At 39.5% G+C, this 288,358-nt stretch overlaps 7 protein-coding genes across 11 annotated transcripts in view; 3 read left to right on the plus strand and 4 right to left on the minus strand.

Moving 5' to 3' along the window:
* Positions 1 to 12,257, minus strand: part of LOC139157064 (amine sulfotransferase-like) — a 17,582-nt gene extending 5,325 nt beyond the window's left edge. Inside the window, exons 1-5 of one of the 2 annotated variants that reach the window (XM_070733417.1) lie at positions 12,197 to 12,257; positions 10,018 to 10,173; positions 7,441 to 7,649; positions 6,227 to 6,353; positions 2,837 to 2,931 (exon numbers count right to left, since the gene is read on the minus strand). In XM_070733417.1, the coding sequence (XP_070589518.1) occupies positions 2,837 to 2,931; positions 6,227 to 6,353; positions 7,441 to 7,649; positions 10,018 to 10,162 (576 nt within the window). In that variant the 5' untranslated portion in view covers positions 10,163 to 10,173; positions 12,197 to 12,257. Of the gene's footprint in view, positions 1 to 2,836; positions 2,932 to 6,226; positions 6,354 to 7,440; positions 7,650 to 10,017; positions 10,174 to 11,202; positions 11,321 to 12,196 lie in introns of those variants that run through there. The other variant, XM_070733416.1, reaches the window with a different exon arrangement.
* A 9,675-nt stretch (positions 12,258 to 21,932) lies between these two features.
* Positions 21,933 to 38,506, minus strand: LOC139157063 (amine sulfotransferase-like). 3 transcript variants are annotated; one of them, XM_070733412.1, is made up of 8 exons: positions 38,059 to 38,506; positions 36,018 to 36,173; positions 31,134 to 31,368; positions 29,639 to 29,847; positions 27,200 to 27,326; positions 25,315 to 25,409; positions 23,703 to 23,883; positions 21,933 to 22,245 (listed from the first exon to the last, which is right to left on the minus strand). In XM_070733412.1, the coding sequence occupies exons 3-8, from the start codon at positions 31,273 to 31,275 to the stop codon at positions 22,085 to 22,087; spliced, it is 915 nt and encodes a 304-aa protein (XP_070589513.1). In that variant the 5' UTR covers positions 31,276 to 31,368; positions 36,018 to 36,173; positions 38,059 to 38,506; the 3' UTR covers positions 21,933 to 22,084. The 3 variants fall into 3 exon arrangements, with proteins under 3 accessions (XP_070589513.1, XP_070589514.1, XP_070589516.1); XM_070733413.1 differs by having other exon boundaries at positions 36,018 to 36,083; positions 38,059 to 38,399; XM_070733415.1 differs by lacking the exon at positions 36,018 to 36,173 and having other exon boundaries at positions 38,059 to 38,399.
* Positions 38,507 to 42,621: 4,115 nt separating this feature from the next.
* Positions 42,622 to 45,058, plus strand: DHRS1 (dehydrogenase/reductase 1). The gene has a single exon (XM_070733418.1). The coding sequence runs from the start codon at positions 42,969 to 42,971 to the stop codon at positions 43,959 to 43,961; it is 993 nt and encodes a 330-aa protein (XP_070589519.1). The 5' UTR covers positions 42,622 to 42,968; the 3' UTR covers positions 43,962 to 45,058.
* A 9,503-nt stretch (positions 45,059 to 54,561) lies between these two features.
* On the minus strand, positions 54,562 to 72,771 carry ZUP1 (zinc finger containing ubiquitin peptidase 1). Its single transcript, XM_070733419.1, has 9 exons — positions 72,615 to 72,771; positions 70,308 to 70,418; positions 66,542 to 66,651; positions 63,657 to 63,825; positions 61,501 to 61,689; positions 59,475 to 59,643; positions 56,273 to 56,424; positions 54,980 to 55,197; positions 54,562 to 54,860 (listed from the first exon to the last, which is right to left on the minus strand). The coding sequence occupies exons 1-9, from the start codon at positions 72,688 to 72,690 to the stop codon at positions 54,813 to 54,815; spliced, it is 1,242 nt and encodes a 413-aa protein (XP_070589520.1). The 5' UTR covers positions 72,691 to 72,771; the 3' UTR covers positions 54,562 to 54,812.
* A 982-nt stretch (positions 72,772 to 73,753) lies between these two features.
* KPNA5 (karyopherin subunit alpha 5) lies at positions 73,754 to 104,972 on the plus strand. Of its 2 annotated transcripts, none has more exons than XM_070733420.1 (14): positions 73,754 to 73,910; positions 77,889 to 78,022; positions 79,494 to 79,595; positions 79,679 to 79,778; positions 81,794 to 81,888; positions 82,495 to 82,626; positions 85,811 to 85,899; positions 86,705 to 86,804; positions 88,496 to 88,659; positions 90,759 to 90,837; positions 92,655 to 92,780; positions 96,586 to 96,713; positions 101,264 to 101,442; positions 101,742 to 104,972. In XM_070733420.1, exons 1-14 carry the CDS (start codon positions 73,907 to 73,909, stop codon positions 101,927 to 101,929), a joined length of 1,620 nt encoding a protein of 539 aa, XP_070589521.1. In that variant the 5' UTR covers positions 73,754 to 73,906; the 3' UTR covers positions 101,930 to 104,972. The 2 variants fall into 2 exon arrangements, with proteins under 2 accessions (XP_070589521.1, XP_070589522.1); XM_070733421.1 differs by having other exon boundaries at positions 73,801 to 74,037.
* Positions 104,973 to 109,061: 4,089 nt separating this feature from the next.
* Positions 109,062 to 138,071, minus strand: GPRC6A (G protein-coupled receptor class C group 6 member A). Its single transcript, XM_070733422.1, has 6 exons — positions 137,681 to 138,071; positions 133,469 to 133,772; positions 127,219 to 128,049; positions 117,645 to 117,857; positions 113,911 to 114,034; positions 109,062 to 111,887 (listed from the first exon to the last, which is right to left on the minus strand). The coding sequence occupies exons 1-6, from the start codon at positions 137,872 to 137,874 to the stop codon at positions 110,755 to 110,757; spliced, it is 2,799 nt and encodes a 932-aa protein (XP_070589523.1). The 5' UTR covers positions 137,875 to 138,071; the 3' UTR covers positions 109,062 to 110,754.
* A 40,500-nt stretch (positions 138,072 to 178,571) lies between these two features.
* On the plus strand, positions 178,572 to 235,100 carry RFX6 (regulatory factor X6). Its single transcript, XM_070739577.1, has 19 exons — positions 178,572 to 178,767; positions 180,697 to 180,853; positions 182,975 to 183,098; positions 188,637 to 188,698; positions 202,012 to 202,089; positions 203,549 to 203,576; positions 207,982 to 208,089; positions 210,763 to 210,840; positions 210,934 to 211,047; positions 212,789 to 212,838; positions 214,081 to 214,240; positions 216,463 to 216,607; positions 220,201 to 220,295; positions 225,834 to 225,951; positions 227,828 to 227,950; positions 230,803 to 231,012; positions 231,152 to 231,667; positions 233,363 to 233,575; positions 234,925 to 235,100. The coding sequence occupies exons 1-19, from the start codon at positions 178,572 to 178,574 to the stop codon at positions 235,098 to 235,100; spliced, it is 2,751 nt and encodes a 916-aa protein (XP_070595678.1).
* The last annotated feature ends 53,258 nt before the right edge of the window (positions 235,101 to 288,358 follow it).

Here is a 288,358-nt window from a genome sequence, read left to right on the forward strand (position 1 = left end):
AATGAGAAAAAGCCTTCTATGCCTTTCAGAGTGCCAATGATTTGGAGAGAACCAACCGATCATGTCAGTTATTGTTATTTTTGCATTTTTGAAAGGTCTTCCTAAGAAAAAAAAAGTTGTTTGTGCAGTACCCAAACATTCCATCAACAATACACCCAGTACCTCATGGAGAAAGACTATCCATGGGACCGTTGGCCGACTTAAGGCTGGCGGCATTTGCAGTGGTGGTGCAAGCACTAAGGATGCCAATGATAGTGGGCAAGGGGGGGGGGGTCGGGGTCAATGTTCCCTCTAATTTTTTTTCGGTGTGAGCGGAAAAGTATAGTGTCTGAGTGACAGGTGACAGTCCCTTTGGGACTTGGCGGCATAGAAAAATAAATAAATAAATAAATAAATAAATAAATAAGAAAAAAATTCCCTTCTTTTTTTATTAAAAGAAATTAATAATAAAACAAAACCAAAATCTATTACTATTATTATCTTCTCTTTTTCCATCCCTGTCTCCTCCCCCCTTGTGTGTGTGTGTGTGTGTGTGTGTGTGAACTCTTGAACCATTTCCAATTAGAGGTGAGCTATTGGAAATGGTTCAAGAGTTCACACACACACACACACACACACAAACGGCGGGGGGTGGTGGTTCTCTGTTATTATTTGGGTGCTTTTTACCATATTCTTTAAATCAAGAGTCATTTCTCTCTCTTTCTCTCTCCCCCTCTTGCTCTCTCTCTCTCTCTCTCTGTTGCTTTCTTTCTCTCTCACTCTTTCTTTCTATCTCTCTTGCTTTCTTTCTCTTCTCTCTCTTGCTAGCTCTCTCTCCCCCCTTTCATCTCTCTCTCTCTCTTTCTTGTTTTCTTTCTCTCTCTCTATTGCTTTCTTTCTCTTCTCTCTCTTGCTATCTCTCTCTCCCCCCCTTTCTCTCTCTCTCTCTTAGCAGCGGCATTGGGCAGAAGCCCTGGGGCGGTGGCAGGGTGATCAGCTGTGAGGCGGAGCTCCGGAACGGAGGCACCGACGGCGAGGGGACTGCGAGAGCACTTTCTCCGAGCACTTCGGAAATGCCTGCCCTGCCTCTACTGCAGTCCCCTTGCTGGAAATCTGGGACGAAAGCACTCCCAGCGAAGGGGCTGCGAGAGGGGCGGGGCGGGCATTCCCGAAGCCCGCAGAGAAAGCCCTCTCTCACAGCCCCATGGCTGGCAGCGCTTTCGTCCCGCAGCCGCCACCGCCGCAAGAGAAGTCGCACCCCAAGGCAGGAGGTGGCGGAGGAGAGGGGGCAGATCGGGCAGGCGGAGGTCAGGGCTGAGAAGCCAGGGGCGCGTTTGGCTGGAGGCACCGTGGGGAGGCAGGGGTGGATGCGGCTCCCTTTCCTCCTACTGCTGCACCTCCCCGCCCCCGCCCCCCGTGGGCTGGCAGGGGGATGGAGAGCACGCGCCCATGGAAAAGGGCGCACGCGGGGTATTTTGGGGCACCTGCGCGCGCAGCTTATGAGGAACGGTTGTCAGGGTAGGTGCGCGCACACAGCGTGTCCCCCCCAGCATGCCCCACGCTCGTCGCATGGCATGACGTGCTTCTGAGAGGTTGGAGGCGTCCCCTGGGATAAAAGGGGTGGAGTGCCGCTCGCCTCCCCTTTCTGCCCTGTGCTGCCGGCCTGGCTTGGTCAGCAGGGGGCTTCGCCCTATAGTTGTTCATAAATGTTATGAATGGTAGGTCCACCCTCTTTTGTTTTACCTCTGCAGGTCTTGAGTTAAATTAATAAATGTGACCCATAAATCCCAGTTATGTGTCTATGTGCTTACTCCGCGCCCACCGCAATGCAAAAGCTCCTGAATCATTTGTAGTTGAATTCAGTGAGGAAGAACGTCAGGAAGCTTGTAATGATGAACCAACAGCCAGCGAGGGGCCACCATCACCAGCACCTACTGGTATGCCTCCTCGGTGCTCCCCGGGACCAGCGTGGGCACATGTGCCCCCCACCACAAGATTCTGCTTCTGTGCAATGTGCCTGAAGTGAAATCTCACATGATTTCAGTGATTTTCATTGATATTTTTGCTTCCATGCATGCCGAGAAGCAAGAAATTGGAGAAAATTGCCAAAATTGTGCGAAATTTCACTTTGGATGCCTGCACAGAAATGAAGCCTCACATGTGCACTTGCTTGCATGTATCAGAAGTGCAGAGATGCACACGCATCTCCATTTTTTCTAATGGGTCGCCGATCCCACCCATATCGGGTGCTGTCCGTCCAGTTGCAATTAAAGAAACATTTGAAAACTTGAAAGCACTCTTAAGATGCATTAACTATGGTCAACATCAATGGTCAACCTGTGGTGACCTGAAAGTGGTTGCTCTTACTTGGTCTTCAAGGTGGATATACTAAGTATATCACTTAATTTTAATAAAAATATACAGCTTTATATGTATATATTACATTTTGGCCCATTATTTGCCTATTACCTGTAGTGGGAAAATATAAAATGTCCATTGTATGAAAACTAGAGCCAACTAAGAAATTTCATTATTATATTTGAATTCAGCATGTGAAATTCATTAAGAAATGGCACATTTTATTTTTGCAACCAAAAAAAATTGAAAATTTGTAGAACAGTGATATTTGTTATATAATTGATCCTGATTAATATAACTAAATCATTTGAACCAATGTGCTTCTCTCATTTGTATTTAATCCACATTTATTCTGCACTTATTAAATCAGCGGGCCAGCATGTTAGTGGGGCTTCAGCAACGTTCACTATAAAATATGCACAGACATTCCGCCCACTTTAGAGGGGGGGGGGAGTGCCAAAAATTGTGGTAAGGGGAAGAAAGAAGTCTATAGTCTCACCTGGATCATTTCTTCATAGCACAGGAAGAGAATATTTAATTCATTCCGATGTGTATACCAGCCTTTCACATGATCGAAGACCAAACTGCCACAAACTGTTGGTTCAAGGAGAGAATGGAAATAAGAGTGATTGTGCTTAAGTTAATTCTTTTTATTAGAAAATCTTTGCATTATTTACATATAAGTGTGACCATAGAAACCAAAGTGAAAAACAAATAACATATATATGACTTACAGAGTGCTGGTCTTATACAAATATTTTTGACCAACATATTCATTCTAATACATAAATAATATTTCATTTCAGGTCTATTTAACCTAATTTTTTCAAGTTCTGACTCTTTCCTTGTGTTTCCAACCATTGATAAAATCTATTTTATGTGTCATGATATTCTGTCTCTGCTTTGTTTTTTAATTCTAACATTAGTCTATCTATGTATTTCTGTGCATGTTAATATCTTCCTTATTATCTCCTTTTCTGAAGGGGTATTTTCACTTTTCCATTGTTGTGTATACACCATTCTCGCTGCTGTTAGGATGTAAAATATTAAGTATATTGACCCTTTGCTATAGCCTTCTGTAATAATACCTAATATAAATAGTTCTGGCTTGAATTCTATACATTGTCCAACCATTTTTTCTAGCCACATCTGAATTTGTAACCAAAATCTCCTTGAATTTTTACAGTTTCACCACATGTGGTAGCATGTGCCTGGTAATAGTTTACATTTCACCATTAAGTTTGAAGCTTAAGTTAATTCTGATTCCTCGCATGAGCTATAAGGAAAATATTTCTCTTTTAAACATTATATACACAAAACCAATGTCAGTAATTCATAATGATTTTGAGGATCACTTCTTTCTAAACAGAATGCATTACAAAAGTAGAATAAGAGCGCTTTGGAAATGTCTTTGGGAATGGAAAAAAATTGCTAAGGTTACCAACGATCTTTTTTGCATTTTAAGGCTTACAGGAAGCAATCAACTGTTTGTACAGGGACTGTTTGAAATTATTTATTTATTTGTTTGTTTGTTTGTTTGTTTGATTGATTTTTATGCCGCCCTTCTCCTTAGACTCAGGGCGGCTTACAACATGTTAGCAATAGCACTTTTTTAACAGAGCTAGGCTATTGCCCCCACAATCCGGGTCCTCATTTTACCCACCTCGGAAGGATGGAAGGCTGAGTCAACCTTGAGCCGGTGATGAGATTTGAACCGCTGACCTTCAGATCTACAAGTCAGCTTCAGTGGCCTGCAGTACAGCACTCTACCTGCTGCGCCAACCCAGCGTAATTACAGAACTGAATTACTCCTGCCCAAATTTATGGCTGCTAACATGCGCCCATGATTTTGTGAACAAAATTTGGACTCTTGGCAATCCGCTTGCCCTTACAAGGGATGCTGTAGTAGCCTCCACTCCTATATTCTTGCCATACTGTCCCACTGGGTCCCTGTGGGCCTCTTTCCTACCTCCATCACTGATAAGTTATTTGCTATTTTGGTGTTGCAGATCTCCTTCTGAAAGCAACTACTCTACCATGTGGCCTTCCTTCATAGTGAAAACCATATGGCTGTGCCCGGAAGTGGGCATCATTTTGGAGCAGCCCCTAATTAATTGCAGCAACTCCCAAAATGGTCTCTGCTTCCAAGGCAGAGCTTCCAAATGGCCTCCAGGAGACCAAGGTGCTAAGTGGCCTGCTCTGGAGCTCCAAAGATCATGTTGGGAAGCAAGGACAGGTTGTTCTACCCATCTACACTGTCCCTCTACAGTGGAGGTTGTGTTTCTCCATTCCAGAAATGGTTGCAATTTTGGGAGAAGCTACCATGAATTGTGGGACCTATGGGATGCTGAGGTCTAGGAAGCAGAGAGTGGGACAAGCCATGAATGGACTGTAAAAGTGTTGCAAGCCCATGCCCAAGCCTGCACTAGGCTGCCCAAGAATTCCCCCACCCCAGAGACACCCCATGCTCTGCTTAATTGCCAGCCCAGTTGCTTAAATTCCGGGGAGAGCAGGGATGGGAATTGTTAAAGAAGGTGATCAGGTGTGTACCTCGCTTACTGGCCATCATGACTTGTGGTCATAATAGGCAGGTTCCATCACAGTCATAAGTTGAAGAGTACCTACATAGAAATGGTAGCATTTTCAGGTGATGATGGGCCTTTGCTAAGCCACCATATCTGAGCTGCAAAAATTCAGACAAGCACTAGGGAAAAACAGTATTTCCTTGTGCCTGATTTGGGGATATCTGAATGTTTACTCCTCACAAAGATGGAAAGTGACGTTTCTGCTGTTGTACCAAACTTGGCAAGTGCTCACGCTTGGCAGCTTTGTCCACATAGAAAATACCTCACTGTTTGTTGTGTAGCAAAAGTTCAAAATGGCTAGCATCAGACAGAATGGAATAGACTCCACTTTTCAGAAAGTTTTGCCAGATGTGAGAAGGAAACTCTTCTTTGCTTTCATGATAACAACTTAAGGAGAGGCTCACTTTGCCAGTCTGGGACTGGCTTGGCTGCTTTTGGATGCAACCACACCAGAAGGGATTGCCTGTTTTAGTTTTCAGATATAAGAAAAAAGCATGGTTATCTTCCTTCCTCACCAGTTGCTAATAAACATAATAAAAAAGACCCAGATGCAAAATTCAGAGCAAGGAAGGTTTGCTAAAATCCAGACTCATTTGTGTTCAGGAAAGACTGACTGAAATATATGGCAGTGAAGACAGTTACAATTAATGATAGCCCTGAGTTGAAGAATGACTCAGCTGGGATTGTTTTCACTCATCCAAGCCAACTGTTGTCTCTGGCCAGGTTCAATGGTGAGTTGCTACTGGTTTGGATCGGTTTGCGTGAGCCAGTGGCAGAAATTTGGCCCCATTCACTAAACTGGTAGCGATGGGCAGCTTGCCACGGCCTCCAAAACGACTGCTTGAAAGTGGCTGGCAACGAACCCTCTGTGCATATGTAAAGGCTTCTGTGCATATGCAGAGAGTCAGTACTCAGATGTAACAACACAATACAAGGACTTTCAAACCAATAGGGAAGGTTAAAATAAACCCACCCCTGGCCAGGTTCACACCATTACTGTTTAATGCATTATCTCTAGTGAAGTTAGATCCCTATTGCTATGCTGGCCGATCTGGATTTTATTTTAATAGAGAGAGGTGGTCGTTCATCAGTGTTTCATTTTCCCCACACACAACCAATGAGAAGCAACTGTGCAAAGTGAGATTTAGCCTGGAGTTTCATTCAAAAGTGAGGAAACTTTGGATTCATTAGGTCTCAAGTTATCTCCTATTGCTGAAATGCTTCAAACTGTTGTTGTTCCAAGGGGACACACTAGCAAACCAGTGATAATGTTATGATTAGTAAAGATTTTATTTCCATCTTACCATTTCCAGATAAAAATCTTTGTATGTATTCCTCAAAATGACTTGCTTTTTCTATTCCATGGAATACATTGGTATAATGAAAAAAGGACACTAATATGTCTTTGGGATTTCGGTACACGTAAATCACCTGTAAGAATATACATTATATGTAATCTGTAATAAATACATTCATTTTTAATAAAATGAAGATACCCTCTAAAGTATATTGAAAAATGTTCTCATAAAACTATGTAAATAGTTTCACAGTATATCCTTGCAACAAAATTCACATAGATAAAGGTTACAGTTGCATAATGTTTTTTCTCCTATAATCTATACTGTAATGCTCATTCCTGCTTTTCTCCTATATGAATATTAAACACATATATACAGAAATGTACACATATACTTATGCAATCATTTTATAAGTACATTAGTACCTCTATTTAAGAACACCTCTACTTAAGAACTTTACTAGATAAGAACTGAGTGTTCAAGATTTTTTTTGCCTCTTCTTCAGAACCATTTTCTACTTAAGAACCCAAGCCCGGAAAAATTTCCCAGGAAGGCGTGGCCAGTTTCCTGCCATTCCCCCTGGATTTCTCTCTCTGGCGCAGTGTATGGGAGGTGTTATGTCTCTGTAAACTGTTTCTGAACTGAACGCTGATTGGCTAAGACCCGGCAAGTCAAATAGACTTGCTGCCAAATTCAACGAACTGTCAAATTGTTTCCCACTTTCCCAAAGAGTATAAAAAGCCGCGGTTTCGAGCCACGGTCTCTGTTGGAGACTGAGAGTTGAGCTGAACACTTCTACTTTCACTGCTAATAAAAGAGCTGATTATTAGCCCATGGTCTCCAGTCTCCTGATTTAACAGGAGGCAGCCTCATGCCGGGTGTATGGGAGGCGCATGCGCCTCCTCCCCACCTCAGAGTCCCTCTTTTTTTTTTTAAGCCTTAAAGTTTGGGATTTTTTTGATTCACCTCACCTTCCTTCGGCAGCAACTGCCCTCCTCCTCTTTTTCCTCCTCCTGCTCCCACCCAAATTCCAAGCTTTTATTTCTTTCCTAAAGGGTTTGCACACATTATTTACTTTTACATTGATTCCTATGGGAAAAATTGTTTCTACTTAAGAACCTGGTCACAGAACGAATTAAGTTCTTAAGTAGAGGAACCACTATATATTGTTTTTCAGCCAGCTCATTTTTATAGTCAGAATAGATTGTAGATTGACTTACTTTTCCCTTTTTGGCCTTCAGTTGCTTGGGAACTAAGTAATGCGGCAGATGGGACATGAGGATGCGAGGTGCTGGCATCTGGGCAATATCCACATCATGCACGTTGTATTCTATGGATGCACACCGATGTGATATGGGAATATTTTCTGTTCCATTCCGATGGCCGTCATACAAAATCAAGCATACAATATTCTGGGTCCAGATAGTTCCTAAAAATGAAAATCCATTTGTTTTAACTTCAGGGAATTATCTGGGTTTCACATTACCTATATCATCAAAGTTGTATCACTAATAGAAGAAATTTGTCTGATTTTAAGTGAATAAAGCAATTAAGACTGGGGGGGGGGATAACTCATATAGTAACTGTGAGCAGAATAAGTTTAGTATAATTTTAAGCATATTCTATTCTGTCAGACTTATTTTCAAGTGGATTCTGGGATTCTCCTCATCACAGAAACAGAACATAGCTGTATCATATACATCACCTTGAGAGAAAACTTACTTAAAATCTAGAAATGTTCCATTTGACATTTAGATATGTTTTACATTTACTGCCTACGTCTCCATAGGCAGTAAATTCTAAACTCTGGGACCTTGTTGGAGTAGGAAGGCTTTAATAGTAAAGGGATGTTTCTTAAGTAAGTAAGTAAGTAAGTAAGTAAGTAAGTAAGTAAGTAAGTAAGTAAGTAAGTAAGGAAGGAAGGAAGGAAGGAAGGAAGGAAGGAAGGAAGGAAGGAAGTATATAAGTAAGTAAGTAAGGAAGGAAGGAAGGAAGGAAGGAAGTATATAAGTAAGTAAGTAAGTAAGTAAGTAAGTAAGTAAGTAAGTAAGGAAGGAAGGAAGGAAGGAAGGAAGGAAGGAAGGAAGGAAGGATTACTAAAGTGGTGTTACGTACTGTAGATACACATTTTCCTTCTTTCTAGCTCTAGAGCTCTTGAGAAAGAACAGAGCTTGGGAATTATTTTTTTCAATGCCACAGCATAGAAAATACTGGAGAATCTTAAAAAAACAAAGGATCAATAGAACCATGCAGTCAATAAGGCTGTTCTGTGAGCAAGGCTTTAATTAAAAAATGCCTGATTTCAGTGATACAAGTTTCAAAATAAAGGCATTTATTTGTGAGGAGGGGAATTGACAAAAGCCAAAGTCACATGTACGGAATTCCAAACTAAATCAACATAATCAGTGCAATGTATCTATTCACAAGTTAGAACTGTGGCATGAGAAAGAGCCATCTCCTGCTTTGATGGAATCCAGCATTTTCCACTATTTGTTCTTTCAAAAAACCCAATCTAGAGAAAATAGTTTTCAGAAAAACCATTCTTGAAATTCCTTCTGTCTAAAAAGCCATTGAATACAAGAGAACAAAGTAGCTATTAATGTCCTATTTTTTTCCTGGTTCACAGAGGTGAGTGAAAATATAGAGGAAGTGAAAGACTCACAATTAAAAACTTCTAAAAGCATTAGATTAATAAGTATAAACAGGTTGGAACAATTAAATATAGATGTAAGAAGATAGGAAAACAGGATTAAATAAGAAAATCCATTTGAAAATATCTTTACATAAGACCAAATATTTACTGTGGGAACCATGCACCATAGAATAACTTAATAGTGAAGACTAAGCTATCAAAGAGACAGCGGGAGGGTGGGGGCATGTATAATTGTTTGTGGTATGCGTTTGTTCCTTCTTTTTTTGGTTTTTCTCTTTCTTGTATGTTCTTAAATGTAGACTGAATAATGATTAATGTAACTATGTAATGATCAAGAGAATATCTTTTTAAAATGCCTAGATATAAAATAAGAATTATTTTCTTTAAAAAGAGAGAAATAGAAAATTTGGAGGAATTGATAGGGTGACTAGTAAAGAGCACCAAGCTATAGTATAGAAAAAGTTTACTCTCTCTCTTGGGTCAAAGCAGGGGAAGGAAGAGTTAAAATCATTTCTTTCTGGATAGGATTTCTCCCACTCTTGAATGGGGAGCCTTACTTGGCTGTAATACTTTCAAAACACCCTTTAAGCAAAACCATAATCGTCCAGAATTCCCAAGTTGTCAGTAAAGAATACCAACATGGAGGATTTTTTAGATTCTCTTAGCTCCACTAATACCAGATTGAAAGATAAAATTATGCAGTTTTGGAAGACCTATTAACCTTTGTTAAACGCAGAATGATTTCCCACCAGAAGGCAGAAGTTGGATCCTCCCGGTTCACACCAGTTTTATAGAACCGGTAGTAAAACACTGTGACATCACAGAGTCAATTCTGTTGGTGATGGTCCATGAATGCAGCCATCTTTTTTTATTTGGGGGGGTTGCTGATTTTTTTTCCTTCTGCGCATGCACAGAAGTTGAGTTTCCAGCACTACTGCACATACACCACCATCTTGTTTTTGGCTTTTTTTCTTTAAAAAATTGTAAATTTTCTCCACTGCGTCGGAAGAAATAAACCAACACGAGGTAAGAAGGGTTACCTACTTTCATAGCGAAGGGCAGAATGAAACTTCCAAAAGGTAAAATTTAGTTACAGTATGAAATTTAAATATCCATTGTTCATATCATATTATAGAATTCTTACCAGACTTTGGATAAGTGCCAATCCATATATCACTATCCCTGACTTCGAAATCTTCTAATGCATCAAGGATATCAAGTTTCATAATTTCTTTTGCTATATTATATCCTTTATAGTTGACCAATTCTGCATACTCTGCTTTTTCCATAATGATGAGGCCTTAATAAAAGAGAAATTAAAGGGGTTTCCCCCCCACCTTCCTTAATGCTAGCAACATAAACAGAGGGTCAAGATCTCTCACTTTATCATTATTGAAATAATTGTTCACATTTGGCAACCTCCTTCAGCAATGATCCCCAGGAGAAAACGATCTGGAAAAAAGTTTGATTTTGTTTTTCTACAACTGTTAAAACTGGAACTCAAAAAGTTACATTTAAGGTCTTCAATGTTATCAAGAGGGAAATAAGGAAGGACATGGAGAAAGTTTTTGAACTTAATTTGAGAAAAGCTAACAAAAATATATGTTGGTATGACCACTCTTTGATGGAAAGAAAAGAGGGATTTTAAAGTATTCCATAGAATTTAGTGGAGACTGATGTTAAAAGAGTGTTAGGAGATCATGCAATTTAGAAAACCCAATGTTTATTTTCTTATTGTTGTATCCATGGAATTTCTAAATCATCCACATCATGGTTGTCCCAAAGGTGCTGTTTAAAAGGCAAATGCTTCTCACCCAAGAAGCAAAATGTTTTCAAGGAAAAACAAAGAACCTTCTTATTGTAATGATAATATTTTATTTTAAAAATCCTATTTATGCTATGAGTTTCTAGAACATTTGGGATTTCATTTTCAGCCCTTCAGTTCTAGCTTCTCTTCATCGATTAAGTTATTAATTTTTTTAGTCTGTAAGGTAGGTTGAGGAGACTGTGGAGTGATTGCGGCAATACATGTATATGATCAGTTTCTATCCAAAGCTTCTTGTCCCGCCTTCAGGTTCTTTGGAGATATTTGATATTTGAATAGTTGATATTCTAATGATTTTGTTAGATGACCATATGAATGCCTCTTTAATCATGTTTTAATAGCACTAACATGAAACAATGTATGTGCTATATCTGTTAATAGCAAAGTGTCACAGAACTACTTTAAAATGAAGCTGAAAATTATTAAGTTAACATCTTAATCAAACTTTTTCTAATAAACTTCTATAATCTGTCTTAATGCTAGGAACAAATATTTTAGAATTACCTTTATGGTTCTTTCTTGCTGATTAATGAAGATCTCTTTCAGAAATGAAGCAATGCAGAAGGAAAATGGAACTCCTGAAATTTATAAGCAAGCTTTTATCTGTTGACTATGAAAGGATAAATCGGGACTGACTTTTTTCCTTTACAAGGGCTTGAACTCTAGAGTGTTGACACCAGAAAGCAAACCTACTGTGGTGCACTCATGCACGCCCCTTACTGACGTCTTAGGAATCTGGAGAGGTCAACCGTGGACAGTCTAAGGGTAAAATGTTGGGGGTTAGGGGATGATACTATGGAGTCCGGAAAGGAGTTCCACGCTTCAACAACTCTATTACTAAAGTCGTATTTTTTACAGTCAAGTTTGGAACGGTTAATATTGAGCTTGAATCTGTTATGTGCTCTTGTGTTGTTGTGGTTGAAGCTGAAGTAGTCATTGACAGGCAGGATGTTGTAGCATATAATCTTGTGGGCAATACTTATATCATGTTTAAGGAGTCTTAGTTCTAAGCTTTTTGGCCCGGAGTGTAAGTCTAGTTCCGTACGGTATTCTGTTACGGGAGGAGGAATGCAGGGCTCTTCTGGTGAAGGATCTCTGGACATTTTCGAGGGTGTTAATGTCTGAGATGTGGTATGGGTTCCAAACAGATGAGCTGTATTCTAGGATGGGTCTTTGCAAAAGTTTTGTATTCTCTGGTAAGTAGAGTGAGATTTCCAGAGCAGAAGCTACATAGGATTAGATTAACAACTCTTGAAGCCTTCTTGGCGATGTTGTTGCAGTGGGCTTTGGCACTTAAGTCTTTTGTAATTAGTACTCTGAGGTCCTTAACCAAATGGAAGTTATGAAACAATATATGTGCTATACCTGTTAATAGCAAAGTGTCACAGAACTACTTTAAAATGAAGCTGAAAATTATTAAGTTAACATCTTAATCAAACTTTGTCTAATAAACTTCTATAATCTGTCTTAATGCTAGGAACAAATATTTTAGAATTACCTTTATGGTTCCTTCTTGCTGATTACTGAATATCTCTTTCAGAAATGAAGCGATGCGAGTAGAAGGAAAATGGAACTCCTGAAATTTATAAGCAAGCTTTTATCTGTTGACTATGAAAGGATATATGAGGACTGACTTTTTTTTCCTTTACAAGGGCTTGAACTCTAGAGTGTTGACACCAGAAAGCAAACCTATATTGCACAGTCACTTCATAAACAACCATTTTGCAATTCAGAATTAACTTGATAAAGCCACATCTTGATCAAACACAACCTAGATCAACAGCATGCAGGAAATGAATAGTAGAAGACGTTGCATAAACCATAAAAGTTTCTTTTCCAATGGGTTTTTCTGGAGAAAACACCAAGGAATGTGACAGAGCTAGAAATGTCAGGTACAACTACGTCGCCTCCGAACTGATCTAACCATAGTTCACAAAATCATATACCAAAATGTACTTCCTGTTAATGACTATTTCACCTTCAACTGCAACAACACATGAGCACATAACAGACTCAAACTAAATTTAAACCGCTCCAAAACTAGACTGCAGGAAATACGACTTCAGCAGTAGAGTGATCAACACCTGGAATTCACTACCGGACTCTGTTGCTTCTTCCCCCCACCCCAAAATCTTCAATCTTAGATTGTCTACAGTTGACCTCTCCCCATTCCTAAGAGGTCTGTAAGGGGCGTGCATAAGCACACCCTTTACCTACAATCTCTGTCCTATCATCCTATTAGAAACATAGAAACATAGAAATCTGACGGCAGAAAAAGACCTCATGGTCCATCTAGTCTGCCCTTATACTATTTTCTGTATTTTATCTTAGGATGGATATATGTTTATCCCAGGCATGTTTAAATTCAGTTACTGTGGATTTATCTACCACGTCTGCTGGAAGTTTGTTCCAAGGATCTACTACTCTTTCAGTAAAATAATATTTTCTCATGTTGCTTTTGATCTTTCCCCCAACTAACTTCAGATTGTGTCCCCTTGTTCTTGTGTTCACTTTCCTATTAAAAACACTTCCCTCCTGGACCTTATTTAACCATTTAATATATTTAAATGTTTCGATCATGTCCCCCCTTTTCCTTCTGTCCTCCAGACTATACAGATTGAGTTCATTAAGTCTTTCCTGATACGTTTTATGCTTAAGACCTTCCACCATTCTTGTAGCCCGTCTTTGGACCCGTTCAATTTTGTCAATATCTTTTTGTAGGTGAGGTCTCCAGAACTGAACACAGTATTCCAAATGTGGTCTCACCAGCATTCTATATAGCGGGATCATAATCTCCCTCTTCCTGCTTGTTATACCTCTAGCTATGCAGCCAAGCATCCTACTTGCTTTCCCTACCACCTGACTGCACTGTTCACCCATTTTGAGACTGTCAGAAATCACTACCCCTAAATCCTTTTCTTTTGAAGTATTTGCTAACACAGAACTGCCAATACAATATTCAGATTGAGGATTCCTTTTCCCCAAGTGCATTATTTTACATTTGGAAACATTAAACTGCAGTTTCCATTGCTTTGACCATTTATCTAGTAAAGCTAAATCATTTACCATATTACAGACGCCTTGTCTTTTTTTAACCATGACTTTCTAAGTTATGTTTATATAAACTACTACCCTATACTTGATTGACAAATAAACAAATAAAAGTAAATAAATAAACAAATAAAAGTAAATAAATAAATAAATAAATAAAAGTAAATAAATAAATAAATAACAGTAAATAAATAAATAAAAGTAAGTAAGTAAGTAAGTAAGTAAGTAAGTAAGTAAGAAAGTAACTAAGTAAATAAATAAATAAATAAATAAAGAGTCATGTTTCACAGCCCAACATGTCCCACCTGCCAGAAATTAGTCTCTGTGAGACTCATCCTGCCACCGCCGCTGTCTTGCGGAGCAGGACTCTGCAAGGCTTGTTGTGCCATTGCATGGATGAATGGCAGGAGGACCCCAGCTGTGCTGGTCTGATGAAGCTCATAGCAATGTTGCAGTTCATGCATGCAATGGCACAACAAGCCTTGCAGAATCATGCTCCATGAGGCGGTGGTGGGGGTGAGCCAGCCGCTCGGCTGGCACCAAGAACAGGGGGAGGAAGCGGCAGTGATCGCACATCTAGTCCAGCCCTTGCCGCCTCCTGCACTTCCAAAATAATAAGCCCCTCCCCATATTTCAGGGTTCAAAACAAACTCCCTAAAACCCACCTCTGCCGTCAGGCATGGGGGAACTGAAACATCTCCCCCTTGCCCATGTTGTTTTGGTGTTGGATTGATTGTGTGCTTGTTTTTAATATTCTGGGGTTGTATTTATGAATTTTTTTAGCTTAAAATTGTAATTAGATTGGTGGGTAATGGATTTGTTACTATGTACTGTTTTGTCATTGTTGTGAGCCGCCCCGAGTCTGCAGAGAGGGGGGGCATATAAATCCAATAAATCTAATCTAATAAGGCCCTGTTTTATTTTCAGGAAACATGGTATTGTTTCGGGAAAGCTATCACACAACATACCTGACCTAGCCAAAAACACTAAGATTGAAATACACAAAATCATGGACCTCTTCAATCTCTTTCTTAGAACCTACTTTCAGTGATTTACAAATATATCAAAAAAGCAGAGAGGAACACCCATGGGATCACCACTCTCAGGGCTCATAGCAGAAATTGTAATGCCATGTCTAGTAACTATGGCACACCCATACATACAACCACAGAATAGATCAGGTACATAGATGGCTCCTTTTAACATAATAAAAAAGGAACAATTAGAGAAGACAAAGGACACAATCAACAATACCTTCCAAGAAATAAAATTCACAGACAGAAGACATGAAGAAAACCCCTTAATCTTACAATTCAGGAACAAATTCAACCAAAGTTTCAACTGGGAAACAATGAGCACCCTACACTGAGCTAAATCCAAAAAAATGTTATGGAATTCCTAGAAGCTGGCCATTCAGGCAAGTCAAGAAGCATGCAGAGATAAATCAAATTTCCACACCATGCAGAAGAGACAATCTAAAAACTAAGAAGGAAATTTAAAAATTTCCACACTAACACGGGAATTAACAACCAAACATCCAAGCATGAATTAATACCAGCAAAAAAATCAAGCAGAAAACAATCAAGGACCTACCAAGGACAAAACCACACCTCCACTACCACCAATAAGCAGTGCACATAAAGAAGAAGGAAGCCCGACCTTCAACTGATAGTGTTATCTAGTTGGGTAATGAAACGTCTACAAGCAAATAATCGAGCTCAGAGAGTACCAAGGACACCACAGTTCATAGAAACATAGAAACATAGAAGACTGACGGCAGAAAAAGAACTCATGATCCATCTAGTCTGCCCTTATACTATTTTCTGTATTTTATTTTAGGATGGATCTATGTTTATCCCAGGCATGTTTAAATTCAGTTACTGTGGATTTACCAACCATGTCTGTTGGAAGTTTGTTCCAAGGATCTACTACTCTTTCAGTAAAATAATATTTTCTCATGTTGCTTTTGATCTTTCCCCCAACTAACTTCAGATTGTGTCCCCTTGTTCTTGTATTCACTTTCCTATTAAAAACACTTCTCTCCTGGGCCTTATTTAACCCTTTAACATATTTAAATGTTTCGATCATGTCCCCCCTTTTCCTTCTGTCCTCCAGACTATATAGATTGAGTTCATTAAGTCTTTCCTGATGCATTTTATGCTTAAGACCTTCCACCATGATTAACTCATGATTCATCTAGTCTGCCCTTATACTATTTTCTGTATTTTATCTTAGGATGGATATATGTTTATCCCAACCCTGAGTTCAACCCTGAGCTACAGATAATACAAACTTCTTTTCTATTTGAAGTTTGGCTCTCTCTTAAAATGAGGATGTGTCTAAAAGAAGACCCCATGGCTAGGGGTGGATTCCCATTACCACCTCTACCGGTGCGCTACACGCATAGCTTCGCTTATTTGCGTGCGCATGCCCCAGCATGTGTTTGCTTCTGCGCATGCAGGATGCATCTCTGCGCATGTGGGATGTGCACAAGAGACAGATTTTGGTGTCCCCTCGCGAGATTTTGCTTCCTGCACATACACAGAAGCAAAAACACACTGGGATGCACATGCGTGGACGCAAGATAAGTGAAGCTGCGCGCGCAGAACAGCGATCACTATCGGTATGCCTTCCTTTACCATACCGATATCAACCCACTACTGCACATGGCACTACTTTGGACTTCTTCTAGTGGAAGCAAAATTCAGGCCTTAACAATGTAATGTAAAGTTTTAACATCTGTAATACTTCTTGGCCTTTTTAGGATTCCATTCTGTTTATACTATATGCATTAAAAAAACAACAACATTTTGCTTTAAACGGGCAAACAACTTCCAATTTCCAATTTTACCCCTGTAAGGGTGACAAAAATCAAATAATAATAATAATAATAATAATAATAATAATAATAATAATATAATGGTACTATAAATAAACATTTTTTTAAAATTATTATTATTATTATTATTATTATTATTATTACAAGATCACTATGCTGAATTTCGACTGGTGATAAAATACGAAATCCAGCATAGTGATCTCGTAATAATAATAATAATAATAAAAAAATAATAATAATAATAATAATAATAATAATAATAATAATATATGTTTTAACAAAGGGCATAACAGCATGTTAGCAATAGCACTTTTTTAAACAGAGCCAGCATATTCCCCACACAATCCAGGTCCTCATTTTACCCACCTTAGAAGTATGGATGGCTGAATCAACCTTGAGCTGGTGATGAGATTTGAATCGCTGATCTATAGATCTACAGTCAGCTTCAGTACTGCACTCTACCCACTGTGCCATCCCTGCTCTCTACTTATTTCTCTGGTCTTATTGAATCTCCGCAGCTGATTTCTAGTGGCTTGGTCTCTTCTTGGAGGGAGTAATACCAATATGCACCAACTACAAATGAGCGCCTTGGGGAATATGCTGTACATCTGGCAGACAAAGTCACTCATATCACTCTTTGCTGGCAGGCCCGGGGGAGGGCCATGAACTAACAATTGAAAGGCCACAACACTGGCCATTCTCCAATCATCAGGAATATATCCTGTTAAAAGGGACTCCAAGTAAGTTTCTTTCCACCTCTAACCAGATTCTAACAATGTTTCCAGCTCTTACTGGCTTACAAGCATTTTCATTATTACTCTCTCTCCAAATAAGTTTTTTTAAAAAACCCTAACCAGAGGAAACTGACCAGACTAAGGATGCTAGCTAGATGAATAATAATAATAATACTAATACTAATAATACTAATACTACTACTACTACTAATAATAATAATGGTAATAATAATAATTAATAATAATAATAATAATAATAATAATAATAATAATAATAATTTATTAGATTTGTATGACGCCCCTCTCCGAAGACTCGGGGCGGCTCACAACAATAATAAAAGCAATAAAACAGTGGAACAAATCTAATATTAAAAGAAAAAATATATAAAATCCCAACAATTAAAACTATACAACAAATACATGCCATATATAAAATATAAAAGCCTGGGGGAGGTGTCTTAGTTCCCCCATGCCTCCCCGAGTCGCTGGAGAGGGGCGGCATATAAATCTAATAAATTGAAATTGAATTGAATTGAATACCTGGTGATATAGGTGGGTCTTGAGTAATTTGCGAAAGACGAGGGTGGGGGCCGTTCTAATCTCCGGGGGGAGTTGATTCCAGAGGGCCGGGACCGCCACAGAGAAGGCTCTTCCCCTGGGGCCCGCCAAGCGACATTGTTTGGTCGCTGGGACCCGGAGGAGGCCAACTCTGTGGGACCTTATCGGCCGCTGGGATTTGTGCGGTAGAAGGCGGTTCCGGAATTATTCTGGTCCAATGCCATGTAGGGCTTTAAAGGTCATGACCAACACTTTGAATTGTGACCGGAAACTGATCGGCAGCCAGTGCAGGCCACAGAGTGTTGTAGAAATGTGGGCCAATCTGGGAAGCCCCACGATGGCTCTCGCGGCCGCGTTCTGCACGATCTGGAGTTTCCGAACACTTTTCAAAGGTAGCCCCATGTAGAGAGCGTTGCAGTAATCGAACCTCAAGGTGATAAGGACATGAGTGACTGTGAGCAATGGCTCCCTGTCCAAATAGGGCCGCAACTGGTGCACCAGGCGAACCTGAGCAAACGCCCTCCTCGGCACAGCCAAAAGATGATGGTGAATAGATTCTTTTCCCTATTTTCCTCCCCAAAAACTAAAGTGTGTCTTATACTCCGAAAAATACAGTACATACATACATACATACATACATACATACATACTTTGAACTCCAGTTTTAAAGAGGAATCTGTGAAGGTGGTGGGGTTTATGCCTTCCAAGGTAATCTGAGTTTGAGCCTGCGGAATCTGAGCAAGTGGACAGGACGTTCTCTGCTGTTACTTCAGTCATTTGTTTGTTTAGATCCCTGTACCTCCTGGCCTATTAAAACTACACTGTGTACATTAAGAATGTACACTGAGAGAATGAACACTTGATGAGATTTCTTTGCCCGAAGGAGCCAAGAAATAAAGAAGAATCTCAGCCAGATTGGATTGTGAGCTCCCTCTGCTGACTATGTTTAAAAAATAAAAGCAATTTGTCTCATCTTAGTAATTTTCAAGTAGGTGTATTCACAGATGCTTGTTTCAAGATACAGTGGTACCTCGGTTTTCGAACGCTTCTCAGTTCGAACAAATCGGTATTCGACCAGGAAATTCAAGAAACTTTTGCCCTGGAATCTGAACAAATATTTGGAACTCGAACACTCTAGAGAGCTGAAGACAGAAGCCGGCAAGCTACACAGAGAGAGAGAGAGCCAGGGGCGAGCAATAGAACTGAAGATGGAAGCCGGCAAGCTGCAGAGAGAGAGAGAGAGAGAGAGACACGGGGACAGAAGCAGGCAAGCGAGAGGGAGAGACAACTGAGGAGGGGAATTTATTAAAAAATGTTTCAGTTCTCAACCAAATCGGTTCTCAACCACACTTCCAGAACGAATTGTGGTCGAGAACCGAGGTACCACTGTATATTACCTGCAGAAATAAAATTTATGTTTTAACTTGAATACAACCAAACATATTGGATAAGTATTAATGGCCATCAAAGCCCAACAAATAGCTCCTGGTCATTTACTTAAACTCTCTCCAGTTTTATTTGGTTGATTAGAATATATTACCCGAAGGTGGGTTCCTCCCAGTTTGGACCAGATTGCGCAAACCAGTCCTGACCCGCTGGTGATATCATGATGGCGTCATGGATTCGGTTCAGTCGGTGCCAGTCCGTTGGTGCTGCCATCTCTCTTTTTTGAATTTTTTTCTGAATGATTTACTGTTTGGAAGTTTTTTCCTCTGCTGCTGCTTGAAAAAGGGCCCTCCCACCTGCCCCTGGGTTTATACTTACCTTTATTCCTTTGCCCGACACACAGCTGATCAGCTCCTTAGCGGTGTTTGGGGCTGATTATAGCTACTGAGCATGTGCGGAAGCAGAATTGCACGAGAGGACGCTTGTGTGCGGGCTCACTTCACTCGTGTGTGTGTGGGCACGAAACATCACAATGCAAACTGGTGGTGAAGGTAAGTGGAACCCACCCCTGCATTACCCACAACTTTTATCTTGGAAAGAGATTGTTATCGGTTGATCCAAACCCTTTGTGCCTTCTGTTTGTAAGATGGTTTGGACCTGCCATTCCCTAGACAACTGGTAAACTTAATTTTTCACAAATTAGCTGAGCTCTATACTGTCCTCCTGCATATACTAAGACTGTGCAACAGGATCTTTACTGCCCCTTGATAATTAGCATCTACCATCCTCCTAACACTTATATGCCTTTAAGGGCTAAACAAGATCTGAGAGCAATTCACCCATAAATACCATGGGGAATTGAGATCCCTATGTTTAGAGATATTGTTGCCTGCCCTCCAGCTGGCACCACTTCCCCTTCTGACATTACAAGATCTGCCCTTGCATGTCAGATGTTGCTCAAAGGAGTAGCTTGCCATATACAGTGATACCTCATCTTACGAACTTAATTGGTTCGGGGACAAGGTTTGTAAGGTGAAAAGTTTGTAAGATGAAACAAGGTTTCCCATAGGAATCAATGGAAAAGCGATTAATGCATGCAAGCCCAAAACTCACCTCTTTTGCCAGCCGAAGCGCCCGTTTTTGCGCTGCTGGGATTTCCTTGAGGCTCCTCTCCATGGGAAACCCCACCTCTGGACTTCCGTGCTTTTGTGATGCTGCAGGGGAATCCCAGCAGTGTAAAAACGGGTGCTTTGCTGGCAACGGAAGTCCGGAGGTGGGGTTTCCCAGCAAGGGGAGCCTCAGCGAAATTGCAGCATCGCAAAAACACAGAATTCCTCAAAACCCCACTTCTGGACTTCCATGTTTTTGTGATGCTGCGATTTCGCTGAGGCTCCCCTCGCTGGGAAACCCCACCTCCGGACTTCCGTTGCCAGCGAAGTGCCCATTTTCGCACTGCTGGGATTCCCCTGCAGCATCGCAAAAACATGGAAGTCCGGAGGTGGTGTTTCCCATGGAGGGGAGCCTCAGGGGAATCCCAGCAGTGCAAAAATTGGCACTTCACTGGCAACAGAAGTCCAGAGGCGGGGTATCCCAGTGGCGGCAGCTTGGGTTTGTAAGGTGAAAATAGTTTGAAAGAAGAGGCAAAAAAAATCTTAAAGCCTGGGTTTGTATCTCGAAAAGTTTGTATGTTGGGTTTGTAAGACTAGGTATCACTGTAGTTGAATTTTCTACATGTTAAGGTGCTCTATTGGTGTAGGAACAACTAGCTCAATCACAATCTCAATCCACACTACAAAAAAGACATTGAAACTCTAGAGAAAGTACACAAGAGAGGAACCAGAATGATTAAGGGACTGGAAACCAAGACATATGAGGAAAGTTTGCAAGAACTGGGCATGGATAGCCTAGTGAAGAGGAGGTCCAGGGGGGACATGATAGCAGTCTTCAGGTAACGGGTGGAAGCTGACCAAGGAGAGATTCAATCTGGAAATAAGGAAGAACCTTCTGATGGTGAGAGCGATCAACTACTGGAACGGCTTGCCAGAAGAGGTTGTCAATGCCCCAGCACTTGACATTTTCAAAAAGAGATTGGACTGCCATCTGTCTGGGCTGGTGTAAGGTCTCCTGCAGGAACAGGGGGTTGGACTAGATGAACTGCAAGGTCCTTTCCAACTCTAATAATAAATAAAAATAAATCATATATTGCAAAGATGTTTGATTGGTACAAATGAAGTGGTTGTTCTGCTTGTTCAATCCATCACCCCTTCGGTGTGTTATGATCCAGGTGGTCAAGGCAAAGCAGGTCTTCTAGAGAATCTTTATTTAACAGATTAACAGCGTTGGAAGTGGCCTTTGCAAGTCATCTAGTCTACCTAGGATCAAACTCACAACCTCCTGACTGTGAGGTAAGAGCTTCACCTCTAGGCCCCAGCAGCTGCAACAGCAGCAACTATACTGTATAGTTCTACTTCTGACTCAAGGCAATGAAGAAAGACCATGAGGTGCATAAGAAAATCCATTCTGGCACTAGGTAAATTGTAATACATGCTACGTATGTGTAGGACCTAGCTGGACATCAAACGCTGCAACTCTCATCTGTTTTCCCTCATTTCTAGAATAAAAAAATACAAACGATAGGAAGAATTTCAAATAGAAGTACTATTAACTACATTCTGCAGCTTCTATTTTATTAATACGAGAGAATTTAAGGTTGTTTTGTTTGATCATCTCTTTAAAGTTGAGAATAAAACATTACAGGGTTTACATAAAGACCATACTTGGAAGATCATCTCTGATTCAGGCCAGTTGAAAGTTTACATCACACGTTATTTTCCTCCGCTGAGCTGGAAATAGGAGCAGAGTCCTCCTGAATATCCCAGCAGAACTTGAAAGGCAGCTTTTCCATCCTTTTCTTAAAGACATGGTCAAACTTTTCATTCTGGGCAACAGTCAAGGTGTTCTTCCAGTCCCCAATAGTGCCTGGGAAACAATGGTTAAAATATGTCAGCGTTTTGTACTGAATTAAACTAGAGGCTATATCATCCTTTAATCCTGCAGGCTTAAAGGAGGCAGCTCTGAAACTGCGGGAGGACAATGTCCAGGGTAGAGAGTGAAGGGTTTATGTTTCCCTCACTCTAAAGTGGTCAGTATGAGCTAGAACAATCCCATTCCCAGAGGATCATTAGACTGCAAGCAACAGACTGATCATTGAGACAGTCAGATTATATCCATGCCAAAAATCTGACAGAGTGACAAGAACCGCCTTCTGCTACACGAATCCCAGCGACCAGTTAGGTCCCACAGAGTGGGCCTTCTCCGGGTCCCATCAACTAAACAATATGGTTTGGTGGGGCCCAGGGGAAGAGCCTTCTCTGTGGCGGCCCCGGCCCTCTGGAACCAACTCCCCCCGGAGATTAGAATTGCCCCCACCCTCCTCGCCTTTTGTAAGCTCCTTAAAACCCACCTCTGCCATCAGGCATGGGGGAACTGAAATACTCTTTCCCCCTAGGCCTTTACAATTTATGCATGGTGTGTTTGTTTGTAGGTATGATTGGTTTAAAAATAAGGGATTTTTAGTTGTTGTAGTGTTGGATTTACATGCTGTTTTTATTATTGTTGTTAGCCGCCTTGAGTCTATGGAGTGGGGCGGCATACAAATTAAATAAATAAATAAATAAATAATAAAAAAACAAACAAACAAACAAACCCTACTTTAACATTGGCATAGGTAAAAAGACCTATGGTTGCCTCAGATGTAGGCTAATGATGAGACTAGCACAACACCATGCACAGTAGCAGATAGAGTGGTTGTTGGGACTAACAACAACAACAACAACAGAATTGGAAGGGACCTTGGAGGTCTTCTACTCCAACCCCTGCTTAGACAGGAAACCCTACACCACTTCAGGCAAATGATTCTCCAACATCTTTAAAACTTCCAGTGTTGGAGCATTCACAACTTCTGGAGGCAAGCTGTTCCACTGATTAATTAGTCTAACTGTCAGAAAATTTATCCTTAGTTCTAAGTTGCTTCTCTCCTTGTTTAGTTTCCACCCATTGGTTCTTGTTCTACCCTCAGAATAGGTTGACTCCCTCTTCACTGGACGGAAAATATTGGAATACTGCTATCATGTCTCCCCGGTCCTTTTTTTCATTAAACTAGACATACCCAGTTCCTGCAACCGTTCTTCATATATTTTAGCCTCCAGTTCCCTAATCATTTCTGTTGCTCTTCTCTGCACTTTATCTAGAGTCTCAACAACCTTTTTGCATTGTGGCGACCAAAGCTGAATGCAGTTTATATTTGTTTGTTTGTTTGTTTGTTTGTTTGTTTGTTTGTTTGTTTGACTTAAGGAGTGATATAATGCAGGCAGTAATCCTGGTTTAAGATGAAGCCTGGTATCAGAAAACCAGCGTATGAATTACTATTTATTTACCTTTGCGAAGAAAACCTCCTTTTCTGCAATCTACAATGTCAGGAGGCATGAATGTGTAGTTTGCTCTAGAATCCACTTTCATGTTATCAAATGTAGCTCTATCCACCACATCATCCACCTCCTTTCCACTTAGTTTTCTTCCTAGGAAGTTGGATATTTTCAGTACAGAACTTCTCAGATCCTGCAATTCGATACAGCTTTATATTAGGTCATCCAAGATAATGGAGAAAAGATGGAAACATAGTTAATATATCACTGCTGTCCCTCACTCCCATAGCCTTTAATTCCTTCTTTTCTTGCTGAAAATAATTACCCTTTTTGTGTTTATTGTTTTTAATGAAGACTCTACGTGCACCTAGGAAGCAATATCAATGGATTAAACACTGAAGTGTTTCCTTAGGACTGTTGCTAAAGCTTTCTAAGAGGCAAATCGTTGACAAATAATCTTGAATCTCAATATATTTACTGTACGTGCACAATTTTTTTAAGATTCAGGGTCTTACATTCTTAACAATCTTGGCAGCATCAGAGGTTGACCAATTCTATAGCTAGGCTAAATAAATACTTTGACCTCTCTCGAAAATGTAGTTGAGTTGACTCAATCTTTATTGAGCCAAAACAGTAGACTATTATCAGACATTTTGGCTAGCATTTTGCTGAATTATACGTACAGATTCTCAGATGGGATTCCCTTACTAGCCAGTAATTCTATCAAGAGTTGAGATGCACTTCCCCCCCCCCCAACATTAATTTCCAACAGATACATGCTGGCTGTTTGAATTCTAGCATACCTAGACAGGTGCACATTGTTCATTAATCTGATGTCAAGGTGACAACAGACCAGTTTCCTGGACCTGCCTCCTTATTTGGAAAAAATTGACATCTATTTTTTTTCCAGAAATTTCACCAGTCCTTCAGGGGTTTACAGAGATAACTAAGAGTGGTTCTGTAATTACCTATTTCCTCCTTTCCTGAATACATTATTTTACACATTCCTCCCCTTCTAAAGCTTCCTGTGCTTCAAGGTTGTTCATATTGCATTACACATTTACGAAAATAGACTAACAATCCTGGGCCTAGAAAGCCTAGAACTACGGCGCCTAAAACACGATTTGAGTATTGCCCACAAGATCATATGCTGCAACGTCCTACCGGTCAATGACTACTTCAGCTTCAACCGCAACAACACAAGAGCACGCAACAGATTCAAACTTAATACGAACCGCTCCAAACTTGACTGTAAAAAATATGATTTCAACAATTGAGTTATCGAAGTGTGGAACTCATTGCCAGACTCAATCGTGTCAACCCCTAACCCCCAACATTTCTCCCTTAGACTCTCCACGATTGACCTCTCCAGGTTCCTAAGAGGCCAGTAAGGGGCTTACATAAGTGCACTGGTGTGCCTTTCGTCCCCTGTCCAATTTTCTTTCCTTTCTTTCACTTATCATATATATTTTCTTTCTTTCATATATCCTCTCCTCTAAGTTAACTTTACCCTTATATATATTACTACATGTCTATTTTTCTTCCTATGTATTTGTGTATTGGACAAACGAATAAATAAATAAATGAATGAATGAATGAATGAATGAATAAATAAACATCTTACCTTTTTCATTTCTTCATAAGAAAGGAAGAGAATATTGAAATCACCCTTATGAGTGTACCAGCCTTCTACATGGTCTAGCCACAAACTACTGGGTACTGATAAGAAAGAAACAAATTTGGCATAAATAAATCACTTGCTTTAATTGTTTAGCTGGCCACTGCAAGGTTCCAACTAACAATCCGTCTCAGGGATACATTCTGAATGCTAGAATTCTTTCCATTTATCCTTATGACCTGATGGGCCTATAGATTAAAAAGCTCAACTGAAGGGCCATTTTAATAACATTGAATGCAGGGAGGAGAGAGAAGGAATTGAAGCGGTAACTAATATGGTTGCATACCTCCACTTGCTAAGAGGAGAGTTTTGTCAAGATGCTGCTACACTGTTTTATTTCTTTTGCTTTTCCCTATTTTGATCTTTGGGGCAATCTGAGTTAATTTTTTTATACATTTGCATATATCAGACTTAATCCAGCTAGCTCTTTTCTGTTTCCAACCCTTAAATACTCCCTATGGGATTTCATGTTAGAGAGTGTTCAGTTCTTCAACTATCTTATATTTTGTACCTTAAGTAGGTTGTTCATATTGCAGTACAGATGTATAGGTCTTACCTTTCTCATTTCTTCATAAGAAAGGAAGAGAATATTGAAATCACTCTTATGAGTGTACCAGCCGTCTGCATGATCTACCCACAAACTACTAGACACTGATAGGAGAGAATTGAAACTCTCTACTTTCCAAATGAATATATTAACTTTTGTTAATTTTAAATTCTGTCCATCCATGCCCAACACAATCACACCCTGATTTTAAACCACCAAACAGCTCATCCATCTGTTTTTCTCATCCTTATTAAATGGATCCTTTGATTTTCTTCTCATTCTCCCTTAATAAGATGCTTTCTCTTGCCTCTCCCACCTCCTTTTACATCATGAGTTGTCCTAGGAACCCTTCATTCATCTCTAGTTATTCATCCCATTATAAATCGTTTCCATAAGAGTTTACACAAATTATCGCATGAATATAGAGTTCATTGGGGTGTATGGGGTGCTCAGGAATAGGTAGCACCTCTGGTGTAGGGGCATGTTTTGTCATGTCTGGCAGCTCATTTTAGATTACCTTTTATGGCCTTTGGTCCCCACCTGTCACTCAGTTCTCACCTGTGGCTCCTAGTAGCTGTAGCATGTGCAGTGCCTGGGAAACAGCTTCAACAGGCTGGCCATACCAGGCTGAGAGTAGCCAATGGGTCATTGACCTTCGGCAAGATAGGGACTTGTCTATCCTGAGCATGGGAAGACAGATTCCGGCTGACTGAGTGGACAAAACCTACTAGACTAGGTCAAGGGTGATGAAGTTGGTCTCTGAAAGCGATGTGGTAGGCTAAGAGCATGGCAAGACACAAAAGATTCCCTGGTCAACCACTAGAAGAAGGGAAACTGTGACTGCAAACCTCCATTGCCTTGTGGCTATATCCATCATTGGAAAAGGCTTCAGGAGTAAATCGAGACAAAATCCAGAATTGGAATCCTGGAAGCAGTTCATGACTGTGTACAGCCACATTCTGATAACTCCTGCGACATAGCTGGAACCAATCACATTAGCCTTTGCCATTCCATTGGATTATTTCAGAGACGTGGAAGGAGGGAATCTGCTGCTTCGGTAACAGTCTATCCTCCATACTAACCTACCCAGGCTTCATGATCTGGAGAGTCCAGAGCATACCATGGTCTTTTGAGACCGAAGGATGCCATTGTCCATAGAGAATCATTACACTTATCTTATATTAAGAGCTGTTTGTTCTTTGTAAGAAGTGGATTGAAATGTGTTCACAATCTCTTATTCAAGACAAAAATTTACAAAACATGTTATGATCAAGTTCTTCTTACCTCTGCCAGACAAAAACCACTCCAAGAATGTATCAAAATCTTTTGGTGTTTCCCTTACAGGTGTAATTTTGGTAAAATGATAGGTAGAAACCAAGACATCCTTTGGATTCCTGAACACATAAATTATCTATAGGAGAAAAATGATCACATCTAGTCAAAACATCATCTTCAGATCCTCCAAGTGGAGTGAATGCAGGGATGGCTTTCAGTTTAACACAACAGGAAGAAAGTCGGATGGATGAAAGTCTTCCTTGAAGCTTGGTAGATCTAAGGGGACCTTCAGGAGGTCAGAACTCAATTTCTTCTTTATTTCACAATATGTTGACTGTCTATGAATGAAATCTCTAACTATTTATCTTTCATAATTAAATAAATGGCAGAGAAGGGGGCAGATTTATTTATTTGATTCTATGCCACCCAATCCCAATGGGACTCAAATGGGAGAGGACACGTGCATGGACCTCCCAATATCCTCCCAATGTCCTGAAGGCTACAGAAACATTGTGGACACATTTTCCTCTTTCCCTCTTTCTCCTTTCCCTAACTTCAGCATTTGCTTTATGGCGAGATGGGCAAACAACAACAACAACCTCCAATGGATAAGAGCTTCCACTGAAGGTTTAACATGGCAAAGAAAACTTTTATACATGTTTGATTATAAGCATTGTTTTAGTGTTTGTAACTATGTATCTATGTATTGTTTTATTTTATGGTGGAGAAAAATAAAAAAATTATACCCCCGCAAAACAACAACTATTATTATTATTATTATTGTTGTTGTTGTTGTTGCTGTTGTTGTTGCTGTTGTTGTTGCTATTATTATTATTATTATTATTATTATTATTATTATTATTATTATTATAGCTTCCTACAATAACACCAGCAGAACTGTAAAAAACTGGAGTATCATATATTTTAAGAAGATACTTGGTTGATACCTAGGGCTCTGGTAGCAACCCATATCAATCATTAGCACCAATCAGTGGTATTTGTGACACTTTTTGCAATGTTCAGTTGACTGAGTTTTATGTTTAATGAATAAAAGAGATTAATTACAGCAGCAGCAACAACAATAATAATAGAGGAGAAGCAACTAGAGAAATTTGGGAAATATGAAGATCTGAAAATCGAGCTGCAACGACTCTGGTACAAGCCAGTGAAAGTGATCCCAGTGGTCCTTGGCACACTGGGCGCAGTGCCAAAGGATCTCAGCAGACATTTGAAAGCCATCGGAATTGGCAAAAGCTCCATCTGTCAATTGCAAAAGGCCGCTTTACTGGGATCGGCACACATAAATCGACGGTCCTAGGTGCTTGGGAAGCTCCTGACTGGTGATGAAATACAAAACCCAGCATAGTGCTCTCATTTGATGTGTTGTATTGTTGAATAATAATAATAATAATAATAATAATAATAATAATAATAATAATAATGGTAGTGGTAGTAGTAGTAGTAGTAGTAGCAGTAATAGTAGTAGTAGCAGTAATAGTAGTAGTAGTAGTAGTATAGTAATCTAACAGGCTCCATTCTATCATGGGGTCTCAAGGCTTATTGGCAAAACCATGTTTTCAGGATCTTCCAGATCCAGACTCACCTTAGCAGGACTGATTGAATTGGACAGGGGCCACACCAGAATAAGCTTTTCTCATAGGAGGCCTGCGCTAGAAAACTCTAGGTGATAAGACCCCCCCGCAACCCCCCATGTTTCATCTGCTGGACATGATGGGATGGGTTGATGTAACTGGGGAGCAGACGTCGTTCAAATAACCTGTTCTTCAAAGGTTCCAACCAGTGTCTTGAATTGGATCCAGAAGCAAGCTGGTAGCCAAACTGGTAACAATTCACAAAACAAGTGTAACATGTGCAATTTTTGGATCACACACAACTGCCCAGGCTGTTGCATTTTGTACCAGTTGAAGCTTCTGAATACCTTTAAGGGCATCCTCATGCAAAGATGTTGCGGTAATCTATCTGGCAGGTGACTACAATATGAGAGAGTAGAATGTTCGGATTTGAAAACAAAAGGTAACATTCCTCAACTTGGTACCCTCCAGAGCTAGCCATGCAGCATAAAAGTTACTATCCATTTGAAGGAGTCATTTTAGAAAAGGTAAGATTGAAGTGCTTCTCTGTATGGATCTTTGGTTTGGTTCTTAGCCTATTTCCGCCAGGCAGGACATTCTGGGTTCACTGTTTTGGTTTTTTCCTTGTACTTCAAACCTTGTTAGCACACACCAAACCCAATGAAACAATGCCTTTAAGGGCATTCTCATGCAAATATGTTATGGTACTCTCTCTGGGAGGTGACAATGAAGCAAAATAGTATCTGTGTCTTTGCCCTTACCTTGTCAATAAAACATTCAGATTTAGAGATAAAAGAAGACAGACAGCTCCCTAATCCATCCCAGAAGACATACAGTGTAGCAAAATAGATCCTACCTTTGCTCTTTTATTTTGTAATCCTTTGGGTACCAAATAGTAGGGCAAATGGGTAGTAAAGAGACGAGGTGATGGGCGATTGGGAAAATCTATGTTGGAAATATTAGCCTCCAGCCATGGGGCTCTCTCAATGAGGGTAGTATTGTCAGTTCCATCTCGATGACCTTCATGAAGTATCAAGCTCACAATATTTTGAGTCCATATCGTGCCTGGAAATAAACAACTAAATTATTATTATTATTATTATTTTTAACAATAATTTTTATTTACATATAAACAATTAAACAGATAAACATTAACAACTTACAGTACATTATGTACAATACAAACAAAAAATTAAAAGACGCGCATGTAGTATGTCTCCTCTCCCTTCCTGAGGCTGGATTAATTGACAGCCTCCTTATTTTAATTTTTAGCAGTATTGTAACCAATGGTTAATCAATAGCATATAATTTGTGATTTATAGCATGCATTCTTTAGTTCTTGTTTTACAATTTGAAATCATATATTCCATTAACTAAACAAAGAAAAGAGTTGTATTTAATTCTTTAGTAGTTTGTATTTATAACATTTGTTGTTACGCAGCACTACTAGTAGTTATTCTTTTATTCAACCATGTGTAAAAATCATTCCATATTTGATAGTATTTGGAGTTGTCTTGTTCTTTTAGCTCCATTGTGAGCTTGTCTGATTCAGCACAGTCCAACCTTTTTTTTATTAAGTTTCGTTTGTTCGGCATAACTTCATTTTTCCAGAATTGAGCTATGGTTATTCTTGTTGCTGTTATTAAATGTTGTATAAGATAATACTGTTCCTTTTTCATCTGTTTTTCAATAATACCAAGCAAAAATATTTCCGGTTTCATTTTTAATTCTATCTCAATTATTTCTTTTATCCATTTTTGGAGTTTTGACCAAATTCCTTTAATTTGTCTACAGGTCCACCACATGTGAAAATATGAGCCATTTTTCTCTCCATATTTCCAACAGTTGGGTTTAAGATTGGTGTACATTTTTTCTAGCCTTGCTGGTGGTATGTGCCACCTGTAAAACATTTTAACTGCGTTTTCTTTGTATGAAGTGGATTTTGTAATTTTATAATTGGTGTACCATATTTTTTCCCATTGATCTAGTTGAATTGTATGGCCAACAGCTAAATTAAATAATGCAGAGTCATTATAATTTAGACAATGCTGACATTATGCAAAGCATACTTTCCTATCAGAAAGGATAGTAAACATTTAGGAGAAACATAAAAACAGTTGCTTCTCCTAAAATATTTCATAGACGTTTGAGAGAAAGTTAGCTCTGCAAAGAAAAATAAAATAAAAATTGTCAAAATGCAGACTTAGCAGCTTTATTTTCAATATTTCCTACAACGTCCGAAAAAATGGCAAATGTTAAAATCTGGTTGCAGCATAGCCAAGTTGCAGCAATCAAAATATTATAACCAGATGCAAGATTAATTCTTCCTCCGAAGACACCTTTAAACTTACCAGATTTAGGATATGTGATTATAAATATATCTTCATCTTTGATTTCAAAACTTTCCAATGAATCTATAGTTTCAGGTGAACATATCCCTGGTACAAAATAACATCCTTTGTGTTTATACAGGAACTTATTTACTGGTTCCATGATTTGACTTGTTGATATAATAATAGATTAATTGACAATTGTTTTCACGTTTATGGTCAATCATGTATTAATTCTTTAAAAAAATAATACTTCCTGAAAACAAAGAAAAACAAAATATATTATTAGGTCAGTTTCTGTAGAAGAGGCAGAGTTTGGGGGCAAAGTAAAGAGGGGGTTCTTAGGTTCCCACAAGCAGTCTCTGAAGAAATATGGGCTTACCAAATATGAAATGCAAATGTTGTTGTTCATAGATGAACTACAATTTTAGATTAATCATATTTAGTTTCCATTCTATGTATAAATGGGCACTCTGTAAATATAATTTAAAAATTGAGTATTATTATTCTGTGTGGTCAAATTTTACCACTGCATTTAAAAATTGGGTTGAATGACTTTTCAATATTTAACATATGCTGCTAAATCCGTCTCAAAATAAGAATTTAATTAGCTAACATACTTTCTTTTTTAACTTTCTACCTCTGGATTTTGCCTGGACATTCTTCACAGCAGCTTAAGCTAAATGCCGCATGTCCTTGTTTTAGTAACAGGCCCACTTATAAAGTTCTTCAGCCACATCATGCCAGCTAGACTGACACTTATTACATAAGAAGCATTTGTGGTCAAGCCCCTTAGCTCTTTGCTAACAGATAGCAAAGCCAGTGCTGAATGACTGATTTCAACAAAGGCACAAATAGAGTAATTAACATGGAGTAGCCCCAACTGAAGCAAATTCATGGCTCACTTGCAAAATTTGATAAATTAATAAGCTCGGCCAGTGATGGCGGACCTATGGCAAGGGTGCCACAAGTAGCACACGGAGCCATATCTGAGGGTGCGCAAGGTGTTGCTCTATGTCAGCTCCAGTGCAATACTCAGCTGATTTTTGGGCTTTTTTCCGGCCATTTTTGCTCTTCCCAGGCTTCAGGAAAGCCTCCTGAACCCTGGGAAAGGTGAAAAACGGCCCAGTCTGCATGCATGGGTGAGGGTAGTATGGGAGTTGTGTGCATGCACAGGGGCAGTGCAGGGGCTATGTGCATGCACGGGGGGAGTGCATTGCATTATGGGTGTGGGCATGCACGTACATGCTATTGTGTGAGTACACACCCTTTTGGCTCCAAGCCAAAAAAGGTTCACTATCATTGGGCTAGACCCTCAGATCCTCAGTATATTAAGGTAATATTCTACACATTTTTCAAAGGAAGATTTAGTTTTTTACAGACATTTCTACATGCACAGAAAATGAAAGCTGTGGGGTTGGAAGGGTGTAGTATGTACAGTATTGTATAACTGAGTGGGGAAATATATTATACAAGGAATAATTCCACGGTGCAATGTAGCATCACAGACTTTGAACAACATGATTTTCATTTCTGTAGATACTGATGACAGCTTGGATACCACCAAGTTTTCTAATTGTTTTTTTGCAGGTAAGGTCAGTTCAGTTAATTGTCAAGCTTTAGAAATATTGAAAATCTTAAATTTATGCAAAGTTACTCCACTGCTCACTTATTCAAGTAGATGTTGAGAAATATTTGCATCTCACTGCAAATTTCATCAGTTCAGATTAGATGGTTGCCCAAATGTGCTGACCCTGAGACAATTCAGAAGGTAATGACACATTATTTCCATATTGTGGCTTCATGGGTATATTAGGGGACTGGGTCTTCACTGTGTTTTCAGTATTAGAGGCTTTATCAATAGTTCCTATAGTATCCAGGGGTTGTTTGATTTGACTCTTCTAAAATCATTTTACAGCAAAACCCCTTGGAAGAGCAAATGAGAATATCCCTGGATGAGTAGAGAGACTTGATACAATCTGGGAAATAACATTTAAAACCTTAAATTTTTTAAACAGCTAACATTTGAGCATATGACTTTCCAGAAAAATACCTTTTTTTGTTTCTATTCATTGTGACAAAATGGAACAAAGTTTGCTTGGAAACTGGTCAATGACACAAGAAGAGTTATGTAAGAATGTGGGAAACAGCCTTCTCTGTTGCAGCATCTGTTGCAACACTTAGGCAAGAAAAACCAAAAGTACACATATAGATTGGGTAAAACCAGGCTTAATTGCAGTAACTGTGAGAAGGAGTTTGGAGCTTTAGTGCAGTGTTTCCCAACCTTGGCCACTTGAAGATATCTGGACTTCAACTCCCAGAATTCCCCAGCCAGCATTTCTTGGCTGGGGAATTCTGGGAGTTGAAGTCCAAATATCTTCAAGTAGCCAAGGTTGGGAAACACTGCTATAGTGGATAACCAATTAAATATGAGCCAACAGGGTGCAGCAGCAGCAGCAGACAAAAAAACCCAATGCATTTCTAAATTGCATTAACAGAAGGATATAATCAAGATCACGTGATCTACTAATACCACTCTTTAAAGCTTTAGTAAGACCACACCTAGAATACTGCATCCAGTTTTGGTCACTACACTATAAAAGATGTTGAGACCAGTGTTCCCTCTAATTTTTTTGGGGGGTGGGCGGAAAAGTATAGTGTCTGAGCGGCAGTCCCTTCGGGACTGGGTGGCACAGAAATAATAAATAAACAAACAAACAAACAAACAAACAAACAAACAAATAAATAAATAAATACTGTGTCTATAACAGTGAGCTCATCATAGGGCAACTCTATCAATATCAAAATGCCACTGAAATAGTTGAGCTAGTTTCAAACTAGATTTTGATTTTCTTCCTCTCTTCCTTACTCCCATTCTTTTTCTTTCTCTTTTCCTTCCTCTCTTTTTTCTATCTGTTTCTCTCTCTTCCTCTCTCTCTCCTTCCCTCTCACTCTTTCCCTCTCGGCTTCTGGGCAGGTTTGGAAAACTCTGAGTTGATGGTGATTTTTAAGTGAGCGATTGCTCACTGCTCAGCTTAGAGGGAACTATGGTTGAGACTCTAGAAAAAGTGCAGAGAAGAGGAACCAAGAAGGTTAGGGGACTGGAGGCTAAAGCATACAATGAATAGTTACAGGAACTGGGAATGGCTAGTCTAGTGAAGAGAAGGACTGGGGGAGACATGATAGCAGTGTTCCAATATTTGAGGGGCTGTCACAGAGAGGAAGGGGCCAACCTATTTTCCAAAGCACCTGAAGGCCAGATAAGGAAAATGAGATGAAAATTGAACAAGGAAAAACAGAAATAAGGATAAATTTTCTGAAGTGAGAACAATCAATCCTTTCAATCCTGGGCCTAGAAAGTTTAGAACTAAGACGCCTTAAACAAGATCTAAGTAATGTGCACAAGATCATATGCTGCAACGTCCTGCCTGTCGGCGACTACTTCACCTTCAACCACAACAACATAAGAGCACACAACAGATTTAAACTTAATATTAACCGCTCCAAACTTGACTGTAAAAAATATGACTTCAGTAACCGAGTTGTCAAAGCGTGGAACTCATTACCGGACTCCATAGTGCCATCCCCAAACCCCCAACACTTTACCCTTAGATTATCTACGGTTGACCTATCCAGATTCCTAAGAGGTCAGTAAGGGGCGAGTACAAGTGCACTAGAGTGCCTTCCGTCCCCTGTCCTATTGCTCTCTTATATCTCCTATACCTTTCTTCTATTCCTATATCTCTTCTTCTATTCTTTCATTGATATGTTCTATTACTATACCTGTCCTATTGTCTCTCCTATATCTCCTATATCATATCTCCTATTATTCTATTCTATTCTTATATTACTCTCATAATATCCTTCTATTCTCTAATTGATATATTCTCTTCCTAAATTTTCAATTCTATTTGTTCTCTAATATATTTTACTCGAGTATAACCTCTATAGCCTTCATTGTGTATTATTGTGCATTGGACAAAATAAATAAAAATAAATAAATAAATAAACCAATGGAACAGCTTGCCTTCAGAAGTTATGGGAGCTACATCACTGGAAGCTTTCAAGAAGAGACTGGACTGCCATCTGTCAGAAATGGTGTAGGGTCTCCTGCTTGGGTTGTGGGGTTGGACTAGATGCCCTACAAGGTCCCTCCCAATTCTGTTAATCTGGTAATCTTGGCCTGGAACAATTTCCTACTCAGGCAGCCCATTGTCTAATTATAAATTATATCTTAACCAGATTGAAAGTTATGGTTTATAGCTGACTCAAAGGTGCTTCTTCAAAAGGCAACTGGACTTTATCTTGAATTTCACTTCTTATCCAAGAAGCTTTTTCAATGAAAAAGAAGGAATGTCTGGTTGCCTTTTGAAAAAGCACTTTTGATGGGGGAGGGGGGGTCTTGATTAAAAATTTGGTCTAATTGTATGCAGATGCCTGTAGGCAAGTAGCTAGGGCATAATTGACAATAATTAAAGCCTGCACATCCAGGAACAGCCACAACTGGCTCCAAAGTGAATCAGTAATAAAAACGCCAGGATGTAGATAGTTTTGGATCTCCAGTGAAAGTCAAACTAAAATGCAGGAATCTTTAGATCAGCTTCCAGCCTGCAAACTAGTGACCTCCAAGTGTTTTGCCCAAACAGCCTGGGAATTCTCAAGGCTGAAATCTTAGTACTCTGGAAATTGGGAAGGCTGCTCTAGAGAGCAGAGAGCATAATAGTAAAACAGAGAAGATGATAGTATGTCCTATTTACGGTAAATGTCATTGGAAACAACATGCGAGTCATTTCCAATTTTGTCCCCTATTATTCTATTAATGTTGAAGATGGCAGGCTGCTAATCATTTAACATGCACCCCAAAACAAGAGCTTTATGAACTTTTAGGAGCCAGCAAGCACTTACCTAATCTGACGAAACTAAAGCTTGGACGATCTATTGCTGGTCAGCTGGCGCTCTGTGATTAGGCAACTGAAAGGAATTGAGACCATAGAGTCCTGGATTGCTAGAGAGAACATGAAACCTCATCTTCCTGCTTCCTAATGGAGAATTGTGTGGCTGCTGTACTTTTTCTTGGGTTAAAGTGGCAGCTGGAAACTGAGTGGAGGGCAAGTCAGGCTGTTCGGTTTGCTCCACGTTGTAGTAGCAGATAAACAACTATGCTGAAATATGTCATCTCCTGCATATCCCCCACTCCTCCAGCCCAATTTTATGACACAGAACTGCACATTTTAAGTTGCCTGCAACTTTCTGTTGATTGGGAGATTTCAACTAAAAGTGGGACTTTTAAAAAATGTTGCGGGATGCAGGACAAATGGCTAAAAAGCGGGACTGTCCCAACAAAAGTCTGGTCACCTTATTTATGGATGCCTGTCACTTGGCATACCATATAAGACACACCTTTTTCCTCCCTAAAAGATGCTGATAATTTGGATGCCTCTTATACGTACTCTGAATGTAGCTTCCCCTCCCACAACCTTAACTAGCTGCTCATTTACATGCTGTTTTTTATTACTGTTGTTAGCCGCCCTGAGTCTGCGGAGAGGGGCGGCATACAAATCCAATAAATAAAGAAAGAAATAAATAAAGAAATAGATAGATAGATAGATAGATAGATAGATAGATAGATAAGATAAAATAAAATAAAATAAAATAAAATAAAATAAAATAAAATAAAATAAAATAAAATAAAATAAAATAAACCAATAGTAAATCGGTGGTGACATCACTGAGCCGGTGACATCTGTTGGTGCTGGTTTCTAGATGCCATCATCTTTTTGGGGAGGAAAAATATTTTTTTGAATTTTTTTATGGTTTTTGCTTCTGCACATGTGCAGAAGCCAGGTTTTCAGCACCGTGCATGTGCTGTCATCTTGTTTTGATTTTTTTTCTTGTTTTTCAGCACTGCACATATGTGCAAAGCACACCAAGTCTGTGCATGGCCTAACAGAGCAGGAAGAAGCAAACCAGCGGAGAGGTAAGTTAGAACCCACCCCTGTCACTTCTGCTCACAATAACCCACAGATCAGTATAAGAAAGTTGTAAAAATATGGCATAAATGGCCAATAATAAGTGTGTATACAGCAGTAGTGGATTTCTCTTACTTTGCTACCAGGTCAGGAATGGGAGCACGCAGGCGCATGCAGGTGCTTTGTGCATAACGCTTCTGTGCATGCACAGAATATTTTTGATCATGTCTGGGTGGGTGGGTGGAGCCTCCTGCCACCACCGCTACCAGTGGTGCGAACCAGTAGCAACCCACCATTGGTATACAGGTAGTCCTCCATAGACAACCACAATTAATCTTGGAATTATGTTCAAAAGTCATTGGGATTTTAAATTGAGTCACCACCTGATTTAACTCCACTACATCTGCCTTTCTCATGTGTGATGAAATAATAATTATTACATAAACATGAGGGTGGTTAAGTAGAGCACAAACCGCCCCCACAAAGCCAGAGGCCCATCACCCAGCTGGGTCCAAACAGGATAAGCAGGAACAAGCTTTGCAAAACCAAAACCAGCTCAACAGGAGAGAAATGCATAGCTGGATTAGAGCCTAAGCACCCCCTTATGATCCCGAAGAGCCTGCCCAACGTGCCTACATAGTTGGCTGTGAGAAGTCTTGAGGTTTTGAATCCTTGCTTGTGGGAGACTGCAGGCCTGCCCTAGCTCTTCCTAAGTTTTGGGGAACTCCCTGCATGAAAAGGTGGTAGCTGCCAGACAAGCTTTTCAAAACTTTCCCCTTGTTTTAACCTCACCCTCCTGCACAAATCCACTTTGCTTTTTCAGTGAAGCAATATTAAAAAATGCATGTTGATCTTTCTCTTTCAAACCCACCCACCCACTGGTGCTTTGGTGGACTGAAGTTAAATTGAATAATTTAATTGGCTAAATTTACCATGTGCACCTAGAAAGGGGGTGACAAAATCTATAAGTGACTTACCTTGATGAGTGACTGGCAGGCTGAAGAGTTGAAGAATCTTCCAGGGATTAACTTTAAATGGAAAGGGAGGGGTGTTTACAAGCAGTAAAGTTAATACTGCTTGTGTGACTCCTTTTATGACCCAGTTTTTGCCACAGCTGTTTTGGTACCTGTGCTTTGGCAGTTTCTCCGTTCAGCTCTCCAAACCAATGGCCGGAAGATTTTGCTTTGCTTGCTTCATTCTCTCCCCTTCCCTTCATAAAATTGTACTCCGCCCCTTCCAAGCACAACCAGGAACTGTTCCAACAAGCACTATGAGCTTCCTTATCAATCAATACAAAGCTGTGGTTCATGTTTGTGACAAGCATGTCCATGGTACATCTGGACTATCAGAATTCATATTCGGGTCTATTTAAAGTGATTCTGCATGCATGCTGAGTGTTAGGCTTGTCATTTAAAGGCAGCTGTGAAATCCAGCAGTTCAAACTTCTCTCTGTGTTTGAAAATAATACAGCAGCCTCAGATTCCAAAGGGTTAAATGATGATTCTGCAAATTACATTGTTAAAAACAACCAACATATGGTGCAACTCAAGGCCTCTGCTAAGAGAATGCAACAAAGTCTGCTGTTGGGATTTTAATAAAATGATTTATTCAGACTGTTATGGACAGTGATGGGCAGCAGTCGGAACGGCCACAACCACCGTTCCACTGGGGAAAACGGAGCACGTAGGCTCGCTCTGGTTGCTCCCAGGCGTGCACGCGCTGAGCACACACAACTGGAGTGATCCTGGTAAAAAATTACCAGTTTTTTTTATTCCATGCATCCGTGGAAGCAAAGAAAGTGGCAATTTTTGCTGCCGGAAGGACGTCCACGCGTAAGATTTCAGCTGCTGCACATACACAGCAGCCGGAATCTCACTGCAGCGCCTAGAGCAGCAGGTGCCTGCAGCGCAGGAGAGCACAGAGCAGGCCACATGGGCGGAGCTCAGGGCCACCCACCTGCATGCTCTCGGTGCCCCTGCAGGAAGTCACCGCTTGTAACCAGTCTCTACTCAGAATACTCGCCATTAACAACAACTCTCTGATGTCTATGCTTCAGCCAGCTGCAAATCCACTGAACTATCCAGGGATTAAGTCCAATCTTCACTAATGTATCTATCAGCTCTTTATGTGGAACCGTATCAAAGTCTTTGCTGAAGTCCAGATAGGCAATATCCACAGCACCACCTTGATCCAACACCTTTGTGACATAGTCAAAGAAATCAATGAGATTAGTCTGACATGAAAGAAGAAACCACATATAGTTGCTGACTAGAGAAATGTAATTATTATTATTCAGATTCAAATGTCTGTATTAACAGTTCTTTAACATTTAACTTTCTGAACATGAATGGAACATTGAACATAAGCTGTTTTTAACATGGCTTCTTCTGCCTACTTCTTGCTGCTAGAGATCTGGCAGCGCTTACTCTCATGTAGCTGAGCCACATTTGGCTTAAGGGAGGAAGCAGTTGAGTCCTTCAGTAGGGCTTGAAGATGCTCATCAGTAAGTCTGGACCTGTACTTGGTCTTATTGAAGTTCAAGGTAGAGAAGAGCTTTTCGCACAAGTATGTGCTCTCAAAAAGATACATTGTCCGCTTGAACATTCGGGAAAGCTCAGGGAAACTGGGAGGAAATTCTCTCAAATGGCGCACGTTCACAATAAGCCTGGCTGATGTTTCGCCTCCGAGAGCAATATACCTCATCGTGATTGGTAGGTTCATTCAGCTCTGCACGCAACACTGAAAAGTGCCAGGCCACACCCTCCCCAGCTCCAGTTTGACATCCCTGAATTATACAAGAATCCTGACTGGGTTTTTTTAAGATTCTTTCAGTGCCATTTTTTTTCCTTTTAAAATAGACTTATATTCTGATGAAAATCGATTTGAGGTTACTAATTAAGATTTCATAACATTCTAAATATGGTCAGGGATTCAAAGAACTAAACTGATTCTGGAATTACACTGAAGGTCCACTGGCACTATTCTCTGCGTTCTGATCATTCTGTGAAATATACAGTTGATATGATTGTCCTGCAAAACTTTTCCTGATGAAAGACAAGAGAATGTAAGCTTGCTCCTTTTATGCTGCTATACTTAGGCAGCCTCCCTTCTCTAATATTGTATTACAATTTTGGATGTTGTCTAGCAAAACTTTTCCAAATGGATCAGTAGCCACCTTTGTTGTCATTAAGCAAGTACAGTGATACCTCTACTTATGAACTTAATTCGTTTCGTGACCAGGTTCTTAAGTAGAAAAGTTTGTAAGAAGAAGCAGCAATTTTTTCCATAGGAATCAACGTAAAAGCAAATAATGTGTGCGATTGGGGAAACCACAGGGAAGGTGGAGGCCCTGTTTCCTCCCAGGAGATTCCTAGAGAGGCCCCATGAAGGCTTCTCCCCACTTTTTCGGCCCTGTTTCCTTCCAGGAGATTCGTAGAGAGACCCCATGGAGGTTTCTCCCTGCCTTTTCTGGCCCTGTTTCCTCCCAGGAGATTTCTAGAGAGGCCCCACAGAGGCTTCTCCCTGCCTTTTCCAGTTACAGTTTCGAAGGCTCGGGTTTGTAAGTGGAAAATGGTTCTTGAGAAGAGGCAAAAAAATCTTGAATACTGGTTTTTATCTAGAAAAGTTTGTAAGTAGAGGCATTTGTAGGTAGAGATACCACTGTTCTGTGGGTTGTTAAACCAGAGTCTCCTCTCCTCACAATTTCCTGCCAGCTTCCAAAAAACAAAATCAATGAGGAAGCTACCAGCAAGTCACAAGCCAAGGGCAGCTCTCAAGCAAGGGAAGAAGACTGCATGCAGCCAACAGCTATTACATGAAGGGTCAGGCCCAGTAGTGGCATCTAAAACCTTTTACAACTGGTTCACACACATGCTCGCGATACTTCTGTGCATGCACAGAACCATCCTGGGCAGGTGGGCAGAACCTCCTGCCACCAGCATTACCAGTTCTTAAATTTGGGCTAAACTGGGAGCAACTAACCGCTGGTCAGGCCAAGCAGGTCTGGTCAATAAGACAATGAAGATCAGCTGCGGACAGCAGAAGAAGTAGCTCTCCTGCCATGGCAGCAACCTTTCCTAAACCAGCTGTACTTGTGAAGGGCCAGGTGAGATACGTTGAGTCAACAGCAATAGAAAGAAGATGAAGTTTAACTGGAAGTGGCAGGGGTAATGAAGTGCCGAGGTACAAAAGGACAGAGATGGGATGATAAGATGGATGGAAAAGAATTGAAGTGCACTTTGTGATTATAAATGTTAATGATCACGTGTCCATAGTGGAGTTGCAATGGCTGTAATTTCAAGCACCAGGTATTAGTACCATCGATTTATCGCGGCGATCTGAACTTTTGCTGAATAAATGGTTGTTAAGCAAGGACTAACTTGCTTAATTAGAATTCTGCTTTCTTTGCTAAACATTTCAAAGTAAAATCTGACTATTGCTGACTACTGCTTGAATTGTAGGCTGTTCATTGAACTGCTTAATTAGTAAGACACAGAAAGGAGTGTCCATGGTGGAAATCTTTCACAGCACTATATGCTAGGGCCCTCTGGCTTGCTATTATTATGTACATGATGATGCATGCATAAATAAAAAATAGTGCTAGAACAAAATAGGAAGAGAGATTGAGCTAATAGTATGAAAATGTAAGAAGATAGGGATAAAACTATTCAGTGATATTTTAATTCAATTCCTCTAGGCACTGTCACCTCCTTTTTCTGTAATTACAAAGTCCTCCAATTTCTCTGTATGGAATTTTGCTTTTGTCAGATCAAATCTTAATCCATTGATTGTAATAGGAATTGACCAAACTGGTTTATATTCGGAGCCTGGTGGTGTGGACTGAGAAAGAATGACTAATCCAAAGTAAGCCAGTTAGTTGTCAGTCTAAATCTCCACAATTAAGTTACAAGTGGTGAGTTTTAGTCATACTTTATGTATGAAAGCCAGCTGGGTGACTTTTGCTCAGTCATTGCTCAGTCCAATCCACCTCCCGAGAAAATGGAAGGAGGAAAGAATATTAGTTATGCTTGCTGCCTTGAGATATTTACAATTTATAAAGGCAGGATATAAACAGATAAGTAAATAAACAGTTACTGTAAACTTCAGTCTTTTTAAATCAGCCAACTACTGCTCCCATTTATTGGTGCTTCCATTTCATGTGAAAAAATATTGGGAGTGGAAGTAGAGGAGGAAACCGGTTAAAATGTTATGTTGATAAAACACACATAAGACTTAAGGTGAGTTTACCAAGGCTGGAGATTTCAAATCCTTTTTTAGCCTTGGAAACAGGATTATTATATTGAGACTAGAATTAAGGGCGATTGAAACCTCTGAGGGTCTTTGAAGAAATGCAGGCAAAAGAAAAAGAGGAGAGGGAGAAAGGAAACAGAAGGAAAATAAAAATAGCCACATTTCTGAAACTTGTGCTATAGTATTTGTTGGGTTATTCCCGACAGCGAGCCTCGAAGGAGTGAGTTGCTTTATTATTTTATTTATTTATTAATTGGGTTTATATCAGGGGTGGACTACTGCCCGGGCGGGGGGGGGGGGAGGGACGCAGTGGGGTAGCGAAAATGGAGCTCCACGCTAGAGCGGCCAATTTGTGTGGTAGTAAAAATTTTGGTAGCCCTTCACTGGTTTATATGCAATTTATCTTCCCCGTTGCTACAAGCTCTTGCGTCAAACTGGTTGGACGCTTTCAAAACCGTCCCGGCGCTTGGGCTGTATGTAACAGGCCCCGCCTTTTCGACTCGCGGCGCATAGTACGGAGTTGAGCAAGCGCCACACAAAAAAACTCTTGTCGTCGCCGCGGCTGTCCTGTTTTTCACCAGCCGCTTAGCAAGTTACGCTGTTGTGTTCCGCCTCTGCTGCCGCCATTTCTGCCACCATGGCCTCAAAAACTGGGCCTCTGCTAGGCCACGTCTGCGTGGTGACAGGCGCCTCGCGGGGAATCGGGAAAGGCGTCGCGCTGCAGCTATCGGAAGCGGGCGCCACCGTCTACATCACGGCCCGGAGCAAGGAACCTCTGGAGCGAGCGGCGGCCGAGGTGCAAAGCCGGGGCAGCAAGTGCGTGCCGGTGGTGTGCGACTCGACTCGAGAGGAAGACGTGGCGGCGTTGTTCCAGCGCGTCCGACAGGAGCAAGGCGGCCGCCTGGATGTTTTGGTCAACAGCGCTTTCTCCGCGGTGGACACCCTTTCCAAAGAGATCGGCATGCCCTTCTGGGAAACCGAGCCGTCCATCTGGGACCAGATTAACAACGCTGGCCTGAGAGGAAACTATTTCTGCATGGTTCACGCCGCCCGGCTGATGGTGCCCGCCGGCCGCGGCCTCATTGTCATCATCTCCTCGCCCGGTGGGCTGCGGTACATGTTCAACGTCCCGTACGGGGTGGGCAAAGCCGGCTGCGACCGGCTGGCGGCTGACTCTGCCGTCGAGCTGCGCCCCTTCGGCGTGGCCTGCGTGTCCCTTTGGCCCGGGTTAGTTCGCACCGAACTGATTGTACAGCAAGCGGAGAATGTCGGGAAGCTATTCAAGGACCTGCCGGAACGACTGGCCAATAAGGCAGAAAGTCCCGAAGTGAGCGGGAAATGCGTGGTGGCTTTGGCCTCGGATCCCCGCGTCATGAGGCACAGCGGCAAGGTGGTCCTCAGCCCAGACCTTGCCCGTCTCTACCGCTTTAAAGACGTGGATGGGCGAGACGTCTATAATTATGTTTCGGTTCGGGAGATCTTTAACGAATTAATGCCCAAGCTGTCTTTCCTTTTCTGGTTCATTCCCTCCTTTATCACTTTTCCTAAGTGGGCTCTTGCTCTTTATTCCAGCAAGTTTGCTATCTACCCTCCCATTCAGCCAGCGGATTTTAAACCGAAAAAAGACTGATCCTTGCGGTGTATCCTTAAGGACCGTGTTTGGCAACATGGTTAAGCTTTTGTGGAGGAAAAAAAATCATAGTTTTGGGTGACTAGTAAATGGTTTCGGCTCTTAAAATCTGGAAGAGTGAGGTTTTTGCAGGAAGGGGGTTTACCCTTCTAAAAACTCTTTTGAAGAATTGCTTGGGGATTTCCCTTTGAAATGAAAGCTTCAGGCGACCATTTCTTGGTTTCTAAGATCTGCTTCATGGTTTTTGAGACAGCATTAGCTGCTAAGTTACTTAACTATCTAAAATGCAAGGTTTGGGGTTTACTAGAGAATCATTTACATACTTGAACGTGATCTGAGTTATTTGCAACCAAGAATTACTGTAACTAAAAAATATCAAGACACCTGGAAAAAGTGCTTTTTTGGTTTTTCTTTTATCTATGTTGAGCACATTTATATACTCTGCCAGAGCCTGTTTGTATCCCAGTCTTCTGTATTTTGTTTCCATAAAAACAATTGTTAATTTGAAATGCACATGATATTACAAAGTTTACTTAAAACAAAAACTTTGAAAGAAAAAGGTTCTTCCCCCTCCCTTTCATTCCATTTGTCAGATTCTTGGAGACTGGTGAAATCCCAAAGTAAAGATTGGGGGAGGAAATCCTTTTATCTGTATCTTTTTCAGGCCTTTAAAAGATTCCAGAATTCTATTCATTCCAAAGTCAGATATTGGCAGATTAGTCCTGATGACAGAAAAGACCTTGGGAACAGTGGCTATATTAAGCCATATAGGATACTCAAATCAGGAAATATTAGTAAATGTATTCAGAACCATAGCAGAACAAAGTTTACTAAAATTATGAAATGGATGAGGGGGCATAAAACAAAGTCCTGAATAAGGGTGTGTAAGTGACAGTTTGCTGTCTCTGCATAATTCCCAAAGAAGCAAGTTGTTCTTGTAATGAAGAATGAGCTTGTTCTTTTCATAAATAAACCATTGTTCCTAAAAAGTCTGGGGAAGCTGATGTGATCATTCTCATAAAGTGCTTGCTTGCTAAATTTTGTATTCTGTTGAGAACACCCTGTGGCTACAATTCAATAAAACTTAAAAAGCACCATTTAGCTGTTTGATTTTCTTGTTTTACATTGGAATTAAGGAGAAAGATTTTCTTGCAGCCTTTTAAATATTTTTTTTCAGTAGTTACAACTTCATTGCTTAGCATTTCTCCTTCAGTGGAATAGCTGAAGACCAGGAAAAACAAACGAAAGTTGATTTTTGAAATACAGTGATATTCCTAAGTGTAAGGAGCAACCACAGGGAGGAAGATTGGTATTATAAGATTGTATTAAAACAACCAGGAGGAAAGGCAATTACCCCACACAATCCATAATACTTTGATATCCATGATACCAAACGATTTCTCCAAATTGTTCCTGTCTCTACTTATTCTTGTTCCTGACCTATTTTTGAAAACTTTACAGTAATTAAAAAACATTAACAAGACTATTTGGGGATTCAATATAACCATGGTATTAGGAGCAGCAACTGTGGAAACTAGATTCTAAAATAATAATTGATAACAATCAGCCAATTTGCAAAAGGTTTACTTGGAACAGTTTATATAGAAACATAGAAACATAGAAGTCTGACGGCAGAAAAAGACCTCATGGTCCATCTAGTCTGCCCTTATACTATTTTCTGTATTTTATCTTAGGATGGATATATGTTTATCCCAGGCATGTTTAAATTCAGTTACTGTGGATTTATCTACCACGTCTGCTGGAAGTTTGTTCCAAGGATCTACTACTCTTTCAGTAAAATAATATTTTCTCATGTTGCTTTTGATCTTTCCCCCAACTAACTTCAGATTGTGTCCCCTTGTTCTTGTGTTCACTTTCCTATTAAAAACACTTCCCTCCTGAACCTTATTTAACCCTTTAATATATTTAAATGTTTCGATCATGTCCCCCCTTTTCCTTCTGTCCTCCAGACTATACAGATTGAGTTCATTAAGTCTTTCCTGATACGTTTTATGCTTAAGACCTTCCACCATTCTTGTAGCCCGTCTTTGGACCCGTTCAATTTTGTCAATATCTTTTTGTAGGTGAGGTCTCCAGAACTGAACACAGTATTCCAAATGTGGTCTCACCAGCATTCTATATAGCGGGATCATAATCTCCCTCTTCCTGCTTGTTATACCTCTAGCTATGCAGCCAAGCATCCTACTTGCTTTCCCTACCGCCTGACTGCACTGTTCACCCATTTTGAGACTGTCAGAAATCATTACCCCTAAATTCTTTTCTTTTGAAGTATTTGCTAACACAGAACTGTCAATACAATACTCAGATTGAGGATTCCTTTTCCCCAAGTGCATTATTTTACATTTGGAAACATTAAACTGCAGTTTCCATTGCTTTGACCATTTATCTAGTAAAGCTAAATCATTTACCATATTACAGACCCCTCCAGGAATATCAACCCTATTGCACACTTTAGAGTCATCGGCAAATAGGCAAACTTTCCCTACCAAACCTTCCCCTATGTCACTCACAAACATATTAAAAAGAATAGGACCCAGAACAGACCCTTGTGGCACACCGCTTGTAACCTGACTCTGCTCAGAATACTCGCCATTAACAATAACTCTCTGATGTCTATGCTTCAGCCAGCTGCAAATCCATTGAACTATCCAGGGATTAAGTCCAATCTTCACTAATTTATCTATCAGCTCTTTATGTGGAACCATATCAAAGGCTTTGCTGAAGTCCAGGTAGGCAATATCCACGGCACCACCTTCATCCAACACCTTTGTGACATAGTCAAAGAAATCAATGAGATTAGTCTGACATGATTTGCCTTCAGTAAAGCCATGCTGATTTGGGTCCAATAAGTTATTGTTTTTTAGGTGCTGATTTATCCTCTTTTTGAGTAGAGTCTCCATCATTTTAACTACAACTGATGTCAAGCTAACTGGCCTGTAGTTACCAGCTTCTTCTCTACTGCCCTTCTTGTGAATAGGCACAACACTGGCCATTCTCCAATCCTCAGGAACTTCTCCTGTTAACAAGGATTGGTTAAACAAATCAGTCAGGGGGGTAGTAATGACAGATCTGAGTTCTTTAAGAACTCTGGGGTGGATGCCATCTGGACCCATTGCCTTATTTATCTTTAATCGTTCAAGTTCTTCTAAGACATCGGCTTCTAAGATCACTGGAGCTGAATCCGTACAGCTGGAAGCAATGCTATATCCCTCTATAGTATTATTTTGTACGGTGTCTTTTGAGAAAACTGAACAGAAGTAGCTATTGAAATGGTCAGCGATCTCCTTATTCCCATTAATGCATGTATTATTCCCGGTACTAAGTTTCGTGATGCCGCAGTTTTTCTTCTTCTTATCACTAATATATCTGAAGAAGGTTTTATCCCCCTTCTTTACAGATTTGGCAATTTCTTCCTCTTTTGAGGCTTTAGCAGCATATATTATCTGTTTCGCCTCCTTCTGTCTCATTTTATACACCTCCCTATCAGCTATACTTCCAGACTCTTTATACCTCCTATAGGCAGCCTTTTTTTCATTGACTATAGCCCTTACATCATTGCTAAACCATAGCGGTTTCTTCTTCCTTTTACCTTTAGTTATTTGTCTTACATACAGTCCAGTGGCTTTTAAGATGGCCTTTTTTAATACAGTCCACTGGGTGCTCGCTCCTGCCATTTTATCCCTCCCCTTTAATTCATTTTCTAAATATTCCCCCATTGCATTAAAATTTGTTTTTCTGAAATCCAATACTTTGGTTGCATTATAGGATTGCTCACAATTAGTTTTTACATCAAACCACAAACATAGATGGTCACTGCATCCTAAATTTTCTCCCACCTTCACATCTGAAACCCAATTCCCATTCGTAAAAACTAAATCTAGAATATTCTCCCCTCTAGTTGGTGTCTTAACCATCTGTGCCAGAGCTGCTCCTGTAAAGGCCTCTACTATATTCTTACTTTTGCATGTAAGGGCACTGGGGATATTCCAGTCAACATCAGGCATGTTGAAATCACCCATAACCACAATATCTCCGTTTACTGCCATTTGGGTAATTTCATCCACCATCTTGTTGTCATATTCCTCGGATTGCCCTGGAGGCCTATAGATCACCCCAATTCTAATGACAGAACCTTCTTTATTTTGCATGCAAATCCAGAGAGTCTCTAGATCTTGACATGTATTGTGAATTAGTGTTGTTTTTAGACTTTCTTTAATATAAATGGCTACTCCACCTCCCCTTCTCTCTATTCTATCCTTCCTATACAGTGTATATCCTGGTATGGATATTTCCCATTCATTAGAATCCTTAAACCATGTCTCAGTTATGGCAACCAGGTCCAAATTATCTCTATATACTATGGCCATTAATTCACAGAGCTTGTTGCTCAAGCTTCGAGCATTCGTGCACATTACCCGAAGAACATTATTTTCATTATTAGTTTGCCCCTTATCATCAACAACTACATCTATTTCATTTGCAGCTCCCTTTTCATAAGCTTCCAAAAACTGCTTTATCCTCATTGGTCGGGGACAGAAATCACCCACATCAGTTACATCTCTGTCCCCTTTACCTAGTTTAAATGCCTGTCCAAAAAAGTTCTGAATTCCTCACCGAGCACCTGGGTACCTCTGTATGATGGATGCAAACCATCCCTCTTAAACAACTCCCTATTAGACCACCTACTGACATCATGACTTACTTAGCCAAAACCTTCAGCATTACACCACTGCCTTAACCACACATTAAACTCTCTGATACACATTGTTTTATCCTCTTGGCCACAAACCGGTAACACCTCTGAGAAAGTCACCGAGTCAGTTATTTTACCCAGCTCCACACTTAGACATTGAAAATCTCTTTTTACTACATTAACATTTCTCTGGGACAAATCATTTGTGCCAAGATGCACCACCACATCAACGTTATTACCTTTACTCACAGCCTCAACAATGTTTGTAATCCGCCTCCTGTCCCTGCTGGCAGTGGCCCCTGGGAGACACCTCAGCACCTTCACCACATCCTTGCTTTGTCCCAAATCAACACCTCTTACAGTCGAATCACCCACAAGAAAATGTGTCCTCTTTTTATTTCTAACTGCACTTGATGGTTTGGTGACATTTACGACAACTATATTATAATGTTACCTTTAATATTATTAAATATCTGCCTTATCTTAGATCCTTGGAAAGGGCTCAATAGCTAGATAAAACTGTCTAATCTAAAAATCTCTGACTGTGCAACAAACCGTCAATAATAAAGTTGCATGCAAAGCAAATAAGATCTGGCAAAGGCTAAGAAAAAACTGAAGAGATAGCCTAAGCTAATTATGATTGCACAAGACTAAGTCTTAAGCACAAATGCATAGGAAGCTAGAATTAAGAAAACAGCAACAGTAAGCAAAAATGTCACCTCTGCAAAGAAGAAACCGTGGGCTAAATTGTTAATTGCTGCAAGATCAGGCCAATTGACTACAAATAGCAACATGACAAAATAGCAGCAACAGTGCATTGGAAGATTTGCAATAACATTTGCCTGTAAACCAGGGGTGTCAAACTTAATTTTGAGGGCCAGATCCGCACTGTAGATCTCCTCCATGGGCCGGGGGGGGGGGGGGGGAGAGATGGGACTGATGCCTCCTTAGTACCCTGCTGGCCAAAATGGGGCATGTGAGGCCCCCCTGCCCCATTTTCAGCCTGGACGGCCTCCAGCATCCTGCCAGCCAAAGTGGACACTTTCTGTAGCACCCTGCTGGCCAAAACGGTATAGGGGGGTATGTGAGGCTCCCACCCCATTTTCAGCTAACGGCCCCCTGTACCCCATTTTGGCTGGCAGGGTGCTGCAGGAGGCACCCCAGGCCAAAAACGGGATGGGGGAGAGGCATCACGGACTGGTCCTTTGCTATTTCCTAGCTGGCCCCATGGGCCATATTTAAGTACCCCATGGGCTGGATTTGGCCCATGGGCCTTTAGTTTGATACCCCTACTGTAAACAAAATATAGCGGCACCATAAAATAAAGTAATAAAAAATGAAGAAGCTAAAGTGCTTTGGGGCTTTAGTATTTAAACAGAAAAGCTCCTGCCACATAACCCCAAAACTTAATAATTGTCAATAAGAAAGATAAAGTTTCGGTTGTGGATGTAGCAGTACCTGGAGACAGCAGACTATAAGAGATGCAAATAAAAATAGAACGGCTGTGGCAAAAGAAAACAAAGTTAATACCAAATGCCTTGTGTGCAATCTCAAACATCTGGAGCACCACTTGAACACTATGAACATTGACAAAATTACCATCAGTTAATTGCAAAAGGCAGCTTTATTGATAATAAAAGTTTGAGTTATTGATAAAAAATAAAAGGATATAAATAAATGCCAACTTTTTTTTCTAATCTTTTTTCTAACATTTCAATGTATTGGCTTTTCAGATTTTAGCAATAGCAAGGAAAAGGTCTTTCACATAGAATTTCCTATTCTGATGACATATCCCTTCATTTACTAGAAAACGTCTAGACCAGTGGTTCTCAACCTTTCTAATGCCGTGACCCCTTCATACACTTCCTCATGTTGTGGTGACCCCCAACCATAAGTCTAGCACCAATTCTCCCAACAGAGCTTTAAGCTGATTGGCAGGAAGGTCAGAGGGACACCCCCCACTGTAAACGCCTGATTGGTCGGATTGTAAAAATATGTTCCAAGGTGCCAGGATAAAAGCTTTAGTTCCTAACACCATGGGAAATTTGTCTTTTCCCATGGCCTTCTTAGACCCCTGTGAAATGGTTGTTTGACCCTCAAAGGGGTCTAGACCAATGGTTCCAAAATCACCCCCCCCCCTTGGTGCTACAAACTCATCCTCAATGCCCCCCACCCCTATAAATAGTATTGTTTGGAATAGCGGTTTACATGACCCACTAAGGAAGATAGTAACTATAAAATTCAAAACTACTTAATTGCACATTTATTCAAAAATCTTTTGTTAATTCAACAAAATTGTTCAACATGATCCAGTGATACCAGGTTTTCAAAGTCTGATAGTCATTTATCAAGAACCTTAGTAACTACTAACGTAATAAATTCAGTAAAATTTAGTAACTCCTTCACTCTTCAGTAAATTCTTAATGTGATGGATGGGCTTGATGAAGTGATACCAGTTTCCCAAGTCTTTCTTTTTTTCCCCTTTCATCTTTTTCTCTTTCCTTCCCACCCTTTTCTTTTTCTGTCTTCCTTCTTTCTCTTCCCTCCCTTCCCTTCCCTCTTTCTGTTTTCCATCCTTCTTTCTTCCCTCCTTTCCCTCCCTTCTTTTTCTTCTATCCATCCATCCACCCATCCTTTCTTTCTTGCTTTCTTCCCTCCATTTTCATTTTTCTGTCTTCCTACCATCTTTTTCTTTCATCTATTTTTGTCTTCCTTCCTTCCATGTATCTATCTTCCTTACAACCATCTTTCTTACTTTCATTCATTCACCCCTTCTCTTTTCTTTCATTCTTTCTTTCCTTTTTTAATTTTTTCTGTTTTCCTTCCTACCTTCCTTGTCTTTCTTTTGCAGTAGAAAGTAATCTCCCCCAAGGCAAATATCTTGTGACAGCAGCTACAAGATGCTCCTAAAATTCCAAATTACTCACCAACTTCCAAGATGGGGGATTCCTGACATAGAGTTTATGGCTTATAAAATGTTTCCATGTCAGAGCCCAGACTCCAAGACTGGCCCATGTTTCTCCCCAACCACCTCACTGTTTGAATCTGCTGCCAACTCCACAACAGATATTTTTACATACAGCCTTCTTTTTGACTCGTGTAGTATACGGGTCCTCAATGGAAGGCAGATTGGTAGCAACTGTTTTTTCCTGCAATTCTAATCATTGATTTCTGTGCCTAGAAATCAATGATTGTGCCCAGACACTTATAGAGGTGCAAATGACACTCAATAATTCTTCTGTAGAACTGTATCAGCAGCTCTTTGGGCAATTTGAGCTTTCTGAGTTGGCGCATAAAGAACATTCTTTGTTGTACTTTTTTGATGTGTTTTTGATGTTAGGTGTCCATTTTAAGTCTTGAAATATGCTAGAACCTAAAAATGTGAAGGAAGGACTCTACTGTTGATACTGTGTTGTCTATTATTGTAAGAGGTGGTAGTATAAGAGGGTTTCTCCTAAAACCTATCACCATTTCTAGTTTTGAGTATTTAGTTCAAGATTGTTCTGGTTAGGGTTCAAGATTGTTCTGGTTAGGGTTCAAGATTGTTCTGGTTAAACCAACCAGACAGGTTCTGAGGAAAACAAAACCACCTCACACTGAAGCAAGGCCACCTAATAATTGCATGATTTAATATTTTAATAGTCAAGTGTTGAGTATAATGTAAGTCAAGGAACTCCAATATAACACCTTTATCATTTACCCTCTTGTAGTCTATATAGTGCTCTTGCAGCTAGTTTTAAATTTTAAAAAAAGAGCAGCTCAAGTTGAAATTTTTGTTTAGTCCAAACATTTGCCCTGAGGTTATGTCCAGGAACATGAGTGTCTTTCAATATAATTTTTGTTTGTTAATGTAACATAATTTTCGTTCCTGAGCAAAAAAAATGCATTTTATTTTCCCCTTGACAACTAACAGCAGAACTCAGGCCACGGAAACAAAGCAAAGGGGAAAGGGGTAACTCCTCTTATGACACCACATGAGTATTAAGGATGCCATGGTAATTTGACAACTAAGATAATTATTGTAGGATTAGCTTTCACAGACTACAGACCATTTTGTCAGGTTCATGAAGTATAATCTTCAGGGTATGTATGCTTGTGTGAAATAGAGGCAACACATATGCATCAACGAAAGGATGCCAAGGCTTGTTTTAGAATTCAAGGCCCGCTGAGATCTGGCTCATGGGGCCATCCTCTAAACAGCGAAAGACCAGCCTGCAGTCCCTCTACCAGTGAAAATGGAGCTCAAGTTTTTGTTGGCAGAGTGCTCGGGCCACCGCAGGTGCCCTTGACATTAGTGACATCAAGCTGGCTACACCAACCCTGGCTATGCCCCTGCCCCCCAACCCCAGGTCAAATAAAACCCTGATGTGGTCCTCAATGAAATCGAGTTTGACATCCTTGTTTTAGAAGAAGGGAGCAATCATTAACTATAGGTAATATTGCATTTGAATTGAAATGTTTCAAGAAAATAGCTTCTCTATTACAGACCCATAAATCAAAATATTTTTTGTGTCTGCTTTACGCAATCATAATCAAATCAGTCTTCCTGTTCTGCTCCTGTCCTTCATCACCTGACTACAGGAAGCCCAATATATTTACATGCCCAAGAAATTTTCCATCCCTCTGCACACTTCTAGAATCCTAGCTTCCATCAATGCTGTCCATTGTACTACTCACATAAGGACTACAAGGCTTCACTGTAATGGGTATGCAGGAATGACATTGAAAATCAAGAAGAGGTGCAGATGGCGGCTAAACTGGTGGGTAAAAGATGTCTCAGCCCACAGGAGAGGACATGGGAAGTACAGTGGTACCTCTACTTAAGAACGCCTCTATTTAAGAACTTTTCTAGATAAGAACCGAGTGTTCAATATTTTTTTGCCTCTACTTAAGAACCATTTTCTACTTAAGAACCCGAGCCCGGAAAAATTTCTCAGGAAATTTGAGAGCGGAATGCCAGTTTCCTGCCATTCTCCCTTTAATCCCGGGCATCTCAGGCTTTTCTGGGCTGCTAGAGGAGCCTTTCGGTGGCACTTAAGGAGGCTTTGGCAGCCCAAAGATAACGCAGTGTTTTCCTTTCTCTGAGCACTTGGGAGAGGGAATAAACCACTTTGCTGTGGTGACTCCCTCACGCTGCGTCCAATACACCTGGCACGAAATTGCCTCCTGGAGTGTCTGGGCGTGGAAAGGCAAATAGGGGTGCTTTGCCCTGGCCAGATCAACTTGGCTTCAGCCAAACTGAGGAGTCACCACAGTGAAGGCGCCGGCTACAAAGCGAGCGAGCAAGAAGAGAGGGGAGCCCTTCAGCATGGGAAGGAAGAGGCAGCAGGTAGCAGCAGCCGCCGCCTTTTGGTCAAAGGAGCTAGAGGTTCCCCCCTCTCGCCCGCCTAGGTTTCTCTCTCTGGCGCAGTGTATGGGAGGCTGCCCCGTGCCGGGTGTATGGGAGGCGCGTTCTCCTCCTCGCCGCCTCAGAGTCCAGATCATTAACAGCAGTTCAATAGCAGAATCTCCTTTAAGAGCTTTTAATTTTAATTCGCGATTAAGACTCAGGTTTAAGATCCTGAATGGTTATTACATCCATGAAAAATAATCTTGAGGGGAACCCCCCCCCCCAATATATTTAATTAAATAAGATATACATGAACTGTGATCTGGAGAAACAGAACATTATAATCATGATAACCAGTGAAAAGTAGGATGTAATTTCTGTTGCTACTAGGTTAATTTTCAAATACATCTTCTTGTTAGCAATAGCAGTTTAAAGCACTTTTGTTTCTCCTGCTATTGAAAATTAAGATGTGAGACTGATTTTGAAACCTGACAGTTATGAATAGTCTTGATTTGGACTCATAGTAGTTACAAAAAAATATTTGCTTCCCCCTAGAATACTGAGAACAGAGATCAGTTTAATGTTCATGTAGACTGAAAACGCACATCCAATCCAAGTAAAAAAACCAAAAATGGCTGTAATGACATAGTAACATTGGAAATAATATTTGTAATTCAACATCATGCAAGAATTATACATAAGAATTAAGTATTTCAATATTTATTGCTATGTACATCACTCAACGACCTGTATAAACAGATCTCCTTTACAGTCTTCAATTTCCTTCACTTTTCAGATATTCTTATTTTCAAGGAATTTTCTGTGCTATGAAGAATTGAGAAGCCTGTCTACGTGCCTTGTAAATGGGAGACACAAAATAGGTAAGTTAGTGCAGTACAGTACAGCAATTAAAAGAAACATATTTATTCTAATTCAATAAAAATTAATCAAGTGATTGTGTTCTGCAATACTTACAACTTTTTCCTCTTCTGTCAGCACACCATCCACAGACACTATTTGATACTGCTTATGCTTTAAGCTTCCTGGAAGTCTTCGAAATAATTTTAGATTATTCCCATCAATGCCTTTTAAGAGTTTTTGCATTTCTTCTGAAGGGCAGCCAGGATCAAATATTACTAGACATAAACTTTTGTTTTTTCTTTCCTCAATTCCAACAACAGTACGACTATGACCTAGTTTCAATGCCAAAATTACATATTAATGCATAGTATACATGTAAACAAGAATTACAAACCTCTTAACACAAATGAGCCATAATGAACTGCTGCTTATCTAAGCATCTTGTTTTTGGAACAAAGCCACTTACATGATTATTCTCAGGAAATGATTCCCATCAAATTATGTTTAAAGCTGCTAATAACACCATATCATGCATGTAATAAATTACAATGTAATTACACAAGTGTTCAGAATATGTTCAGAACTGGAAGGCAGTTCAAGAGGTCTTCAGGCCTGTTATCAGGCATGGGGGAATTGACATGTTCCTTCTCCCTAGGCTTATAAAATTTATGTATGGTACGCTAGTGTGTATGATTGGTTTTAACTTGTGGGGTTTTTAAAATTAATTTAAATATTGGATTTGTTGTACATTGTGTTGCTGTTGCTGTGAGCCGCCCCGAGTCTGCGGAGAGGGGCGGCATACAAATCTGATTAAATTTAAACTTAAACTTAAACTTCATCAATCCCTCAAAAAAAGTAAACAGATTTTAAGTTGAAGAGTCTCTCAACTCTATGAACATATTCAAAGCTTTGTAAGAAATCATGAAGTGCACCAAGAAAAAGACTGTTTTACTATGTTAATGGTGACACAGCACAGCAAACACGATATGCACCTGAACAAATTATTCCAAGAGCAAAGTTTAATTTTTTTTAAAAAAAAGATGTTCTAGGATTGCACAATAATTTTCAGGCAAAGGCCAATTTTCTTAGCCTTTGAATGCTATTCTACAGGGTGAAGGTCAAAGAGAAGGAAGATAAAAAATACTTAAATTCCATTTTCTGCAGATATGATTAAATGCAAAATATTGTTCCTGACTTAGGCGATGCTGTTAGCTGAAATACTACAAGAATATTTGCGATGTTAACTTTTAAAACATTGAAATTTGAATACTCCAGATTCTTTGCTTCCAACATGAAGTATGATTCACATACTATGTAAAAGAATTGTCACGAAGAATAAATTACTAGAATGGAACTTTATTTTCAGAAATATTTTATAAAAATAATCTGGGACAGAGTTCTACTGACCTTGGTGCTGCAGATAAATTGGTGGCTTCGAAGTACTCATAACCTTTCCATTGCTATCTTTCCCTGAAGAATAATAGTTTAATATCCATTCAAACAAACGAGGGTGTGTACCGGAAGAGCCAGTAGGCTGATGAAAGTCAATGATTTGACACCTATAAATTAAATTAAGATGTAGCCAGATAATAAATGTCATCGCTTCAAAATTCTATGCACATAATTCTGCCTTTCGATTAAAAATCTACAAAGTCAACGATATTCAATGGTTAAGTTTAGTTGCTATGCAGGATACATAAAACCATACAAATGACAGTTTTAATTTTTATTTCTAAATGATAAGAGCTCTGTAAAGAGACTGTGGACAATTCATTTTTCTATTTGGAAAGAGTTCTGATTCATCCTGTCTCCCGCTTCTAGTAATTTGGTAGGGAACTATTTGAAGGGAGAAAAAACAGGATGGGAGACATGTTGGAAAGCAGCCAACTTGACAGGGATGAGGGATTAAGTGCAGAATTAGCCTAAGGTCACTGTTGTTCACCAGACCCATGCAGAAAACAAAGGCACAGAAGGAGGTATAATTAATACATATTTGTTCTGCCTTTTTCACTTTGTAAGAAACTCAAGGCAGTGAACATATTTAATAATCCTTCCTTCCTCCTATTTTCTCCCCAACACTAACCCTGTGACATAGGCTGGGCTGATAAAGAGCGAATTGCCTAAAGTCACCCCAGCCAGCTTTGATGTATAAGGTGGGACTAGAACTCAGTGTCTCTTAGATTCTGGAGCAGCACCTTAACTACTATACCAAACTGGCTCTCATATTTTTTTTAATTTTATTCTTGTTATTCAAGTCAAAAGAAGGCTGTGAAAATATTTACAGAAACCTCACATCCTGGAGACACAAACTGCTTCAACTCCTACACTCAAAACAACGCTATAGAGCACCACACACCAGGAACAACTAGACACAAAAACATTTTTTTCTAGAATGCCATCACTTTGCTAAATGAATAATTCCCTCAACACTGTCAAACTATTTCCTAAATTTGTACTACTATTAACCTTCTCATCATTCCCATCACCTATCTTCTACAAAATGACTATGACTGTAACTTTGATGCTTGTATCCTTACAATTTATATTGACTGGTTCTTAATATAATTTGATTGCTTATTGTATCCGGACTACCATTATGTGTTGTGCCTTATAATTCTTGACAAACCTATCTTTTCTTTTATATATGCTGAGAGCATGTGCATCAAGACAAATTATTTTTGGGTCCAATCTATTCTATTCTATTTTTATTATGTTTTTATTTGTTATCACTTAGGTAGAGATGAAATGAAAGATCCACACCAGTTCATAAGGAACAATTATTTTTAATCTTTGTTGTCTGTATTTTCCTGGAGGCAGATCAGAAAATTATTAAATTCAATTATCTGTCCCACCCATCGCCTGTGGACGGCAGAAGAGCGGGGGCAGGCAGGAGGCAGCTCTGCCGGATGTGGGCGATGGGTGGGACAGAGGGGCGGGGTTAAGCGCCGGACCTCCTGTCTTCCCCCCCCAGCCAAAACCCCAAATGTCTCCGCTGTAGCAGCTGCTGCAAGAGGCTTCCCCGCCCCTTGCTCGTGGCCGGCAGAAGAGCGCTCTTGCTAGGCGAATGCTCCTCTTTGTTGCGCTGCCGCCAGCATGGCCTGGCTGGCAGCGGAAGATGTAACGGAGCCCACGGGGCTGGACTCCATGGCGGAGACGGCCGGCCCCTCAATCGGGCCGGCAGGGAACAGAGCAGAGCCCACATGGCTGTGCTCCGTGACAGAGACCGCCGGCCAGCTGATCGGGCCGGTGAGGAGAGGGGCGGAGCCCACATGGCCGGGCTCCGCGGCGGCTGCCTGCTGGGCTGGTAAGAGGGGGAACGGAGCCCACATGGCTGGGCTCCGCAACGGAGACCGTCGGCCTGCCTAGCGGGCTGGGAGGGAGGCGGAATACGGGAGGAGGGAGGCAGCGTCCACGCTTTTCTTTCGGAGGAGCTAATTGGCCAAAGTCGTTCCGAGCCCAGCGGTGCTTTTACATTGATCCCTTTCTCTGGCCACTTACCTCCTCCGCCGAAAGAAAAGTGTGGAGGCTGGCTCCCTCCTTCTCCGGTATTCTACCTCCCTCCCAGCCTCCGGGCCGCATTCGCCTTCCTCCGCCACCACCAGCATCCAGCTCCTCCTCCTCTTCTCGCTTCTCTGCAAAATGACAGAGGGGCGGCGGCACGGAGGGTGGGGGCGGCGGGGGGTGTGTGGAAGAGGTCCATGGGAGAACTGGGGGGAGCCACGGCCACCGCCCTGTGGAAGGGACCTGGCTGGAAAGCTCCCGAAGGTGATCTTTGCGGAGGCCCCCAGGAGAGCAAGCAGAAGGCGTGGGCTGGGGTCGTTCCTCTGGGGGCAAAGGTGGTGGTCGCGGGGTGCCTTTGCTGCAGGCAGGTGTCTAGGCACCGCAGCTCCCCCCAGTTCTCCTGCGGACCTCTTCCGCACACACCCGCCGCCTCCAGCCTCCGTGCCGCCGCCTAGCTGTCATCTTGTAAAGCGAGAAGAGGAGGAGCTGGATGCCGCTGGCGGTGGAGGAAGGCGAATGTGGCTGGGAGGGAGGCGGAATACGGGAGGAGGAGGAAGAGGAGGAGGAGGGAGGGAGGAGAGAGATTTCTGCTTGAAGTTGAGGGTGGCGGCGCAGCGCGAATCCGGCAAGGACTTCTCCAAACTTTTCCCTCCCTTCCCTTCGAGTCATTGCAGCCGGACAGTAACTGTCTACCCAATCCACCCACGAGGCTCCCTCCGGGCAGCCTGCACTGTCTCTCTCCCCCCCCCCCCGTCTCCCCCCCTCTCCCCACCCCTGAACGATCTGAATGCCGGCAGTAATGAGGCAAAAGGGGTGAGTTTTCCATTTGCACGCATTATTGGCTTTTCCATTGATTCCTATGGGAAACATTATTTCATCTTACGAACTTTTCACCTTACGAACCTCGTCCCGGAACCAATTAAGTTCGTAAGATGAGGTATCACTGTATTGCTTTTTCAACTATTTTTTTTTAATTCTTCAATTATTAATGAACTGAAAATATACAGTTCATAATAAATAAAAATGACAGAAATTTTTCTTATCTTTAGTATTGGATACTATTCAAATAAATCTCAGAACTAAGATTTCCTTGATAGTCAACACTTACTTTAGCCTGAGAAAAGTTAAGAGTGAATAAATTTCACATGCGCCTATCCATGCTTTAGTTCCTTGTAATCTGCTGTTGAAATGAGAAGCTCCTTGGGGATCAAAACCTTCTTTCCATGCATCTTCAATTAGTGTTTGTATTTTTGGAATACAAGGAACCGATGAAATATCTAAACAAGAAAGTGGATAACATTTAAAACATTTCAAAAGGAAATTTTGAATTCACAATATTTTTGTTCTCCGAGATTGTGAAATGGGTCAGTCCTTAGTTTGGAAAATACAGGTAATACTTCACTTACAATCACAATTAAGCCCAAAATTTCTAGTTGCTAAGTGACAGTTGTTTAAGTGAATCTTGCCCCATGTTTACATTTCTTGCCACAGCTGTTAAGTGAATTATTGCAGTTATTACATTAGTAACATGGTTGTTAATTGAATTTCTCTTGTCAGAAGGTCCCCAAAATCTGGGACACTGTAGCCATTGGCCATGCATTTGACTTTTGATCACATAACCATGAAGATGTTAAAATGGTCACGTCCGTTTTTTCAGTGGCGTTGTAACTCCAAACAGTCACTAAACAAACTGTTGTAAGTTGATAGATATATCTGTCAATAGGCATAGTATCAAAGACAGGAAATTTCTATTGGATTGAGACTGGAAAAGATCTATAGGGACAAGGTCTTCCCCTTTCAAAAATGGTATGCGAAGTGCTATCTCTAAAAATATGTAGGTTGATGGCAGATTATTCTTGTTTGTTAATCCAGGAATGGGAAATTGAGAAAAGGGCTGCAAAAATGATGGTGTTTATCAGTTTTTTGTTTTCTGCTTTGTTTTTCTTTGGTTCAAAACGACCTCCGGGATGCACTTTTTAAAGAACTGAGGGAAATGACCACCTTACTTGCATTTAAAAAGTTCTTCAAATCCAATTTGTTCCACCAGGGTTTTATCATTAATATTTTGAATTAATGCCTAATTATTTCAATTCTTTATGTACTGCAGTAGTAGTTGCAAACTATTATTTAGATTTTTAAAATCCCTTTATTTTTTTAAAAACAATTTGAAGTGTAAACATATATAATACTACGTCCTCCTATTTTCCCTACAGCAATCCTGTGAGGTGGGTTGGGCTGAGAGAGAATGCGACTAGCTCAAGGTCATCCAGTCAGCTTTCATGCTTAAGGCAAGACTAGACTGCTGTCTTCTAGTTTCTGGCCATTTACATCAGTAAGGACAATAGTATAAAATATTGTAAAAGTTTAGTATTAAATAGCATCCTCGCACTGTTAAAGAAATGTGGAAAATCTAAAATTTGATGTCGTTCCAGAAGAGTTGCATGTCTGCAGGCTCTGGATGCAACTGAATCAAGGTGGGTTCCTCTGACCTTTCTACTGGTCCGCTGCATGCGCATCATGACGTCTCACACGCATGCATCCCCTAGCGCGATTTTGCTTCTGCGCATGTGCAGAAGGACCATTTTCCTTCTGTGCATGTGCAGAGAGTTGAAAAATCCTCCAAAATAAGAAAAAAAAAAGATGGCGGCTCACGGACCGGCAAAGACAGCACCGGAGCTGTCATGCCAAAATTGCGCAATTTGGTGGGCCACTATCAGAGCAGCGCACCGGACTGCACTGGCAGGAACCCACCTCGGGACTGAACAAAACAAGTTCCAACTTAAAAGATTCCCTTTCTTTTCAAGTATTGTCTCTTGCTATTACTCAATTACCTTCAACAGGTATCACAATAGTATGCTAAGATCATATCATAACTGGGAACATCTACATACTGACAGGTCGGAGATGGGAAGTGATTTCTTCCTGAAAAACCTTTATGAATATTGAGAAATTTTCCAAAATTAAATGTTCCCTATCTCAGAATCAAAACAATACTAAATCACAGTGGACCCTAGGCAAATTTAGTCTGACATAGATTTATTTATTTATTATTTACTTATTATATTTCTATGCCACCCTTCTCGAAGCGACGGTTGCTTTTAATTACAATGAAAACTATGTAATAAAGTACAAACCTTTCAAGCTGTCTTTATAGGAGTTATTTCTCAAAAGAGATGAAAACAGAATTTGAAAATTCCGATAACCACAACCCCAGCCTTTGTCTCCAAAAGAACAGTGAAAGTGATCCACTCCTGTAGAGAGCCATACGTGCTTTATATCTTTGCATTCATTCTGATAGTACTGGCACAATGCTTCAGTGATTCCTAGTTTGAAAAAAAGATGGAAATAGGGAAATATTGGATTAGCCTTATTTACAAATTATTCAATTATGCAAGTTTAAAAGATATGACCTGATAGTCAAGCCAGTGTTGACTTTTAGCACCTGCATAGATTCATTATCTGTTCTCAACCAGGCCTTTCAGGTTTTCTAAAGATGTATCCATCCATGTTGTAATCCAACTCCTACTGCAAACAATTCTAAAAATCTTTATATTGCTTACATAACACAAATCTTTTAGAATAATACTTCAGGTCCAGACTAGAGAGCTGCGGTAACGCAATGGTTAGAATGCAGTATTGCAGACTAATTCAACTCACTACCAGGAATTCAATTCTTACTGGCTCAAGGTTGACTCAGCCTTCCATCCTTCCGAGGTCGGTAAAATGAAGACCCAGATTGTTGGGGACAATATGCTGACTCTGTAAACCACTTAGGGCCACGAGGGCAAACCTATAGCACACGTGCCACCTGTGGTACACGGAGCTATATCTTCCGGCATGCAAGTCATTGCCCTAGTTTAGCTCGTGTGCATATGTGCACCGGCGAGCTGATTTTTAGCTCATGCGTAGGCTCTGGGAGGACGTTTTTGGACTCCAGGGGAATGGGGGAGGCTGTTTTCACCCTCCCCAGGCTCCAAGAAAGCTTCTGATCTACCGGGCCCACCAAAAGTCAGGAAACGGGGGAGTGGGGGGTCATGTGCACATGCACGGGATGGGGGTCACATGCACTGGGGGGCAGGGTGTGTGGTGGGCATTGAATTATGGGTGTGGGAACACACATGTGCAATAGCATACATACGGGTGCTTTTGGCACCCGAGGGAAAAAAGGTTTGCCATCACTGATGTAGGGCATGAAGTGGTATATAATTCTAAGTGCTTTTGCCTATGGATGTGTCTTCAAACATAAACCCTTATAATAAGATTTATTTATTTATTTGTTTATTTGTTTGTTTGTTTGTTTGTTTGTTTGTTTGCTTGCTTGCTTGCTTGCTTGCTTGCTTGCTTGCTTGCTTGCTTGCTTGCTTGCTTGCTTGCTTGCTTGCTTGCTTGCTTGCTTGCTTGCTTGCTTGCTTGCTTGCTTGCTTGCTTGCTTGCTTGCTTGCTTGCTTACTTACTTACTTACTTACTTACTTATTAGATTTGTATGCCGCCCCTCTCCGAAGACTCGGGGCGGCTAACAATAAAAAAGACAATGTAAACAAATCTAATATTAAAAAGCAATCTAAAAAATCCCAATTTAAAAAACCAATCATACATACAAGCATACCATGTATAAATTCTATAAGCCTAGGGGGAAGGGAAAAATTTCAATTCCCCCATGTCTGACGACAGAGGTGGGTTTTAAGGAGCTTGCGAAAGGCAAGGAGGGTGGGGGCAACTCTGATATCTGGGGGGAGGTGGTTCCAGAGGGTCGGGGCCACCACAGAGAAGGCTCTTCTCCTGGGTCCCACCAAACGACATTGTTTAGTTGACGGGACCCGGAGAAAGCCAACTCTGTGGGACCTAACCGGTCGCTGAGATTCGTGCGCCAGAAGATAATTCCTACATGAGAAGTAGCTGATTAAAGAGACTAGGCACGAGGGAAAAACTTTCCAGATGAATATTGAGCCTACCATACAACCTGACAGTAATGACACTGTTCCTATAACGAGAAAGAGAAATGAGTTCTTTCTTCAGAGGAAGAAAGACTATAAACATGACTATCAAACGAAAAACTAAGATATACATTTTATTTTATCTGAAGGCAACAATTATATCTCCAAGGGGTTAATACTTTTGATAGCACTATCCTTAATATGGTTCGTACTGTGTTAAGTTGAGAGTGCAAGAAAAAACCCAGTGATTTCTTAAATGAGTCAATACTATACAGTATCACAATATTCAATGAATGACTATTTAAATAATCCCTTTTAGACATCTGAGTCAGGTTTTGAAGCAAGAACTTACTAACCTGAAGTCTTTGTCTTTCCATCATCAATGCCTAAAGCCAGAGATTCCAACATATCAGCTTTTTTCCTGTGATATTCAGATGGTTGCATTCTTCCAAAATCTACTTCTTTTGTCATGGCTTTTAGTGACTGTTGCTTGTACCCTCCAGAACCATCTAAACCATATTGTCTCTGTGGTGGACAAAATATATTTTAAGGGTGAGTACTGCTGATGTCTTGGATCATAGCTTCCCTACTGCCTTAGCACTAATCACATTGAATGGAATCCAGGATTGCATCACACTAGGAATGATTTTCTAGAAACAACTTGAGGTATTGGGCTACAAATAGCTAGGAACACTTATTGCTGAATTACCAACTAGTATTCAACTGCATAAGGCTTCAGTGCATTTTTATTTGTAGATGGCTATGTTTGGAAAGTACATCAACATTCTACAGAGAGCTTTGGCAGAAAAAAATCTTGCCTTACCTCTTTATTAATAAATCAAGAGATCAACTTAATACTGCATCCAGTTTTGCTCACCACATTACAAAAAAATATGTTCAGGCTTTGGAAAAAGTGCAAAGAAGAGCAAGTAAGATGATTAAGGGCCTGGAGAGAGAAAAAAATATGAACGGTTGCAGGAATTGGATATGGTCATTCTAGAGAAAAGAAGAACTAGGGTGTGACATGATACCAGTATTCTAGTATTTAAAGGGCTGCCGCCAAGAGTGGGTCAACTTATTTTCCAAAGCACTAGAAGGCAAGACAAGAAACAATGGATGAAAACTAATCAAGGAAAGAAGCAATTAAGGAAGGAATTAAGGAAAAAACTTCCTATCAGCTAGACAATTAACCAGTGCAACAGCTTGCCTTCAGAAGCAGGCTCTTCATTACTGGAAATGTTTAAGAAAAGACTGGACAGAAATGGTATAGGGCAGTGGTGAAATCCAAAAATTTTCCCTACTGGGACTGTGAGTGTGGCTTGGTTTTGTGACTGGGTGGACATGGCCAACTTGATTGGTCTCACCCTTAGGAAATTTCTCCTTAGTCCAACTCTCAATAAAATAGCACAATAAAATAGCACCGTTCCTCTTACTTTTAAATTCTCTCGCTTTTCCTTTCCTTTGTATAAATCAATCTTACTTACCTATTACCAGGTAGTATGTATATATACTTTAATGCATATGTTATGAAATGTAACATGGACAACAAGATACTTATCTCAATGGCAAAGACAACCTTCTGTATACTTTAAGGCATACGGTATCATTATGCATTAATATGTAACAATATTTTTATTTTCCTGCATCCTCTTGACTTTATGTTCCCCTCCTCCCCCTTTCCCATTGTACCATTTAAAACTTAATAAACTATTTTCAAAAATAAAAATAAAAATAGCACTGTTCCAATATTTAAAGTAGAATAGGATAACAGAATTGGAGAGGACCTTGGAGGTCTTCTAGTCCAACAACACACCACTTCAGACAAATGGTTACCCAATCACTTCTTAAAAACTACCAATGTTGGAGCGTTTATAACTTCTGGAGGCAAGTTGTTCAACTGATTAATTGTTCTGTCAGGAAATTTGAGAGGCTCCTACAAAAATGAGGGAGTCAATCTATTTTCCAAAGCACCAAAAGGTACAAGGAACCTAGGGATAAGGAGAAATTTTCTAAGACTACGGTAATCAATCAATGAAATAGCTTGCCTTCAGAAGTTGTGGGTGCTCCATCACCAGAGGCTTTCAAAAAGAGCGAGGGAAGTACACCCCAAAAGGACAGTGAGAGAAACCACTAAAACAATGCAGAAAATTTAAAACAGCCATTCCATTAAAAAAAAAAAAGTCTACCCCAAAGCAAATGCAGCAACTGGGAGGGACATTAAGAGCAGCTGCTCAAGGTAACTGAAAACCTAGGTGTGCTGCCCAAAGCCATTAACCCTTCCAACTCTGTTATTCTATGTTCTAAAATTGGGTGCACAGCAGAAGTAATACAACTGGCTGGACCATACATGCATTCACAGCTCAAGTTGCATCATTGTCCCCTCCTGTATGTTTTTCCCCAAGAAGAAACAAGTAGTAGCCAACATTGCAACAGCTACAAAAGATCTTGGGAAACTCCAGGGAGTATCAGCCGATCACAGAAGTGTTATTTAATAGCCCTTATAATGAAAATGTTTGTAATCTTGTCCTTCTTGAAGGAAAGAGGTTAATCACATCACTAGATGGGTGTTTGATTAGTTTCCTTCCCCTAATCCTGTCAGTTTCTGTTGTTTATTTACTTAATGTAGGGCTTTATTCTTGCAATGCAAGTATTAAGTGGAGCTAATAACTTTAGGGAGGGGGGGGAGGGAGGGAAGGGGAGATGGGTGAGGGGGAAAGAAACCTATTGCACTTTGTTTTTAACCAGTTTTCTGAACTGCCTAAGAAATTTGGGTAAACCAGTGACAATGGTTTGGGTAAACCAGTGACAACCGGCTGGATTTCATCTGTGGTATAATCTCCTACTTGAGCAGGGCGGTGGACTAGATCATCTTCAAAATCCCTTCTACCTCTATTCTGATTGAAGAAGTGTTGTACGAACAACTGTGGGTGGAAAAAAATCAACCACCCATGTAATGTAGTAACTTTAAAAGTGCATGTAGTCTTTTATATACTGCCTTTCTTCCATCATGATTCGTGAGATTTCTGAATGGTCTCCCATCCAGGAACTGACGCAACCCAGACCTGTTTTGATAAGGGGGTTCTTTTATGAAACAGACCTGTACCTTAATCAGTTGCTTTCAAAGATCAACCTGTTTACCTATGAAGAATAAATAGGTACTCATACTTACTGCACATGTACTTTCTCTCTTTATTTAGTCAGAAGATCTGTCAAACACAGACTTAAAAGAGTAATATCATACTTGCAACTTTTGGAAATCTTCCTTTTCTTGTCTTGCAGTTTCAGTTCTTCTTTGCCTATCTTCTTCATTTTGAAGATGCTGTGCGAATTCTAGATCATTCAAGTTTCTTCCTATTATGTCAAAAAATATGGACGCTTTAATGTATTTCAAAATATTGAAATACACATATAATTTCAGCAACATTTAGTTTCAATTTTGCAGCATAATTCTATGTATGCTTACATAGAATTAACCTTTATTCACTGAGGCACAGAATTTATTTGTTTATTTATTTATTTATTTGATTGATTGATTGACTTCTATGCTGCCCAGTCCTGTGGGACTCAGGGTGGTTTACAACAATATAAAACACAATATAATACAATAATAGAAGAAGTCAATATTAATATTAAAACTAAACATTAAAATAATAAAACAATAAAATAATAAAATCCTCAACAATAAAACCCACAACAATCTAATCAACCAACATACGTAGATATCTAACCTATCAACCCAATTCAGCAGTGATAGATGGTAGTATTCATGGCCTGCCGGAAAAACCAGGTTTTCATTGCTTTTCGGAAGGCCAGTAGGGTGCAAGCAATATGGACATCGCGGGGGGGGGGGGGGGGGGGTGTTGGTTCCATAGAACTAGAGCAGCCACAGAGAAGGCCCTCCTCCGGGGCCACGCCAACCTGCATTGCTTAGTCGACGGGACCCAGGGAAGCCCGACCATATCAGATCTTATTGCTCTCTGGGAAGTATGTGGCAGGAGATGGTCCCTAAGATAGTCTGGTCCTAAGCCATGTAGGACTTAGGAATTAAAATCCTATTTGTGCATATGACATTCATACAGATATAACAATACAATTCAAATAATTGTATGTATTTATTTAAAACATTCACATAGCTGCTTATCTTATATCAAACTCTAGGTACTATTCATCATAGAAATAATAAATTGAAATCATCCCACATATTTCATATATACAAACTGTTTTACTTGATTAGTAAACTATACTACCAATAATTTTTGCTTGGAGTACAGTTATTAACTTACAGGATGTATTTCTTTCTAGCCATAACTGCTTTGTTTGTTTCTAAGGTGCATAATCCTCATGCCTGGGACTTAACTCTTAAATCATAAGTAATGCTGAGTTATCATCCACAATGAGATCAACATTCCAACTAACAAAGGAAGAATGCAGGAATTTATCTTTCCCTTATAGTCTCTGAAACTCTGTCCTAGAATTGAGAAAGCTTCAGCGCAACTGTGTGGGGAGGACAATAGTGGATGCCAGAAGAAGGAAAACAAGCGATGTGTATAACACTTTCTCCTTTTCCAGAAGAAAAGTTTGTACGGTTGTTTTGAACTGAATAATTCTATACAATTTCTGGAGACATAGCATGGCATTTATGTATCCTTTTTACAGGGAAAGATTCATCACACATTTCCTGGGCAGAACAATTTAAAAATATACACTGCTCAAAAAAATAAAGGGCACACTTAAACAACACAATATTACTCCAAGTAAATCAAACCTCTGTGAAATCAAACTGTCCACTTAGGAAGCAACACTGATTGACAATAAATTTCACATGGTGTTGTGCACATTCAACTTTGTACAGAACAAAATATTCAATGAGAATATTTCATTCATTCAGATCTAGGATGTGTTGTTTGAGTGTTCCCTTTATTTTTTTGAGCAGTATAAATATATTTGCCTATTTAAGAAAAGAAGTACAGTGGTACCTCAAGTCTAAGGAGAAGGGCGGCATAAAAATTGAATAAATAAATAAATACGAACTCCTCGTCTTACGAACAACTCGAGATACGAACCCGGGGTTCAGAAAATTTTTGCCTCTTCTTACGAACTTTTTTCGTGTTACGAACGCCAAACCCGAACTTCCGGGTTCGGCGTTCGGGAGGCTGCTGGCAAGCCCCCCGGCTGTTTTAAAAGGTGACAGCCGGGCGGTGGGGCTTCCCAGCAGCCTCCTGAACCCAAACGGCAAACCCGAACTTCTGGGTTCGGCGTTGGGAGGCCGCCAAGAAGCCCCGCAGCCGGGCTGTCACCTTTTAAAACAGCCGGGAAAGAGCGCGAGGGGCGGGGAAGCCTCTTGCGGCAGCTGCTACAATGTGTAGACATTTGGGGGTTTGGCGGGGGGGGGGGGGAAAGGCAGGAGGTTCAGTGCCTCCCTCCTCCTCCCGTATTCCACCTCCCTCTCAGCCCGCTAGGCAGGCCGGCGGTCTCCATTGCGGAGCCCAGCCAAGTGGGCTCCGTTCCCCCTCTTACCAGCCCAGCAGGCAGCCGCCGCGGAGCCCGGCCATGTGGGCTCCGCCCATTTCTACACCGGCCTGATCAGCTGGCTGGCGGTGTCTGTCGCGGAGCCCAGCCATGTGGGCTCCGCTCTCCTCCCCACCGGGTCTCTGTTGCGGAGCCCAGCCACATGGGCTCCGTTGCATCCCCCACCGGCCCAGCAGGCCGGCCGGTGGTCCCTGTCATGGAGCACAGCCATGTGGGCTCCGCTCTGTTCCCTGCCGGCCCGATTTGGCAGCTGGGGGCTGCCTGGCTTTGTGTTTTTGGCTGGGGGGGGAGGCAGGAGGGCCGGCCACCCCAGTGCTTCACCTTCCCCCCCTGCCAAAAACCCAAAGGTCCCCACCACAGCACCCGCTGCAGCCAAAACGACAAAGTCGGGCAGTTCCCCAGCAGCCGAAGGAGACTTAACCCCGCCCCTCTGTCCCACCCATCGCCCGTATCCAGCAGAAGCTGCCACCCGAGCGCTCTTGCCCAGCGGGAGGCGAAGCATTGGGATGGGGGGGGGTGTCAGGACACCCACACCCACCCCAGCACTTTGCATCCCGCTGGCCAAGAGCAATCGGGCAGCAGCTTCTGCCGGACACGGGCAATGAGCGGGACAGAGAAGCGGGGAGAATCAGGAGGCTCCTTTGGCGGCTGGGGGCTGCCTGGCTTTGTGTTTTTGGCTGGGGGGAGAGTTAGGAAGGTCCTACTTCTCCCCCCCAGCCAAAAACTCAAAGCCTGTCTCCTGCCGCACGGTTTAGCCAGGAGAGGAGCGGCGAAGTGACGTGGAGGAATGGGAAGCTGAAACCGCCCAGTTTCAGCTTTCCATTCCTCCACGTCACTTCGCCGCTCCTTTTGGCTGGGGGGGGGGGAGATAGGAAGGTCCTACCTCTCCCCCCCCCAGCCAAAACCCCAAAGCCTATCTGTTGCCGCACGGTTTAGCCAGGACAGGAGCGGCGAAGTGCCCGGTTTCAGCTTCGCATTCCTCCACGTCACTTTGCCGCTCCTCCCAGGCAAAAAGAAGCCGCGGAGAGGGTCACGCCTTCCGCCTGGGAAGTCCTGCCCCATCATCCCCGAAGGCCGGCCTTTTTGCCTGAGAACAAGGACAGAAAACACCAGCCTGAAGATGACGAGTGAGACCTCGTCGAAACGTCGCCAGAAATTTCCAAATCCTACACGGGAAGAAACCCAGCTTTGAGGCAGAGGCCTTTTTTCCACTGCCTATGACACTTTATTATTTAAACTATTTAAGTTGCAGTTATTCATCTTACTCTGGATACAAATGAATATCTTATATGTATGGTATTTCAGTGTTTGTGAGATTCATTCTACAGTATTACAAGAAATAGCCAACTGAAAATACTGACATATCTTTCCAATTACAACATATTATTTTATAACGTTTTTAGTTGGATAAAACTTTCCAAATCATGCCAAACATGCTTAAATGATAACATGTCTTATTTTAGAATCATGTATTTTACCTTCTAAAATGCTGCATTCATCCAGGTGCAGTTCAACATGTTCTTGCAGAACCAGATAATTGGTACAACTAAGATGGCATATTGGACATTCATATAGAGGCGGACCACTTTCTGTATTGAAAAAAAACATTTAAAGGATAAATGATGATTTTACTGGCCATCCCTAGAAAAAAATCAAAGAAACTAAACAATTCCAAACAAAATCCATAAATTCATAACTTGTATTAAAAGTCAGGTTTAATGTTTGAGAGCTTTGAAGCCCAGTCAGATTTCACAGATTTACCATGTTGGAGTAATGGCACTTAAAGTGAAAAGGCCATATTTATTTTTCACAGTTGTGTTACTCAAAAACAGAGAGTAGTGGCAATTAAAATGGTGGCCCTAAATGAACTGATATTCTAAGCACTAAAAACAGCTGGCAAAGTTTGGCATTTTTAATTGCAGTTGACTTAATCTATACAGGGCAGTATGCTTGATTTTTGTTGTATAAAGAATCAAGACGGATGTATCAGTTAAAGAGACTAGAACTGGAGATGGCGAACCTTTCAGTCTTGGGTGCCAAAAGGGTGCATGTACATGCAATAGCACACGCACATGTACCCATTCCCATAATACAATGTCCTTCTCTGGGCATTCACACAACCCCCTGCACAAACACACAGGCCTCACTAAAAACTCCGGATGTCCGGTAGGCCCGTTGGACTGTTTTTCACTCTCCCCAGGGTTTAGGAAAGCCTCCCGAAGCCTGGGGATAGCAAAAAATGGCCCAACAGGCCAATTGGAAGTTCTTTTGGGCCACTGGGTTGTTTTTAGCTGTCCCCAGGCTTTAGAGGCTTTCCTGAAGCCTGGGAAAAGAGAAAACAGAAGAAAAGAATGTAAAAAATCAGCTGGCCAGCATACACGAGTGCTGGACCTGACATAGGACATCTTGAGTGCCCTCACATATGGCTCCGTGTGCCACCTGTAGCACATGTGCCATAGGTTCATCATCACTGCCTTTGTTTATCCTCAGTTACAAACACTCACTCGGGATTTGGAGCCACATCAATCTACCTCCCAAAGTTGCTGTAGGAAAAGAAGCAGGATGACCAGAGAGCATCATGTGCATTGAAACGAGCTCAACAAATGATGGGAAATATAGTGCCAAGGTCAGTTATACATAAATCATGCAAAATGTGCCCACTGGTCAATGGGAACTATGGATATCCTGTGTAAAACAATACAAGGTCAAGACTCAATAGTAAGCAGGTGCTTTGCATACCCTTATGGCCACTTTGAAGACCTAGATTTGGGGAAGGAAACAGGGAAACTACCTTGAACCTTCCTCTACTACCATCTTTTTATTTTATTTATTTTTATTTTATTTATTTGATTAATTAATTATACTTCTGGACTCTGTGTGGTATACAACATATAAAACAGTATAAAATAGTATAAAAAACTCATTAAAAACATTCATCCTTAGTGGCCGGATCAAGATGGTATCAAATTATCACTTTTAATGCACGCTTTGCTTAAAAGTGCAGAAAAAAGCGCAGACATTTGGAATACTGTGTTCGGTTCTGGAGACTGCACCTACAAAAAGATATTGATAAAATTGAACGGGTCCAAAGATGGGCTACAAAAATGGTGGAAGGTCTTAATCATAAAACTAATCAGGAAAGACTTCATGAACTCAATCTGTATAGCCTGGAGGACAGAAGGTAAAGGGGGACATGATCAAAACATTTAAATATGTTAAAAGGTTAAAAAGAGGGAAGTGTTTTCAATAGGAAAGTGATCACAAGAACAAGGGGGCACAATCTGAGGTTAGTTGGGGGAAAGATCAGAAGCAACGTGAGAAAATATTATTTTACTGAAAGAATAGTAGATGCTTGGAACAAACTTACAGCAGAGGTGGTTGGTAAATTCACAGTAACTGAATTTAAACATGCCTGGGATAAACATATATCCATCCTAAGATAAAATACAGGAAATAGTATAAGGGCAGACTAGATGGACCATGAGGTCTTTTTTTGCCATCAGTCTTCTATCTTTCTAAGATCCGGTTGCAATTAGAAAGACGCCAAAGGAGGATCCGCTCCATGTGCTCCGTTAAACAAACAAATAAACCGAGACTCCCCGGGAAAAACAATTCAACCCCAACCCCTTTGCATCTCTGCGACAACCCCGGGCAGGCGTTTCGGTTTCCTCGTAGAGCGCTTGGGAGGTGGTGGGAGACCGCAAACGGAACTCAGCCGCGGTCTTTAGACCGCCAAACCTCGTAGCGTCCGCAGGCGAGCAAGTTAGGCCTCTCCGCTGACTCACCGGGAAGGAGAGGCGGGGGAATAGCGCGAGCACCGGCAGGCGGGCTTCCCGGTCGACCTCTCCTGGACCCATCCATTATCCCGCCGCTTGGAGGGGGGAGGGAAAGCGCTGAGGGGCTCCTCCTTCTCGGACTGCAAATAAACCACGCCCATTTTAAGACCCAGCCAAACAATCGCAAAGGCGCGCATGCGCGCCGCTACGCTAAGCAAGCGGAGGGCGGAGGCGCCGCGCACAGACGTTCATTACGCAAAGATGCTGCCGCCCTGTGTTTAAGTCCCCTTCATAACGCAACGTCGAAACTATTCTATTGGCGTCGAAACTTGTTTTTCAAAAACTTGTTTCCCACACGTTAGCTTCTCGGTCGGTGCGCCCACTAGCTAGTCTAGAACGGGAGCTGTCACTATCTGGTTTCTATGGTTTCCTGCTCACGAGGTTGTTGTACATCTTTGTTTATTTATTTGTCAAAGGAGACTTTCACTCTGGATGAAGTAGGTGGGCGGCGGCCCAATACAAACTTAGCAAGCAAAACCACTCGTGTTTCAAATCTTCGCCGGGTTTAAAGTTAAAGCCGGTTGACTGAAAGAGTCAATACAGACTAGACGACACGTTCTATATTTACGTTCTCTCGGTGGTGGTGGATAAATTAAAATATTAGCACACGTAGTTACATAGTTGCTAATATTTTGCTGACATTAGTAAAATATCTTACTAATAATATTAGTAAAATATTAAATAATATTAGTAAATAATAAAAAAATAATACAGTATTAAAATATTAGCAACATTCAAGTCAACGTCCCAAAGGTACTTTTCAAGAGGCAACTGGCCTTTCTGTTTTTTCTTTGAAGACGTTTCGCTTCTCATCCAAGAAGCTTCCTCAGCTCAAGCTTCAAAAAAATCAGAAAGTCCAGTTGCCTGTTGAAAAAACGCAGCTTTGGGACAACCGTGACCTGGATGGCTGAGAATCTCTATAGATTTTCAAGTCAGCGGTTTCCGAGGTAATTGATAATTGAGCGTCTTTTTATACCCTTTTTATATCTCTTTAACCTAGTATAATTCGCTCTAAAACCCCTGTTTATGTCTATCCACTCAACTCTACCGTTTGCTTATCTCTATGGAGCTTTTGAAGAAAGCGGCGCAGTTCGACCAATTGGCGGTTCCCGCGCGCAGGGCACGCTGGGAAAAAGAGGCGGCGCCCAGCTTGGCGTTTCGTGCCCTTTGGGCCGCCATCTTCGATTGCGATCCCGATTTCTCTGCGGTGGAGGGTCAGCGGCGCCTGGGGTCGCCCTCCAATGGGTACGTGCGTGGGCGTTTTGTGGATGTGAGGTCAAGACGCGGGGTTTAAACTCTGACCTTGCTTCAAGTAGAGTCTGAATTGGGAAAGCTGACAAAACCGAATGAAGCTCATTCGGGAGAGGCAAAGGTGATGTGCGGGGGTCTCTCTCTGCCTTTTGAAGCGTCTCCTGAAATAACAAAGTTTACCCAATGCAATTGGGGAGAGGACAGTAATTATTATTATTTTGATATTTGCTACATTTTCTCTTTTCCTCTGGGCCGGCGGCACTCTCACCATCTCTTCCACTGGGCGCCTTGGTAAAATTGTCGAGTGATAATTGGAATCGAACATGTTTATACTTAAGAGAGTTTACCCACATTAGACATTCGTGGGATCCATGTTCCACTGAACCCGGGGAGGAGACAGGCTAGCTGTCTGCGTTGTTTCCTTGCTCTCCGTGCTCTTTTTGTTCATGGCAACGTTGTTGTTGTTGAGGGAGGGGGAGCAACAACTGAAAACAATAGTTAAAAGCAATTGATCAACACAACTGATCGGGGATTACAATGTTAGGTCCAGGAATATTTTTAAAAAATGTTCCACCGAACCCGGATAGGAGACAGGCTAGCTGTCTGCGTTGTTTCCTTGCTGTCCCTGCTCTTTTTGTTCATGGCAAGGTTGTTGTTGTTGGGGAGGGGGAGCAACAACTGGAAACAATAATTAATAGTAATTGATCAACACAAGTGATCGGGGATTGCAGTGTTAGGTTCAGGAATATTTTTTTAAAAATAGTGTGTGTCTGCACACACACCCTCCTGTAAACAGCTGATGCTAGGCCAGTAACTTTAAAAAAAAATTAAATTAAATTTTTCTCCATCATACATCAAATAATTACATCCATATAAACCAAACATAATAAGAAAGAAAAAGAAACCAAAAAATATCTAGATCCAAATCTTTGCTGCCAATATTTCTCAGTCTAAGCTTCCGTTTTTTAGTCACTCAACCTTCCTATCCCTTCTGATGCTAGGCCAGATAACTGTTGAACCACAATTCCCAGCATCTCTGGAAAGAATAGCCAAAGCCAGGGGGATGCTGGCAATAGTAGTTTAGCAGCAATCTCTTCTCCCCACCCCCCCACAAAGGAAAACAAATTGCAAGTAGTCCTCAACTTACAACACTTCGTGTAGTGACCAAAGTTACCATGGCATTGAAAATAATGGCTTAAGACTATTTTTCAATCCTTCCGAAGTCAGTTAAAATGAAGACCCAGATTGTTGGGGAAACCATGCTGACACACTTAGAGAGGGCAGTAAAAGTACTGTGAAGTGGTATATCAGTTTTACTTACTTACTTACTTATTTATTTAAATTTTTATGCTGCCCATCCCTAGGGACTCAGGGCGGCTTACAACAAAAACAGATATAAATCAATATAAAAGATGTTTCAATTTAAAATAGTTACAGACATCCATACATCCATGGGCTGATCTCGCTAATCATCCCCCCCCCCCCCCCCCGAAGTCAGTGGTCCCAGGCCTGTCAGAAAATCCTGGTCTTTACAGCTTTCTGGAAGAGCAATAAAGCGTTGCTATTGCTATGACCTGTACAGCATCTCCATGATCAAAATTCAGATGCTTGGCAACTGGTTCATATTTATGACTGTTGCTGTGCCCCGAGGTCATGTGATCACCTTTTTGCGACCTTCTATCAAACAAAGTCAATGGGGAAGCCACATTCAATTAACAACTGGATTACTAACTTAGCAACTGCAGTGATTCATTTAACAACTTACAAATGTCTCACTTAATAGAAATTTGGGACTCAATTGTGGTTGTATGTGTGTACCACTTATACTGTTCCCTGATTGCTTATTTTTGCCCTATGACAGTCATTAATTGGTGTACCTCGTAATTCTTGACAAATTTATCTTTTCTTATATGTACACTCAGAGCATATGCACCAAAGACAAATTCCTAGTACTGTATGTCCAATTACACTTGGCCAATAAAGAATTCTATTCTATACTAGCACCCTTCTTTGCAGTGCCCCAAATTCAGCTTCTATACTTAGCATTCATAGCCATAGGGAAGAAGTTTTTAATGCTGCAACCCACCTTTCCTGCCTCTGCTTAACACTTTCATGGAGCAGTACCCAGCTCTGTCTAGTTTAGGGAAAGGAAGTTAGGGAGAGAAGAGTGTATGTTTCATTGTAATGGCAAAAATTGTTCAAATGCTTTAGTCAGAATTTTCAGAGAAACACCTGACATACCTTCTAAATTTGAAAGCAGTGAGGTTTGAAGACTGCTTCAGATTTAGAAGGGATTGTGACTGTTGAAATTGAGGGTTGCATCCTTCTTGATTTTGAGAGTTCATTTGTTGAAACTAGTCATATATAGATCACTGTACAAAATTTTAATCCTGCTTCGGTTGCTGTGCCTCCTAACCCGGAATTACCCGGAATTAATTTACGACATTGTACTACATTTATTTCAAGCCTATGCAAAGCGTCTGGTTGGTATAACATTGACCATTGTAACTATGCTTGATGATGAGCCTCTAAAGTTTTCAATTCATTCAGTTGTATTTGATGAGATGCAAACATTTTCTCTTTATTTCCTATGGAAATAATATTTAAAAATGAATTTCAGACAATCCTTAATTCTTTCATGGCATTTTGCTGAATGTGCCCCTCTCTATATGAAGCATAATTGCTTCTCAGGAAGAGACCAGAATTGTAGAATCTGATACTTAGGATGTGTACTTTGTTTTCATAATACTTCTGAACTGCTGAACATGCCCCTTGAAAGTTCTGTGCATCAGTTAATTTCATTTTGTATTCTGTGCTGCTATAAACAAGTCTGTTCTAGTGTGTTTTGATTAGTTTCTATCATACTGCTCAGATTGTTGTTTCTGTGTTTTAAATATCAGTACTTTTTGTATCTTGCAATGGAAACAAGGTGAATTGATGTTCTAATAATAATAGTTTCTTTCCAATTAACCCATGCATTTTAAGAATTTTACATACAAATTAGGTTAATTAATTATGTGAACAAGATGAACATGTTCCAGTTTTGATTTATTTAGAAGACCCACTTAATTTAATGGCACTCATTACATGTATTTGTATGTTTGTGCAAAACTGAACTAAACAAATAGAATAATTTGTATATGCCTATAATTTTTGTATTACCTCTTTGACATACAATTTTATTTCCATTTACTTGGGAGGAGGATAATTAAAAGCTTCTTTCTTAGGGTCAGATTTAGCAATAGTATTTGAATAGCTAATTTTTTATCAATTCCACAAAATGAGATATTTAATATACATTCAAATATTTACAATATGAAAGGATACCAGTGTTGCTGAGGCATTGTTAATCATGAGGACAAACAAATGAAAAGTGCCATTCAGACAGTAACATCAGTGAAAATTGAGGAAACACTTTGTATATTGAGAGAGAAATTTAAGGAATATTAATTAAAACCTTTTTTGAAGTACAGTATCTAATCTGTATAAGTAAGCACAATAGGGCAAGTTACACTTTCTATCTGACATAGAAATAGAAATAGCACTTAGACTTATATACCACTTCACAGTGCTTTATAGCCTTCTCTAAGCAGTTCACAGAGTCATTATATTTGCCCCAACAATCTGAGTCCTCATTTAACTGACCTTAGAAGGATGGAAAACTAAGTCCACTTTGAGCTGGTGAGACTCAAACTATCAAACTGCAGGAAGCCATCAGTCAGTAGAAGCAGTCTATGGGCAAATTATGAGAAATTTGAACTCTGAAGCAGTTGCAGGCGCAGATGCAGTAGTCTTCACATACAGTACTGTCATTTTAAAAAATATTCATATTTTGACATCCCTTTATTCTATTTTACTTTGCACCTTTGCCATTTTTCAATGTTTACAACATCAAATGTTTCTTACTATCAATAAAAATATTTTTCCATAAAAGATCATTGGAGATGTAAAGCCTTGTGTTCTTTATTGCAGATAACATGGCAAGCCCAGAAAAAGATAATTACAGAATGAAAAGTTATAAAAACAATGCCCTCAATCCCCAAGAAATGCGAAGGCGCCGAGAGGAGGAAGGCATTCAGCTTCGGAAACAAAAAAGGGAAGAACAAGTAAGTACTCATTTAAATCATAGCTGAGCAATGACAGTCATAAAGCCCGTTAACTTGCTCATTGGTGAAATAATTTATCGTCCAACTCTGATCCCTGACTGGCTCGCTTCCTTTCTTTTTTTGTTTCCCCTCCCCTTCTTTATACTGAATTAATTTTTGGTAGCTTTTATCTTCTCTTTAAAACTTTCAATAACATTGATTAAAAGAAAAAATAATGAAAAATATACTGTGAGAAGTATCTAGATCTTACTTTGCTTGTATTTAGACTATTTATAGTGAAGATGTCTATAATTGTTTTTCCTTTTTTCCACAAAAGTATTAATTTAAGGAATATTGTTAGCTTTGCATGTTAAAATATTTCAGACTAAAATGATTCTGTCAAAAATATTTTGGAAAGCCTTATTTCTGCAGGAGCAACCTTTTATGATATACCATGTTTTCGGATCAAATGGAATGTCTCTGTATCTTATAGAGCAAATGTTGTCAAAGCCCCACCCACCAGCCCCCACCCTTTAGCCTCTGCCTCCCAGCAGTTTGCCTCCTTGCAGCAAAGAACAAATAGCCTGGTCAGTTTTAGCACAACCTGATTTAGCACTAGTAGGTGGTTGGCGGTTGGATCTGCCTCCCAGAATACCATCAATCAGCTGATGCTGCCCATCTCCGGTGCTGCCTTTGTGCACATTTTTTTTCTCTGTGTGTCCCATCTTTGGCCTGTTCCAGGTGGCAGGGATAGGTGGAACGGGCCAAAAATGGAGCCCACAGAGGCTGAAAATCGGATGAGTGGAAGCAGAAAATGGGGAAAATCGGAGGTGGCAATAGGTGGCAGTGGTGAACGGCAGCAATCCCCATAGCCTGAACAGCTGATTGATGGTATTTCAGGAGGAAGATCCTACCTCCAATCAGCTGTTCATGCTAAATTAGGCTATGCTGAAGTTGACCAGGCTGTTTGCTATTTGCAAGGAGGCAAATTGCTTGTTTTTCTCCCAAAAAGCTAGGTGCGTCTTATAGTCTGAAGGGTTTTATAGTCCAAAAAATATGATGGTTTTGACAAAATAAACTGATCTTTATTGATTGTTACTGAATAAAGAAAAGATTCATAATACTTCTCATTGTACTTATTAATTTTTCCTTTGGTTATATAATATTGTTTGAAAATGCCATCACTGAATTAAAATAAACCAATATATACAGTCCTCAGAGAGGGGCGGCATAGAAATCCAATTAATAAATATTCCTAAATTTAGCACATATTCCTAACTATTCATTAGGCATCTTGTTTGTAAATGGATTCCCAAAGGAGAATTAGAGCTAATAGTAATGCATTGTTGATTCAGTTTTCATGTTTCAAGAGAAAACTTGAAGACTTGATAAAGTGAAAAAGTAATAGAAAAAAATGATGTGCGTGATTGATGTAGTATCTCCTCCCCCCAAATAATCTCCAACATGTTTTTTTAAAACATTTCTTTTTCAGTTATTTAAACGTAGAAATGTTTCCCTGCTGTCCAGCGAAGAGTCAATGCAGGAGATCCCAATCCAGGATCCTGATGTAAGTTCTACTGTACCAGTTCTGGAGGTAAGCAATCTATCACATGCCTTAAAGCTCATTTACAAATCTGGCTAAAACTTTAGGAAATTATAATGGTTTTCCATTTTTAGGAAGATGTGATTACATGTGACATGATTCAGATGGTTTTCTCAGATGATCCTAGTCAACAACTTGCAGCAACCCAAAAGTTCAGAAAGTTACTTTCTAAAGGTAAATCAGCAAAATATGATTTTTTCTTAATATTTAATACATTTTGCATTAAATTGAAAAAATAATTTTTAATAATACATCTTAAGTATTCTTAATTTGTTTTTTAATCTTAAATGATTGTATTGGCAGATGTCCAATTACAAAATGAAAAAGATACACCCTCAGATGGAAAAGAAGAGAGCCACTTTGTACATTGTAAGGGTTTCTCTCTGTTGTTCCACTAATTTAGCTAATATGGCAAAGCTGCCATATGTCACTCAAATTAAAGTTGATTGGTTTTTGTGAGATAAAAGTTAAAGTGGAAGATAAAAGTGCTTAAGGAACAGCTTTTAGAAATGTATTTCTTATCCTACTGGAAAAAACAATATTCTCTATTAGTCAAAAGATGAAGCAATGTATACTATAATTTATCTTGTGTTTGATATAATATTAATTGATAACTAATGAAACAGTAATTATTATTGTGCCGACGTTTAATACGTAAGAGTTTTATTTTGTTTGGAATGATTTTTTTTTTCTTTCCCTTTTCAGGCTTCTATTTCTTGTTTTTGAGGAAAGAGTAATCCTTTTTAAGGATTCTTCAGCTTAATTTTTAACTATTTTTTTCTTAGAAATGATAAATGTGGTTGTTCCATGTTATATCTGTTCAGTGTTTTCAAATTATTTTTTAAAATGGAACAAGTTATCAGCAAGCCTAATTTGAAAAGAGGCTAATTAAATAACTGCTTGATTAAAATAATTAAGGTTTCTCCTTTTAGTATGTATAATTATGGTTTCCTCCTCTAGTATGTATATGCTACCGTAGATTCATACTATATTTACTAGGGAGGAAATAATGGAAATGGAAGCAGCAAGATAAAGACTCTGCTTCTTCCCAATAATTCAGACATCTCTGCAGTGCACTAGAAGAGGTTTATTGTAGATTTAGTCCCCAAACACTAAGCCTTACAGTAATTTAAAAGGCTGAAGAACCATTGTCATTGTTTAATCATAAGTGCCTGAAGACGCAAGTCTCTGTAAAGAGTTTGGTCCAAAGGACACAATAACTTTATGTCTGTTTTCACAAATTAACCTACATGCCCTCCCTTATTTATAAATACAACCAGGAATGTAAGTAAAATGTAGGACAGATCTTTTCATTTTTGAGGCTTTGGGGTAAGTTGGCACTTGGTGAAAGGGAAGCATGTTTTAATTGCTTTCTTCTTTCAGCTGTTATTTAAGTTTTAAAGCATAGTTTGAATGGCGGTGTGCCTTCTAAACTGTTGTGTTCTCTGCTAGTTCTTAAGGTTTGTTTGGAAGGGCTTAAGTGCACCACCCTGAGGCTTTCTTGAATCCTGCCGTATCCTCACTTTATAATTCTTCATTCAATAATCCTTCATTTATGTGATTCCTGATTGTAACATATGGCAGTAGCATTGCCTAAAAGTGGAGTAGAAGCTCTGCTTTCATGGCTGTTATCCTCATACCAAATGAAATCTTCCCATTCAAAGTTAGTATGTTAACTGAGTATTAAAATTGGGAAGGAACAACAGAAAAGGAGCTATTGCTTAGGGAGGTTTTAGAAGCATCACACTGATCACTAAGCTAGGTTAAACTGTGGACTAATTTGGTATTTACATATGAAACCATGAGAAACTCTATGCAATTCCTTAGTAAACATTTTTTTGATTTACGTATTGATCAGTTCCCTGGCAGAGAGTTTTGGCTTATTCTCTATGTATGGCAGATGGTTTACATTTGTTTTCTATATTCTTCTGGAGAGTTTCTAACAGCATTTGAATGTTACGATACATCAGTGAGTTAGGTTAGATTTAAAGACAGAATAATAACTTCCCTAAGAGCAATCAGCTTACACAGTTTAAAATGGGGAATTTAATTTCATTCATCTGCAATATTCCAGCAAGTTCAGAGTTCTGTGCTATTAGCGGTCTTTATATTTCCTTCTTAATTGTTTTCCAACGTACTGAACTTATATGTAACTTATTTTTATTGGATTACTTTATCTTTCATTTCAGAACCTAATCCTCCAATTGATGAAGTTATTCAAAAACCAGGAGTTGTGGAGAGATTTGTCAAATTTTTAGAAAAAAATGATAATTGCACTCTTCAAGTGAGTTCCTGAAATAATATGAGATACATTTAGGAGGAAGGACAAGGAATTAAAATGTTATTGGAATAGGATGAGAGGTCTTGCTTCTCTCTCCCCATCATTTATTAAATATTTTAATCGTTCCACAAGTTAAATGGTCCCAAAACATAAATATTATGTCTTGTAGGAGGAACACAATTTAAATTTGGTTCCATAGTGAGTACATTATTCCCACAAGCAGATATTTTTTTAAAAAAAGATATTGAATAATGTAAGATTATTCAGTGAGACAACACTGGATTGGGACTTTTGTTTGCTTGTAGTGTTGCCATAGTTTCCATTGTTTCTCCCAAAGTTTCAAATGTGAATTGTTCCCACGTTGAAATTATTATTGAAGTATAAGAATATTTTACTGTTCTCCAAGACTGCATTTATATTCTTGCTAAAATTGTGTGAGAATGATTAATTAGAATATTCCACACAAATACTAAACTCTTATTTCATTGCAGAAATTTACACAGTACAATTGAAGGCTATATTCTTGTGAGAAAAAAAAGGCCCATAAAAAATAAACATGCAGAATTGATTGTAAAATAAATTCTTAAAAATCATATTTTTACCTTTTAGTTTGAAGCAGCATGGGCTCTTACAAATATAGCATCTGGAACTTTCCTGCATACCAAAGTGGTAATTGAAACTGGAGCAGTCCCAATTTTTATTAAACTCTTGAATTCTGAACACGAAGATGTCCAGGAGCAGGTAACTTTTTGTGATTTTTTTAAATTATGCAGATTCAATTGCATTGAAAAATGTTAGGCCTCAGAGAATTTTGGGAATAAAAAAATAATACATGTTTGAATATAAACAAAATTTAATCTAGAGGTAATCCTGAACAGTGGTGGGTTGTAAATAATTTTGCCACTTTGCATGTGATGATTCTGCATATGCGCAGAAGCATCCTTGGTGGGTGGACAGAGCCTCCAGCTATTGGCGCTACTGATCCTAAGAACTGGGAGCAACCCACCACTGACTTGAATCATATATTTGTGTGTTTTCCACTGTTTTGTCTTTATTTTTTATATATAATTTCTGTTAATCAGGTTTTTTTCCAATTTTATAACATAATTATCATCTCTGCAACATTTCTACATCGGTATATCTCCATTACATCATTTTTTCTTTTCTATCTATATGTACGTGTTCTGCCGGGCTCTCTGGTATGAGCCTCCCAAAAATTCAAGGGTACAAATTTCAGACACACACACGTTCGAAAATTCAAAACAATGTTCTTTATCACAAAATTCAAAATAAACTAAGGACTCTTTTTATATTGCAAAGAGCACTCGTCCCAAAACAACCTGGTAGTCTGTACAATTCCCTTAATCAGTCCTTAAGTACTTAGCTTGCAGCTGTGAAGAAACGTCACAGCCCTTCTTCTTCCACGAAGTGAAGCACACACACACACACTTTGCTCTGCTTTGGTTTCAAAGTCGTGAAAAATCAGCAAACAAAGTCCGGAAACAGCAAGGCAGTCCTGAAGAACAACGATCAGATAATCTTCCACGACGGCCAAACCCACACGCTGCTATTTATAGCAGCAGCACTAATTACTGGAGCCCCACCCAAACACAGGTGGCATCTCTTATCTCCTGTAATATGTCCTCAATTGGTCTCTTTTACGCATAACTCTGCGCCTACGTGGGTCCAAGATGTCCGCATCCGAATCGACCGAAGATAATGGAGATTGACCTCCTGGGATGTGTGCCAAGCCCCCCTCTTCCAAGTCACTCCCACCTTCTTCTTCGTCCGAGGAAACTGAACTACCTGACTGTCGGCAATAAAACAGGCCTATGACATGTTGAAGTTTCCCCTGCATCCACCTCCACATTCCATGGGGCAGGAGCTGGGCCAGAGCCAACCACAACACGTATGTATGTACACACATACATACATACATACATACATACATACATACATACATACATACATTACTTTTTCTATACATATTAATCTTCTATTATATTCAGACAATCACAGGATCTCAGTTTAGGCCCTTTGCAATTGACTGGCACTTATGATGGCTACAGTGTCTTAGTCACATGATTGCTATTTGCAATGTTCTCAGCCAGCTTCTGACTAGCAAAGTCAATTGGGAAAGCTGGATTCATATAATGATGGTGATTTACTTAATGAGTATGTGATTTGCTTAATGGCCATAGTGAAATGGTCATAAAATCATCTAGTCATGTGATGACTCAGTGACTAAATTCTGGTCCCCATTATGACTGTAAATTGAGGACTACCTGTACTTTTATCACATTCTTATGTTCTACAGAATGTTGCCTATGTTGGTGCTTTTGATGTCGGTAGGAAGATTCAACTATATTCCATATCTAGAGTTTCAATGTATATACTCAGATATTGAAATTAAGTCAATTTGCACATGTACTTTTGGATTGCCATCCAAGACAGTTGGAGCTAATGTCTCTTATAATTATAAACTATTTAGGTTGGTCCCATTAAGTAAATATTTTGTGCTTAATTATCAATATTTTGAATTTTCAGAAAAGAGCTGAATTCTGCAGTAAAAAAATTGCTCATCTATTTATTAGATTATTATTTCTTTATTTCATTTATTTATTACATCATTTAAGGTACTTAATCACCAAATGACTCAAGAACAGAACAAATTGCAATTGCGATATAACAATAGAAGACAAATTTCAGTTATCTAAGGCAGTGTTTCCCAACCTTGGCAACTTGAAGATATTTGGACTTCAACTCCCAGAATTCCCCAGCCAGCGAATGCTGGCTGGAGAATTCTGGGAGATGGAGTCCAAATATCTTAAAGTTGCCAAGGTTGGGAAACACTGATCTAAGGGATACAGATATTAAAATAATCATAACCTATTAACGGGTTCAATGGCCCTGGGCCTGCTAAAAGAGCCTGATTTTCAGAGTGTTCCTGGGGGTAGCAGGGCTTGGGTTATGCAAAACATTTAGAAGTCACTCTGCACAAAATCCAATTTTGCTTATTAAAAACATATTAATAATAATACAAAATTAATATTATTATAAAAAATTAACAAGAGTTTTTATACTGGTTGCTTTGTATGGAAAAGGGTTTTTTTTTTTTGCTTTTTTTTTGCTTTTCCCACTCTATGAATAAAATGAATCTCTTTACTGTTACATATTGTTACAGATTGTCCTCGACTTACAACAGTTTGTTTAAGTGACTCTTCGAAGTTACAACAGCACTATAAAAAGTGACATATGACTGTTCTTCACACTTGTAGCATTCCCTTGGTCATGTGATCAAAAGTCAGATTCTTGGCAACTTTCATATTTATGACGGTCACAGTGTCCCAGAGTCATATGATTCCCTTTTGCGACCTTCTGACAAGCAAAGTCAATGGAGAAGTCAGATTCACTTAACAGTAATATTACCAACTTAACAACCGTAGTGATTCACTTAACAACTGTGGCAAGAAAGGTTGTCAAATAGATGAAAATTCACTTAACACATGTCTCGCTTAGCAGCATAATTTGGGCTCAATTGTAGTCATAAGTTGAGGACTACCTGTATAGATATTTCTATATCTATAACACTTTAACCACTATACATAGAAATGAGGATTGGCACATGGATTATTTTGGTGATTGCTCCTATGCTGGTCCAAATGACCATTATCTTTTGCAGGATTTCTAGCAGTTAACAACACAAGCTGTTTTTAGGCTCAGCTGCAAACATGAATTCTCATGGTGGAAGTTCATGTTAACATTAGCCATTAAGTAATAGGATTATTTTTGTCTTTTGGACACAGCTTATATACTTCCACATGAATGATCAGATTGTTATAAACTCTAAGCATAAGAATTATAGATAAGCATTTAAAAGTCTTTAAAAGAATTTTGAATATTAATTTACACCTTTGTTTCTAAGGCAGTGTGGGCCCTTGGCAATATTGCTGGAGATAATGCAGAATGCAGAGATTATGTATTAAGCTGTGGAATACTTCCTCCACTCTTACAGTAAGTACAGATCAACGGTTGGTAGTTAACTGAATGGTATGCATAACTATCTAACCAAAACATCCAGGTTAATTGCTAATTTATAAACAGTAAATTGGTAATGATTAATGCAATGGTTCAAAAAAGACGTTTTGGAGTGGGTGGAATTAGAAACAGTTCTCTGCAATTTTTAATAAACATTTAACTCATTTCCCAGAATAATCTGGTAGGCATGTGATTTTGAGAAAAGGCACAATTGCTTTACACAATTGCAAACATATTGTATTATTTCCAAAGCACTGCCCAGCCCTTGTAATTTTTTCTTTGGAGTTAATCACCATTGAACTCTGAATAGAAATGTTTGAAATGTCAGGTATATACTTTTGGTGTTAGTATGCTGACATAAATCTTCTTGGTGCTAGAACGTGCCTATTTTAAATAACAGTTTTTGTTAAAATAAAAGTTCAGTTATTTGTCTAAAAATTATAAAAACGTGTTTCTTCTCATTTATTGTCTTTTTCCAAAAATTAATAATTTCTATGGATTATATCCAATTTCATATTCATAAAACAGCCACTCCTTGTCCTTCCCAGTTCTATTTCATGCATTCCCCCCAGTTTGCTCAGATGAGATCACAGGTAAACCTGTTTGACTGCCCAGGAGATACAAATAAGAATCTGTCCTACACCTGAAATACTACTCCATCATTACATGAAAACATTACATTACAACAAAACCATTGTATATAGCTATATTAATTAAAGTGAAGTTATTTTCATGTACATCACAGAAATAATCATTCAAATTATTATTATTGTCTTTACAGACTTCTAACACATTCTAACAGGCTCACAACTACCAGAAATGCAGTCTGGGCACTTTCAAACCTCTGTAGAGGCAAAAATCCACCTCCAGATTTTAGCAAGGTAAGGCCCATGTTTCATTCTATAAAAATGCTATAATAATAAAACGCATACCTTTTGTTGTTCTAATGTATCTTGTATGAAGTAAACTTTTCCAAATGTCAACCATTTTTGTCCAGATAAATATTTCCTTTTCTAAAGTGGAACTAAATATAGTAATTTAACTTTCCTGATGATGACATTCACTTTCAGAGTAAACAACCAATGAAATTAAATTAACAATTGGCTGTAACAGAGTAAAGCAGTATTCTACACAGTATCTGCTGGAAATACTTAACATAAAAGTCAGTTCAACCAAGAAGTAATTTAGTGAGTTATGCTATACTTGAAATATCCTGAAAGTGACTATCTGTAATGTTTTTTGGTTCAATCCCAGCTAAAGTTATTTTACACTGGTCTCGGTTCAAGAAAATTCAGATTCAGCATGTATGTTTGTGTGTGCGTGCGTGCGTGCGCGCGCGTGCATACACACACACAGACTTAAGCCAGCTCAGTTCCAACATAACTAAGAAAAAGTAAATATAGGGTACATTGTAATAATGACCATTTGTGAAATAGTAGAATATTCTCATAGGTTTTTAAAGAGTTACAATGATACCAAATACCCAAAGGCCGTGATGGCAAACCTATAGCATATGAATTACAGCTGGCACGCCAAGCCTTCTCTGCGGGCACGCGATCCGTCGCCCAGCTCAGCACCACATGTGTGTGTGCCTCCTGCCGGCCAGCTGATTTTCAGGATGTGGGGGGGTGGGGTGTTGGAGATATGCATGCATAGGCAGGGAGCAGGGGGTGCAGTGTGTTTTCCCACGGCCTGTTTTTAGTCCCAGGAGGCTGCAGGAAGGCCTGCTAGGCCCAAAACAGTGGGCATGGTGATCGCATGCGCATAAGGGCAGGGGGAGCGTTGTGGGGGTCGCATGTTTGAAGGGTGGGGAGAGTGTGGGAGTCCAGTGGAGGGGGGTGCATTGCATTATGGGTTCCAGCATATGTGCGCCCTGTGGCGCATGCATGCTGTCGGCACACAATAAGAAATAGGTTATTTACAGATTCCTCTTTTAGAGAATCAAATTTGAAATAATTCCTTACTGTGTTTACTTGATTCACACCCATTTTGGAAATGGGACTTGCAACTGATCCGTACTAAGCAACAGGAAGAGTCCAGCATTTTCAAATGAAAGAGTCCAGCATTTTCAAATGAGATCTTCCAATGGGATCACTTTTCTATTGCTGCCCGTAAACACTATGCATGTAGGGGGTCTAGGACTTTTAGGCTCATACCCTTGGCCATGCCTGTTTCTCCTCCAAGGTTTTTGCGTTATTATCCAAAAGCTTCTGATCAGCTGGCCCTCCTCCTGCCCTGGCACATGGGCCACGGCTCCTCCAGTCCCTTCACCACGGCCCATTCATTGAAATTCACATTGGGCGTTTGGCCGCCCAAGATAGTTTGCAGCCAGCCAATTGGTGCAGGGGCTCGGAGACTTTGGGAGAGGTGCCTCTTTGGGGGAGGTACTGCACTGTTAGTATTTTTAGATTTGGCATATGTATCATTCTGCAAAGAGATACAATTACAGGCATATTTTAAAAAGTAACATTGCCATTTTTAAGGTATTAGTTCTTGGTTTCCATCCTTGGAAAAATGCTTGCAGTAAAAAGTAAATTTACAATTTACAATTCTCTCTTTCTAAACTCTTAAGGTTCGTCCTTGCTTAGGTGTTCTATCAAGGCTGTTGTTTAGCAGTGACTCGGATGTATTAGCAGATGCTTGCTGGGCCCTTTCTTACCTTTCTGATGGACCGAATGATAAAATACAAGCGGTTATTGATTCTGGGGTCTGCAGAAGATTGGTAGAACTTCTCATGTAAGTCTCTTTAAATCAGATAATTATTTCACCAGCAGAATGCTGCCGATGATAGTATACCATTAAATTAAATCTGTGTGTCAGATATAGTTTCTTCAAACCATATCAGCACTACAAGTGAGCCTGCAGTGATAGTTGTCTTTCTTGTCTCTATACTCTTCTATGAGACAGCAGGAATTCTACAATTGGCAAATCCAGGACAGGCAAAGGCATCCAATTCAGCTTATTTTTTTTAATCTATCAGCTTAATTTGTGCCTGTATTAAGCAGTACTTAGATATAAGGAGTCTGCTATCAAATGTTCCAGTGTAAAGATCTAGTCAGGGAATGATAATTAATTCCATTTGAATATTCTGTGTTATTCTCGCTTCCCAAATACATGTGCATGCACTCTCTCCCACCCTCACAGGCAGACACACCTGAAGCAATATTTTCCATTTTCTCTCCACAGCATGGTTTGACTTTGTGCCAATGGAAGTGATTAGGCGTTATTGAACAATTTAGGGAGATTCATTTGGTTTTCTTTTAGAGTTGATTTTAGTGTTTTTTCCAGTGTAGAGGTCATACTTTTGACCATATAAAAACATATTACTAAGAGCTCACTTGAATTATTTCAGGTAGCTAGACATTTTTTCATTTCATGTTATTCAGTTTCATTTTTCTTTTCCACACAGCTGGTGCATACAGTAGCATTCTGAAGGCACTGGTCACATTCATTGTTGATTTATTTCTTACAGATTTAATGGATTTAAATTTAATTAGCCTTTACCTAAAAAAAAAATCTATATATTCTGAGGGTTCCCCCCCTTTTAAAATTGAATTAAAGAAGGAAAAGACTTAAAAGAAAAATAAAATACATATAGGGTAAATATTGACATACATACATAGAGTTGTATCATATAGACCAGTGATGGCAAACCTTTTTTTCCCTCGGGTGCCAAAAGCACATGTGCAAACACTATCGCACCTGCGCCAAGTGCCCACACTGATAATTCAATGCCTGTGGAGGGTGAAAATTGCTCCCCCTGCCTCTCTGGAGGCCAGAAACAGTCCATTTCCCAACTTCTAGTGGGCCCAGTGGGCCTATTCCCCCCCCCCATGCTTCAGAAGCTTCCCTCGAGCCTGGGGAGGGCAAAAACGCGCTCTCCCACCCTGCTGGAGGCCCCCCAGAAGCCAAAAATGCCCTCCCAGAGCCTCCGTGTGAGCCAAAAATCAGCTGGCCGGTGCGCACATGTGTGCTGGAGCTGAGCTAGGGCAATGGCTCGTGTGCTGGCAGATAGGGCTCCATGTGCCACTGTGGCACCCGTGCCATAGGTTTGCCATCACTGGTATAGACAAGCCATAATTCTCACAACTAATTTATCAATTCAGACTACTAAATAGTTGGACTCATGTTTGTCTTTCCAGAGCTGAATAGTAAGCCTTTTGCTATACGGGTACAAATAAGTCAATTTTTCCAGATGTTCACTTAAATGATAAAAATAAACTTCAAAAGAAAGTAAACATCTGAAAATACTAAGTTTCAAAGTTGAGTTAAGGCATATGATTTATTTCCAAAAAGAAACAGTATATTTAAACCATTAATTTCACACTATCTCTAATAACAAATGTAGTGAGCTCATTTCTAAAATATTACTTCTTGTTAGAAAAGATATCATAAAAATCTGTTGATTATTGTTTAACATCAAAAGAAAAGAAAAAGATTCCTATGTGCAATCATATTGTGTTTATGAATTTTGAAAAATGCATATATAAAAGCTTTAAAAAGATGTGTGTGTGTGTGTGTGTGTGTGTCAGAAGAAGTGCATTTTATAATATGTGAGCACAGCATTTCTCTTCATTTAATTGAAGCAGCCCAGGTTTTTTTCCAATTTTTGAACCACTGATTTAAGAAGTTAATTTTATCATTATGTCCTGCCTCTTTAGTATGATTATGCTTTTGTTCTGCCCTGAGATAAAATATGGTGGAATTCTTTGATAAGCTGTATGAATGATTAGCATACTATCCCCAAATTCATAGGAACAATAAAAAATGATTGTATCAGGAAGAATACATATATCTATCTATCTTTAAAATACTTCAACAATTCCATTGCTTAGGCACAATGACTACAAGGTCGTGTCTCCTGCATTAAGAGCAGTGGGAAATATTGTGACTGGTGATGATATTCAAACTCAGGTAAGGCAATTTTTAAACTTACTTCAGCAATTTTTCTGAAAAATACAATAGAATTTTATCACCTGAACTTATCAGTATAGGGAATATCATAGCCTTATTTAGGTATTTACCCAAATGCTAAGAAAATTCATAATGCATGGAATTCAGTCTGAAAGGAAGCAGTACTCGTAATCCCTTGAAAGTGACTACAGATTCCCATGTAATCTGGGAATCTTCAGTAAAAGAGGGTCTTGGGTTGTTCTAGCAGTTCTGCCCAAACTCAAGCTCATACTGATATCTCTGCCTGATTATGTAGAGATTGGAAAGAACTAGAATAGGACTATATGGGTAAGTCTTTCATCCTATTTTGTGCTGTTTTCAACTTTGATTCCAGCATTTGTGCTATCCAGGTTTGTATATTGTGGAAGAGGAATATTTCTCATCTGAAAGGGGAATGAGATACAACTGTTTGGAAAGATCCCAGTTATAATATTAAGGAAATTTTTTATTAAGAATCAGTTGAAAATATTGGATCCAGGACATAACTGAGATAATGACTGCAGTGGTTTATGGTAAATTATAAGCTGTTCTGGACTTTCTGTGTGTAAACACCATATTTTCCACATTATAAGATACATTGGATCATAAGACACACATTAGCTTTAGAGGAGGATAACAAAGGGGAAAAAATATGTATCTGCCTCCCAACATCCATCCGGTATTCATCTGAGTAGCATCCTTGCCGCAAACAGCCTGACATGTTATCGCCAATCAGCTGCTCAGCAACAAAGGCTCCAACCTTCCCTGCCGGCAGTGAACGGTGGCAGCGGTGACAAATGGTGTCATGCAGTGGCATTTGCTGCTGCTGCATCAACCCCCCTCCCCAATATTCACTATAAGATGCACAGCCATTTCCACCTACCTTTCTGGGGTGAGAAGTGCATCTTATAGTGTGAAAAATATGATACTTGATAGATGTTTAACAGAGGGCTTTGAAGCATAGCTTTGATGTTGGATTTACCTGTTAATTGGGGTTTTTTAAAACAGTAAATAGAAGATAGGTCAAATTAGATGGGCAAATAGAGTTCTGGAAGTTTATAGATTATAGACCTGCTTTTCAACGATCTATTATTCTTGAAATATATTCATCCGTATTCAAGTGAGGGGCCAATTTGTGTGTGTTATATTTAAATGCACATTTTTTTGTCTTGTTTAGATTTGCTTTGTTTGTCTGCCATTTTGTCTGTTAAAGTATTGTATCTCAGAGTGGCAGTAGACTTGCAAAATGTGAAGCATAAAAGTAGGAGTTATCACCTATAGTGGTATGCAATAATTCCTTGCACTGCAGGGCTGCTTTTTGAATGCAGATCATATCTTTGGTACTCATCATTAATTAGTTCCATAGGGCACAATGAGTACGAGAAACGATGAGTACTAAACAGATTTTTCCCATAAGAAATAATGTAGTGACTCCAAGGCAGCCACACGGGCAAGTTCTAGTTTGTGCATTGTGTACCAAAGTGATGGTTAATACCGGGATAAAATATTCATGTGAAAATGCATTGAGGACCAAATTCTATGAGTTTCAAAGCAGTTGAGTGCCCCGGTATTGTTTCATTTATGTACCATTTCCTTTTATTTTCTTCCTTCTGTGCACCTTCACACTTAGTTTTTATTAGGATATAAAACAGATTTTTCAGAAAGCATAGTATGCCTTAATGCATAATCTGTTCACTGAAATAGTAACTCAGAATGTAAATACTGTTATTTCAGCTATATGCAATGTACTATATTTTACATTGTTTAGGCAGAACTTTTCATCTTTCAAATTATTTTAGGTAATTCTAAATTGCTCTGCATTACCCTGTCTCTTACATTTGCTGAGTAGTCCCAAGGAATCTATTCGAAAAGAAGCATGTTGGACAGTATCTAACATCACTGCAGGAAACAGAGCACAAATTCAGGTAATGTATTCTGTTGCCTTTGTTATATATAATTATTTTTACCCTTAACAATTTCTTCTTGTTCTGTTTCAACCTCATTTATTTTTTTAAGCTATTCAGCACTCAGTACTGGATAGGTGGGAAGGGATGGGCAGCTTTATCTGGAGGTTATGTATTCAATACAACCTCATATACCGTATATACTCGAGTATAAGCCGACCCGAGTATAAGCCGAGGCACCAGTTTTTGCCACCAAAACCTGGGAAAACTTATTGACCCGAGTATAAGCCGAGGGTAGAAAATGCAGTGGCTACTGGTAACTTATAAAAATGGAAACCAATAAAATTACATTAATTGAGACATCAATAGATTAAATGTTTTAGAATATATATTTTAAAGAAAACCAGTAAACTAGCTCTGTAAATTTAAAAGACGGTAAACAAAAGCAATCTGGTAATAACAATAAAGTAAAAAGTAAAAAAAGTAGCTCAATCAGCAACCAAGCTAAAACCTATTTCTAAAGCTAACCCATGGGTCTTTAAACTTGACAGTTTTAAGACAGGTGGACTTCAACTCCCAGAATTCCTGCACCAGCCATACTACTTCAGGAGTGGGAGTTGAAGTCCACAAGTCTTAAGGTTTGAAGACTCTTGCATTTCTAACCCTAACCCAGGGCTCTTAAAACTTGACAGTTTTAAGACTAGTGGACTTCAACTCCCAGAATTCCTGCACCAGCCATGCTACTTCAGGAGTAGGAGTTGAAGTCCACAAGCCTTAATCTTTCCAGGTTTGAAGATTCTTGCATTTCTAACCCTAACCCAGGGCTCTTTAAACTTATCAGTTCTAAGACTAGTGGACTTCAACTCCCAAAATTCCTGCACCAGCCATGCTACTTCAGGAGTAGGAGTTGAAGTCCACAAGCCTTAATCTTTCCAGGTTTGAAGACTCTTGCATTTCTAACCCTAACCCAGGGCTCTTTAAACTTGACAGTTTTAAGACTAGTGGACTTCAACTCCCAGAATGCCTGCACCAGCTATGCTACATCAGGAGTAGGAGTTGAAGTCCACAAGCCTTAATCTTTCCCGGTTTGAAGACTCTTGCATTTCTAACCCTAACCCAGGGCTCTTAAAACTTGACAGTTTTAAGACTAGTGGACTTCAACTCCCAGAATTCCTGCACCAGCCATGCTACTTCAGGAGTAGAAGTTGAAGTCCACAAGCCTTAATCTTTCCAGGTTTGAAGACTCTTGCATTTCTAACCCTAACCCAGGGCTCTTTAAACTTGAGTTTTTAGAAGCCTGGAGAGAGCTCATGCCGTTCCCCTCCCCCCCCCCCTTTAGCTTGCTGGCTGGCTGGCTGGATCTTCCACCCCTGATCCTCCCTCCTCCTCGTCTCCCTTTACTGCTCCATGTGTTGTGCAGGGAAGCAGATTTGCTAAAGAGATCCACTTGGGAGGGCAGCAGGGGGAGGAGGAGGAAAGGAAAGAGCTGTTCTCCTCCTTCCCCAGCTGCCCTACCAAGTGGATCTCTTTAACAAATCTGCTTCTCTCTCCGGTTGGGGGCTTCTAAAGCCTGGGGAAAGTTCATGCCGTTCCCCCCACCCCCACTTTAGCTTGCTGGCTCTCTCCTCCTCCATTTTCCTTTATTGCCCCATGTGTTGTTCGGGGAAGCAGATTTGCTAAGGAGATCCACTTGGGAGGGCAGCAGGGAATGGAGGAGGAGGAGGAGGAGATCCAGAGTAGCCTGCAGCCGCAGAGGAAAAGGAGGAAGAGGAAAGAAAGAAGAACCCTCGCCGACAGCATAATTATTTATTTAAGTACCGGTATTTTAAAAATAATTTTAAACTCCTTGTAGCGGCAGGAGAGCGAGAGAGAGAAACGAGCTTTTTCCTTGGAGGAGGAGGAGCAGTTGGCTGGCGTCTTTGCTTGAGCTGGGGAGAGGAGGCAACGCCCCCCCCCCGCTCGGCTGTGGGGAGGGTGGGGCCGTTGCCTCCTCTCCCCGGCTCAAGCAAAGACGCCAGCCAACTGCTCCCCCTCCTCTGAGGAAAAGGCTCATTTCTCTCTCTCGCTCTCCTGCCGCTACAAGGAGTTTAAATTTATTTTAAAAATACCGGTACTTAAATAAATAATTATGCTGTCGGCGAGGGTTCTTCTTTCTTTCCTCTTCCTCCTTTTCCTCTGCGGCTGCAGGCTACTCTGGATCTCCTCCTCCTCCTCCTCCATTCCCTGCTGCCCTCCCAAGTGGATCTCCTTAGCAAATCTGGAGCTTCTGTCTTCTCGCAAGTGCCTCCTCTCCCCGGCTCAAGGAAAGTCTCCAGCCAACCACTCGAACGGCGCGCAAGAGGGGGAAAATGGGAAGCCGATGAGATGGGGGAGGGGTGAGAAGACAGAAGTAGGAATCCACCACCACCCCCTCACTGGCTTCCCATTGCGTTTTTCCCTTCTCGCATGCTGTCGGAGCTGTGGGAGGGGTGGGGCAGGTGCCTCCTCTTCCCGGCTCAAGTAAAGGCACCAGCCAACCATAGCCCCAAGAGATCCGGCATCGTTGGAGCTGTGGAGGGTATAAAAGTGTGACCTTCACAGCCCAGTCCCTGCGTCCAGCCCTTGCAAAGGCGCCCCCGAAGCTGCCTCAGCAGGCACCTGCCATAGCTCCCTCACCCGCCCAAGCCAGAAATGCCTGCCGGGCTCCCGCGGGGTGCCCTCTTGTGGTGATTCGGCGCCCTCTTGTGGTGACCCGAGTATAAGCCGAGGTCGGGTTTTTCAGCCCATTTTTGGGGCTGAAAAACTCGGCTTATACTCGAGTATATACGGTACATGCATTTTAATGTCCATTAAATCCATATGTATATTGCTTGTAAAATTACTGCAGATTTCTTGTTTTTTACTTTTTTAATTATTTTTTTTGTTTTATTTTCTTTACATAATTGAGATAATTGTATCAATTTACATTATATATTTGTGTTGCTGTATAGATGATATAAATACAGGCATTTTTGCAATAATATTTTTGTTATTTGGTGATTAAGACCAGTTTTTTTTCTTGGTACATCCAGAATCCATTGAATGAGTAAGTTCAGTATTAGGTTAGTCTGTTGTCGTAAAGAATTTCAGAGTTATTACAATATTACCACCTCGAGATTCGACTACTGCAATTCTCTACATGGGGCTACCTTTGAAGAGTTTTCGGAAACTTCAAATCGTGCAAAATGCAGCTGTGCAAGGGTCATGGGCCTTCCTAGACAAGCCCATGTTTCTCCAACACTCCGCGGACTGCCTTGGTTGCTGATTGGTTTCTGGATACAATTCAAAGTGTTGGTAATGAGCTATAAAGCCCTACATGGCATCGGGCAGATCACTTGCCAGGACCACCTTCTGCCATATGAATCTCAGCAACCGGTCAGGTCCCACAGAGTCGGCCTTCTCTAGATCCCGTCAACCAGACAATGTCACTTGGCAGGGCCAAGGGGAATAGCCTTCTCTGTGGGGGGCCCAGCCCTCTGGAATCAGTTCCCATCAGAGATTCACACTACCCCACATCCTCGCCTTCCGCAAGAGTCTTAAGACTCATTTATATAGCCAGGCTTGGGGCAATTAGATCTTAGGCTCCCTGGCCGATGAATGTTATGTGTGGCTGAAGTCTGAGTGTGTACGATTGATTTTTTAAATATTAGGGATTTTAGGTTAGATTTTTAGCTAATTAATTGGAATTGTCATTGTATTTTATTGTTTTTTATTATATGTCGTAAGCCTACCCAAGTCTTCAGAGAGGGGCGGCATAGAAATCCAATAAATAAATAAATGTTATATATATATATATATATTCCTTTAGGCTGTAATAGATGCAAATATATTTCCAGTATTGATTGAAATTCTTCAAAAAGCTGAATTCCGTACTATAAAGGAAGCAGCATGGGCCATTACTAATGCGACATCAGGAGGGACGCCTCAACAGATTAGGTAAGAGATTGCAGTTGATTCACAGCAATACTGATAGTTAAAATAAACTTTTTCATTTAGTAAAGCAACATTTCCTAACCTTATGCTCTCAGATAGTTGGGACTATTGCATCTAAATTAAAATGATAACAATAGTTTGTTAAACTTATATGTCTCCACTCCACACTCTCTGCACCCAACACTATAATGACTGAGAATCCTGGAGTCAATCCTGAGGGCAGCAGCTTAGGAAAAGCTGCATGAGGGAATCATATACCATCTATTCAAATATATCTTGAATATATTTTCTGTATTGTTTGTGTGTGTGCATGCACAAACATATACAGGTAACCTTCAACTTACGATCACAATTGAACCCCAAAATTTATGTTGCTAAGTGAGAAATTTGTTAAGTAAGTTTTGCCCCATTTTATGACATTTTTGTTGCCACATTTGTTAAGTGAATCACTGCACTTATTAAATTAATAGCACAGTTGTTAAGCAAATCTGGCTTCTCACTTGACTTTGCTTATCAGAAGGTCATAAAAAGGGGAATCATGTGATTCCGGGACACTGCAGCTGTCATAAATGTGAGTCAGTTGTCAAGCATCTGAATGTAAATCACATGATCATGGGGATGCTGTAAAATGGTTGTAAGTCACTTTTTTCCTGGTGCCGTTGTAAATCTAGTCGCTAAACTGTTATAAGCGAAGACTACCTGTATAGTATATTCATATTTCTTTGTTCTAAATACCTCCACGCAGCTTGTAACATAATTAGAGTATAAAAATAATAATTTTAAAAAATCAAAATAAGAAATGATGTAAAATATAAACAATTGACATAAAAAGCAATCAAAATAAAATAATAGCATGTTAAAAATACAATGCCACAAAATAGAATGAAACATCTAATACTCAAATTTGCCAAAACTGCATGTTCCTAGATTTACTGATGCTTTAATGATATTAAAAATATTTTCAATAGATGTCTGGAAACAGTGAGGCAACTAGTGGCCTGAGGACATCCTAGAGAGGATATTTTTGATGCTATCTGGTACAATGAAAGTCTCTGTTCCCACAATTACAGACAGAGGATCTCTCAGATTACTCCTGTTGTTTCTCGGGAATTCTGCTGTATAATAGTACAATGTAAATAATACACAAATCTCCTATTGGCTAAATTTACATATTTTCTAAATCAATTCATTTAAAACTGGAATAGAAACCTTGCCCATATGTAATTATCTCAAATACCATGGTTTACAAACCATAGTGCCTCACATGAAGCCAAAACCAAATTTTACCAACCTATGTTTTACAGAATGTGTGAATCACATCTGTATATGCGAGTAGCCACAAAGAAAAGAAAGCTTGTCTTTGGGTAGGCAAATGCTATTTTTCTTCTCCAATGTTTTTATGAACAATAGTTTGGTAAAACAGGTCTTTTCAGAAAAAAAATAATGTTTTGTTTAATTTCTCACCTTTAGATACATTGACTCATTTGGTACAGTGTTAAAATGTTAACACTTTTTAAAAAAAAAAATATTCACCAAACTTACATAAATATAATATCAAAACATCCATAGTTATATATTTCTGTCCAAAATGTCATAAATGTATATCTTTAATTTGCTCTTTTTATACTTTTATCTCCCGTTTTCCTTCTACATTTCATACTACTCCACTCCCTCTATCTCTTTCTCTTCCCTCTACCTTCTTTCTCCCTCTCTATCTCTTTCCTACTTCCCTCACCCCCCTCTCTCCCCTTCCTTTCTACTTCCTTTTCCTCCCTCTTATCCTTTCCTGAGTACATCTAATCATAATCCATTTTTGGTTAGCAGACGAGCAGTTCAGAAATCCTGACTTCATTCCAACATGGAAGCTATTCTTAAACTTATATCCATGTCTTACTAACTTGTTAAAATTCTTTGAGGGTGTAAATAAACACACAGATAAAGGGGCCCCAGTTGATATTGTATATCTTGACTTTCAAAAGGCTTTTGACAAAGTCCCTCACCAAAGTCTCCTAAAAAAGCTCTTCAGCCACGGAATTAGAGGACAGGTCTTATCCTGGATTGGTAACTGGCTAAATTGTAGGAAGCACAGGGTGGCAATAAATGGACAATTCTCTGGATGGAAAGAAGTAAGAAGTGGTGTACCCCAAGGTTCAGTTTTGGGACCTTTACTTTTTAATTTATTCATTAATGATCTGGATGTAGAAGTAAATAGTGAGGTAGCAAAGTTTGCTGATGACACTAAATTGTTCCGGGTAGTGAAAAGTGAAACTGATTGTCGGGAGCTCCAGAAGGATCTCTCGAAATTGAGTGAGTGGCAACAAAGTGGCAAATGCATTTTAACCTAAACAAGTGCAAAGTTTGCACATCGTGGGCAAAGAACCCCAATTATACCTACCAACTGATGGGGACAAAACTTTTCGAGACAACCCAAGAAAGGGATCTTGGGCTTTGGGTGGACAGCTCAATGAAGATGTCAACCCAGTGCGCAGCAGCAGTAAATAAAGCAAATTCCATGCTTGGCATGATTAGGAAGGGAATTGAAAATAGGTCAGCCAGCGTTATATTGCCTCTTTACAAATCGATGGTGAGACCACACTTGGAGTACTGTGTACAGTTCTGGACACCGCACCTCAAGAAGGATATAATGGAACTGGAAAAGGTGCAAAAAAGGGCAACAAGAATGATAAAGGAAATGGAGCACCTCCCTTATGATACCAGGTTACAACGCCTTGGTCTCTTCAGCCTTGAAAGACGGCGTTTAAGGGGTGGCTTGATTGAAGTGTATAAAATCATGCATGGGATAGAAAAGGTGGATAGAGAAAAATTCTTTTCTCTATCACACAATACTAAGACAAGGGGGCACTCCCTAAAGCTCATAGGTAAGAAAGTGAGGACAAATCAAGAGAAATATTTCTTCACCCAGAGGGTCGTTGGTTTATGGAATTCACTTCCAGAAGAGGTCGTGACAGCTGTCAGCCTTGATAGCTTCAAGGTAGGATTAGACAGATTCATGGATGCCAAGCATATAGATGGTTATTGAAATGGAAGTCCAAGTGCTGCCTCTATGTTGGTTGAGGCAGGCAGGATTCCCTTGAGTACCACTTGTTCAGGGTCAAGGGAAAGGGAGGGTCTTGCCTTCTCTTTCTGCTTAAGATCCCCATGGACAATTGGTGGGCCACTGTGTGACACAGAATGCTGGTCTCGATGGGCTTTGGCCTGATTCAGCATGGCTCTTCTTATGTTCAAGTTTATACGATTAAAAATATATATAATTTTTTATATCTTTGTAGATGTATTTTAACATCCCAGTCAATTCTTCATAAATGCACACCTCCATATTGTCAAGTTCACAATTCACAAAGTTCACAATTTTTTTATTTGAAGCTCAAGTCCATATTGACTCTTTGTGTTTCAGTTCAGTCCAATTCAAAATCCTCTTAGGTTCTATCACCAAAACATTGTACCATCAAAGTCAATAGCAATATACACACTGCTTTTAAGTTCTTTCAAATTCCTAGGTATCTTCTTCTAGTCAAGGTCAGTCTCCAGTTTCAGCAGATTCATGCTTCCACAATCTGTTGCAGCATTTTCTTCTAACCAGCAGATGGCATTGTCAATTCCCAATAAAACAAAACAACTTTTTTTAAAAAAATGTCTGTATTTTAAACACATTTAACACTTATGAAATATTTTCTTCAGATTCTTCATTTTTTTCAATCACTTTAACTTCCACCAAGTTAGTTATAAAAACAACTTCAAATTTGGGCTTTTAGTCCTGCTCCTTTAAACACTCTCTCTCTCTATGGTATTTCGAATTGCTAGATAGCTGCTCACTCTATTTTAAAACTTTGTAAGGTTTAAATTTCTTTTAATTGTTAAATCAGCCAAACACTCACCAGCTTCAACACTTACTCACCTCTCTCCAGCACAAATGCTTAGATCTTGTCACCCAGGCAATCCATTCTCCATTCAATCAGTCCCATTATGGCTGTCCCAGATAATAGCGACAGAGGAGTCTTCCTCAGCTGCTCGACGACAGGCTGGTGCCTGGGGGGGGGGGGGGGGGGGTGTATTTTCAAGCTCTCCCCCCACCCCCCGACTGTTGCCTCTCTTCTACAACACCCCTCCAGGGCAAATCTGACCTGATTACAATTGGTTCCAGATCTCCAAACAGCTGGCATTTGGGGTTTCATGTGGAGTGTGGGGATATCCATACTACTGCGATGTTGGCCACTCCCCTCTGTCAAAATGTTAACCCTTTCATTGGAGTAGAAATTATATAACATGAGCTGATGTTGGAAATGAAAGTTTGTTCATAGATCATTCAGATTTCAGATTATTCAGTAGTTATTTTTAAAAAATACATTGTTGGTGTTTGGGATAGAATACGTTAATCGCATAAGGAGTGTTTTTCTTTTAATAGCATGTTTTCAAAATTATATTTTTAATATGTTTATTGAAAGCATCCTATATATAGTTTATTACAGTCAACAATAAGAAAAACCTGATTAGTTACTTTCCATCCTCTTTTTTCCTCCCTTTCTATATAAAAGTTACTTAGTGGCATTAGGTTGTACCAAACCTCTATGTGATCTTCTGACTGTGATGGACTCTAAAATAGTCCAGGTATCCTTGAATGGACTTGAAAACATATTGCGACATGGAGAACTAGAATCAAAGCAAAATGGAATTGGAGTGAATCCTTACTGTGCCCGTATAGAAGAAGCCTATGGTAAGTGATAATTTAATGCCACAGCAAATATTTTCAATAGTTCCATTGAAAAAAAATGTCAACTCTGTAGTGCAGTGCTGTAGACTTATGTTGGCAAATGATTCCTAATAAACACAAGATATACTGTTAAGTAACAATATATAAGTTTGGATTAAAAGTCACTTGTTTGCTATTCTGAAAGTGGTCAAGAAATGTCTTTATTTTATCTGTCTATGCAATTAAGAGCTGTTTTATTACTGACCAGAGCTTGACTATATATTGAGCAGTATAGATCTTACTAGTCTCTTTCTTAATTCCAGGACTGGATAAAATTGAAATCCTTCAAAGTCATGAAAACCAAGAAATCTACCAAAAGGCTTTTGATCTTATTGAACATTATTTTGGTGTGGAAGAGGAAGATGCAAACATTGTGCCCCAAGTTGATGAAAGCGAGCAGCAATTTGTATTCCAGCAACAAGAAGCCCCCATGGAGGGGTTCCAGCTGTAACCCTTGGCTTAGACGACAGGGGTGCTTTTGTGATGGCCTTTATTTGCTGCCCTAAGGGGGAACATTTTGCTGAAGAAGATAATGGAGCAACTCAAGAACTCAACATGTGCTTATTTTTTTCCCTATTTTGTGTTGCCGTTGTCTCGTTCCTAGAAATATCAACCATTCACAAGTTTAAAAATAATGTTGCGTAGCTTGAATTCTCACCTCAAAGCAGACAGCAGATTTTGAGTTTTCAAGCAATGGCTAAAATTGCACCATTATTCATATTTTGGATTTTGGCAGTGATTTTTATATGCCCAAGCTACACTAAAATCTACCTCTATTCCTTGGAGCAAAAAAGATGTTTCAGAACTACAGACATGAGCTCCTAATAAATGTTAAACTTAGAATGTGAAAAATATTTATTTAAATAGTGAAAATATAGTTTTATGTGAGACACTTTGAGACAAACTGGTGAAATATATTTAAAAACAACAGTTCTAGGAAAACAACGTACTGGTTACATACCATAACATTAAGCGTTATGAGAAGAGGACAGTATTTCTGCTGTTACAAAAGAGGTAGCCAGTTTCAATTTGTAGTTCATCCTGACTTGTTCCTAGTTATGTAAAGGAAGTTCCTTCATCCTTTTAATTTCTGTGGAATTGCAAAAGTTGCCAGTGCTTAAACTAACTATTACAGCTCATTTCTTTAATGACAGGTTGATGACATGATGTGGAAAGCTTTATCTGCTGATATTTGTCCATTAAGTTGGGAGGTTTTTGTTCCTACCTACTATGAACTTCTCAATTAGAAAAGTATATTTATATTTTAATGATTAGTGTAAGGGAACTTTCTATATTTGCATACTAGGAATTCTGAACTGCAATATCCATGTTTAACTTAAAAGCTATTTAAATGTGTGAGGCTGCAACATACCCTTTTAAAGAACAAAGTTAGATTATTTATTTACACAGTGTATTGTGTTTGACCAAATATATGAATGCATTATGAAATCCCTTTTTTAAATGTTTGGCAATTTTTCTAACTTATTGAAAACAGACCACCAAAAGTATATTTTCTAACAGATCAGCAGTAGCACTGGGAAAAACCATTTTCCAATTAATTGAAGGAAAACATTTGAATATACTATTATGCGTGACAACATATGTAAAATAAGTTTATAATATACTGGTTGATTTTAATTTACACTAGAATGAACATTTGAGACCATTGTTTTGGGGTATGAATCTTATATGAATTGGGAGCACCATAGCCCAGTTCAAGTAGTCTGATAATTTTGCTTATCAGAAATGTCTTGATCTGTATAATACTTTTTAAAAAGTAATGTATAATACCTACAAGTGATTGCCTTTTTAAAATACTGTGTAGATTTCAAATTCATGTACTCAAAATTTTCAAAAAAGAAGAGTGTATTCAATGAAATACATGTTCATTCATGAACATGTATTTGAGTTAAAACACTGCTCTTTTTGTTATATATTCAAGTTCTCCAAGAATGATCTGCCAAGGAAAATAAGTCATAATTGGCCATTGTGCTATGCATCTTATGTTATTGTTGTAGCCCTTTGTTTCAGTGCTAGATCAATATTCAGGTTTTTGGAATGAAGCTGTTCAATTACCTAGTCGTTTTAATGTGGGTCAGGAATAAAAGGCTAGTGTTCAATGTAGCTGCTTCCTGTATTAACTCTACTGTTATGGCCTGTGGAACTTGTTCTGTATTTCCATTGTAGTAGCTGACATACATATTTCTACTACGTACAAGATTCACTGCAACATGGGCCATAGCCTTCACAAAGGCAATATAACAACAATATTTACTTTTGAAGAATTGTGGAAGTGCTGCTTGTCTTGGAAAATATAAGCTTATACGTTAAAAATAGATATATATGAATAGAGTATCATAATTGAGAAAGCCACCTCATTTGGAAACTTGCTGGAAGTCCAGTGCAAGATATAAGAAGTCTGCTTACATTTGCAGCTTGATGTCCTATATCTATCACTGGATAATGGGATTTGAGTATTAGGGAACGTTTTATATTTGTATCATTCATTCCAAGTACAGTTTAAATTTGCCAATTAAAATCTGAATTTTATTGGAATTATTCTAGAATGTTTTTTTAAAAGAAAGGTGGTGACAGGGTATAACTATTGTTTGTTTGTTTGCGTTAGACAAATTACCAGTTGTGCCTGCTCTTAATTTCCAAATGAATAAATGCTCTCATCAAAGCATTTTTATCCAAACAAAAATGTAAGATTACATATGATTTAGAAAGAAACATAAATCTCAAATGTGAATTAACACAACTGTTTTGAAAGGATAATTTCATCATATAAATCATGAGAATTATAATTTCTGTATATTACTGAAGACATCATTTTGACCTTCATTTTGAAAGTTTTAGTATTAGGTCAAATTCTCTTACAAATGAGATTTTTAAAATGTTGCATGATTTAGAAACATTTCAGGAATTGGCCCTTTAATAGACTTGATATCAACAACATCTGCAAGATGTGTAGGAGTACAGAAAAATAACAATTCTAAAAAGTATATCTTTGAACAATTAGAAAATACTTCAGGTTGAAGAATTCCTTCCTAATTCAAGTTGACACATTCTCATGTAATGGCCTGAATTTGACAAGACTTTAAACTATGCAACTACGCCAAGTATGTATTTCAGATACAAAATATAATGTGCTTTCACTCAAACAAGTTTACAATTTAGAAAATAGATGGATTATGGTCTTAAAGCAAAGTACAATTACTTTTACATATTATCTCAGTTGGATTTATTTGCTGACGCCTTATTTACATTCTGTTATATTAACTAAAAATGTATTTAGAAAATGTGTATTACGAAACTGCTAAAAATTGAAATCTATAAAAACACATTTTTTTATGTTTCAAATGATCATCTGTAATTTATTGCATCTTTGACAAACTACAGACTCAATCTGCAAATATCAACAGTATGCAATATTAGGGAATGTTATTACTCAACACTACAATGCAAAATTAATAAACGTATTTTACATGATACAGATGTTGTGTATTTATTTTGACTGGCAGATTCAGATTCCTATGTAAACTTTTGTGAGAACTGATCTCAGTAGAATTTAATTCCTGATGCACAAGCAAACATTCTTAGTGCAGAGTTTTCCAACCCATGTTTTCCTTTGAAACTGCCTTAGAAACAGGCTTGTTGGCAATGCCAAACTTTCCAAATTAGGTTGGACACCAGGTGTCAAATCTCTCTGTCTTTGTCTCTAGCTTACTGTCTCTGTCTCTCTTTCCTCCCCTCACTCTAAAAGATATAATTACATATCTTTTATAGGGTTCACAATGACGAACCTATGGCATGTGTGCCTCAGGTGGCATGCACGCCCTCTCTAGGTACACAAGCTGTTATCCCAGTTCACCTCTGCTGTGCATGTGCACACACCTGCCAGCGAGATAAGGTTAGCCATCACTGATATAGTGTATATAAAATATAAGATCTGCCACGGGCAGGGGATTGGACTAGACTCCAAGATCCCTTCCAGTCCTATGATTTTATTCTACAGTTACCTGCACTTTAATATGAGTGAAGATATTCCTTTTAACCTTTTAAAATCCCTGCAACCTATGTCGGACTCCAAGAGATTCTGTCCTAGGAAGGCTATGCAAGTAAATAAAATTGTCCGATCTTCCTCATTGTAGATACATTTTTAATTGCCTGGGTGAAATGCTGGGATTCCCCTAGGCCAGTGATGGCGAACCTATGGCATGGGTGCCATAAGTGGCACATGGAGCCATATTTGCTGGCACATGAGCTATTGCCCTAGCTCAGCTCCAACGTGCATGTGTATGCTGGCCAGCTGTTTTTTGGCTCACACAGAGGCTCTGGGAGGGCCTTTTTGGCTTCTCCGAGTCTGCGGAGAGGGGCGGCATACAAATCTGATTAAACTTAAACTTCAAGGGTGTTTTTACCCTCCCCTGGCTCCAGGGTAGCTTTTGGAGCCTGAGGAGGGCAAAACACTTATGGGCCCACCAGAAGTTGGGAAACAGGCCGTTCCTGGATTCCAGAGAGCCTCCAGATGAGAGCTGTTTTCATCCTCCCCAGGCATTGAATTATGGGTGTGGACACTTGCACCTGCGCGATAGCGCACCTACACGCTCTCGGCACCTGAGGGAAAAAAGGTTCGCCATCATTGCCCTAGGCATAGAACTACTGAAAGCAGTCACTTCTCTGCAACTACCTTTAAATTCCACCCTATTTGACCTCCCCCTCCCGGTTATTTTAAGGTTTAATGTATACCCACTGCTTTGCATCACTTTAGTATTGCCTGATGCGTTTTCCAGATATAGTTTGGAAATAGCACAATTAACCATATTTACTCACAAGATAAGCTTTCTGTTATTTGTTAAGAACAACCGCATAATTTGAGACCCATCTTGGGTGGTTCTTTGATGTAAGGAATAAAGGCAGCAGACTTTGAGGAGATACCCAAAGGAATATATAATCCAGAGGGCTTATCAGGGTCTTTATTTATTTATTTTATTTATTTGTTTTGTCAAGTACATATACGTGGTATACAAAGAGATAACCATTTATTGTACATGAAACTAATAAGAGAGAAACATTAGGACAGGCCCTTACTGACCTTTTAGGAATCGGGAGAGGTCAACAGTGGATAGTCTAAGGGTAAAGTTTGGGGGGTTAGGTGATGATACTACAGAGTCAGGTAGTGAGTTTTATGCATCAACTACTCAGTTAAAAGTCATATTTCCTGCAGTCGAGTTTGGAGTAATTTACTTTAAGTTTGTATCTGTTGTAGGCTCGTGTATTATGTTTGAAGCTGAAGTAGTCGTTGACAGGAAGGATGTAGCAGATGATTTTTATTGGCTATGCTTAGGTCGTGTTTAAGGTGATGTAGTTTTAAGCTTTCTAAACCTAGGATTGTAATCTAGTTGTGTTGGGCATACTGTTGCCAAATCTTAAATGCAACAACCTTTAGCACAGCACGACACTGAGTTTATGGGATAATTACTGCATAAGAATAGATAAATGTGACATTATACATGCAACTTCACCCAATTGTTGTTATTCCGTATAAGCAATTGATGTCCAGAAAAGAGATAGCTGAGACTGAAATACAGTAGGATATTATCATAACAGGTATTCTATAGCATAAAAGACAAGTGGTGATAGAGTTCAACTTTTTCCCACCTCCAACATAGCAGCAATTTGTGCTTTGTCCAAAAGAGGGCAGTGTTAAATAAATTTTGCAGTTTTCTGCTAGAGTCTTCACTTTTGGGTTACAGAGAGCTATTCTTTTGGTTTTGCAAATCAGACCGCACTGTTTAATCTGTTTCATTCTCAAAGAGATGGAGATAAAAAATAAGATTTCTTTGAATTTCTATAAAACCAATACAGTTATTGGTTATTCATCACCTCCTCTCCAGAGAAAAGTATTCCAGAAGAAGATAAATTCAAATCTTTAAGGAGCATGTAATTATACTCTTTCTTTTATAAAGAGAAGCTTCTGTTCACAAAAATATCCATTCCAACATTGATGAAAGAATAGCCATTTTATTAAATGTGAGGCTCTGTTCTGAAACCATGTTCAGATTTTAGGCGGGTAAAGCTTTCAGCAGCAAATATTTAACACTGAAGACTTGTGAAGTATTGGTAACAGAATTTACAAATATTTACAAGCATGTACATTCAAATGTTTCTTTGTATGTATTTATCTCTATAAATACAAATATACCAGTAGTGGGTTCTAAAAACTTCTACTATCGATTCACATGCGCAGAAGCCTTTGGAATGGGTAGGCAGAGTCTGCCACCGCTGCAATACTGGTTCTAAGAACCATGCCAAACTGTGAGCAACCCACCTCTGAAACATATATGTGTACCACACCAATATGTACAAACACACATACACACAAACACCTTTTCAAAGGTGAAAAGAATATGCCCACAAGCAGTGTTCCATCTAATTTTTTTGGGGTTGGGCGGAAAAGTATAGTGTCTGACCGGCAGTCCCTTCGGGACTGGGCGGCACAGAAATAAGAAACAAATAAACAAATAAACAAATAAACAAATAAACAAATAAACAAACAAACAAATAAAAAACCCACCCTGTTTTGCCTCAGAGAATTTCAAAATAAAATACTGTACTGTGTGTCTATAACAGTGAGCTCATAATAGGGCAACTTTATCAATATCAAAATGCCACTTAAATAGTTGAGCTAGTTTCAAACTAGATTTTGATTTTCTTTCTCTCTTCCTTACTCCCATTCTTTTTCTTTCTCTTTTCCTTCCTCTCTTTTTTATATCTGTTTCTCTCTCTTCCTCTCTTCCTCTCTCTCTCTTTCCCTCTCACTCTTTCCCTCTCGGCTTCTGGGCAGGTTTGGAAAACTCTGAGTTGATGATGATTTTTAAGTGAGCGATTGCTCACTGCTCAGCTTAGAGGGAACTATGCCCACAAGTATTCACAGTGTAATCCTTTCCAAAAGTAAATCCCTTTGAGCACCATCCATAATATCACAAAGTAAGCTCGCCACAGAAATGATGTGAATTATTTTATATTTTGTGTGTGTGTGCATGCATATGTGTGTGTGTGTGTATTCTTGACAAAAAAGAGATGCATGGTTTTATACCAGGACTAATGGGTGTAAATCTGCCATCTGAAAAAGCCATGATAAATACCCTTCTTTGTTTCAGTGAGGTCATTAGTTCACCCTAAGGTTAGATATATTAGGGCTACTGCTAAAGGGGATATCTATCTGTTAATACACAATTCCAGCCATATTAATATAAATTTGACAAGAAAATAGCTTGAAGTATTTTTAGTACATGTTATCTGCAGCTACTTTCCAATCACTTCTTCTATTACGGAATGACATAATATGGATTAGATCGGCAATAATTTCCTGTTTTAATTGCATGAAAGATAAATTCAATACCTCCTGAGTCCTCCTGAATTTTACGCACAACAATGAAAATTTGCAGGAATAATATCTATGCAAGTACAGCACAGTGGAAAGAAGCAGAAAACAATACTGCTTATCGTGCAATTGGTTCAGATCTTTGGAAAGAAAACCTTTAAGCTTGTGCTTGAAAAAACAGTCTCATTACAACTTTAAAAGCAGCCTTGTTTATTTGTATGCAGGGGTGAGAACACATCATTTCTCTGCTCATTTCAGAATTCAAGAGATAGTCTTTATCTTCAGCACTCCCAATCCAAAGGAGAGCTAAGCTTACTTGAATTCATGAAACACATAATTTGGGGAGGGCAAGGTGGGTGCATTGAAGAAACATGCTCTGTAACATCATGAAAACATCTTACTCTTTTGAGCTCGCAGCACAATTTCATGTGCAAGTATATAACAAGTGGACTTACATTATGACATTATGATGTACATTTCATCACTTGGATAACATTTTGATTTGCAAATACCCCTAAAGATGGAGTCACTGCTGAAGTTCCGCTCAATGCTACAGGAAGGTCCGAACAAACATCAATGCAGCAGCAAAACTATCATATCATCATACTTTTTAATCACTGGTGCACCTGAGTCAAAATTAGCTGCTGTTAGGATTCAATTTCCAACTTCATTATAACAATCATTTCATAAAACAAAAGCCAGCTATATTATTTTTCCCCCTGCTCCAACATAAATTCCTCGTTTCTTTCATTAATCTGGTTTATATGTCACACAAAGCTGAGGCTGGACTCATTGTGGTTGGACTATTACATGTTTAGTCTTTATGTACTTATTTTTTTTAATTAAAATAGTCTTATTTACAACAGGTGAATGCATGTTTCACATCCTGCTATGCCACAAACCATGGTTTGCAGACCACAATAGCTGGTATACACACCACATTAAGCCACAATTACAATGGCTGAAATCACATATTGTCCTTAATAAAATGTGTGGACCTAAGGACTCTATCTTTTAACCACGATCAAGTACAAGGATGAACTATCATGGCCACCAGACCATAACTAGACATTAGCCTTATTGAAAATAGCTTTCATCCTAATTTTAAAACTCCTTCGCAAGTCAAGCCATTTGGACCCTGGGCCAAAGTGATTTGCCCTATGTTTAGCAAAAGGGAAGAGAGAGAGAGAGAGAGAAAAAAAAATAGAAATACAGAAAAATAGCAAGAGAGACCAAAGAAAAACCCAGGAACAAAGGGAGGCCAAAAAGCAAAATCATGGGATTCCCACTCTCCTTTGGCATTTTCTGTCTCTCCCACTTGTTTCACTTCGGCTACAATAGCCCTCCACAGGAAAAAGAAGGAAACCCTGTTAGCAATCACAGGTCTAATAGAGGCTAACCACACTGCTCAAAAAAATAAAGGGAACACTTAAACAACACAATATAACTCCAAGTAAATCAAACTTCTGTGAAATCAAACTGTCCACTTAGGAAGCAACACTGATTGACAATCAATGTCACATGCTGTTGTGCACATTCAACTTTGTACAGAACAAAGTATTCAATGAGAATATTTCATTCATTCAGATCTAGGATGTGTTATTTGAGCGTTCCCTTTATTTTTTTTGAGGAGTATAGTTTTTCCCTTAGCCTAGGATTACCCATTCTACCTCAGGCTGAGCTTTTGACTGCTGATTTCAAGTCCTTGGTAAGCTAGGAATCACAGTTAGGCAAATGGGAGAAGAAACAATCATAGGAAGTCAGCATTGTGTCTGTAGAGACCTGCACCCCTTGTATGTTAATAAGGGTTGATCAAATGATCTTGAAATGATATTTCCAGAAGACCTCCCCCCCCCCCCCTCCTTCCACATACATCCAAACTCCCTTCATATGCTAGAGAGCCTTCTCCTTGGTATTGTGGGCCCTGCTGTCTTTTTAATGTGGACTTCCCCTCTCACTTCTCTGGGCCCTGGAGCCTGCAAATGGCAACTACCATTCAGCCAGTTTTTCTCACCCTTAACTTTACAACAAGCATTTGTACTAGGTACCGGAGGAGTCCCGCTCTTAGAGTCCAGAGAACTTTGATTGACACTGATGCTACCTGCACTCTTGGAAGAGTAATTATACAGCATTTTAAGGAAGGCGGATTTAGTGTTCGCTTCTTGCTTATACAGGATGATGTAGCACTTGGGGAAGAATGTGCAGCACAAGATCCCATAGTTGGATATTAAAATGACAATGATTTCAACCGCGGGCAAGTACTTGCCGAAAGTGGTTGTGTAGACAGGGATGAATATAATCCATGCAATAAAATAGATGAGCATGCCAAAGGTAATGAATTTTGCCTCGTTGTAATTTTCGGGGAGCTTCCTGCCTTTGAAAGCACAGATAAAGCAGATGAATGCAAGGAAGGCAATGTATCCTAACATGATGCCGAGGGCAACCCCTGAACCCTCATTACACTCCAGGATAATAACTTTCCGAATGGAGAAGTTCTCCTGCACGAAAGGGCTTTTCACGGTGATCCAGATTGAACAAATCAAGATCTGAATCCCTGTGCAAAAAGACACTATGGGGATGGGTCTGTAGAGGGCCTTCAGCCATTTTTGTATCTTGGGATCGAAACTGAAAGCCAGCAAGATTTTCAGGGACTTAATCAAAATACATGAAATGCAGAGGGCAAAGCTAATGCCAAAGAGAGCTTGTCTTAGTTTGCATTTATATCCTTTGGGCTGGCCAATGAACAGGCTTGTGCTAACAAAAGCCAGGAAGTGACAGAGGAGTATAACGTAGCATACAGTTAGGCCACCTGATGCCTTTACGACAGGAGTGTCCACATTTCGAGTAAATATTATGAAAATGGCACAAATCAACACAATTCCAAGGGCAGAGAGCACCACTAACAAAACCGCAAACCACTCATTCCAGTTGAGGTATTGAACCATCTTCCTGTAGCAGGTTGAGCTGTTCACTGGGGCCCAGTGGGTTCTGTTGTTGCACAAAATGCAGTAATCCATATCTATGCATAGAAAAAACAAAAATATCACCTATCATTTCATCTTAAGTTGTTGAAAGTTTAGAAATGCATTAGAATGAATTATTTTATTATTATTATTGTTGTTGTTGTTGTTGTTGTGTTCATTTAAAGAAATAAGGAAAATTTGCTGATTGGCTAAGACGCAGCTAGTTTTAGGTTGCCGCCAAAAATAAACGGTTGTCAGAGGAAATTCCCATGTGTAAGAAAAAGTATAAATAGGGCAATGGATTAGCCGTTGCCCTTGTTGGGAGTTACTATTGAGAGGATCAGTTGGTTGGTTGCTTTTCCGAAATAAATATGCTTTGAACAGCAAGAGTCTCCGGTGCAGTGATTTAACTATTATTATTATTATTATTATTATTATTATTATTATTATTATTATTATTATTTCGATTTCTATCCTGCCCTTCTCCTGAGACTCAAGGTGGCTTACAAGAAGATAATATCACATGGTAGAAATCTGTATAAAATTACAACTAAAAATCCCCATAGTTAAAAACCAACCAACCAGATTCAAACATCATTCAATGGCTGGGGCAAGGTATTAAAATTTCATTGGCCCCAAACCTGCCGGCAGAGGTGGGTCTTTAAAACTTTATGGAAGGCTGGGAAGGTGGGGGAAGTACAGATCTCTGGGGTGAGCTCGTTCCATAGGGCCAGGGCTGCTACAGAGAAGGCTCTTCCCCTAGGTCCCACCAGATGACATTGTTTAGCTGATGGGACGTGGAGAAGGCCAACTCTATATTTGGTCTGACAAAAATCTTAGGCAAAAGATTAGGAAATAAGAATGGAAAAAACATTCTGATCAACATGTTAGAATAGCTTTCTAAGCCATTTCAAATCAACCATCAATGCCACCTGCAGTAAATTACAATGTTATTACAATGAAGATGTCAACTCAGCGACGGTATCTTCGAATGTTGCTATAACATACTTGCATCCTGACAACTGACCACATGTATGATGCCATGATATATACTCAATATCATATCTCTCCACCCCACACTCCACCCTTCAGAGACTCATGTCTGCCATATCTAATGGAAAAGGAAGGAGCATGGGGGCTTATGTGATTAGTGTTAGATTCGCGCATAGTTGAAGACGTGAGCTGCAGTAACAGTTCAGCATTTTTCTCCAAGCTGTAGCGGTAGCAGAACTGCCGGCAGGCTTCAGGGAAGCCACTTTTAAGGGTTTCCTGAACGCTGCTGGACACTGACAGTTGTTCATAGTTCCTGCCGCTTGATCAACCAATCAGCGGCTCGTATGCAAATCAATTGGAAGTACATCCATACATAACAATTAGGATGCTGGATTGGAGGTTAGCAAGCCCACATTTGAGACCCAAGTGCTGCTGTGTGACAGGGTGAGCCTTACCACAGTCACATGAGAAGCCCATAAACAGAAGTATGCCAGCTGTAGCCCAGAAGTAGCCCAGCTGTATCTTTCATGGCTCTTCCCTTTAAATGTTTATCAACAGATCCCTTGCTTCAGGAGACGTCCCAGCCACTCCTTATGCATTACTAAATTTATTCATTCATTCATTCATCCATTTATTTATTTGTTTGTTTGTTTATTTATTTGTTTGTTTGTTTATTTATTTACTTACTTACTTACTTACTTACTTACTTATTTATTTATTTATTTATTTATTTATTTATTTATTTATAGAAAATTTATATTATTTATTTTGTCCAATACACAATGATACACAATGGAGGTTATAGAGGATATAGTAGAGAAGAAATACGAGATATAGGAGAGACTATAGGACAGGGGACGGAAGGTACTCCAGTGCGCTTATGTACGTTCCACGCTTCAACAACCCGATTACTAAAGTCATATTTCTTACAGTCAGTAAAAAGTGGAGTGGTTAATGTTAAGCTTGAATCTGTTGTGTGCTCTTGTGTTGTTGTGGTTGAAGCTGAAGTAGTCTTTGACAGGCAGGACATTGCAACATATGATCATGTGGGCAATACGTAGATCATTTAATCTTGAGGCTTCCTACCTGTCTGGTTTGTATAGTAGTTTTCGGGGCAGCTGACACACTCGTAACAACAAGTATGTGGACTTGCGGATACTTTCTTCACTTGTCCTGATCTGCATTTCCTAGAGCATTTAGACTGGACATTCTGCAAGAACAAAAAGACCAGGAACAGAAAACAAAAACAAAAACCCAGCAACGATAATAAATTATTAACTAACACATCTTTATTATAAATTTACCAGAAACATTATTCTGTAATCTGACCCTTAGTGTAAATAATCCAAATCCAGGGTGGATTATCTCTGTCAAATATATATTATTTGTGGCCAATCCTAAATACTTAGGGTCCTGGTGGCCCAGTGGTTAGAATGCAGTATTGCAGGCTAATTCAACTCATTGTCAGGAATTCGAATCTCACCACCTCGAGGTTGAATCAGCCTTCCATCCTTCCACGGTCAGTAAAATGAAGAGCCAGATTGTTGGGGTCAATATGCTGACTCTGTAAACTTCTTAGAGTGGGCTGTAAAGCACTATGAAACTATATATAAGTCTAAATAATTTAATTAAATAATCAAGAAGAATCTGACTTTTACAATATTTGGGATAAGATTTATTTATGGTTAAATTAAAAAAATTACTAAATGTCTTGAAAGCAAAGTAAATGTATAAAAATAGTTTATTTTTCTAGAATTGTCATTATTAACGGTTAAATTTTATAAAAAAAAATTCTTCTTTTCATTTTAACTATTGTGTTGATTTTGCAAATTTTAGTACATTCCTTTTCTGTGTTAGAAAGACTTCTACAACGAGCGGGGTAATTGTTGCCCCAGTATATGTTAAAAGTGTGTCTGTCCTGTTTGTTTTTTTATGACAATAAAAAAATATTTTTTTAAAAAAGAAACTATATATAAGTCTAACTGCTATTGCTACAGCTGATATTATGATCATAAGTCAAGGACTAGCTCTACTTCAAATGATAGACGCCTGTTTGCTACTCTGAAAACCATCACTGATTGTTCAGAGTTGGGTCTGAAAATCTTTTCAAATCGGTGGGCATATTTGGAATGTAGGGATATGTTCTGAATGTTCTTCATGAAGTGATTGCTATAGCAGGGAACTAATTTTCTAAATTGGTGTCATGAAGGGGGTCCCAATTGTCAAATTTGAGAACCTGTGAAGTTCCTTTAGCACTGTAGAATACTCTGAACAATCTGTTATATCTTTCTTTTCCTGCCCCTCTAGGATGATAATGGTGTGAATACATTTCTAATCAAAGCACTGGGCACTTCTACCAATGAAATGTTTTGGGATGACAATTCTATGATGTTTAGAGGCAGTCCTGCAAGGAAAGATTATGTCCAAGATTGGCACTTTATAGCTTGCCAAGTTCCCATTTAATTTCGTTTAAGTAAAATATATATTAAACAATTAGGTAAAAGTAGTTGGCGCAAAAATCTTGAGGGGACCAAGGGGTTGTTGATGAGCAACCAATCATGTGAGTGAAAATCACTGAACGCACTATTGCATGAAAAAAACCAATTTATTAATAGCGTATTTACTGTGTTTGTTTTATGTTCACTGGGCTGTTAATAGAAAAAGACAGTACATTTATAAGATTAAATGTGCAAATTAAAGTTAAAATTATCAAAAAATTTAAATTTCAGAAAATATGATAGTGGTATTTTTTTAAAAAAATCTATTGCTGGATATTAATAAGACCGAAAAACTTGAGGATATTTTATTTAAATGACCAGGAGTGGAAATCACCAATATCTGGGAGCTGTCGAATGTATACACCAGATAAGACTTTTCACAATAAGATACCACCAATAAGATGCTTTAGTGGCAAAGAAAAGGCTTCCAGTACATTTTAATACCACTTGCCTATACCACTTATTTCATCTGAATCTAAATTTAAATTCCACTAATTTAATCTGGGTCCTGCTCATAGGTTTTTATTAACTGAGAATGGAAGCATGTGAAAAAACTGACTGCTATACGTGGTATAACAAAGTCTTAGATGAAACTGACCCCTTATATCTGTGGGTGCGATGTGGTGCATCTGCAACCTTGGTACCACTTGGTGGATCAGTAGAGAATTGATAGGGACATCATCACCTGTTATTTTTCTTGGAGCCTGCATTGTCCTTCAGTACTGTTAACTATCTTATCTTCCAGGTGGCCAGCTGAGGTAGGATCATGAAGCATAAGGTTACAATAGCTCCATTCTTTTCTAAACAGATCTAAGTGGACAGTGATGCTCTTAAATATGGACAGTCTTCGAGATTCCCCAGAAATCTTGCCAGCTGGGCTAATATGTCAGCAGCTTTATTTGGAGTTTCTTTTAATTAGTTCTAGTGAGGGAATGGAAATCTTCAGGAGGTCTTTATAGAAGGGGATTTATAGAAGGCCAGCTGAGACCCAGAGGCCATAAGAGTGGACCCATATCATCATAATGGAGTTGCGACAACGGTATTAAAACAAATTGCATTCTGTTTAAAGGGCCATGTGTACAACCTGAAGTACTCTAGGTGTATCACTATTAGTTACCAGAAGACTTTTAGTGTCATCTTTTACTGATTCAGCTGCTATATTTCTTTCTGGAAAAGAACTTGGCTTTCATCTGTGCCCTGACATTAGACCATTATTTAATTTTCTATTTTTCAAGGTCACTCACGTATTCTCAGTTGCTCTTCTGAGCAAAGGCAATAAAAGTATATTACACATAGTACTCAAAAGATTGAGGAAAAGTAAGAATTTAGCTCCTGCTCTGGTGTTCATTTTTTAATTTGTTAGTTATCTTTTAAATTATTTCTTTATGTTGCTGTTTCAAATACTTGTTAAAATGTGTTCCTATGTTATTATTATAAAATTATTTAAAACTTTGTGGTAAGGAGATTTTGTCTTAAACAAAAACATGAAATATTTCAAAGACAGGAATTAAGGTACTCTCACCCCACTTATATCTCTGGAAAACAAGTTGTAGAACTGTTTCAGAAACCTGTTTGACCAGAAGTGACAATGGGGAAAAACAAATATTTATTTTATGTTTTAATGACAGGAGTTTAGGGCTCTACAGTTCCTCACATTTGAAGGTGAAAAGGTGCTTCAGAGGGTCTGGGAGTGACAATGAAACACATCTCTTTAACTCCTTAAAGCAGCTTTTTGACTTACAAGGATAATCAGTCTACTAGATATTTTGAAGTACAACTTATACTACCATAGCTGTTACCAAGTGTATTGGTAACATATCTTATGGATTGATATTCTAAATGTTTGGATGGGATTAGGAGTGGGCTGCTAGCCAGAATGCTAAATTAGGCTCACCGCGGCGGCTTGTGAGTGCTTGTGGGGCCAGCGCAATTTCGCTTCTGTACCTGTGAAGATAATAAAATTGTGCATGGAGCCACAGGTGCACCCATGTCTCAGTGAGGTTTTGTTGCTTCCACGCATGCCAAAATATGGGCACACCTGCAGCTCCTTGCGCGATTTTGCTATTTCCACAAATACAGAAGCAAAATCGCGCTGGCCTCGCAAGCACTCACAAGCCGCGGCAGTGAGCCCAATTTAACATTCCGGCTGGAGCCCACCCCTGGATGGTTACATAATTTATTAATTAATCCAACATTTCCTGCATTTTTCTTTCCTCATTTAGTGGCAAACTAAAACATGGAGCCAAGTCTATACAAATCTCCTGTAGAGATAAATCCATGTGCATTTCAATCCCACTGTTTTTCCACGGGTCCTTCAGATACCTTTAGATTCATGAATTCAGTTTCATCTTCTTTATCTGCAAAGATGAAGTCATCTTTCTCCAGGTCATACTCTCCCATGTTGGTAATCACCACTCTTCCGTCAATTTCCTTCCAGAGCAGGACGTCATATCCTGTGATAATGTCTCCTTGAGAGTCAAAATAGACCTCCCGTTCATTATCAGTGAACTTTATCTCTTTAAGTATTTCGAGCAACTGCAATAATGAAAAAAAGGAATGATGAAAAACAATATTGCTTAAGGAAGGCATTCACCAGATAATAGCAACTGCATACTTCAGCATTGTGTTAACTATAGATTAAGAATAAATGTTTATTGAAACCATCTAAGCAAAGAGAGTGGGTGGGCAATTAAAATGTGAAGAAAGGATCATGGAGTAAAATAGAATAGAATAGAATTTTTTTTTTTTTATTGGCCAAGTGTGATTGGACACACAAGGAATTTGTCTTGGTGCATATGCTCTCAACGTACATAAAATAAAATATACATTTGTCAAGAATCATGTGATACAACACTTAATGATTGTCATAGGGGTCAAATAAGCAATGAAGAAGCAATATTAATAAAAATCTTAGGATATACGCAACAAGTTACAGTCATACAGTCAACATGGGAGGAAATGGGTGATAGGAATGATGAGAAAAACTAGTAGAATAGAAGTGCAGATTTAGTAGAAAGTCTGACAGTTTTGAGGGAATTATTTGTTTAGTAGAGTGATGGTGTTCGGGAAAAAACTGTTCTTGTGTCTAGTTGTCTTGGTGTGCAGTACTCTGTAGCGACGTTTTGAGGGTAGGAGTTGAAACAATTTGTGTCCAGGATAAAAATAAAGATAAAGAAACCTTTTCCTGATTACTTTTTTTCCCAGAAGGCAGTTTATCAACTTGAGCTCATCACTAAAATAAAATTGTTTTGTTTGCTAAAATAAAAATAAAATATTAACTTAATCTTATTTCCCTTGGAAACAAATCAGCTATTAACAATATTACTAAGCTATAGAAAGATAATAACGTGATTAACTTTTGCAAATGCTATGAAGTCTTCAGTATAGCTTCCTGTAATGTGTTTATCATTTCAGGAACAAGCAGTTCTTGGCTTTTATTCATCATAACTGTAATTGAGAAGGACACGATTAGTGGATGTATGGCTGAGGTAGTTGACACGGGACAATTTCGTCTTCAATGACTTTTATCAGTGGTAATAGTATGAAATATAGGGTCTGGACTATCTTCCTTGAATTGAAGGCCACAGTTGATCTTTGAGTAAGGTGACCTGTGTCCCGCTTTCAGTGGGACAGTCCCGGTTTTTAATCATTTGTCTCGTGTCCCACTCCGTTTGAAAAATGTCCCGCTTTTTTTTCTCCCAAGCAGCCCCCTTGGGAAGAGTCTGGAGGGAGGGGATTCCAGGCCCTCCGCTGCTGCCTCGCCCTCCCTGTCCCTAACCTAGCTTGGCCGGAGGTCTCTGCTGGGAGGAAGAGACCTCTGCACATGAGGAAGAAAGAGCGAGAGGGCCCACTGAGGTAAAGGGGTGCTGCGGCGGGGGTGGGTGATGGGTGCACTTGCTGAGGGGAGACAGTGGTGCTGGCGCTCGGCAAAGCTTCAGTTGCCTCAGCCCTTCTGGAGGCTCTGGCCAGCCCGAGGGTGATGTCCAGATGCTTCTGTCCAGGCTGCACACAGTCCGTCCAGGTGCCTCAGGATCTGCCAAGGGGGAAGCACACCTTGCTTTCCTTCACCTTGGAGCTGGCGGAGCCCACCTGAGTGCGCTTGGGGGCATCCTGAGGCGGGATCCTCCCTTTGCCCCCCCATTTGCCCCCTGCCCTCAGAGAGCCCCATTTGGCCAAAGGAGCAGGGGGGGAGCCAGGGGCGCCCAGGAGGAAGGAGCCTCCTGCTGAAGGGCCTGGCCCGAAGGGGGGGGGAAGAGTGAGGGAGGCCAAACCAGGCTGCCTTTGCGTCTCTCTTTCAGGTGAGCCAGGTGAAGCTGCTCCTGGGCTGGAGCACCTACTGAGTCCCAAGGAGGGGACTGGGTTCATGGGGGGGGAGGCCCTTATGGAGGAAGAGGAGGCAGGGGAGAAGAGGAAGGAAGAATGAGGAAGAAAGAGCAAAAGGGAGGGTAGGAGGAAGAGAGAGAGAAATAAAGAGAAATAGAGAGGGAGAAAGAGAGAGAGAAAAGAGAGAGGGAGAGGAAGAAAGGGAGAGAAAGAAAGAAAGAAAGAGGGAGGGAGGGAGAAAAATAGAGAGTAAGGGAGGGAGGAAGAGAGAGAAAGAGAGAGGGGGAAGGAAGGAGGGAGAAAGAAAGATAGAGGGAGGAAGGAAGAGAGAAATAAAGAAAGAGGGATGGGGAGGGAGAGAGAAAGGAAGAGGAAGGAAGAGAGAAGGAGTGAGGGAGAGAGAAAGAGAGAGAGAGAAAGGGAGGAAGGAAGAGAGAGAAAGGAAAAAAAGTGATATTTTTTTTTGCATTTCTTTTGGCTAACCCCCCCCCCCCGTACCCCCGCTCAGTGCTGTCCCTCTTTACCAATGTTAAAATCTGGTCACTTTATCTTTGAGTGACATTCCAGGGGCCACTAAAGAAGTCAGCTAAGTCAGAAAAAAAAGACTTTTGTAATATGAATCAATCATACAACTCAAAATGTTAAACACAGTCAATGCAATTACTTCTCTGCAACACTTTGGAAATGCTTGTGGAAAAAATTATTTATTTATTATTTTATTTATTTATTTATTAGATTTGTATGCCACCCCTCTCTCTGAGGGGCACATGAATATAATTCCTATCTGTAACACCAAAGTAGCTTCATCTTTTTCCAATAGTATATGGCAGCTTTTGGGGAATTGCATTTGAAGTATTGCATTGAAACAAATCTCATGTGATAAACTCTCCCCCTTTCTTATTAAAACTATAATTGAAATGATTCTCAAGGTTATTCTCAAGGCTTAAAAGTCCACCTATGACCTGCTCTTCTCATCTTTGAGAGAATTTTACAATTGCATCATTTTACCACAGTAACTTAAACCTGTCTGAATGAGATGGTTGAATGTTTTGGTGGGATAAACAGCAGACAAAAGCCTAGACCAGTGATGGTGAACCTATGGCATGGGTGCCACAGGTGGCACGCAAAGCCATATCTGCTGTTACTCGATCTGTTGTCCTAGCTCAGCTCCAACATATATCATGTGTGTGCTGGAAAGCTGATTTTTGGTTGCAAGAGGCTCTGGGATGGTGTTTTGGCTTCCAGAGAGCCTCTGAGGGGGATAGGGGAGGGCATTTTTACCCTTCTTCAGCTCCAGTGAAGCCTTTGGAGCCTGGGGAGGGCAAAACTGGGCCCACCAGAAGTTGGGAAACAGGCCATTTCCAGCATCCAGAGGACCTCTATGGGGAGGGGGAAGCTGTTTTTGCCCTCCCAAGGTATTGAATTATGGGTGTGGGCACTCATACATGCACGATTACATGCACGCATGCTCTTTCAGCACCCGAGGCAAAAAAGGTTCGCCATTACTGGCCTAGACTGTCACATCATTGTTCAGTTTGTAACTTCACATTTGTAAGTAACTTGTATTTTAAGTTTACTATAAGTTTAATTTTTACATAGAAGGGGATTTGGGAACAGGCATTCTACCACCCCACTATAGCTTAGTCTATGCACATAGGAGAATAGTAGAAAATTGTGGTTGTGAAAGAAGACGACAATGTTGAATATGCCCCTCTACCAGGAGTGGGTTCCTCCCAGTTCGAACTGATTTGCCCAAACTGATAGTGACCCGCTGGTGATGTCACAATGATTTCACCGACCTGGTTCAGTTTGTGCTGGTCCATGGATGCTGCCATCTTTTTAAAATAATAATATATATATATATTTAAAAAATTATTCTTCTGAGCATGTGTAGAAGCTGAGTTTCCAGCACTGTGCATGCAGTCGCCATCTTGTTTTTGGCTTCAAAAAAAAGTTTCTTGGCACTGCACATGCATGGGTGCGCAAATCATGCACAAACCCACAAGGTGAGCCCATATGGCACGAGAGAAAGCAAGGTAAGTTAGAACCCAGCCTTGCATTGTCCTGAGTAAAATAAAACAAATGATAAACCCTTGCAACTAAAATTCTAGCAGTTCAGGAAAGAGTCTTAATCCATTCTGTTCCCTTCATGTTAGTTTTATCACTCAAATGTAGTCCTTCTGTTTATCGTTTCATACCTCATATAATCCTCATTTGACCACTTGGATATATTAGGAAATGGATGTGCCATTTGGGTATAGTTTTGTTTTTAATGAAACTGTTCAGGACACAGGAATACAGTCTTGACAGCTTTAATAAAACTGGCAGCATTTGTTCCTAGATTGCACACCAAACTGAGTGAAAGGTTGTTGTGTGTGTATTTAATTGTTTTATTTGATGTCTGTAATATCAAATTATGTTATGTTTATGTGAAGGGTATGGCTCATTACCGATCATTGCTATCATTTCAAATACAATGTTTTCAGGGAAAGTGATGGAGGGATAAAGCTATGAATCACTGAAAGACAAAGTCTTTGGTGACTTAGGACAGGTTTATATGCTAGTTCTCTCCCCAAAGGTTGCAAATTCAGTGACTAGCAACATGCACATTATCTTTCTAAATAAACTTCCAGGTATCCCCAAACCCTGCTTCTAGCAAAAGCCAATCAGATACCTCTAGGATGGAATCCTGTAGCCCAATACTAGCAATTTTTCTTGTCATTTTCCCCCAAATGACATTCAGAAAGACATTGGGGAAGTGCAGTTTCACTAAATTACCATTTAAAAAAACTTTTAGCATCAAATATTTCTGCTCTGTTGAGAAGAGCTTCCCGTGGAAGCTGCATCAAATTCTTAGATGAAAGACAGAATATTAATCAAACTAATTATTAATATAGATAAAATTTTATTGGTAAATTTGTCCAAACTGGGAAAAAACACTCTAACCTATGTCAATCACTATTTAGAATTCTAGAATGGTGTAATTGTGTCTTATGTAAAAAAATGTGTTTTTGAATTGAATTGAATACTTTATTTGGCTAAGTATGATTAAACACACAATAATTTGTCTTCAGAAACACTCTGTATGCATGCAAAACAACAACAACAATGTAACAACAACAACAACAATACCACCTATAAAGGGAATAATAATAATAATAATAATAATAATAATAATAATAATAATAATAATCTATTGGATTTGCATGCCGCCCCTCTCCGCAGACTCGGGGCGGCTAACAACAATAATAAACACAACATGTACAATCCAATAATAAAAAACAACTAAAAACCCCTATTATAAAACCAAACATACACACAAACATACCATGCATAACTTGTAATGGCCTAGGGGGAAGAGCTATCACAACTCCCCCATGCCTGGCAGTATAAATGAGTCTTGAGTAGTTCTAATCTCCGGGGGGAGTTGGTTCCAGAGGGCCGGGGCCGCCACAGAGAAGGCTTTTCCCCTGGGGTCCACCAAACGACATTGTTTAGTCGAAGGGACCCGGAGAAGGCCAACTCTGTGGGACCTTATCGGTCGCTGGGATTCGTGCGGTAGCAGGCGGTTCCAGAGGTAATCTGGTTCAATGCCATGTAGGGCTTTAAAGGTCATGACCAACACTTTGAATTGTGACCGGAAACTGATCGTCAGCCAATGCAAGCCACGGAGTGTTGTAGAAACATGGGCGAATCTTCGAAGCCCCACGATGGCTCTCTTGACTGCGTTCTGCACGATCTGAAGTTTCCGAACACTTTTCAAAGGTAGCCCCATGTAGAGAGTGGTGCAGTAATCGAACCTCGAGGTGATGAGGGCATGAGTGACTGTGAGCAATGACTCCCTGTCCAAACAGGGCCACAACTGGTGCACCAGGCGAATCTGGTAAAGAATATAGATAATAATAAGGATAAAAAATAATACTACAGCCACACTATATGAATAAATATACATAAACATGAGACGGTACTGTTAGAAATTATCATTTAGCTTGAAGAAATTGTCATTTTTCACAGAAGAGTTCCAAGACTGTGTATTTGCAGGAAAGAAGAAAAATATTTTGATCTACCTTTTCCAAACTGATAGATATCTCAACCTCTATCATGTCCCCTACAAACTTTTGGCTTTCCTGGTAGGAGGATGATCTAAATTCCTGACCATTTTTATTGATACTTTATGCATTTTCTCTTCTAGACATTTAATGCCCCTTTTGCATTTACTTGCATCAATAGAGAAGTATGAAGAGGATCAAAAGCATTCCGGCCTAGCAACTTACTTTGGAAGTTCACAAACAGAATATAAAGTTCATGGCCATGCTTCAAATTGTCTTTAAATTTTTAACATTTGATAACCAACGACATTACCTCCAAATGAGGAAAATCCCATTTTGTTAACATGATTAAAAACTGTAATACAATGAAAAACTTTCATTTGGAGAATCCTTTGTCTCAGCAAGGAAAAAAAGGTGGGGTTGGGGTTCTTCAGCTTCCCAAATTTCCCTTTGCAATTTCTGAGAATTCTGAAGTTCCCCAAAATTGGTGGACCCCCAGATCATTGATTTAAAGGAGTATTGATTCAAAGAGTGACCACAAGAGCCTTTGATAAAAATGAACAAAACCATTTTAAACTCAGGTACACTTGCCAGAAAGTTGAGGTTCAGTAATTGTGGGGAAGCTCTTTTGGAAGTGTATCTCCACCATCACCCCCAAAAAACAAAATAGGATTCTCCCCAGATAAGAGCATTAATGTTAAGCTCAACACATTATGTGAGAAGCTGGTATAACATATCACTGGGCTTGGATTTCAAAGATCCCTTCAACACCTGGACACCCCGACACATAGACAGGCAGGTAGACACACACACAGAGTCTAGACTGCCCAACTCCAAAATGACAAAATGATGGTGTTCAGAAGACTGGAAAGCAAGAAAAACCACTATAGAAACTCCCTATTTATTTGCTCTGAGAAAACTGACAAAAACATTAACTTAACAAAACTTTGACTTTTGACCCAAACTTTGCAATCCAAATCTTGGGAAAGGAGCCGGGATTTTAGGATGGAGGTCCAGGGGTGAGTTCTAGGTTACCTTGCTTCCAGTTCACTTCCTCCGGCGTCACGTGGGCACACTTCATGGGGGCGCGTGGGTTTTGCGCACGTGCACATGTTCAGTGGCAAACAGTTTTTTAAAAATCCCAAAAGCTGAAAACAAGATGGCGACCACATGCCCCATGCCAGAAACTCAACTTCTGCGCATGTGCAGAAGGAAAAAAACCAGATTTTTTTCAATCTAAAAACAAATCCAAATAAATAATTTTTTAAAAGATGGCGGCACCCACAGACTAGCATTAATCATGCTAGTCTGCGGAGAAGGGCGGCATACAAATCTAAAAAATTATTATTATTATTATTATTATTATTATTATTATTATTACTATTACTATTACTATTACTATTACTATTACTATTACTATTACTATTACTATTACTATTACTATTACTATTACTATTACTATTACTATTACTATTACTATTACTATTACTATTACTATTACTATTACTATTACTATTACTATTATTATTATTAAGTCCGCATGTCATAGAAGAGCCAACTTTGCCTATCCCTGATCTGGGGGAATGTTGATGCATAAGGTAGGTGCCGTGACAGAGAAGATCCAATCTTAAATTATCAAAGCTTGGATAGGTTGGTAGAATGTGTGCAACTAATCTAGATACACTCATATATATGTCTATCAGAAGTTTGTATCGATTGTCCAGGAGGATTATGACTTCAAGGTTACACAAACTTACAGATACTCCTTCAATTACAAGATCAAAGGAAGGTTAAGGGCCACACAAGGTGCTTCGTTATTTGCCTTACAAATAGATTCTGCTGTATAAGGGGAAAAGAAAAATGCAAAAGAGAATATTCCAGCCCTGATTGTTAGATAAAAATGTCAATTGGATTGGATTCGATTTGATTGATTATTATAGCTCTACACCTGTTTTGCCTCTCTTAGAGGAAGATAAATGATTTTCGGGTAGTTACATTTTGGGTACTTGAAAGGCACAAAACTTCTTCTTTTAAGTCAGGAATGGTTTATTTATATTTGATCATGAGTGAAAGGGCAAAGTTAGAGAAAATTAGCTGAAGTGGAAATCTCTGCTCAGGCTGATACTGGAGAAAGAAGCTAGCAATACTCTTTTTCCTGTTCGAAAGCCATTTTCTAGAAAATTGTTAGGTTAGTTTGCTAAGAGATGGTTAAGCATTAGGCCAGAGTTGGTTGTCTATTAACTAAGTAAACATTGCCATTATTTAGAGTCAGACTAACTAAGGACTTGCATGAAAACCGGCTGCATTGAAATGGATGAAGAGCCCTCAGTATATGCTAAGCACCAGTTCTTGATAATCTCAAGGGCATCTCTCACTGAGATTATCTCTTTATTCTTTCATCTGTGGGAAAAACTAGTGTTGACTTGCTTTCTATGATGTTTTGCTTAGGATTTTTTTTTTGTAAGGTACAGCAAGCATCTCCAATGACCCTTGGAAACATTCATGACATCTTGACTAGGTTGGGTTACTTTCTGACCCACCCAGAAATTATAAAATAATCAACAGGTTTCTTTTGGTGGGGGGAAAAGCGAGGGATATATGGACTAGTAAAGATGTCTCTTTATATTTTTATTTAGGAGTGAAGATAAAGTTTCCCTCCCCCCAAAAAAGTTTCCATTTCTGTTAACTCCTTATTGGTGTTAAATTTTAATGGTGGAAACTGATCTTATAAGTGGCTTATATATGCCTATTAGAAGCTTAAGATTTCTTGTGTTTGGTTTAATTTTGTTTGGGGATAATTATATATAAATAATTATTTCAACAGAAAACAACCAAATAACTCTTCCCTGATAAAAGCTGATTTGGAGGCGAGTTTGTGACTTAGAGGTTAATATCCTGCCTTTCATGCATAAGGCTACAAGTTCAAATCCCGTAAGGGTATGTCTAGCTGACGAGGCCACAACACGGCCAAAATAGATCTATATTAGGCTTCCTTCCTTTTCACTATCAGCAAAAATATGTAACCATGCACACACACACCTGTTGTTGATTATTATAAAAATGTGTTAACTCTTAAAGCACAGGGCATAGTTGCACATTATCCTAAGTCATAATGTGGTTTGTCTGGTTTCAGTTAAGCATGTACTATGAATCCAGTTTATGGCTTACTCAACAAGATGTGGCTTGGCTTGTTTCTGAATGCATTGAGAGTGGACGCTGTTGCATGATGTGTAAGGTCATGTAAGGTTTCTCCAACTACCCTGAGAAACAAAGATCTCGGGATTGCAGAAGCAAGGAAATGAATACAATTTCAACTGCTTAGCAACCAGAACACCACATGTGGAATGTAACACAACCGTATGTTACACTCAAGATGTTTTAATCTGGCTGATACATTGTCCTTACATCATTCTGAGTAAATAACAAAAACAGACCCTCATGTTAATATTTGTGCACTAATATACAAGGAAGAAAGTGATGCAAAGCAGAGCTGAAGCAGCATAAAAAATATGATCAAGCCCTACCTCCCAAGGAGCGAAAGCATATGGATTTTTGCAGTCTCGGTCCTTGCACTGTATCTGAATGGCCTTGGCAATGGCTTGCACAGCCAGCATGGTGCTGTGGATAAATCCTGGTTCAATATTGGCAATGAGAAATTCCTCTCGCCAAGGGCTGTTTGTTGGGCGAGTCTGATTTTGGAGCAAATTCTCCGCCGAGTGGTTTGAAATGCACTTACTCAGATGTTGATCATTGATATGGGAGCACGTTGACATGAGCATTGTATATTCCCTTAAGAATGTGTTGTTGCCCCTGGGCGTGGTTGGTAGATTGCTCAAAAACTCATGGAAAGAGGACATGTTGCCACTTTTGAATGTAAATCCAACCACTTTCCCCAGCCGACTGATATTTGGAAGGGTGCTAATCTTCACAGCTGCTGACCAGTTATCGCTTGCAATCCAGGTCTTATATATGTTCCTTTCTATTGCTTTTCTGAAAAGTCTCATGACGTGGAATTGCCTCAGAAAGACGACGATGACATTTACCCTGGTTTCCTTGACAATCTTCTCGAGGGCTTGATTAATTTTTCCGTGGATCGTGCTGTCCGAGAGATAAGCTGGCAACATTTCTTTAAAGGCAATGCAGACGTTGTTGGCCATGGCCTCTAATCCAAAGCTCTCCACAGCGAGCCGCCCAAAGTCATCATCGGTGGCGATGATTCCAATCCAGTTCCATCCTGATTTGTGGATTAATCGTGCCATTGCTTTGGTCTGATAAGAATCGCTGGGCACAGTGCGCAGGAAAGAAGGAAAACGCACTTTGTCGCTAAGGATTTCTGCAGTGGCTGCATGACTGACCTGTGGGCAAGGCAAAAGTGTTCAGTTATGGTCACCAATACAGGCCATTATTTAAGGGTTATACTCTCAGCAAAATGAACTCGGTGCTGATGTGACTTCACAATGGCTGTAAAGCAGGAGGCCCCCCCCAAGCTTCGTTTTCAGTGGCAGAGGGATAGCAAAACAAACTAAAAACAAAGCAAAAGGAGAAATGTTCCCCCTTTAGCATTTGAGCATGCAAGAAGAAAGGGAAAGAGGAAAGACAAAGAAAAAGAAGAGAGCAAGGAAGGAAAAATAAGGAAAGGAGGGGAGGAGGAAGAAAGGAGAATGAAGGGAGGAAGAAAAGGAAGGAAGGAAGGAGGGAGGGAAGAAAGGAAGGAAAGAAAGAAAGAAAGAAGGAGGGAAGGAAGGAAGGAAGGAAGATTATAATGAGAGTGAGGGAGGGTCTGAGGGAAGACTTGCCTTAGCACTTGGCCACCACTGGTGCTCCCAACAGGAATGATGTTGAGCTGGCCACAGGCCATGCCCACACCCACACTGAGGTCAAACACAATCCTCATGTGGCCCTCTATGAAATTGAGTTTGACACCGCTGCTCTAAAGTTTTCATTTTCCAGGACCCAATGGTCTAAACACCTCTGCATTCTTAGGTCCTGAAAGTGTATGTATGTAAGGGGTGAATACAAGTGCACTAGAGTGCCTTCCGTCCCCTGTCCTATTGCTCTCCTATATCTCCTATTCCTTTCTTCTATTCCTATATCTCTTCTTCTATTCTTTTATTGATATGTTCTATCAATACCTTCTTTTCTATTATTTCTTAGATATATTTTACTATGAGTGTGTCCTCTATAACCTTCATCATGTATTTTACTATGTGTATATAGATATATACCCACTAAAACCCTCATTGTGTATTGCAGAGAAGGGCGGCATACAAATCCAATAAATAATAATAATAATAATAATAATAATAATAATAATAATAATAATAATAATTATTATTATTATTATTATTATTATTATTATTATTATTGGACAAAATAAATAAATATGTCTGTCTGTCTGTCTGTCTGTCTGTCTGTCTGTCTGTCTGTCTGTCTGTCTGTCTGTCTGTCTGTCTGTCTTAGGTAATTATCATTCAGGCAAGAGAGCTAGTGTTTCCTTCTACATTTTTGAATTCCTTTTCTACTTTTCCCTTATCAGCCATTTTGGGCTCAGTTAAAAAAAAATCACAATGTAAAAAAATCAACCATGAATTTTTCACAGAGTGATTTGTGTTCTATGCTGCAATGGAACCACTGTAGGATTAACACTGGCTAGGATAGAAGTTGCCCACCATTATCCATCCCAAGAAAAGTTCCACAATGAGTGAACTGAGCCATGAAATGTGGGCAGCCTAACCAACAAACAGAATCTTTTAAAATAGGTAGAGATTATATTATATTAAAGGGAAGCAGGAAGGGTAGGTATTCCGAAAAATGCTAATTTTAACAAGTGGAAACAACAGAACCATTTCATTGTTTTGTATTTGGCATAGCTACCCCACTTGATATGGTCAATTGAAACTCTTAAAAATACCAGTCACGTTGTCAAAACAGTTTGACTATTTAGGTAGAAGGTGATATTCAGCCAGGGTTGAAAACATTCCTATAGCTGCCATACAGTGGCACATTCCTAGCCAAAGCAGCTTTGCTCAATATCTTCAGAAGGAGAGCTTCTTGCATTCAAGGGAATTCCTGTATCGCTAAGTACATATACATTTCTAGACTGAATAAGTTAGAAACATAGAAGTCTGACGGCAGAAAAAGACCTCATAGTCCATCTAGTCTGCCCTTATACTATTTCCTGTATTTTATCTTACAATGGATATATGTTTATCCCAGGCATGTTTAAATTCAGTTTCTGTGGATTTACCAACCACATCTGCTGGAAGTTTGTTCCAAGGATCTACAGTACTACTCTTTCAGTAAAATAATATTGTCTCATGTTGCTTTTGATCTTTCCCCCAACTAACTTCAGATTGTGTCCCCTTGTTCTTGTGTTCACTTTCCTATTAAAAACACTTCCCTCCTGAACCTTATTTAACCCTTTGACATATTTAAATGTTTCAATCATGTCCCCCTTTTGCCTTCTGTCCTCCAGACTATACAGATTGAGTTCATTAAGTCTTTCCTGATACGTTTTATGCTTAAGACCTTCCACCATTCTTGTAGCCCGTCTTTGGACCCTTTCAATTTTGTCAACTTCATTTGCTGCCAAATATTTCTTATCGCTGGGTTATTTTCCTGTGCAAGAAAGGAAATTTTCTAGATCTCAACACGCACAGCATTGCACAGAATCCAGTCTGATTGTGTGACACACACTAAGTGGGATGATCTAAAAATATGGAGATTTTACAATGTGTAATACCTTTGAGAATATATTCTTTATTTAGTTACATTCACTCCAGCAGTGGGTTGCTCCTTCTGTGAACCGGAAGCGGTGGCAGCAGGAGGCTCCGCCCACCCGCCTGGGATACTTCCGCGCATGCGCAGAAGAGTCACACACACACCCAAACTGGTAAACCCGCTACTGATTCGCTCCCTAAATTTTTCTAGTTTAAGTGGTAATTTGTGAAATGTAAATAGGTACCATTTTTATAGAAAAAAAAGATGATCCTACATTTAATATGTCATCTCCTCCACGGAAGAGGAGATAAAACTATAAACATGTAAAAATGTCATATAAATACCCTGCTATCTAGGAATGCACACTCAGGTAGAAACCCATCCTTGTCACTTGGAGAACAAAAAAATGTGTGTGTCTATGTATGCGTACACAAATGTAAAACACACCTGTTTATGTGAAGGCATATATGAATAGTGAAGAATATATGAACATTAGAAAGAAAAAAAGAATACAGGTAGTTCTCAACTTACAACCAAAATTAAGCCCAAATTTCTGTTGCTAAGTGAGACAATTATTAAGTGAGTTTTGTCTCATTTTACTACCTTTCGGCCACAGTGAATCACTGTAGTTGTTAAGGTAGCAATATGCTTCCCTATTGACTTTGCTTGTGATAAGGTCACAAAAAACACCGCAACCATCCACTGTTTGGATATTGTTTCCTCTGCTGCTGCTTCAAAAAGGGCCCCCCTGCCTGCCCCCCAGTTGAAACTGACCTTTATTTCTTCACCCAAAGCACAGCTGATCAGTACATCAGCTGTGTTTCAGGCTGATTCCAGCTACTGAGCATGTGCAGAAGCCAAATTTGATGAGGGAGCATGTGCATGCGTGCGCAAAACATCATGATGCAAACTGCCAGAGAGGTAAGTAGGAACCAAAAATATTTTGCAATAAATATTTTGCAATAAATATTTTAATTATTAAAATATTTTAATTATTAAAATAATGATAACAATAAAAATTTAAAAAAATATTTTAATTATTGACAGTGCACGAATATTTCACAAGAAGAGTCTTTCACTCCTCCTCTTGCAACAAAATACCTTATTCCACCAGATTTGAAATACTGGGATTGGACAATTTACAACTACATTGCCTCCGATCTGATCTAAATGTAGTTCATAAAATCATATACCAAAATGTCCTTCCTGTTAATCACTACTTCATCTTCAACTGTAGCAATACATGAGCACGTAATAGAGAAAAAATGTGTTGTTAGTTTATAATGGGCCTTCTGTATTACATAATTATGAACCATGGTGGTGCAGTGGTTAGAGTGCAGTACAGCAGGCTATCACTGCTGCCTGCCGGCTGCCTGCAATTTGGCAGTTCACATCTCAACAGGCTCAAGGTTGACTCAGCTTCCCATCCTTCCAAGGTGGGTAAAATGAGGACCCAGATTATTGGGGGCAATATGCTTACTCTTTGTAAACCACTCAGAGAGTGCTGTAAAAGCATTGTGAAGCGATATATAAGTCTAAGTGCGATTGCTATAATTATCCTACATTTGCTGTGCATCTATGTGTGATCCTGGCTTGAAAATTATGCCTAGGTATTTGCATGATTTTCTCAATAAAGAACTACCTAAAAGACCTCCAAGATCCCTTCCAGCCCTTTTTCTAGATTTAAAGGAAAAGCCCAAATTTGTCTAGGCAGTAAGTGTAGAAAAGGAAAGTTTCTTTTCAAGATCAGCAGACATGTTAATTTCTACAGGTGAGGTATTAGTGGAGAAACAGTTTTGTTTAAATTTGGTTTAAGCTACATCCTATTTACAGTTAGCTCTCTTCCCCAACTTCTTGTTTCCATATTTACACTCATGTTGTGGCAAATTCATGGCTGTCATTCATATCATAATGAATGAAAACGTAGCAGAAAATAAGATAAATGTGAGCCTCTAATCTTGAGTGACCATTCCAATTAGACCATGTGAAACAGAGTTGACAACCTGGCCTTTTAGATATTGCCGAACTACAACTAAGAGCATTTTCAGCAAGCAGGCTCATGGTGGATTGCTACCGATGCTGTAGGTGACTACGCACCAGTAGCGGCTGCCAGATTGCACAATTTGCGTGCAACCGCTCCGGTGCCAGTTTTTTGAGTACCACCATCTTTTTTCTTTAATTTTGGGTATTTTTTGCTTCCTGTGCATGCACAGAAGCAAAATCTCTTGAGGGAATGCTTGCGTGCAAGAGATTTCAGTTCAAAAATAACTGAAATCTCTTGTACGCAAGCATTCCCTCGAGAGATTTTGCTTTTGTGCATGCACAGGAAGCAAAAAATACCCAAAATATAATTATTAATTAATTAATATAATTTATCAAATATAATTTCCTACCTCTCCTCATTGCTTTTTCCAGATACAGTGGTACCTCTACCTACAAACGCCTCTACTTACGAACTTTTCTAAATAAGAACCGGGTGTTCAAGATTTTTTTGCCTCTTCTCAAGAACCATTTTCCACTTATATACCTGAGCCTCCAAAACTGTAACCGGAAAAGGCAGGGAGAAGCCTCCATGGGGCCTCTCTGGGCATCTCCTGGGAGGAAACACGGCCAGAAAAGGCGGGGAGAAGACCCTCTGGGGCCTCTCTAGGAATTTCCTGGGAGGAAACAGGGCTGGAAAAGGTGGGGAGAAGCCTCTGTGGTGCCTCTTTAGAAATCTCCTGGAGGAAAAAGGGCCTCCACCCTCCCTGTGGTTTCCCCAATTGCATACCATATTTGCTTTTACATTGATTCCTATGGGGAAAATTGCTTCTTACAAACTTTTCTATTAAGAACCTGGTCATGGAATTAATTAGATTCATAAGTAGAGGTATCACTGTACATTACTCAGTTCTGTACAGAATTGTATTCTAAATCCAGAAAGTTGTTGAAATGCAACTGCCAAATGCAACCCCTTCTTAACTATTATATTCAGCTTCCCGCTATGCCATTAGGATATTCACTCATTTAGATTTTGCTGACAGAAAATAAAGATATGTTTCCAAACTGACCTACCTGTGGTATGAGCTGCAAATTCAATACTCTTGCAACTGACATCGACACTTCCGAATAAGTGGCTCCTATGACAGCTTTTACTCGGGGTGTGTAATCTGAATAGTTGCATCTGAATTCTACGAGGTCTTTGGAAGCATTAAATTTGGACAGGAACCTCAAAGCTGCAGCCATTGCCCTGGTCACTTCTGCACAAGTGTCATAGATTTCATAACCCAGTTTAATTCCTGGTAGAAGAGGGGAATTGTTGACAATTTCTATAGCATGGACCATCGCAAGGCTCTGAAGAAACACTTGAACTTCAAAGCTGCCAAGAAATACAGAAAAAAATGTTAGCCCTTTCAATGGAAGCTGTAGGACATTATATAAAATCAGGATGCATGTTGTCTATTTGCTCACACTAAACTCATAGTGATGAGCCCCTTTCAACTTATAAGATGGATAATGCACATAGAAAAGTCATTTCAGGCATTTGTCAATATTATTTGAATTCTACTCTACAGATGTAGATGGTTAGATTTATCTCTGATTTCCAGAAAACAATAAAAATGCCATTCTGCAGTGGTTACCCAGATTAAATAACCTTTGAACGTTTTCTAGGATTTTGGAACACGTGAATGTATTTACCTACATACAGATTCTTCTAGGTCTCCCTCTACTGTATGTTGAAATACTCCATCTCTGATAACTACCTGCACTGTTTGGATCAGGCTACTGACAAAGGCAACAAGCAGTCACCACTGCTTTTAGGTTATTGAACCCCACAATCTGCTTTTTCTTCCTCCAAGTGGGTTTATCACACTCAAAATTAGTTCACCTAGGTTTTAGAGCAATTAAGATGATCAAAGGCCCTGGAGACTAAAACACACGAAGGACAGCTGCAGGGTCTTAGTTTGGCAAGTCTAAAGAGAAAAAAAAGAATTATGGATGATATGATAGCAGTATTCCAGTATTTGAGGGGCTGCCACAAAGAAGAGGGGGTCAAATTATTCTCCAAAGCACCCGAGGGCAGGGCAAGAAATAAGGGTTGGAAACTCATCAGAGAGAGAAGCAACCTGGAATTAAGAAGAAACCTTCTAACAATAAGGACAATCAATCAGTGGACCAACAGCTTGCCTTTAGAAATCATGGACGCTCCATTATTGGAGGTTTTAAAGAAAATATTATCTTACTGAAGTGGTATAGGCTTTTCTGGTTGAGTAGAGCAGTGTTTCCCAACCTTTGCAACTTGAAGATATTTGGACTTCAACTCCCAGAATTCCCCAGCCAGCATTCTGGGAGTTGAAGTCCAAATATCTTCAAGTTGCAAAGGTTGGGAAACACTGGAGTAGAGAACTGGATTAGAAGACCTCCAAGATTCCTTCCAGATTCTATTCTGTTCTGTTCTGTTCTGTTCTGTTCTACTCTACTCTACTCTACTCTTCTCTTCTCTACTCCCATTGCCATTCCCATTCCTATTATTTTCCATTTCTATTTCTAATTTCTGTTGCCTGGAGGAAGAGGATCAAGATCCTTATCATTTCCGAGGCTTCTTTCCTAGGTCCTTTAAGAGAGGACAATAAACTTCTTTTAGAAGAGAGCAGCATTTATCCTTTGGAGATCATACTGGTGAAGATAATGGATGATGGTAAGTGAAGCCAACATGTGCATGGGCACCTAGGGACTCTTCACAAGCTTCTTTTTTAATGATCCAGTTCTTTACAAGTGTCAGAGTCAAGATAATTATCTCAACATTGCCAATAGAAGTACAGGCAATACTCAACTTACAATCACAATAGGGCCCAAAGTTTTTGTTGCAAGTGAGACATTTGTTCAGTGAAATTTGCCCCATTTTACGACCATTCTTAGCCACAGTTGTTAAGTGAATCACTGCAGTTGTTAAATTAGCAAGAGGAGTTGTTAAGTGAAACTGACTTCCTTTACTGAGCCGTCGCACCCTGGAGATAAATTGTTTCAACTCCTACCCTCAAAACGACGCTGTAGAGCACAGCACACCAAGACAACTAGACACAAGAACAGTTTTTCCCCCTGAACGCCATCACTCTGCTCAACAAATAATTCCCTCACCACTGTCAAACTATTCACTAAGGTTATTCACTATTCACTAACTGTCAAACTATTCACTAAAGTGCATTACTATTACTATTTGTCTTCTCATCGTTCCTATCACCCATCTCCTCCCACTTATGACTGTATGACTATAACTTGATGCTTGTATCTTTACGATTTATATTAATATTGATTGTTTTCTGATTGCTTATTTGTACCCTATGACAATTATTGTTGTACCTCATGATTCTTGATAAATGTATCTTTTCTTTTATGTACACTGAGAGCATATGCACCAAAGATGAATTCTTTGTGTGTCCAATCACACTTGGCCAATAAAGAATTCTATTCTATTCTATTCTATTCTATTCTACCCTACCCTACCTTACCCTACTCTACTCTACCCTACCCTACCCTACTCTCTTCTTTGACTTTGTTTATCTGGAGTTTGCAAACAGGGATCACATAGCTCCAGGACACTGAAACTGTCCTAAATATGAATAAGTAACCCAGTGTCTGAATTTTAATCATGTGACCATGGGGACGCTGGCATTGATGTCTATGGTAAGATGTCTTGGTAACGGCTATGATGGCCTCTTGAAAAAAGTATAGTAGTCTTGATTACCTCATTAACTCTTTCCTACCCATATCTCCCAGTCTCACAAAGGCATCTATATGTGTCATAAAAATGATCTGCCATGGTTAGAATGCAGTACTGCAGGCTAACCTACTGCTCACTGTCAGGATTACATTCTGACTGGCTCAAGGTTGACTCTGTCTTCAATCCTTTCGAAGTCAGTAAATGAGGACCCAGATTGTTGGGGGCAATATGCTGACTCTGTAAATCTCTCATAGTGTGCTGTAAAGCATTGTGAAGTGGTGTATAAGTCTAAGGGCTATTGTCAATTGCATTAATCCAGCAATGTTTTCCTCAGCTTAGTGACTTCTAGATGCTACCAGTTATCCAACCTAGAGGATCATTGGCTGCGCTGCCTGAGAATTCCATTTATACATATTTGGAACACATCCATTTGGATAGGACTTTTAGATCTGGGCTGCAAAATTGTGCTTCTACACCAGATGGCAACCAAGTGTTAGTATTTTCTGTATCTCTTTGCTGCTCTCTAGGGGTCATCTGGCCAAATTTGGTATCTCTTGAGTGTGGGGGGGAGCTGTTATGAATAAAGAATGGAAGATAATTCAATTGCTCTTTGACATGCACTTTGAAAATGCTTGACTGGCAGGTAATGGTGATGGATTGGTTCACTCCTAATATATAATATAGAAATCAGTCTTAGGTTAAAGTGAGTTTATTTTGTGAAATTATTGCTATTCCAAGCATGGCCTTCATAAATTCTTGAGCAAGAATGATAAAATTGATGGGCTGAGGCTAATCAACCTGTGCAGCAAAATTCTGTATGATCATTAGATGGCAGTAAAGAGCTAGAAATTAATGTACTGTACTTCTTTGATGCCATCTAGTAGTTTTCCAGATTATTACAGTCCAGATCTGCTACCTTATTCATCTTTAGATCTCATATCAATTCCCAGACTCTCAGTGAGATTGCATCTGAATCATTATATAAAAGTTTATTTTTAAAAAAGTTACATACAACACTGCAGCACATTTTATATACTTGGTATTCTTGGGCTAGGTTCTCCCATAATGTGTTTAAAATCACATTACTGTGTCATGGATCTAAATATTATAATTTGCAATAATTAATCATATATTGCAAAAGAGATACAAATCAACAACATAATTACGGTCCTTCTTTCTGCATCAGCATTCGGAAATAAGGCTTGTTGAATTCAATGGATCAATGCAATACAGTAATTTACAGATTAGTTTTACAGCACAATCCTACACTGCTGGCATAAAGATAAACTCTGTTAATTTTTATTTTATAACATCTGAGTAAGATAGAAGTTGAAGCTTTCCCTAATCTCCGGTACTAGATTTTATCTGCCTATAGTAGTATAACAGTCCTCTAGTCATGCATTCCCTTTACCTTATCTGACAAATCAAACCCCATCTTTTAAGTAAGAATCATTTAAAAATGAACTAAATTTCCAGTCCTCTGCCCCTTTTTGAGTAGCCCCATTCGCCTTCATGTCATTTGCCTCGTAACAGTTTTATGGAAGAGAGCTGTTGTTGTTACTCACCCAGCACAATTGGCAATTGTAGGTTTGAGGGGCTTCTCTTCAGGGTGTAACATTTTGCCATGAATTGCAAACAAGCCTCCAATGACAATATCTCCAGGAGAACTGGCACCCACAAAGTCATCAGGGGTCCGGCAGGAGTCACCATGAGAAGAGCAAATCAGGAAGACAGCTATTAGCACATCAAATATTGCCATCGTTCTCTTGCATTTGATCTTTAGCTGCCTTCAGTCAATTAAGCAAGCAAACAACACCATTCCTATTTCACCTGTAAATAACATAAAGGGAAAGGAGTTGTTCTGGAAGGCAGGCACACGCCTTAACTAAATGCTGGTTACCAGCTCTGACAGGTCTTGTTTAACAGACCACTGGAGGAGCTATTGGGGGTGGTAAAGATGTGTATGTCTGCAAGAGAGACAGAGAGGGGGGGGGGGGGAGAGAAAAGGAAAACCTTTCTGACTGAGCAGGCTTCCTGAAGGTGTTTTCCAGATACACTGAATTATAACTTCCATCACCCTCATCCTATGCAGCACACTTCCCATTATTTATTATTTATTTATTTATTTATTTTGTCCAATACACAATGAGGGTTTTAGTGGGCATATATCTATATACACATAGTAAAATACATGATGAAGGTTATAGAGGAGATACTCATAGTAAAATATATCTAAGAAATAATAGAAAAGAAGATATAGTAATAGAACATATCAATGAAAGAATAGAAGAAGAGATATAGGAATAGAAGAAAGGGATAGAAGATATAGGAGAGCAATAGGACAGGGGACGGAAGGCACTCTAGTGCACTTGTACTCGCCCCTTACTGACCTCTTAGGAATCTGGATAGGTCAACCGTAGATAATCTAAGGGTAAAGTGTTGGGGGTTTGGGGATGACACTATGGAGTCCGGTAATGAGTTCCACGTTTCGACAACTTGGTTACTGAAGTCATATTTTTTACAGTCAAGTTTGGAGCGGTTAATATTAAATCTGTTGTGTGCTCTTGTGTTGTTGTGGTTGAAGCTGAAGTAGTCGCCAACAGGCAGGACGTTGCAGCATATGATCTTGTGGGCATACCTTACCTGCATTTCTGGAGGTTTCTAAGCTGCGTTGGTTGTGACAAAGGATAATCTGGGAAGCAGAAAAAGGTCTGAGGGACAAAATGTATCAGGAGGATATGTTTTGGAGGAACTGAATATGTACAGCCTGGAGGGCAGAAGACAAAGGGGGATATGGTTATAACCTTTAAATATATTAAGGCTGTGAATAAGGTTCTAGAATAAGGAAGTATTTTCAGTTTTAAGGAAAGATCAGGTACTAAAGGGGCGTAACCTCAAACTGACAAGAAGGAAGCTCAAAAGTAATGTTAGAAAGTATTACTTCACGGATGGAGTTGTGGCAATTTGGAACCAACTTCCAGCAGGAGTAATGGGTCAAACATCAATAACTGAGTTTAAACACACTTGGGAATAAACACATGTTGTGACAAAAATCAATATTAAAAATAATTGAACAAAAATAAATAAACAAACAAACAAACAAATAAATAAATAGCAACAGCAACAGCATTTTTTATTTATTTATTTTTATTTATTTATTTATTTATTTTGTCCAATACATAATACACATTGAAGAGAAAGATATGTAATAATATAATTAAGGAATAGAATAGAAGAAAAGATATAAAAGTATAGGTGAACATATTTGAAAGGAAGAAAAGTTAATTGAGATAAGGAGAGACAATTGGACAGGGGACGGAAGGCACACTGGTGCACTTATGCACGCCCCTTACTGACCTCTAAGGAACCTGGAGAGGTCAATCGTGGATAGTCTAAGGGAAAAATGTTTGGGGTTAGGGGTTGACACTACTGAGTCAGGTAATGAGTTCCACGCTTCGAAAACTCGGTTGCTGAAGTCATATTTTTTTACAGTCAAGTTTGGAGCGGTTAATATTAAGTTTGAATCTGTTGCGTGCTCTTGTGTTGTTGCGATTGAAGCTGAAATAGTCATTGACAGGTAGAATTTATATATATAAATTTATATACTGCTTTACAATGCTTTACAGCCCTTTCTAAGTAGTTTACAGAATCAGCCTATTGCCCCCAACAATCTGGGTCCTCATTTTACCCACCTCAGAAGGATGGAAGGCTGAGTCAACCTGGAACCTGGTGCGATTTGATCTGCCAAACTTCTGGCAGCTGGTGATCAGCAGAAGTAGCCTGCAGTACTGCACTCTAATCACTTTGCCACCGCAGCTCAGTAACCTTGCTCAATGAACAATAACCTTGAAAATAAAAATAAAAAATCTCATAGGGTACACTCAATGGACCACTTTGGGTTTTTTTGCTGTCCATTTTCTATGTTTCTAATGCTATAAAAACAATGAGCCAAATGAGCAGTTTCTCAGCCTGGTAGGAGGTCCTGTTTTGTCCTCTTAGAATTTCCACCATCCATTGCTTCCATTCTTCTCTCTGCCCCTCTCTCCTCCCTAATATCTGAGCTCCTAATTTTCTTTTTGTTTTGTTTCTCTCCTTCTTTTCTGTAGCCCTTTCCATTGACTCTGACATTACACATCAGCCTTCTAGGAACTCCTGGCATAGGGCTCTTTTTGATAGCATCTCTAAGTTGATTTGGTCATCCTATTTAACAAAGCAAAAAGTCCAATATCTTCTGCAGTATCATTCCAGGAGACACAGCTTCACTTTCATTCCCTTGCACATCTATGCAAATATACCAAACATGAAGCCTTTAATGACACTTCAAAGTGTCATTAAGCCCTACATGGCTTAGGACCAAGTTATTTACGGAACTGTCTCCTGCCTCATGTATCGCAGTGGCCTGTCAGGGCCCACAAGTTGGCCTTCGTCCCATCAGCCAAGCAATGCCATCTGGCAGGTCCTGGGGAAAGACAGTTAGCTTGAAGAAAGGCTTTGCTGTACTTAAATGTCAGTTTAAGGTTTTCAGTAGGTAGGTAGGTAGGTAGGTAGATAGAATGATAGATAGAACGATAGAATGATAGAACGATAGATAGAACGATAGAATGATAGATAGAATGATAGATAGAACGATAGATAGAATGATAGATAGAACGATAGATAGAACGATAGATAGAATGATAGATAGATAGAACGATAGATAGAATGATAGATAGATAGAACGATAGATAGATAGATAGATAGATGATAGATAGATAGATAGATAGATAGATAGATAGATAGATGATAGATAGATAGATAGATAGATAGATAGATAGATGATAGATAGATAGATAGATAGATAGATGATAGATAGATAGATAGATAGATAGATAGATAGATAGATAGATGATAGATGATAGATAGATGATAGATAGATAGATAGATAGATAGATAGATGATAGATAGATAGATAGATAGATAGATAGATAGATAGATAGATAGATCGTTAGATAGATAGATAGATAGATAGATCGTTAGATAGATAGATAGATAGATAGATAGATAGATAGAATGATAGATAGATAGATAGATAGATAGATAGATAGATAGATGATAGATAGATAGATAGATAGATAGATGATAGATAGATAGATAGATAGATAGATGATAGATAGATAGATAGATAGATAGATAGATAGATAGATAGATAGATAGATAGATAGATAGATAGATAGAGGTAGATACAGGGTATCTACAGAGTGCATTCATGTATAATATATATACTGTACATATATTAATCACACACATACAGATGTAACAGATTACTTTGTTACACAGAAAAAAAAGTGTCTCTTGTGCCTACTGCTGAGAAGAATTCCAAAAACCATATCCTACATACTTTTCTGGCCTGCTTTATCTTATGATTCCTTGTATTCCATATAAACTACCTCTCATTCCATCACCTCCCTTCTCTCTGCAGTCAGCATCCATTTTGAATGGAAAACATCTTTCTTTGCATTTTGCTGTACCCGAATGAATCCTTTTAGCTTACCCTTGATGTAAAACTATGCACCTATTTTGCACTGTACATTGGGTTGTAACGAGTTAAGCTCACTGTTAAATTGGAATCAAATGTATTTATTTTCACCTCTCCAGAACAGAGCTTAAGGGCTGTAATAAAGTGAAAGCTAGTAAACAGAGGTGAAGGTTTTCAAAGGTACAGTGAAGAAGAATTTGTCCAGGGGCTAAATTCTTTCACCAAGTATGCCGGCATAAATTTGGGATGTCTGCACATCCAGTCTCTTCTTGGCCTTATTAAAAAAATAGGTAAAGAGTGTTTTTCTAAGCCTCTACTGCAGGTTAAGGTGCAACAATTGGCGGATTTCTCTGTAGACAAGAACATCATCTGTAGAAACATAGAAACATAGAAGACTGATGGCAGAAAAACACCTCATGATACATCTGTCTGCCCTTATACTATTTTCTGTATTTTATCTTAGGATAAAATTGTTTATCCCTGGCATGTTTAAATTCAGTTACTGTGGATTTATCTACCACGTCTGCTGGAAGTTTGTTCCAAGGATCTACTACTCTTTCAGTAAAATAATATTTTCTCATGTTGCTTTTGATCTTTCCCCCAACTAACTTCAGATTGTGTCCCCTTGTTCTTGTGTTCCCTTTCCTATTAAAAACACTTCCCTTCTGGACCTTATTTAACCCTTTAATGTATGTAAATGTTTCGATCATGTTCCCCCTTTTCCTTCTGTCCTCCAGACTACACAGATTGAGTTCATTAAGTCTTTCCTGATACGTTTTATGCTTAAGACCTTCCACCATTCTTGTAGCCCGTCTTTGGACCTGTTCAATTTTGTCAATATCTTTTTGTAGGTGAGGTCTCCAGAACTGAACACAGTATTCCAAATGTGGTCTCACCAGCACTCTATATAGCGGGATCATAATCTCGCTCTTCCTGCTTGTTATACCTCTAGCTATGCAGCCAAGCATCCTACTTGCTTTCCCTGTTCACACATTTTGAGACTGTCAGAAATCACTACCCCTAAATCCTTCTCTTCTGTAAGATAGACAAAGGTTAGAGGAGGAAGAGAATTTTGGCAAGTTGACAGATTAACTGTAAATTGCACTGTAAATCATCTAGTCCAACCCCCCACCACCCAAGCAGGGGACTCTAAATCATTTCTGACAAATGGCAGTCCAGTCTCTTTTTGAAAGCTTTAAGTGATGAAGCTCCCACAACTTGCAAAGGCAAGATGTTCCATTAGTTGATTATTCTCACTGTCAGAAAATTTCTCCCTAGCTCTAGATTGAACCTCTCCTTGATCACTTTCCATCCATTATTCCTTGTCTGGCCTTTGGGTGCCTTGGAAAATAGCTTGACCCCTTCCTCTCTATGGCAGCCCCCCAAATATTGGAAGCCTGCTATCATGTCTCCCCTGACCCTTCTCTTCACTGGACTAGCCATGCCATGTTCCTGCAACCATTCTTTGTATGAGTTTTAGCCTCCAGTGCCTGATGGAGAGGTGGCTGAAAAAGTGCCTTTACCCTCTGCCAGATGTGTATTTGCAATTATGCTTGATCATTTTCAGCTCCTGCATTACTGAGAAGCACCCATCTATGTGTGGACCACCTGCAGTGCCTGATCCAAGTTAGTGGAGCTACCAGATAACCTGTATCATCCCATCTCCAAGTATCAGGTTCAGGTAAAGGTGTTTTTTCAAGAGGCAACTGGACTTTAGCATTTAGCAATAGCATTTAGACTTATATACCACTTCACAGTGCTTTACAGCTTACAGAGAGTAAGCATATTGCCCCCAACAATCTGGGTCCTCACTTTACCAACCTTGGAAGGATGGAAGGCTGAGTCAACCTCGAGCCTACTGAGATTTGATCTGCCAAACTGCTTGCAGCCGGTGATCAGCAGAAGTAGCTTGCAGCACTGCACTCTAACCACTGTGCCACCGAGGCTCTTGTTCTTTGATTTTCCTTGAAGACATTTTGATTCTCCTCCAAGAAGCTTCTTTCATTCTAAAGAACTGAATCTTCTTCAGTTCTGAAGAGAACTAAAGAGGTTTCTTGGATGAAAAGCAAATAATCTTCAGGGAAAAACAGAGAAAATCCAGCTGGCTGAGGAATTCTGGGAGTTAAAGTCCACACATCTTAAAGTTATCAAGGTTAGAGGGTGAAGCGTTGTGGGAAATACAAAAGGGAAGTAAGGGATGGCAAAAAGCAGTCTTGATGTTATTAAAAAAAAACAATTGTTTTAATGAAACAGAAAATATGTATAAGAGTATTGTATTATTATTGAGAAAATGAAATTGTATATTTGTGATGTAAAGATGTAAAATATAAAAAAAAATTGTAAAAAAAAATTGCCAGAGTTGGAGACCCCTGGTTTAGAGTATTTATATGGCCACCCAACTTACAAAATTCACTTCAAGTAGTGTACAATAATAAAAGAAGTACTGTACAATACAACTGAACACTGCAGAAAACAACAACCAAACACACAATTGGGGAAATGTCAACAAATGCTCTACCTTGGAGGAAATTTATCTAATCCTGATGGCTGAGTCAAGTTTTCAATCTTAAAAGGGTCAGGGTCCCCTGCTTATCTCCCTCAAAGTCTTGTTTTTGATAGCACCTCAGTGACTGAATATATCTAATTTCATTTAACTGTCTTTTATATGAATTTCGAGATTTTATATATTCCCTCCATGCTGGTTGCTGCTATTCTTTGGAGCTTTGGACGCAGTTCATTGATAAGTGCTTCTTTCAGGATGTGCATCAATTAGCACATGCTTGAAACACATTTTAGAACATTTAGGATTTATGTGATTACCTGAGATGCTTTTTGACTCTATTCTCAATAGCTGGGAGGATCTGGAAATCCTGCCATGGTTTCTGGCTACATACCAAGTTGTTTTAAATAGAATTACATGGATTACACTAGATAAGAAAACATTGAGGGCTTTCACATTAGGAATGGAAGTTTACAAAATAAACAGGACATAATTGGCACATGATTTGATATTATTAATGGAAACACAGAATACTGATTATTAATCTTTTGTTTTTAGAATTGTTCATAAAGAGTAATATATATTTTAAGGAGTGTGCAGAGTTATCTCTGAGTTGTGAAAGATACACGTACACAGAGAAAACATGGAGGTCTAGCAGATATCCAGCTGATAGTACAGAGATATGAATAATAATTCGGTAATACAATCCAGATACATTAAGTGTATAAAATATTATTTACTTTAGCAAATAACAATCCTAATCATACACAGTTAAATCAGTCAATAACTCTCAATACTTGTGCAATACTATAAGCTTACTTGTCCAGCTTGCAAATACATAAACCTTCATTTGAACACAAAGCTCTTACTACAACATAGTCAAAAGACAAAACAGATATAGCAGAGAATAGTTGAGAGTGTGAATCACGCTTCTGGCTTCCTCTTATGGCAATCTGTAACACAAGCTCTTAAAGCTATAGTGTTCTAATACAGTGGTACCTCTACTTAAGAATGCCTCTACTTAAGAACATTTCTAGATAAGAACGGGGTATTCAAGATTTTTTTTGCCTCTTCTTAAGAACCATTTTCTACTTAAGAACTGGAGCCCGGAAAAATTTCCCAGGAAATTTGAGAGCAGGACAAAGGTCCAGCCAGTTTCCTGCTATTCCCCCTTTAATCCTGACAATCTTGGGATTTTCTGGACTGCCAGAGGAGCTTTTCGGTGGCACTTAAGGAAGCTTTGGCAGTCCAGAGTGAACAAAGCATTTTCCTTTATCTGGGCGCTTGGAGAGGGAATAAACCTCTGCCAGCACCCAGAGAAAAGAAATGCTACCTTCGCTCTGTCCTCCTCCTCTCCTTCCTCCTCCTCCTCCCACCCAAATTCCAAGCTATTATTTCCTTCCTAATGGATTTGCATGCATTATTTGCTTTTACATTGATTCCTATGGGAAAAATTGCTTCTACTTACAAACTTTTCTACTTAAGAACCTGATCACGCAATGAATTAAGTTCTTAAGTAGAGGTACCACTGTACATGTAAGCATATATTGTTGGTCTGTTTTATATATTGCCAAACCCAACTAGTTATGTACATAGTACTGTACTAATAATTTATCAAACAATTAAGAGGTATGTGTTGCATTCCGATACTGGGGAAAAAGGAGACTGTTGGAGTGACTTCATCTCTTTATTTGGTTACAGTGAGCAAACTTCAACAAAAGCATAAAAGTGGCAGGGGTTTAAATAGGGAGCCATTCTGGCAAGGAGCCAATCAGATTTTTCCTATTCCACTTCCCTATCGGACTGGAGTGAAAACTTCCCAGCTCCTTAGGACATAACATCCCTCCCTCCTTAGTTCTGTGCATAATTTAGCATACATAATCAGTGAGGTACATGGGGTGTGTTACTGCTCTAGTTGATCTGCACACCTTAGTCGGGGCATTGGCTGGAGCCAGAGAGGAAGTCTTCTCTTTACAGCTATGATTAATTCCTGGGAGCCAGTTCACTTAGCTATCGATCCGGAGGCACCACCCAATGACAACAATGAGTCCAATCCACCTGAATCCAACACCTTGACCATGCCATTCCAGAGGTTTCCACAGAGGGCGCCAGAGAGAGAAAAAAATTGGGCTTTGGAAAGATAGGGCAGCTGAGAGGGTCAGCCAGACAGTCTCTCACTCTGCCCGCTTCTCCTCTTCCACTGCCGCCATTTTCTGTTTCTTTTTTCCCAGTAACCCAATTGCAGCATTCCACGGTCAGAATGCCACAGTTGTAGCCTGACAAGACTGGAGCAACTCTCAGAAAGCACCAGTAGTACACACAAATCCTGGCAGAGATAAACTTGAAGACAGGAGACCCCACCCAATCTTAAAATAAATGTTAATCTGCCGTTGTCCGTGGCAGTGTTCATCCTCCTCTTGTCTCTTGCCGCTGCCAGGAATCTTCAAACTGGCTCTCCAAGAAATTGAGGCAGTGCAAATGATCATGGATGCTATGAGTCCACCTAGTTGCTATGAGTCCATCTAGTCTACTCTTTGAGGGGTATACTTTATCCCTGAGAGGAAGGGGAGAAAATTACCACTTTTTAATATCCTGTATCTTCATTTTAGATTTCAGTAGCTTCATTTTGCTTTGTAAGTTATACTGCAAACATTCTGCTTTTACTCAACTCTGTAAAATGCTTATCTGTTTTGTGTATTAAATTGCTTGTTGCAGGAAGCACAGAGGACAACCAAAAAAAGTAAATTTTTATTCATTTCTTTGTTTAAAAAAAAAACATTTTAGAGTTGATTCAACCAGCTAAGGCACATGACAGAGCATGTGAATTTTCCCCTGCATTGTAATTTCTTTCTTTGTTTATAATTCTGCCAGGAACTGTAATTCTAATGTTCCTTTCAAAAGCTTGTGTAATACTATTTCCAGCTTCCTTTTTTGATAACTCTTATATTTGTAGAACACAGTGACTTGATTCCAGTTTATGGTTTTATTACAGTTTATTACAGTTTATTTTATTACAGTTTATTACAGTTATAATGAGAATTGAAGATCAATGCAGAGGATGTCCAGTATTTACTGGTTTAAATTCCTCATTGTCTAGAACAGTGATGGCAAACCTATGGCCACAGGTGGCACACAAAGACATATCTGCTGGTACGTGAGCCGTTGCCCTAGCTCAGCTCCAACATGCATGTGTGTGCCAGCCAGCTGATCTTTGGCTCGCACAGAGGATATTTTTAGCTTCCAGAGGGCCTCTGGTGGGGATGGTTGAGGACATTTTTACCCTCCCTGGCTCCAGAGAAGCCATTGGAGCCCGAGGAGGGCAAAACATAAGATTACTGGGCCCATCAGAAGTTGGGAAACAGGCTGTTTCCGGCCTCCAGAGGACCTCCGGGGAGTGGGGGAAGCTGTTTTCATCCTCCCCAGGCATTAAATAATGAGTGTGGGGCCTCGGGCATGCGCGATAGCGCACACCCACACTCTTTTGGCAGCTGAGGAAAAAAAGGGTTGCCATCACTGGTCTAGAGCATTCATCTTTTAACGTCTACTCCTATAACGTTTGCTGCGTGTGTGAGTAAATTACATTTTTCAGGATGCAACATGAATCAGTCAACAGTACCAGAGGTTTATTCTTTCAAACTTTCAGATTTGTGCTGGACCCCATCCTCAGGGAACTTTTATCCTTCCAGACACTTTCTGGAAAGAGAGAGTTCCCCTGAAGATGGGCTCCAACACGAATCTGAAAACTTAGAAGACTAAACCTCCCACAGAGTTGGCCTTCTCCGGGTCCCGTCAACTAAACAATGTCGTTTGGCGGGACCCAGGGGAAGAGCCTTCTCTGTGGCGGCCCCGACCCTTTGGAATCAACTCCCCCCAGATATCAGAGTTGCCCCCACCCTCCTAGCCTTTCGTAAGCTCCTTAAAACCCACCTCTGTCGTCAGGCATGGGGGAATTGACATGTTCCTTCCCCCTAGGCTTATAAAATTTGTGTATGGTATGCTAGTGTGTATGATTGGTTTTTAACTTGTGGTGTTCTTAAAATTAATTTAATATTGGATTTGTCTTGTATTGCTGTTGCTGTGAGCCGCCCCGAGTCTGCGGAGAGGGGCGGCATACAAATTTGATTAAACTTAAACTTAAACTTAAACTCTGATCTCAGCGACTGACTCAGATTGGATCTGCAATATTATCCTGAAAAACGTATATTTGTCTTCACTTGTGAGGCATTTTTTAAACCTAAAAATGGAAGGAAGGTATTGAATTGTGGGAATAATGTCAGGGGACAGACTTCAAGGAGCTTCTTTAGAACCACCAACTTGCAGCCTGACAGCTAGGCCTTTTATAGAGACCTGGGTGAAACCATATATGCAGTTAATACATAACAGAAGGAATGCCGAAAGTGCAATGTATCAAAATGTTGGTATTCCAGTATGCATTGGATTAAAGCCTTTTACCCTTCAGATGTTGTGGAATCAATTCCTAGCAGTCTCTGAAAGCAGTGAAGAATGCTAAGAACTGTAGTTCAGCAAAATCTGGAAGTTCTCACAAGTTGCTCACCTCTAAAGAGTACCATGAATCACCAAACCATGATTTAATATTATACTGTGATGGCTATACAATCAATGACAAAATCAGATTTGCTGCTGAACAACTTGTATAGCAGAAATATGTTTATGTTTATGTTTGTCAGTGCTGCTTTATTTTCTAGATTTTAAACATGCTGCATTGCTTTGAGCCCTTTGAGGAGATCCAGATCAGGAAACAGAACCCACAAACTTAGCTAAAACTTTACTGTTGTAAATTACAATAACACAATCTTGAAAGCCTGACTGTGTCACATATAGTAAGCCTCTTATATGCTTCTTCCTTGTGCTTTCTCTGTTTTCTGGGTGCGGTGCATGCTTTTGTTTTCATAATCATTTTTGCATAATTTCTTCAAGGTCATCTCTGTAGCTTTCCACAATTATAAATCTAATGAATGCAATGTGTTTAAAATCTAAAAAATAAAAGTGAAACAATGTATTTATTTATTCATTAAATTAATACATACATCAAACTTGAATAATATATTCCAGATTTATAAATAGAGAGGTAATAAACTGATCAGTTGAGTTAGAACATAGGAACATAAGAAGAGCCATGCTGAATCGGGCCAAAGCCCATCGAGTCCAATATTCTGTGTCACACAGTGGCCCACTGATTGTCCATGGAGATCTTGAGAAGAAAGAGAAGGCAAAACCCTCCCTTTCCCTTGACAAATGGTACCCGAGGGAATACTGCCTGCCTCAACCAACATAGAGGCGACACTTGGACATTAGTTAAGTTGACTTGAGTTAAATTGAAGTGCTGTGCCGGTGCCTGGAAGCTGTGAGGGTCTGGATGGGCTTCAACAGGCTCAAGCTCAACCCCAACAAGACAGAGTGGCTGTGGGTTCTGCTTCTCAAGGACAATTCTATCTGCCCACCCATTACTCCAGGGGGGGGGGGGCTCTGATTCCCTCAGAGTGGATCCACAACTTGGGAGTCCTCCTAGATCCACAGCTGAGGTTAGAGTAACATCTCTCAGCTATGGCTAGGGGGACTTTTTCACAGGTTCGTCTGGTGCGCCATATGAGGACCTATTTGGATAGGGAGTCTTTTTTCACAGTCATCCACACCCTTATCATCTCAAGGTTCAATTATTGCAATGTGCTCTACTTGGGGCTACCCTTGAAGAACATTCGGAGACTTCAACTAGTCTGCATATAATGCTTTATTTTAAATCTATTGGGTTTTCATACAACTCACCTTCACACTAAGCCCTCCTAATGTAAAGTAAGAAAAGATATCTAATTGAGACAGCAGCAAGGAAATCATGTTAGAAAATTACAGTAAATTACAGTAAAAACGCTTTTTGGTATAAAATTATGTCACCTTACATTTAACTTGATTAACAAAAGCCAATTAAAATCAAAGATGATTTCAACTCTCTAATGTAGGGGTGTCAAACTTGCAGCATCATGTTGTCATCACATGACATATCGTGACTTGTTTTCCCCTTTGCTAAAATGGGGATGGGTGTGGCCTGATGCATCTGGCCCTCAGGCTGTGAGTTTGACACCCCTGGTCTAATATATTGTCAAGCATCAGGATATCAAAGCAGTTCAAATGTGTATAAAGATTTATTATAACATTAAGCTCCCTACAAGAATATAGACTAGCAGTCTAGGGAAAATAGTGGAATTTAAGGGTGAAAGGAATTCAAGGTGGGCTGGACTTAGATCTCTTGTGGGTGTGAAGGGACTCATGACTGATGATATGTTTGACCCCTCAGCCTAGTCATTTCCTGCATACAGTGAACGGCTACCAAAATTTTTACTACCACACTGTGGGCGTGGCTTATGCAGGATGCCCTGCATTTTCTTTCATCTTTCAGTGCAAATTGGGTGCTCTGGGGTGGAGCTCCATTTTCGCTACCCCACTGCGTTCCCCCCCCATCTGGGCAGCAGCCCACCCCTACCTGCATATAGACAAAGTTGACAAAACCTTTTAAATTGCAAGCTCAAAGAACAGAATCGAAATATTTTTTATGGAGCAACTGCAGGAAAAGTTAGATGCAAACATTTTGAAAGGAATTCTGTAGAGCTGAATTGGGTAGAGCTGAGGAGTCTCTGCCTACTCTATTGACCTTTCTGGGAGACCACTGGAAAAAAATCTTGGAATCTTGGTGGTTGTCAGGAAAATTTTGGAATATGATGAAATGAGTAAGACATGACAATGGAAATACATGATAAAGATTAACCAGACTTTTATGAGGCATGGGATAAATGGTATAATTGGCTAAAACAGAATAAGTACCAAAGTTTATTATAAAATAGAGACACCAATGAAGAAATTCTATAGACTCTTTCTCCTTTATAGTTATAGTTTAGTTATAGTTTATTAGATTTGTGTGCCGCCCCTCTCCGAAGACTCGGAGCGGCTCACAGCATAACAGTAGTACAATACATTACAATTCCAATAATAAAAAATTAAAACAATTTAAGAAAGCATTAATAACATAATAAAATCCCTAACTATGCAATCATACACATTCAAACTGATCAGTAAGGCCGAACACATAATAAAAAAGGGGGGAAAGGTGGTAATTATCCCCATGCCTGGCAACAAAAGTGGGTCTTCAGCATTTTATGGAAGGCGAGGAGGGTGGGGGCTGTTCGAATCTTTGGAGGGAGTTGATTCCAGAGATCCAGGGCTGCCACAGAGAAGGCTCTTCCCCTGGGTCTTGTCAGACGACATTGTTTGGTCGATGGGACCTGAAGAAGGCCAACTCTGTGGGTCCTAATCGGCCGCTGGGATTCGTGCAGCGGGAGGCGGTCTTGGAGATATTCTGGTCCAATGCCATGTAGGGCTTTATAGGTCATAACCTATAGAAGGTAACTTTACCTTCTATATGCTTCCTATGTAAATAACATATATGCATAATAAATATAACAATGAAATAGTTGTTGAAATGATACAGGTGACTCAATTTATTGAACAGAGAATGGTATAATGTATCAATGATACTGAAGATAGCAATATTGTAACTTGTGATTAGAGAAATAATATTTATTTATTTATTGGATTTGTATGCTGCCCCTCTCCGAGGACTCCATGAAGAAGCTATAAAAGAAATTTATTTTTGTTCTGCTTGTTTCTTTTTTGTATTCTAGATGTAGGTTTTGTATGCTTTGTATGTCTTTTTTATATGTTGTTTTTAAAGGGGAAAAAATCCAATAAATATTTTTTTTAAAAAAAGAAAAAATCTTGGAAGAGTATTTCAAAGCAAAGTAGGTTCATACTGGTTATTGATTGATCTTTACATTGCTAACATCCATTTTATATTTTCTACCATAGATACACGGAAATGGACAAGAAGTATTGTAGAAAAACCACTGGGAATTTCAAAAGCTGATTCACTTCCAGAGATTGAAGTTCTTATTTTGCAGTATGAGTAGCTTTCTTAGATCAAATTAGATCTGCATTGCAACCCCTTTCATTATTTTATAAGCTGGGGTGGCACAGTGGTTAGAGTGCAGCACTGCAGGCTATTTCAGCTAACTGCTAGTTGTAGTTCAGCAGTTCAATTCCCCCCGGAAGCAGAGTAAAGACGCTGAGACGTATTGTGGATTAAATATGGGTCATTTTATTAAATTAGCATAAATTTAAATAAATTTGAATACGTAAATTTAAATATTTCAATTCAAACTTAACTAAGGACCTGCAGAGGCCAAAACTAACCGGGCGGAAATTCCTACCAAAATCTTCCTTGGCAACATTGGGCAAAAACTCCTTGCTGAACCAGGTGAAGGTAGCCACCTTCACCTGGATCCAAGCCACGCCCCTTCATCATGTGGGAGGAGTTCACCCTCCAATCCCCGTGGGAAATTGGATCCGGTGATTCCCATGGACATCCTCTCTCCAATCCCCGAAGTTGTTCCAACCTCTAGTTCCTGGAGAGAGGCAGTCCATCACCCTTTAAGGATGCCCAAAGGAGCATGCGCAGTTGCTTCTAATTGCCCATTTCCGCCCCTAACCTGCCAAACCCCAATGACCAAAGGGAGGCCTATGCTAACAACTGAGTGCGCCACACCCCCTAACCAATCCAGCCCGTACCGTCAGTGTGGAATAGGCGAAAAAACGGCCGCCTCTAAAGCGGAGGCCACAAAAAATTCCTATTCGGCCTTGAGGCGACCTCCTTAGGACACACTGTTAATAGCGGAGGGTGGGCGGGTGTTCGCTTTCGGGAGCCAGGAAAGCAAGGAGGAGGTCCTATTCGGATCACCCTTAAATAGGGCGATCTAGGACCTCCTCCTGTGACCACTAGATGGCACGCCTCACTTGGCGCGCAGCCAGAAGCTGAATTTCCGGGTTCACTGAGCTGCCGGCAGCGTCCCCTTGCTCCATGGGGAATTTCGACCAGAGGTTTAATCCTCTGGTCGTGCATATCTCACCATCAGTTGAAGGTTGACTCACCTCCTTCCGAGGTGGGTAAAATGAGGACTCAGATTATTGGGGCCAATATGCTGATTCTGTAGACCACTTAGAGAGATGTAAAGCACTATGAAGCAGTATAAGTCTAAATGCTATTGCTTTTGCTATTTTCTAGTTTAGCCAGCATATTAAATTTCTCTTTAATTAAAATAAATTAAAGTATTTGAAGTACTTGAACTGGCCTTCTTAGGTTCTGTGTATTTTTTCTGCCAAAGACCCTTTTCAATTGAGCTGGGGGGGGGGAGAAACCATTTAATGGCTAAAGGACCATTTTCTACTTGTTTTCAAAGACTAAGAAACCTACTGCAGTTAGAAAGTCAATGAGCTGGTTTTTAATTCAAGAAAAGAGGTTTTATTGAATTCACACTGCATCTGGAAGCTTTGCCATCTGTTAGGTTGATTGAATTATGGCCTTTGCCTTTTCACATTCCTATATGTTTACTTAGAATCCTAATGCTCTTAAGTGGGAATCCAATTTTGGCTCCCTAGACTTGAGAGAAAATAGCAAGAAAGACCAGCCTGAGAATTTAGGCAATGTTCTAACTCAAGCATAGGCCATCTTAGACTTGGACATAATTGCCAAGAAGATGTAAATCTTTGTACTGGCTGTGAGATTGGTTCACTAAGAAATGTGTGGCACATTAATTGCACCTCATGCTTGAAACTCATGCTTACCCAAAGGCCAAAACTGAGGATAAATACACAGCTAGACAACTGCCTTGTAGTGCTATCCACTAATTCTTTAAGTAGTGGAAATCTAAACCTCTGCAGAATTTAAAGTACAGATAGTCATCAATGTATGTCCACAATCAACCAAACATTTCCATTACTAAGTGAGATATATCCATCTTTTCAGACATTTAGAATCTCTATGTACTATTTTTATTTATATGTATTTTAAAAATAAGATGTATATGGTAATATCTTTATTGTTCATGCAATCTAAGATATGCTTTCTTCAACTTTCCCAAAACTTTGTAAAAGGAGTCATTTTTACCACAAACATAATAAAGAATATTGTTTGTTTTTAAAAGAGTAAGTATGTTTCTTCAGCTCTAGTTGATAGGTAAAACAATGCCTTGGGTTAATCAGTTCACAATGTTCTTAGTATGTCACACTGAGCACTTTTTGGGGTGGGGGTGGGGGGCAGAAATGGATCTTACAAGCTGCAATTCTTTGAACATCTTAAAAATTCATCCTAAAAAACATGAGCTGGACAAATTTGGGACTACTTTGTAATAGTAAGATCCAACATGAGATTGTTGCTGTTCTGTTCAGTTGTTATCTTTTATAACTATTTCATCAAGAGAGGTTTATTTAGGGTAACCAAATATTAAATGAATGAGGTTTTTGACCTTTAAAAAAATATAGTAAATGATATTTCCCCCTGCTTTATTTCTATAACAAATAAAATGTGTCCTACTCCTCATTCTGAAAGATATAGGACTGTGGCATTATTTTCATCTGTTCAACAGGTGTTTCAAACATACAAATATTTCTGTTGCAAGGAATGATGGAACACAATCCTTTTTAAAAAAGTGACTTGTTTTTAATATTGGCTTAAATATCAGAAGAGGTTTTTTTAAAAATAAAACATAAAACATAAATAGAAACCAAAATATCTTCATAACGTACCTGAATTTCTAACATTAGTAGGTTAAGAAAAATCAGTTGTTCATTGCAAGCCTATCACCTTACATAGTCTGTTGAATAGGAAAACACAGCAAAAGCTTTTCTGCTGTTTGCAAAACACTTTCCAGACTGGACAGATGGTGTTTTAGAAGGTTTTATGGAGTTCATATGAAATGCACAGACTAGCTGAAGCTAGTTATTGCTAAGGAACTTGCACAACAAATCTAAGGGGTGCAGATGAAATGAGAAAAGGAAGGTATGCCAATGATTCACTCCTTATACATACCACACATTACGTTTTTGCACACACACACAAACAAATTGTGCTTTGATTGCTACAAACCCACATTTTCCCAATTGCCAGAGACGATGGGGATAGAATATTCCACGCTATGCTTTTCAAAAGGCAATTAAGATTTCTTGGGCTTTTTTTCTTTGAAAATGTTCTGCTTCATTCTGAAAAACTGGTGAAAAATTTCCAAAGGTGGGGGGAGGGGGACCCCAAGAAAGTTCAGTTGCCTTTTGGAAAAAAAAACAACACCTGCAGGACAACCACGACCTGGATCATTGAGAATTTCCACAGACTGTTGTGGTTAGCTCTGGCCCAGCTCCTGCCCCAAGGACTGTGGATGTGGGGGAGTCATCCACATGCTGCAGGTCTGTTTTGCCCCCGGTGGAATCTGCTGATGAAGGCTCCTCTGACCAAGAAGACATGAGTGACAGGGAGGAGGAGAGTGTGGCAGACACTCAGAAGGAGATCAATTATCTAGCTCCTCCTTGGATTCAGCACAAGGGTTAATGATACAGCCACGCATGCGGAGAGCAATGCATAGGCAACAACAACTGAGAGATTATTATCAAAGAAAATGAGGCCACCTGTGGTTGGGTGGGGCTGTGGTAATTAGTGAGGCTGCTATAAATAGCAGCCTGTGGGTTTGGCCATTGTGGAGGATTATCTGATCGTTGTGTTTCGTGACTGCTTTACTTACTTTGACCTTTTGTGTGCTGATTTTTCCCCGCTTTGCAACTAAACCAGAGCAAAGTGTGTTTCACTTTGTGAAAGAAGAAGGACTGTGAATTGCCTCACAGCTGCAAGCTAGGTATCACAAGACTGATAAGGGACTTGTACAAATTACCAGTTTGTTTGGAGACCAGTGCTTTTTGCTATATCAAAAGAGGGCTTGGTTTAAGTGAATTTTCATTATAAAGAACATTGTTTTGAATTTTCAAACGTGTGTGTGTCTGAAATTTGTACCTGTGAATTTTTGGGAGGAGTCTACCAGAGAGCCCGACAGAACACAGACAATATTCCACAGTGCGTTGCTGTATGGTTTACTGAATGTAGCTGCATTGAAGTAGCTCTAAGTAGTCTCTTAATCTGTTTTTAAAACAGAATGACAAAGTCGGAAGAGACCTGGTAGGTCAACTAATTCACCCCCACCCCCCACCCCCCAGCAGGACACCCTGCCTACACCATTTCTCAAGGTCCATTCTCTTCTTGAAAGCTTCGAGTGATGAAGCTCCCACAATTTCTGAAGGCAATCCGTTCCATTGGTTGATTGTTCTCACAATCAGTTTCTCCTTAGTCCAAGGTTGCTCCCTCTTCAGGATGGTTTGGCAAACTGATAGCGGCGGTGGTGAGAGGCTCTGCCCATCGGCCTGAGATGGTTCGGCACCTGCACAGAAGCTTTTTCATATGAGCAAACCAGTAGCAACAGGATTTACAACCCACTACTGCCACACATACATAGTTTTTGAATGGGAGAAGTAGAATAAGCTTCTTGGAACAAACTTCCAGCAGACGTGGTAGATAAATCCACCCTAACTGAATTTAAACATGCCTGGGATAAACATATATCCATCCTAAGATAAAATACAGGAAATAGTATAAGGGCAGACTAGATGGACCATGAGGTCTTTTTCTGCCATCAGACTTCTATGTTTCTATGTTTCTTTGAACATGCAATCGTTTTTACATGTATTTCCAACTGCAAAACAGTTGGAAATTTGCTTTCCTGGAATTTATCTTCAATGCAATATTATGTATCTTGAATGCCAGAAAGTTAAGAGGATAGGACTTGACTTTCTTTTATAGAACATTATTTTTGTAATCTGAGGTATGCTATGATATCTCTCCCCCCCCTTTCTTTTTCTCAAGACCATGTTTGGCATCTTTCGTCTCTCTCTATAAGGTGAGCCAGGGTGGCACAGTTGTTAGACTGCAGTACCGCTGGGCTAACTCACTGCTCATTCTAGGAGTTCAATTCTGAGTGGCTCAAGGTTAACCCAGCCTTCCAGCCTTCTGAAGTTGGTAAAATGGGGACCCAGATCTGTGAGGGCAATATGCTGACTCTGTAAACCATTTAGAGGGGGCTGTAAAGTACTGTGAAGTGGTATATAAGTGTTATTGTTAATGCTATTAATTTCCAGTGTATTGATCAATTAAATTAAATTTAATAAATTAAAACATTGTAGATGTTCTTTTCTGAACCTGTTCCAGTTTCTCTGAATCCTTCTTGAAGTGTGATGCTCAGCACTGGAAATAGTCCCTAAGGTAAGGGATAAATAATCTCTCACCAAAATAGAATGAAATTGAATTATTACATAATATTACATTGATGTAGCCACTGCCAAGTCATATCCATTTTCAGTCAAAACTGTTCTGAGATCATTTTCACATCTTCTGTGGTTTCGATTTTTAATTCTCAGCAAAGAACATTGCATATGTCTGTGTTAATTTGTATTATGCTAATTTTATCCCATTCTCTAACACTCCATCTCAGCTAGGGTTCTGTGAAAGGTTCCCAGGGGTTCCACAAGAGATAGCAATTGAAAAACGTTGTTTAATATATTTTTTGACACACTGTATAATACTAGCAGTTGCAATTGTGAGAATTTTTATGTGCTGCAACTCAGCTGCTGGCCTGCTACATTGCTTTTGTAAATATTATAAAACATGGATTATATTGTATTGTGCTGCACTTTTGGGGATTTTATACAGTAATTCCCTGAAATCTGAAAATTACTTCAGGATAAAATGACTGAGAAAGGTTACTCTACCTACCAAAGATCATCTTAAATTTTCTTCCTTCTTAGCTCTCTCATTCAGTGTTTTGTTGTAGCAAATCTGAAAAGTGTTGTCCTTAATTCTTTATCCAAGGAATATGTTGATGAGAACAGGCCCAGGGGAAAAAATCCTGTATAAATTTGATGAGGAACTATTGACAAACACTGTTTAAGAATGAGCCAAATAAGTATACACATAATTGTCATGCTAATCAGTCCACACTTAACTAATCTATTAATCAGAATGTCTTAGAATACTTTACTAAATGTTTTGGTGAAATCAAAATATATCTACAGTATCCCCACAATTTACAAAGAAGTGAACTATTAAAATTTGACTGGCAAGTCGTGTTCTTGACAAATCTATCTTTGCTTCTGACAATTACTACATTGTTTTGAATGAAATTAAGCATGTTTTGACAGGTTCTGGAGAACCAGTAGCGGAAATTTTGAGTAGTTTGGAGAACCGGCAAATACCACCTCTGACTGGCCCCAGAGTGGGGGTGGGAATGGAGACTTTGCAGTATCCTTCTCCCAGGAGTGGGGAGGGAATGGGGGATTTTGCAGATCCTTCCCCTGCCACACCCACTAAGCCACGCCCACAGAACTGGTAGAGAAAAAAATTGAATTTCACCCCTGCATATAACTATTCTAAAACAGTGGTAAAATATGCTGGGGTTATCAGTTGCACCAGGGGAAGTGTATAATACATAGGAGAAGACTCTTAAAAAGGAAATAATAGATAAAAGGAAAATAAAAAGGCATTTGAGCCGTTTATTTATTTATTTACTTACTTACTTACTTACTTACTTACTTACTTACTTACTTACTTACTTACTTACTTACTTACTTACTTATGAAAATCTATATGGCTACCCAATTCACTTTCAATGACTCTGGCCAGTTTACAATGCTTAAAAAAAGTCTCATATTAAAAAAAAACAATAAAAAGCAGTAACTCCCCCCCCCACTTCACTCCCACTGACCACAATCAGTCAAATAAGGCACTTAATGGATTCTTATTTTGCTTTGGTTTCCTCAGGTCTATTGTCAAAACCAGGCATTCGGGGCCTGGAAAACAGTGGGCGCCAACCTTATTTCTGCAGAGATAATGTTCCACAGGAGGGAGCTATCCTGGAGAAATCCCTTCTTCTTAGTACTTCCTCAGGATAGGAGGCCCCACAACATTCCTTGCCTCCCAACTTTGGTAGGTTGGGAAGATGTGACCGGGAAGAGATGGTCCCTCAAACAACCTGACACTTGTGACTGTACTTTGCTATTGTATCACTCCATTACTTTCTTCACTCCATCCCCGTTATACAAGCTGCTTATAGCAAGACTTAATTGCAGCAAACACAATTAACTGTAAATAAAGCCACAATTTCTTTCATCAAGTAGTTCTTAAAGAACTCAGATCTGTCATTGCTACCCCCCTGACTGATTTGTTTAACCAATCCCTGTTAACAGGAGATGTTCCTGAGGATTGGAGAATGGCCAGTGTTGTGCCTATCCACAAGAAGGGCAGTAGAGAAGAAGCTGGTAACTACAGGCCAGTTAGCTCGACATCAGTTAAAATGATGGAGACGCTACTCAAAAAGAGGATAAATCAGCACCTAAAAAACAATAACTTATTGGACCCAAATCAGCATGGCTTTACTGAAGGCAAATCATGTCAAAATAATCTCATTGATTTCTTTGACTATGTCACAAAGGTGTTGGATCAAGGTGGTGCCGTGGATATTGCCTATCTGGACTTCAGCAAAGCCTTTGATACGGTTCCACATAAAGAGCTGATAGATAAATTAGTGAAGATTGGACTTAATCCCTGGATAGTTCAGTGGATTTCAAGCTGGCTGAAGCATAGACATCAGAGAGTTATTGTTAATGGCGAGTATTCTGAGCAGAGACAGGTTACAAGTGGTGTGCCACAAGGATCTGTTCTGGGTCCTATTCTTTTTAATATGTTTGTGAGTGACATAGGGGAAGGTTTGGTAGGGAAGGTTTGCCTATTTGCCGATGACTCTAAAGTGTGCAATAGGGCTGATATTCCTGGAGGGGTCTGTAATATGGTAAATGATTTAGCTTTACTAGATAAATGGTCAAAGCAATGGAAACTGCAGTTTAATGTTTCCAAATGTAAAATAATGCACTTGGGGAAAAGGAATCCTCAATCTGAGTATTGCATTGGCAGTTCTGTGTTAGCAAAAACTTCAGAAGAGAAGGATTTAGGGGTAGTGATTTCTGACAGTCTCAAAATGGGTGAGCAGTGTGGTCGGGCAGTAGGAAAAGCAAGTAGGATGCTTGGCTGCATAGCTAGAGGTATAACAAGCAGGAAGAGGGAGATTGTGATCCCCCTATATAGAGCGCTGGTGAGACCACATTTGGAATACTGTGTTCAGTTCTGGAGACCTCACCTACAAAAAGATATTGACAAAATTGAATGGGTCCAAAGACGGGCTACAAGAATGGTGGAAGGTCTTAAGCATAAAACGTATCAGGAAAGACTTAATGAACTCAATCTGTATAGTCTGGAGGACAGAAGGAAAAGGGAGGACATGATTGAAACATTTAAATATGTTAAAGGGTTAAATAAGTTTCAGGAGGGAAGTGTTTTTAATAGGAAAGTGAACACAAGAACAAGGGGACACAATCTGAAGTTAGTTGGGGGAAAGATCAAAAGCAATGTGAGAAAATATTATTTCACTGAAAGAGTGGTAGATCCTTGGAACAAACTTCCAGCAGACGTGGTTGGTAAATCCACAGTAACTGAATTTAAACATGCCTGGGATAAACATATATCCATTGTAAGATGAAATACAGGAAATATTATAAGGGCAGACTAGATGGACCATGAGGTCTTTTTCTGCCGTCAGTCTTCTATGTTTCTATGTTTCTAAGTACTCAAAATCAAAGCACTCTGTTTCCTTAGTAGATAGTTCATAGAAGCATTTTTAAAAATCAGGCTGTAACATAGACAGCTCCCTTATGCCAACAGGAAAGACATTTATTTCATTTTGGATAAGTTTTTCTCTTAGTAACATAACATTACTTTGTCATGCTAATCATATTTCTAAGAACACTTCTTTTCAGTTCTGTTTTTCAATATTTCAGATGAATGTCACCTCTCCCAACATACACCAAAGTGGGCATGAGTCATACTCAGACGGCCTGGCTAAGGCAAGATGTTTTTTTTAAAAAAAAATAAAGGAACATAGGAAGTAAGCTCTTAAATTTTTCATCTATGGTTAACAACAGGACCCTAGATCAAGCTTGCATACAAATCAACTCATCACAGCCCTGCCATGTATTTTATTTTTCTTTAAACAAATGTTACCTTAGCACTTATATGCATAAATGAGACAATTTACTTTTTTTCTTCTCTCATTTTTTTGGGGGTGCAGGGGAAGGAGTCAATACACAAGTGGACAAAAGGCATTATGATGAATTTCAGAAAAATCCCAGGTGATTCAAAGGCTGATAGTTTTAAACATATTTTAAAAACAAAGGCAAAATCCAGCTCTAGATTCTATCCTGGTGATCTATAACTTAATGTTTTTCCAGAACCATTGATTGTGGTTTGAGCAAAACAACCATTCCTCTCCCCGTTCCCTCCCCATAGCTCTAAACTGCTCTTTTGCAGTCTCCTCCTGAGGAACAATTGTCTGGAGCCCTTATGACTGATCTCAAATTTTCTCCTTGTCCAGAGAGGAATTATAAAGAGCCAGTCTATTCACCAGCTCTTTATTCCATCATAGTCAAAAGCTCTGCTTTTCATGGAAACTTTTTTCTCCCCCTAGGCCGTTACAATTGTATACATGGTATGTTTGTATGTATGTTTGGTTTTTATATATTAAGGGGTTTTAATTTGCTTTTAGTATTGGATTTTATTGTATATTGTTCATGATTGTTGTTAGCCGCCCCGAGTTTTCGGAGAGGGGCGGCATATAAATCCAATAAAACTTGAAACTTGAAACTTCAGTTCACCATTTCTTCTCTAAAGGTGGTCTTTGCTGAGTTCAAAAGCTTTGGATGATGATATAGTAAACTGTATAATCCAACATTTCAATACAGTGGTCCCTTGACTTTCGTGGGTCCGACTTTCGCGTAAAGGCTATACCACGGGTTTTCAAAAAATATTAATTAAAAATACTCTGTGGGTTTTTTTGAACAAAATGGGTTTTCCTGCGGCCGATGTACAATACTGTGCGTTTTAACTCTCCTCCTTCCCCCCCCCAGCTGTCCTGCTTCTTTAAATAAAAGCTCCGCTTCCGCCCCAGCCTTCCGATCCCTCCCCTTTAATTCTCGTAGTGTTAGCATGCTCCACTTGAAGCTGAGCCTTACTACCGCCCACCACCACCACCTCTTCTCCCTTAGTGGTAGCGTCTGACCTCCCAGCTGACTGGCCTGGAATCCCAGCTTGGAGTCCTGGCCTTGGATCCCTCTTGCCTTGAGCTTTCCCTTCCCCTGCCCTGACCTTGAGCAACGGTGGTGCCGCCACCACCATGGGAAACGCTGGCGGCGAGCGCAGCAAAGCCTCCAGCTTGCCGCCCTGTTGCCCCTGCAGGTTTTCAGGGTAAATAAAACCAGAAATGGAGGAGGAAGGGGGAGGAAGCAAGGGAGGGAGGGAGGGAGGGAGCAACTCTACTTTGCGGAAATTTGACTTTTGCGGGCGGTCTTGGACCGGATCCCCCACAAAAGTCAAGGGACCACTGTAATCTGATATTTTGTCACCTGACAGTTAATATCCTTGATGATGTTCTATGTGTTTTACTGAAAGGGCAGATTCTTTTTTTTTAGATATTTAACTCCTGCCTTTATTATTTTTATAAATAATTCATGGCAGTGAACATACCTAATACTCCTTCCTCCTCCTATTTTCTCCTCACAATAATCCTGTGAGGAGAGTGAGTAACTGGCCCAAAATCTCCCAGCCAGCTTTCATGCCTAAAATAGGATTAGAACTCATCATCTCCTGGTTTTTAGCTTGATGCCTTAATCACTAGGCCAAACTGGCTTTCAACTGATTCATTAACTCAATAACTCAACATTATGTAGACGGAGTGGCTGTGGGTTTTGCCTCCCAAGGACAATCCCATCTGTCCGTCCATTACCCTGGGGGGGATTATTGACCCCCTCAGAGAGGGTCTGCAACTTTGGCATCCTCCTCGATCCACAGCTCACATTAGAGAACCATCTTTCAGCTGTGGCGAGGGGGGCATTTGCCCAGGTTCGCCTGGTGCACCAGTTGTGGCCCTATCTGGACCGGGACTCATTGCTCACAGTCACTCATGCCCTCATCACCTCGAGGTTCGACTACTGTAAAGCTCTCTACATGGGGCTACCTCTGAAAAGTGTTCAGAAACTTCAGATCGTGCAGAATGCAGCTGCGAGAGCAGTCATGGGCTTACCTAGGTATGCCCATGTTTCACCATCACTCCGCAGTCTGCATTGGCTGCTGATCAATTTCCGGTCACAATTCAAAGTGTTGGTTATGACCTTTAAAGCCCTTCATGGCACTGGACCAGAATATCTCCGGGACCGCCTCCTGCCGCACGAATCCCAGCGACCGATTAGGTCCCACAGAGTGGGCCTTCTCCGGGTCCCGTCAACTAAACAATGTCGGTTGGCGGGCCCCAGGGGAAGAGCCTTCTCTGTGGCGGCACCGGCTCTCTGGAACCAACTCCCCCCAGAGATTAGAACTGCCCCTACTCTTCCTGCCTTCCGTAAACTCCTTAAAACCCACCTTTGCTGTCAGGCATGGGGGAATTGAAACACCATCCCCGGGCTTGTTCAATTTTACACATGGTATGCTTGTGTGTGTGTCTGTTAGTACAGTGATTTTCAACCTTTTTTGAGCCGCGGCACATTTTTTACATTTACGAAACCCTGGGGCACATTGAGCAGGGAGGCGGCGGCGGCTAAAAAAAGTTTGGACAAAAAAATCCTCTCTCTCTCTCTTCCTCCCCTTCACTCTATTTCTTTCTCCCTCCCTCTTTCTCTCCCTTCCTTCCTCTTTCTTTCTCTCTCTCTCCATCCCTCTTTCTTTCTCTTCCTTCCTTCTTCTCTTTTTTGCTCTCTTTCTCCCTCCCTCCCTCTATGTCTTTCTCTCTCTCTCCTTCCCTCCCTCTCTTTCTCTCTCTCTCTCTCTCTCTTTCTCTCTTTCTTTCTCTTGTTTTCTCTCTCTCTCTTGTTCTCTTTCTAGCTCTCTTGCGCTCTTTCTCTCTTGCTTTCTTTCTCTCTCTCTCTTGCTTTCTTTCTCTCTTGCTTTCTCTCTCTCTTGCTTTCTTTCTCTCTTTTTTTCTCTCTCTTGCTTTTTTTCTCTCTGAGCTTCGCGGCACAGCTGACCATGTCTCGCGGCACACTAGTGTGCCCCGGCACACTGGTTGAAAAACACTGTGTTAGTATATGGGGTTCTTTTAAATCTTTAAATATTTTAAAGTTATTTGAATTATTTATGATTTGTTATATCTTGTTGTGAGCTGCCCCGAGTCTTCGGAGAGGGGCAGCATACAAATCTAAATAATAAATAAAATAAATAATAAATTTCATATTCATGTTGGCTAATAATTTAAAGGATTTTCCATTTTAAGAGATTCAGAAAATAGCATTTGCTCTCCTATCATAACATTTTTATTATTTCTCCGCTTAAAATTAAAGTTCAAGACATACACCATAGTTATCATCATAGTTCAAGTTATATATTGTTACATAATTATAAATATCACATAATATTTGATATACCATCAATGATGTGAACCAAAATTTCAAGACAATAACTATTAATGAAGATATAAATCAGAAGTAAACTATTTGGGTTTCTTTCCCTGAGAAGTGAATATATCTGTATTATTACAATTAAATGAAGCTAAGGATGTTTCTGTCTTTTATTAAATGTAAATTATGATGCAAACATATCTGATTATTATTGCATTGTCTAAAAATCCTTATATCCAGTCAATATAATTGTTATTTGGATTACCTAGGAAATATTTTGAGTGGTAGAAGGAATGAAAACAGAGAATTATATAGTATTTATATAAAAATATGATTATAGACTTTGTTGTCCCTGCAAACCAAGTAAATTTCTCAGAAATGTACATTAAGTTATCACGTCCACATATAAATGCTTTTTTTGGTAAAACCTTAACATTTGGTTTGATTTGCTCTAGAGACTTCAGAAGGTGCATTTATAATCAGTAAAAATTTCCTTTTAATTTTTTCCGGTCAGGGAGAAAAATCACGCCAGTTATGACAAATGAAGACATACTTTATTAAACATTGCCATCTGCTGGTGGCATTTTCCTTCAGAAAGGAAGTACAGTAATCCATTCAATAAGGCCACAAGATGTGGTGATGAAGATGGTCCTGGAGATAGCCCTACACCAAGCCATGTAGTACTTTGAAGATCAAAACTAGCACTTTAAATCAGGAAGTGAAAGTGGATAGTCCATCATGCCAGAGTCTGGAGTACTGTTGTCTCAATACTTATAATGACAAGCATCTGCCAACAGTCAAGTTGTTGCATTCTGGATTAAGTGAGTTCTCCAAAGAGAACATTATGTAAAACATTATGATGCTTTTGTTTCCAACAAAAGATATAACTGGGACTACAAAAAACCACACTGAACAAAGAGTGACTCCAACTTGCTAAGAATCATGGAACATATAAACATGGGTTTGGAAGGAAACTTCGAGGTTATCATACTCAAGATAGGAGATCTTATGCTTATACCATTCCAGTCAAATTGTAAACCTCCGGCTATGGGGCACCCACAACTCCAAGAGGCAAGTTACCCCACTGATTAATTGCTGTCACTGTAGGGAAATATTTCCTTTGTTCTAGGTTAGATCTCTCGTTAACAAGCATACACCCATTACATCTTGTCCTACTCTCTGTTGCTTTGGGGAATAAGTTCTCCAAAAGGTTTCCCTCCTTTCTATGACTGTTCCTCAAATGCTGGAAGATAGCTACCATGTCTTTCCTAATCCTTCTCTTCAATAGGTTAGACATAGCTACTGGTAGATCAGCTCAGGGTGTTTCATCACATCCTCACAGTTTCCAAACACTATCTAAAGACCTTAGTTGCATATCTCATATGACCTCAAATTCTGTATACAATTAGGTATTCGCATATGAATGATATGGAACCACAAACCCTCAAATAATCTTTTTCAGTTTACTGTACATATTAAAGAACAGGGAAGAAAGGACTGAAATGAGTGGGACTTTAGCAAAATAGCACCTCTAACACCATCTATCATAAAGTGGTCCAAAAAGATAAAGCCACTGAGAAGTCCTAAAGGACTAGGATGAGCTGTTTAGCTCATTTAGATTATTTACAATTACATATACATTATTTACAATCAGAGACCAATGCTGCCTTTGTTCCTTGCCTTATTTGTACAAATGGAATGTGTCCAATTTTTCCAGCTTCATGCTAATGGTAAAATGCTGTGAAATGCTGGACTACTTTATAACCAAGTCAGCTGGTAGAACAGTAAAAGATTGAGATCCATCCTTCTTTCCTTCCTTCCTTCCTTCCTTCCTTCCTTCCTTCCTTCCTTCCTTCCTGCCTGCCTGCCTGCCTGCCTGCCTGCCTGCCTATTCTCCAGTGAATGCAACAGATGGGAAGCTATCAGGTATGATGGTCATATAAAAAAATCCCAATAAAATTAAATCAAATTTTTTTTAGCAAAATAAATACAACCATTTCAAAATTCATCTGGGCGGGGAAAAAACCAAGGGTGAGATTTAAAGCCTTACAAGACAGAGTAACACAAGGTGAATTTGGATTACCAAACTTCCAAGTCTATTACGAAGCATCGGTCCTTTCATAGGTTAAAGAGTGGATAACCCTCCAAGATCAAAGACTTTTGGCCTTGGAGGGCCATAACATTCTCCAAGGATGGCACAGTTTCCTATGGAGCGAAAAAGGGAAAACGCCAGTATACTTCAGATGTCACATGATTAGGGACTCCTTAATAAATGTGTGGTTAAAAACTAAAAAAGAACATTACCACAAAATCCCAAAATGGTACTCCAGTCTTGAAGCCCTCAGACACCCAAACTTATTTCAATCAATAAAAATATTGAATTACAACCACATATTAGATGAGAAAGGAGATATAAAATCCAGACAGCAACTAAGAAATCAAAATATCGATATTGACTGGTGGTCCTATGCTCAAATTTTGACGAAATGGAATAGAGACAAAAAAAAAAAGAAGGGATCCAAGAAAAAGAAAGTATAATCGATAAAATATTATTAGGATATCCGAAAAAATTTATAACCAAAATGTATAATTATATGATGGGGTACTCTATGGAAACTGAATTAGTAAAAGAAAATATGATCACCTGGGCAAAAAACATAGGGCATCCCATTTATATTGAACAATGGGAACAAATGTGGAGAAACCTGAAAATTACTAAATCAGTTCCATACAAAGAGAACCTACAAAAAATGTTTTATAGATGGCATCTACCACCAACGAGACTGGCCAAGATCTACCCTACCATAAAACCAAATTGTTGGAGGTGCAATAGCAAAATTGGAACATTTTTTCATTTATGGTGGACTTGCCCCCTCATCAAAAAACTATGGAAAAAAATCCAAACATGGATACAACAAATCACAACAGTTTCCTTAAAACTCACACCAGAAATATTCCTCTTGAGCATAATTGATTTGAAAAACAAGAAAGAAGACACGTACCTAATACACCATATAATTACAGCTACCAGAATAACAATAGCACAAAACTGGAAAAGAGATACTATACCAACTGAAAGAGAAATCATCAAAAAAATCTATGACTGTGCAGAACTGGATAGGCTTACTCAAAAACTCAAAAATAAAGAAGACTCGAAATTCTACAAAAACTGGGAAAAATTTTACAATTGGGTAAAAAGTAAGTAAAGAAATAAATGAAGAAAGGGGGAAAATATAACAAAATACTACAAAACGTAGATATATTAAAATACTAAAATATTAAAATATTAGTGGAAAGCGTAGAAATGACTGTAGAAAAACTCTAGAATTCTGAAGGAGAATATCGGACTACTAAGAATACCTTGATCAATCCAGCACGATTTCTTCTCAAATGTAAATATATATTGATATAAATACTACTTTAACGAAACCGCGGCTTCCATATGCCGCCCAAACAAACAATTTAGACCTTTTAGAACTATTACAGTTCAATGGGGGGGGGGGGGGTTGGGAGGAAGACCCAAAAGACCCAAAAGATAACGAACTAAGGAGATGTATTATGTTAACCACAATAGGTTATGATATGTATTGGTTTAACAAAACAATTTGAATGGAGTAATCATGGCATAACAGCAAGTATGTGTCAGGTTATCACAATGTTGTGAATTGATGTATCTTTCTCCCTTTGTACATAATTTTTCTTGTAAAACAATAAAAATTATTTTTCAAAAAAAAAAAATCTATCAGTAAAAAAACAGATGCCCTCAACCCCTCACTTGGTGCTGCTTTCCTAGCACAGGTGGAAGGATTAAAAAAGCAGGGATTCTTGGGGGAGGGTGTTGGGCGGGAGGGGTTTTTTGACCTTCCAAAAGTTCCATAATCACAAGGATATCTTCAAATAGATTTAAAATGATATATTTCTGCAAATGTTCGTGTAATACTGTTGTTGTTTAATATTCACATCATTATTATTATCATTATTATCATTATTATCATTATTATCATTATTATCATTATTATCATTATTATCATTATTATCATTATTATCATTATCATTATCATCATTATTATCATTATTATTATTGTTGCTGTTTGTTATTGCTTGTTGTTGTTTTGTTATTATTATTATTGTTATTATTATTATTATTATTGTTGTTGTTGTTGTTATTATTATTATTATTATTATTATTATTTAGATTTGTATACTGCCCTTCTCTGAAAACTCAGGGCATACATACAGATTAATAAAATCTTGCACAGTCTGTCAGCCAGTCAAAATCTTAGTGGACATCAGATTTTATCATTGGTGGTGTCAAAAATAGGAACAAGAATCCAAGTAGGGAAATCCACCAATAAAAGACTATGCTAAACAAAGTCTGGAAAGAAAAACAGACCATTATCATGGTCAAAGTGTAAGAAGTTAAAATCCAGAAAGGGATTTCTTCAGCTGGCTTCATTTGCGGACACTTGATACTCAGGAGCTAAGCAGATGAAATGAAAAAACCTCTGAAATCCACAAAACCTAAATTTCTCTTCTTGTGCTTTTTAAATGTGATAGCCACCACTTCTTTGACCCTACTATTAACATAATTGTGCTAGGGTGGAATTTTATAGACAGTTTTGCTTACAAGAGCTCGTCCAATTTTATCCTCATAGCAACCTTTCAGTTTTATCTCACAACAGCATTGTGACACAAACGAGTCACAGAAATATTAGCATCACAGTCCCAAAATTGATATTAACGGTCATGCTCAAGAAAACTGCATTCCCCTGCCATTACATACAATATATAAAAATCCTCTGATTCCCAACTTTCATTTAAATATGGTAGGTCTTTCTGGGGTCATATGACTAGGTTGAAGTGGGACCTAAGAAGAGACTAGTTAGTGATTCCCCCCACAGAAATGCATTGAAAAGTCTGCTTGTTTTGTTTTTGGAATTTTTTTTAAAAAATTTCATCTGATCCATTAAGGCATCAGGCTAAAAAAACCAAGAGACTAAGTCCCTCCTTAGTCATGAAAGCCAGCTGTGTGATCTAGAGCCAGCTACTTTCTCTCACCTCACCTCACCTCACCTCATCTCACCCGGTGGTTGTTGTGAGGAAAAGAGGATGAGGAAATGTCTTGGATATCTTCACAACTTTGACTTATTTGAAAAATAAGGTGGGACACAAATAAACCAATAAATAAAAAATAAAACATTCTTGTCCATTTAATCCCCCTCTTGTCCAGATCTGCTCCATTTTTAAAAATGTACCTTTCTTTTTCTAGTTTTTTCCTTCCATCTTTATCAGTGAAGGCTGAAGGGCTCACAAAACATTTACCACCACACTGTGCCCGTGGCTTATGCAGGATTCCCTACATTTTCTTTCAACATCTTTCAGTACAATTTGGGTGCTCTGGGGTGAAGGGCTACCAAAATTGCCACAGTTGTTAAGTGAGTGATTGTGGTTGTTTATTTAGTAACACAGTTGTTAAGTGAATCTGGTTTCCCTTTGACGTTGCTTGTTAGCAGTCACAAAAGCTGATCACACAACCTTGGGATGCTGCAAGGTTGCTAGGCGTCTGAATTTTGAATACATGACCATGAGGATGATACGATGGTTGTAAGCAGTGAAGGGCTACCAAAGATTTTACTACCACACTGTGGCCGTGGCTTATGCAGGATGCCCTACATGTTCTTTCAACATCTTTCAGTACAAATTGGGTGCTCTGGGGTGGAGCTCCATTTTTGTTACCCTCTGTGTTTCCCCCCATCAGGGCAGTAGCTCACTCATTGTTGTAAGTGTGAAAAATGGCCATATGTCACTTTTTTCAGTGCTGTTGTAACTTTGAAGGGTCACTAAATGAACAGTTGGAAGTCAAGGAGGACCTGTATTGCAATCATGTGGTGTTGCTTTTTGCTATTTTGAGAATCTACTCTACAATTTAAATTCTAACATCTTATAGTGGTTTCATGTAGACATTAATCACAAAAGGAATCATAGTAGAATCTTGTGGAACTCCATCAGGATTTGCTTGGCTTTGCACTGACTGTTAGAAGCTTTCATTAAATTGTTATTTCAATATTAGATTTTTAAATATACTTTTAAAAAAATATATTTCCATTAACAGTTTTGTTACTGTTGTAACCATACACCACTTAGGGCTATGAGACTGATGTAGTACCTGAATCTTATAAATAAATGTAAATAAACAAATTAAATAACCTAGCTGTCACCCAGTACCACTTTCTAATCCTTCTGCAAAACAGTGTTTCCAAGACTTACCCATGTGATATACCCCAAAACGGGGGTGTCAAACTCAAGACAGGCCAGCTGCGGCATGCAGGGTGCTTAGATCTGGCCTATGGGGCCACCTGGAAACAGCAAAGGACTAGTCCGTGATGCCTCTGCCAGTGAAAACAGAGCTTGGGAGGGCCACCTGCAGGCCTCCCACACTCTGTTTTCAACTGCAATATCCTCCTGCAGCCTCTTGCCAGCACAAACAGAGCTCAGGGGGGCCACATGAGGGCCTCCCAGGCTGTTTTGGCTGTGATGGCCTCTTTCAGCTCTCTGCCAGTAAAAATAGAGCTCCCAAGGGCTGCATGTGGCCCTCTTGGGCTCCATTTTCACTGGCAAAGGGCTGCAGGAGGCTCTCACAGCCGAAAACAGAGCCTCACTGAGTAATGTCGAACAAACCATGCCCCCCAAGGTCAAATGCATTTTGATGCTGCCCTCAACGAAGTTGAATTTGACACCCCTGCCCAAGAAGGATCTCAAGAGGCCCACCATATTAGACAAGGCTGAAAAGCCACTGAGAGAATGAACAGGGCAACTAATACCCTGCATTCAGAAAACTATCTGGATCCATCAGACATTCAGCTTGGACCATATTAACTAGTCCTCCACCCCTCCAGAGGTTTCAAAGAGGTGTCAGGCTAAAACTGACTGAAGAGTGGCCTATTTCTTATAATGGAGCTAGAAAAGGCTTTTTAAAAGTTCTTCTCACAGCAGGCTAGTTGAGGAAGAAAGTGTTGCACAATGGCTTGAATAGTATCTTAACTACTTTAGAAGCTGCAGCAAACACTCAGAATTGGCAGCTAATGGGATAGAACATCAGGGAGTGATATGGGTTCCTATGGAGTCCAGCCATATCAGTTCACTATCTTCCAATTCTAAGCTGATCACAGAGTATCTCAGCAGATAGACATAGGAGAGGTTGACTTCCTATCCTTTCCCAAGCAAGTCTATAATAACTGCCAGATCAATATTTTCAACTAAACAAAAAAGCAAATAGAACCATTTAATCCCTCACAAACCAATTACTGTCATCTAATTGGCAGAGAATTCAAGGGAATTTAAAGGATGGATTTCATAATATCATTAACTCATATAATTCGCTGTCACAGCATAGGCAGTGGCAATAGTTTCAATAAGTAGTTATAATTCAGCATCTTTTAATACAGGGGCTAGTCATATTTGTGGAATTCAAGTTAGAAATTGCTAATTGCTAATTTGATAAAGTAAGCTGGCAATTTATGACACATCAGCCAAATTGTATGGATTTTGGAGAAAATGTTATAAATGTAATTAAGATGATATATTATATGCAAACAACTAAAGTAATTATAAAGGGGGACTAGAAAGAAAATTTCAATATAAAGAAAGGAACAAAACAAGTTTGTCTGCTATCTCCCTTACTATTTATATTGACTTTGGAAATTTTGAACAGGAATATTAGACAAGATCCAGAAATTAAAGAAATGGAGATAAGATAAGAGAGGAAAGATATACAGGTGAAACTTGAAAAATTACAATATCATGCAAAAGTTCATTTATTTCAGTAAGGCAATTTAAAAGGTGAAACGTAATTTATCAGAGAGACTCATTACATGCAAGGCAAGATAGTTCAAGCTGTGATTCGTCTTAATTGTGATGATGATTACCGTAATTGCTCATGAAAACCCCAAATCCACCATCTCAGAAAATTAGAATATTACATGCAATCAATAAAACAAGGATGTGCATAGAACAATATTGGACCTCTGAAAAGTAGAAGAATGCATATGTACTCAGAACTTGGTTTGAGTCCCTTTTGCAGCAATTACTGCTCCAATGCAGCGTGGCATGGAAGCTATCAGCCTGTGGCCCTGCTGAGGTGTTATGGAAGACCAGGATGCTTCAATACCAAACCAAGTACTGAGTACATATGCATACTATTCAGCTTTGATGGCTGAGGAACCCTGGAAGGTGAAATCCACAAGCAGTGAAGGGCTACCAAAATTTTTACTACCACACTGCAGGCATGGCTTATGCAGGACGCCCTGCATTTTCTTTCAACATCTTTCAGTGCAAATTGGAGCTCCATTTTCACTACCCCACTGCGTTCCCCCCACCCTGTCCGGGCAGTAAGCCATCCCTGCCCACAAGTCTTAAAGTTGCCAAGGTTGGAGACTCCTGAACTAGACTGTGCCAAAATGGACAGACATATGCTGAAGATTAAACAAAAAGAAGACACAGAATTAGGAGTGGGTTCTAATTTACCTTGCTGCCGGTTCGCTTCCTCCCATGCTACATGGGGGTGCATCATGGGGGGGGGGTGTTATTTGCATGTGCATGCACAGTGGCAAAAAATTTAAAACAAATCCCCACCCCCCAAAAAAGAAGCTGAAAACAATGTTTGTTTGTTTGTTTGTTTGTTTGTTTGTTTGTTTATTTATTTATTTATTTATTTATTTATTTATTTATTTATTTATTTGTTTGTTTGTTTGTTTGTTTATTTATTTATTAATTTATTTATTTAGTGTGCCGCCCCTCTCCGTAGACTCGGGGCGGTGCAGTGCCAGAAATTTGACTTCTATGCATGCATGGAAAACCCCGGGGGGGGGGGGATTAAAAAAAACTGAAAAAATAATTTTAAAAATATGGTGGCGCTGGTTCCATGATGTCATCATGACATTACCAGTGTTTTGCCACCATTTAGGTGAACCAGTCTGAACTGGGAGGAACCCACCTCTGCACAGAATATTATTAAACATGGACTTTATTTTACCAGTGATTGGAGGAAATCTCCCAATTTTCTCACTGCCCTTTCAAATAGCCCACCTTCTTTATTTATTTTATTTATTTGTTTTGTCAAGTACGTATTGGTGGTATACAAAGATATAACAATATTTATATGCATGATACTAGTAAGAGAGATTCCCCATCTGATAAGGGCAGTCAGATTAGAAACAGGTTGCACCCCCCCTAGAAGAGTATGTCATTTGGGATGGGAAGGCTATGAACTAAATGGGCAGGAAAAGATTCTGAACTCAGGGGCATCTCCAAAGACCCCAGAGGACGTACCCGGGATCATCATGAGGCATTTTTTTCATTCCACCATTTCTCAGAGTATGTTAGCAAATGCATCCATTAACACTATGAATATAATCAAAGTTAGACCTAAGAGGTTGGCTACCTCAGGGGGGTGGAAATTGGTTAACTGTATATTTAAGTGCCAAAGCCCACTGCAACAATATAGCCAAGAAGGCTTCAAGAGTTGTAAACCTAATCCTACGTAGCTTCTGCTCTGGCAATCTCTCTGGCAATACCCTACGAGACTATACTTTCAATCCTGGGCCTAGAAAGCTTAGAACTAAGACACCTTAAACAAGATCTAAGTATTGCCCACAAGATCATATGCTGCAACGTCCTGCCTGTCAGCGATTACTTCAGCTTCAACCACAGCAACACAAGAGCACACAACAGATTTAACTTAATATTAAGCGCTCCAAACTTGACTGTAAAAAATTAACAGAGTTGTCGAAATGTGGAACTCATTACCGGACTCCATAGTGTATTCCCCAAACCCCCAACACTTTACCCTTAGATTATCTACGGTTGACCTATCCAGATTCTTAAGAGGTCAGTAAGGGGCGAGTACAAGTGCACTAGAGTGCCTTCCATCCCCTGTCCTATTGCTCTCCTATATCTCCTATACCTTTCTTCTATTCCTATATCTCTTCTTCTATTCTTTCATTGATATGTTCTATTACTATACCTTCTTTTCTATTATTTCTTAGATATATTTTACTATGAGTATCTCCTCTATAACCTTCATCATGTATTTTACTATGTGTATATAGATATACTGTATACCCACTAAAACCCTCATTGTGTATTGGACAAAATAAATAAATAAATAAATAAATAAAAATAAAATAAAATTTGTTGGAATAAACTCCATTAATTAATAATATAAGCCTTCCATTTATATCCTCCAAAGAGACAGAATCTAGATGCTAAGCCAGAGTTTTTTTTTCTATACCTGCTATATCCAATTCCAATACCATGACTGAAAAAATGATAGGGATTGAACTTTAACATAATTTGAATGGCTTGGGGAGATCTGTTCAAAAAGCAACAACACTGGGCTCTCTGTTTGTACAGGTATACAGGTACATGTATAAAGTGCAACTTTCCACTGATTCTATATGTCACATTCTTGTATATGATTTTTTATAGTATGGAATAAATTATGTAGCTGTAGAGACATGAGTTGCCTGTAAAACATTACTTGAAACAAATAGAATTCTTTATTCTTTATTGGCCAAGTGTGATTGGGCACACAAGGAATTTGTCATTGGTGCATATGCTCTCAGTGTACCTAAAATAAAAGATTAATTTGTCAAGAATCATGACCCTTTAATGAGTCTCATAGGATACAAATAAGCAATCAAGAAACAATCAATATAAATATAAATAGTAAGGATACAAGCAACAAGTTACAGTCATACAGTCATAACTGGGAGGAAATGGGCGATAGGAACAATGAGAATACTAATAGTAATAGTAATGCAACCTTAAGTGAATTATTATTATTATTGTTGTTGTTGTTATTATTATTATTATTATTTATTAGATTTGTATGCCGCCCCTCTCCGGAGACTTGGAGTTGACAGTGGTGAGGAAATAATTTGTTTAGCAGAGTGATGGCGTTTGGGGGGGAAATTGTTCTTGTGTCTAGATGTCTTGGTGTGCAGTGCAGTTTTGAGGGTAGGAGTTGAAACAATTTATGTCCAGGATGCGAGGGGTCAGTAAATATTTTCACAGCCTTCTTGTTGACTGGTGCAATATACAGGTCCTCAAGGGAAGGCAGGTTGGCAGTAACAGTTTTTTCTGCAGTTCTGATTATCCTCTGAAAAAACGGTGCTTTCTGCATTGCCACCCAAGCGAAGATAATAATCCTGGTTACGAAGAGGAATGGTAGGCCGGATCCAAAGACAAGACTATAAAATATGGTCATTTCTTCCCATTCCCTCACCACTGAGGGAAAAATGGATATTAGGCTGGCAGCAAGTCAGAAAATGTAACTCTGAGGTAATAAAGACTGTTTCAAAAATCTCTTCCGCATGATCTACATCAGAGCAAACACACGTCGAAGCCATGACAGGATGATGTCAGGTTCAACCTACTCAACCTGTCAAGAGGGCAGCCTGCCCTGCCCTTTCCTGCTGCAGCTGTCGAGTGGGGTTTTCCAGCTTTTTCCATCCAGTCCTGAATCACATCATAATAAGGATAAGGGCATGACCAGAAAAGCTCCTACGGACCACTGGAGCACCCATGCCCTTTTCCCTAGCCGCTCATTTCAGAGAGTCCTTCCTTTTACCAGTAGGAAGGTGAAATCTTCCCACTATGCCCCCCCCCCAAAAAGAAAGCATTTCTCTTCCTTCACTTCTCAATTCATGGGTAGAAGGAGAAGCAGAGAGAGATGGGGAGAAGTAGTGTTTTTGTGGTGCCAGCCGTCCTAAAGAGACACCTTTGTCCTATGCTATGCTAGAGTCTGTCTGGAGTGAGTGGCATATAAATGTGATAAATAGATGGATAGATAGATAGATAGATAGATAGATAGATAGATAGATAGATAGATAATAATAATAATAATAATAATAATAATAATTATTATTATTATTATTATTTATTAGATTTGTATGCCGCCCCTCTCCGAAGACTCGGGGCGGCTCACAACAATAATAAAAACAATATTATAGTAGAACAAATCTAATATTAAAAAACATATAAAACCCTATCATTATTTAAAAAACCATACAACGCATTCATACCAAACATAAAACAAAGTATAAAAGAGCCTGGGAGAAAGGTGTCTCAACTCCCCCATGCCTGGCGGTATAAGTGAGTCTTGAGTAGTTTACGAAAGACAGGGAGGGTGGGGGCAATTCTAATCTCCGGGGGGAGTTGATTCCAGAGGGCCGGGGCCGCCACAGAGAAGGCTCTTCTCCTGGGGCTCACCAAATGACATTGTTTAGTCGACGGGACCTGGAGAAGGCCAACTCTGTGGGACCTTATCGGTTGCTGGGATTCGTGTGGTAGCAGGCGGTTCCGGAGGTACTCTGGTCCAATGCCATGTAGGGATAGATAGATAGATAGATAGATAGATAGATAGATAGATAGATAGATAGATAGATAGATAGATAGATAGAGCCCTATTTTCCTCACTTTCTAGGGGTCGCTTTGCCTATCGAGATGTGCCTCATTCACCCCATACATTTTCTTCCTGGGGTTTTGGCATTGTAGCACCTAAGCTGGGTAGGTATTCTTGACATATATCTGGTGGTCTTTCTCGTGAAGGGAACATTTTTAGCAGCTGCTCCTCAGTAAATGGATAAGACCTTCTTCCTTTCCTCTCTTTTGCCCCAAAGCAAGAGCACAAGGAGAGAGAAAGATTCCTCCAATGCCTCATCCTATTTCTTCTGTGCCCACCTCCCTTTAGACAAGGGAGATTGGGGGTCTGCCTCTTCTCTCTGTTCCTACTCCTGCCATGGGTGGCAAGCAGCATGGTAAGACATGGGGAATGGACAGGGCTATAAAAGCAGCAAAGAATGGGCCCGGTTTTTATAGAGCCTCTGTGGTGCAGTGGTTAGAGTGCAATACTGCAAGCTACTTCTGCTGATCATTGGCTGCCAGCAGTTTGGCAGATCCAATCTCAGTAGGCTCAAAGTTGACTCAGCCTTCCATTCTTCCAAGGTTGGTAAAATCAGAACCCAAATGGGGGAAATATGCTTATTCTCTGTAAACTGCTTAGAGAGGGCTGTAAAGCACTGTGAAGCTATTGCTAATGCTATTGTATTCCCAACGCAAGGAGTGATCATTCCCTAGGATCAGAGATCTGACCACAAAACACCTCTCCACCCCCAAAATATCTATTGCTGCCAGTTATGGCACAAAAAAGCAGTTATTTTCCATTCCATGCCTTTTTATTTTTCCTCCTCCCCTCTTGTGTGCACAGTCGGCTTTTTTTCCTGTAGCAGATTGGGGTTGAAAGCAGGGATCAGCACTGGTTATAAGCCCACCACATATTTTTCTTCCCTCTGGCCTTCGAAGGCAATTGCCTCAAAAGAAACCTCAGGGCACACTTTTGGCTTGAAAGCCATCCGCCTCATTCGGCAGATAGGCGGGATTTTACCTCCCCCTCCCCCTTGCAGGTGAGATTCTGCACTTGTTCAGAAGCACTCTTGTCGTGGCCTCCCTCCCCTCATTCCTGCGATTCCATTCCCCAAGGGAAATTGAAAGAAGAACCTTCCGAGAGAGTCCCATGAAAGAGGGTGGGGTGGGGTGGGGTGGAGGGGAATTGGGGTCGGTGTTTACTCTAGCAAACTTAAGGCGGGGCAGTCCCGGCTCAGCTCTTGACAATCGGTGGGCAGGGCTTGGTGCTGTGCCCGGGGACGGCTGGGGCATGTGGCGCAGTGATCTCGACCCGCGGTTGACTCTTGCCACCGACCTCCTCCTCGTCGTCGTCCAGGACTGGAGCCCGAGCGCGTTTTAAAACCCGCCCGTCCTCCTTCCATAGAGTCAACGCTCCAGGCCGGCCTCAGCCACCTGTCCGTCCATCATCGCGCATCTTTGTCCAGGATCTTCTCTCTGCTTGGGTTCCTCCTCTCCGTCCCGTCCCCCCTCGTCCCAACTCTTCTGCATCCCACTTCCCGTCCCCTTCCCCGACGCTCCATGGGCAGGGAAAGCTTCGAGTCCTGAAGAGGCGATGGCCAAATACCCGACCAGAGTCGACGGTGCTTTTACGCACGGCCAACTCTTGGAGGACTCCTATGGCGACCTGGTCTCCAGAGGTTTGCTTCAGGTTTCACCCCCGGGAGAACCGCTGTCCGAGGTCGATTCTCTGCACGGCGGACTACAACGCCCCGACGGGGAGCTGGGGTTCCACGCGGGGATCAAGGCAGGTGAGGGCGACTTTCGAAACTGGGCGGAGAAGCAACCGGGCGTCTCGGTTGCCTTCAACCTGGTTCCTTTCTGTGCCACCTTCGGTCTCAGGGGGGAACCTGCTTCGCCTGGCTAGAGCTAGAGGTGTCTTGTGTTTGACCGCGTTCCCTGATGGAGGTTTGGGATAGGCTTCCGCTTAGGCAGTTTACCTCTTTCCCTTTTCCCTGATTTCTGTAAATAGGACAGAAAAGGGTCCAGCTAGCCTTGGGGAAATTCCATCTGCGGTGCGCCCCCCCAATCGAAGTCCTCCCCACCCATCTTCGTGTGGGCAGAACATCCTATGGTGTTAGTGGAGTCTTGCTTCCAAGGTATTGGGGACTTCCAGAGAATTGGGGGACAAAAAAATTATCCACCAGGATGCTGCCTTTGGACAGTATAGGAATAAAAGGTGACCTTTCATTGTAGAATTATTAAAGTGCCTTGCTCAGTGGCTTAGAAAGGAAAGGATAAGGATAAATTGGAAAATACATTGTTGGCTTCCCCTGTCACTTATTTATTGGAAAAGTCACCTGGGAACAATTTCATCCCAAAGAGTCACAAGGGGACCAGTATGGTCTTAGTGAAAACACTTGTATTTTCACTGTGTCAGTCTTTGAGGTGAAGAGGGGTTGGATAAAGATCCTTGAACAACAACCAAAAGTTTGTTTGAGGACAGCAGATTCAAAAATGGAAATGTCATTCTGTACCTAGTGGATATATATGTTTATGGAATGTTTGAAGCAAAAGTTTTGCCTTCAGTTATTCAAAATGCTTCATGTTATACAAAATGAGGTTTATCACTTTGCCTCTTACCTCTGATCCTAAGAAGCAAGGACTTATTTCCATATCTATATCTATGTTTATCTATCATCTCAACCCTACCCACCCATCCCTGTCTGTATGTCTGCCTGCCTGCCTGCCTGCCTACAATATCTATCTATCTATCTATCTATCTATCTATCTATCTATCTATCTATCTATCTATCTATCTATCTATCTATCTATCCATCCATCCATCCATCCATCCATCCATCCATCCATCCATCCATTCATCCATCCTTCTTTCCTTCCTTCCTTCCTTCCTTCCTTCCTTCCTTCCTTCCTTCCTTATGTGTATCCATATATCTAACCATACATCTCAATGCATATATATTCCAAGAGTGGAAATATCCAAAGTCTCTTTGATCTTGCAGAGGCCACTTGTATTTATCTAACTGTTGCTTTACCTACCTGCAGATATATACAGTATAATGTTTTCTGATGCTGGAATTTGTAATTTTCCAAGTGACACAGAATTCTTCATTCATCTAAATATCTAAAGGCTCAAAGCCAACAGGCAACAAACTGTTGGATTTGGGTTTGGGGGATTAGAATTCTGTTGATGAGGGAGTAGTATAATATTTTACAATGGGTTCATATAGTCAAAATGTTAGTGTTTCTTCAAGGGATTTCCACTGCTTATACAAGGCATTTTTGTTTATTTCCCTTCCCAATCAGTCTATCTCTTATACTGTATTGGCCAAAGAGTCCGGTACTGAATCAGATTTGCTCAGTAAAATATTTTTATTAGTGTAATAGCACTAATCTACCAGACTTTAAAATACCCCAAAATTATCATACATATGGAGTTTGCAAATTATGAGATTATCATTGTACATTAGGCAAATGGACAAAAAAGTACTTTCCTACATACTTCATTTCCATTTGCATTATCAGAGAAATTTATAAATAAATTAAACATTTTAAGTGATTAATCTGGTAGCTGTTGCCCCGATATATCATCCAATGCTCGACAATCCATTTGAATATATTTATTTTTACCTACATAGCATTATTTAATCTAATCTACAAGATAGAGAGGTAGATAAATACAGTATATACATTCTCTTTTTAAATGTTTTGGCACACAGAAATTCATTTCAGAAGTGAACCTATTTCTTCAGAAGATGAGGATGGAGAGAGTCAAGAAAACAAGATAAAATCTCTGAGCAAATATTTGCCTCCAAAGAAAACAATCACTCAGATTATGAAGGACAAAAAGAAGCAGACACAACTCACTTTGCAATGGTAGGCTAAACAACCAATGAAGCTTTAATGTATGGGAATTATTTTCTATTATACAATGTGTGCTAGTTAGCTTTTTTCTGTATTGTCAGGGGGGAAAGGAAATCTTGTCATCTGGTAAATGTTATAATGATATCAAAATGAGGTTGCATGCAAATGTCACACAATGTCATTTGCTCCCATGCCCTGTGGGTAGTCAAGGATGAAATTTAACTGCCAATAATCCTAGACAAGTAAAACTCTTATCAATGCAATATTTATAAAAACAAATTGTTAGTATTGTAATTCAGCCATCTAATGGAAATACCTGTTTTTGTAAATATTTTGCTACAGTTTCATTTAACTGGATTACATATTTTATGGAAGAAAGTTATAAATGTATTGATTTACCTGAACTTTTGTGTTCATCCGTTTGGTTTAAATTTCAGAAACAATATTCCTTTTGGGCCTCCTTGGCCATAAATGGAATGGGATGGAATGGGATGGAATGGAATAGAATAGAATAGAATAGAGTAGAATAGAATAGAATAGAATAGAATAGAATAGAACAGAACAGAACAGAACAGAACAGAAAACAGAAAACAGAAAACAAAAATGGCCAAATTCTGCAAGAATGATCCAAGATGTTATAAGTGAAGTTTTGTCTACTATTGCTTATGACCTTTAATAAAATCCTAGGCAATTTCAGACGACTATATTGTAGTCATCCATTTTAAACATTATACCTTGGCTGAGTTCAAAAAAGGCTGAACAGAATCAGGTTTAGCTGGTTGGCATTTGGATGGAAGGCTGCCACAAAACCCTAAGGGTGTAGATTAGACTGGGAAGTGGGGGAAATATTCCAGAAAGCAATGATAAACCTCTTTCATTATAGGACTGGGGGAATTACTTAATAAGAAAAATAATCCCTGATAATGAAGTACTTAACAAGGGTATATATTTAGGAAATATATGCAAGCATTCTGTAAATGTTGAGCTAATAGATAGTATACATCATAGTAAACCAAGTCTAAACCAGTTGTTTCCAACATGGGGCGCATGTGCTATGGGGGCAACTTGATTTTTAATGGGGACAATTGGAACCTTGTTTAAACCCAGTTAATTGTCTTTTAGGCTTTCTATTTATGAGTAGAAGTTCACTTTTTGAATAGTAAGAGTTATATGTCACAGTGAGAGGGGGGAAACAGGATTTTAGAGATGCTTGGGTGGGGTATGGCCAAAAAAAGGTTGGAAACCATTGGTCTAAACCAATCTGAGACCAGTTCTCATCTTTCTACCTGCCTCTTTCTAGTTGCCAACCATTTGCAGAAACTAGTGGTTAAGATGTTGACTCATACATTCTTAGCACTTATCAAAACCAATTGGAAAAATTAATTGCCAGCCACAGCTGAATTGTGGTTGTTTTAATGCTATTTAGCCAATGACTGCAGCTTTAATTCATTTGAAGCTCATGTTTATATTTTGAATAAAGGAACTAATTAAAAAAAACCTACGTAACCTCTTTATGTTCAATAAAATAATTGTTTTTGTATATTTACTTAAATTCCAGTCTAGTTTTTTTTCTCCAAGTTTTAAATCTAAACCTGATATTCAGTCCCAAACAATATTTTACTACTTGTTGTTTGCCATTTTACTACTTGTATGTTTGCCACACTGAGCATAGGAAGTGACAATTTTCAAAGAAACATTTCTATATGTATGTGTAATATTACCAAAGTAAAGGATTACTTTTTTTCACACAACATGACCAAGCAATGTCTTTTCTTAATTTCAATTAATTATATATCAACATTACCATTTGCAATGTGACTTCGAAGAATTTTATAGGACCACCTCTTCAGTTACTGGAGAATAATTTTATGTTTTTTATGGCTTTAATTGTGATATGGTTCACTGCCAAATCAATTAGAATTAGATAGGTAGCTATACACATTGACAGAATGAAAAAAGGAATGGAATGGAATGGAATGGAATGGAATGAAGAGGTACTGAAACACTGAAATATTTTATACTTTGAAGACAAAATACTCTCTAAAATATTATAAGCTTGGCGGTAACAGTGAAAAAATATGGCAAAGCTATAGGAGCCATTTTTAAAATCCTTGGCTTCTTTTTCATCTATAGGTTAGAAGAAAATTATATTGTCTGTGAAGGAGTTTGTTTGCCTCGATGCATCCTTTATACGCACTACCTGGACTTCTGCAGGAAGGAGAAACTTGAGCCTGCTTGTGCTGCAACATTTGGGAAGGTAATTAACCCATTTGATTTTCTTGCCTTATTTAATCTTACATTAGAAGAAACTATCCACTGGATTCTCTTGACTTATAGAAACATAGAAGACTGACGGCAGAAAAAGACCTCATGATCCATCTAGTCTGCCCTTATACTATTTTCTGTATTTTATCTTAGGATGGATATACGGTTATCCCAGGCATGTTTAAATTAAGTTACTGTAGATTTATCAACCACGTCTGCTGGAAGTTTGTTCCAAGGATCTACTACTCTTTCAGTAAAATAATATTTTCTCCTATTGCTTTTGATCTTTCCCCCAACTAACTTCAGATTGTGTCCCCTTGTTCTTGTGTTCACTTTCCTATTAAAAACACTTCCCTCCTGGACCTTATTTAACCATTTAACATATTTAAATGTTTCGATCATATCCCCCCTTTTCCTTCTGTCCTCCAGACTATACAGATTGTGTTCATTAAGTCTTTCCTGATACGTTTTATGCTTAAGACCTTCCACCATTCTTGTAGCCTGTCTTTGGACCCGTTCAATTTTGTCATTTTTTTTTTGTAGGTGAGGTCTCTTATTATTCAAAAGCTGCAGCTGAGAAAACCTGCAACTAATGTATCTTAAGAGTACAGTATTTAAATCCTGCTGCTTGGGGGGGATATTTGTGGGTCTTTTAATTTTCTAATATGGAAGCAAGAACTTTGCAGGGTGCCTTAAGGCAGAGTTTCTCAAGTTTAGCAACTTGAAGATGTGTGGACTTCAAGTCCCAGAATTCTCCAGGCACATCTTTAAGGTAAGCTAAGCTTCAGAGACACTGCTTTAAGGAGTGTAGGGTATTGGAAAGAAAATTATTTGCTTGGCAAAGTTGAAAGTAATGCAATTTTTGTGAGGAAAGAAGGCTGATCGTAGATATTTACTTACCGGTAATCAAAATGATTGAGTTTCCATACAGAATTAGAGGTTCCTATTTGTGATGAACGTATGAGTGCTGCTGTGGCCTAGAGGTGGAGCTCTTGCCTCCAAATCAGGAGGTTGTGAGTTCGATCCTAGGCAGAGGCAGATATTTCTCTCTCTGGGCACAATGAGAATATATCATCAGACCAGATTATTTGCAGGACAGCCTCCTGCCGCATGAGTCTCAGCGACTGGTTAGGTCCCACAGAGTTGGCCTTCTCCGGGTTCCGTCAATGAGAGACAATGTCATTTGGTAGGGCCTAGGGGAAGACCCTTCTCTGTGGGGGCTCTGGCCCTGTGAATCAACTCCCCCCAGAGATTCATACTGCCCCCACTCTCCTTGCCTTCTGTAAGAATTTAAAAACCTATCTATGCCGCCAAGCCTGGGGTCACAAGATCATAGCCTCTGGCCGACAAATATGATGTATGCATGTGGTTCAAATGTGAATGACTGAATTTTTTTTAATGTTTTAGGGTTTTAGAATGGGTTTTAGAATAGTTAATCACATTAATTGGATCTTAGAAATTTATTGTATATTGTTTTCTCTGATATGTTGTGAGCCGCCCTGTGTCCGAGAGGGGCGGCATATAAATCGAATGAATGAATGAATGAATAAATGAATAAATAGATAAATAAATAAATATCCCCCTCCCCACAAATATATATTCTATGTAAAAGCTGAAATAATTTTATGAACATGAGAGGTGGCCTTCCCAAAATAAATCCAAATTATTAGGAGCTGGGGAAAATAAATACCAAGATAGCTTCACAAATCAGTCTTTTTAAAGCATCCACAATAGTTTCCAATTGCCTTAAAAAACTGAAACATGTTAGTTTAATGAAGTTTGGGAAATTTGGAGATTCACATCTCCCTATCATATTAAATGACTCAGAACCAAGACAACACAGTTCACTATAAACGTTAAAAAACCCCTCTCTCTTCTAGCTTTGAAAATAGCAAGATTATCTTTTTTTCTATTTGCTGCCTGTCTCCGTATTTGCTTTACTGTTGATTGCTGGGTTATGATATCTGTTGAGGTAGAGACTATTGTTTCATCTTCAAATGCTCACCGTGCAAGTAAATTTCAAAACCAAGCTTTAGACTGTATCAGGTTAGATAAACCAAGGGGCCAAGGTGGGAGGCTTGATCGCGATCACATTTGCATTTAATGTCAGAATTGCTTCTCTCAATTAGCAAATGAACAGTCCCACCCACAGCTTTTAGGAAGCGTTTATAGATGTATAGAGAAATGACAAACTCAATTAAAGAATCAAAAGTTAAAAAAACCCAAACAATTATGGCACGAATTGATTCAAAACAAAAACTGAAAATGTAACAAGACAAAGTATCAGTATACACAAGAAAAATAACAATTACCTTACAATACTAATGGAAATGAAGTAAAAAAAACCATGAGATGTACGATTTCTCTTTGTATGTATTTTCTTCTACCTTAATAGTAAACTCTACTCACGATATTTATATTTGAATGTACATAATTTAACAAAAAAGAAATGAATGATGTGTCTAAAATGTAATAGAAATGGATTAAGATCTTTTAAATCAGAACAAAATATGTGAGAAATATTTTCTTTTCTTTTTTATTTTTGGAAAACAATAAATAAATTTTTAAAAAAGATTTTGCATTCAGATGACATAACTGTAAGAATTGCTAGTTCAGGCAAGAAATATCTATGGAAAAGAAAAACCTGAAATATCACTCAAAATCTCTGTGATAACAATATCACTTCTTTCATGCAGACTGATAGTCATTCCTTTTCCAGTTTTATCAAAACACATTTCTAAATCAAACTGTATTTCAAAATTCCTTGGGCAGAGATATAGACCAGCGTTTCCCAACCGGTGTGCCACGGCACACTAGTGTGCCGCGAGACACCGTCAGGTGTGCCGCAGCGAGAGGCGGCGGAGGAGAGTGGGCGGATCGGGCGGGCAATGGGGCAGGGCGGAGAAGCCAGGGGCGCGTTTGGCCGGAGGCACCTACTGCCGCACCTCCCTGCCCCTGCCTCCCCACGGTGCCTCCGGCCAAACGCGCCCCTGGCTTCTCCGCCCTGCCCCATTGCCCGCCCGATCCACCCACTCTCCTCCGCCGCCGCCTCCTGCCTTGGGGCGAGCAATCCGGGAGTCCGGGACTGTGTGGCTTTGCGCCACGAAGAGAAAACGGCCGACTTTTCCCTGCTGCCGTTTTCTCTTCATGGCGCAAAGCCACACAGTCCCGGACTCCCGGATCGCTCGCTTCTCCGGTCAGCAAAGCCATCTGCCCAGGAAAGCGCCACGCTGGCCGGAGAAGTGAGCCATCCGGGAGTCCGGGACTGTGTGGCTTTGCGCCATGAAGAGAAAACGGCCGACTTTTCCCTGCTGCCGTTTTCTCTTCATGGTGCAAAGCCACACAGTCCCGGACTCCCGGATCGCTCCCTTCTCCGGTCAGCAAAGCCATCTGCCAAGGAAAGCGCCGCGCTGGCCAGAGAAGCGAGCGATCCGGGAGTCCGGGACTGTGTGGCTTTCGGCCGGGCTAACGGGAGGCGGCGCGAGGCCGGGCGCTGGGGACGTCTGGGAGGGCGAGGAGGCTGATGGCTGCTGCGCACTCCACTCTCTCTCCGGCTCTCTCTCGCTCTTTCTTTTTCTCTCTGTTGCTGGCGTGGTGAACGAGAGAGAAAGAGAGAGAGAGAAAAAGGAGGGGAGAGAGAATGAGCGAAAGAAAGCAAGAGAAAGAGAGGGAAAGAAAGCAAGAGAGAGAGAGAAAGAAAGGGGGGAAGGAGGGAGAGGGAAAGACATAGAGGGAGGGAAGGAGGGAGAGAGAAAGAGAGCAAAAAAGAGAGGAAGAAAGAAAGAAAGAAAGAGGGATGGAGAGAAAGAAGGGAAGGAAGGAAGAGAGAGAAAGAGGGAGGGAGAAATAGAGTGAAATGGAGGAAGAGATATTTTTTTGTCCAAACTTTTCTTTAGCCCCCCCCCGCCCGCCCCTTCAGTGTTCCCCAGAATTTTGAAAACATGAATAATGTGCCGCGGCTCAAAAAAGGTTGGGAAACACTGCTATAGACCATGTATTTGAAACTGTAATATAGATGTGTCCTCTTATTAAATTGTTCATCAGTTGAATTCTGATCCACACGAGTAGTCATTATCCATCACCTCTACAATAGCATTGTTGAATGAAAGAAGTATATTTCTAAAAGCTATTTCTGTCAATCCATCTGTCCACCTATCCTTTGGTAAAAAAAGAAACGTATCATTACAGGCGTATATTGCTTGAATTCCGATATTAAGCAAGATTTTAAGAGCCATTCTATTTTCATTCATTCCACCATTTACCTCTTTTAAAGAGCCTGGTCTTCCAATAGTAGTTCACAACACAATAATTCAATGTGAATACATTTTAATAAAGCCAAATGCCAATAAAACTGGATTTTAAAATAATTTTGTGGAAAATTAAAAAATGTACCAGGAGAAACAATGTTTTCCTTTTTTTAGGAAGGGAATTTTAGAGAAGGATGTTTAATATGATGTACCTTTGATAAGCTTTGATGATATCATATCCTATTAATTTTATAGAGCAAAGGGAATAACATCTTCTTGGAGTAATATAATCGGTTGGGTTATACTATTCCAAGGAGATGCTATTCCATTTACTCTATAATATGTTCTGCCGGGCTCTCTGGTAGAATCCTCCCAAAAATTCACAGATACAAATTTCAGACACATACACGTTTGAAAATTCAAAACAATGTTCTTTATAATGAAAATTCACTTAAACCAAGCCCTCTTTTGGTATAGCAAAGAGCACTCGTCTCCAAACAAACTGGTAATTTGTACAAGTCCCTTATCAGTTCTGTGATTCTTAGCTTGCAGCTGTGAGGCAATTCACAGTCCTTCTTCTTTCCCAAAGTGAAACACACTTTGCTCTGGTTTAGTTTCCAAGCGGGGAAAAATCAGCACACATAAGGTCAAAGTCAGTAAAGCAGTCAGGAAACACAATGATCAGATAATCCTCCACAATGGTCAAACCCACAGGCTGCTATTTATAGCAGCCTCACTAATTACCACAGCCCCACCCAACCACAGGTGGCCTCATTTTCTTTGATAATAATCTCTCAGTTGTTGTTGCCTATGCATCCCTCTCCACATGCGTGGCTGTATCATTAACTCTTGTTCTGAATCCAAGGAGGAGCTAGATAATTGATCTCCTTCTGAGCTGTCTGCCACACTCTCCTCCTCCCTGTCACTCATGTCTTCTTGGTCAGAGGAGCCTTCATCAGCAGATTCCACCGGGGGCAAAAGAGGCCTGCAGCATGTGGATGTCTCCCCCACATCCACAGTCCTTGGGGCAGGAGCTGGGCCAGAGCTAACCACAACATAATATTGGGTATCTTATACCTTTGATGGGAGCATGATTATATTTTGTTGCAATTTCCACTTTATAAGTTTAATACCCTTTTGCCACTGATCATTAAAATGAATTTAACATAATTAATTACTTACAGAAGGGACAATTCGAACAGATATTGTAAGAAAACAAAAATGAAATCATCTTGAATTTCAATTGAGTTTCAATTATCTCATATTTGACTTTTTCTTCATAGACAATTCGCCAGAAATTTCCTCTCCTCACTACTAGGCGGCTGGGTACAAGAGGCCATTCAAAGTAAGTTCTTAGGAGCTACACTTTTTTAAATTCACATTTATCTAGACAAAGCCATGCATTCTTGATAGAGGTAAATGGAATCCAAACGTATTATTAACCAAAAAACACTTTTTAGAGTAACCAGTCCCAAACTGACAATGGTTCATGTTTTCTTGAATTTCAATTCCCAGAATTCTCCAAGAGACACAAACACCATGGAATTACTGGAGTTGAAGATCCACCTATCTGAAAGACATAGCAATAGAATTTAGATTTATATACAGCTTCACAGTGCTTTACAGCCCTCTCTAAATGGTTTACAGAGAGTAAGCATCTTGCCCCCAGCAATCTGGGTCCTCATTTTACCAACCTTGGAAGGATGGAAGACCTTGAGCCTACTGAGATTTGATCTGCCAAACTGATGGCAGCCGGTGATCAGCAGAAGTAGCTTGCAGTACTTCACTCTAACCACTGCGCCACCAAGTCTCTATCCAGATGTGTGGAAGGGGCATAGCATGGTGTAGCAATTACCATGTTTCTTGTTAAGTTGTATTGACTTGCTTACTGAAAATCATAATTTCCCATTTCCCACATGTTCCAAATCCTTGTAATCTCCAAAAACCGTTTACAGAGAGTTGGGAGGTATCTTTGGGTTACAATGGAAGTGATCATGAGGTGATGGAAATATCACCCCAAATGGCATAGTGCCATAGAGAAGTTGTCATTATATGTTTGTTTGTTTGTTTGTTTGTTGTGCACCTTCCAATCAGCAGTGGTGGGCTCCTACGGGTACGGTCAGGTACGCAGTACCAGTAGCAAAATTTTGATTTTCTTTTCTTTTTTCCCCTTCTGGGCTCTGGGTATGTTTTTCCTATTGCAGTAAATTTATTTATTTATTTATTTATTTATTTATTGTTAGAGTTGAAAGGGACCATGCAAGTCATCAAGTCCAATCCCCTGCCTGAGCAGGAATCCTAAAGCACCCCAGCCAAATGGCAGTCCAATCTCCTCCTGAAAGTGTCCAGAGTTGGGGAGTTCACAACCTCCGCAGGCAGGTTGTTCCACTGGTTGATCGCTTTGACCGTCAGGAAGTTCTTCCTTACTTCTAAGTTGAATCTCTCCTTGGTCAGCTTCCAGCCATTGTTCCTCGTCAAAAATGAGTTTGAATGTGTATAATTTTAGAAGAGCTGTGTGTGCGTGTGTGTACATACACTTTATATAGTAGATAATCAGGGGTGAGCTACTGCCCGGAGGGGGGAGAACGCAGTGGGTTAGCGGAAATGGAGATCCACTCCAGAGAACCCAATGCATAAGCCACACCCACAGTGTGGTAGTAAAAATTTTGGTAGCCCATCACTGCCAATCAGCATTGATTTTAACAACAGCCAAGGTGGCGCAGCAGGTAGAGTGCAGTACTGCAGGCCACTAAAGCTGACTGTAGATCTGCAGGTGAGCAGTTCAAATCTCATCACCGGCTCAAGGTTGACTCAGCCTTCCATCCTTCCAAGGTGGGTAAAATGAGGACCCAGATTGTGGGGGCAATATCCCGGCTCTGTTAAAAAGTGCTATTGCTAATATGTTGTAAGCCACCCTGAGTCTAAGGAGAAGTGCAGCATTAAAAAATCAAATTAAAAATAAATAAGTAAATAAACAGCCTGGACAAGTCTTTAAATTTTCTTGGCAAGATTTCAGAAGAGATTCGCCATTTATTTGATTTATTTATTTATTTGATTTTTATGCCGCCCTTCACCTTAGACTCAGGGTGGCTTACAACATATTAGCAATAGCACTTTTTAACAGAGCCAGCCGGGTCCTCATTTTACCCACCTCAGAAGGATGGAAGGCTGAGTCAACCGTGAACTGGTGATGAGATTTGAACCGCTGACCTACAGATCTACAGTCAGCTTCAGTAGCCTGCAGTACAGCACTCTACCTGCTGCGCCACTCCGGTTTTCTCTCTCTCTCATTGCTTCCTAGGGCAGAAAGAAAGAGAATGACTGGCTCAAGGTCACCCAGCTGACTTTTTGCCTAAGGCATAAGAACTCATAATCTCTAGTTTGGTGCCTTAACCACTATACCAAACTGGCTGTATATATTTAATTTAAAATATTGCCAATGTAGTCTTCCATACCTTCCTACCTCCTTTCCTTAGGACAGAGGAAAAAAGGGAGAAAACTTTAAACAATGGAAATTCCTATGTGAATTTCCTGGCCATGAAATTTATCTATTTATTTATTTATTTGACTTCTATGCTGCTCAATCCCGAATCAATCATTTCTGACATTTGCTGAGCAAATGTCAGCAAATGGGTAGTGAAAAAATGAAAAAACAAAATAGTGAATTAATACTTTAAGAGGAAGGAGGAGACAAGGTATAATTTTCACTCTGATTCTTATCTCCCTAACAGCGTTCCATGTAAGCTCTGCGCGTGCGCATGTGCGCACCCCAAAATACCCCCTGCGCACCCTTTTCTACGGGTGTGTACTCCCCATCCCCCTGCCAGCCCACGAGGGGGGGCGTGGGGGCGAGGAGGCGTTGGCAATAGAAGAAAAGGGAGCCGCGGCCGCCCCTGCCTCCCCACGGTGCCTCCCGCCCCTTCACGCACCTGGCCTCTCGGCGCTTCCCCCTGCCTGCCCGATCCGCCCCCCCCCCCTCCTCCTCCACCTCCTGCCTTGGGGCGCAACTTCTCCTGCGGCGGTGGCCGTGGCTTTTCCTCCTCGTTCTCATCTGCGCTCCCAGCCAGGGGGCTGCGAGAGAGGGTTTTCTCCACATGCTTCAGGAATGCCTGCCCCGCCCCTCTCACAGCCCCCTCACTGTGAGCGCTTTCGTCCCGGACTTTCAGCAAGGGGGCTGCAGTAGAGGCAGGGCAGGCGTTCCCGAAGCGCTTGGAGAAAGTGCTCTCTCACAGCCCCCTCGCTGACAGAGAGAGAGAGGGAGGGAGAGAGAAAGTAAGTGAGAAAGAGAGAGAGAGAGAGAGAGAAAGGGGGGAGAGGGAGATAGCAAGAGAGAGAACAAGAGAAAGAAAGCAAGAGGGATAGAAAGAAAGAGTGTGAGAGAAAGAAAACAAGAGAGAAAGAGAGAGAAATGACTCTTGATTTAAAGCATATGGTAAAAAGCACCCAAATAATAACAGAGAAAAAAAACACCAGCTGTTTGCGCGTGTGTGTGTGTGTGTGTGTGTGAACTCTTGAACCATTTCCAATAGCTCAGCTGTTATTGGAAATGGTTCAAGAGTTCACACACACACACACACACACACACACACACACACACCACACACACACAAGGGGAGAGGAGACAGGGATGGAAAAAGAGGAGAAGATAGTAATAATAGTAATAGATTTTGGTTTTGTTTTATTATTAATTTCTTTTAATAAAAAAGAAGGGAATTTTTTCTTGTTTGTTTATACATACTTCTATGCCTCCCAGTCCCTTTGGGCCTGCCGCTCAGACACTATACCTTTCTGCCCACACCGAAAAAAAATTAGAGGGAACATTGCTCCCTAATTATGCTCTATTATCGACCATTTATTTATCGGACACTGAAGAAACCGGAACCTTAGATGCTGAGTGAGTGCAAGAATTTTAGTCTCTCACTATCTAGCACAATAGGTTTGGAAAGATTAGTTGGATTAAATCAAACAGTGTACATACACTTTGGCTGATAAGGATTGGAGTTAAACAATACCTGCAGAAACTGAAGATGCTCATTCTTACCCACAGTAGAAGCCTTATAATGATAGAGGAATTTATTACATTTGTAATGTGTTTAATGATTGCTAACTTAGAGGAATTCTCTTTTGAGCAGAAGGAAGAAGATGTGAGACTTGAGTTAAACCAGAATGAATGCCTGGCATTTCCTGTATCTTTGAGAAGATAGGGCATTTCCTAAATTTTTCAACTGTATTCTGTAGTTGGCTATCTTTTGTGCATCAGGGACAGCTATTTTTTTTCAAAATAAAATAAAATAAAATATCTGAGTTGTTACACAGCTCTACAAAAAAAAAATTTAATATAATCATTGCAGTTGACCTTGTACTTTTCTGAATCATTTTTTGTTCTGATTTCAAAAATGTATATAGTTTTTCTGTAGTAGGTATAGTTTCATTCATAGCATCATTCTTATAAGATATAGGAGATATACTGGTGACATTAACACAGGTCTACAAAAAATATTTTTGAAATCATTGCAGTTCATCTTGTATTTTTCTGAATCAATTTTTTGTTCTATTTCAAAAATATTTATAGTTTTTTTTTGTAGCAGGTATAGTTTCCATGGAGCATCATCATTATTATAAGGTATAGGAAATATACTAGTGTCATTATAAAACAGTAACATCAATACAATATAATAATGTAATAACAAAAATGCTTCTATTTCATAAACTTTATGTGATAGAGCAAAACTAAGCATATTTTTGGAATCAGCACATCTAATTCCATAAAACAGACATATTACCTTTGTTGATGGTTTTTTTTGTGTTGACCAGTCTTTTTTTTGTTTTAATGTTCAATCATGTCTAATTCTCAGAGACTGCTTTGATTAGTCCCTGCAGTTTTCTAGGCAGAGTTTTTCAGAAGTGGCTTGCCATTGCATGCTTCCTAGGGTTGAGAGAGAGTGACTGGCCCAAGGTCACCCAGCTGGCTTTGTACCTAAAGTGAGACTAAAATCCATGGTTTTCCAGTTTGAAGCTTGAAGCCCTAACCATCATACTAAACTGGCTTACATATTGTTCTTGGGGCAGCTAACGTTTAGTTACCAATCTCATAGTAGTGCTTTTAACAACTTGTGTTAATTTTATTTACTGTGCTTCAACCACAACAACACAAGAGCACACAACAGATTTAAACTTAATATTAACCACTCCAAACTTGACTGTAAAAAATATGACTTCAGTAACCGAGTTGTCGAAGCGTGGAACTCATTACTGGACTCCATAGTGTCATCCCCAAACCCCCAACACTTTACCCTTAGATTATCTACGGTTGACCTATCCAGATTCCTAAGAGGTCAGTAAGGGGCGAGTACAAGTGCACTAGAGTGCCTTCTGTCCCCTGTCCTATTGCTCTCCTATATCTCCTATACCTTTCTTCTATTCCTATATCTCTTCTTCTATTCTTTCATTGACATGTTCTATTACTATACCTTCTTTTCTATTATTTCTTAGATATATTTTACTATGAGTATCTCCTCTATAACCTTCATCATGTATTTTACTATGTGTATATAGATATATACCCACTAAAGCCCTCATTGTGCATTGGAATAAATAAATAAATAAATAAGTAAGTAAATAAGTAAGTAAGTAAGTAAGTAAGTAAGTAAGTAAGTAAGTAAGTAAGTAAGTAAGTGAATAAGTAAATAAGTAAATAAGTAAATAAGTAAATAAGTAAGTAATTAATTAAGTAAGTAAGTAAGTAAGTAAGTAAGTAAGTAAGTAAGTAAATAAATAAATAAATAAATAAATAAATAAAAAACATTTCATAACATTTCTTAATATTTGAAGTAACACAAAAAATAATCATATCATGGTCTCCTCCTTTCTTGCCTACTGTAAAAAAACACACCTGGCTCTCATCTAACCTATAATTATTACAATTATTGTCAGGTGTTTTCTGGAGTTTCAGAGGAAATTCCTTCATAAAAATGGCAGGTGACATTCAATAGAGCAGTGATGGCAAACCTTTTTTCCTCAGGTGCCAAAAGTGTGTGTGTGTGTGCGCGCGCACACTATTGCAGATGTGTGAATGCCCACACCCATAATTCAATGCATGGGGAGAGCAAAAATGACCTCCCTTGCTGCCTGGAGGCCCTCTGGAAGCCAGAAAAGGCCCATTTCCCAAATTCTGGTGTGCCCAGTAGGGCCATTTTTCACCCTCCCCAGAGTCCAGAGCTTTCCCTGGAGCCTGGGGAGGAAAAAGCACCCTCCCCCATCCCCCCTGAGGCCCTCTGGAAGCTGAAAACACTCTCCCAGAGCCTCTGTGTGAGTCAAAAATCAGCTGGCTGGCATACACATGAGTGCCAGAGCTGAGCTAGGGCAACGGCTTGCGTGCCCGCAAATATGGCTCCATGTGCTACGTGGCACGTGTGCCATAGGTACGCCATCACTGCAATAAAGTGTGCCACTGCTATTATCAGATCCATTGCCTTTAGTTGCTATCATGGTTCTTAATGTCATAGCAGCAAACAAGATGTGATATGTGGAGAAAAACAAGGAACTTGGACAAGAGAAGAGTGAAGAAGAAAATGAAGAATTATAATGAGTAGAGCACTAATGCAGCATTATAGAGAAGCATTATGGATAAGGTGACCAAACGTCCTGCTTTCTGTGGGACAGTCATGCTTTTTAGCAATTTGTCCCACATCTCAGAGCATTTTTAAAAAGTCCCGATTTTTTGAAAGTAGCCGCCAGGTGGAAATAGCTGGACCTGCACATCGGCCAATTTTGGATAGCGCGGAAGCTGAGCTTCCTTCTTTGCTTCCTTCTTTTGGGCAGCGCAGAAGATGAGCTTCCAAGTTTTTTCCCAGCAGATTCTACTTGCCTGTGCCGGGAAAAAACTTGGCATCCGTGAAGAAGGGCAAACAGCATACAGAGTGAAGTTTCCTTCGGCCTGGGAGGCATGGCCGAAGCATTGGACTCATACAACCCATTCTGTCCTTAGCTCGGCTCCGCTCACCAGCAAGCCCTACCCCGTCATCTGTGGCCGCCTTCACCTGGCCTCGCAACTTTTTGCTCTTTGCTCACTCAACCTCTTGCAGCCATTGCCCCTTTCCACCTTTCTCCCCCCTCTTTTATTTTTCTTTCTTTCTTTTTTTATTTGCTTGCTTCCCCTTTTCTTTCTCTTCCACTTTTGCTCGCTCCTTGCATCTGGCTCGGCATCTGCCTGGGCCCCCAGCCATTGGCCAAATTGCCAGGCAGGAGGGCTCGCTAGCAGTGACAGCAAAGGGGAGGAAAAGGAAAAGGAAGGGCTCCCTTCTCCTCTGATAGCCTGTACGCTGTGCTTGGGGGCAGGTGAATGGACGGAGCAGTGTTTGCGCTGGGTGGGAAAAGCCGTCTGCTCCATAATTGAGCCCAACATTTATATTGCTAACTGAGAAATAATTGAGCCCAACATTTATATTGCTAACTGAGAAATTTGTTAAATGAGTTTTGCCCCTTTTTACGATTTTTCTTGCTACATTTGTTAAGTGAATCACTGCAGTTGTTAAAAATAGCAACATGGTCGCTAAGTAAACCTGGCCTTTCCATTGACTTTGCTTGTCAGAAGATCCCCAAAAGGGGATCATGTGACCCAGGGATAGCACTGTGCCCATCGTTTGAACCAGTTTGTCAAGCATCTGAATGTAAATTAAGCTCTCTGGAACCAACTACACCCCCGGGGTCCATACTGCCCCCACCCTACAGGCTTTCGGGAAAGCCTTGAAAACCTGGCTCTGCTGGCAGGCTTAGAGGCTGTGAGCAATTGACACTTCTTTTAATTCCAGCCTAAATAAGATTTAATTGTGATGTATGGTAGCATATGATTACATTAGTGAGATTTTAAATGGTTTTATATTATTGTTATTGTTGTGACCCAAATTGTTTATATTGTTTTTTATTATTTTATTTTATTATTATTATTAAGCCGCCCTGAGTCCTTTGGGAGTGGGTGGCATACAAATTTAATAGACAGACAGACAGACAGACAGGTACAGGGATGGGCTACTGCCCAGATCGAGGGTGGGGGTAGGTGGGAATGCAGTGTAGTAGTGAAAATGGAGCTCCACCTCAGAGCACCCAATTTGCACTGCAAAATGTTGAAAGAAAATTCAAGGCGTCCTGCATAAACCACGCCAACAGTGTGTTAGTAAAATATTTGGGTAGGTAGGTAGGTAGGAAGGTAGGAAGGTAGGAAGATAGATAGATAGATAGATAGATAGATAGATAGATAGATAGATAGATAGATAGAAACATAGAAACATAGAAGACTGAAGGCAGAAAAAGACCCCAAGGTCCATCTAGTCTGCCCTTTTACTATTTCCTGTATTTTATCTTACAATGGATATATGTTTATCCCAGGCATGTTTAAATTCGGTTACTGTGGATTTACCAACCACGTCTGCTGGAAGTTTGTTCCAAGGATCTACTACTCTTTCAGTAATATAATATTTTCTCTTGTTGCCTTTGATCTTTCCCCCAACTAACTTCAGATTGTGTCCCCTTGTTCTTGTGTTCACTTTCCTGTTAAAAACACTTCCCTCCTGAACCCTATTTAACCCTTTAACATATTTAAATGTTTCGATCATGTCCCCCCTTTTCCTTCTGTCTTCCAGACTATACAGATTGAGTTCATTAAGTCTTTCCTGATACGTTTTATACTTAAGACCTTCCACCATTCTTGTAGCCCGTCTTTGGACCCGTTCAATTTTGTCAATATCTTTTTGTAGGTGAGGTCTCCAGAACTGAACACAGTACTCCAAATGTGGTCTCACCAGCGCTCTATATAAGGGGATCACAATCTCCCTTTTCCTGCTTGTTATACCTCTAGCTATGCAGCCAAGCATCCTGCTTGCCTTTCCTACCGCCCGACCACACTGCTCACCCATTTTAAGACTGTCAGAAATCACTACCCCTAAATCCTTCTCTTCTGAAGTTTTTGCTATCACAGAACTGCCAATGCAATACTCAGATTTAGGATTCCTTTTCCCCAAGTGCATTATTTTACATTTGGAAACATTAAACTGCAGTTTCCATTGCTTTGACCATTTATCTAGTAACGCTAAATCATTTACCATATTACAGACCCCTCCAGGAATATCAACCCTATTGCACACTTTAGAGTCATCAGCAAATAGGCAAACCTTCCCTACCAAACCTTCTCCTATGTCACTCACAAACATATTAAAAAGAATAGGACCCAGAACAGACCCTTGTGGCACACCGCTTGTAACCTGTCTCTGCTCAGAATACTCGCCATTAACAATAACTCTCTGATGTCTATGCTTCAGCCAGCTTGAAATCCACTGAACTATCCAGGGATTAATTCCAATCTTCACTAATTTATCTATCAGCTCTTTATGTGGAACCGTATCAAAGGCTTTGCTGAAGTCCAGATAGGCAATATCCACGGCACCACCTTGATCCAACACCTTTGTGACATAGTCAAAGAACTCAATGAGATTAGTCTGACACGATTTGCCTTCAGTAAAGCCATGCTGATTTGGGTCCAATAAGTTATTGTTTTTTAGATGCTGATTTATCCTCTTTTTGAGTAGCGTCTCCATCATTTTAACTACAATTGATGTCAAGCTAACTGGCCTGTAGTTACCAGCTTCTTCTCTACTGCCCTTCTTGTGGATAGGCACAACACTGGCCATTCTCCAATCCTCAGGAACATCTCCTGTTAACAGGGATTGGTTAAACAAATCAGTCAGGGGGGTAGCAATGACAGATCTGAGTTCTTTAAGAACTCTGGGGTGGATGCCATCTGGACCCATTGCCTTATTTATCTTTAATCTTTCAAGTTCTTCTAAGACATCGGCTTCTAAGATCACTGGAGCTGGAAGCAATGCTATATCCCTCTATAGTATTATTTTGTAAGGTGTCTTTTGAGAAAACTGAACAGAAGTAGCTATTGAAATGGTCAGCGATCTCCTTATTTCCATCAATGCATGTATTATTCCCGGTACTAAGCTTTGTGATGCTGCAGTTTTTCTTCTTCCTATCACTAATATATCTGAAGAAGGTTTTATCCCCCTTCTTTACAGATTTTGCTATTTCTTCCTCTTTTGAGGCTTTAGCAGCATGTATTATCTGTTTTGCCTCCTTCTGTCTCATTTTATACACCTCTCTATCAGCTATACTTCCAGACTCTTTATACCTCCTATAGGCAGCCTTTTTTTCATTGACTATAGCCCTTACATCATTGCTAAACCATAGCGGTTTCTTCTTCCTTTTACCTTTAGTTACTTGCTTTACATAAAGTCTTGTGGCTTTTAAGATGGCCTTTTTTAATACAGTCCACTGGGTGCTCGCTCCTGCCATTTTATCCCTCCCCTTTAATTCATTATTTAAATATTCCCCCATTGCATTAAAATTTGTTTTTCTGAAATCCAATACTTTGGTTGCAGTATAGGATTGCTCACAATCAGTTTTTACATCAAACCACAAACATAGATGGTCACTGCAACCTAAATTTTCTCCCACCTTGACCTCTGAAACCCGATTCCCATTTGTGAAAACTAAATCTAGAATATTCTCCCCTCTAGTTGGTGTCTTAACTAGCTGTGCCATAGCTGCTCCTGTAAAGGCCTCTACTATATTCTTACTTTTGCATGTAAGGGCACTGGGGATATTCCAGTCAACATCAGACATGTTGAAATCACCCATAACCACAATATCTCCCTTTACTGCCATTAGGGTAATCTCATCCACCATCTTGTTGTCATGTTCCTCAGATTGCCCTGGAGGCCTATAGATCACCCCAATTCTAATGACAGAACCATCTTTATTTTGCATGCAAATCCAGAGGGTCTCCAGATCTTTACATGTATTTTGAATTAGTATTGTTTTTAGACTTTCTTTAACATAAATGGCTACTCCACCTCCCCTTCTCTCTATTCTATCCTTCCTATACAGTGTATATCCTGGTATGGATATTTCCCATTCATTAGAATCCTTAAACCATGTCTCAGTTATGGCAACCAGATCCAAATTATCTCTAGATATTATGGCCATTAACTCACAGAGCTTGTTGCTCAAGCTTCGAGCATTCGTGTACATTACCCGAAGAACATTATTTTCATTATTAGTTTGCCCCTTATCATCAACAACTACATCTATTTTATTTACAGCTCCCTTTTCATAAGCTTCCAGAAACTGATGTATCCTCATTGGTCGGGGACAGAAATCCTCCACATCTGGTACATCTCTGTCCCCTTTACCTAGTTTAAATGCCTGTCCAAAAAAGTTCTGAATTCCTCACCGAGCACCTGGGTTCCTCTGTATGATGGATGCAAACCATCCCTCTTAAACAGCTCCCTATTAGACCACCTACTGACATCATGACTTACATAACCAAAACCTTCAGCTTTACACCACTGCCTTAACCACACATTAAACTCTCTGATACAACTTGTTTTACCCTCCTGGCCACAAACCGGTAACACCTCTGAGAAAGTCACTGAATCGGTTATTTTACCCAGCTCCACACTTAGACTTTGAAAATCTCTTTTTACTACATTAATATTTCTCTGGGACAAATCGTTTGTGCCAAGATGCACCACCACATCAACTTTATTACCTTTACTCACAGCCCTGACAATGTTTGTAATCCGCCTCCTGTCCCTGTGGGCAGTGGCTCCTGGAAGACACCTCATCACCTTCACCACATCCTTCCTCTGTCCCAAATCAACACCTCTGACAATTGAGTCACCCACAAGAACATGTGTCCTCTCTTTATTTCTACTAACTGGACTTGGTTTGGTGACACTATGCTCCACATTTACAACAACTTCTCCTTTGAACATCCCCTCATTCTCCGCCTGAGGGGCCTTGCTAATATCTACAACATCCTTACTATTTAAATCCGCAAGAACATTATAGGAGTTGGATACAGAGAGACCAAAATTGTTATGTTTTTGTTCAACTGCACGTAATCTTCCTGAACCAACAGTTGTCCAAACAGCCCTCCTCCTTGGGGGGCGCTGTGGAAGTGGAGGCTGCACACATGGCTGCATTACAGCACGTGGCTGGGACAATCTTTCCACTTCTGCCTGCAAGCTAAAACTAAGATAGATAGATAGATAGATAGATAGATAGATAGATAGATAGATAGATAGATAGATAGATAGATAGATAGATCGGTCATGGGGGTGCTGCAATGGTTATAAGTGTGAAAAATGGTCATAAGTTACTTTTTCCCAATGATGTTATAATTTTGAATGGTCACTAAACAAACTGTTGTAAGCCAAGTAGACCCCTTGGGACTGTGAGCTCCTGTTGCAGTTTAATTTGGGGGTGGAGGTGGGGGAGAGTAGACTTTGATCAATGTTAAATCTTAACTTCCTTCCACCTTTTCTGAAAGGCATTATCTTATTTATTAAAAGTGATTTAGTGGGTTAATAAAACTGATATGGCAGCTGGCCTTGCGATAACGAGTTATTGCAAGTCCCCGAGCAGCTTAATCATATCATTGCCTTATCAGCTATCATTTGTGTTGGCATATGCTCTAGTCAGGTTTGCTTGCAGCATGGGGACAGATGTTCGTGCACATGGAAAAGGAGGGTGAGAAAAATCAGCCTGCCTGGTTTCTTCCTGGAAGTTTTAATAGGAAAGCTAAAAATGAGCATCATTGCTCTTATTTCTTTCCAAGCTAATACAGATCCAGCCTAATTTCTTGGAGATTCGATCAGTTATTTCTCCTTACTTTTAATGAAATAATTTGGCTCTGTTGAGTTACTCTAATCTTTGGAAATTAACATCCAAAACTTTACCCTTAGACTATCCATTGCTGACCACTCTCAATTCCTAAGAGGTCAGTAAGGGGCGTGCATAAGTGCACTTGTGTGATTTCTGTTCTTTGTCCTAATTTATTTATTTATTATTAGAGTTGAAAGGGACCTTACAGGTCATCAAGTTCAACCCCCTGCTTGAGCAGGAAATCCTACAGCACCCCAGCCAAATGGCAGTCCAATCTCATCTTGAAAATGTCCAAAGTTGGGGATTTCACAACCTCCGCTGGCAGGCCATTCCACTGGTTGATCGCTGTCACCGTCAGGAAATTCTTCCTTATCTCCAGGTTGAATCTTTCCTTGGTCACTTCCAACCGTTGTTTCTCGTCCGACCCTCTGGTGCCCTGGAAAATAGTGTGCCCCCCTCCTCTCCGTGGCAACCCCTTAAGTACCTGTATACAGCTATCATGTCCCCCCTAGCCCTTCTTTTTACTAGACTATCCATGCCCAGTTCCAGCAACCTTTCCTCGTATGGCCTGGTCTCTAGTCCCCTTATCATTTTTGTTGCTCTTTTCTGCACCCTTTCCAGAGTCTCTATATCTCTTTTGAAGTGTGGTGACCAGAACTGGATGCAATGTTTCTCTCTAACTAGTATCATGTATACAGTGAAGGGCTACCAAATTTTTTACCACCAAACTGTGGGGGTGGCTTATGCAGGACACCCTGCATTTTATTTCAACATCTTTCAGTGCAAATTGGGGGTTGTGACATATCTGTATGTTTGAGTTTGAGGAAAGAGAGCAAGAGACGTATATAAACAGAAATAAAATGAGCTCTTGGCACCATTCATGAGGCAAAAGATTTATGTATCTTTGTTAATGCCCTTTTCTCCCCTCTACAGATATCACTATTATGGAATTGGGATCAAAGAGAGCAGTGCATATTATCATTCTGTGTATTCTGGCAAAGGTTTAACAAGGTAAGTTTTTTTTTTTAAAGTTTTCAAAAACGTAATAAAATGTTAGGAGATGAACAAAGATGAATCAAGTTCTGACCAGTGTGCACATTAATGTTTATCATTTCAATTTTCATCACATGAACTGCCTGTTGCTTGGTGATGTGTAAATGGTTCTGCTTTTTTGAAGTGGCATATAATGATATAAAATGTATATTGCCAGGAAGAAAACTAGCATGTGAAGCAATTTCAAAAAAATCGAATTGCTTATTTGATGTGCGAACAAACCATTTGTGTGCATATTCTCAAATCTTTGTAAGATTAGGTTGTAGCAAGGCCTTGCTTATTAAATGGTTGATGCTTTCCAGTGTGCACATCCTATATAAAGAAAAAAAGACATTTCCATGCTTGATGAAAATGGCTTTACTTCTCATCACTTTCACAACTAAATTATCCTTGGGGAAAAAAGCAGATCCTTGGTATGTATGTATATATTAAAAAATAAATACCATATCAATGCTTTGTTGTATGTACTGTTGTAGAACTACAATATATTACAATTGTGAAGCAGAAGACAGAATTTTTTCTAGGATTGAATTAAATTGATTCTGCCACAAGCCTGCTAATGCTGTAAGATTTTTTTTCTAATAGTTCTAATTATGCCATCTTGCAAACAAAATAGATTTTATTAAAGGTTCAGAAATGGGGAGGGGACCTCTCAATGTCTAAAATTACCTATTGCTTTTTTTCTTAAAAAATTGCATTAAAAATTTAAAACAAAGGTTAAAAATAAATGCAAACTCATAAAGAATCAGCCAAAGCAAAAAATGCCAGGCAGTATGAAAAAGGAAAAGAAAAAAAATGGAAAAGAAAGCAAAAGATAAAGCAAAGTGGCTTCCAATCTTCTTTATGGTTGTTAATAATTGCAATTATAAATTGAGCTTTTTCTCTAAAGTCAGGCATGAATCTCTATAATATATCCTGTCTAATCATCAAAACCATAAGTCACATTTTCCTCTTTCAAGCCAAATGCCCATAAAGGTTTTCAATCAGCATCACCATTCATGTTGTTCAAATTTCCAACATAGATTTATAGATTATAGATTAACTAGAAAAATTAACTATCGTATTCCTATAGCTATTTGCAGAGCTACTGTCCACCTAGCATTCAAAAGCATGCAAATGCAAGTAGATTAATAGGTACCACTTCAAGTGGGAAGGTAATAGCATTTTGTGTTCTTTTGGTATATAGCCATGCTGGCCACATGACCACAGAAATTATCTTTGGACAATTCTGTCTCCCTCCGCCAAGAAATGGTGATGAGCATCACGCCCTGGAATTGAACACTATTGACAAATAAATCTTTATCTTTTACCTTTACTATTGTTCCTTACAATGTGATATTTGATGCTGTTCTATCATCATAAATTTTAATCTAGCATTCTTTTCTAAAATATAAGTAAAACATTTTGGTTTTTCAAGGTTTTCTGGAAGCAAGTTGAAGAATGAGGTGAGTACCCTCAACTTTGTTTATTTGATCTTTTAAATGTGTAGTGGTGAGAAAAACTTGACAAACACAAATTCCTGGTTATTCAACTGTAAAAGTTCCACATACTTTGAAACAGAATAACTGAGGAATCTGCCTGAGAGAAACCACTGGCTTATTTAGACAATTATTTTTTCTCACCCTGATTTGTGATGTATGGGATTGAATCGTTGTCCTTCCACTTGCCAAACAGTGTTTTGCCGTTATGTTTAGCTTTTTTCCACTTGCACAGTCCATATATACAGAGTCGGGGTGGTGCAGCAGGTAGAGTGCTGTGCTGCAGGCCATTGAAGGTGGCTGTAGATCTGTAGGTCAGTGGTTCAAATTTCATCACCGGCTCAAGGTTTACTCAGCCTTCCATCCTTCTGAGGTGGGTAAAATGAAGATCCAGATTGTGGGGGCAATATGCTGGCTTTGTTAAGAAGTGCTATTGCTAACATGTTGTAAGCCACCCTGAGTCTAAGGAGTAGGGTGGCATAAAAATCAAATCAAATAAATAAAATAAATAAATAAATATCCAGACCACTTTTTTATATAGATGGAGAATTTTTAAGCTCTAATAGAAAAACTCATGCCGGTAGGAATGGTTAAATGCAACCTTCTCCAACCAGCTACTTTCTGACTGGATTGGATTTCAAATCCCATTATCCAGCAACTATGTGTGAAAACCTAGAATTTGAAAATTCCGAAAGAAATGAAAGAGTGAGAGAATATAAAGGAAAAATACAGGAACAAGGTTTTTCTTCCATTTTCCACTTTTTGTGAAATTTATCAATGAATGAATGAATAAATAAATAAATAAATAGATTGATTAATTGATTGATTAATAAATAAATAGATAGATAGATAGATAGATAGATAGATAAATAGATTGATTGATTAATTAATTAATTGGATTTATATGCTGCCCCTATCCGAGGTCTCAGAGCAGCTTACAACATATCGAGAAGAACAGTATATGATACAAATATCTAAAATCCAATTAATTTAGCTAATTAAATTAAAGAACCCTAACAGAATTTAAAAACCACTCATTCCCATTCAACAGCAAACATACCTTCACTTGTTGGCCAGGGGGATAGAGTCTAATGGCCCCAAGTTTGATGACACAAATGAGTCTTTAGACTCCTATGAAAGGTGAGGAAGGGAGGGACAGTACAAATCTCTGAGGGCAGCTGAGTCCTGAGGGCCAGGATCTCCACAGAGAAGGCTCTTCCCCAGGCCCTGCCAGATGACATTGTCTAGTTGACGGGATCAGGAGAAGGCCAACTCTGAGCTACCTAACTGGTCACTGGGACTCATGTGGCAGAAGGCAGTCCCGCAAGTAATCTGGTCCAATGCCATGCAGGGTTATGATTCATAGAGTACCCAAGTATAGCTACTGTTCATGTTGGGAGGTGCATGTAATCGAGACGGTGATTTGCTGTCTGAGGAGGAGATACATTTGTTTGCCAAATAATTAAGAATTGTTCCCCATTTTGCTGTCTTCTGCACTGCTCACGAAATGGCTCTGCGGTCTACATATGACTTCTGGATCAAAATATTTGAAAATGTTGAAAATGAAATGAAACTAACCTCACTTGTATTAATTAAATGCTTGAGCTTCTTTTACATCAGGGGTTGTCAAATTTGATTTCACTGAGGGCTGCTTCAGGGTTGTGTTTGATCTTGGGAGAATGGGAATGGCGGCCAGGGTGGGCATGGCCAGCATGTTGCCACTCATTGAGGCTCTGTTTTCACCTGCGATGGCCGCCTGCAGCCCTCTTCTACCAAAAACATCCTCTTCACGAGCTCTGTTTTCATTGGAAGAGGCACGGTGGGCCGGTCCTTTGCTGTTTCCAGGGCAGGCCCAAGGGCCAGATCTAAGCACCCTTCAGGCTGAATCCGGTTCTCAGGCCTTGAGTTTAACCCCCCTGTTTTAGAAAAATAATTAATCAATAGACTAAGAATTAACAAATATAACAAAACAATTCCCCTGATTTTGGAAAATGCAATGCTGACAGATTCCATCAAAAGAATAGAAACATAGAAACATAGAAGATTGACAGCAGAAAAAGACCTCATGGTCCATCTAGTCTGCCCTTATATTATTTCTTGTATTTTATCTTAGGAGGGATATATGTTTATCCCAGGCATGTTTAAATTCAGTTACTGTGGATTTACCAACCACGTCTGCTGGAAGTTTGTTCCAAGCATCTATTACTCTTTCAGTAAAATAATATTTTCTCATGTTACTTCTCATCTTTCCCCCAACTAATCTCAGATTGTGCCCCCTTGAGGATGTTCTTAAAATGTCCTTAATGCTCCACATTGTGAATAAGGTAGCTGACCGTATTATCACCATTTAGTCTCACATTGCCATGTTTTCAAAGGAAAAGTTACTTGTTAAAAGAATCAAACATGCAACTGATACACGAGCTTCTGTATATATGAATGTATTAATTATAGCTTTGCTTTCATAGTGCTCCTGCCCTTTCATTTTATTTTCCATCTCCTTAATTTCCCGGAGTGTATTTTATTATATACATGGAAAATAATATTTTCAGATTGGTCTTATCTTTTTTTTTAAATCACCACATACTAATAGGTAATTGTTCAACTGAAGCCATATTGACTCATGACAGCTTTTAAATGACCTAATGTTTATGTCAACATACAATGGGAACTACACATCACTTCTTTCATTAGCTCCTTATCTGTGTTTGAGTAGCCTGATGTTCGGGCTAGTTATAGCTTGGATAATCTTGGTTCCTTTACCATAAAAAAAGAAGTGTACCTAAACTATTAATTTGAAACATTCTCTGATTTGTGAGACTGGCCACATTCCAAAAATAGAGTGCCAATTTTAAATGAACTTTAGGTGTGAGATTGCCTATATGTAATAATGTTCAACTGAAATAAACCCAGAAGCTATATGTACAAGATACTTGTAAAGAATAATTTTATAAAATAAATTATGACTTTGTCTTCTTGGATTTATGGTATAAATTATGAGATACAAAATTATGAGATCTGAAATAGGAAACACCCTAATAAAGTTGTTCAGAAGAGATTTACTCAGTTTTATGATCTTTACCAAGGTCCATCAGTAATTTCCATTCCATTTCTTTGCTGATGTTTTTAAAGAAAAATCTGAAAATATCCATAGTTTTAGCCAAATGTATGAATTTATAAAAACATCCAGCTGTTTCCATTGTTTGGTTCAGCTAGAAAGTGGAACCCCTACCATGTTACTCGAAAGTACTTCTTAAGAATTCAAGGTACTAAACTCAGGCTGTCCCTTATCTTCTGGGTCATCATCTTTGTTGAGAGCAGGGAAGGATGCCTCCATATGTTAAAAACAAAAAAGCCAGAATTGAGTTGATCTTCAAAATAAATATCCCATTTGATGGACAAGTTCTCAAACTTGGCAATGTCCAAGCATATATGGGAATGTCTGCTAAGAACCCAAAAACTAAATTGAGACTTTAATGGGATTTCCTTTTGGGGAATGTAGGTAAGAATTTTATTTGTTTGTTGATTTTGTTTTGTGATTCCTAGATTTTGCATTTCCGCACTCAACCAGATACCTGTTCTATTTCTTGATCTTCTCTTTTCTTTTTAAAAATGACATCTTGAAAGCTGAATCCATTATGCAACTCTTACTGATATAATTCATATAACCATTAAACATTCTTTTCATGGGAACATTTATTTAAATAGTTTCAAGTTATGTATTAATAGAGCAATTAAAATTTTGTACATACATTTTAAAGTTAGATCTGCAGATACAGTACTGCAATATGATGGGTGTAGTGTAGAGAATAAGAAGATGTTAAAGGCTGGATGAGAAGTCTTTAAAAGAACAGTTAAAGGAGACAAAATAGCATATGAAAATGTTTAAAAATATATTTCAGATTTTGTATATTTTCTTCCACTCTCCTTTTATTTTCCTGACCTTTGTTGCTGATGGAAAAATGTAGGGCAGAAAGGGTTTATGTATAGGACTTGTTTATTCTTGCAAGAATTTCTAATTAACTGCATTTCAATTATGAAGGAGAAAAGAAAGAAGTCTGATTCTCCAGCAAAAATGCCTAAATGGTCAATCCGAATTAACTTCTCCAAGGTCTCTGCAAACCTAGTAGTGTCAGTATATCTGTGTCACATATCTGCTGAAATTCCTGAGGTATTCTTGTTCTCATGAACATCTTCAGATGAATGCAGAAGGCCTGATATTCTTATAGAGGGAATAATAATAATAATAGGGAATTCAACTGCATGAATAGACATCTGCACAGGTGATATTGAGCAATCTGATTATCTGCAAATAATTCAATAAGATTATCGTTATAAAGTTCATGCATTTGTAAAGTTGTTTCATATATTTTAGGGTGGTTTTACACGGAAGTATTCTTTGAGCTCCAAAACCGGGACTCTTCTTCCAGAATTCCCCAGTGCTCAGCATCTTGTGCTGGACCAATGTATCTCTAAAGACAAGGTAAAACATGAAGTGTTTGCATACTAAACTGACTTCTAAATTTGCACTTTTTTATTTCACCTCTGCTCTCAAGTGATTCACTGTAGTGATATGTTTGTAATCAAACAGACTTGACTGATTTATAGAGGGGAAGAAAACTTTACTATCGCCCTTTAAAGGGTTTTCCATTGGAACAGTGGTTGAATTATTTACATATTAACTTGCCTAATATTTTACAAACAGAGGGATTTGTACTGACAAAGGCAAAACAAAGAAATAGTTAAGGGCCCTGTCCATTCGAAATACCAATGGACTAATTTAACACTGATAAGGAAGAAGCAAATTATTTGAGGCAAATTACAAAGTGGAATTTTCTACTTTTTTCCCTTTTGATCAATGAACACAAGTGTTTCTGTGTTTTATTTCTTAATCATTTGACAATGATGTACGTGTTATTGTGACTCTTAAGTAGCACTCTTAATGTGGCTGATTTCTTGTATTACTTGTGGGGAAAAATGTAGATGACTGTTAAATCAATTTCAAATAATAATTTCTTATAATTATTGAACCAAATAAGAAAACCAAATGTCTATAATCCTATGATTATGAATATACAAGGAGGTGCGTACATACATACACACACACAACTATACATATATAGATATTGTGTTAAATCAATATTATTTCAGTCTTGACCACTATAAAATATAGCAAAATACAAAGGTCAATAAATTGGTAACTTTAAGTATGTGCATAAAATATATTTACTATAAAATACTCATTTTATTGTATTACTGTAAATGTCTATTATTCAAAAGTATATACAGATGCATATTTATATATGTTTTTTTTTCCCTGTTGAATCACCCTGGTATACCAAATTATGGGAAGAGCTTAATGATTCCTTTTGCCTCTCGGCCCATCCCAGGGCTATTTCCAAGGCAGTTAATTAATTTATTCATAGCCGGCATACTGTATTCTGTATGTGTAACATGTTTTTGCTGAATTTGAAAAATTAACGGAGACTAGAATAGATCTATTTTGGCCTTGTTCTGGCCTCATCAGCTAACCATACCCTCACTAGGATTTGAATGATATTTGTATATATATGTATGTGCATGCTAGGATGAAATTTGTATTGAAGGTCTAATAACTGTAAAACCCTTAAAAAACCCTCTACAGACCTAACTTAAAACAATCTGACAGTCCCAACCTTAACCACAAAATAATACATAACTAGTTAAATTATTAATTAAAATTTTCATTTAAAAAGTTAATAAAATCTTAATATAGCCTTTAAATAGAAAATCCAAATACAGTATCTAGGAACTATGCTGAAAATAGAAATATTGAATAAGCTGAATCAGTGTTTACTGGCAATCCCATCTTGCCTTTTTTTATGCGTCATCACACACTAATTTTAAATAATCAAAGAATTAATTTGTAGAAATAATAAGTGAGTAATAGAACAGTCTGGTATCCTTTTGCAGAGTGGCTTGAGGAATAAGAGCACTTGAATCATCTCTATAATATGTATTATGCAGGAAAACATTCATTTATAAACTTGATCACCAGGACATAGAGTACATGAGCCATTAAAGCCATCTTCTAGTATCTTCTATCTGAAGGAGGGTCCCTAAAATATAGCCATTTTTCTGTTTAAAAAAAAATCTGTGTCATATTGGAAACAGATACTCGCAGGCAGCCATGGCTTTCATTCATAGAAAGAACTGGGACTCGGTGTAGCTTAGGTGTAACATTTTAAGACCTACATTCTATTCAAATCCCCACTGAAAGTAACTCGGAGTGTTTTGTTTTATAAATATAATTCTCTAGGTCAGGGGTGTCAAATTCACGGTCTGGCTCCAATCCTCCCCCGCAGGGAGGAGGAACCGACTGTTTATATTTAGTTTCCAAATACAGTGGTACCTCTACTTACGAACTTAATTTGTTCCGTGAGCAAGTTCTTAAGTAGAAAGGTTTGTAAGAAGAAGCATTTTTTCCCCATAGGAATCAATGTAAAAGCAAATAATGCATGTGATTGGGAAAACCACAGGGAGGGTGGAGGCCCAGTTTCGTCTCAGGAGATTCCTAGAGAGGCCCTATGGAGGTTTCTCCCAGCCTTTTCCAGCCCTGTTTCCTCCCAGGCAATTCCTAGAGAGGCCCCATGGAGGCTTCTCCCTGCCTTTTCCCATTACAGTTTCGAAGGCTTGAGTTTGTAAGTGGAAAATAGTTCTTGAGAAGAGGCAAAAAATCTTGAAAACCTGGTTCTTATCTAGAAAAGTTCGTAAGTAGAGGCGTTTATAGGCAACATTTGTAGTCCTCTGTTTTATGCAGACCGAATTCCATAAGCAAAAAGTGATACAGTAGTTATTTGGCAACAACTAGATAACAATGGAAAGTGTTCTGGTTAGGTTGGGACTCCTGTGAGGAAGGATGCTGCAGTATGGATAGGCAAGATTGGGACAATGAATTCCACTGTTTAAAATACTATCCTATCAAAGTGCAAAGCATCATAGATAGAAAAAGATTAATGGGCTTTCTATAACTAAGTTAATCATTATTCTTTTAATTTTCAATCATCTGCAATCTATCCTCCCTTCCAAACGCAAGATGTTACAGAAGAAATTTCTGAAGGAGGTATAAAGATTTTGTGCATCCTGACACTCTTTTCATGTTTAATTACTAAAATAGGTGGACACCCTTATCATGATGTACAAAACTCACTGTCAATGTGTCCTTGACAATGCCATTAATGGAAACTTTGAAGAGGTAAGACCTATACAACTATGCTAATATGCCCCTAATATGAGGAGCATGGCCAGAAATCTCACTCATATTTGCTCCTTTATGTCTCCTTCGTAGATCCAACATTTCCTACTACACTTCTGGCAAGGAATGCCAGAGCATCTTCTTCCCCTGCTTGAAAATGCAATTATCCTTGACATCTTCTGTGTTTGTGACTCAATACTCTACAAGGTCTGTTGCCTTCTGTCACCATGACAGATGTTTCTTTGCAAAGCAGGTTCTTACTGATATGGAAAAGTTAGGCTCGACTGCTTTAATTGGTTAAGCAAAGGGGGGCTGGCAGTAAAATGTGCAATGGTCTTTAATTGTGTAATCATGGTTTTCAGCAGATACCACTGATTGCTTCAGGCAGCAGGAGTGAGTGACCAAACAGAATCAAACAAATAAAGAAACAGACAAGATCTTGTATATAGGAAACAGGCACATTGTTAGGGATATGTAGGTCAGTCTGTACCTGGTACATTCAGTGGTAGATGCCTTCACATATTATATAAATCCATAAAGTGTCCTATGCTTGTTTTTCAAAAACAGAAAAGATGTAGATTTGTTTTGTGTGGAACTTTTTCTAACATGTGCTGGTTTTAATACACTATAAGCCACCTCTAATATACACTGCTCAAAAAAAATAAAGGGAATTCTTAAACAACACAATATAACTCCAAGTAAATCAAACTTCTGTGAAATCAAACTGTCCACTTAGGAAGCAACACTGATTGACAATCAATTTCACATGCTGCTGTGCACATTCAACTTTGTACCGAACAAAGTATTCAATGAGAATATTTCATTCATTCAGATCTAGGATGTGTTATTTGAGTGTTCCCTTTATTTCTTTGAGCAGTGTATATACATTTTTGCAGTGTATAAATTATAATAATGCCACAGATAAATCGTATGACTTAATGTAGCTGTGGGAGAAATTATTAAATAATGAGAAAACAATCATTAAAATAAAGCATACAGGGTTTTTATTAAATCCAGTTTTGTTTTTGCTATGGCCTGATCTACTTCTTCACGTACCCTGAGTAAAGTGATGAAAACTGCCCAAGATGCATCTGAAGTCACCTCTGGTTTAATAAGTGGTTGATGAGCAAAGCATTTCCAACACTTTGTTCAGAAGTGAGTTTCTCCTGGTTTGGACCAGTTCCATTAAAAACTTGGAGGCCTGGGTCACTGGAAACAGAAGCAACCCAGGCCTGTCATGCACCCGAACCAGCACCTATGTCACCACCATGTTGGTTTTTGCTTCTGCGCATGCACAGAAACTTTTTTAAAGCATTGTGTATTCATGCATGCAGTGGACAATACACACACCCTCCTGCAGTGCATCCCCGAGCGAACCAGCAGCAAAGAAAAACAGATCCCACCCCTGGCTTTTTTGTGTTGATAATTTCCCCCAAGTTCTTTGAAATGATTCAGGAAGACAATTGATTCTTTAAACTCATTTGGATGCGTCCTTTATTTCATGTTGACAGGAAGAACCTCATGCAATAGATAAGTGAACCATTTTTTTACTTTGACCCAGTAGATTGCCTCCTAATAGGTTGCAACATTAGTTCCAGCAGTTCAAGACCAGTTAGCAACTTACATCTGACAGTTTGCCGTTCTATCCCATACATGCACTTCTACCAAGGGCCTAATGTTACTGAGGGAACACAGTGTAGTCTACCATCTGTGAGCCAATATGAGTAGGGAAGTGAAGAATTCAGCTAGATACTGTTTCTTTGCCAGATCATGTACTGACCAAAAAGTCATGTGTATGATAACACAAGAAAAATCATCAATTAATGCATTCTTATTTGCAATGCAGAGATTTTTTATTTGCAACAAAGTAATAACAGGGCCTGTTAGCCTGATTCCACGCACTTGATAGCATTATAGAGTTATTAATTTTCCTCCTTCTGTATTCAAGGTCCTTATAGATGTACTCATCCCTGCAACTATGCAAGAAATGCCAGAAGGGTAGGTAGCACTGTAGATAAACTTGTTGAAAACATAAGATCAATATTATGATAGTTGAAATCAGAATACAATATTTTTTTAATGCAGCAAATATCAGTTCTTTGCTATAAATGGTATGTGCCTATCTCAGAAACTACTACATGAACCTGGCCAGATATATATGGAAGAATTCCTTTTAAGAATGCCATTCACTGTAGAAAAGGGCTTTATTTTCCAAAATATAGGTTTTTTTAATAGAGCTAAGTTTGGTTTTCTTATTTCTTGACTTTTAAAAAATAAATTAAGGTACATCTCTTATTCTTGTACCTAGCACTGACGATGTTACTTAATTTGATAATGAAATGTCTGAACGAATAGGTTCAGTATTTAATGTGACAATAATGTTTTGAGCCTTATGTATAGTAGAGAAATATTTATTGATAAATTTGTGTAAGATGGGCATTTATTTGATGACAATTCAAAGTCATCCAAGTTCAAAGTGGACTCTGAAAGAATTAATAGCTGTACTTCATAAAGCCCTTATTTTCATTTAGATTTCCGTTCCCCAGAAGTTCATGTTAATTTATGATGCTTGAATTCATTTTTCTTTATTAACAAATATTCTAAATGATCACCTATAAAAGCTGTCTGTTGTTGAAATCCCACCATCCACAAATGTCAGATTTTCTTCAAAATTTCCCTTGCTTCCCTGAATAGGTTGCATGTACTACTAGTAGCAGATAGATAAGCAATACCCATAGTTCTGTTGTGTAGGGAGTGCCAATCCACTTCTCATTATGAGCCAGCTGCAATGATCCAATACCCTTATTCAAACCCTGTTTTATTAAAAAAAATGATACTTTCTGTCTCACTTCTTTTAAGTTCTTTTGTAGAATTAAGTATTATAAAATACTTCAAAAGTTTAGATTGGAAGGGATTGAAGTAGTAATAGTCTATTTATCTAGTCAAAATCTATTGTTGCAATTCTGGGATAAATCAGATGGTGGACATTAAAGTTGGTACAGTGGCATTGGCACAAGTTGTTATAATGATGTTTGCCATAAGTTCCCAGTCTTACTGTATATCTAGTTTTCTGGTTCTGCCCATGAAGTTTTCCTATTAAACACAGACTGTAAAGTCTGGTTTGTGTTGAGCTATCACTTTTCTGGACGAAGCTGTTAATATTTTTTAATCATATAACACAAACATACCCATGCCATTCTGTGTTGGGATATATTCCAAACTCTTTATTTTTTGTTTCAGAATATTGGCTGATATAAGAAATTTTGCTAAAAACTGGGAACACTGGATTATTTCTGCACTAGAAAATCTACCAGAAGAACTTGCAGCAAAGAAATTACCGATTGGACGGAGATTTGTATCTTCCCTGAAGCGTCAGACCTCCTTTTTGCACTTAGCCCAGGTAGAGCTAAAGTAATGAAGAGTATAGCATTTATGGTATTTTATAAATTCAAGATGTACTGTATGTAGTCAAGTATGTCAACTAAACAATGCTGTTTGGTGGGACCCAAAGGAAGAGCCTTCTCTGTGGTGGCCCCGACCCTCTGGAACCAGCTCCCCCCAGAGATTAGAACTGCCCCCACCCTCCTCGCCTTTCGTAAACTCCTTAAAACCCACCTTTGCCATCAGGCATGGGGGAATTGAAACATCTCCCCTGGGCCTATACAGTTTATGTATGGTATGCTTGTGTGTCTGTTTGTTTTTAATAATGGGGCTTTTAGTGTTTCTTTTAAATTATTAGATTTGTTATATATTGTTTATTATTGCTGTGAGCCGCCCCGAGTCTACGGAGAGGGGCGGCATACAAATCTAGTAAGTAAGTAAGTAAGTAAGTAAGTAAGTAAGTAAGTAAGTAAGTAAGTAAGTAAGTAAATAAATGTGCAAAAATTTGTAGTAGAAATGCAATGAAGTTATGCTGCACACGTACTGCAAAGTAGCCTCTTTTGAAATAAGAGGAGAGAGAGAAGGAGAGAGAGAGAGAGAGATGTCAGAATCAGAATAGAACAGAATCAATATCAGAATAGAGCTGGAAGGGACATTGGAGTCTTCTAGTGAAGCCCTCAAGCAAGAGATCTTATACCATTTCAGACAAGGAACTGTCCAGTCTCTTCTTAAAAACTCCAGTGATGAACCACCCCCAACATCTGAAGGCAAGCTGTTCCATTGATTAATTGTCCTCACTGTTAGGAAGTTTCTCCTTAATTCTCTTGCCCCCTTCCCAAAGCAGAGAAAGAGTAGCTGGCTCAAAATTACCCATCTTACATAAGGCAGATTAGAACAGACAATGGCCTGATTTCTAGTGTCTTAGTAATAGCAATAGCAATAGCAACTGCAGTGATTCACATAACATTTAGACTGATATAGAGCTTCACAGTGCTTTACAGTCCTCTCTAAGCGGTTTACAGAGTTAGTATATCGCCCACAATAATCTGGGTCCTTGTTTTTTCACGACTTTGGAAGGATGGAATACCTTCGGGACCGCCTTCTGCCGCATGAATCCCAGCGACCGGTTCGGTCCCACAGAGTTGTCTGGCGGGACCCAGGGGAAGAGCGTTCTCTGTGGCGGCTCCGACCCTCTGGAACCAGCTCCACCCTGAGATTAGGATTGCCCCCACCCTCCTTGCCTTTCGCAAACTCCTTAAAACCCACCTCTGCCGTCAGGCATGGGGGAACTGAAACATCTCCCCCTTGCCCATGTTGTTTTGGTGTTAGATTGATTGTGTGCTTGTTTTTTAATATTCTGGGGTTGTTTTTTATGAATTTTTTAGCTTAAAATTGTAATTGGATTGGTGGGTATTGGATTTGTTATTATGTATTGTTTTTACCATTGTTGTGAGCTGCCCCGAGTTTGCGGGGAGGGGCGGCATATAAATCCAATAAATCTAATCTAATCTAATCTAATGGAAGGCTGATTCAACCTTGAGCCTGGTGAGATTCGAACTGCCAAATTTTAGTCAGCTGGCAGTCAGCAGAAGTAGCCTGCACTACTGTGCCACCATGGCCTTAACTATAACACCACACTGGCTCCCATATGGATAGTCCTCTGTACGGACTATCATACATGGTTCATTTAGTGACCATTTAAAGTTACAATGGCACTGAAAAAAGTGACTTATGACTATTGTATTATCCCCATGGTCATGTGATCAGAATTCAGATGTTTGGCAATTGACATATTTACGACGGTTGCCATATCCTGGGATCATGCAATCACCTTTTGCAAATCTTCTGACGACCATAATCAATGGAGAAGTTAGATTCACTTAACAACTGGGTCACTAACTTGACAACTGCAGTGATTTCACATAACAGCCATGGCAAGAAAGATCATAAAATGGGGCAAAATTCACTTAACTCACTTAGCAATAAAATATTGGGCCCAGTTATGGTCGTAAGTCGAAGACTACCTACTATTTGCTGTTGAGGCAGCTAAAATTTAGTTCCCAATCTGATAGTAATTTTAGCAGGTTATTGGTTTCATTAAATTACATTACAATAATATTGATATTTAAGTAGCAAAATAATCATATTTGATCCTGAATAATTTTAGAAATATAGCTGTGCTATGCCACTGCGATGCCATCAACAGACATTCAGGATTTTCCCTCTGTTTTGTCTTCACAGATTGCACGACCCGCTCTCTTTGATCAACATATAGTGAACGCCATGGTTACTGATATTGAAAAGGTTGATCTATATGGCATTGGATCCCAGGCACTTCTCACGGTTTCAGGGAGTCTGGATTCTGAGGCGGAGGGATACACTGAATGTAAGCTTCTGCTTACATCTGAAAGGATTGTGTTTCTCAGCCTGTCCTAGGGCTTTCATTCTGTTTCAGGGGTGTCAAACTCAAAAGCCGGGAGCTGGATCCGGCCCATGGGGTGCTGAGATCTGGCCCACAGGGCCACCCTGGAAACAGCGAGGGACTAGCCTGCTGTGCCTCTGCCAGCAAAAGTGGAGCTGGGGAAGGCCGCACATGGCCCTCCTGAGCTCCATTTTCCCTGGCAGAGATTTGCAGGAAGCCCCCATAGCCGAAAACGGAGCTCGGGAGCCCATTTTCTCTGACAGAATGCTTGGGCCACCACAGGTGCCCCCAACATGAGTGATGTTGACCTGGCCACACCTACCCCAGCCCCCAAGGTCAAACACAACCCGGATGTGGCCCTCAACAAAATCAAGTTTGACAGCCCTGTTTTATTCTGTAAAATTGAAATGCACGCTTGAACTTACCTTAAGCTCTCTGTATGTGATATGATTCTCTTTTGCGCTAGAAGCCAATTTAAAACAAGGCTGGCTTCACACATACGTCAACATGGACTTCTCTACAAAAATATCCAATTGACTACAGAAATTCCCTAATCACAGGAGATTCCCCATTCAATTCAATAGCATGAGCAGGTTTAGATCAACTTTTGCACTGCCTGCAAGGAACATTTTGACCTTAAAATTTCCCACAATTCAGCATATGGATTAAAAAGTAGCCAGTGGTGTTAAAATATTCATGAAACAGGACATATCCATTGGAAAGTATATACAGGTAGTCTTCATCTTATGACAACAGTTGAAACCAAAAGTATCCATTACTCAGGGAAACATTTTGCCCCATCTTATGACCTTTCTTGCCACAGTTGTTAAGTGAATTGTTGCTGGTGTTAAATTAGTGGTACCAGTGTTAAATGAATCTGGCTTCCCCAATGACTTTACTTGTCAGAAGGTCGCAAAATGGGGTCACATGACCCTGGGATATGGCAACTCTCATGAAGCGTCTGGATTTTGGTCATGTGACTATGGGGTTGCTGCAATGGTTGTAAGTCTGAAAAACAGTCGTAAGTCACTTTTTATCAGTGCCATTTTAACTTTGGTCACTAAACAAAATGTTGTAAGTCAAGGACTGCCTGTAATCAATTCTTGTGTATGTTATTTGAAAGGTTAGTCCCTTCTTCTTTCCCTTCCTCTTCTGCATAACTACTTCACACAGGGTGGGTTCTGATTTTCGTTGCTGCCAGTTCCATTCTTGATGCACTGTGCAGGCGCTTGCGTGCATGCGCAGAGCTACAAACCCAACTCCTGCACATGTGCAGAAACAAAAAAAACCCAAGATGGCACCACCGAGAAAGCCGCCTCGGGGGCAAGCCTGGGTCTCTGACTTTTATAGCGACCCAACCCGCCAAGTTACTACTGGTTCCATAGAACCCGTCTGAACTAGGAGGAACCCACTTCTGCATACATTGTGAAATAATTTGTCAACGTGTATATTTCTCTGGTGATTATTTCTTTATATTTTTATTAAGATCTTTGTGTCTGGCTATACGCTATCATTCTGGGTGTGACATGCAAATTATTCATCACATAAGGAAGATTCCAAATGTTTTTGTTGGATTCCTTTTTTTGTTTCGTTAGGTAATTGGCCAAATTTACTTTTCTTGTTCTCCCTTGGTTTAAAATTCTGATTAAATAAATAAATAAATAAATAAATAATAATAATAATAATAATAATTATTATTATTATTATTATTATTTATTGGATTTGTATGCCGCCCCTCTCCGCAGACTCGGGGCGGCTAACAACAATAATAAACACAACATGTACAATCCAATAATAAAAAACAACTAAAAACCCCTATTATAAAACCAAACATACACACAAACATACCATGCATAACTTGTAATGGCCTAGGGGGAAGAGCTATCTCAACTCCCCCATGCCTGGCAGTATAAATGAGTCTTGAGTAGTTTATGAAAGACAGGGTGGGGGCAGTTCTAATCTCCGGGGGGAGTTGGTTCCAGAGGTTCGGGGCCGCCACAGAGAAGGCTCTTCCCCTAGGGCTCGCCAAATGACATTGTTTAGTCGATGGGACCCGGAGAAGGCCAACTCTGTGGGACCTTATCGGTCGCTGGGATTCGTGGCAATTACTCATTGCCGTGAGATAGGCAAAGTTAATTAATACATAGAGGTCCAAACATTGCTTAATCTCACTACGTCAAGACAAGTATAACTGTATCACTATTGGTTAACATGAATTGAAGAATATGCAAATGTAACACAATAGGGCTTTTTGCTCCTCTATGTCAATTTCAAATGCTCTGAAAAATCTGCCAATCTTTAGACCCGATTTTGAGAAGTTTCTCCATAGGGAACCATAGATTGAAGGAGGAATTGTGCTTTCCTATAATGATGGTTAAAGCAGTTTCACCTGTAGGACATAGTTGGGGCTTTCTTTGTTAAATATGTTTTAAGTATACAAAAATACAGTTGTTATAAAACATCATTGACTCAGGACATTAAACCTACACTGATTTCAATCATTTAGATTTCCACTTTCACTGAAATTAAGGATAAATATTTAATGTGGCTTGATTTTTCTTAAATAAGTATAGTTTCTAAAAACATATTAGATTTGAAACTAGTAAAACAAAATTCAGATTACAAATACTTTCAATTTTTTGTATACACTGATGTTTTCTCGACTGTTCGGTAAATAAAGATTGTTGGCATTTTGGATTATCTAAATTCCCTCTCTTATCTTGATAGATAGTGATAGTTGATGGTTGATAATAGGACATCAGAGTTTCTGTATCCATCCCATAATGGCATACCCTGCAAGTTCTTGAATTAGTTCTCTGTTAGCCATAATAATGTTAAATGACAAATATAATTGTAATGATATTATATGCAGCCATATTCCTAAAAGCTTCACTATCCAAATCCTTGTAAATAAATCTTAGTAGTTATTTCCCCCCCCAAAAAAACTCTGATGAGAAGAGTAAGCATAACATTGGAAGGGTAAAAGAAAACTTAATTTTCTTCTACTCTGCCATCTCTCAACTATAATTTCCCTGAGTTGTTGGCTTTTTGGTTTGATTAGCATGCATCTTTGTGCAATAGGTAGGTAGGATCTGAATTTTTTTTTATGTGTAATAGAGATACTATAATCTCATTAACTGAGAACTTGGTCTTTAATGCATGACTTATCCAAAGAAGAACGCTATTGGTATGTATAGTGGGACAAAATGTTTTGAAAACGAAAATGTAGGCAGTAATCCGAACAAGTTCTATGATACATTATTTGAATATACAGCAGAACTGGGTAGCTTGATTGACTGAAAGAACTGTCAATTTTGAATAAATGCAAACCCTTCATAATCTTGCTGGGAAATAAGTCCAGCAGTTAGCTTAATAAATTCAAAAAATCTCTCTTATTTTCTCTCTTCTTATTTTTTCCTTCCTTGCTCTAATTCTCCCTTTTTCTTTCCTTCACATGCTACAAAACTAATAATGATGGGTGAGTGGCTTCCCCTCCTGTTCAGAGTAGAACACAACCACATATCTTCCTTTTTACATGATAGATGACTCTATTACAGTGTTCCAAGAATTGAAGGACCTGTTAAAGAAGAATGCTACTGTGGAATCGTTTATTGAATGGCTGGATACGGTCATTGAGCAAAGAGTTATTAAGGTAAGACTAAAACTGAAAATAAATGGCTTCTAATAGTGCTTGTTTATAAATTGATTTTCTAGGTCTTGCCTTTTTGATCAGCAACCTTTCTTCTTATGAATTTTTTTTCATCCAAATTTTGAATAGTTGCAGTTTCCAGTCCTCCTATGAAAATCCTCCAAAGTTTGATTTCAGAACATCTCCCAAAATTTCCACCACATTATCATTTTTACAGAATTGGGGAGGGAGTGGGATTAAGTACATCATATTAACAGTATTTGGGTTGGTTTAATATTAATTTTACATTTAAAGTCATTTAAATCAAGCCTAGGATTTTTGAATTGAGTCTTATGTATTTTTCTCCTTGTTCTGTCCTGGTGCCACCCACTATATAAAGCAGGGATCTCCAACCTTGGCAACTTTAAGACTTGTGGACTTCAATTCCCAGAAATTCTCCAGCCAGCATGCCTGGGTTGCCAAGGTTGGAGACCCCTGATATAAAGAGTAGCCTTAAGAATGTTACCTAAAAAGCATCCTTGGTCCCCCAAACTAAAACATGAATGTTCAGGTTTGCTTTATTGCTGTGATAGCAGGGTGCATTTACATAGTGCTGCAGGTGTATAGCAATTAATCCAGCATTATATATATCTTTCAAACTATTTATTCATAATATAATACTTTTGAGTTGGAAAAAAATCTTGCATTTATATTACTTACAAAGGAACTACAGGTGTCTATGCTTTCTCCTTTCGCAAACTGTAGTCTATCTCATTTTTCATGTATCAATAGGATAATACAGTATTTAATTCTTCTTATGGAGTTTTTTCTTATAAAGCATATAGAAAGGATAAAGGATGATGGACAGATATGTAACAATGTGGGAAGAAAAGGCATTGTCTGTCATATCCCATTCATAAAATAATTGCTACTTTCACACCACTTCTTATCATTGTACCAAAAAAATAACAAACAGAAAAATGATACCACTAGGTTTGTTTAGTTAATCTTTAAATGTTAATTATTTTAAAAAACAGTGGAAGAAAATTGCCCATCAATTAATATCTGTTATGGAACATTGTTCTAGAATAAACATGTACAATATTCAGGGTTTTCCAGCCACATCTGAAAACAGTACTGAACAATTTACTATATGAATCAAGATTAGAGAGTAAGGGGTAATGATTTACAGAGCACATAATCCTTCCATTGCCCTCGGCCTTCTGTTTGGCGAAAAAGAATAGGGCCTCTCCATCATACCAAATGGCTTCTTTTGTTTGCTGTTTTCAAAAGTGGCACTTTATAACTTCATCACAAACAGCTGAACTCTGATGTCTTACTCAGTGCTAGAGGATTATCCAAAATGAGCATGCGATCATTGTTTGATCCTATTTAACCATGTGAAATGGGTATATACCGCCTTTCAGGGTAAAACCTGGTCATAAATGGCTTATAAACTATTTTTATGAACGGTTTTGGGTTACACACAAAACATATTTACAACTGCAAAAACATTTTTATGAGCCAGTAGTTTGAAAGAGCTTAAAAGAAATAAAGATTTAATAAGATCCATTTAGGTCCCCTGAAATGGGTGGACTAACAAACCTTGGGGTTGAGAAGCTGAGCCTACAATTGGAAGGGTTTGTCTTTAGTCCTAGCAGATTGATTGGTGATCTAAAAGATAATTTCCAGTACATGCACTCTATGGGATAAACCAATGGAAGTCTTGTTATAATCACTGCTACCTTTGATTTGATCTTCAGCTGTATGATACTTGATTAACTGTTTATATTTCATACCACGCCATACTGAATAACTTAAACCTATTGGTTCTCCTATCCAATTTTGAGTTTTCATTTAATGTTAAATCAAGGAAGATAATAGAAGAGGTAGTCGAGTAAAGTTTAACAAGTAGATGTAGCATATTCACAATGCAATTATTCTAAGAACTAAAGTATATGCTTTTATGGATACCAATTCAGTCTTTTCATCCTTCATTAACAGCAATAATTGGTGAGTAATTTTCAAATAATTAAAGCATACAGAGCAATCATTTGAAAAACTTCACACCCACATGTCCTGATTCAGATCAGGCTTTTCTCTAATTGTTGTTATCAAAATAATTAATATGTGCACGCTATATAGTGAGGTGTAATGAGTTGCAATGCAAACTTGAGGTGGAGGATCATACAATGGGTAGATGCACCTGTTGAGACAGAAGCTTGGCTTCAGAAGGGAAAATCCCAGTCTTTCTACTTTCTTGTCAACTGGCTGATTCCAAGTCAGGATTTTAAACTATGGAAGCCTCAGAATAGGCTGGCTTAGAATGGTTCTCAGAATTCTGGGAGCTTTTCTGTGATACAGCTTAAGGGCATCAGGTTGAGAAAAGCTACTATAGAGCAGGTTCTCCGACCTCGGCAACTTTAAGACTTGTGGACTTCAACTCCCAGAATTCCTCAGCCAGTTTTGTTAGCTTTGCTGGCTAAGGAATTCTGGGAGTTGAAGTCCACAAGTCTTCAAGTTGCCAAGGTTGGAGAACCCCGGTTTAGAGGATGAGTTAAGTTCCAGGTGAGGAAAAGGGGGAGGGAGTTTGGCTTATTGAAAGCCTACAATCACAAGAGGAAAACTAAAAATGTACTGCGTACGGATCTGTAAAAATGTTGATTTTTTTACATCTATGGCATTCAGATCTTGTGAGATTTTTCAGGAGATACAGAGTTAAAGGATATTTTGTTCCCAATACATTGTGGTAAAGCCTTGCCTTCCTGCAGACTAACAATTCTACTTTTTGACCTGCAAACTTAGTATTATTTTATTGCGACAATTGTGACTCTGTACTAGGTTCTTTGCTTGTTTTCTTCCTATAAGCAAGCTTTAACCTCTCTCCTTCTCACAGTAGCACGAGGGCTTACTTGGTCTTTGTATATTCTTCCCACAAAAGATTTTGAACTTCCATTGTTTAATTAAATATCAGTTCCCTATTCTTTCCCCAAGGTATAGTTCATAGTTGAGAATGCAGTTACTGACTCCTGATCTTATATCCCTGAACTCCATGCCAGTAAATTCCATAGATTTTTTTCCCTCCTTCTCAGAGAGTATGAAAGGTCGACATAGAAATTTTCTAGGCAGAGAAGATGGATTAGATACATACTGAATTTTTAAAAATCGAGTTAATGGGAAGGGGAAAATTATTTTGCTTACTTTTGGATAATTCCTGATATCTCAATTCATTTTCAGGCAATACTCTCATTTTTTGTTCTATTTTTTTTTTAAATCAGCACTTACATTTTATAAAAAGTAGACTGCCAACCTTTATCAATACTTCTATTTTAAGCTTCCCCCCTCTTACCAATCATTGCAAAGGGTTTGAAATGCAAAATTGCAAATTAAAATATTGAGTTTCTTGAGCACATAGACATTCCAAATGTTATAAACATGCTTTTGTGTACCCCATGACAGAGTTGCTGGGGGCACATAAATATTTACAAGAGATATTAAACAAAATAAAGTTATATAACAAAAATAATAATCCTATTGTTTGATTCATCAAAGTTGTTGTTCGGTTGATAACAAAAGGAAGTAGGCAGAAACCAATCCATTTATATCCATTAACATTACTCAAAATGTTACAGTTCTATTATTATGCCAGAGGCAAAGTGTTTTAAAAGCAACACCTCTAAATTGCTTTTGAAGGACCAGGGGATACATGATAGCAGTGTTCCAATATTTGAGGGGCTTCCACAAAGAGGAGGAGGTCACGTTATTTTTCAAAGCACCTGAAGGACAGACAAGGAATAATGGATGTAAACTGATCAAGGAGGAACCTTCTGACAGTGGGAACAATCAACCAATGGAACAGCTTGTCTTTGGAAGTTGTGGGAACTTCATCACTTGAGACTTTCAAGAAGAGGTTGGACTGCCATTTGTCAAAAGTGACGTAGGATCTCCTGCTTGAGAGGAGGATTGGACTAGATGTCCTACAAGGTTCCTTCTGCTACTCTGTTACACAGTTAAAAAGTCTCAACAGGATCCAAACCCATATTTTGAGAAGTCCTTTGGGGTAGGAAATTTAGCTTCAAATTCCTGGTGGTTTAATATATTCTATAGCAATGATGGCAAACCTTTTTTCTCATCATGTGCCAAAAGCACATGCATGTGCTGGCCTCCATAATACAATGCACCCCCAACGCATGTGCACACGACCCTCCCTGCCCCCTGTGCATGTGTACATGACTCCCCCCAGTGCTCCCCCCTCCCACACGTGTGACTGCCCCTGCCCCCATTTTGGACTTAGCATGCCCACTTGCAGCCTTCTGGGACCCAAAATTGCCTGGGGGGGACCACTAACCCCCACCCCCCCCAAGGACCTGTTTTTGACCTAGAAGGTCTCCCTATTGTTACATGTGTTATGTCTGCCTGGTATGCAACTTTATTCCTCTTTAGCATTCATCTCCATTGTTTTGTGATGCATTTCCTATCTCTCTAGGATTTACCTCTATTTGCTTCTGTGAGGCACTCCCTGTTCCTGTTATATTTGTGTGTTTATATTCTTGATGTCTTGTATAGCATTTTAACTGCATTTGATTAAAACTATTTGAAACACCTGCAGCCTCCTGGAACCGAAAATGCTGTGCTCCCACTGTCCCCCGTGCATGTGTAGGTGATCCCAACCCTGGTGAGCATGTGCATGCGCTTAGAGCTGAGCTGGGCCATGGCTCGTGTGCCCCACAGAAAGGGCTCTGCATGTGAGCTGTGGCACACATGCTATAGGTTCGCCATCACGGTTCTATAGGTATCCATTTTCTTGAAGTCTCAGGGCTTCTCTGTACTGCCTAGTTGTCACTACTATTTTTCTTTCCATGAGCTATTTATTTTTCTGTGAGCTTTTGTTTTTTTTAAAAAAAAAGACCAGTGGTGTACTGTTTTTGCATCATTGAGGTAAAAGTATTTCACTCCCACTCCAAAATAGCCCAGTGGCTATTCACAGAGGGAGGTGGCTATGAATTTATTTATTTATTTATTTATTTTATTACTTGGATTTGTATGCCGCCCCTCTCCGAAGACTCGGGGCGGCTCACAACATGTAAAAACAAATCATAAGTAATCAAACAATTTAAAATTTTAAAGATTTAAAAAACCCCATATACTAACAGACACACACACAGACATACCATGCATAAATTAAACGTGCCCAGGGGGAGATGTTTCAATTCCCCCATGCCTGACGGCAAAGGTGGGTTTTAAGAAGTTTACGGAAGGCAGGAAGAGTAGGGGCAGTTCTAATCTCCGGGGGGAGTTGGTTCCAGAGGGCCGGTGCCGCCACAGAGAAGGCTCTTCCCCTGGGGCCCGCCAACCGACATTGCTTAGTTGACGGGACCCGGAGAATATGAATATCTCTTCATGCAAATACACTATTCTTCCTTAGTCAATATGTGGTTTTCTAGAGAGGCCATCAAAGGAAAAAGACAAGTAAAGTGATCTCTGGAAATATTAACGCAATAATGTGGAATCTGCTCTGTACTAAAATATGAAAGATTCAAAAACAATATTTTCTCCTTTTAGGCAAGCAAGCAAAATGGTCGATCTCTAAAGAAGAGAGCCCAAGACTTCCTTCTCAAGTGGAGCTTCTTTGGAGCCCGAGTAATGCATAATCTCACTTTGAACAATGCATCCAGTTTTGGTATTTGATTCTTCTCCAATTCTTTTGTTTGTTTAAGGAATATTCCAGTTGATAATTCTATTCTTATTAAGTCAGAGGACAGGCTCTCTCCTGATAAGTTAGTAGCATCACCTTTCAGCTTCAGTGAAGTTCTGGTAAACCTATTTTGTTGTTTTCCAGGAAAAACAACAAATAGTTGTTTTAAAGCAGTGCATGCCACCTTCAGAACAGTAAAGTAAATATGTCTTTCATTCAATAAGTGATCCGTGCTTGCATTCAAAGGAAATTATTGCATACCATGCCTCAATTCCTGTGTTTATGGTACAGTGGAATAATTAGATCAAGTATCATAAATGCCTAAGGGCCATCATAGTTTAATTAAAGGTGGTCAGTGTCAAACACAGAAAAAGCTAGAAGTTATTCTTTTTATTCTTTCAAAACAGAATGTTGGAAAGAAATCCTATAAACAAGATCAGGACTATGTGAGCAGTAAACTCTCAAGAAGCTGGCAAAAAAGAGAAGAAGAAAAGGAATTAAGTTAAAAATGGACTGGGTCTGATGGGGTCTATAGAGAAAACATTCTGGAAAATCAAGTGGGGGAGGAAGTTGGGCAGCCTTCAAATTGTTGGGAATACTTCCATTCTAAGCTCTTTTCCTCCCTTCCTTTGCATCATATCATCTTATAGGCCAGTGTATCTCAATCTTAGCAATTTTAAGATTATCTAGATTTCAAATGGCTGGAATCTGGGAACTGAAGTCAAACATCTTAAAGTTGCTAAGACTGAGAAACTCTCCTATAGATCACAATGCAACTTACTCTTTGTTGCCCAGTGCACATACTTTATCTTCACAAAAATATACCGGTGCACAAGAAGAGAGGTATGAAAAACAACACATTGATTTGTTAACCAGAAAAAAGAATACAGCCTTTCCCATGACTGCTGATGGTAAAGGAGTTGGGAAGCCACATTGTTTGCTTCCCCTACCTTTTAAAAACTTTATTCTTTAACATAGTTGTATACACCTTTTTTTCTGTAAATCCCTCCCTTAAGCTCTACAAAATTAAAAAGTCTAATGACATCAACAACTATGCAACCTGCAGCTCCTAAAAGAAATAATAATAATAATAATAATAATAATAATAATAATAATAATAATAATAATAATAATAATAATTCAAAAAAATGTGCAGCCTCTGTAAAAATTGATTGCCAGGCATATTTATTTTCTTCTTCTTTTGAATCTCACACACTTTCTTGTCACATCTTCATTCATGGAACTGGTTTATCATCTGATAGATATAAATATGGCTTCTCCAGCATAAACAGAACATGAATTCATCCCCATCCCATCCAAATCTTCATTTTTGTTTATGAAAAGAGGAGGCACCTGATTCTCACAACAGATATAATTGTTGGATGGGGCAGCTATGCACCACTAGATGTTTAATAGAGAGGATGATATTCTGCCATATGTATAACAACATTATTCCTTTAGAGTTCCTTATACATACAAATTTACAAATAGGCCATCAAGATTCTGTCAGCTTCTTTTTAGTTGTTTAACATTAGTAAAATGCAGCAAATCCATATTCCTGCATGGATTCAGTGTTACCATGTTCTAATGTAGGCCTGTTCAAGTATAAAACATGTTTCACTTTCATCAGCGTTGTACTTTGATGTCATCGGTGGTTAAATAACTTGCAGGACAGTAAATATATTGAGTGAGGTGGGCCAGCATCAAGCAAGATTAGGGTAAGGAGTTAAGCACCGTGCTTTGTTGGTCTTGGTAGGTCACTGAAAGTCCAGCAATTATTTGTTTGTTTTACTTGCTCCTTGTGCAGATGGTCAGCAAGATAAGGTGATGCACCATCTCTTCACTTTTCTTCCTGTGGCAGGTTCATTTCATCTCATCCGCATGCTTTTAGATGAATACATCCTGCTTGCGATGGAGACCCAGTTCCATAACGATAAAGAACAAGAACTCCAGAATTTATTGGACAAATATATGAAGAATCTAGGTAACTGGAATGGGCTGTTTGCAATCCTGTTTGCCTAATGCTAAGTAGACAGATGTCTAAATTGAGTGAATATTTGGATGCACTTACATGTTGGTCTATAGAGAAATAATTGTCCCATACGTAACACTCTCATGCTTATTTCTTTAAATTTCTAGACAATTAATTCTAAATTCATGTAGACATTTAATAATATTCAAAATGGTTTTTTTTTACAAAGCAAATCTGTCTAAATTTAATGGCAGACACTGTTGAATCAATATTTTTTTATTGTACTTTTATTTTTTAGATGTAATTAAAATTAAAATCCAAATTATCCAAACTCCAATGAATTTCTCCTCTTCAATAAATTGCTACAAAAGCTTTTATTATTCCTTCAAATGAACTTTTGACTTTGTTTCATGCAAGGGAGGGGAAATTATTTTTCATATAATCCGCTAAAGAGCATGCTTTCAAATTCTGTATGTTTTAGTATTTGGCCCAAACTATTACATATTTAATAGGCCAGAATCAGCATTTTACCTATGAATCAGTAGTGGGTTGCTCCCAATTTGGCCCAGTTCTAAGAACCAGTGGTGCCAGTGGCAGGAAGCTCCACTTACTCGCCCAGGACACTGTGTATGAACCAGTAGTAAAGGGTTTTAGAACCCACTACTGATATTTAGTTATTTTATTTATTTATTTATTTTGTCTAATACACAATAATACACAATGAAGGTTATAGAGGATATACTTGAGTGAAATGTATTAGAGAAAGAAGAGAAGAGAAAATATAGGAATAAAATGTATGTATGAGAGAATAGCAGAAAGGATATAAGAATAAAAGAGAAGATATAGGAGATATAGGAGAGACTATAGGACAGGGGACGGAAGGCACTTTAGGAATGTGATTGAATCTAATAAATGTCCAATGCAGATTGTTGAAGAAAAATACTTTAAAAATACAGAACAGAACAAAACAGAATAACAGAGTTGGAAGGGACCTTGGATATTTTCTAGTCCAACCCCCTACTCAGGCAGAAATCCCTTTACTATTTCAGAAAAATGGTTGTCCAATCTCTTCTTTAAAAACCTACAAAATAAAAGTAGTTTTTTCTTTTATTTTTCAAACGATTTTTAAAGCCCTTTTTAAAAAAAAGAAACCGCATTTTCTAATAGCTAGAAGTATAATCTGCAATACATTCTGGGCTTTATCTCTGTGCTAATCATCTATTAAATGGCATCTTCATTACAATCTTTGTTATTGCAATGTTTAGTCATATAGAGCACCTTAATAATTTACTGTTTAACAGATCTGTTATCATGGTAACCACTAAGTCTCATTCCTAAAATGATCTGAATGCATTTCTATTCTATATTGCATATAAATATTGTATATTTCTTTAGGTGAAAGTCACTGTCACTATTTTTAAAATTACAGCATAAATATTTTATTTATTTATTTATTTATTTATTTATTTATTTATTTATTTATTTATTTATTTATTTATTTTGTCCAATACACAATGAGGGTTTTAGTGGGTATATATCTATATACACATAGTAAAATACATGATGAAGGTTATAGAGGAGATACTCATAGTAGAATATATCTAAGAAATAATAGAAAAGAAGGTATAGTAATAGAACATGTCAATGAAAGAATAGAAGAAGAGATATAGTAATAGAAGAAAGGTATAGGAGATATAGGAGAGCAATAGGACAGGGGACAGAAGGCACTCTAGTGCACTTGTACTCGCCCCTCTTAGGAATCTGGATAGGTCAACCGTAGATAATCTAAGGGTAAAGTGTTGGGGGTTTGGGGATGACACTATGGAGTCCGGTAATGAGTTCCACGCTTCGACAACTCGGTTACTGAAGTCATATTTTTTACAGTCAAGTTTGGAGCGGTTAATATTAAGTTTAAATCTGTTGTGTGCTCTTGTGTTGTTGTGGTTTAAGCTGAAGTAGTCGCCGACAGCCAGGACGTTGCAGCATATGATTTTGTGCGCAATACTTAGATCTTGTTTAAGGCGTCTTATTTCTAAACTTTCTAGGCCCAGGATTGAAAGTCTAGTCTCATAGGGTATTCTATTTCGAGTGGAGGAGTGAAAGGCTCTTCTGGTGAAGTATCTTTGGACATTTTCAAGGGTGTTAATGTCTGAGATGCAATATGGGTTCCAAACAGATGAGCTGTATTCGAGGATGGGTCTGGCAAAAGTTTTGTAAGCTCTGGTAAGTAGTGTGAGATTGCCAGAGCAGAAGCTATGTAGGATTAGGTTTACAACTCTTGAAGCCTTCTTGGCTATATTGTTGCAGTGGGCTTTGACACTTAAATCTTTTGTTATTAGTATACCAAGGTCTATAACCGAGTGGGGATTATCTGTGATAATTTGATTATTCAGTTCGTATTTGGAGTTCAGATTCTTCTTCCCAATGTGTAGGACAGAGCATTTGCTAGTTGAGATTTGGAGTTGCCATGTGTTAGACCACTCAGAAACAGGGTCAAAGTCTTTTTGGATAGTACAGCCTCCTAAAACAGCCTTCACTAAATTAGTGCTACCCAGGATGCCAGATATCAACTTCCATTCATTGCAATCTAAGACATCTGGAGGGCTCTAGGGTTAAGGAAGGCCGCCTAACCAATCCAATATTATTGATGCCAAATATCTTATCTGCCTGGGTGGTTGTTCATTATTTAGGCAAGGGAAAATAATGAAATCTGTGTGACAATGTCACCATGCAAATTGCTGCAACTTACATCCTTTGTCTAATATGTCAAGATACAAGCGTGCAATGGCAGTGGAAAAGATGGATTTCTGTCTCGTTTTCTGGTCTATGTTTCATACTACCAAACCTTTTGTTATTTTCTCTAGATGCCAGTAAAGCCACCTTTACAGCATCCCCCAGTTCTTGTTTCCTAGCAAACCGCAACAAGGCTGTGCCTATTGTTACCGATGCCTCAGTGAAAAATGAATGCCTGATGGAGCAAACCTATTTCTCTTTATCATCTGGTCATCATAGTAGCATATCGTCTGGTCTGAACCCATGCCCTGAAGGAGACAGTGAGAATATGCATACTACAGGTAGGAAGCAAAGGAGGTGCTTGCTCTTGATCAGTTCTTTTAAGTTGCTGAAAGGGATCACAGAAGAAGAATTCTTGAATACCCATGACTATTGTTTGTTGGCTGGTTGTAGAAAAAAAAATTCTGTTTGTTTTCCCAGGTCAGACTGACCTCTCTCAGAGCACTGCCCACCTTATCACTCCACCCATTTCTCCAGCCATGGTCAGCCGAGGAAGTGTTATCAACCAGGGACCGATGGCTGCCAGACCATCCAATGTAGGCCCTTCATTACCTGCACACTCGCATTGCTCTTCTTATTCTGAATACCTCTACCCAACGGTGCCACAAACGAACCAGAACTTCTATGGAGTTGGTGCCAGTTATCCAGCCATGTTCAGGGCACAGACTCATCCACCTTCGGGATCCTGTTCCCAGAGGGCAGAATCTAGCCTCTGTCCAGCAGCCAATGAGCAGCAACGTTTCTCCCGGGACTATTTCAATAGCAGCTGTGCTGTGTCTTCATATAGCGCCCGATCCCTTCCTCTCTACGGAGCCTCTTCAGCTGCACAGGACACCCATTGTATGCAATTTTTGAACAATGGGAGTTGCAACTTTGTGAACAGCACCACAACAAGTTCTTGTCAAGGATCATCATATTCCACAGCTGCTTCTAATGGTATTAATCCTTTTCAGAATTTTACTTGAATGTCTTTGCTCTACAGTTTAGTCTAGTGTCCTTATAGTCCATGGACTAGTTCACGTGTGGATTTTAACTTTGTGTCAGCATGTGCAGATGTTTTTAAACTCACCCATTTAGTGAGCAATTAACACTGAGATATAATAAAAGTTGAGAAATGAATAAGAGTTAATGGAAACATCTCATGGGTTTATGTTAAAATCTAGCCAACAGATACTGATAAAGGTACCATAGTTCTGTAGGATATTGCAACAGTCACAACTATGAAATTAAGTCCCCATCAATCAGAACCATGACAATGTCAAATGATTGCTGAATAAGTAGTTATTAAGCAACGGTTACCTGTACTAGAATATTTGATACTGAATATTTGAGTTTATTGTTTGTAATAATCATGTTCCTGATACTTTATTTATTTGTTTGTTTGTTTGTTTATTTGTTTATTCATTCATTCATTCATTCATTTATTTATTTATTTGATTTGATTTGTATGCCGCCCCTCTCCGTAGACTCGGGGCGTACTACTTTGCTGTGTAGTTGATCATTCTAGTATTATTTAGATGTACACATAGTTAAGCTAGAAAGGCTGTTTCATGAGACCATCTAAAATACTTTCCCCATCCTAGGTCTTCATGAGGAATTGCATCTCTGTAATCCACAATCATTTAGCAATACAAAGGCACATGCAACAGTGTGATTGGTTTTTGCTTCTGTTTTCCAACTTTACCTCCACTGCATGAAGTGGATTCAAATTTGATTTTGTTAGCCATGACTTTAATATTTAAGGTTTAAATTGTTGCCAAATATTTCCTGATTGATACAATGGATACTATAATTAAAATCTTTCCAAAATAATATGTTACAATTCCTTTCTGCTAGAAAGTCTAATTATCTATATTCTGTAAATCCTCATTTCTTCTGATGTTGATTATATTATAATTAATACATACATACATACATACATACATACATACATACATACATACATATCCTTAACATTTATAGATAAGGTATATTATATAAATATTATATATAAGGTATATTATATATATATATATATATATATATATATATATATATATATATATATATATATATATGTGTGTGTGTGTGTGTGAATGATGAGGCAGCAGCCATCTCGATCACCGGAACATAGAAACTTTAATAAAACCACTTAGCTTTCGTTAGCGTGCTGCTAACTTCGTCAGAGTTTTAAAATGCCGTGGGAGACAAACATCTTTATAAAGCATTACTCAGTCTGCTCATTGCCCGCGTCTCCCACGGCATTTTAAAACTCTGACGAAGTTAGCAGCACGCTAACGAAAGCTAAGTGGTTTTATTAAAGTTTCTATGTTCCGGTGATCGAGATGGATATATATATATATATATATATATATATATATATATATATATATATATATATATATATATAATATAAATATAAGAATGATTACATCTTTAGCTGGAAGAGCATCTTTGTCCCATATTTATAGCAATAGAAAGGCACATGCAACATGAAAGTTTATTTCTGTATTTAAAAAATATTTATTAAACAAATTTAATAATTTAAGCTTTATTTTTTTAAAAAACTTAAGATTTACAGTGTATGTCCTTATACAATATTGTCCGCTGTTTTAGATGTTTACTCACTGATTGTCAATCTCCTGTTAACAGGATTCTATGGAAATAATACAGACTATTCAGATTCCCACAGATTTGAGTCACTGGTAGATCAGCACGTTTCTGTCATCAGCAGCATAAGCAGCATTCGCCCGTTGTCTACATACAGTGACATTCATGATTCACTCTGCATCCTAGAAGATACAGGAAGGAAACCGGGAGCATCTTATTATCCAGATGCCTCAATCGCTGGCCAGAACTCTATAAGTAAGTAAAACTAAATAGGGTTGGTATAGCATGGATTCCTCTTCTTTTGAATCCATGCCTAAAATTAATGTGAAAGGAAGAATTGTGTTGATTAAACCATCCTCACAATTTCCACAAAGTAGCTAAAGAAACTGAATAATTCCTTAACTATTAAGCTGAAGAATAAAAAAACTAAGGGTATCCAGAACTGATTGAACAGAAGAATAAATAATACAGATTGGTATTGGTAGGATATACAATAAAAGAGTGGAGAAGGGTGGCCTAGAATAATAATAATAATAATAATAATAATAATAATAATAATAATAAGAAGAAGAAGAAGAAGAAGAAGAAGAAGAAGAAGAAGAAGAAGAAGAAAGCATGTGAATCTGCGCACACAGAGACGGAGGTGCGCCCATGTTCTGGAATGCGCAGAAGCAAAAAAAAACTTGCCAGAACACAGGCGCACCCGCATCTCCATGTACAATTTTGCTACCTGCACAGGCGCAGAAGTATAATTCCACTCAAACTCATGGTGCCTCCAGAGCCGCAGAGGCAAGCCCAATTAGGCGTTCTGGCTAGCAGCGCACAGCGACAATATGGTATATGTGTCCCTTTGCTATGTTAAATCTTCTCTATGTTTCACTCAGTAGACCTAAAGAATTTCTAAGGCCACAAAATAGTTTAGTGGTGGTTGCAGGACATAGAATTGACACTTTAATACACATGCTCACACCAGGAAAGTTAGTGACATATAGTGATAATCCCTTTCCTTATTTGAACTCTCTGAGATTATTATACACAGACACATTTTCCAGTTTCCAAATAAAAATCAAAGCAGCTGACTTGGGAATTACTAAAACTGTTAAAGGTAGTCCTCGCAACAGTTCATTTAGTGATGTCCACAGTTACAACGGCATTGAAAAAAGGGACATGACTGTTTTTCAGAGTTACAACCTTTGTAGTATCCCCATGAATATGTGTATTGAAATCCAGGCAATTAACTCACACTTAAGACCATTGCATTGTGTCCCAAAGTCATCCTTTTGCGATCTGTTGAGAATCAAAGTAAACAGGGAAGCCAGATTCACTTAACTGGCTGGAAAGGTTGTAAAATGGGGCAAAATTCACTTAGCCAATATTTCACTTAACAGAAATTTTGGGCTCAATTGTGATTTTAAGTTGTGGACTAGCTGTATTAGATTACATTCCTCAATTCAGTGCATAATTAATGTAAATCTTGACATATCAAGTTTAAGAAATGAAATCCAGATTTGAGAGTGATCCTACTAGAATGATCCTACTAGACTCTTTTTCCTTTCCCTTTTTTTAAAAGCACCACAAAGAATAATTTATCATTTTCTTTGTAGCTTCAGAAATGCTCCCTGCTCTGCCTACAAACTCCTCTGAATGCATGTATGGCCATTCTCGTCAGTGCCCTTCTCAGGAACCAATGGACTCTTCTGGACAATCTAACAATCAGATGGGATCAACCTTACCGCCGATTAATATTGTCTTCATGGGAACTGCTGCTGGAGGCACCTGATTTTTAGTGCTCACTTACTTCCTCCACCTGACAACTTTTTTTCATCAGAAAAGTTTTACAAATTTGTTCTTAAAGAGCATCCAGACAGATTTTACAGTTAAATCATATTGGACTACTTCTGAGTCCAAGTGCAAATTATTTCTTATATGTAAATGAGAATATACTTGCAAAGTGGTGGTGGGGTTTTATGTGTCTCTTCTTATTGTTGATTGGATTTAAATGCACATTTAGAGAATGTCTATCATTCCTCTTTCCCCTCATTGCAGTTTAAAACAATAATCAAACCAGTGTTTCATTCTTTCAGCATGCATTCCTTTCTCTCTTAACAATTTTGCTATCTTCTCTCTTTGATACGCAACCTGCATTCTGGAAACTCTTTGAATGGCACTGGTGCACCTGACAATGATATATACTCCAGAATTAGAAACATAGATGCACTTTCATGATACTTTTGGGGAGATTTTCCCAACCCAGCACCCTCCTGATAGACAGGAACATAAAATCCATTTTAGATGGACAGGAATATTAACTTGATCCTGCCTGGGAAGGATTTAGGACATCTTTTGGAAGATTTTGAAGCCACCAAATTAGGAAAGCCTATCCTAAATCATTTCATAATACTAAGATAAAGCATATTTTGTGATTTTGCTCCCAAACAACAACCATTGCCATTCTTCCCATCCTATCAGTTAGGCCTGAATTACCGTTTCATTGAATAGTCATGTCTTAAGGAGACATGATAATAATCCAAATGTCATGTCTTAAGGAGAGGATAGTGGCAAACCACTTCCCAAAAATATTGTTAAGAAAACTATAATAATAATTAATTAAAAGTAGGTAAAATAATACTAATAACAATGATGATGATGATGATGATGAAGAAGATGTGATTATGTAAGGATCCTGGGTAACTACCTATATGTACTTTATTTTATGTTACATTGTTCTAATATTTTGTAGTTCTCCCAGTCTTCTAATTTTCAGAACTTTCCTTGTAGATAGACCTTCTAATCAAAATATGTGTGGCTCATTGTGATTTCATGTTATTGTTACCCACATTTTGCCCCTTTCCACTTCCTCTCTTGGTCAGGATGTTTCACTTCCTCTCTTAGCCTGGATACCTTAGTCAAAAAGATTCACAACAGGTTGAATTTCTCTCTGGATACTTCATAGGGCATTGCTTTGAACGGATTTTGGAATAGAACCATGATGGCGAACCTATGGCAGGTGTGCCACAGGTGGCATGCAGAGCCTTCTCTGTGGCCATGCAAGCCAATGCCCCAGCTCAATTCCACTGCATATTCGTGCATCTTTCCCACCGGCCAACTGGTTTTCGGGTCTCTTCCTCACATGCATAGGGGGTGTGATGTATGGGGAAGACACACACGCAGGGGCAGGGGGATTATGGGAGGTCATGCACCCATAAGAGAGAGGACGGGGGAGTGCAGAGGGGTTGCATGTAGTGATGTACATGCAGGAGGTCATGCATTCATGGGGGGTAGGGAAGTACACAGGGGTCATGTGCACATATGTGGGTCATACATGGGGTTGTGCATGTATGCATGGGACACAGGGTATGTGGGGGAGTTGCACATGCATTGTATCTCTCCCTCCCCCCTCTGTGCATTACGAGTGAATTTGACAATCAAACTCAGGTTTTGAATTGAACTTTTGTTTCAATCTATATAAAATAATTTTATGGCAGAATTTAGGAGTTTCTCAGATTCTATGAGAAAGATTCTATTGTTTTTACTATTTCTAAGCACTCTGCAAGAAGATTGTATGCCAATGGACTTGCATTGCTGTGGATATTGTCGTACAGGGAATTCAATGGCAAGTTGTCTTTTTTTCTTTTTTTTCAAAATTTACAACCTCATGAGGCTCATTTGCTTTAGCGCCCAATTCATATTCCCCAACCTCTGAACAAGTAAAATGAATATACGTGTGAATTGCTACTTTTAAAAAAACGCTTCTCTCTATTTATTAAAAACGGTGCTTTTTTGTCTTGTATATACTTTCAATTTTGTAAAATCAAAAAAGCACTAGTTAGTAGACATGTTCTTTTTATTTATTTGAGTTGCAGAATTTGCAAGTCTGTTTGCCAGGTTGTCAAATGTCTTCTACCTCTTACAGAAATGTTTACAAGGCCAGTTTTTCAAAACCCCAAAATGAAATTTATATTGTCTAATTATGGATTAAATAAAATCTCATTTCAAGTACTGATTGAGTCACAACCTCATTTGTCCTTTTGCCATTCTCTGATTGGTTCAGCCTCTATTTCACATGATAAAGGAAATACCAACTTTGCATAATGAGCTTGCTTGTATGTGTGATACATTTACCATATCTTAGAAATTGCAAAATTGCAAGGATGCACAAAATACATTAGAAACACATTTGTGCTCTTTCTTAGCTGTATATGAATACATTTCAGTTTCCACAATGTGCACAACATCCAGGTATGAGATGAGATATTTACCAGTTATCAAATAGAGAACTAACACAATAATGATTAAATCTCATAAGAAGCATAGAGCAAACTATAGTTCCTATTTAATAAAAAAATAAAGACATTTGGATATATAATATTATTGTATAAACACATAAAATGCAGAATATTTCACAAATACAATAGTATTTTAAAATAATCCTGAAAGAGACAACTGAATATGCCAGAAGGACTTATTCTACTAAACTATTGGCATAAGGAGATCTGCTTCCTGTCCTCTCAGCTTAGTTGATTATTATCCTTGATCAAATAAAAGGCCACATGTTCAGACTGCCCTGGTGCTCTGGTTGCTATAGAAAAGACAGATACATAGTTAAAATCTGCTTTTAAAAAGAGATTGATATTGAGAGCTTTTTTGTATTCATTGTGTGCTGTATTTCTTTGTACGAGAAGCAAGTTAACAGAGAATTTATATCAGGGTTGTAGCTCACTTCCTCATTGGATCAAAAGGTAAAAAAAGGAAAAAGTAACACAACACTATATGTGCAGAACAGTGGCCAAGCAACTGTATAGAAATAAGTACCTATGAAATTGAAATGCAAAATGTGCATTGATTCTGTTTTATGTTAATACCATTTTCACGCCTTCCAACCCAACATAAATTTGGAAAGATCATAGATAGATAGATAGATAGATAGATAGATAGATAGATAGATAGGTAGGTAGGTAGGTAGGTAGGTAGGTAGGTAGATAGATGATAGATAGATAGATAGATAGATAGATAGATAGATAGATAGATAGATAGATAGATAGATAGATAGATAGATAGAGGCATAGGCATAGGCATAGATATAGATATAGCTTTTACCAGTAGGATAACTCTTTGAAAAATGAACTAAACCAAATTTCAGAGGGTTAAATTGGAAAAGACTGAATTTAAAATTAGTTGATGGGAGGGGGAAGTCCTTTCCCAAAGAGAATCCAGAAAAGAATTCCTCAGTGGATTTTTCTTTTCTTTCTTTAAAGTATTCATTTTATTTCTAATCACTAAGCAATTCAAGACAATATACAAAAGTGAACTGCCAATTACCCCATCACAGTTTTTGGGGTGGTTTGAATGAACAATGTTTCCTATAGACATTTCTCACCCACTACAAACGCTCCCGGTCCTCGGAGAGAGATGGCATACAAGTCTAATAAATTGAATTGAATTGAATTTCATGGTGCATATTCTTATACCAGTTTCAAAATAAAGTGTTTTCCTGCTTCAGAAGTTGCTGTCCTGTTGTTCTGTTCTAGAGTCCAACCTCTATGATTGAATTGGCTGCTTCAAAGATTCAGGAAAGCTCCCTCAACTAAATGAATGGGTTATCATTCTACAACTTCTACAACTAGTCTAAGCAACAGTGTTGCAAATTTATGTATATTTTATATTTTTATTCTGCCTTTATTACTTTTATATGTCAGTCAAGGCAGCGAACATATCAATACTCCTTCTTTCTCCTATTTTCCTCACAACAACCACCCTGTGAGATGAGTTGAGCTGAAAGAGACTGACCAATCAGCTGGTTTCTTTCATGCGTAGGGTGAAACTAGGACTCACAGTGTCCTGGGTTTTTGGCCAACATCGTAACCATTATACCAGACTGGTTCTTAAGGTGTAGTCATTATACGATTTGCTTAGAATATAGAATATTGCTGATATATTAAATGTATCTGCCATTAGATATATTTGTTTATACAGTGTACCTCTACTTACGAACTTAATTCGTTTCGTGACCAGGTTGTTATGTAGAAAAGTTTATAAGAAGAAGCAAATAATGTGTCAGATTGGGGAGACCACAGGGAGGGTGGAGGCCCTGTTTCCTCCCAGGAGATTCCTAGAGAGGCCCCATGGAGGCTTCTCCCTGCCTTTTCCCATTACAGTTTCGGAGGCTCGGGTTTGCAAGTAGAAAATGGTTCTTGAGAAGAGGCAAAAAAAATCTTGAACACCCAGTTCTTATCTAGAAAAGTTTGTAAGTAGAGGCGTTCTTAGGTAGCGGTACCATTGTAATTAGATAAAGGAATATTTATGTATGGATTTTAGAAGATCATTAAAAAAAGTTTAAAGGCTCAGGCTCAGATGCAATTCTCCCTATCTTCTGGCATACAAATATCATGCTTACTGATAAGGATGGGACAAAGAAAGTCATAAACAAACAAAAAAAAACCCAGCAGAAGTATTACATCTCTGCAAATTTAGAAAAAACAATTGCCAAACTACAAAAGTTTATACAGGAAAACAATATGGCACACACACACCCCCCCCCGTTTAAATGAAACTTATATAGAAGTTCTGTGAATTTCTGCCACCCTACTATAAAGTAATGATGAGACTGGAAATTGTAAGTAAATACTATGTATAGTACTGAGCTGTGTCGTACAGTAATTAGAGTCAGTACTATAGGGTACTTTTGCTGACTGCTGGCTGCCAGCAGTTGGGCAGTTCGATTCTCCCTGGCTCAAGCTTGACTCAGCCTTCCATCCTTCTGAGATCAATAAAATGAGGATCCAGATTGTTGAAGGCAATATGCTGACAGTGTAAACCTGTCAGTTTGTCTGCATTTCTGAAGTGGCTAAGAACATGAAGCAGCCGATCTATAATCAACTCTCTGTGTCTCCCTGAACAAGCACAACCATCCAGAATGTCTGGTTAAGATCCGTGCTGTCTGCTCATGAAAATCCTGTCTGTCTTAAGCCCTGCGTTTTTATCTGATCTTGTCCAAAAGAACTCCTGGACCTCAAAAGCCAAACAAGTGGCAGGGGAGGAGATCAAAGCTGAAATCTCTACATTGTGCATGGCTGCTCGGACATCAGTGGGAAGAACAATTGGGTTATAACCCATGTGGCAGCATCCTTAGTCTTATCTGATTTGCCTGGTTTTATCTGTACTGAAGGAGCTGCTTTGGTGCCTGACAATGGAGGATGATAAAAGGAAAACTTTGCTAGCTGTACAATCTAGATCATCTATGGAGATTCTTGGTCATACAGGTCATGGTTGTCCCAAAGGTGCTTTTTCCAGAAAGTCCAGTTGCCTCTTCAAAGAGTACTTTTGGGACAATCTATATAGAATAGAATTCTTTATTGGCCAAGTATGATTGGACATACAAGGAATTTGTCTCTGGTGCATATGCTCTCAGTGTACATGAAAGAAAATATACATTTGTCAAGAATCATGAGGTACAACACTTAATGATTGTCATAGGGTTCAAATAAGCAATGAGGAAAGAGTCAATACTAACGAAAATCTTAAGGGTACAAGCAACAAGCTACAATCATACAGTTATAAGTGGGAGGAAATGGGTGATAGGAATAATGAGAAAAAACTAGCAGTAATAATAGTGCATTACTACTATTAATTCCCTCTTAGTATTTTGGGAAGGGTATTTAGCATTTAGGGAGGAAAAGAAGATCTTTCCGTAGCTTCAGTTATATGCTGCAGGCAGGCCCTTGTGTCTTTCTCCTGAGGTTTAAAAAGAAAGTAATATTGATGTTTAAAGTCCATCTATTTGTAGGGTTTTATTTTCTACCTGGCTGATGGCAGCTTCAGACGTGGGTCAGAACAAGAGATGGAAATGCAACACCAAAGCAGCTCACATTTTTGCTCAGGATTCTTGCATGAGAATTTGTACAAGACTCCTTAAAATCTGCACCTATTCTAATTAATGAAATAAATAAATTTGGAGAGATTGCCGGACTAAAAATCAATAGGGAAAAAACAAAAATGATAGCAAAAAATATGACAAAACAACAGATATTGAAGCTAGAGGAATCTACCAAAATCAAAACCGCCAAAAAAGTTAAATACCTAGGACTATGGATTACCGCAAATTGCAGCACTATCAAGAAAGACAATTACGATAAACTAATCAATGAAATGGACAAAGACTTTTGCAGATGGTCAAAGCTCCCACTTTCTATAATGGGGAAAATTGCTGTAATTAAAAGCAATATACTTCCTAGATTTTTATACCTTTTTCAAACTGCACCCATTAAATTAAACAGGACCTTTTTCAAAAACTTACACACAAAAATTTGCAAATTTATATGGACAAAAAAAATGCCAGAATAAAACTTAAAGACCTACAAGACCATAGGTCAAGAGGTGGATTTGGGTTACCAAACATGGAACTATATTACCATGCCTCAATTGCAAATTTACTGAAAGAATGGATAACACTTAAAAATTCTAGAATATTAACACTTGAAGGCTATGACCTTCAATCCGGGTGGCACAAGTTTCTGATGGCAGACATAGGTAAAATACCAACATACTTCAGATCACACTACATTCGAAAAACCTTAATTAACACCTGGCACTTTATTAAAAAAAAACATTACCTCTGTATCCCAAAATGGATATCCCCAACAGAAGCAATTATATACCCGAATGCATTAACCTCCGACAAAATTATAACATACGACCAACTGTTAAATGAAAATAATGATCTAATCCCAAAACAAAAACTCATGGAAAAAGGTATTAAAGTGGATTGGTTACACTATCTACAAATTAAATCAAAATATAATGAAGATAAGAACAAATTAGGCTTTCAAAAAAACAATCTCCTTGATAAGATAATTTTTGGTCCACAAAAAAAACAAATATCAAATATATACAATATCCTCCTTCAACACGATACTGTAGAAGAAATAGTTAAAGGAACTATGATAGCGTGGTCACAAAATTTTGGGTACACAATTTATTTAAACGAATGGGAAAAAATTTGGACTGTTAACTATAAACTAACGATGGCAACTTCATATAAGGAAAATCATTACAAAATGTTCTACAGATGGCACTTGCCACCTGCTAGACTTGCAAAAATGTATCCAAACCTATCACCACTATGTTGGAAGTGCAGGGAAAAACCAGGTACATACTACCACATCTGGTGGACATGTGAAACCACCCAAAAATATTGGTATAAAATCAAAACTATGCTAGAACAAATTACTTCCCAGGTCATCCATGCAAAACCCGAACTATTTTTATTAGGAATCATAAGACAAAACTTTAGTAAAGAAAACAGATATATTATAATTCACATTATTACAGCCGCAAGAATTTTTTATGCACAATTCTGGAAACAAGAAAAAACCCCAACCATTCTATCACTTTTGATAGAATCTCAGAGGTGAGGGTTGGCTTAGTTCTGAGACAGCCAGTAGATGTAGATCAAAATCTTCTCTTCGATTGTGTCATTATTTTTCCAGCTGTCTTAGGCCTCTTTTGCTGCTCACACATTCTGTAAAGCCAACAGCAAGAAAAATAAGGAGGAAATCTTTTTATTTTCCTTCCATAGATTGGGAAGAGTAGTGGTGGGAAGGGAAGTTTGTTATAGGGTGGTGGGAAATTGAGTAATTATTTTATTTATTTTATTTATTTATTCATTTGTCCAATACACAAATACATAGGAAGAAAAATAGACATGTAGTAATATATATAAGGGTAAAAGTGAACTTAGAGGAGAGGATATATGAAAGAAAGAAAATATATATGATAGGGGAGAGAAAGGAAAGACAATTGGACAGGGGACAAAAGGCACACTAGTGCACTTATGTACGCCCCTTACTGGCCTCTTAGGAACCTGGAGAGGTCAATCATGGAGAGTCTAAGGGGAAAATGTTGGGAGTTAGGGGTTCACACAATTGAGTTAAATTGAGTTGAATTAAAAATAAAAAAGTAGAAGTGGTCATCCATGGCTTTCCCAACCATATTAAGTAATTAAAAAAAAACCTAGAGGATAAATCAGCATCTAAAAAACAATAACTTATTGGACCCAAATCAGCATGGCTTTAATATGTTTGTGAGTGACATAGGGGAAGGTTTGGTAGGGAAGGTTTGCCTATTTGTCGATGACTCTAAAGTGTGCAATAGGGTTGATATTCCTGGAGGGGTCTGTAATATGGTAAATGATTTAGCGTTACTAGATAAATGGTCAAAGCAATGGAAACTGCAGTTTAATGTTTCCAAATGTAAAATAATGCACTTGGGGAAAAGGAATCCTCAATCTGAGTATTGCATTGGAAGTTCTGTGTTAGCAAAAACTTCAGAAGAGAAGGATTTAGGGGTAGTGATTTCTGACAGTCTCAAAATGGGTGAGCAGTGTGGTCGGGCGGTAGGAAAGGCAAGTAGGATGCTTGGCTGCATAGCTAGAGGTATAACAAGCGGGAAGAGGGAGATTGTGATCCCCTTATATAGAGCGCTGGTGAGACCACATTTGGAGTACTGTGTTCAGTTCTGGAGACCTCACCTACAAAAAGATATTGACAAAATTGAACAGGTCCAAAGACGGGCTACAAGAATGGTGGAAGGTCTTAAGTATAAAACTTATCAGGAAAGACTTAATGAACTCAATCTGTATAATCTGGAAGACAGAAGGAAAAGGGGGGACATGATCGAAACATTTAAATATGTTAAAGGGTTAAATAGGGTTCAGGAGGGAAGTGTTTTTAATAGGAAAGTGAACACAAGAACAAGGGGACACAATCTGAAGTTAGTTGGGGGAAAGATCAAAGGCAACATGAGAAAATATTATTTTACTGAAAGAGTAGTAGATCCTTGGAACAAACTTCCAGCAGACGTGGTTGGTAAATCCACAGTAACAGAATTTAAACATACCTGGGATAAACATATATCCATTGTAAAATAAAATACAGGAAATAGTATAAGGGCAGACTAGATGGACCATGAGGTCTTTTTCTGCTGTCAGTCTTCTATGTTTTTTTGTTTCTATGTTTCTAATTAAGAGAAGTTTGGGAGAGGATCTCGAGCAATCTGCAACTGAAGTAGAAAAATTAGACCCTCTTTTTCAGGGGAATAAAACTTTTCAGACATTATAATGGACTGCTTTTTGAAAATACACACACAAGAAGAGATATACACATGTATAAATAGGAAGATCGACTGAGATCGACTGAGAAAAATGCTATCTGAAAAGATAGTCTTTCTGTACAATAGCTGAATACATCAGAAGGTATTTTAGGTCAGACACACTTAATTTGTCTTAACCATGATAACTAGAATCTAAAAGAGAAAATTGGGGGAAAACCGTTGATCTTCAGAAAAACTATCTTGGGCTAGCTAATGTAAAGTTCTGGTTAAAGATTGCCTGACCATTTGCACTAGCACCGTCTGTTGTTTTTATGCCAAAGGCTTAGGACAGTATTGACTTTGTAATTAAACAATTTTAACTTCAGGATTTTGTAATCACCATATTTAAACCATCTGTTATATTCAAGGTGTGCCTTTCTCCTTTCAAAGAATTTTTTTTTAAAAAATAAAAGCTTCGTAGGACATTTTAACCTGCAGTTCTGGACAATTGGATAATTATTACTATTATTTATTATTTAATTATTTGGATTTCTAGGCCGCCCTTCTCCTGTAGACTCAGGGCGACTTACAAAGTAAAAGCAAATACAAAAATACAGCCTATAAGAAACCCAAAGATAAAATCAAATCTAAAACCCAGAGATAATGCAGAGTATCTCTTCTTTGCCGATAGGTTTCCGGACACAATTCAAAGTGTTGGTGATGGCCTATAAAGCCCTAAATCTCGCTAGGGCACATGTACGTGCACACCGGAGACACAAAACTGTACACACAGTGCACTGGGTATGGCAGGAGCTGCAACCCCTGCCTGGTTGAACTAAATTGCAGTCATAATTCGAGGGCTACCTGTGCAGAATAATGAGAAGTTTCCTAATTAGGACAAAAAAGTAGCTTGGCTGAAGCTAAGTTGATCTGGCTGGGGTGAAGCGCCCCCTTCTGCCTTTCCGCGTCTAGATGCTCCAGGAGGTAACCTCGCGCCAGATGTATGGAAGGCAACACAAGGGAGTCACTACAGCAAAGTGGTTTATTCCCTCTCCAAACACCCAGAGAAAGGAAAACGCTCCACTCTGGGCTGCCCAGAGCGAAGGGAGCATTTCTGTTCTCTGGGCGGTGGCAAAGGTTTATTCCCTTTCTAAGCGCCCAGAGAAAGGAAAATGCTTCGTTTGCTCTGGACTGCCAAAGCCTCCTTAAGCACCACCAAAAGGCTCCTCTGGCAGCCCAGAAAAGCCTGAGATAGCCGGGATTAAAGGGGGAATGGCAGGAAACTGGCCGGGCCTTCCTGCTGCTCTCAAATTTCCTGGGAAATTTTTCCGGGCTCAGGTTCTTATGTAGAAAATGGTTCTTGCGAAGAGGCAAAAAAAATCTTGAACACCTAGTTCTTATCTAGAAAAGTTCTTAAGTAGAGGCATACTTAAATAAAGGTACCACTGTATTAGTAATACAAAACTAGCTTTAATTTAGTTTAACATCCATGAAAGTGCAATACTAATATGATAATGATCTCTTTATTAATAGTTTTACCCTCTTGCCACATTAAAAATTATAATTCAGTGTAGTGGTGAAATCTACTTACCTTTCCTACCTGTTCAGAAGTGCATGGTTTGTGCGTGCACATGGGTGCTGGCTAAGCTCTTGAGTGCCCTCTATCAAGCACACTTGTGCATGAGCAGGCAGCTTTGTGCATGCACAGAGTGTAAAAAACAAGGAAACTGTGACATCCAGGAGAGTGAGCGCAGCCTCACACTACTTCCACCACCGGTTCTCCTAACCACTGGCAGCCCCCGTTACCAGTATGCCGGAACTGCACCGTACTGATAACATTTCACCATTGATTCAGTGGCAACTTTTCAGTGAATTCATATTGAAATCTTGAGTAGTGACAAGTTTTCATGGAAGGACCGGTTGCGATGATTTGCATTTGATCATGGCTTCAGAAGAGGTATCTTTGATATCCCCAAGGCAGAGGCTAATATATTTTTACCTTTTGGGGACGCAACAATTAGGATTGAGGGAAGAAAGGGAGGTCATTGAACTTCTGCATAAATTCTGGAAAATTACTGAAGAAAATGGTGATTTGCTGTCACATTTCTGCAGGGAGTTTGGGAAATGCAAAATGGGTGTTCAGGATGTACTGTATGTGATTTATGGGATGGCAATTTACATAACATTAGAAAATTATACTAGAGTACAATATATCTTGATGGAGGAGTGTTCTGAGTTACATTTAGCCTTGCATGGAAGGAGTTATTGGTACTGTCATTGTAAGCCAACAGATGTTTACTGCAAAGTAAACCGTGACCTGCTGACATTTCTAAACTATTAAAATTGTCTAAATGCAGTGAGACATGACAATAAAGAGTCCATAACTTTATTTTAAAAGCCTCAGCTTTGCAAAGTTTTCAACTAATGCTGGCAACAAAAATATTGAAGCCTGCAATAAAGCATTATTTTCACAAATGCCCTTTCTTATAGCCAATATGCAAGAGTATATCTGTTTTTAAATTAAACATGTTGGGGCCTTTAATGTTTCCTTTCCTCTCCAAATGTCTTTGTCGGGAAGATTGAGGAGACCCATTGGGGAAAATGTACTAGCAACAGTAGGATGTGGAGAATTGCTTGGAGGACATTAAGCAGACGTCAATTGGGCCATTATCACTGTCCCTCTTTTTTTTAAAAAAAGAGAGATATTGCCAGCTGTCCTGTGAATTTTTACATTAGTGCTTTAAATCATCACAGAGCAGATACATTCGTTTTCTATTAAATCTTTATTATCACATTAGATAAAAATTCTTCATTGGTGAGAAAAAAGAGCCAGGTATGAAAATGTTCTTTCTAAGACCAATAATACTGTTCTGAAGCTAGTTCGTGATGAGGTCTACTGTCTAATGAAGTGTACTGCCTCCTGAAACGTGGCTCAAGAAGCCTCTCTCTTTTCTGTTTTTTTGGCTAGACTTCTAAAACTCAAATCCTGTAGCATCTCAGGATCCCTCCATAGCTGGATAACTGCGTTCCAATGAAACAAACAACAAGTTGTCAAAATAGGGAGCGCCATATCTAATCTTGTTCTGGTTAAGAGCGGAGTACCCCAAGGCAGCATACTTGGACCAACACTCTTCATGACCTTTGTGATCATATTACAAGCAACTGCATTCTCTTTGCCAATGATGTCAAACTTTTCAACACCACTGATAACACAGCTACTCTCCAAAAAGACCTTGACTTTGTGTCTGAATGGTCAAACATCTGGCAACTCCAAATTCAACCAAAAATGTTCTGTCCTACACACTGGCAAAAAGAGTCAGAACACCAAATACAAGCTGAACAAACAAGACCTTACAGACAACCCTCACTCCGTAAAAGACCTTGGAATTCTAATATCAAATGACCTAAGTGCCAAAGCCCACTGCAACAACATCGCCAAAAAGTTTCAAGAGTTGTTAACCTAATCCTACATAGCTTCTACACCAGTAATCTCACACTACTAACCAGAGTTTAAACAACTTTCACTAGACCAATCCTTGAATACAGCTCATCTGTCTGGAACCCACACCTCATTTCGGACATAAACACTCTAGAAAATGTCCAGAGTTACTTTACTAGAAGAGCCCTCCACACACCCCACTCACAACAGAATACCCCATGCAACTAAACTTACAATCCTAGGTTTAGAAAGCTTAGAACTACATCGCCTTAAACACGACCTAAGCATAGCCCATAAAATCATCTGCTACAACGTCCTTCCTGTCAACGTCTACTTCAGCTTCAACCACAACAACACATGAACACACAACAGATGCAAACTTAAAGTAAACCGCACCAAACTCAATTACAGGAAATACTTGGTTTAGTAACCGAGTATTTGATGCATGGAAGTCACTACCAGACACTGTAGGATCATCACCTAACCCCCAAAACTTTACCCTTAGACCAGACCTGGGCAAAGTACGGCCCGCGGGTCGCATCTGGCCCACCCACTGTCTGTAACCTGCCCGCCAGCTATCTGTGAGTCTCAGTTTTACCTAGCAGCCGCCGGCTGGAGATTGTTGAAGCTGCTTGCTTGAGAGAGAGAGAGAGGGAGGGAGGGAGAGAGAGAGAGAGAGAGAGAGAGGGAGAGGGAGAGAGACCTGCAGGCAACTTGTTTTCCAAGGCGAAAGCCACGCAGGAAAAAGAGTTGGGAAGGGCTTGCAACACCCGTAAGTTTCCCTGCATGGGCTTGGGCAGAGTGTTCATACAGACACAAGAGAAAATAGCTGCAGCTTGCAAAAGCCAGTGGGGGGTGGGGAAGCTTGTTAAAAGCCACGCAGGAAAAAGCTTTGGAAAGGGGAAAAAGAGATGGGGGGAAGAGGGAAGAGAAAGAGATGTGGGGGAGATAAATGATACTACAAAAGTTTTTCTTTTTTATTAGAAGCTCTGTAACAGAAGTCTTCAAACTTGGCAACTTTAAGACTTGTGGACTTTAACTCCCAGAATTCTCCAGCCAGCATAGCTGGGACTTGAATTGTGGGAGCTGAAGTCCACAAGTCTTAAAGTTGCCAAGTTTTGGGACCCCATCTTTAGGTGTGCTGGCAATATAACAGGACATTCCGTATTTATTAAAATAATTGTAATCAGTGATTGTAATCAGATTTGCAATAAAATATGAAACTTCCACTTAGAAAAGAACAAGAATGAGAAAGGAAAGGAAAGGAAATGAAAGAAAGAGGAAGGGGAGGAAGGGGAGGGGAGAAAAGGGAAGGAGGAAAGAAATGAAACAGGGGAAAAGAAAGAAAGGAAAAAAAGAAAGGGGATGAGAAAGGAAGGGAGGAAATTATACAGTATTGCATAGAACTGAGTTAATTATATTAGTCTGGCCCTGTAAAACCATCCCAATTTCTCATGCAGCCCTATGGCAAAATTAATTGCCCACCCCTGCCTTAGACTATCCACTGCTGACCTCATCCAATTTCTAAGAGGTAAGGGGCATGCAGATGTTTCATTACCCAACTAGATAACAGCATCAGCATGAGTCATGTACAACACACAGCATAAGGACAACAATGCAGAAGGCCAACAGAGTACATCCATGAACACTAACTAGCAACCAAAAGGTACAATCAAAACTCCTAAATTTCACAACACATGGACAGACTCAACTATAGTTTCAACTGAGAAATTGTGAGCATTTTAGGCTAAATCCAAAAACTCCTTGGGAATTTCTGGAAGTTTGGCATTCGGACAAATCAGTCATCAATAAATATCATATTAAAATGGTGCATAGGTGTCAAACTGGCAGCCAGGGATCGGATGCATCACACGGCAGGCCATAGCCGCCACACCTCCACAAAGGAAAAAACCCGGGTGAAATTCAGCAGGTTCTGACAGATTCTGGGTAAACGGTAGTAGAAATTCTGAGTAGTTCAGAGAACTGGCAAATACCACCTCTGGTTGACCACAGAGTGGGGAGACAATGGGGATTTTTCAGTATCCTTCCCCTGGAGTGGGTTGGGAATAGGGGTGGGTTGTACTTACCTTCCCCACTGGTTCGCATCGCGACAGAAGTGCACGTTTTGTGTGCTCACCCAGCCATGCACACAGAACCGGTGGGCAAAACATTTGAATTTCACCCCTGCAAAAAACATTGTGATATGTCATGGGACATCACATGACACAATTGAATTGAATACCCATGAAATGATGGCTAGAAATAAAATCAGATTGACATATCATTCAAGAGAAACAATTAAAAAGGCTAAGGAAATTTTAAAAAGCAGAACAGATTCTCTCCAATACCACCACCCAGATTTATTGAAAAATAATCATGCAGAAAACATTGCCCTAATCAAGGAACTAACAAAAGAAAACCCCACCAAAACTGACGGGGATTATATGGCTAGCAATAATGAAGTTACCTAGTTAGGTAGTTAAATGTCTGAAAACAAACAGCAACAAACCAAGAGAGCGGCAATGACTCCAGGTTATCTTCTAATTATTGGGTCATCTGCCTATTTTTCCTAACTTCTCATCCAAATTATTTATAAATATAGCAATAGCAATACACTAAACAAAAGAGAAATGTCTTCCAATCATCCTACAAAGCAGGTTTTTCCTTGCTTTCATGGCATCCTAATGGAGTTATTGTTCTATACAATGATGAGATCTTTTTCAAATGCCCATAAGTCAACTTGTCCCAAATTACCAAATTGAAATAACCACCGGGTGGTAGTAAAGAGAAAATCATTGCTGCCATCTAGTGATTATCTAAATTCTTACAACTCGTCTTCAGCAATACACTTGAGCATTGCTGCAGCTTATGCTTACTAATTGCTGCAACTAATACAAATACCACTATTAATGTTAAAAATCCGAATAATTGAACAACATAAAACCCAATGAACAATCATTTATTTAGTTGACTTCCTGCTGTCCCTAAAAGGGTTTGTACAGGTGTCCCCAGAATCAGTGTTCCCTCTAATTTTTTGGGGGGGTGGGCGGAAAAGTATAGTGTCTGAGCGGCAGTCCCTTCGGGACTGGGCGGCACAGAAATAATAAATAAATAAATAAATAAATAAATAAATAAACAAACAAACAAACAAACAAACAAACAAACAAACAAAAAACCCACCCTGTTTTGCCTCAGAGAATTTAAAAATAAAATACTGTACTGTGTGTCTATAACAGTGAGCTCATAATAGGGCAACTCTATCAATATCAAAATGCCACTTAAATAGTTGAGCTAGTTTCAAACTAGATTTTGATTTTCTTTCTCTCTTCTTACTCCCATTCTTTTTCTTTTTCTTTTCCTTCCTCTCTTTTTTCTATCTGTTTCTCTCTCTTCCTCTCTCTCTCCTTCCCTCTCACTCTTTCCCTCTCGGCTTCTGGGCAGGTTTGGAAAACTCTGAGTTGATGATGATTTTTAACTGAGCGATTGCTCACTGCTCAGCTTAGAGGGAACTATGCCCCAGATCATACTTCAGGAACTACTACTCTAAAACAGAGCAGCTCTTCTTTTAGGAATTAGAACTCATAGGCTAGTTTAGTGAAGAAGCTAGTAAAGCAATGCCTTGAGCGCCCTCTGGTGGCCAGCTGCCTGGAAATTCTTGGAATGGCCCTGTGTTGTTTCTCTCAACAAAACAAGACATATTGCTTGTTGCTTTCACAGTCAAGCTGACAATAAATATTCTCCTTGGAGATTGCCAAGTTCTTGCTGATTCAAAGCATAGGGAAGCCGGGAGCAGCAGAAGCAGGACGCTGCAAACTTGTAATAGGACCCAAAGATTGTAGAAAGCCTTTGAATGTCCATTTGTGTGCCCCTCTAAGCCAGGGGTAACAAACTCGATTTCATTGAGGGCCGCATCAGGGTTGTGTTTGACCTATGGGGTGGAGTGGAGGGTGGCCAGGGTTGGCATTGCCAGCTTGATGTTACTCATGTTGGGGGGGGCATTTGTGGTGGCCTGAGTCAGTATAGGGCAGCCATTCGTGACCCCACGGGAACGCTCTGGTGGTGGTGGGGTGCATGCACATGTGTGCGTGCACAAACCCTTCAATTTCCTGCACATGCGCAGAGGCCAAATTGTGCATGTACCGTTTTGCCAATTTTCGGTATTTCCTTGCTTCTGTGCATGTGCACGCCACAGCAGGCATTTCTCACTGCAGAAATGGGATGACTTGCTTGGCTGCCCCATCACTGCCTGCTGCGGCGCGGGAGAGCACAGCCGTGGGGCAGAGCTCAGGCCAGCCACCGCCTTTGCTGAAGCTTCTCTTGGCATTTTGTTGCTTCCATGGCAGAATCAAGGAAATGCCAAGCAGCCCATGTTGCAAGAGCTTTGCTTGGCTTTTCCTTGATTCTGCCATGGTGGCGTGCACATGCACAGAAGCAAGAAAATACCGAAAATTGGCAAAACGGTACATGCACAATTTGGCCTCTGCGCATGTGCAGGAAATTGAAGGGTTTGTGCACGCACACATGTGCATGCACCCCACCACCACCAGAGCGTTCCCGTGGGGTCAGGAATGGCTGCCCTATACTGACTCAGGCCACCACAAATGCCCCCCCCAACATGAGTAACATCAAGCTGGCAATGCCAACCCTGGCCACCCTCCACTCCACCCCATAGGTCAAACACAACCCTGATGCGGCCCTCAATGAAATCGAGTTTGTTACCCCTGGCTTAGAGGGGCACACAAATGGACATTCAAAGGCTTTCTACAATCTTTGGGTCCTATTACAAGTTTGCAGCGTCCTGCTTCTGCTGCTCCCGGCTTCCCCATGCTTTGAATCAGCAAGAACTTGGCAATCTCCAAGGAGAATATTTATTGTCAGCTTGACTGTGAAAGCAACAAGCAATATGTCTTGTTTTGTTGAGAGAAACAACACAGGGCCATTCCAAGAATTTCCAGGCAGCTGGCCACCAGAGGGCGCTCAAGGCATTGCTTTACTATAGAGCAGGAGAGTTCAGCCGCGCGACCAGCAGTGAGTTGTGGCGTGAAGCACAGCACTGGAGGCCCTGCCCTATAGCATGCCCCTCTCCTATGAAGCGCCCCAGACATTGCCCATGGCACTCGCTGTGGCTGCCCTTCTCCAGACCTTGGCCCCACTTTCCTGTGGCCATCCTGCTGCCTGTGCCCGGTTGACGGCAGCCCGGGCTCCAGCAGCGCCTTGCCGGTCTCCTCCCATGACTCCTTTGGCTCCCTGGCAGGCAGGAAGGCCTGGAGGGTGGGCACCTTCCTGGAGGATTTCTCCCTGCTGGTGGCTCCCAGCTGGGACTGACTGCTGCCACTGCCGCGCGTCCCAGGACTCAGCCCTGCAGCCAGCTGCCGGCCCCATCGGCAGCAGTGGCAGTGGTGCCCCATGCCACTGGATGAGTGCTGTGCTTTCTGGGCCCACCTAGCGAGTGGCACTGTTGCTGCTGGCTGGGGTGGCAAGATTCAGGTGCTGCACATGTGCAAAAGTCAAATCTTGTGTGCATGGCACATGCATGACAGATGCATGGCTGGCATTGATGGAGCTGCATGCGCAACTCCATTTCTGCTGGTGGAACAGTGTTCCATGCCATCCTGCCTCTTGCCCATCCCTGGCCTGAGTGCTCTGGCAGTGAAAATGGGCACCCAGGCTCCATTTTCAGCCGCAATTGCCTCCTGTTGCCTTCTGCCAGTGAAAACGGAACTCAGGAGAGCTGCAGCCTCCCATTGATCTGGGCAGCAGGAGACCATCACAGCCAAAAATAAAGCCTGGGAAGGCACACGAGCACTGTGGGCAACTCCTTTGCTATTTCTAGGGCAGCCCCACGGGCCAGATCTAAGCACTCCAAGGGCCAAATCTGGCCCCCGGACCTTGGGTTTGAAACTCCTGCTGTAAGCCAAGGTTAATTTATCCATGGTTATGGCTAAATTACAATTGCCTGGATTTGCAGCAATTGTTCATGTAACATCATTGATGCAAATATTCTGAAATCAGTTTCTAAAAAAACCCTCCACGCCTTTCGCAAAGGCCTTAAGACCCACCTATGTCACCAGGCATGGGGCAGCTAGACTATGCCCCCCTTCTCTGACCATTAAATGTTATGTGTGGACATGACTGAGTTAATTGACTGCTTTTTAATGTAATGGGATCTTAGCTTATAGTTTTAACTAATTAGATTTGTATACATATTTTTTTATACTGTATTATGTGAGCCGCCTCAAGTCTTTGGAAAAGAGCAGCATACAAGTCTAATAAATAATAATAATGATAATAATAATAATAATAATAATAATAATAATAATAATAATACTGTAATAATAACAATAACAATAACAATATAAAAATCATCTGAGTTGTACAAATGGATGTTGAAAAGACTGTGTTATAGATATACAGTATCTCCACATCTTGCATGGATGAAGTCCCATGAATTGAGCTCAACTTTAAAGACACTTTATTGTTTTAATCTCTATAACTGATCAGGGTTATTTAAACAAGCAAAAAAAGAAAAGTCCCCATCACTGTGTCACAAGATGGCAGCACTGCCTCAGTATAAAATTCACTACAGATACTGTATTGTCAAAAACAGAACAAGATCACCTTTCTCTTTAGAATAGAATAGAATAGAATAGAATGGAATTATTTATTGGCCGAGTATGATTGGACACACAAGGAATTTGTCTTTTGTGCATCAGTGTATATAAAAGAAAAGATACATTTGTCAAGAATCATGAGATACAACACTTAATGAGTACAAATATGCAATCTGGAAACAATCAATATTAATATAAACCGTAAGGATACAAGCAACAAATTGCAGACATGCATTCATAAGTGGGAGGAGATGGGTGATAGGAACAATGAGAAGAATAATAGTATAGTAATGCATCCTTAGTGAACAGTTTGACATTCGTGAGGGAGTTATTTATTTAGCAGAGTGATGACGTTCAAGGGAAAACTTTCTTGTACACCAATCTTCTTTAGCACCATGAAATTAGGTTTTCCCCTTTGAGAATGTTTGTGTGAATGAAGAACGATGGCCATTTGTTGTACTAAGCTATTTGCACTCCTATTTTCAGCTCAGTTATTATCCACATTGAAGTTACATTCAGGTTAGATTAAGTGCAATGTGATTTATACTGTATAAGACTGCCTTTGAAAAGTATTCAGAAATTCAGGTTGGTACAAAAAGTTAGTACCAAAGTAAGAAAAGTTGATAAATACTTGTCTTATTTAAAAAATGGAATGGTTGTCTACTTCATTCTTTTCCCAGTGAATGTTATTTACATGAGTGCTCTAATTGGCTTATTTGTTATATAAAGAAGTCTCTCTTCTCCGGCAATAAATACATCTGAAAATTACTACTGTCTCCAGAGATCCTGTTCTGTCCTTTCCCAAATAATTCATCTGGATGAAGGATAGTGTCCCGGTACTAATGTTCACAGTTCCCTAAACAAGTGCACAACCTTGAATAAACTCTGCATTATCTCTATCTTAGGAGGGAAACTGCTTTTATATACTTGCAACATGGACTTTTGCCTATTGTATTTTCTTTTCTTTTAAGGAAATCTGAAATACCAGCCTCAGTAAAGTAAAACCAAAGCAACCTATATAAATGACAGCAATTTTTTAAAAAGGTATGGGGAAGTAACATAAATCTTCATAAATGAGAACATTTAATGTAGCATCCATATTCCCTGCTCTGGTTTCTGGAAGACTGTAGGTGAACTGTATACAACTGAAAGGTAGACTCTATACATCTCTTCCTTTCACACACTAATGAATGTCAGAACCTGGAGAGCTCCTGAAGCTAATGCATTATACTGCACGGTGAACCTAAGGCACATGCGCCACAAGTGACACACAAAGCCATATTGGTGGGCATACAAGCTCAAGTCCAGGATGCATGTGCACACCGGCCAGCTGATTTTCGAGCCTGACACTGGGAGTCAGGAAATAAGCTGTTTCCAGCCTCCCTGGATGGGGAATGTCTGGATATACAGAGCTATGCAGTAGGACTTGACAAGATACCAGAATTTATAGTGTGACAATTTAGGAACCAGTGCAGAGAAATAACAAGGACACTTTTGTAGAAAAACTGTAGTTAACAGTGCAAGCAAAATATTTTCTGTTTTAGTCTTCTATTTAAAGAAACAAACTTTATCTACATGCATTAAAGCGTATTTACAAGCAGTGTCGGGCTACCAAACTTTTTACTTCTACACTGTGGGCATGGCTTATGTAAGACACCCTGCATTTTCTTTTAACATCTTTCACTGCAAATTGGGTGCTCTGGGGTGGAGCTCCATTTTTGCTACCCCACTGCGTTCCTCCCTGTCCGGGCAGTAGCCCACCCCTGCTTACAAGTAGATACTAAACCAATCCAGGTTTCTTCATATCAACACTACATCTCTAACTCAATATCTTAATTCACACTCATACTGCTCAGGCCAGCCCTCTAACAATATCACCACCAACAGCAATAGGCAATCATTGTAAAGTTGCTTTGCATTTTATAATGCTCTGGCCCAATCAAGTTGCAGTTTACACCCTATGACTCAGCATTCAACATGCTTACAACCATCTATTACTTTATATGGTAATATAATGGAATATTACCTAGGATTGAGCAAATCCTTGATAGAAAAGGCCCGTTTTTTGCTCTCCCCAAGCTCCAGAGCATTTCTAGGAGCATGGGGAGGGAAAAGACAGCCTTTCCCCCCACTGAGATCTTCCGAAGGTTGAAAATGGCCCCCCTCTTATTTTGGTCTTCTTAGGCTTCAGAGCCTTTCTAGGTGCCTGGGGATGGAGAAAATGGCCCTCCCCACTTCCTCAGAGGCCCTCCGGAGGCCAAAAATGGCCCATTTGATTTGATAAATAGTGAAAATGTGACTACAGGAGCCTGCAATGGTTGAATATGAGCGCTTGTTGCCAAGCACCTGAATTGCAATCACATGACTGCAAGGATGATGCAATGGTAATAACTTTGAGGACAGGTCATAATAAGTCCTTTTTTTCTAAGACTGTCATAACTCTGACTGTACATTGTTAAATGTACAGTCATAAATCAAGGACTACCTGTATGGATGGAAGCATTGCCCTGATATAAGAATTTACAATGCTTCTGGAATATGTTCTTATTACAAGCAGAGAAAAAAATTAAACATGTAATCTTTACTTATTCCCCTGACACTTAGAATATTATGCTTTGACATATGGTACCAAATGGTTCGGTGTTTCCAAGGGGCACTTCCTGTCAATCAAGCGTCAACTGAAGCATTCCTTTGAAGTGCTTTGAGGAAGATAATTGCTCCTACTTCTAAGCAGTAGAAGACAGCAGCTGCCCTGTTTCATTTTGCTTAGGGAAAATGGCTCCTGTCCGTGTGTAAATCCTACTTTTCTAGAAGCCTATTAAAGCAGATTGGCTTACCGCTTCTCACTGAAGTATAATATTGAGACATAGAATAATATCTTAGAATATATATATATATATAGAATAATATAATAATATAGGGATAATATAAGGGGTGTACATAAGTGCACCAGAGTGTCTAACGTCTCCTGTCCTATAGTCTCTCCTATATCTCCTATACAGTAAATACCTCGTCTTACGAACTTAATTGGTGCCGGGAGGAGGTTTGTAAGGTGAAAAGTTCGTAAGACGAAACGTTTCCCATAGGAATCAATGGAAAAGCGATTAATGCGTGCAAGCCTAAAATTCACCCCTTTTGCCTCATTACTGCCGGCATTCGGATCCTTGTTCGGGGGTGGGTGGAGAGGGGGAGACAGGGGGGGAGACAGCGCAGGCTGCCCGGAGGAAGCCTCGTGGGTGGATTAACCGAAAAGTCAACAGTTACTGTCCGGCTTGCAATGACTGGAAGGGAAGGGAGGGAAACGCACGGGCGGTTTGTACGTGCGTCTTCTCTGATTTTTTGTTTCTGGGAGGCCCCACTGGGGTTCTAGGATCATCTTGCGGGAGTCTGGTAGCGGTTGGGGAAAGGTTGGGAAAGCCCTTGCTGGATTCGCGCTGCGCCGCCACCCCTATCTGTAACTTCAGGCAGAAACCTCTCTCTCTCTCTCTCTCCTCCCTCCCTCCCTCCCTCCTTCCCCCTCTCCCTCCCAGCCTCCGGGCCACATTTGCCTTCCTCCGCCACCACCGGCGCCCAGCTCCTCCTCCTCTTCTTGCTTCTTTACAAGATGACAGCCGGGCAGCGGCGCGGGGGCTGGGGATGGTGTGCGTGTGTGGAAGAGGTCAGCGGGAGAACTGGGGGGAGCCATGGCCACTGCCCCATGGAAGGGACCCAGCTGGGAAACTCCCGAAGGTGGTCTTTGCGGCCTCCCCGGGAGAGCAAGCAGCAGGTGTGGGCTGGGGTCTTTCCCCTGGGGGCAAAGGTGGTGGTCGCGGGGTGGCTTTGCTGCAGGTGGGTGTCTAGGCACCGCAGCTCCCCCCAGTTCTCCCACGGACATCTTCCACACACCCCAACTCCCGCAGCCTCCGTGCTTTTCTTTCGGCTTCGGCTGGACAGGAGGACCTAAGCGGCTGGAGACGTTGATTCCTTTTACATTCATGGTCTCCGTCCGCTTAGCTCCTCACATCCATCCAGAAGCTGAAAGTTCTGCCCTTTGTTCACCAGCCTCCACGCTTTTCTTTTGGCTTCGGGGTGAATAGGAGAGAGCTAAGCGGCTGGAGACGTTGCCAGCCCAGCGGCGCTTTTACATTGATTCCTTTTACATTGATGGTCTCCGGCCGCTTAGCTCCTCCCATCCATGCAGAAGTCAAAAGTTCTGCCCTTTGTCCACCCGCCTCCATGCTTTTCTTTCGGCTTCAGGCTGGACAGGAGGAGCTAAGCAGCCGGAGACGTTGCCAGCCCAGTGGCGCTTTTACATTGATTCCTTTTACATTGAAGGTCTCCAGCCGCTTAGCTCCGCCCATCCATCCAGAAGCTGAAAGAAAAGCACAGAAGCTGGGGGAGTCGGGGTGTGTGGAAGAGGTCCGCGGGAGAACTGGGGGGAGCTGCGGTGCCTAGACACCCGCCTGCAACAAAACCACCCCGCGACCACCACCTTTGCCCCTAGGGGAAAGACCCCAGCCCATGCCTGCTGCTTGCTTTCCTGGGACAACACAAAGACCACCTTCGGGAGCTTCCCAGCCGGGACCCTTCCACGGAGCGGTGGCTGCGATTCCCCCCAGTTCTCCCGTGGACCTCTTCCACACACACTCGCTGCCCCCAGCCTCTGCACCACCGCCCGACTGTCAACTTGTAAAGAAGTGAGAAGACGAGGAGGAACTGGGTGCCAATGGCGGCGGAGGAAGGCGAATGCTGCCCAAAGGCCGGGAGGGAGGCAGAATATGGGAGGAGGAGGAGGAGGAAGAGGAGGGAGGCAGGGAGGAAGGAAGAGAGGGAGGGAAGGAGGGAGGGAGGTAGAGGGAGGGGGAAGGAGAGAGAGAGAGATATGAGCTCGATGGAGTTCATCCGAACAAAACCTCCCAGAAGGGAATCCGGCGGGGCAAATGGAATTCCCTGCCTCCTTTTGCTTGCACTGGCAGTCCCGAGGCGGGGAATCCCAGCCGTGGAGCAGACAAAGCTCCCTGGGTCATCCTGTCACCTTAAAGCAGCAAAGTCCCCCCCGCTGCCACTTTTGCCTGGTCCTCCATTGGGGGGGTGGAACAAGCAAGAGGAAGCAAGCAAGTGTGCTCCATGTTCAGGAACAGCTCCGCCCCTCCCCCCCCCCACACGGAGGACCAGGCGGCAGTGGGGGGCTTTGTGATGGGGAAACCCAGGGAGAGCCAGGGAGCCTTGTCTGAGGCAAAGCGTGGGTCCTTGCCACGGCCAGGATTCCCCGCCTCGGGACTGCCAGTTCAAGCAAAAGGAGGCGGGAAATACCGGCGGGGCATCAAGCAAATAGGAAATTCCGGCAGTGACAGTCACAAGGCAGGGGAATCCCTGCTGCAGTAAGAGAGCACACGGTAGAGCGCATGCGCAGTAAGAGAGCCCCCGCCCCTGGCTCGGGTTCGTAAGGTGAAAATGGTTCTTAAGACAAGGCAAACAAATCATGAACCCCGGGTTCGTATCACGAAATGATCGTATGATGAGGGGTTCGTAAGACAAGGTATCACTGTATCTTCTCTTCTATCTCTTCTATCCATCATCTATCTATTATATCTCTTTTATCTCTTATATTTTCTGCTATTCTATTTAGTTATATTTCACTCCTATATTTCTCTCCTATACTCTCTTTGATACATTCTACTCGTATATATCCTCTATAACCTTCACTGTGTATTATTGTGTATTGGAATAAACAAACAAACAAACAAATAAATAAATAAATATCTTCAGCATGAAGCACTGTTTAAATCAGGCATGTTCAACCTGCAGCCCATAGGTTCTATGTGGTCCTGGACAGCTAGCCACGTGGCCCCATAAGATTGTAAACTTTCAACGCTACATGACTTTTTAGCAATATTTATATACATTAACTATACTATAAGTTAGCTATATTGCATGCAGCCCAAGACAGTTCCTCTTTACTCAATATGGCTCAGGCAAGCCAAAAAGATGGACACCCACAGTCTAATTGCAGACCCCATTTTCTTCACACAGTATCATTTTTTAAAAAATAATTTTTATTTGAAATATGTACATAAACATGACAAAACAAAGACAAAGACACTCCTGTTGTCTCTCTGAAAGCCTCATTTACATCTCTTATATGGTGTTTATACAACCAATGGTTAATTATCCAGTCTTAAGTATGACCAATTTTCTGGTTTCAAATATTCAACGTTCAATTATACATCTAATCTGTTACCACTAAAATCCTAGTTTAACCTAATATTTTTCTTTTTTATATTACAAAGTTCTATTAAACTTATTCATTCCCTTTTCACGCAGCAGTTTTATTGTTCCCTCTTTTGTTCAACCATATACTGTATAAAATTCTTCCCACACCTCATAAAATCTTGTGTCTTCTTGGTCCTTGAGCTCCAAAGTCAATCTGTCAGTTTCTGAACAATCTAATTTTTAAAAATCAAATATCTTTCTTTTGGTAGCGTTTTGTTTTTCCAAAACTGTGCTATACTTATTCTTGTTGTGGTTATCAAGTATTGTATCAAGTAATAATGTTCTTTCTTCATAGCTTTATCAATGATACCAGTTTCATTTCTAGTTTTATTTTTACATCATTTTTTTTAAATTGAGGGGCACGTCCACCACATGTGGAAGTATGTTCCATTTTTGTCACCACATCTCCAACAGTTCTTTTTAAGATTTGTGTACATTTTTGCTAACCTGGCCGGTGGTAGGTGCCATCTGTAAAACATTTTTATTATATTTTCTTTATATGTGATGGCTTTAGTCATTTTATAATTAGTTTGCCAATTTTTTCCCCACTGGTCTAAATGTATAGCATGTCCAATATTCTTTGGCCAACCAATCATATTCCCTTTGACTATTTCTTCTACATTTTTATATTCTATTAATAATTTATATATATATATATATGTAATTATATATTCCCCCGGGTCTAAAAGAATCTTATCTAATACTGAATCTTCTGTATTCCATATTTCTTTTTATCGGATTGTATTCTGGATTTAATTTGGATACACCAGTCCAATTTTATTCCCTTCTTCACACAGTATCTTTTTTTTATTTAATTGTAGGAATGCGGGAGTTGCAACTTACCCAGCGACGGTTAGGTCCGGTTAGGTCCCACAGAGTCGGCCTTCTTCGGGTCCCGTCGACTAAACAATGTCGTCTGGCGGGACCCAGGGGAAGAGCCTTCTCTGTGGTGGCTCCGATCCTCTGGAACCAGCTCCCCCCTGAGATTAGGAGTGCCCCCACCCTCCTTGCCTTTCGTAAACTCCTTAAAACCCACCTCTGCCGTCAGGCATGGGGGAACTAAAACATCTCCCCCTTGCCCATGTTGTTTTGCTGTTTGATTGATTGTGTGCTTGTTTTTTATATATATTGGGATTGTTTTATGCATTTCTTAACTTAAAATTGTAATTGGATTGGTGGGCATTGGATTTGTCACTATGTACTGTTTTTTTGCTATTGTTGTGAGCCGCCCCGAGTCTGCGGAGAGGGGCGGCATATAAATCCAATAAATCTAATCTAATCTAATCTACCTCCACTACCGGTGAAGATGCCCACGCAGCTCCGGGTGACCGGTGGGCACGTGTGCGCATCCGGCAGGTGTGTGCATGCATCAGAGTGATATTTGTCTTCTGCACATGCTCAGGAAGCAAATCTTGCAAGAAGATGCACATGTGTGTGAGATTTTTGTGATCTTTTGCTTCCGCGCACGCGGAAATCGCTGAAAATTGCCGAAATCTCATGTGGCCACATGTTCTCTCATGATAAACTGCTTCCTGAGCATGTGCAGAAGCCAAATCTTGCTCCGACATGCATGTGTGCATACCGGTCACCCTGACCTGTGCATGCAGCTCCATTTTTGCTATCGGAACGCTGCTCCCCCCCCCCCCCCATCTAGGTAGGAACACAATAATGATTGTAGGGCTGTACAAATGTTTGGAAAGGGATATTGTGAAACAGACAGGAATCTTTACTAAGTGCCTATTTTGGAATCATGAAAGCAGCCACATCTTTCACAAGGCTCGTGTCTCCTGGCAGCTGAAGAAGTTGTATTTGTAATATACTGGGAAGCTGCTGTGGGGGGCAGGATGTTTTAGGAATAAGGTTAAATAGAAGCATGCGATTGGCTGAGCTGTAGTGGATGGTGGAATGTTTAAGGAGCTGTCAACTGCACTCATAGTTATTGTTCATTATTATTTGTTATAAGTCATTCAGAATTCATTCTGCTGTTATTGTTAACTGCTCTGAATTAAAGTATGTTGAAGGCAACGACTGACTTATCTTAATCATTACACCCACCAACCATGGCACTTATCAGTACTCACCCCAATTGTGTCTACACCGTTTATGTGCCTTTGCTTGTCTAGGGGGAAAAAATGAGAACAAGTAGTTGTGCAAGTATTTGTGAGGTGATAAGGAATGAAAAGCTGCATCTGCCTTAGCTTTTAAAGAGGAGCTTAAGTACGGCTTCATTCTAAAGATTTCCAGATCCTTACAAGAGTCTTCCAAGAGTAAGGTGGCATACAAGTTTAATAAATAAATAAATACAGATTGTAGAACAAAAATATATATATAATGTTTTTTTACTTGTTCGTTTGTCTGTTTGTCTAATTATTTATTTATTTGTCAAAACGTATACAAGATAATAGGCATGGTATAAACATAAACAAAAGCAAAGTAGGTATGGGTAAATTTGGACAATAGGACAGTAGGACAGGAAGGGTAGGCACAATGGTGCACTTATGCACACCGCTTACAGACCTCTCAGGAATGGGGTGAGGTCGACTGTAGACAGTCTTAGTTTAAAGTTTTTGGGGTTTGGGGAATCAATCCGGAGTTATTCTACTGCCTACATTATAGGATGCCCAACTATTTATTTATTTTATTTATTGTTAGAGTTGAAAGGGACCATGAAGGCCATTGAGTTCAACCCCCTGCCCAAGCAGGAACCCTTTAGTATACCAGTCAAGTGGCAGTTCAATCTTCTCTTTAAAATGTCCAGAGTGTTGGAGTTCACAACGTCCGCTGGTAGGTTGTTCCATTGGTTGATCGCTCTGACCGTCAGGAAGTTCCTCCTTATCTCCATGTTGAATATCTCCTTGGTCAGCTTCCAGCCGTTGTTCCTCATCCAGCCCTCTGGTGCCCTGGAGAATAAAGTGATCCCCTCCTCTCTGTGACATCCCCTCAGTTCCCTCAGTCTCTCTTTGTAAGTCTTGGTTTCCAATCCCTTAATCATCTGGGTTGCTCTTTTTTGCACCTTCTCCAGAGTTTCAATGTCTCTTTTGAAGTGTGGTGACCAGAACAGAATACAGTACTCCAGGTGTGGTCAGACCAGGGCGTAGTAGAGTGGTATTAAAACTTCCCTGGTCTTGGAGTGTATTCCCCTGTTGATGCAGCTTAGGATTGTGTTGGCTTTTTTAGTTGCTGCTGCACATTGTTGGTTCATGTTTAGTTGATTGTCCACCAAGACTCCGAGGCCTCTTTGTGGTAATTGCATCTGGTAAACAGTTATTTAAGCAAAAAGGTTTCTGGGTTGATTGTTTCATCTGTTTGTTTTGGTTTAAAGAGTTTTTTTCAATCATCCATACTGCTCTTGTTTTATTGCTATACCTGCAGGTTTTTGGTTTTTTGTGACATTATTAAACCAATTTATTATTTATTTTTTTATTGGATTTGTATGCTGCCCCTCTTCGAGGACTCGGGGCAGCTCACAACACATCAAAATATAAATATCTAAAATCCAATTAATATAACTAACTATTCTAAAACTCCTGGAACATTAAAAATCATTCATTCACATTAGAAGAACAAGCATACATCACACTCGTCGTCTAAAGGCTAGGGTCTAGTGACTCCCAAACTAGTGGCATAGATAGGTTTTCAGGTTCTTACGGAAGGCGAGGATGGTGGGGGTAGTACAAATTTATGGGGAGAGCTGATTCCAGAGGGCCAGAGCCCCCACAGAGACAGCTCTTGCCCTAGGCCCTGCCAAGCGACATTGTTTATTTTTATTTATTTATTTATTAGATTTGTATGCCGCCCCTCTCCGTAGACTCGGGGCGGCTCACAACAGTGATAAAGAACAATATGCATTGACAAATCTAATAATTTAAAATCTAAAATAGCAATTGTACATTTAAAAAATCTAAAAACAAGGGACCCCAATGTAAAAAACATACATACAGTCATATCATGCACTGAAACTACATAGGCAGGGGGAGATGTCTCAGTTCCCCCACGCTTGACGACAGAGGTGGGTTTTGAGGAGTTTACGAAAGGCAAGGAGGGTAGGGGCAGTTCTAATCTCTGGAGGGAGCTGATTCCAGAGGGTCGGAGCCGCCACAGAGAAGGCTCTTCCCCTGGGTCCCGCCAGACGACATTGTTTAGTTGACGGGACCCGGAGAAGGCCAACTCTGTGGGACCTGACCGGTCGCTGGGATTCGTGCAGCAGCGAAAATTGTCTAGTTTATGGGACCTGGAGCAGCTATTTATACCTTCTGCTGCCAGGCTGATCCGGCCAATCCACACTCTGTATTTTCTTGCCCAAGGGTAAGGGGTGGGCTACATTTCTCAACTGTCCTCTTAACACAACACTCAGATCACTGATTCGGTTACAGAAACAGAAATGCGTGCACATCTGCGTGTTCCCACCATGCCTCTGCACACCCCTGCACAAGAATTTGCTTCTGTGTATGCATGGGAGCAAAGAAATCAGTGACAATCTGTGATTTTTGGTGATTTGGGGGCATGGTGGGAGCACAGACGCAGCAGCAGCAGCAGGGGGAAAAAGGAGAGCCAAGCTGAGACCACTAATCCAGGAAGTGACAGCCATCAATTAGCTGGAGCTGCGCACAAATCTTCATTTCTGCTGGTGGAACTATGTTCCACCACATCCTGCCTGCTGCCCACCCCTGGTTCCAAGGTGCCAGAATAGAAACTTTAGTTCCTAACACCATGGGAAATTTGTCTTTTCCCATGGTCTTAGGCAACCCCTGTGAAATGGTCATTCAACCCCCAAAGGGGTCCCAACCCCCAAGTTGAGAACCACTACAATAGCACTTAGATTTATACGCTGCTTATGTACTGCTTATATACTGCTCCTTAGTCCTTTACAGCAGTGTTTTTCAACCAGTGTGCCGCGAGACATGGTCAGGTGTGCCGCGAAGCTCAGAGAAAGAAAACAAGAGAAAGAAAGAAAGAGAAAGAAAGAAAGAGCAGGAGAGAGAAAGAAAACGAGAAAGCAAGCAAGAGAGAGAAAGAAAGAGAAAGAAAGAGAGAGGGAGGGAGGGAAGGTGGGAGAGAGAAAGACATAGAGGGAGGTAGGGAGGGAGAGAAAGAGCAAAAAAGAAGAAAGAAGGAAGAGAGAAAGAAAGAGGGATGGAGAAAGAAAAAAAGAGGGAGAGAAAGAGGGAGAGAGAAATAGAGCGAAAGGAAGAGAGAATTTTTTTGTCCAAACTTTTTTTAGCTGCCCCCCCCCCTCAATGTGCCCCATGGTTTTGTAAAGGTAAAAAATGTGCCGTGGCTCAAAAAAGGTTGAAAACCACTGCTTTACAGCACTCTCTGGGTAGTTTACAATGTCAGCACATTGCCTCCTTTTGGGGGAAGTCTGTCTCCTCACTTTACCAATCTTGGAAGGATGGAGGGCTGAGTGAACCTCAAGCCCCGTCAGGACTGAACTCCAGACTGTGAGCAAAGGTTGCCTGCTATACTGCTTTCCAACCACTGTGCCCCCAGGGCTCTAAAAGCTCTTTCATAGTCTTGCTATCACATGGGATGTGTAGCACATGCAGCCAATTTCAAGCAAGAGGAGAGTTAGAGGAAAGAGAAGAGTCAGAGGAAACTCGGCCTCTGTGTATGGCCCGATCTTTTGATACCTGTGCATGGAGGAGGCCCCAAATCATTGATGTGCTCTATTATGCAATAGCCCAGGAACCTGCCCACTTCCTGCCCACTCCCCAACTTTTAATTGGCCCTGCCAATAAAAAAAGTGTGTGACCAGTTTAGATCATCCAGGTCAGCTGCTTTAAAAGTAGGGTTACTTTCAAATGCTTGGACATCCCAAAAGGGAGTGGAACACAAAGAGCTGTTAATAGCTTTTATCTTCATCCTTTCCCAGGTTACTTGTCATCACCTGCTACATCCTTCTGCTAACTTTATTTGATCATGGAACCAATTGGGTCATTTCAAATGGTCTCACCAAGGGAGAGAAAGGGAATGAGGCATGGTCCTTTGAGCCGTAGGCATGTACGCTTGGGACAGAAACAATTTTTGACATTCCCATCCTGGAATCTTGCCCTTAGCAAATACATCTAATGATCATACATGGTCTTTTGGCAGGCTCCCTTTGTGACCAGCTGTCAGGGATGGCCTTGAGCCTGCTAAGATGGGGGCCTGCCAGATTCAACAGGACATTCAGTAGATGCCAAGCAAAACTTACCCAGGCTCAGCCTTGTCTTATTTAAATTACAGACGACACTCTGATATTTATCTCCATCTTAATATGGCTTCTTTTGAAAAGAATTAACACTTGGTTTGAGCTGGGCATTTTGTATACATTAACTAAGAGATATGAAATCTAACCAGTGAATGGAGGAGAAATAATGCAAACAAAAACAAAATTTGGATATGCCTAGAATCAGTAGTGGGTTGCAAACCAGTATGGTAAAAGACGGTGCACTGGTACGGCCACCAGATTGCGCAATTTGTGCGTGACTTCTATGGTGCCAGTCCTATGGGCGCTGTCATCTTTTCCCCCCATCTTTTTGCTTCGTGTGCATGCACAGAAGCAAAATCTTGTGAGGAGACATGTGCGCGAGACAGAGATTTCGGCAAAATTGCCAAAATTTCATGCGCGCATGCATCCCCTCACATTTTTGATTCCTGCACATGCTAGGATGCCCACGTGTAGCATGTGCACACAAGAGAAGTGAAGATGTGTACACAGCGCATGGTAGTGGCGGTAATGGCAATCCACCCCTGCCTAGAATAATTTAAAAATACAGTCTTTATAGAGATACCATCCTTGAATACTCTCCGCAGACTTTATCTGTTATCTGATTGGTTGACAAAAGTATATACCGTGATGCACCTTTGCATAGGTGTGGCTTGAAGATATTTTGGCTTAGTGTGGCTTGTGGCTTGTTATAGCAGAATATTGTGGCTTGTGTTGGCTGAAGAATATCGTGGCTGAAGACTTGTAGATGAATATTGTAACTGAGAATAGTAGATAGAGCTTTGTCAAGACGTGTACAGTATCGTCTAGAAAGAGATACAGTGTAAATAGATAGTGTAGTTTTTTCTATGAAAGATGTAAACATTTTCCTAAGAAACTCTGTAGTACTTGTCTTCAATTATCTTCAAGACTACAGTTCCTGATATACTGGTTGTGAATGCCCCAACACTGGAAGTTTTTAAGCAGATGTTGGATAACCATCTGTCTAAAGTAGTGTAGGGTTTCCTGCCTAAGCAGGGGATTGGAGTAGAAGACCTCCAAGGTCCCTTCCAACTCTGTTGTTGTTGTTGTTGTTGTTGTTGTTGTTGTTGTTGTTGTTGTTATAAGTCCTGTCTTTTCAGCATTTGTAGTTTGTAAAGAAATTTTAAAAGGAAAGAAAAAATGGACATGGCTAACCCACAGTATATTGAATAGCAATTGAATATGTGTCATAAATCATGTCCCAAATGGAGATGGATGTTAAGATTTAGAGTGCCAAAAATGCAGACAGATTTCCCAGATATTTACCACTGATGAGAGAAATGCCAGCAATGCCTGTAGGGGGACTTCACATGCAGAATTAGTGACCTGTTGCATATTTCAGGTTAAGAACCCTACACTTGTGGAATTCCAGGCCTCCGCCATCGTCAAGGCCCATAAAATGATGGACAGGGTGCTGTTTTCACCAATGGTGAGGCTTACTCTTTGCCTTTCCTAAGCATCCAGATTTAGGGAGCAAGGAAATAACTAACGTAAGGAAATAACCAATGAAAGCAAGATGGGTTTATCAATATTGTAAATTGTTATCAGAAGCTATATTAAACTAATCAGTGGTGTAAATATAGGTCAAATCTCCTTCTCTTTTAGGCTCCACTGCACTCTTGAATCTATTGAAAACTTCATTTTTTATACTACAGTTTAAAAATTGCTTTGGTTTTTTTTTTACCCAAGCAATATTTATCCAAATAGGCATAGCAGTGCAATGTATAATTTTTTTCTGGGCACGTGTATTCTCTTCTTTTTCATTATCTTTTTCTCCTTTTAACTACATAAACCACCCAGATCATTTGGGAATTGGAAAGCCTTCTGAAATCCAATGAAAGTAATAACATAATTATATAAAAATAAATGAATAAAAGTAAATAAAAGGAAGTGAATGAACACCCTATTAAGCCTTCAATACTGTAAATTTTGCAAACTCTTTCTCTACTTCATACAAATGTGCATATACCACCCCCCTACACTGATTACTCAAAATTTGCAGCTGAAAATAAACTCTCATCCCTTTCCCATATCAATGCATTGCTGCATGCAAACTCTGGTCTTTTGTGGCAAAAAAAAAAATAAGAAAAAAAATCTAGGAGTAATAGAATTCTAGCCCCCAAAAGATTGTGCTTGTTGATTGTACCAGGGCATCAGCATGACATTTTTATCCAGTGGAAATTTTGAAATTAAATGCTAAAAGTGAGAAAATGGTGCAGGACTTCCTAAAAGCAGGCACATGCGACAAAATCCCTAGACAACAGATAAATGTCAAACATCTGCATACTGCTGAACATTTTCAAAAGAAAGCTGTGGAATGGAATTTCTCCCAGAAGGGGATTTATTGATTTCATAACTATCCTCAGAAGGATTTGTCTTATTTCCTGACATGGGAAGCCTTTGCCTGAGATGTGTTTGCAACTACTTTTCTATCTAGGATTTGGACTTCATAGTTCAACCTATAATTCTGAAGTTATTTCTCCCATCCAAATAGTAACCAGCTGTAACCATGTTTTTTAAGATCTTCCAAAATATGAGAGATGCTTAGGTATTTTCATCTAACTAGTCAGATTTTAATTAACATACATCAATTTATTCACCTTGTTGCATTTTGTTCAATGTATATCTGTATTATCTATAGTGTAATATTAAAAATAATATTAGAATAGAATAAAACAGAACAGAATAGAATGCTTTATTGGCCAAGTATGATTGGACACACAAAGAATTTGTCTTGGTGCATATGCTCTCAGTGTACATAAAAGAAAAAGATACATTTGTCAAGAATCAAATGGTACAACACTTAATGATTGTCATAGGGGTCAAATAAGCAATGAAGAAACAATCAATATTAATAAAAATCTTAGGATACATATTACATCAATAATATAAATTATTTTAGTGGTTCATTGGGTTATTATAATAGAGTTTAATAAACAAGTAAAATGGTAGCACTTCAGCGTACCTGAAAGAGTAGACATTGTCTAAGAAAAAGAAGGTACATTTCAACCTGATCTTACAAAGTTCAGAGTTTCGAGCAACATTTCAATTCTTCAACTAAAATGCATTGGATTTTTAAAAATTAAATTGAATTGTTTCATGCAGAATATTGTTGATGAAGTCTATTTAAATGAATTGTTCTACGTTCACTTACTTGGGTTGCAGAAGTGTTTCTGCCAATTTCTGCTCCAACTTCAGAGATTAAAGTGAACTAGAAGGGTTTGTAATGGGATCGACAGAGAGCTACAGTACATCTGAGTACAGAATCAATATACAAATGAATAAAACTGCAGGTGTGTAATTGACTAAAAAGGAGCATGAAGAATCAGTTCGTTAAAAAAACAGCAGTGCCAGAGAACTAGGCAAGAGATAATAAAGACACCAGTATGGGCTGTAATAAACCTTCTATAACTTGTGTTCTCTGTCATTTTCTCCACCTGTCTGATTCCAGGCCTGGAAGGAAAAACAGGAATGCTGGGAAGACTGGCCAAGTTCCAAGAAGCCTGGGAATACAATGCCTTGTTATGTCAATGTTTGTCCTAGTTAGTAGATGTAGATATTAGAACTTTACTTGAAGAAAGTATCACAGAAATGATGATGATGATGACAACGATGACAAAATAACAACAACAACAACAACAACAACAACAGAGTTGGAAGAGACCTTGGGAGTCTTCTGGTCCAACCCTACACTACTTCAGACAAATGGTTACCCAACTGCAACGCTCTCTACATGGGGCTACCTTTGAAAAGTGTTTGGAAACGTCAGATCGTGCAGAATGCGGCTGCAAGAGCAATCATGGGTCTCCCTAGGTACGCCCATGTTTCATCAACACTCCGCGGCCTGCACTGGCTGCCGATCAGTTTCCAGTCACAATTCAAAGTGTTGGTTATGACCTATAAAGTCCTACTTGGCATCGGACCAGAATACCTCTGGGACCATCTTCTGCCACACAAATCCCAGCGGCTGATTAGGTCCCACAGAGTGGGCCTTCTCCGGGTCCCATTGACTAAGCAATATCATCTAGCGGGGCCCGGGGAAGAGCTTTCTCTGTGGCGGCCCCAGCCCTCTGGAACCAACTCCCCCCGGAGGTCAGAACCGCCCCCACCCTCCTTGCCATTTGTAAGTTGTTGAAAACTCACCTTTGTTGATAGGCATGGGGAAATTGACACCTCTCCTAACTACTGTTTTATGTACGGTTTGATTGGGTTGTGTGATTATTTTATTAATAAGGGTTTTTAAATTGTGTTTTTAGATATTGGATTCGTACATTGTTTTATTGTTGTGAGCTGCTTGAGTTCTCGGAGAGGGGCGGCATACAAATCTAATAAATTGAATTGAATTGAACATCTTCCTAAAAATTTCCAGTGTTGGAACATACACAACATCTAGAGGCAAGTTGTTCCACTGATTAATTGTTCTAACTGTCAGGAAATTTCTCTTTAGTTCTAAGTTACTTCTCTCCTTGTTTAGTTTACACCCATTGCTTCTTGTTCTACCCTCAGGTGCTTTGGAGAATAGTTTGGCTTCCTCTTCTTTGTGGCAACCCCTGAGATATTGGAACACTGCTATCATGTCTTCCCTGGTCCTTCTTTTCTAGACATACCCAGTTCCTGCAACCATTCTTCATATGTTTTAGCCTCCAGTCCCCTAATCATTTTAACCATTTGATGACCTAGAGGGACTTTGAAGAAGCTTTGTAGTTAGGGGATGGTGGCGTGATGTGTAAGAGACGAACCAAAGAGAAAGTATTACTGTATTGGGATAAAACTGGAAAACATATCTGTTATTCTTTGGATTGTATACAAATTAGAAACCCTGATTAATTGGCACTGAACTTTATTGGAAGAAGGGGAGAAGGTGATAAAGGAAATGAAAGTACACAAAAGCCAGAGAATTAATGGAATCAAAACTGATCAGGAGTAAGTTGGTATCCCCCAAGGGTGTTGAATACAAACTTTGATGCTTTTCAATGGCTATGTGTTTAATATCCCTGGAAAACATCAGGTTGGGAAAAATGGCTTAGACTTATACAGCTTATAAGGTCTTCTAGCATTGGTGGTATGGTTGTGTGGTTAGAATGCAGAACTGCCGGCTACTTCTGTTCACTGCCGGCAACCAACAGTTCAGCAGTTCGCATCTCACCACTTCAAGGTTGACTCAGCCTTCCATCTTTCTGAGGACAGTAAAATGAAAACCCAGATTGTTGCTGGTTCTATAGAGAGGGCTGTAAAGCACTGTGAATCAGTATATAAGTCTAAGTGCTATTAGAAAATAGGAAGGAAAGCAATCAAGAAAAACCTCCCCCTCAATTTGCGAGGACAATGTCATGGATTTGAACAATCAATCAATGGGTAGGTTTTTAACAGTCAGGGTTATTTTTCTCTATTTTTCTTCTGTGACACACATATTTATAGAATACATTGGAATTTATCCCTATTGGTGTCTTCTTGTTATAAGGAGTGAATTGCAGCATTAAGTTTATCTCAATGACAGACTGAAAATATAAATGCCCTGCCTTCTTTTGAATAGCAGCACAACTGTAATAAGTCTTTCTTCCTCAAAACTCATAAAAGAAAATTATGTACTTACATTGAAAGTGCAAAGAAATTCTCCCACCCTCTTTGCACGACACCCTCATTTTTGTTTTGATAATGATAGCTGTATATAACACAAATGTCTTTGTCTGGATTATCTCTCTTGTCACAAAAACCCTAGTAATTAATTAAGTGAAGAGGCTGTCAATTAAACACGGATCCTAATCTGGACATTAAAATCTCTTTTAAGAAGGGCTGTGTTAGAATATATATTTACAGCAATACTGAGCTTGCTTTCATTCAATTGGTTTCTCAAACAATTGAATGCTTCAGATAGTAAATGCCATCCAAGCTTCTGTGAGTTAAGCTTGCTATAGATACAGATCCTGAAAAGAATGCTTGGAGAATAAAATGCCCATTGTGTAAGTAAGGCTTAATGGATTTTTTTAAATTGACAGTACACCATTAATTAATGTCAGTATTTATCATGAAAAGATTGCCAAGGACAATAAAGAAAATGATTTTAAGTGTCCTTGGAAACTAGAATGCAATTCTAATTTTAGTTTTACTTTTATTAAGTGTAGTTTAAAGGTCAGTTTCATTGAAGTGTGAAGATGTGAGCATTATTGGTATAGAGTCTTTATGTATCATTTTAGTTGAAGAGGAAACAGGTACATATTTATTTATTTACACTCCAAAACCAAATCACAGAATTTAAAATGCAGCATACCGTTTAATACATCCATAAGTAATAGTAAGTGCATGTTTTATACAAAAGTTACATCCATAAGTAACAGTAAACGCATTATGTATATAAAAGTTAATATTTCATTGAAGGCACCTAACAATTTCTAAAAGCTGAGGTTATAAATGAAAAATATAGCAAAATACCTCAATCTGCTCTTCATGAGTGAAGACTGATAGATTCAAGCCTTGGTGTGTGAACCCTGATCCCCAGTGTGAGTACAGTTGGCATTTTCACACAAAGGATACTGTATATAAAACACACTCCATTTCTATGTTTGAGAAAATAAATATTATCTTCATATGGAACCTAGGCATATCAACTAATTGTCATCCAACTGGGGAGAGCATCCATCAGGGCTAGGGGAAAAAACGCTTCTATGTGGAGCGTACAGAATTGAACAATATAGAAATAATTGGGGAGTGTTCAGGGAGAGAGAGTAATACAGTGGTACACCTACCTACAAACACCTCCACTTACAAACTTTTCTAGATAAGAACTGGGTGTTCAAGATTTTTTTGCCTCTTCTCAAGAACAATTTTCCACTTACAAACCCGAACCTCTGAAACTATAACTGGAAAAGGCAGGGAGAAGCCTCCGTGGGGTCTCTCTAGGAATCTCCTGGGAGGAAACAAGGTTGGAAAAGGCAGGGAGAAGCCTCTGTGGGGCCTCTCTAGGAATCTCCTGGGAGGAAACAGGGCAGAAAAGGCAGAGAGAAGTCTCAGTGGGGCCTCTCTAGGAATCTCCTGGGAGGAAACAGGGCAGAAAAGGCAGGGAGAAGTCTCAGTGGGGCCTCTCGAGGAATCTCCTGGGAGGAAACAGGGCCTCCACCCTCCCTGTGGTTTCCCCAATCACATGCATTATTTGCTTTTACATTGATTCCTATGGGAAAAATCGCTTCTTCTTCCAAACCTTTCTACTTAAGAACCTGGTCACAGAACGAATTAAGTTCGTAAGTAGAGGTACCACTGTCTGTCTGAATGAGAAATGGAATACCCTGGATCTGTCTAAATCCATATCCTCTGCTTAAAATTTATCTCAGGTTTTTTTTCCCTAGGCTACAGTAAATAGGCTGGCTTTACATATCCATATTGTCTCGGATCTTGATCATTTTTTTCCAGAATTGATTGATATACATCATATTGAATGATATGTACCAATGAAGTTCTCCAAATTATTTGATTTACACAGAATCTTAGATAAAATAATCCTGCCTGAGCCTCAAATGAGTTGCAATTTACATATGAAAGTTGAGTATGGTAGTAGACCATAATTGTTCCTTAAAGATGAGCCTATCTTTAGATTTGCTTGATGGTTGTTTGCTTAGGGACCTTGTAGGTCATCTAGTCCAACCCTCTGCTGGAGTAGGATACCCTACACCATCCCTGAAAAAATGGCCGTCCAATCTCCTCTTGAAAATCTCAAGTGTTGGAATTTTCACAACCTCCACAGGCAAGCTATTCCATTGGCTGAGTGCTCTCACCATCAGAAAGTTCCTCCTTATTTCCAGGTTGAATCTCTCTTTGGTCTGGCTTTCTGGCTTGATTCATTATTTGGGTGGGCCAATAATGAATGAGATGAGATACCTGTACAATAACCTATGCCTCTTCTAAAAATACAGTGGTACCTCGGTTTTCGAACGCTTCCCCGTTCGAACAAATCGGTATTCGACCAGGAAATTCAAGAAACTTTTGCCCTGAAATCTGAACAAACATTTGGAACTCGAACACTCGAGAGAGCTGAAGACAGAAGCTGGCAAGCTACAGAGAGAGAGAGAGATGGGGACAGACGCGGGCGAGCGAGAGAACTGAAGCCAGAAGCCAGCAAGCTACAGAGAGAGAGAGAGACAGGGACAGAAGCCGGCGAGTGAGAGAGCTGAAGACAGAAGCCGGCAAGCTACAAAGAGAGAGAGAGAGAGAGAGAGAGAGAGAGATGGGGACAGAAGCGGGCAACCTAGAGGGAGAGACAACTGAGGAGGGGAATTTATTGTAAATTGTTTCGGTTCTCAACCAAAACGGTTCTCGACCACACTTCCAGAACGAATTGTGGTCGAGAACTGAGGTACCACTGTAGTATTAAAAATTTCCTATGAAGTTTCTCAGCCTTCCAGGTCATGGTTGTCTCAAATGTACTTTTTCAAAAGGCAACCAGACTACATTTTTTCCTTGAGGAAGAAGACATTTTGTTTCTCATCCAAGCAGCTTCATCAGTTCTGAGTGGATAAAAATGAAGATGAAAACAGGTCAAAATGGACTAATAAACTAGCCTCTGCTGCATCCTAGTTCTTTAAAGCTCCCTACCCCACCCAACTTCCAAATTTTCCTCTGAACTACAGGCTCTCTTGATTTTGAGTAGCTCTAATGTAAAACTAATAACACTGACTTTCAAAGCCTTACTAATGTTACCCTATATCCTACCCAACCCTACCATCCAGTCAGAACTGATAAAACCTATTGGATTATTATTTTTTAAATGATGAATAGATTCTACAAAACCTGGATCAATTGCTTGGTATGCTATCTTACAATGTTCCTAGATATTTTATTTATGGGAGAATTAAATGGTATTTGTCAAGGGAACAGAAGATATTAATAGATGATAGAAGATGAAAAGTCAAAAATATGGAGTACCAATTATTAACTAACCTTATCAACGTCCTACAAAGAAAATTAATACAAAATGGTTTATCAGTGGCACCTACCACCCGCATGACTCTCTAAAATGTTTCCTAACATGTCCCTACTATGTTGGAAATGTAAAAAGGAACTAGGAACCTATTATCACACTTGGTGGACATGTACAAGTAACAAAAAAATACTGGCAAAAAATTAGGAAATACATAGAGCAAATTATCTCTCAAACTATCCACCTAAATAAGAATTATTCCTTTTTGGAACCATCAGACAAGACTTCAAAAAGGACAATAAATACTTAATTCTCCATATAAAAACTGCGGCAAGAATTCTGTATGCGCAAACCTGGAAGGAAGAAGCAATTCCTACTGCTCTTAACTTTATAACGAAAGTTATAAAACTGACCATGGAACTTCAAGATAGAGCTGGATCAGATTTCTATAAAGCTTGGGGGAAATGGTATAAACGGCTTAAGCAGAAGAAATATTTAAATAACATAAAAGAAAATTAGCAACAATTCTGTCTCCCATTAACACAATCAAATAAATGAAAACAATAACTATTGTGAATCACAAAAGCTATTGATCAAAGCAAATGGTGAAGACATACCTGAAACTCTAGAATTTGGATACAATCGACTATTCATCTGTACAACTAAATACAAACCCAAAATACCAAAAACAAAAAACAACAATATAATAATAATAAGAAGAACAAAAAAAAGAGGGATAGAATATATCCATTATAGAAAACATAACACTATGTTACACAGTAACAAAAGCCAACTGGATAGTTGACATATCTGTCCTTGAGATTGAATAGATACGCATATTCTTATAAGATTAAAACTATCTGGAATCAACATAAATATTTCAAAATCTGAACTTTAATTCCAATTGGTGATAGTATATATTACTATAAGATATTTATGCGAAATCTTATGAGATAGGGTTTTTTAATCTTTGCCTGTTTTAAATATGATATTTTAAATGTATGTCAATTTTCTTTCAGTCTTTTCTTTTTCTTTCTTTTGTTCTTTTTTTTCTGTCATTTTAATATATATATTTAATTTTTTTTAAAAAAAGAAGAAGATGAAAAGTCATTCTTAATGAAGAAAATTGTTACTGACTGGGTAGAGGGACTGCTATGATCCCACAAATTAGAGCTAACCAAATATTTCTGTCCTGCTTTGAATTAAGGATGTCCTGAATTAAACAGACACCATCTTGCTGGGAGATAAGTATGACGCCACTGGGTATTCCATGCTTGGTTCTGCATTATACTGAAACCAAGAGCGCACTGCTATTGTGTATGATTTAACCCTTCTCCAGTTTCAATAGAAGAAGCTATTACTTTGCCTTAAAAATGCCCAAGTCACCCTTCTTCAGAAGCTGGAAGAGCTAAAACACATTTTGCAGAACTTTTATAGAAAAGTTAATATGAGTCTACGAAAGCAGCACCAGTGAACCTAACGTAGTTTAGTTTTAATTAATAATCTGCTACGTCATTAAAACCACAATTAGTTTAAACAGAAATATAGAGCACTCCCCAAGGCCTTCCCCACCCTGAGAGTAAGACATTTGCTCCGGCTTTGTCCTTTGATGAAAATGTTGCCTTTCTCAACTTCACTGCCAGGTACCACTTTTCATTCCCTCTTGTTTTTTTTACTTTGGCCTAGTGATGCTCAGTCATGCATTCAGGAAAGCCAGGAAGAGATTCTTTCTTTTTGTTTATCCAACAAAAGATTTTGTGGGCTGCTCCAGAGTAATGGTGTGCTGCCAATTGGAAAAGAGCTTATATTTACAAAAATAAACAAATAAATACAAATGCAAAGGGCTGTAAAAAGGGAGGTGGAGATCAGTTTAAATAAACAACTTGGGGTGTCGCATATTTGGAATAATAGCCTCTCATTCACATATTGTGATGACAGGGATGGAATTCTCCAGCTCTAACGAAGCTCTTTTCCAGGAGTCTCAGTTTGAAGACATTGCAAGCTTCCCTCATTGCTTAATGTGGCATTGAACCTGCAAGAAGAAATATCTATAGCCAGGATTGTACTTTGTCAACACCTTCAATATAGAGAGCTAGTTCAGTGAAGTGGGTACTACGCTGCCATACTAGAATCTGGAGACTGGCAGTTCTAATTCTCCTTTAGGCATGGAACGAAGTGACTAAGTGGCTTTGAGACAGTCACTTTCCTGCAGCCAGAGGAAATTAAAGCGAGGAATGTTATGCATGTCACTTTGAGCTGAACAAAAATAAAGGGAACATATAAATCATGGGTGTCAAATTCAAGGGCAGAAGACCGAATCCAGCCCAAAGGGTCCTTAATCTTGGCCATGGAGCCACTCTGGAAACAGAGGAGCCCAGAGGAACTAAGCCAGTTCCACGGTATGTGTGCGCACCCACCTCTCGTTTGCTCTTCCAGCTGGGAGATGCTCTTTCTGCAGCAGGCACTCTTTTGGCGGGGGAGAGGGAGAGAGAGAAAGCGAGAGAGAGAAAGAAAGAAAGAAAGAAAGAAAGAAAGAAAGTGGGAGGTATCAGAGCTGCATTTTCAGAAGCTAGGCAGCCCAAGCATGCAAACCAGCCCAACCATCTAAACAACCAGACCAGTAGATATGGAGTTGAAGTCTTCAATGAAACACAGCAGCAGTAGGAAGTCTTGGAAAAATATATTTACTTCTTATTTACACTACTACTGTATACAATCTTTACTATACATACACCACACTAGTATCTCACTAGTATTTCAATACAACTCAGTTACAATAACTCACAGGAATCAACGAATCAATACAGCAACTTCAGAGCACACTTCATACAGAGCATGATCGAAGATCAGAGAGAGCGCGAACGAACAGAACAGCACAGCAGCAAGCAGAGAGCACTTGCAGATTTAAATACTTTTCACCTGATTAGCTTGCTGCATGCTTAATTGCCTCAGATTTTTTTTAGTATATTTTAATTGATTTTTTAACAAGGTTAATATACACACAACATAAAACAGTGCATAGTGCAAAAAAAATGCCCACCACCCCGACACACACACATACCCCACCACCATATCAGGGGTGTTTCTTATATAACCCACTATAAGCCAAGAGCAAATTGTCTATTTACATATTATAGAGTGATTCCAATTTATTTCTTGTAGCTTGGTCTCGGATTCTACTCGTCATATATCTTCTTACTTTGTCCGACTTTCCCATCAGTTGTTTCAATTCAGTTTCATTATCCAAATTTATCCTTTTATCCATCAGTTCAAATTGAATATGGTCCACCATGTACCTATACCAATTTTGCATTGTCCATTTTGTCACATCCTTCCAACCCAAAAATATTACCGCCTGAGCGCTTTCTATTGCTGCTTGTTTTATTTCTCTAAATTCTCCCATCGCATTGCTTTTAACTAATACTGCCATTTCCTTTGTGATTATCTCTTGTATATTTAACATTCTATTTATGTCCTCTTGCACTTTTTGCCAAAATTCCTGAACTATAGCGCATTCTCAAATCATATGCATAAACACTCCTTTATCTTGACACGCATGCCAACAATTACCCCTAACCTTCTGCTGAAAGTGTGCGAGTTGAACAGGAGTATAATACCACGTATGTAATATTTTCCTTCTCATTTCCCTAATTCTTTTATTCTTAGTTTTCCTTATATTTTCTACTATATTTTCCACCCCTTGTACCTCTACTTGTGTCTCATTTTGCCACCATTTAGTCAATCCTTGAACCGTATCCCCGTCTGATTGCACTAACAGCTTATATATATGGTTGCTTGCGCCTTTATATCCTCACTTTTTTGTTTTATTATTTTCTCTAACCCTGTCTCCTCCCTCAATACTGCTTCTTTATTCTCCCTTTCATTAAGATATTTACATATCGCATTTATTTGTAGCCATCTTTCCTTACCTAACCATCATTCTATACAATTTCTACTTGGCCTGCCATCCTTCTCATATAACTGTTCTATCTTGGTTATCCCTCTTCCCTTCAACTCTGTTATAACCCTATTCAAATTTGTTTCATTATCTCTATTTATTACATAAAGCGATGACAGTTTAGATTTATATAATCCTATTTTCCCCTGCCATTTTTTCCAAATTTCCTACCTAAGTCGCTCCTATTCCACTTTATAAAAATTAATTCTCTATTCTTCATCCCGTTTATCTGTTTTTCCAATTTCATCTATTTGTTTTCACATAGTTGCAACTCCATTAACCTTTCCATCTGAAAAGCTTCCCTATACAGCTCCAAACAAGGAACTCTGCATCCCCCCTATTTTTCATTCCCAATTAACCACTTTTTCCTTATTCTTGGTCTCTTATCTTCTTCAATCCAGTAATTAAGTTTTTTATCACACTCTTTAAACTTAAATGTTGATAGCCCCCTGACAGCACCTGAAATAGGTATATCATTTTGGAAACTATCTTCATTTTTAAAGGTCTTATTTTAGAGATTCTCCTTAACTTTTTCTCATTCCAGCTCCTCATCTGTTTCAACATTTTCCTCCATATTAATCTATAATTCACCTCCTCAATTTTCGCTGGGTTTCTCAATAACCAAATTCCCAAATATTTGAATTTTTTTTTAGTCCTAATTTCAACCCTGATTCTTTCCTAATTTCTATCTGGGACCTGTATTTAAACACATAATCCCTGATTTTTCCATATTAACCGACAGTCCCAATTCCTGTTTAAACTCTTGTAAAATATTTCTTATACCTTTAATCATCTCCATCGGGGCCTGGGTCAATATAATTGCATCATCTGCAAATAAATTTATTTTCATTTCTAATTCCCCTATTCAATATCCTGCCCAGGTGTTATCTTGTCTTATCTTATTAGCTAAGATCTCTATTGCTATTACAAATAATTTTGGAGATAAAGGACATCCCTGCTTGGTGCCGTTTAATATTTTAATTCTCTGCATTCTTTGTCCATTCACTCTTATATACGCTTCATTCCCTTTATAAATCTCTTTTATAATTTCACAAAATTTATCCCCCATATTTAGTTCCTTACATAATTTATATAAATACCTATGGTTAACTTTATTAAAAGCTTTATACACATCTAGTTTCAAAACTCCCAATTTCCTTTTAGTAACGGTAGCATGGTGCATCACATTTATTACATTTCTAATTGGTTCGCTTATTTTCCTTCCCTTCACGAATCCATATTGATCCTCTTCAATTATCTTTGGTAAAATATTTTCTAGTCTATTTGCCAATATTTTCATAAATATTTTATAAGCTTGATTTGCCAAACTGATAGGATGGTAGGACCCAGGCTCTCTTAAGTCTCGACCCATCTTCGGAATAGTAACAATTTCTGAAAGCTTCCATGTCTGCAGGATATCATGATTTAACAATATATTATTAAACAGTTTCCCCAAATGTGGCAGCAATACATTCATATAAGTTTTATAAAATTCCCCTGTAAACCCACCCAGGCCCAGTGCTTTGGCTTGTTTTAACCCTTTAATTACTCTAGCAATTTCATCTTGTGTAATTTCTTCCTTTAATATTTGTTTATCTTCTTCACTTACTATTTTCCCAACATTGAGGACTCCTATCTTCCCCTGCTCCTCTTTATACAAATCTTCATAATATTTCCCCATTATCTTCTCTAGCTGCTCTTTACCATATCTAACCACTCCACTAAAATCTCTCAATGCTAAAATACATGATTTTTCTTTCCTCTTCTTTAAATATCTGGCCATTTGCTGCATTGATTTTGTCCCCCAGCTCAATATTTTTTGTCGTATCGTCATTCTCATCTTGTTCCATTTGATCTCATCATACACCATCAATTGTTTCTTTTTCAATTTCAATAAACTATTCCAATCTCTACTTTTAGTTAATCTTAGCTGTTCTTGTATCAAATCTATTTCCCTTATCTTCATTTCCCTTTCTCTACCCCACCTCTTCCTAATATCTACTTCCATACATATTCATTGTCCCCTCATAAAGGCCTTACATGCATCCCACACAATTGATTGTTTAAATCATTAATTCTGAAATATTCACATAACTCTGTTTGCAATTTATCTTTATCTTGTTCACTAGCAGTTATGATTGCGTTCCTGACCTATTTCCAATTCTGTCAATAGTGGGGCATGATCTGATAACAAAATACTTTTAATATCTACTTTTTTAACTTGTATTTTGCCTCCCCTATTCATTAATATATAATCTATGCAGCTGAATGTATGATATCTTGCTGAATAATATGTACTTCTGTTTGAAATATCTGCATGAAGATCCACCATATTAAGTCTATTTAAATGTAACGTCCTACTGTTTCCAGTCCCATTTGTTAATTGCATATTAAAATCTGCCAAAATAGTTGAGCCCTCCATAAAGTTGTCTAACTTCCTCTTAGTATTTATTATAAATTGCTGCTAATGTCAACATCTTTTGATTAATTTTCCCTTTAACAAATATCCACCTTCCTTCTCTGTCTTTCTGAACTCCAACCTCTTCAAAAGGAACCCTCTGATGAATAAGAATTGCCGTACACCCATTTCCAATTTCTATCACTAATCAATTTATCCCTTCCTCCCCATCTTTTATGTGTTTCTGTCAAAATCATAATATCCACCTTATATCGCTTAGCCATCCTTAATATCCTAAAACGTTTCAAATCTGATCCCAAACCATTCACATTTAAAACCATTATCTTACACTCAATCATAATATATCAAAATAACCCTTTTTCCCTCTTGTTTTGCCCTTGGTTTAATTTTTTCTCTTTCCTTACCCCTGCCCCCCCCCTCAGAATGACTCAGCATTCTCAGTGTAGGCCTTCCTTTTGCATTGAGATATTACCTCAGGATATGCTAAATCCTGACAGGAGGTGGGTTTAGCTCGGCTCCTTTGGGCTGCCTTCATTTTGAAATGCATTCCTGCCTGTGAATTGATGCTTGATTCCTCTTGCTCACAGGCAGGACTGCATTTCAAATTGCTGAAGGTAGGAGGAGCTGAGCTAGTCCCACAGGATGTGTGTGCACCCGTTTCTTGCTTACTCTCACTCTCCTGGCCAAAAGAGTGTGCGCCGCAAAAAGATCAGTTCCTGGCATGCGCCTCCCTTTCCCCAGAAAGCATCTTGGGGGAGGAGCTTATTTCAGCACATGCACTGAAAATCTTGATGGGCCTTATTATGGGGACATGTATTATGTCTCCATAATAAGGTATGGGGAAAACACAGTAGTGGGGGAATTACTGGGTGGTATGCTGTTTACCTGTGTGTAGTTTTTCTTTTTCTCTGTGTGAAATCTGGTAATTATGCCAAATGTTTCCTACTTCATAAGATCAAGGGAAACTGTGGCATGTTTACTGTGTGTTTGTTTACATTTATTTAAAATTGAGTGCTTTGTTCAAAACAACAATAATATAAAATGCAGTTTTTACACTATGATAGGGAAGATTACATTAATAATACATATGGTGTGTAGACCCTATCAATTTTAAATAATGAAAAAAAATGTGCAGCAAGTGAAATCTTGTGTGAATGAAATTTTGGTGATTTTTGCCAATATTTTTGCTTTCAGACATGCACAGAAAAAAAGATCGGTGAAAATATCTGAAATCTCGCTCATGCTTTTTTTAAAATTAATTTTTAACAAATGTATATATCACACAACATAAAACAGTGCATAGTGAAATGTGCCCACCACCCAGACACACACACATGCCCCACCACCAAATCGGGGGTGTTTCTTGTATAGTCCCCTTGACCCAAGAGCAATATATCTATTTATATATTATAGAGTGATTCCAATTTATTTCTTGTAGCTTGGTCTCGGATTCTGCTCGTCATATATCGTCTTACCTTGTCCCACCGTCCCATCAGTTGTCCCAACTCAGTTTCATTATCCGAATTTATCCTTTTATCCATCATTTCAAATTGAATATGGTCCACCATGTACCTATACCAATTTTGCATTGTCCATTTTGTCGCATCCTTCCAACCCAAAACTATTACTGCCTGAGCGCTTTCTATTGCTGCTTTTTTTATTTCTCTAAATTCTCCCATCGCATTGCTTTTAACTAGTACTGCCATTTCCTTAGTGATTGTCCGTTGTATATTTAGCATTCTATTGATATCCTCTTTCACTTTTTGCCAAAATTCCTGCACTATCGGGCATTCCCAAAACATATGCATAAACACTCCTTTGTCTTGACACCTATGCCAACAATTCCCCCTGACATTCTGCTGAAAGTGTGCGAGTTGAATGGGAGTAAAATACCACTTATGTAATATTTTCCTTTTCATTTCCCTGATTCTTGTATTTTTAATTTTCCTTATATTTTCTACTATATTTTCCATCTCTTGTACCTCTACTTGTATCTCATTTTGCCACCATTTAGTCAATCCTTCAATCGTGTCCCCGTCTGACTGCACTAGCAATTTATATATATTGGTTGCTTGCGCCTTTATACCCTCACTTTTTTCTCTTATTATTTTCTTTAACCCTATCTCCTCCCTCCATAGTACTTCTTTATTCTCCCTTTCATTAAGATATTTACATATTGCATTTATTTGAAGCCACCTTCCCTTACCTAACCACCATTCTAAAATAAAAAAGGAAAGAAAGAAATCTCGCTCATGCAAACATCAAATCCTTCACAGGGGCATGCGTGCATGTGTCGGGAATGCACAGCTGCGGGCTCAGTTCCCATTTTTCCAACTGAAGCTGCGTACCAGTCTGCGTAACCAGCAGCCCATTACTGGCTTTGTTGCTTGCTAGTTTTTGTAGGGGTGGTGGTGGAATGCCTTTGAGTCAGTTTTGACTCCTAGCAACTGTCTGGACAAACCCCTGCAGCTTTCTTGACAAAATGTTCAGAAGTGATTTGCATTTGTCTCCTTCCTAGGACTGAGAGAGGGTAACTAGCCCAAGGCCACCCCATTGGCTTTGTGCCTATGGTGAGACTAGAACTCCCAGTCTTCTAGTTTCTAGCCTGGCTCCTTAAACACTAGACCAAGCACTACAGATCTATTTATTTCAAGAAGAGCTTAGACAGAAACCTCTTGAGGATGGTTTAATAGATTTTCATGCACATTGCAAAAGGTTAAAATCGGTGATCTTTGTGGTCTCTTCTAGCTCCACAATTCTGTTATTCTTTCATCTTTACAATGGCCTGTTGTCTGCATTTTGATTGAAATTTACCAACTTTATAAAAGCTTTTTCAGAAAGATTACCACTAGAAACACAATCAGGACACTTCTACTGATTTTATAGTGCCGAACATGACACATAAAACTGTAAAGAAGTAATGCTTCACATAGTAATTTCATTGAGACCGGCTCGGGGTTTAGCACTACACTCTTCTGATGTTGACAGATTCCATCCATTCTCCTTTAATTAACATAAAATATGTAAACCATCTAACACATACAACATGGTATTTCAAGGGATTAAGAAACTGAAAGCAGCTCTTTGCAAATACACATTATATTGCATTTTGATCTTAATGAAAATCTCATTAGGCTACAGACTGTACAACCAAACTACGAAGCCAAAAAGCCCCCAAATATGTGTGCTAGCAGTTCTAGATGTTTATATAACATGCAAATCGTACACACTGGAACTGGTAGGATTGAGTGAACAGGCATTGAGGAAATGCACTGTTGGTGCCATTTATATGCAAACAAAGCCCCAAAATAGAATTATAAAGAAACATCAGTGATATGTACTTTATATTTTTGTTGAATGATGCAGAAGATTCTTCTTCTAGTTAGGTAATCAACACCTAGGGCTTTTCTGCATTGCAGGATTAAGCTGTTTGTCTCCTGTGAATAAACTAGTTGGAAATGAAATCTCTTTCTAGATTTCATTCCCTTCCTGTTTTAGTCACACCAATGGCCTGATCTTTCCATGGTCTTTGGATTTCCCTGTTTCTTCAGCTCTCGGGAAGGAAGGGAAGGAAGGGCAAGGGCAAGGGCAAGGCAGGGAAGGGAAGGGCAGGGAAGGGCAGGGGAGGGGAAGGCAATGAAAGGAAAGGAAAGGAAAGGAAAGAAAGGAAAGGAAAGGAAGGAAAGGAAAGGAAAGGAATGGAAAGGAAAGGAAAGGAAAGAAAGGAAAGGAAAGGAATGGAAAGGAAAGGAAAGGAAAGGAAAGAAAGGGCAAGGCAAGGCAAGGCAAGGAAAGAAAAGAAAAGAAAAGGAAAGAAAGGAAAGGAAAGGAAGGGAAAGGAAAGGAAGGGAAAGGAAAGGAAGGGAGGGGAAGGGGAAGGAAAGGATAGGAAAGGCAATGAAAGGAAAGAAAGGGAAAGGAAATGAAAGGAAAGGAAAGGAAAGGAAAGGAAAATTCAGAATTTTAGCTGATGTTTCTGTCATTCAGGTTATAAAAGGAAAGTGGCAGAACTCTTGTCAATTTCACTTTTAAAAGAAAAGGAGAGAGATGAAGGGGAAAGGGGGCAGGCTTCATTATGCGGGTGAAAATTCATTCTCTGAACTTGTGGGTTAGTTTCTGAATGTTTTGTTACCAGTCTAGGTAACTTCTTCAGTGCAGTGCAGTGCAGTGTCAGTGTTCCTGTTTACAAGAGCTTCAGGTATGGGTGTGAAGGTCTAGTGATGGGTCAGCTGTGAGTGATCCGTGTGATGGGTCAGCCATGAGTCATCAATGTGATGGGTCTTGTGATGGATAAGGAGATTACATCAAGTCAGGGTCATTGTGGGATGAACTGCTGGTGGGGTGCATAGGTTTGTTGAGGGTCAGTTGTCTCTGGTTGGCTGTGCAGTTTGGATTCTGAGAGGTTCATAGCCTGGTTGTGTGTCTGTTGATGGAATTGCTTGTGGAATACCAGACAAAGGTAGCATAGCCAATGATTTTGTGCTGCTGCAATCAGACTGGTGATGTTTGATATTTGGTGACATTCACCACCTTTGCAAAGCCAAAGTTCTATCAATCATGTTAGAAAGATGAGGAGGAGAAGGAAGAAGAAGAAGGAGAAGGAGAAAGAAGAAGGAGGAGGAGGAGGAGGAGAAGGAGGAGAAGGAGGAGAAGAAGAAGAAGAAGGAGGAGGAGGAGGAGGAGAAGAAGAAGAAGAAGAAGAAGAAGAAGAAGAAGAAGAACCACAATAACCAGATGGAATGGAGAAGAAGAAGAAGAAGAAGAAGAAGAAGAAGAAGAAGAAGAACCACAATAACCAGATGGAATGGAGAAGAAGAAGAAGAAGAAGAAGAAGAAGAAGAAGAAGAAGAAGAAGAAGAAGAAGAAGAAGAAGAACCACAATAACCAGATGGAATGGACTATTCCCTCTACAATGAAATAAGTGCAGCAGGTGAACCAGCAGCACCTCTTAAGCATTGAGAGGCAGAATGTGAAGCCTCAGACATCTGGGCAAGCTCAAGGAAGCAAGAATTATGCAGACATCCACAAGATATTGTTGTTGCTAGATGTGGGGTAAAAACCTTGGAATTCCCCATCTTCCTTTGAGCTGCTTCAAATAATTTTTCTTGGGTTTGTTACTACCTGGACTGAGTTGTCCTTTACAGGATAAATATACCACCTTCTATTTCTTGTTTGTGTCCCTTTCATCCCTTTCCTACTTTCCCACACAGAAATTGCCCTCCCTGTGAGCTGATGGGAATAGAGGCCAGTGTTGTGCATTCCTGTGCTCAAAAATATCTCTGACTGTACTCACAGTAAGGCAAACTGATCATGAGAATCGGCCTTGGTTATATAGTTCATGTGGGTGCCCAAGCATCTCTCCTGCAGCCTACAGAGAATCGCAGACTGTTATTTTCTTCAGGAAATTGTGAAATGATAGCATTATTTTAAGCAGATGGAGGTAGGTGCACTAAAATTAATGCCGATAAAGATCAATTGGTTAAAAAAACCCCACCCGTCAAGGAACTAAAACTGTCCCACCTATATTTGAAATCTTGCCAAGGAAACTGTAGGGACTTATCCAGGGAGTCACCAAGAGTCAACACTGACTTAAAGGCACGCACACACACCAACATACATAACTTGGATTCTCTTCTTGTTCCACTTTCCCAAATAGATTCAAGAAAGTCAAGATTTAATTTACTTAACTTCTATGTCGCCCAATCCTATGGGATTCAGGGCGGCTAAGATGGGAGGTGACTGGGGCATGAGTGATTGTGATAGAGATTGTTGATCTAAGAAAGGGTATAACTAACTGGAGGACAACCCTCAGTTGTGCAAAGGCCCTCCTACTCTTGACTGCCACCTGCTCTTTAAGTTGAAGTAACGCAAAGACAAGAAAACCTCTTGCGACTTGAACAGCCCTACTTTGTGCAAAAGGTGAGGCTACAAAGTTCTTCCTGGAATTCCTTTGTTGTTATTATTTTCTATGTACTATAAGAATAAGTTTTAGCTAACTATTCCAGTAGGATAGCATCTTTCTAAATATGTGGACAGATTGGGGAAAATCTCTCACTTTCTAGAGTCATGGCCTATTTGGTGCCTTTCAGAAGTTTAGGATTTTGGCTTCAAGCCCCCCACCCCCCACCCCCAATTAT

Source organism: Erythrolamprus reginae, chromosome 1 (genome assembly GCF_031021105.1).
Source record: "Erythrolamprus reginae isolate rEryReg1 chromosome 1, rEryReg1.hap1, whole genome shotgun sequence".
In the NCBI taxonomy this organism is placed as follows: Eukaryota; Metazoa; Chordata; class Lepidosauria; order Squamata; family Dipsadidae; genus Erythrolamprus; species Erythrolamprus reginae.

Coding starts and splice junctions, on each gene's coding strand:
- KPNA5 (XM_070733420.1), top strand. Junction 81,889..82,494: donor ATGATAATTGCACTCTTCAA/GTGAGTTCCTGA, acceptor TTTACCTTTTAG/TTTGAAGCAGCATGGGCTCT. Junction 82,627..85,810: donor ACGAAGATGTCCAGGAGCAG/GTAACTTTTTGT, acceptor TTTGTTTCTAAG/GCAGTGTGGGCCCTTGGCAA.
- GPRC6A (XM_070733422.1), bottom strand. CDS start 137,874: ATGGCAATATTTGATGTGCTAATAGCTGTCTTCCTGATTTGCTCTTCT. Junction 114,035..117,644: donor CTGAATTCATGAATCTAAAG/GTATCTGAAGGA, acceptor TTGTTCTTGCAG/AATGTCCAGTCTAAATGCTC. Junction 111,888..113,910: donor CTACTATACAAACCAGACAG/GTAGGAAGCCTC, acceptor TTCTATGCATAG/ATATGGATTACTGCATTTTG.
- DHRS1 (XM_070733418.1), top strand. CDS start 42,969: ATGGCCTCAAAAACTGGGCCTCTGCTAGGCCACGTCTGCGTGGTGACA.
- ZUP1 (XM_070733419.1), bottom strand. CDS start 72,690: ATGGATGGGTCCAGGAGAGGTCGACCGGGAAGCCCGCCTGCCGGTGCT. Junction 55,198..56,272: donor AATTTATCTGCAGCACCAAG/GTCAGTAGAACT, acceptor CATTGAAACTAG/GTCATAGTCGTACTGTTGTT. Junction 54,861..54,979: donor TGACAGAAGAGGAAAAAGTT/GTAAGTATTGCA, acceptor CCCATTTACAAG/GCACGTAGACAGGCTTCTCA.
- LOC139157063 (XM_070733412.1), bottom strand. CDS start 31,275: ATGGAACCAGTAAATAAGTTCCTGTATAAACACAAAGGATGTTATTTT. Junction 29,848..31,133: donor AATCACATATCCTAAATCTG/GTAAGTTTAAAG, acceptor GTTTATTTCCAG/GCACGATATGGACTCAAAAT. Junction 23,884..25,314: donor CTTATGAAGAAATGAAAAAG/GTAAGATGTTTA, acceptor ATCGAATTGCAG/GATCTGAGAAGTTCTGTACT.
- RFX6 (XM_070739577.1), top strand. CDS start 178,572: ATGGCCAAATACCCGACCAGAGTCGACGGTGCTTTTACGCACGGCCAA. Junction 220,296..225,833: donor TTGAGCAAAGAGTTATTAAG/GTAAGACTAAAA, acceptor TTCTCCTTTTAG/GCAAGCAAGCAAAATGGTCG. Junction 231,668..233,362: donor TTCCACAGCTGCTTCTAATG/GTATTAATCCTT, acceptor TCCTGTTAACAG/GATTCTATGGAAATAATACA.